The sequence below is a fragment of the Pteronotus mesoamericanus genome, unplaced genomic scaffold (genome assembly GCF_021234165.1).
Source record: "Pteronotus mesoamericanus isolate MK-2021 breed Mesoamerican mustached bat unplaced genomic scaffold, CSHL_Meso_final contig_317, whole genome shotgun sequence".
NCBI classification, from domain to species: Eukaryota; Metazoa; Chordata; class Mammalia; order Chiroptera; family Mormoopidae; genus Pteronotus; species Pteronotus mesoamericanus.
The window spans coordinates 1,925,038-2,141,908 of record NW_026555133.1 but is presented as its reverse complement, the minus strand read 5'-3'; the positions used below and the strand labels follow the sequence as shown (position 1 = coordinate 2,141,908).

Sequence of the window (216,871 nt, the reverse complement as noted above, 5' to 3'; positions counted from 1 at the left end):
CTGCCTGCAGGCTCTGGGCAGACCAGCTCTGGGCCAGGTCCCTTTTCCAAAAACACTTTCATCCTCCAGCAGGCTAGTTTGGGCCTATTCACTTGGTGGTTTTAGGAATCCAAGCACAGTCTACGGCCATACCACCCTGAATGCACCCAATCTCATCTGATCTTGGAAGCTAAGCAGGGTCGGGCTTGGTTAGGACTTGGACCAGAGGAATCCAAGCACAGCATGAGGGTAAACTATAAGCCACAAGGACTTTTCAAGTCTCTGCTTGTATTATATTAGCTGTCCGATTGGCCAAAGCATATCATATAGCCAAATCCAGGTTCAAAGCCTGTGCAAAGTCGCATTGCAAATTATGGACAAAATAAGTGGCCATTGTTTGAAGATTGCCAAACAATAAGAAACAGCAGAGAAAAAGAGAGGTTACATGGCCAGTAACTCACAGATCCAAGATTCTGATTCGCACACTTTTACCCACTCTGTCATATACTGAGTGGTGGTTCTTTTTTTTCTGAGTGGTGTTTTTAAGGAGTAATGTTTAAATGTAGCATGTGTGGTAGAGAGGGATTAAATACGTAGCCAGAAAGGAATTGAGACTTTATCCAAAGGCATTAGAAATTCATTGGAAGATTTAAGCTGACTGGCATTTATGAAAGCTCACTCTGACCGTCTGGAAGCTGGACTACAAGGGGCGGGGGTGCTGGCAGAGTGACCAATGAGGACTGCATTGCATTAGACCCGGTTAGGGAGGAAAGGAGGCTGAAGTGGCAGGGGGGACAGAGAAGAGAACAGAGCCAACAGGCATTTCAAAGCTAATATAAGACTTTGCTGACACCGGTGGGAGGAATGGGGAGGAGGTGGAGTCCCTGAGGCTTCCCCAGCACGTCTAGTGGGAACAGGATGAGTTACTGCGTGGCCATGTTGGATCTGAGGTCCTTATGGGATATATGGGGGTAAATGTCCCTAGGCCAAAAGTATCTTTAAGTGCAAGATCTAAGCTAGAAATCTAGATTTGGGGATTATCTGCATGGAGGGTGTGATTGAAGTAACAGGCGAATAGAAGAGGTGGCGGGGTGGGGGGGTCGGGGGCGGGGAAGAGCTGGGGCTTCACAGAGCACCCGGGGGTGGGGGCCCACCAGGCATCAAGGTATAGGCCGAATAAAAAAGGCAGATGAGCAGTCAGAGGAGTTAGGTCTTGGGATAAAGATCTCCAGGGAGTGGGCTACAGGGTCAAATTCATCAGAAAGGTTAAAAAAGTCTCAACAGAGGAAATGCTGTCTGATTTAGCAACCCGATCTTCAGTGACCTTCACCCTAGTGCGGTGGCGACAGAGGAGGGAGAAGGATGTATTGCCGAGGGCTGAGATGCGAAAGAGAGGTGATGCAGTAGCGAGAGGTGATGCAGTAACGTATTCTTTCAGGAAGTGAGAGTGCGTGTCAGACTTGGAAACGGAAAGTGTGCTCTCTAGTTCTAGTTCTGATACTTTCTCTGTAAGAGGTTTGGAAAATCACTTAGCTTCTGTAGGTCTTGTTTTTTCTCCTCTCCAAAATGGGCTTAAAAATATAGAGCAGCCAACAGGATTGTAATAACAATAAGATTAAATAGTGTTTTTCTAAGAGTAGTGTTGCATGTCCTCAGTGGTAAATGAGATGGTTTTAGGTGGCACATGAACAACTTCTTATTTAATGGCTCTGTATTTATTTTGCTGTGTTTTAGAAGAAAATATAACCAGCATACCGAATTTAAGATTTCACAGATATTATTGCTTAGGACAAGTCTAAACGTTTTTAAAATTTTATTTATTTTTATTTTATTGATTTCAGAAAGTCAGAGGAAGGAGGGGAGAGACAGAGAGAGAAACATCAATTCGTTGTTCCACTTATTGATGCATTCATTGGTTGATTCTCATATGTGCCCTGACCAGGATTCAAACCTGCAACCTTGACATAGCGGGATGACGCTCTAACCAACTGAGCTTACCCAGTCACGGCTCTAACCATTTTTAAGTGAGTTAAAGTTAAAGAAAAAATTAAGTAATAAAACTGTACAGATGTCCCACAGATATGGCAAAAATCAATAAGCCCAATGAGGAATGCTTGAACTTTGGGAAATGCCAGAACAATGTAAGTGACAATGTTGTTAAGCTATATAGTTCTTTCCAAATGTGAACTATATTACTTTTTTTTTTACATTCTCTTTTCCCTGAAGATACTACTAGTGAGTTCGAGGGGAAATGAAGAGGGAAGTTTAACTTCCCCATGATCTCCACCAGTCCTCGCCATTCTCTGATCTGGGCAACAGATGTTTTCTCAGCTTTATATAAAGTGGTATGTGATGCAAACAGTTTCAAGTCTCCCCTACCTCCTTCCAAACAGACTTGTTACTTAGAAACCCCTTCACTGTTAGACATTCTGAAGCCACCTCTGTGCATAAATCAGTATCTGAAGCCTCAATTTCTCCATCTGGCCTCAAGACCAAGTGTCAAAGAATTTTTCAACTTAAAGACTGAAAGAGAATGAGAGCCTGGATGCTTAGGGAGGCATGAAAGAGCTGTGTGTGAGGCTGAGACATGCAGAAAGCCACACCAACCTGCCCATGGATGTGTGTGTATCTAGTAGAAAGTGGAGGAAGGCTCAAGAGCAGGATGGAGTCTTGGGGCAGGACCATGCAAGGACTTACTGGGGAGGGAACGGGGGTGAGTAAGGAGGGAACATGTTAAATGCGCTGTAGCTACTGCAGGGGCCCATTCTGTATTAAGAAGATGTGGGGCTGAACAATAAAGACTCCGTGTCCCTACAACACCTTGTTATTTTCCACCTGGCCCATCTGTACAGAAATAAACATAGTGCAAAACAACTCTGGGCCCAGCCCAGGGGATCTTTGGGTGCTCAGGAATTGAGAGAGCTTGGCCAACTCAGTGGGCTCACCTTGGCAGACACTCTGTCTGTGCCCAGCAAGGAGAGAACAACCCTTTGGAGGTAGACACCCAAAGGTTAATCCCTGCTTGGTGCCTGAGTATCCCAGGAAAGCCTTCATGAATCCTGGGCCCAGAGCCAGAATCTTCCAAAGACCCTGAGTGGACAAACACTCCCTTTAGCTCCTCCTGCTGGGATCTGCCCAGGGTATGCACCCCTCTCAGAGGTAAGAGAGCCAGCTTCTTCCAAGAGGATCTCTGCTCTGGGCTGAGATGGTAGGTCTCCCTTGCCCATTTAGAGGGATCTGCCTCTGGAAGGAGAATATGCCATTTGAGTAAACACAAATCAACGATCTGAGTCTGCGAGGCCGAAGGCCACATCTGAACAGGACTTAATTCACCACACTGGTGACACCCATCATGAGGATTTCCAGGATGTTGATAATGGTGATGATACTGATGGTGATGGTGGTAATAATAAGAACAATAATAGCTGCCCTGACCAGTGTGGGACCATCATCCGACAAAGTAAAAGGTCACTGGTTCGATTCCTGATCAGGGCACATGTGTAGGTTGCATGTTCGTTCCCAGCCAGGGTACATATGAGAGGCAACCAATCGATGTTTCTTTCTCACATCAGTGTTTCTCTCCCTCCCTTCCCCTCTCTAAAAATAAATAAATAAAATCTTTAAAAAATAAAAATAAAGTTTTTTTAAAAAATTTTAAAGAATAATAATAGCAACCTTTTATTGGGCACTGACCATGTTTTCAACAGTGTGTAACATTTTTGTAGAGATGGCCTCACTTAATGCTTATGACCCTATGTGTCAAGCACCAGTATTTTCTCATGTTCAAACAAGGAAACTGAGGCTTGTCCAGGACCTGCCACTAGCTCTGCTGGTGCTGGGGTTTCAGCCCAGGCCCCTGTCACCCAAGAGTAAGAGCAATATCTCCCCACCCTCCACCCACCCTAGCTGCCCACCCCAGCCTGCCTGCCTCCAAAGACCACCTCCTGCCAGCCTTCCCCAGGCCATATCCTGGACCTCACCCTTCAGCCAGACAGGACTGCAAGAGGCAAAATTCACAAAGGTCACTTTTAGTTCACAATGTTCATACCCAGCTGAGGAAACCAGCTTTGGTGGCAGTGGCAGCAGTCGTGTCTGAGGTATGGCGTGGGGCGGGGAGTGGGGGAGGGGGTTTCCAGGAATACCTGCTGTTTGAGCTACAGCCGTTTGTCATCCTGGAAACCACGACTGATTTTAAGTTGACTGCCAGACTCTTCCTCCTGCCAGGAGTGGGTGACAGGCTGAGTCACCTATTGAATGTGCCATGGTATTTTCAGCTCAAGGCTGGAACAGCTGGTACCATGCCTTGCCCCGAGATACTGCAGGGTGCTCGCACCCACTGAAGGTGGCGGGGGACAGCAGTCATTGCTGAGCAGGAACAGAGATGTTAAGGTTATCTGGAGCCTGAGGCCAGGGGAGTAGGCCGCTAAGAACCTGTCCAGAGGGTGTAAGAAGGCGCCTGTGAGGTGGGACCCCATGTAAGCGGAGTCTCTAGGCCTCCCTGCTCTCCACCCCACCCCCGATTCCGTGCATGCTCCATTGTCCCATCAGACTTCACTTAACAAACACAAAGTCAAAGATAAAATTATTAAGAATTTCAAGACAGTGTCTGAAAGGACAAAAAGCCCCTTTCAGGCCCTCTGTACCAGAGCTAGCTATCTCTCTTTCCTTGAGCCTGTCAGGCATGACTAACTGTTGTTTCTCTGAGCTTTCATTCTCAGGACTGGAGAGATTACTGAAAGCATCTCCTGCCCAGGTGTTTTAAAACTTATACAGACACGACATACCGGACCTGAGCACCAAGACCCTGAACCCAAAGATAAGAGCAGAACAAACTGTGGCCTTCACAGTCAGTCTGAAACCTCCTGATTTACAGGTAACTATTTACCATGAATACCCAGCCGCATCCTCCTCCCCCTTTATCACCCAGTAAAAACTTAAAGCCCTGCATTTCACCGCTGACAGCTCTCTTCACACCATCCGCTTTCCCTTCTTAGAAAATGAACGTAACTTTGCTCAGGAGAATGACGGGTTGAGGTTACTTTCCTGCGTCTGGAATGAAGGACGGAAAGCCAGGAAGGGTGGGAGAAAGCAAGGCTGGACCAGGACTGCAGAACAGTTAACAATTAGCTGGCTGTGCCTTCAAGGGGTCTGAAAAAGGTTACTTCTGGCATTTCAAAGATGTGGAAGGCCAATGGGCATAGCTCGCTTAAAGCAAAGATCAACCTTTTATTTAAAAAGGTGTAGGTTGTGGCTATAACTACCCGCCACTACCTGCCTGGTTAGGAGTTTTTGATCTGATCACTTGTCCGGTTACTTTCCATCACAGAACTCTTACGTGTTATTACAGAACTCCTTGTTCCGTCTACAGAGGTTAAATTTAGACTTTTTCCAGATCAATATCTATAGTAGATAGAGAGGTAGAGCCAGGATTTGATTCCCTGCTCACTGCCTTTCCCTCAAAATCCCAAACGTCGTTATTAGAACTGGAATCCAAAGCAGGCGCGCCTGTGTACCGCCTCCTCTCTCATCCTCGTCTGCTTCTGGCCTGCCTCCTACTCCAACATCTGTCCCACTTCGTGGCTGCTCGCCATGGAAGCGGATCCGGATTTGGGATTCCTCGAAATCCCTGTTGGAGCTGCAGCCTTCGACAGGTTGGGGGTGGGGTGGTAATGGGGAGGGAGGACAAAGAATGACGATTTGGGGACCAGGAGGGGGGCCAGGCAAGGGGCCAAGCCACAATTGCCGAGCCGGTCCTAAGGCCCCCCCCCGGGTCACTCTTCCTTCCCAGGCGCTCCCGAGGACCTGGATGGTGGTGCGCACTGCGCGCCGGGGACACCAGAGGGGGACACCAGGGGGGAAAGCCCACTCCGCGCCTTTCCACTCGTGGACGAAGGGCCGCCGCCCCGAATTCGCCCGAACTTAGTCCGCAGAAGTCCCCAGCCGGCCCTCCGAATCACCGGGGAGGAAGCCTGTCTGGACGCGACCCCCGGGTCGGCCTCCCGCAGTGTAAGAGGACGCGGGAGGCCCCAGCTGCCTGGGCGTCTCTGGGGACGCGGGAGCCACCTGGCCCTGGCAGCTGCATCCGCTTCCTCCGCGTCCGCTGATTGGCTCTCGAACGCACTGCTCCAGCTCGCCGAGGCCTCGGGGCAGGCCGGGAGAGTACAGCGGCCGGGCGGGTGGGAATGAAAATGGGTGGGACACTCGACCTCCGTGGTTTGTGTTTGCAGGGTACCCACTCCGTCATTTCTTGATTTCGGGAATAGTCCGTATTTCGAGTCTAGATAGGAGTGTCTGTACCTGTGTGTCCTTTGCTGTCTGTTCTCCCAGGTGAAAAGAATCAGTAAGTGGTAACCGCCATCACCAGACTAAGGTGCAGTTTGCACCACATTTTTCGTAACTTTATTTGAGGGCTGTTGCTAAATCAAATTTTGTGCGCTCAAATATTTTGTGATTTGGGGAGACGTTCGTGCATCGCTCCACGTGCTTTTGGGTTCGCGGGGAACAGGATGCCTGGGGTGCGGCCGCAGCCCTCCAGTCACTTTTCTTTGGGAGGGGGTTGCTTCGGAGCCCTGGGTGGGTGACCTCACCCTATGTGGCTGCTTTGATGGGTGGGCCTAGCGCAGAGGGATGGGGTGCCTGGAAAGTAGAGAACCCCTTGGCTCCCCGCTCTCAGCGGCAGGAATCTCTGGGATTAGGCTCTGGGACCCTGGTGGGGGCACCGCACTGGAGGGCTGTCTTTGTGTCTATGGCAAAGGATTGTGGGGCGGCTTCATCCTAACCTGGAGCCTTTTTGGAGTTATGAGCTCCAAGTGGAAGGGAGGTAGGGGAATCTGTCATTGCCAAGAATTTGTGCTGAAAAACTATCCCACCCGTAGCAAGCTGTCATCTAAGACCCCAAAGGCCTAATACCAAAACCCACCTTGGCAGGTTATTCACCCACCTGACATCTTCATTTACTCGTGAATGTTAAATTCAAAACGCAGCGCTCCAACAGTGCATATCCTTACTTGGAAATATGTGTAATTATGGTATCTCTGATGGAATAACTCCCTTTTCCCTTTTTCAGTCTCCTATATTCAGTTCTCTATTAATTTCCAGCTATGAGGTGGGCCCAGCAAACTTCCTAGCCTGCTCCAAGTTTCACTCCATTTTATTCACCACAACCCTACTGTCTCTCCAGAATAGATTTCAACCCATTATCCAGCATTCCAAGAAACAGCATCTCCATCCACTAAAGAGCTACACAGGTTTCTCAATGGTACCTTCATATCAGGCTTTAACAACATACCAGGGTCGTTCTACTATCCCGGAACAGTGGGTCTGTCACTGTTCCGTTGTGGTGTTACCCACTGCCACTCATAGTATTTCGTCCTCAGTTGCCTTCATTATCAAGACACTTCTGCCCCACTACAGTCCCCCCTGCTAAGCTCTGGAATTTCCCTCAATTCACCCATCTGTGTCTTTATAAACTCAGCATTTTCCAGTATCAAGGACTTGTCTTTTCCAAGTCATCTTCCCATAACCCCATATCACCACATGCCTTAATATCTTCCCCTGTATACTTTATTTCAGTGCCACTAGAATAACATTCAGTATTCCCTAGTGTCAACCTATGCTTTACAGCCAGTCTGCTACACTCTTCCCTGCTCCCCACAACTGCCACAGGTAAATCCATGGTACAATGTGTAGTTCTCACCATTTGTCCAGCTTCCAATCTTGGATATTGGATCTTTTACTCTCCTTTAATATTGACCAACCACTGAATCCCAGTATGTGGTCCTGTTTCCCCAAATGTTTAGTTTAACTCACATATCCCTTATTATCCTTCATTATACAGTCCTCCAATGACTACTTAAGATCTAATTCACATGCCATACAACCCATTCATTTAGATTGTACAATTCAATGGTTTTTAGTAGACTTAGCATTAGGCTATTTCATCACCCCAAAAAGAAATCCTGCACCCCTACCCCATCTCCTTTGTCACTCCCCCCACTCCTAGGCAACCACTAATCAATCAACTTCCTGTCTATATAGATTTGTCTATTCTGGACATTTCATATAAATGGAGTAATGCAATATGTGGTCCTGTGACTAGATTCTTTCACTTTAGCATATTTTCACGATTCACCCGTGTTATAGCATTTATCAGTACTCCATTTCTATTGCTAAATAATATTCCATTGTATCAACATACCGTATTTTATTTGTCCCTTCATTAGTTGGGTTCATCTGGATTATTTCTACCTTTTGGTGAATAATGCTGTTATGAACATTCACCTACATTTTTTTTTACTGTTGACACATTTTCACTTCTCTAACAGCAGAATTGCCGAATAACATGGTAACTCTGTTTAACCATTTGAGAAACTGCCAGATTATCTCCCAAAGTGGTTGCACCATTTAATGTTCCCACTAGTACTCTATGAGAGACTTCCAAGTTCTCTTCTTGGCCAAAATGTATCTTTAAAAAAAAAATTAGTCATCTGAGTGTGAAGTGGTACCTCACAGTGGCTTTGATTTCCATTTCCCTGATGGCTAATAATGTATCTTTTTTACTATCTTCTCATGTGCTTACTAGCCAAATGTACATCTTCTTTGAAGAAATCTGTATTCAGATCCTTTACCCATTTAAAAATTGGGCTTTTCTTTTTTTCTTTTTTTTATAGAAAGACTAACTTTATTTCCAACTACAAAGTAACCAATGAAGTGCATTTATTGAAGTCATTTTTAGTGTGTTTAAATTCCATTGCATGCATTTTTTAAAATGTTTATTTATTTTAGAGAGAAAGAGAAAGGGGGACAGAGAGAGAGAGACATTGATTTATTGTTCCATTTATTTATGCAGTCATCAGTTGCTTCCTGTGTGTCCTGACTGGGGATCAAACCTACAGCCTTGGTATATCAGGTCGATGCTCTCTAACAAACTAAGCTACACAGCCAGAGCTAAATTACATGCATCTTTAGGTGCTCCGCTACAATCATGACTAAAATAGACCACACAAAGTATTAGCTTTCAATTGCTTGTCCTTAAGTACACAAATATTTTTCTTTCAGGGACAGAACAGGAAAAATATTCAGACTTCTGTTTTTCATCTATCTTTATAAAGCAAACACGCTACTAAGAGAATAATTATATTACTTTGAATTAATGTAAAAGGGATGCTTTTCTTGAATTCTGAGTTCTTTATATATCCTAAATACAAATCCATTATCAGATATGATTTGTAAACATTTTTTTTCCTATTCTGTGGTTTGATTTCCACTTTAAAAAAAAAAAGATTTTCTTTTTAGAGAGGGGAAAGGAGGAAAAGAGGGAAACTTCAATGCACAAGATACATTCATCAGTTGCCTTTTATATGTGCGCCTTCCCCCCTCCCCTCCCCGCCCCACCCACTAGTAACCTGGCCTGCTACCCAGACATGTGCCCTGACTGGGAATTGAACCAGAGATCTATTGGTTCACAGGCCAGCACCCAATCCACTGAGCCACATCAGCCAGGGTTTTTTGGTTTTTTTTTTAAACGAAAATAAATGACACTGCATTGTCTGAAAACATTTGTCCCCACAGTTCTTTGGGGGGATTAGCTAAATCTTGTCAATAAATGCAACAAAAATCATGGGGACTTTTTTCCTCACCATGAGTAATGTTTTATTTTACTTTTTTGTTGAATTTATTGGAGTAACATTGAGTGTTTTTGCTTTCATGATGGTGTCTGGAGTACAAAAGTTTTTAATTTTATGTAATTTTATTTTTTCCCCTTGTTGCTTGTTTTTGATGTCAACTCTAAAAAACAATTGCCTAATTCAGGATTACAAGGATTTACATGTGTTCTCTTCTTGGCATTTCATACTTTTAGTTTTTATTTAGGTCTTTGATCCATTTCAAGTTTATCTTTATACATGGTATTAGAGGTCCAACTTCGATCACAAGTGGCCAGTAATTTATGAAATGAAGCCTCCATAAAAACCCAGAAAGACCGAGTTTGGAAAGCTTTCAGGTTTTGTAACCAGAACACCTCCACCACGTCCAAACTCTGTGGGGATAAAAACTCTTCTTTGGGACCTCATCCTAGGTATCTCTTCATCTGGCCATTAAGTCATGTGTCCTTTGTAATAAACTGGTAATCAAGTGAGTAGTTTCCCTGAGTCCTGTGAGCAACTCTAGCAAGTTAGTTAAATCCAAGAAGAGGGTCAACAGAACCTCTGATCTATAGCCAGTCAGTCAGAAGTACCTGAGCTTGTGGTTGGAATTTGAAGAGTAGCCTTTGTGGGGCTGAGCCCTTTGTGGAATCTGATGCCATCTCTGAGTAGATAATGTCAGATTGAGTTAAACTGTAGGACACCCAGGTGGTGCCTGAAAATTGCCTTGTGATATGAGGAAAACTCCCATTGGAACTGAATACGAACCTCTTACACCGAATGTCCTTATAATTCTATTTTGGTAAGGCTGGTAGTAATGGCCATTCTACTTTCTATTAATGCCAAACTGTCTCCCAAATTGGCCCTGTCACTGCAGCTGCAGGATGAGAAGTCTATTTGGGGGTATACAGTGGGGAACAGGCATGATGTTTTAAGGGCGAGTAAATAGATAAATGCAAGGGAAAGCTTGGGGGAAGCTTTGATATTACAAAATCATGTGATTTAATGTAGAAAGCAGCAGGAAATTGGGTGAAATTGATGCTGGTTGGGAGATAGGGCAATGGACCAAGTAGGTAATCAAGCGTTTATTATCCTGATTTTTGAATTTTTGAGGGAGGGATTTAATTATTAGAGGACAATGGGGCTAAGCAGATGAACTTGTTCCTATAGAGATATTACTATGACAAATGGTAATAGTATTAATATCCAAAAATTATTAAGCACTTACTCAACATGAAATGGACTCCTGAGTTCTAATCACTGTGGATTTCACCCTACTGTTCCAAGTCTTGTTCATATTTTAACTGTATTCAGACAAACCCTATTACTGCATATATAATGGGGCAAGTCAGGTCTCAGCTGTCATTTCCTTAATAACAGCTTACATCCTTATGAGTATCTTAATGTTCTAATTTTACTAAGTGCATTAGTTTTCTGTAGCTACCGTAACAAATTTAGTGACTTAAAACAACAGAAATGTAGTCTTAGTTCTGGAGGCCAAGAATTCAAAATGAGGGTGTCAGCAGGGCCATATGCCCTCTAGAGGCTGTAGGAGAGAATCTCCCCTTTGCCTCTTCCAGTTTGGGGCCGCTGTTGGCATTCCTGAACTTCTCACTGAGTCACTACAATCTGCCTCTGTGGCCATAATGCCTCCTCCTCCATCTCAAATCTCTCTTTGATTTTCCTTATAAAAGACATTTAGCACTGGATTTAGCCACCCCTCTCTGCAGATAAGTCAGAATGATCTCATCTCCCAGATTCTTAATTATGCCTGCAAAAAATTTTTTCAAAATAGGGAACATAGTTTCCAGGAATCATAACATACATAGACAAACCTTTTGGGACATCACCATTCAACCTACTATACTAGCGGACTTTAAGTAACCTACAAATGTAAAAGAAAAGCATTTTAAAAATTTCATTTGGGTAAAAATATTGAAGGAAACATACCATAACATTAGACAGCAGAATATCAAAATCCAAAGCCTTTACATACATATATTTCATGTACAGGATTGGAAAAAGAACTCTTTGATAATAATCATATTCCAAGTAAACACAGACTTCCTAAATCTATGAATATTTAATTGCAAATATTAATACCCTATGTTACTCTTCTACATAAAGGAAAAACTCCAAATCCTGTTATTTGGAGGGCAAGCAATACCCTGAGAGTAACTCTTCCCAAATCTTCCCTTTCTTTGGGTGACTTAACATGTTACATGGATTAATTTCAAAAGGAAATATCACACTCCATTGAATTTAAGCAAAAGACACAGCTAAAATTTCCCACGGAAGGTACATAATATTGAATGCTTATCAGTGTGAATACATAAGTTAATTAAATGTTAGGTGCAAGGAAAATCCCAAAGCTATCTGGAGTATGAAAAAAAATGGCATAAATACCTAACAGTCAGTTAATATAAGCTTCGCTATTGGGTATGTTCCAGGCTTCCTTTTCTATTCCAGTGAGATCTGCCTTTTTTTTGTCCAAGGTCTTCCACTGCTGGGCTCCAATATAGTAAATTGTTTTACATCATCAAGGCCTTGGTCATAGAAAGGATTTATTTTGAAAAGAAGAAACTTCTTTCTTCTTTTTTTAAAAATCATGGTTGTTTTCTCTGCTACTTGCTTCTTTCAACTAGTTATCAACTTCCCCCTATAAGAAAAATTATAGGGCAAAAGCAAACATTCTATTTTGGCTGTCCCCCAGTGTAGTAGTTGATTAATAAAGGAGCCACTCACTCAGTCTTTTTGTCATTTGGTCTCATCTAAAGCATAAGTAAAAAGGATCAAGGTTAAAAAAGACTCATGACCAAGGTACAACTTTTACAAATATCTTTGGCCATAGAAAGCTTTATTTCTTCATCATGCCCCAAGTAAGTCTTTAATGGATCAAGAATCCCTTCCTACCTATTAGAGGACTGTAAGAAATAAATGCTTCAAAGGTTTGTTTGTAGATTCTTCAGGAGAATGGACCAAAAAAGAGGAAAACGTGTAATATAAGCAAGAGTAAACAAAGAAAATCCAACAAAATATACAGTTCACTAAAATAAGAATAGTCATTGATATAAATCCTTTATCATTCTACATTTGACTGGCTCCTTTTACTATTTAGAAATTAAGATATTTTCAGTCTTTTGCTCTCCTTTTCCACATTGTCTCTAATATTCTGGAGTTTTCTGGAGTTCTGGACCAGGAACACCAAACTGTCCCTAAAATCACTAGTCCCATGATTTCTGCCAACATTTTCAAGCTCATCAAACAAAGCCAATGTCTGCCTAAGTTTGGCCTGAACAATTTTTTGCTCTTCTAATTCTGCAAGAAGGGCCTGCTTAGTGCACAATTCAGTTTTATACTTCTCCTGTAACTGTTCAATTTCTTTTTGGAGAAGCTGGAATTCTTCTTCACTGTAAGAATGACTCTCCTGAGATTTATCTTCGGGAAGCAAGATATTTGGTGGAATACGCAAAATCCACTGTAAAAACAGCTGCTCCATTTTGACAAAAAGGTTATCAAAGCGTCCTTTCATGAAGCAAAGAAACTTCTCTGTGCATTTACGAATCTGGACTGGGCTAATCTCACAGTTTGGGATGCCATCCAGCTTCTTCAGAATAACCTGTTCAACAGCCTGCATCACTTCAAATAGGTAGTCTTGAAATGCAATGTAGATCCTAAGCATGCACGTTTGTGGTGTGAAGCCAAAGAACTGAGCCTCGTAGGTCATTGGATCAACAGACATCTTGGCTTATTCTGCTATGTTAATTTTGATTGTGAAAAATCTGTAAATGTAAAAAAAAAAAATCATTTGGTTTAAAAAAATCATCTGAGAAGAGCAACAAATCCCATTTCAGATAGAAAAGCTTGTGTTTCTTGATACCAATGCCAATTCCAGCCTCACTCACCCAAAATAGGATGCAAACTCTTGCCTCTCTGAGGCTCTTTCGATCAGCCTATCACCTCCCTTACCCTCTCATTTCCCTTACCTCTCATTTATTGTGGATTCTGGCCTGTGGCTCAGTCTTTGGAAGTCTTTAATCACCCTAAACAACGTTCAAATTTAGACAGATAACCTAGCCAGTGCCCTAAACACTCAGTTTCATGAGTTTCAACAGCTTTACTCTTTTAGCCACCTGGCTTTTGATATTTTTAACTCTCTCCCCAACTGTCCTGTTTCTTTTCAAGAAGTATTTTATTATTTATTTATTTTTAGAGAGAGGGGAAGTGAGAGAGAAAGAGAGGAGGAGAAACATCGATGTGCAATAAATACATCAATCGATTGCCTCTTGACTACTCCACCCCACCCCCGACTGGGGACCTGGCCCACAACCCAGTCGTGTGCCCTGACTGGGAATCGAACCAGTGACCTTTCGTTCACAGGCCAGCATTCAATCCACAGCCACACCAGTCAGGGCACTACTGCCCTATTTTTTTGTTCACAACTTCTTATGCTATTCTTCCAACTCATATTATACCCTAATCACATACTCATACTATACCTTAACTATCAAAACTTGTAGCCCTCTGATCCTCTCTTCCTTGCATTCAGTCCATCCCATTTCACTTCTTTCCCTATCCATTTTAGGCTACACCATCCATCACTTCAACCACTCTCTTGCCAATGTCTTCAACTCTCTGTTTTTCTAATCTAGCCATGGGGGGGAAAATCCCATTTGGAAGCTGAACAAGCCTCTTGTGAGCTCTACAACCCCAACATGTTTTTTCAAAGGTCTAGAAGTCATTACTTTAGAATGTAAACATCTAGGAAAATAGCCCTCCTATCTCCTTGTCACTGTGGGAGTTTTTAACCTGGGTACCCTTTTTTCTGAACTATAATCATATGCTTGTCATGGAAGTAATAGTTTTATTATTCCTTCAGACAGAGGCAATTAGCTAAAATAAATGGCTACCTCAAATACCAGGTGATTTTAGGATGAATTTTATGAAAGAATTTGAAGCAAATGGTGTGATCAACTCTTTTTTTAGGAAGACAAGATGCAGGTAATCTTAAAAAATTATGTAATGGCTAAAAATAGAATGGTTGTAATTGCTTGGCTGCATAAATAGAGTAGAATTTTTTTGTCTTTGTAATCTCACTTAGATTATCTACAATGTGTTGTAATCTTGATATAACTATTCAGTAATAAAACAACTTTCTTTTCTATGTCTTGTGGAAAGGAATCTCTGGGTTGGCAGGATTTTGATTTCTGCAACACTGCCCTATGCCTTCAGGATCAAGTTCAAACTGTTTTCAACATGGCTTACAAGGGCCTTCATCATTCAACCCTTACTAACCACATTTCTGTCCTCCTTAAGGACTTCACATATGCATAACTGAACTAATAATACTTCTTATTTCATGGCACTCTATTTTTAGTTCATGCCAGGTCTTCTCTTACTTTTTTATTCTTCCACCTTTTGTCTCCTACAGGAACCTACTCTAATGCCTTTTTTAAAGTTTTTAAAGTTATTTTGGAAAGACAGAGGAAAAAAATCAATTTATTTGTTGTTCCACTCATTTATGCATTCATTGGTTGAGTCCTGTATGTGCCCTACCTGGGGATCCAATCTGCAACCTCAGTATGACGGGATGACACTCTAACCAACTGAGCTACTTGGCCAGGGTAATGTTTTTAACATACACGTTTTTTTATTTATCTTTAATTTTTAGATATATATTCTTTAAAAATACAGTTTTGTATATGTATGTTTATATTTTTCTTTACATTTGCAATCTCTTCATGTTATTATATGTAAGTTTACTTCATTGGTTCTGAATGAAATATTCGAACAATGTTCTCATAAGCATATACCACACTTAATGTCCATTCTCCTTGGGACAGACACCTAGTTTGCTTTCAGCACCTTACTGCCAGAAATGATGCTGTAATAAACAACACCCTATGTCGTTTCCTTAGGGACTTGCAGGGTATTTACACAAGCAAGTAATTGCCAGCCATAGAATTTACTCATAATATCACTAAATACTGCCAAAATGTTCTCCAGAACATTGGGGGAGGGAGTGTCCTACAGTGGTTTACACTGCCACTTGCAGTATATGAGAATTCTCATATCGTAGCCAACACCTATCCAACATTACAATTTTGACCAATTTAGTAGATATAAAATTGTTTTACAATGTCGTTTTTTGAAAACCAAAACCATCTAGCTCCACACACAGGTTGGATACTGAGGACTGAAACTACCTACCTGCCCCTAAGCCAACAAAAAACTTACTGTTTACATTAGCATAACATTACTGTTCTGGGAGACCAGTGTGTTTTCACTGTTCTAATGGCTTGAACCGCACCAAACGGGAAGCATGGACGATCTGTCCCCTAAGATTCTCTGAAACCCTTGCCTCGGCTGCTTCTACCAATACTGGACTGTTACTTCTAGATAGCTCCCCAATCCTCATCAAGCCCCCAAACGGAAAATCCACCTTAAAGCAAACCTGGAATTCTCAAAAAAGTTCCGATCTTGCCTTTCTTCCCTATGACTGACACCAAAGCTCTCTCGCCGTCCTTTCTTCTCCCTTACCAGGGTAAGCAGTAAAATCAGCATTGTTTATCAACAGGTTGTGAGGGCAGTATCCGGGGAGCAGGCAGAAATATTTTTGAGTGCATTTCTCTTATTACCAGTAAAAGTGTGAAGGGTACCACTTCATACGTGTTAGTTTTTCAGGTTTCTCCTGTGAATTACCCATTCACATCTTTTTTAAAAACCACTGTCTCCACCCTTTTACTTGGTCCCTTTCTTATATATTACCAGATTATATTGTCACTCTCTATTCCAAAAACCTTCAGCGCTTCCTTTTTGTCTGTCAAGATCTGACTAATCTTTGTTCCAACCAAACCGAACTATTTTTTTCCCTGTGATATCTTTCCCTCAAGGAAAGCCGCTGTGGCCCAATATCCTTCAAGGGTCAGTTTAAATACACTTTCTCGGTGACGCACCCCTCCTCGGAACGCCATCAGGACCTTTCTTCAGGAACTGACCGAGCGCTACTTCAGGATATTATCACGGGCCTGTCTCATCTTCTCTGCTAGCCCTGGAGTTCCTGAGGGCAGGACGAAGACGGCCTAATCGATAAGTAACAATCAAGAGTAAACACTGGAGGTGCCCTGGACACCTCAAGAATTTGAGTTGACTGAGCAGCAGAAACCGCCGAGCAGGCACTGCTTCCGGCCGGAGGACCGGCTCCCGTCGGGCCCCGCAGCCCCGCTGCATGCCGGGACCTTCAGGTCCAGGCGCCGCCAGTGAGGCTGCTCCAGCGCCCCGCGAGGATGCCTAACCCAGTTCCACTCCTTCCCTGTCCTCCCCTGAGAAACTGCAGCCCCGCGGCACTTACCGAAGCGACCATGAGGGTGATAAGTTCGATCAAACAGTGGCTTCCCGCCACCTCTTTTAAACCACCTCTTGCTGCCAAGGATCGGCGGGGCGGATCGTTCCCCAATATTCCGACCGATGCTTGCCCCAGCGAACGACGGCGAAGGCGGGATGCTGACCTGCTTCTGATTGGCTGGCTATACGATCGTGAGGGAGCCGCCTAGATTGGTGACTGAAAGGGGCCGGGCGGGCAAGCTCGCTGTGGCCCGCGGGGATTGGCGTAAGGAACCTGTATTTGCTCTCTTCTCTGTGACGTAGACGGGTGAGGAAGCAAGGCCGGGGCCCGCGGAGACGCAACTCGTGATTGGTGGATGGCTTTTTTTAGGCCTCTTGCGATTGGTGGCGGGCAGGTGGCGCGGCGCCGATTGGACAGCAGTGGGCAGGGCAACAAGAGACCTCTTTAATCGCTCCCTCCCCTGCCCCCACGTTTACTAGACGGGCGGAAGGGGAAGTGGGGCGAAGGGGCTGGCCGCGAAGGGGAAGATGGCGTACCAGAGCCTCAGGCTGGAGTACCTGCAGATCCCACCGGTTAGCCGCGCTTACACCACTGCCTGCGTCCTCACCACCGCCGCAGTGGTGAGCTGCTGCACCGCCAGCTTCTCATTATCCGGGCTGGATATGATCGGTCCTCAGGAAACTGGGGTTTGGGCCTCAAGGAAGCCCAGATGGGCTGGTCTCAGGGGTCGGTGGAGGTGGACAGGACTCACTTTGGGATTCGGAATTGCTTTGAGAGTGCTTATCCGGTGACCGGAGAAGGGAGTGCTACTGCAGGAGGGGTGGAGGATCAGGACTGCAGGTCAGTTTCGGAGAGATGAAGGCCAGACGTATAGCAAGTCGGGGCAGCGGGAGCCGTCCACCCAGAAAACACGTGTGAGAACTCTGACGATGGCCAAGTGCTGCCTCGGTGACTAGTGGGGGTGGGCGGGGGGGCGGGAAGAATCTGCTTATGAATAGTCTTAGATACCGACGATAGAAAGCTGGAACTTGTCGAGAGGGAAGAGTCTTGAAATAAAGAGCGTGAATATAGAGGATGTCTGGAAGCACCCAGCCCTGGCGCTGGCAGGGTCTTGCATCTCGGTTCTTTTGAGAGAGTTGTGTTACTTCACCCACCTGTTTTAGGTGATGCCCATGTGATGGGCAGATTCATAGCAGTTGCTCTTTACTTGCCCTATATCTAAGAGTGATTTGCTTTAAGGAGTTCTTTTTCTATTTCAGCAGCTGGAATTGATCACACCTTTTCAGCTGTACTTCAATCCTGAATTAATCTTTAAACACTTCCAAGTAAGTGGTCCATCACAGCCATGATTGTTTCAGTTTTTAAACTTGTTTTTCTTTTTAGTAGCAAATCCTGCCATACACTCCCTCAAAAAAGAATTCAGTGGGAATATTTGCTTATACGTCTTATTGTGAGGGTATAAAGCAGTGATTCTGCAGCCTAACTGGGCTTCAGAATCACCTCGGGGATGTTTAAGTGATTCTCAAACTCCTCCTCATGTACCAAATCAGAATCACCAAGGGTAAGACGTAAGAATCTGTATTTACTTACTTTTTTTAAGTTCCCTGCATGGTTTTGATTTGATGTGTCCAGTTCCTATATTAAGGAATCACTAGTTCAAAGTTAATATTGTATTTGAGAGGAGACTGACCAGAGAGCTACCCAGGGAGACTCTCACAGGGTCCCCTTATTTTGTGCAGTCACCACCCGGCACACCCACCACCTTGGTGTTATCACCATGGTCTAGTTCAGAAATTCAACTCTATCGGTGCTTTTTTATTTTATTATTTATTTTCATATTACAAGAGAAAGCCTATTTAGAAAGTTACAGAAGTAGTAGAAGTGAGCCAGCTGGGCTGCCTAGGGAACAAGTTACAGAGGCAGAGAAAGGATCTTGGAGCTTAGGAGAGAGAACAAAGGTAACTTGCCTGGGACAAAGAAGTGGAGGAAGGGAAAGGCGCAGGCCTGGTCCCAAGAGGGAGAGCGCCTCAAGTCTATTAGTGCTTTTGAATTGCTCCTTCTTCCAGGGATCAGGTCATACTGACAAAAGTCCAAAAGACCGACATCTTAAACAGCATGCCAGTTTATTAGATTATAGTGGGGGAATACTCCTTTCCAGTAATTAGAATACTAAAAGATGTATTTTTCTGCTCAGGATGTTTATACAGGCTATTGTTGGGGAGAGAGAGACCTAAAAACCAGTAATTCTGCCTCTACACCTTCTATTTCCTATTTCAAATGTGTTTCATTCACTTTAGACCAATTGATCTCCAGCTTGCCTATCAAAATACAGCTTTTGTGTAACCTTAGATTCGTTCTCCTTTGTGTCCCTAGAGTATCTGTCAATGCTTCTTTCAGAGCATCTCTCATCTCATACTTGCTCTTATTTATATGCTTGCCTCTTCACTGGGTTGAGGACTCTTAAAATTTTGGATGCAGTTAGTATGTAGAACTGAATTGTTTCAACATTAATAAATACCAATTCTTAAGAATTTAATGGTGCATAAAGCAGTCCTGTGGACTCTTGTCACTGTCTTCCTTCCTTTGAAATGGCCTTTGCTGGGAGCTGTATAGCTCCATCCAGGCATTGCCTCCCAGTTAATACTTGCTTGGCTTGATTTTGCCTGGCGTTAAACCCTTGATACTATGTATCTGCATTAGGAGTTGCAATTTTCAGGTTTGAGTTCAGTCTCCTTTACAATTTATATATCCCTGGGCAAGTCATTTTAAAAGTACTTAAAGCTCTTAGTTTTCTTATTTGTGAAATGGGGATGGCAGTAGCAGGATTGAGATCACATGGGATAATAGAATATGTTAAAAACACTTTAAAATGTTAAGTGCTCTACCATTGTGAGAAGTTGTTTTTATTGTGTGGGTTGGGTAGGTAAGAGTATATCTACCCAACAAGAAAAATGAGGATTCTTATATCTATCAATTATAGAATTCAGTGAATAGAGCATTAGGTCTTTACTTGTAGGGAGTTCGCTATTTGTTCAGACTGGAACTTGAGTATTTGCTTTATAATTATTCTTTACTGTGGATGTTTTGGACTACCTAATATAGAAACATTTTTTTAGCAATTTATATTAGATCCCTGGAGTTTTTTTCTGATAATGCAAGACTGTTCATTAGATTGTGATACTACAAAAGGAAAGCACTGTTTTTATTATGCAAATTAACCTTGTCTTTCCATCAAAGTTTTTCCATAATTTGTCTGACCATGTTAAGGACAATCACAATTTTAAGTTTTCTGTCCTATTATCCTTACACACTTCAGGGGCTCCGTGACATCATTCATATTTTCAACTAGAAGCAGCCCAAAATCCAGCGTCAAATTTTATGCCCCATCTTTTGGTTCAGATCATAGTATCACATATCCATGACGTTCAATATTGTAGTCAGAGGATATCTCTTTTGTCTTAATATGGAAATGTTTCCTGGTATGTTTTACTCAATTTATCTTTCTCTTGATTTTTTTTCTTTTAACAGATATGGAGGCTAATCACCAATTTCTTATTTTTTGGGCCAGTTGGATTCAATTTTTTATTTAACATGATTTTTCTGTATCCTTTATTAAGTGGGGTTAGCATAAAAACTTTAGGTTTACTTAGGACATACAATATTAAGTTAAAACTATTAATCCTGTTATTTTTGTTCCCAATCTTAGCTGTAACTTCTAGGTACTGGCTCAGTGGTGCATAGAGTAGTTGGTGAGGTAGTAATGTTTTGATGGTGTCTCTAAGTCCCTGTTGGTTCAAAGGGGAGGTACTTAACCATAAAATGATTCAATTTCTCCCCATAAGTCACTAGTAAATCTGATCAATTGAGAGGAATGATTTAATTCAGTTACAAGATAACATCAGCAGATACAGTGATAATTAACAGTTCTTTGGTTGGTTTGTTTTGATAATTAACAGTTTTGATAGAGGTTTGGGAGTGGGTTGATAAGAAATGGAAACTTGAAATCGTGTATCTTAGTTACTTGTTCTACTGGATGAAAAGACAGTGCCCTAATGTCGGCTGGGCTTGCCATGTTCCGGCTTCTTGAAAGACGGTTGTGCTCTGGTCCTGTGGTAGTTGGGGCTACTGAGCAGAGAGCTTTCTGCTCCACTCTGACCCTCTGGAAAGGGCAGTTACAACTCACCTCATCTGCAGTAGACAGAGAGCCTTGTAGGTGTGACAGGATTCCTACCCTTGGATGGATTCCTCTGTCGCCTAAATACTACATTATTCTGGTAAGTTTCTGATAATTTTTTTATTGTAACAAAACTTCATTGACTGAGATATGGAAATGCTTAATCTGCCTGGCCTGAAGAAGTAGATTATCACGCAGGGGTTCTTGATGGGTATTTCTTCTAAATTAGGTTGTGAAAAAGTGATACAGATTGTGTGGCAGAGCATGAAAAAGATGATACAAATTTTAAAAAGGTGTAATAGGTGGCTGGAAGCATGTGTATGCAACATCTGGCTCATTTCCCCAATTGGGAAGATTTTGTAAAACATAGTTGACTAAAATGTAAAAGAGAAGTAACAATACTGCTACTCATAAATGTTCTTTCAGAAAAAAGGCTTGACTTACAAATAACGTGGAGTCCAAGTGTACCTACATGATATATTAAATTTTACTTTCTTCATATTTGTATGCTTAACATTTTCTTAACTTGGAACCTAAGATATCGTTACTGTCGAATGCTAGAAGAAGGCTCTTTCCGAGGTCGGACAGCAGACTTTGTATTTATGTTTCTTTTTGGTGGATTCTTAATGACTGTATCCTTCAACAAATAGAACAAACACAAGAAAATGCTAACACCCTCTCTCTTCCTAGTTTCTCATCTGTCTCCCACAATTCACTGAATATCCCCAAACAGACCAACAGATTTTAGCCTCAGTGTACTAATATTTATTTCATAGCACGCTTTATGGACAACTTTCTAAGCCTAGAGGTTAGACAAGATGCTTTTCTTTTCCTTTTTTTTTTTTTTTTTTTCCACAAGATGCTTTTCTACTGGGAACAAGTCAGAGGGACTTTTAACCCAGGTGGGTTACTGTTATGTATCTGAGATACACTATTGTTCATGGGCATACCTCACTTTTAAAAGATTAAGTTGGTAAGACACTTACTTGGTTACTCCCAAAACTGATACATTATTTAAGAAAAAAAGAATTGTTGACCATGTAGCAAACTTGAATGTAGTCCTGTCTGACAAGGTGGTTTTGCTCCAGCTGGCTTTATTCACCTCTGTAAAGGTGCTAATAGTGAGTGAACTTCAATGCAATTATTGACCAAATAATTAACACATTTTCCAAAAAGGCAAGAACTTCATGAATCCAGAATAACAGTTTGAAGTCCAGATGATTTGGCCTAAGCAGGTTTTTGCCTGATTGCTCTGGGAAATTATTTTCAGGATTTTTTCTTCCAAAGATGTAAGTAACTGCTCTGACCAGCGTGGCTAAATCGGTTGGGTATTGTTCGGCAAAGCTAAGGTCGCTGGTTTGATTTCCCAGTAGGGGCACATGCCTGGGTTGTGGGTTTTGTCCCAGTGAGGAACCTACCGATGTTTCTCACATCAGTGTCTTCCTCTCCTTCTCCCTTCCCTTCTCTCTAAAAATAAATAAGGTAAAACCTATTTTTTAAAAAACAGATGTAATTAATGCTCAGCTTTCCTAATTTGAACTTTTGTGGGAGCATAATTCTTTGTTCTCTTGCCCAGTCTCCCCTATGACACTTGTAATGTTGATATTTTCCTTAATGCCATCTGCTAGATTTTTGGTTTGTTTGTGAGCTTAGTTTTCTTGGGCCAGGCCTTTACAATAATGCTTGTCTACGTGTGGAGCCGAAGGAACCCGTATGTCCGCATGAACTTCTTCGGCCTTCTCAATTTCCAGGCCCCCTTTTTACCCTGGGTGCTCATGGGCTTTTCTTTATTGTTGGGGAACTCAATCATTGTGGACCTCTTAGGTAAGAGTCTTACCACTATTTCTGTGATTCTACTTATAAACTTATTCTGTCATTATTTTTCTTGTTTATTCTGTTTGGCCTTCATATAATATCTATTATGGAATTATTTCATAGTTATATGCTACAAGACTGTGATATTAGGTTTTTAATTCTCACTAATTATATTGCTATTTCTTCCTGAATATAAGGAATTTATGTTTGTGTATTCACTTGCAATTGAAATTTTAATCCTCTCTCTCCTTTATTTCTGGCTGACTTTAGGTATTGCAGTGGGACACATATATTTTTTCTTGGAAGATGTATTTCCCAATCAGCCTGGTGGAATAAGAATTCTGAAAACACCATCTATTTTGTGAGTATCGAAACCAGGTTGTATGTGTTTTGCAGATAACCTGGGACAGGTCCCTGATCAGTGGGCAGGTCAGTAAATATTTGCAGACTGAGTGGCCCACCTGCGGCTGAGGAGCATTGGGGTCAGTAGGAACAGACGGCAGCAGAGTCGGGGCAGGAGGGAGGTTAACCGGCCCGGCACGGGGGTGGGGGGCGCTGCCCTGCAGGGTGACCACTCACCCCTCCTTTCCCAGAGCGGAGCCTGTTGGTGTTAGGAAAGCTGCGGAGTTTTTGAGAATATAAAAATAAAAAAAGAAAACTGCTGAGTTTAGAGAGGTGAGGTAGCAAAATGGGCAAAACTGACTAGAAGAACGTTTTTAATGGTGGAATATCTGGCCTTCCAAACAAGTGGTAGAGAGAAGCAGTAGAAGGGAAATAGCTTTGGGCTAGAAGCCAGGTGCAGGCTGTTCACCAACCAGCCAAGTCCCTTCCTTTTTGCACTTCATTTTTCCTGAGAATGCAGCTTTCATAGGACCTCTTTCTACTCCAAAATTTTGTGTCCTTGAGATACACTGCATTAAAAAGGGTTCACTTGAGGAATAAAATGTGAGTTTCTATTATAAAGTGTTGGTTGTAGAATAGTTAAGCAAAACAAAGAGTCAGATCTTCCTTAATTTCATCATTTACTAACTTTTTCATGTGTTCTGCAGTCTTATTGTCTGTATACTTTTTTAAAATGCTTTTTCATAACATTCTTTTTAAGTAATATATGTCATAATTTTTCATATAAATGTCCTACTAAATTGTGACAGCTGCATGAAACCACGTGACATGAATGTAGCATAATTTTATGAGTAGACTTTTTTTTTAATTTATTGACTTCAGAGAGAGTAAAGGGGAGAGAGAGAGAAACATGATTTGTCGTTCCACTTATTTATGCATTCACTAGTTGATTCTTGTATGTGTCCTGACCGGAGATCGAGTCTGTAGCCTTGGTGTATCAGGACAATGCTCTAACCAACTGAGCTACCCAGCCAGGGCCTAATCCCTTATTGATGGACAGTGGCATTAGCGCTTGCTTTTCCCTTCTATAATTGGAGTGATGAATATCCTTGTAGCTAAATCCTAGCGTACACCTATGATTATTTTCAAATATTAAATTCCTAGAAGTGAAATTTCTATTTTGTTGCTAAATCGCCATCCAGAATGGATGTTCAGGTCTACGTTTCTACCAGCACTGTGTAGGTGTCTGTTTCCCCACATTCTTGACAAACGTAGAGGTATTATGTTTACTCTTTCCTAGTTTGATAGCCATAAGATGGCATACAAAGGACTTTTTTTCCCTTAGGTATTTGAAAGTAAATTGTCAGTCTAATGCCCCCTGACTCCCTTTAATGTGTATTTTCTATAAACAAGAACATTCTTCTACAGTCAAAAACAGGAAGTGAATGTTACTCCCCTAACACAATTCCAGACTTGGGAATTGTCCCAATAATAATCTTTATAGCAAAAGAACGCAGCTCAGCTTCAGGAGTTGCATTTAGTTAGTCTCCTTTAGCATGGAACAGCTCTCCAATCTCTCCTTGACTTTCATGACATTGACTTTTGTAAAGGTTATAGGCCCATTTGTGGCATATCTCTCAATCTGGGTTTGCCTGGTATTCTCTCACATTTAGGTTTAGGTTTTGCATCTTTGGCAGGAATGTCAGAAAAGCGATACTGAACCCTTCTAATTACAGTCTATTAGGCCAGGATTTAAGTTTGTTGAACTCCTCCAAGTGGTAGTAGTTGCTTTGATTCCTTCATTAAAGGTATCTCTGAGGCTTCTTCACTGTTTTCTCTATAAGTAGCATGTATTGCTTTTTGTTTTAAAAATTAGTAGAGGAGGTAAAAGCTAATGTAAATATGAAATAATTATGAATACCTTCAAAATATGATAACTTAGGCCAAATCATCTGGACTTCAAATTGTTATTCTGGATTCATGAAGTTCTTGCCTTTTTGGAAAATGTGTTAATTATTTGGTCAATAATTGCATTAAAGTTCACTCACTATTAGCACCTTTACAGAGGTGAATAAAGCCAGCTGGAGCAAAACCACCTTGTCAGACAGGACTACATTCAAGTTTGCTACATGGTCAACAATTCTTTTTTTCTTAAATAATGTATCAGTTTTGGGAGTAACCAAAACTGATTGGGGATGGGGAAAGGTAGAAGAGGGGACGGGGGATAAATGGTGACAGAAGGAGACTTGGCTTGGGGTGGTGAACACACAATATACAGATGATGTAATACAGAATTATACACCTGAAACCTATATAATTTTATTAACCAATGTCACCCCAATAAATTCAACAACAAAAAACATAACTTTTTCATTGGCAGACAGATGTAATGCTTGTCCATAGGTAGAAACCCCAGGGATCTTTTTGACCTTGAAGTATCTAGGACCTAAAATGACTGTGGAACTAAGTTATATCTGTTTCCTGTCTTTTAGGAAGGCTATTTTTGATACACCAGATGAGGATCCAAATTATAATCCACTGCCAGAAGAGCGGCCAGGAGGCTTCGCCTGGGGTGAGGGCCAGCGCCTCGGCGGGTAAAGCGGCAGTGCCAATAATGGACCCAGCTGGGAAGGACTAAGTGAATCATCCATTGGGATTCTTCTATCCTTTGTGTTGCAAAAGTGTGGACACTTTTGACAGCTTGACAGATTTTAACTCCAGAAGCACTTTATGAAATGGTACACTAATCCAGAAGACATTTCAAGCAGTTTGCCAGTGATTCCTCACTGCTCTGGTACTGAAAGTGTAATCTCTTGGAGCCAAAAAACTGGAGAAGCAAACACCCCGCCACCTCTAGTGCACAAGTACATGAGTACTTGAGCTCTGTGGTGTAAGGCAGAGCTTTTTTCCTCCTCCTCTTCTGTGATAGACGAGGCCATGGTGTAAATGGAAGTTTCAGGGAGGACAAAATAAAACTGAATTCCATCTCTCTCTCACTGAATTAGAGCTTTTGTGTGTGATCTTTTAAACGGTGATACTGTATTCCAGCTCTCCTGCATAGGTGTGAACTTGGAGCAGTTTCCAGGCCCACGCTTCCTGTGTCTCCACAGCTTTCAACGGGATTCCATTTCAAGACTGGAAACGTGGCTATAATATGCACATCTTACTAATTCAGAATGCCAGCTCCAGTAGGAAGAATTGTTTCTGTTGTCCAGATAGTTTATTCTCATTGGGGTTTTACAAAACTTCAAGTTGTCAGACCACGTGGAAAAAAGGGGTTCGGGGCAGGGTGGTTCTTCCAAGCAGCAGGAATTCAGCTCCAGGAGAGCCCAGCTACAGGCAGAAAGTTAGTGTGACATCTGACTCCCTACGCCTGCATTTCTCCATTGAGAACTCCAGAGGAAGACAGAGGCCGCCTTCTTGTGAAGCAACAGAAAGATCTTTAGACCTAGAAAACAAGTTAGAATGTTGACTTCGGAGCCAGATAAGCAGGTAGCAGTTAGGCAGGGTTACATTTCTCCTGGGACTTTGGCTGATTAACATTTGTCATTTGCTTCGTGAAAAGCCAAGAAGCTTTTCAGAGCCAAGTACCTGGTTTACCTTCCCAATCAGGTAGAAATTAGATGGGTTCTGCAGAAATAAGAACTTAATGCCTGTGGTTCAATCCTTATCCAAAGTAGTAACTTGAGTGGGTCTCAGCAGGTTGGTGTTCATGTTGCCTAAGTCATTCCGGGAGCCCAGAGGACTAAAATGGACACCCTCAGAAAAGAGATTATTTGAAATAGTTTTGATAAACAGCATGTAGGCACAAGACTATTTCCTAAGTAGTTGCAGACTTGAAGTGGTAGAATATGAGATTTCCCTCAGAAATGAAGGTTTAGATTAAACACAATAAACATCCTAAATGGGAATTTTCATAGTGTTTGTGAAGTGAATAGTATTTTAACATCTGTCAATGGAATATGCATAAGGAATGGAATTTAACATGCTGCTAGTTGGTAATTTTGAATATGATTGTTGCAATTTTATAGAATATGGGTTAATGGGACTGCTTTTTTTCCTGAGTGGTTTAAAAACTTTAAATGCCAATCTTGGAATACATAATCCTTATGGGATTCTTAAATTGTCATGTCTTTGTTCAAGAAAGCTTGAATTTAATTAGAAAGGGTTTTTTTATATTGTTTACTTTGGGACTAGAAATGGGTTTCTCTAGTTTTATTTGTTCTCCTTCAGTTAACTGAGTTACCCCATTCATGGAATTTTTGTGGTAAAATTTTAATCCCAAAATCTATTCACTGACTGTTCATTTACATAAGGAATGTATGTACATATTAATGATTACATAAAACAGGAAGCCAGTTTTGAATTTATGGCCTAAACACAGTCGGTTATGGGACTTCGATTTCTCTGATGGGATGAGAATTCCTAGTGGCATGATGCCAGACGGTGCTGCTTCCCTGTGCCCTGGGCAGCGGTCATCTCAGTCACTGACCTCTTAGCAGCTTGGCCGATCCCACTACTACCATCCCTAGCCCTGTGTTGCGTAACAGCTTACCTAGGCGTACCTGACCACACGGAAAGTTCCTTATTTCCAACTTACCTCTCAGTCTTGATTCTTCCAGAACACCCTTTTACATTATGCAAGTCAACTGAAAAATGAGATTCAGTATATGGAATTTTGTGACCAATTTACCTGACGTAATTTAAGGGATTCCTGGATTCTACCAGTAACATTCAAAAGCACACCTAACTAAGGCATAGTTTTGTTGTTATTGTAGAAATACAATATACGTTCATTTTTTTAATGGACGTGTAAATTGCATCTCCCTAGGAGATAACATTTTATATACATTTTGTGTGTTTTTTTCACTATGGGTTTCTATTTGTTTCTCTCTTCCACTTGTTCTTTCTCTGTGTCGCTCTTATATGTCCTAATACCTTTCATACCTCTTGTGTAGCATTTCTAAGCAGAGGGCACCCAAGTGTTAGATTTTGGTAATGGATCCCCCGGTTCTCTCTCTGGGGTCTGTGTAAATTAGGAAATACTGGAGCTATTGGCATGTCACGTAAGAGGCTTTCTAGATAGCCTATCCTTGTCTATCCTTGATAGCTTGTATTTTATGTTGCGGTTGTGTTTTCCTTTGACAGGTGAGTGCCATCTGTGTTGTAGTCACAATATGCCACTGTTTCTAGTGTTGTGTAGGATGTCCCCTAAGTTATTTGCATATTATATGAATTTGCATTAAAGTTGTTGAATTTTTTATGGTCAAGTCACTTCTCTGCTCAGAAATGCACAATGACTTCTTATCCCCCATATCAAATGCATACTTTTTTTGTCTCCTCTGGACTTTACTCCCACTTGTATGTAGCAGGGACCTCAGTTTAAGTCTCTTCAGTCCTTCAAGGCCTGGCCCTTTTCCTGGCTCCTTCAGAAATCTTGACTCTGAGGCCCAATTAATTGTCTTTCTGCTTTGAATTCCTGTAAAGCTTCAAGTCTGTACAACATACTCTTACACCAAATCATATGTTGTCTTGTACTGTTTCAAGCTGGTACATGTGTATTAGTTTTGTCTCCCTCACGAGAATGTAAGCTCCTCAAGGGCAGGGACCATGTCTTAAATTTTTGTATCCACCACAGTGCCTAGCACAGTGCTTGGCACATATGTGCTGAATAAATACTTTGTTTATTGATCAGCAAACTATTACCTGGTATTTTTAACTAAAGAGGGATTGAGGTATGTGCGTGCAAACCTCTAGCTAGTTGCTGAGGCTTATGGTTATCTTAAAGCAGGCTAGAACAAAACCAAACATGATCAAGGGCAGTGGTTTGGTGGTCAGATAAGCCAAGGAGCAACAGTGACCGCCAGCAGCTGGTATGATCATAGTCAGAACGGACACTTCTGTCCACAGACCATCCCAGAGCAGTTAAGAATGAAATGCGTTTAAGAATTCACCTTTTGAGGGGTTGGACCGGGCAGGAGAGAGCAATGGGGGGAGGGAGGAATCTGGACAACTGTAACTGACCAACAATTTTAAAAAATTCACCTTTTGAAATGAGATCAAATATTTGAATAGTTGTCAGCTTGTCATCATCTGCACGTGAAAGCCATTTAACCACAGGATACTTTTATTGTGAAGGGAGACAGATTTCAGACTGCCAGTAATGTGGGGGTTGGGAGGGTAGAGGAAATGTGTGTAACACTGCCGGATGCCAATATAAGATTTTATTTTTCAACTCTTTCAGACTGCAGAATAGCTGGGTTATTAGGCCAGAGGTTATGGATGAGTTGCCTACATAATGGTTTATTTTGTCTGCACCATTAAAAAAAATTTTGGTCCTGGCTGGTGTGGCTCAGTGGATTGAATCGCAGCAGCCTGTAAAATGAAAGGCCGCCAGTTGGGTTCCCAGTCAGGGCACAGGCCTGAGGTGTGTGCCAGGTGCCCCATTAGGGGTGTGCAAAATTTCTCTCCCTCTCTGTCTCCCTGCCCCATCTCTAAAAATAAGTAAAATCTTTAAAAAAAATTTTTTTGAGCCAACATTTAAAATGAACAGATTTCACATGAAAACCATTTTTTTACTTTCCTTGGGGAAAAAAAAAATGGAAGATCTGGCAATAACCAGCCTGCATGGCAGCAAGAGACAGGGAAAGTTCTCTATCAAGATATTATTTCACTCATTATCTACATGGACTCATCATTTGGAACATAAATCTCCATAAGCTTACTCTGGAAATCATACTGGGAAAAAGAACTGAGATCTGTCTTTTACATAGGCAAGGCCTATAATTTGAGAGTTAACAGTTATTGCTATGGTCTAAATATTTGTGCCCCCCTCCCTAAATTCATTTGTTGAAATCCTAATGCCCAGAGTGATGGTATTAGGAGGTAGGGGCCTTTGGGAGGTGCTTAAGTCATGAAGTAGAACCCTCATTAATGGGATTAATGCCTTATGAAAAGGCTCCAGATAGATCCCAATCCCATTCCTTCACAGGACACAGCAAGAAAGCATAAGCCTCCCCCAAAGACATCATGTTGCCTTGATCTTGGGGGGCTTCCCAGCCTCCAGAACTGTGAGCGATTGCTTTCTGTTGTTTGTAAGTCACCTAGCCTGTGGTACTTTGTTTTACCAGCTGAACAGACCAAGACAGATTTTCCTTTTTAGTTTTGGGTTGCCTTTCTAAATATTTAAGGGTAAGAAGTAAAATTTTGTCAATTCTTAAACATATCTGCTGTTAGGGCAACATGTAAATTTTCAGTACTCCTGGTCAGTATACTGTCAGCAACTAGAGGAAAATTACGTCAGACCTTGAGGAAAGGGGAAAGAGGATTTTTAACAGGTTCACAAATATGAGTTGCAAGGAGATGAACTTCACAGGATGTCCAAAGTCCTCCATGTGTGTTGAAGCTTATGATGAATTCTTTGGAAATAATTTCTTGTACACAGAGTGAAGGAGCTGCTTGCCGGTCTTTCTGTGGATTAAAAAATCATCTAAGAGCTTTGAATTTAGGAGGGGATGGAGAAACTAGTTGTAACCTATTTTCCCTGCTAGAGTTCTGAATCTTTTCATTAATTGGCATTTGTGTGACGGGGGTTGGGAAGCACTGTAGAGAACTTCAGAGTCTGGCAGAAATAGTTGGAGAAAAGAAGGGTAAAAACAAAAACCATTTTAGTTTCATTAAACTCCCTCTTTCCTTGCTCGTATTGCAGGAGCAGACCACATCCATTGGGACAGTATTTTCTGAGGAGAATATATGACTGTTACAGGATATATCATATAATGCTTTCCTCTTCAGCAATACAAAATGACCACCAGTGTCCTTTTCAATATTCTAATGTTGTGGCATCTGAAGGACTTTAATCTCAGAGGCTCGGTTTCTTTATCCGAAAATTGGGGATAATATCAGTATCTACTATGTAATATAAATTGTCATGCAGAGGTGTCAAAACGTTTGGCGCCTCTGCGCCACACTGGAAGAAGAGTTGTCTTGGGCCACACATTAAATAAACACTAACGAAAACAAAAAAGTGTCATAACGTTTTAAGTAAATTTATGATTTTGTGTTGGGCCCCATTCGTAGCCATCCTGGGGGCCTTCCAGCCGCAGGTTGGACACCCCTGGCAGAGGATTAAATAATGCAAATGTTTGTGTGTTCCTAACTGATCTTACAAAATTGAGCACTTTCCTTGAAGAACAAGTATTATTGTGGGCAGCAAAGGGGAAATGCGTGTTTACTAGAGTTAGTATTACCAGTACGATAAAACTGAAAGATCGCTTTATTACGCAAGGTGACGGTCTCGTGGAACCGTACACCCGGTCTTTTGCTGTTCTCGCTCGGTGCCTTTACGTTGTTGTACCTCGGGTGCTCTGCTCCCCGCGCTCAGGAAGTGAGAGCCTTCCCAAGCTCCCAGTGCATGCTGGGAGTTGCAGTCCCTTCCTAGAGGCTAGGCGAGGGCGTGAGGTCTTGGGTGGTCGCCGGGAGTCGCTAGCGAGCAGCAGAATAGGGGCGGTGCGTGTTGGCTGGGGGCTCCCAGGAGCTGCGAAGCTGCCTGCCCTCGCTCCTCGCGTGGCCGTGCCCTGCCGATATGCCCGAGGAGGCGGGCTTTCCGCCGGCTAAGAGATTCCGGCAGGGCTTTGGGCCTCCGAGCCACGCCGGGTCCTGCCCTCCCGCGAAGCGAGTGGTAATGCTGCTGAGCGCGGGCGGCGGTGGCGGAGGAGGAGGCCGGCGGCGGCAGCCGCCCCTGGCCCAGCCCTCAGCCAGCCCCTACCCCGAGGCTGTGGAGTTCCAGCGCCGGAGTCTGCCCATCTTCCAGGCCCGGGGGCAACTGTTGGCCCAGCTCCGAAACCTGGATAGCGCCATCCTCATCGGTGAGTAGCCGCGCGGCCAGGTCCTTCCCTGTTCTCGGTTCCTGGCTCTGCGAGCACAGTTTTTCTTAGGTGCGTCTTGCCCCCTTTCATTTGTTTCTACGACGAACCTAACCGCCTTTGCTGGGACAGACCCGGAGAGGGGCGTCGTAGGAGTCGGATAGCCCGGCTCTGGAGGCGCTCACGGCCGGGTGGGAGTGACCGAGATAGTAGGCAGAGACCCACGGTCTGTGTGAAACGGTAGAAGGGCATCCCGGGGGCTTTGGGAACTTACAAGGGTGCTCTGAGCCAGTCGGAGAGAAGGCGGCAGGGGGCAGGTGGTTCCCAAGGGAGATCGCCTGCTGCGTGAGAGACAACGTGGAGGCAAAAAACAGTCCTGCCTGATGGAAAGTACAATAGTAGTTCCTGGTGCACGAACTAAAAGGCAGAGTTGTAATTGGGAACTGATTACAAGGAGCTTTGATCCCCAACGTTTAAGTCAGAGGAGCTTCTGAAGGACCGAGAGGATGAACCTCCAAAGAGAAGAAGGAACCCAGAAGAGCCTATGACCAAAGGAATAGAGTTACAAGGAACAAGAAGAGGGGAATGAACAGATGCAACAATGAGGTCCAGTGATATATGGACCCCAAAAATGCCCACTAGATTCGAACGGAAGGTATTGGTTGTGGATCCCATTGAGTGCTATTTCAGCCCAGCTGTGGGTAGGAGCTGATTTGTCACTGGGCTGAGGATATTGAAGAGGTGAGGGAATGAAGGTAGAGGGAGCAGGTTTCTGTTTTGAAGGCGAGGGGGAAAAGGGGCTGAGAGGAGCTTGCAAGTATGTCTTTGTAGAATGGGTGGAAGAACTCAGTAGAGAGGGAGGCCAAAGATGAAAAGTGGGCACTTATAGAGGTGAGGCCAGGGGGCATGGGGACAGGGGCACTTGGCAACAAAGGCCAGAAGCAGAATTGGTCTTTCATTTAATGAAGAATGTCCAAGAGGCCGGGGGGCTGCAGAAAGGAGGTGAGGGTGGGTGTCACTTCAGAAAAGCTTGCAGGGGGAGGTAGAGGAGATCACATTCGAGGACTTCTCTTTTTCTATGAAATACGCATAGGAGCTCTGCTGAGAGTGGGAGTTTCAGGGCCCCGAGTAGGCCCTTGGGGAGGATGAGGACAGAGGACAGGCTGCAAAAACAAGACAAGGATCAATGGTAGTGCTGGTGCCCAGGTCCATTTGGCCCCACTACAAACTCAGGTCCTCATCTGCACCGTTGGGTTATTTTACTTTATCAATGCTCAGTTGCCTGGCGTAGGAGCAGAAGAGATGGACAGGGAGACATTGATCCAAGTTTGGAGTTTTGCCTGGTGGATTCAGCAGGAGGAGTGCAGAATAATCAAATTCTTAGTCTGTGATCTTGGCTAGAATTGGAAGAATGAGCAGTCAGAGGGGAGAAAATGGAAGAATAATGGGGCTGTAGGAATGTGAGGTCAAAGACGTGTAATTGGAGGAAAGAGGGAAAAGATGTACAGGGTTACTGAATCCTTTGTTCTCAGTAGGTACTGCTAAAAGGAACCCATGAGGGAGAAGATAACATTGGGTGCTTACTGTACACAGGGTGCTTAAGTACATGGAAGAGACAGGCAGCTCTCTGCCCTCCAGAAGCTTCTGGGATTAGAGGAGGATAGAAACGTTTAAATACATGCAGACAGTGTCGGTTGGCCAGCTGAAAGAGGGATGAGCAAGGCACTAAGGAGCACAGTGGAGGCTGCCAGCACAGCCCCAGCGGGGAGAGTTTAGGTCTAGCGCATCCTGTAGAGTTTGCCAGGCAGACATCCTGATAGTGGGGGCAAAGGCCGAGACCAGTGCATGGTGAGGAGTTTGTTATGGCTGCAGTATATGATTGGATGCCCTGTATCACAACATATGAATCTCACTTATTCTTTTGAAAAGTACAGCATTTTAATATTACAATTGTATTTCATTTTATGTTTTTACTCTACCTATTGGTGAATGTTTATATTGTTTCCAGTTTTTTCCTTTCATGAATAAAGTAGAATAAAACATCTTTGAAGCTATATACTTAAGTACATTGTTAATTATTTCCTTAGAATCAGCTCCTGCAAGTGGAATTGCAGGTCAAAGGGTATAAACATTTTAAAGATTTTTCTGATAAATTTGGCCTTCTGAGGAACAATTCCAATTAACACTCTACCTACAGTATTTGTGAGAGTACTGAGCTTCCTATGACTATATCAACTTAGAGTATATTCTTTTGACTTTGATACATTTGTTTGGTGAAATTTGTTTCAGTGTGTATTTAAATGAGACTTTTTTTCTTTTTTAGGGGAAACCGGCTCTGGGAAGACAACTCAGATCCCTCAGTACCTCTATGAAGGAGGGATTGGTCGCCAGGGCATCATTGCTGTGACCCAGCCTCGTCGGGTGGCAGCCATCTCTCTTGCCACTAGAGTCTCAGATGAGAAGAGAACTGAACTTGGGAAGCTGGTACATAATTTCCTTCTGTTTCTTTTTCATTTTTTTAAAGATTTTATTTATTTATTTTTAGAGAGCAGAAGGGAAGGAGAAAGAGAGGGAGAGAAACATCAGTGTGTGGTTGCCTCTCATGTGTACCCCACTGGGGGTGTGGCCTGCAACCCAGGCATGTGCCCTAGACTGGGAATTGAACCAGTGACCCTTTGGTTCACAGGCTGGCACTAAATCCACTGAGCTACGCCAGCCAGGGCTAATTTCCTTCTCTATGAACATTTCTCCCTCCCCTGCCATTTATTTTTCTGAACAGGCTTTCTTATACATAGTGACCTTTTTTCTTGCCACAATCGTTTAGGCCTGTCTCAAAGTTCTTTACCAGTTCCTAAGAGATCAGAGGGTCTGACAGGCTATCAGTCCAATCTGCTTTGCTTTCAAAATCTGTTGGCAAGTTGGATAAATTAGTTGTTTTCCTTGAGTGTTTTTACGACTTCAGTAATCTCTGTTAAATCTCTTAGCTATATGTCTTTCTAGAAAAATTTTAAGCATTTTTTTTAGCATATATGTGGGTATTGAGAATGAGTCCCAGAACTGTATGTAAGTCAAATTTATCTGTGCATATGTGTGTGTTTATGCATTTCACTTAAAAACATCTTAGACATCTTTTCATATTTGTACATAGGTTCACTTGAAACTATTAAGTAGCTGGGATTAAGAGGCTAGTTTTAAATTCTTGATCATGCTTATTATAATTGCAGTTAAAGGTGCATGTCCGTTGTCTCTGTCAGCCACTAGACTGCATGCTGCCGGGGAGCAGGGCAGGCTCGGTGCTGGTCTTACTCACTGTGATAGCACAAGTGCCTGACACAGTGCTGGTTACATAGTGGGTGTTCAACACGTATTTGATGAATGAATGATTTCTCCACACAGGTTGGCTATACAGTGCGCTTCGATGATGTCACCTCAGAAGACACCAGGATCAAGTTCCTGACAGACGGCATGCTTCTGCGTGAAGCAATTTCAGATTCCCTGCTTCGGAAGTATAGCTGTGTCATTTTGGATGAAGCCCACGAACGGACTATCCACACTGACGTGCTCTTTGGAGTGGTGAAGGCTGCACAGAAGAGGAGGAAGGAGCTGGGGAAACTGCCTCTAAAAGTAGGTGCAGCACGCGCGAGGGAGGAGGCCTGCATTTCTTCCTCCGCGTGTTCTCGTTTGCCCCTTCTGCTTCAGAATCATGGACAAAGTTAACCATAATGGGAGTGACACAGGCTTCATCACCTGCTTTCAGACCTTGGGAGGGACGAAGAAAGGCTGTCGCAGTGTTGTTTCCCGTCTTCATCTTCCTTCTCATACCTAGGTGACTGTGATGTCAGCCACAATGGATGTGGACCTGTTCTCTCAGTACTTCAATGGAGCCCCGGTCCTCTACCTGGAGGGTCGGCAGCATCCAATCCAGATTTTTTACACCAAACAACCTCAGCCAGATTACCTGCACGCCGCACTTGTCTCAGTCTTCCAGATTCACCAGGTATGGGAAAGGGCGCCAATTCCCGAAAAGGTCCATGTTACCTTATAGTTGATAGAGTATTCAGCCTTGAAAAGAAAGGCTACAGAATGAAACAGCTGGTGAGCCATGTCATTAAGATGAGTCAGTAGTTGCTTTACCATGTCTGGGTTTTTATCCTTTTCTCAGTATGTCTTACTTTCTTTAAAAATAATTTGACCAGCATCTTATCTCAGCTGAGCCAGAAAACTTCCATAGGTGAGAACAGGAGCTTACAAACATTTTCTTTTTTTTTTTATCATAACCCCCAGTAAGAACCAGCCAGTACACTGAAATAAGTCTTTTGAAACACTGCCTCCTTTGCTACACGTGATGTTTTCTGGTATTTTCTACCTCATAGTAAAAAAAACAAAACAAAACAAAAAAATGGTTGGGCTGTGGGTGGTGTGACCCAGTGGGTTGAGCGCCAGCCTGCAAACTGAAAGGTCACTGGTTCGGTTCCCAGTCAGGGCACAGGCCTGGATTGAGAGCCAGGTCCCTGGTTGGGGGGGTGTGAGAAGTAGACAGTTGATGGTTCTCTTTCATATCGATGTTTCTCTCCCTCTCTTTTCTCCCATTTTCCCCTCTCCAAAAAAATAAATCAAATTAGAAGAGGTGGTATTGACCCAATAATGGGTTGCAATGTAGAATTTTCCTTAAGGAAAACAAACTGTCTTAGAGAAACATTTCAAAGTCTCTTCTCATTTTAGTAAACATTTACTTAAAATTTGAGCAAGTCACCTCTTTTTTGTTCATTCAATTTGTATAAAATTGACTTTTTATACCTTCCCATTAGCTTTCTGAAAAATCTAGAAGCAAACTTTTTAAAATTAATTTTTATTTTAATCTAAGCAATACATGTGCAGTTTGAAGTTTAAAGAGTTAAGTGGTTAATTCCAAAGGCTCCTTAAAAAAAACAGCAGTTACTCTTACTTTCTCATCCCAGATCCTACTCTTCAGAGTAACCACTTTCAATTTTTTAGCTGTTTCCCCTGGATGTTACTTTCATATTTCTAAAATAACCTGTTGACATTGGTATGAGGCATTATATGTTAATTTCTTACCATGGTGGATGAGGATTTAGAATTACCCCTCCTCTACCTCACTTCTGCCCTTCATCCTCTCAACATAGTTATATCACAATGTGTTTTAATCAAGTATCAGTATTTACAATATCATGTCCCTACATTGCTAGCAGTGCACCACCTCAGTGCCTCATTCCTGGCACACACAGTTGTGTAAGTTTTCTATGTATGTATGGCTCATTTTTCCCCAATCCAAAGTCTGTCATATGCCAATCATGAATATTTGTTAGGTGTTCAAAGCTATTCCACTTTCCCAGAGTCCTTTATGCTGCTTTTCTGCTCAGCATAGGCTGCTCTCTTGGGCTTCTGTGTAGTTGTCATCCTGGCTCTCCCCTTTGCCATCTTCCTGTGTTGAACCCCGTTATTGTACCCTTTGTGGTCCCTGCCTCCTGGCTCATTGGATAGAGAGGGGACCTGGGGGCTTTAACCACACTATACTCAGACTTGGAGCCAATCCCTGGGTTTTTGCCCTCCCACAACCCACGTCTGCATTGCACCCAAGTCCTGAGCCTTTCTGGCTTCTCCAGGGAAATGGGTACATCTCTTGTCACTGTTCCCTTTAGGCGGCACCCAGGTTGGAATTTCCTTGACCCAGCCAAGTCATTCACGCCCTCCCCCCACCATTCCATCTTTCAGCAATGGGTTGAAACTTCCGTTCTTTTCTTCCATTGTCTTTGTCTTTCTGGGCTTATACCTTTGTTGTCATCTTGATAGTATTTGAAGAAGAAGGTCAATCTGCCTTGTTTAACTTACTTCCAAAAGCCAACTTGAGGTGAGGCTTTTTCATGAGTGATGGCTGCAGGTGCTTTCAGGTTAAGTGGTGGCTTTGATGAGTCCTCCCACTGATGATGTTTTGAGACTGTTTTAGGTTATATCCTGTCTATGTGTACCTCTGAACTTTTCTCCTGTTGCTACTGGGCTAAGAATACATGTACACACAAATATATATTTATATATTTACATATATACATATACTCACAATTAAACATTTTTTCAATTGTTTTGTCATCAAGCACTTTACAAATACATCTGAGCAGACTTTAAAGAAAGATTAGGTGAATGAGTGTGTTAACTAACACTTGGCTGTTCTTCCATTTGCAATAGTAATCCCTCTTTAACTGTTTTATAGGAAGCCCCTTCTTCTCAGGACATCCTGGTGTTCCTCACTGGTCAGGAGGAAATCGAAGCAATGAGCAAGACCTGCCGAGACATTGCAAAGCACCTCCCAGACGGCTGCCCCTCCATGCTGGTCCTGCCCCTGTACGCCTCCCTGCCCTACGCCCAGCAGCTCCGTGTCTTCCAGGGGGCCCCAAAGGTGAGTGCACCACCTGCTCTCCCTGGGGGGTCCTGTAGGTATGCCTTTCAGCAGACTCCAGATATCAACTGTATGGGACAGGGTGTTTAGGCGCCCGATACACAGCTGAAAAGCTGCGGGAATATAATAGCTACAATGCAGCTTGCTCATGTCAAGAACAGGGAAACAGTAGTCGGGATGGGGGAGAGTACGCAGGCAGCCGCTGAAGGGTAAATGAGTGACTCCTGTAAGGTCCAGCGCAAAAAGCCATGCGTGTCCATGCGGGCGTTTACTGGGGGCTCGTACTGTGCCAGGCACTGCTGGCATTTCATACGCACTGTCTCGTCCTCTCAAGGGCTGGCAGGGTAGGTTATGGTCCCATATTACAAACACTGAGGCCCAGAGAAGTGAGTGACAGTTGCGCAAGGAGCACTCAGCAGGTGCCTGGCCCAGCCCACATCTGCCCGCTTCTGAATCTTGGGCCTGTCCTGCTATATTTCATCGCCTCAAAATAAGCTTTTAAGACTGGAACATCCCCCCTCTCCCGGCCAGTTTAATGACCAACCATCAATATTAATAACTGTCATTAATAACAAAGTTATCTTTTCTTGATCATGAGTGAATTATGGAAATTAATGGTGAGGAATATGTTTTAAAATTTCTGAATCATATGTGTGTCATACGGCTTTTGGTTTTCTTCCTCCTTTTAGGGCTATCGCAAAGTGATCATTTCAACCAACATCGCTGAAACCTCCATAACCATTACAGGAATAAAATATGTAGTTGACACGGGCATGGTTAAAGCAAAGAAGTATAACCCTGGTGAGAATTTGTAGCTCATGATGTCTCTTCTGTGTGTAGTGAGCAACCCTTGAGATCCCTGAAGTCCCACAGCTTCCCCGTAGTGGGCGTTTCATGTGTTTGTAACTAACTGAGACAGGTAGCAGGCAGCCACAGCGAGACTGTCCAGAATCAGGTCCAGGAAGGAGACCTGAGGCAGGAATGTGAGACAGGGAGGTAGTGTAGAAAGAGAAGGCGAGGTTTAACAAACTCGGGAGCCAAGAGGCTGCGGAACGAGGGTCTGAAACCCTGCCTGCAGTTGGGTGAGAATGGTGGCACTAGGACAGAGGTAGCCAGATCCCACGTCAAAGGCTGTCATCAGTAGTAATATTTGAGCGTGGCCAGATTGAGCTCTGGGTCTCCCAGGATGCCCTAGGCTGGGTGGGACACTAGCTGTTTCCTGAGAATGTGCAGTGGGAAGCTTGCTTCGGTCATTGTTCTTCATGTCTGTCGTGTGCCTTGCTTTATTCTGCAGAGGAATCGAGGCAGCTGAAATTATCACTCCCGTATGTTTAATTGAAATGCACTACTCTTAGAACATGTGAAAAGGCTTGGTTCTCCAGTGCCTGACACAGAGTACTCCTTTAGCAAGAAAATTTGTCTCATTTGCTCCTAGGAGTGACAACATCAAATTGTCTCTTCAATATTGGAGGTGGAAGGGAGGATACAGTGTACAGTGACTGGAGGCGTCTCATTTCTGAGCCATTGACAGATAGGGTGACAGTCATCCTAGTTTGCCGGAGACTGTCCTGGTTTTATCACTGAAAGTCCCAAGTCCTGGGCCAGTCGTGGTGGTTGTCACCCTATGTTTGAAGCCAGACCTGAATTTGCTCTCCTGGCCCCCTGCTATGAGCATAAAGTTTTTTTGATGTTATAATAACAGATTTCATGCATTGTCCACTGCAAGGCATCGTTTCACTGCAAAACAGTCTGGTTTTGTGCTTTGCGATTTAGCCTTGGGTTTTTCGGGACTCGTGTATTGCAGAAAGGACCCCTGGTGTTCTAAGGAGTGCCTCTTTTCGGCCACACTGTAGAAACAGGTCGGGTGATGAGCGAAGCACTAATGTGGGGCATTCTCCCTCCAGACAGTGGCCTGGAAGTGTTGGCTGTGCAGCGGGTGTCAAAGACCCAGGCCTGGCAGCGCACAGGACGCGCTGGCAGAGAGGACAGTGGCATCTGTTACCGGCTCTACACAGAGGATGAGTTTGAGAAGTTTGAGAAGATGACCGTGCCGGAGATCCAAAGGTGGGCCCAGGGTGCTCCTGCATCCCTGCCGTTTGTCCCCCCATCTCCCTTTCCTGCTTGCTCAGGTCTTCCCAGAGCTACAGTTCTAACACTCCTCAGTGGATGGTTCTGACTCACTGGCTGGAGGACCAAGACAAGTGAACAACGCACATCTCTCACAATTCGTAGGTGTAACCTGGCAAGTGTGATGCTGCAGCTGCTAGCAATGAAGGTCCCCAACGTGCTCACCTTTGACTTCATGTCCAAACCGTCTCCAGGTGAGTGGACTCTTCAGTGGAGTGGAAGGCGTACAAGTAGACACACAATAGCACATGGACTCTGAAAGGTATTTTAGAGGCCTCCTTTGGTTCAACCTGGTGGAGCAACACTGACTGCCAGAGAAGTGCCTCGGGACCATGAACGGGTGGGCGCGGAGCCATCCGCGCCTTCCCAGGGCAGAAACAGTGGCTTCCTGCAGGGACTGTCAGTTGGCTCCTTGACCACAGGAGCCACTGAAAGTAGTCGAGGCGGTCCGTGGGTTATGCAGAGATTGTACTTCTGCCAGCAAATGGTCTGAAAAGATCAAGTCCATTTCTTTGTTTTTGACTAGAATTTGATCAGTTCCGGCCCTTCATTGGTCTCTCCATGAGGAGGCAGTAATTGGAATCTTCCTAATGATGGTAGCTTTAGCACTTGGCATCTCTTCAATACATGATTTTCCTTTTGTTTTTCTTACTTCTCCTTATTAAGTGAAGAAATTCAGTTTCTTTTAAAGTAACAATTGATGAGTATATAAGGGTCCCACCCCTGATCTTCATCCCTAAAGTTTCCCATCCCTAAAACAACCTCATGACCATGTTCTCGTTGCCTTCTAGAGAAAATGTGCACATGTAATTATATGTAGTCTCTTTTAAAACGGTAATGGCAATACACACTGCACTGTACTACAGGTATTTTTTTTCCAGTTTTATTGAGCTATAGTTGACATATATCGCTGGGTAAGTTTAAGGTGAACAACGTAACAATTGGCCTTACATAGAGTATGAAATAATTACCTCTTACAAGTTTAGTTAGCATCTATCATCTGATGTAGATACAGTAAAAAGAGAAAGCAAAGAAAGAAAAGAAAAATACTGTATTTTTCTTCATTGCTAAGTTCCTGCACACAAAGGAAGAGCACACATGTAAGGCAGAGGGAGCAATGCACCCCTTCCCCGCACACCTAGACCACTCCCTGCGACTCGCTCCCTTCCCACTCCCTCAAGGTGATCACCCTCCCACGTTTTGTTTGTAGTTCTCTTGCTTTTCTATACTGTGTTACGCTTTGGATGTGTATCCCTGAACAATGTGGTATTTTTATTCGCACGTTTATGTGTCAGTCTTCAGTAACTTTCCTTTCTCATACATTCTGTTCCATGAGGTTTATCTGTGTTGATGCGTTTTCACCACTGAATGTTGTACCATTCTATGAATAAAGCAAAATGCACTTCCCTGCTTTCATGTTGACTGAGACATTTGCACATTGCTCTCTGCACCTTTTACAAATTGTGTCCTCTCAGAATGAATAAGTTATTACATCGTAGGAGTGCTTTTTTATTCTTTAATAGGTGATGCACTTACATGGTTCAGGGTTCGCAAAGCATAAAAGAGTGACCAGTAAGCAGTGGCCCTCTCGCTGGGGGACCCTGGTGGGTCCATGGTTGTGTGTGCATTTCTGGAGCTACAGGTCCCTGTTCTTTATATGAGCACATCTGTAGGTGACTTCTTTTCTATTTATTTAAAAGTTTTTTTCTTTGTGGGTAAAATTCTTAAGTGTGACATTGCTGGGTTTGAAATTTATGTACAGACTGCCAAATTATAGACCACTCTTTCAAAAGGGAATTGGACTGAAGACAGTGATGTGCCATTAACAGCTTTGAAAGGATGTTGGGGGCAGTGGTCGTTGTGATTTTTGCTGTGGTTTGATCAGTTGTCAAGTTAGCAGAAGCTCCCAGAAATACTGAACTAGTTGCAACCTCTTTCTTTGATTTTTGACTCCTTTTTATGTCTCTGTTTCTTTAGACCATATTCAGGCGGCCATTGCCCAACTGGACCTGTTAGGTGCTCTTGAGCATAAGGATGACCAGCTTTCCCTGACTTCAATTGGAAGAAAGATGGCAGCATTTCCTTTAGAACCCAAATTTGCCAAAGTAAATGATGCCCTCTTTTCAGTCCCCTTTCTGTACATTACAGGTTAGCCATCCCAAAGTAGACTCCTAAACCCAGTGCTTCTGGATTAATCTTCACTATTCTCCTAAATAATTACCCACTCTGGCTTTGTGTCTAACACTGATTTATGTTCTGTGTGGAATTAGAACTCATACTAAATCATTAGCCCAACCCACAAGGAATTTGGAATCCTGCAGAGAAGGCGATCATTTGTTTTACAAAAAAGTCAAGTAACATTAACACACAGTCATGGTTTTAGAAACATCTGCCCTTTAACACCTTAGAAGGGAAGCTGCGAAAGCAATATACAGAAATACTGTGTGCAGAAGCTAGGAGGAAGTCTGTTTAATGCAGTTTTTAATTTTGATTTGCAGACCATCCTCCTGTCCCCCAAATTTCACTGTACGGAGGAGATACTGACCATTGTCTCCCTGCTGTCTGTGGACAGTGTTCTCTACAACCCTCCCTCCCGGCGGGATGAGGTGCAGGGTGTCCGGAAGAAGTTCATATCCAGTGAGGGCGATCACATTACCCTGCTCAACATCTACCGGGCCTTCAAAAACATAGGCGGAAATAAGGTGAGCCTCGTGTCCTTCCTCTTCTCAAGCGATGCTTCTTTTCGGGCGTATGGACCTTCCTTTTTGGCTGAATCATCTAATGAGCCACAAAAAGAATGTCAGACGTCATTTTAGAGACATCTGCATGTAGGGACAGTATCAGGGAAGAAATGTGATGCCTGCCTTTCACTCTGCTTGTGTTTAACTCGTGCTTAATGTGGGCAAGTTAGTTCAGTACTTAGTGACCAGCCTGTTAGCTCAAGACGGGGTTTTCTCCACCTGCCTCTGTCTTTGTAGTAGTTTTTGCTTGTATGATATTTCAGTTGTTTGGACCAAGATGAAAAATGGCAATATATTGTTTGATTTATGAGTATAATCAGTAATTGTGCCATAGTGTGCATGATTTAACCTTGTATTTTAATGCAGCTACTTTAAAAAAAAAAAGCCCCCACCCACATTTCACAGTTGTGAACATTTTGCTCTGTCTCTCCCTGTGTAACCACCGTCCTGATGCTGGAGTGTGTTCCCACGGCTGAGGGCATCCTTTCTCTTCATTGGATGCTACAGACATTTTCTTCCACTGCCCTTTTGCAGCTTGTTTCCACTTCCAGCACTACAGTGAACGTCTGTGGAAGTCCCCTTGTGCACGAGGGGGAGCATTTCTCGAGGGTCGACACTCAGAAGTGGACCTGTTGGTCCTGGGTGGCTGCATCCAGCTTTACCAGGCTAGTGTGTGGCTCCCCGAAGTGGTCGGCACCTCTCTTCTCCCCATAGTAACGTGTAAGAGTTTCCATTTCCACACCCATTTCCACCGCTTGGTTGAAATGACTTTAATTTTTGCCAAATCGGTGGATGTAAAATAGTATCTCAGCTGTTTAAGCTACTTTGCCTTGATTTCTCAAGAAACAGAATCCTTATATAAGTTTATTGGTTACTGGTCATTCCTAGTAAATCATCTGTGAGTTGCCTGTTCATAGCCTTAGTCCATTTTCTACTGGATAGTTGGTCTTTTTCTTACTGACTACTGACTTATAGAAGGGTTTCATGTGTTTTTTTTTTTTAATGTATTCTGGGGTTAGTTGCCTTTATTAGGTGTAGTGATGCAAACATCTTAGTCTGTAGCATTTTCATGGTGACTCGACATAAGAAAACTTTGAGTTTTAGTTTCGTTTAAATTATTAATATATTTCCTTATGGCTTATACTTTTTGATACAAAGATATTTTTGTGTAGTTTTGGCAACTGAAGTTTTCCCTCTAAATTCAACTATGTTCTAAAAAATTATGTTATTTTCACTATAGAAATGAGAGGATTGTGATATCTCTTTTTCTCTTTTCAGGACTGGTGCAAAGAGAATTTTATCAACAGCAAGAATATGATGCTAGTAGCTGAAGTCAGAGCACAGCTAAGGGATATCTGCTTAAAGGTATTTTTTTCTTTCCAGTTATTCCTTGGGGGACTGTCACTTTTTTCCAGGTGAAAAAATCTTAATTGCTTATAGTTAGTGATTACAAAAGAAACTCTTGTTGCAGAAAATTTAAAAATAAGGAAGAAAGTAAAAATTATCCAGAACTCTACCTCACCATTTTGGTCTGTTTCCTTATATCCCTGCTTTTAAATGTTTTTCACAAACTTAGTTACATTGTATATAATTTATATTCAGTTTATGTAAACTTTAAAAGTGTTTTACAATGTTACGAGAATTTGTCCTCAATTTTTTTTTAAGTAGGAACATGTTTATTATTTTCAGAATGCATAAGTAGTGTATAATAATTACAAATTGATACAGTGCAGAAAATAGTGATATATAATGCAGAAAATTTCAGTCTCCCATAATCCTGCCCCTCCAAAGATAAATTTCTGTTAACAGTCTGGTGTAAATCCTCCTAGAATTTTTTCCTCTGTGTGTGTACATACACATGGATACATATATAAAACTTTCTTCAGAAAATAAATATGAGTCCAGGCTGGATAGCTCAGTTGGTTAGAGTGTCGTCCTGATGCACCAAGGTTGCAGGTTCGATCCCCGATCAGGACACATACAAGAATCAACCAATGAATGCATAAATAAGGGGAATGACAAATTGATGTTTCTCTAAAGTCAATCAATAAATTTTTTTAAAAAATATGATACGCATTTTGTTTGTAACTTGCTTGTTCCCACTTGGTAGACTTCTTGAATACCTAATGGGTCTGGACTGTCTTTCAATGTCTGTATGTGTGTATCTCATTCTTTTTAGTAGCTTCATAGCATTTCATTGTGTCTACTACACTTTACTTAACCAAGCCCCTGATGGTGGTGGGTTAGGTTCTGTCATAATGACCTTCTTCCTACATAGCATATGTGATATGTGTGTGTGGCCTGGTGCACGTAGAATGAATGATGAATTCATGGATGGTGAATTTAGGTCTTGATAGTTATTGCCAAATCATCCACCAGAAAGTTTTCTGTTAGCTTACATTCCCTCTTAGAGTACGTGATTGTATGACACTCCGCATTGTACCTCAGAGGTGGAGGTAGTTAGCTGTAGGACTCTGGGCGTCCTGGAGGTGGTGATACTGAGCTACTGACAGATGAGGAGTTAGTGTCTCATCAGGCCAGGATTAGCTGATTGCAAAGAACAAAACACCCTGAACTACCTTAAAAGGGAAAAGGGGGGTATGAGGCACCTGTGAGATCCTCTGGGCCAAAAATAGTCCAGCCCCACAGGGACTGGAATGAGGACCCAGATAAGGCCATCAGGAGCAAGGGCAGCTTTCTCTGGGCCTGCCTGGCCTCTTGTTTTGGCTGCTTGCTGCATGCTTCCTTCCCGCTTCTCACCTTCTGCCTTAGCACACAAGTGACTGCTTTCCCTTGCCTCCCACTCAAAACTCTAAGAGGGATTGCCTGGATTTCCCACGCTCAGACTGCAAAAGACTGGAAGGGAGAAGCTGGCCAGTGTGGGTCAGGCAAGTGTGTACCACTGGTTGGTTCAGCTGTGGCCTGGGATATAAGGCGATGTGACCCGTTCAGCAGGGGTAGTGGGGCCAAGAGGTTGAGGACTGACACTTGCACTGTGGAGCCAGTGGGTGGTCCGTCCCTAGGAGTGCACGTGTGAAGGCACCCGCAGGGAACGGGCCTAGGAAAGAGAAGGCAGTTGAGTTTGGAGGACCCCAGGATGCACAAGGAGGGCTTCACAATTGGAGGCTCACATTGCTTTGCCAGGAGCAGTAGAGACAGTGAAGGCTTTTCAGTGGCAAGAACGACTGGAGTTGTGCTATGGGAAGACTATTTGGTGGCACTATGTGAGATGGATCGGAGGAGGAGACGATCATGTAGTCAAAGTCAGAGGGAAAGGCCTCTCCCTCCTGGAACATCCTGGCAGATAATTCCACGAGGGGGCAGGTGTTGGATCACATAACCTGTCTGTGGTTTGGCACCTTCCATGCCTGTCTCTCTCCTGGTCCTTACTGGCCCGGGCTGTGGTTTTCCTGTTTTCAGTCCACTCTCCTTCAAACACGCCTCTTACCCTGCCTGGGCTGATCCCTAAGGCATTTGAGAAAAACAGCCCTGACTGGCAACATCTACTTTGTTAGGCTTGCAGTGTGGGCTGCGTTGGAGGGGCAGTTGCTCCAAGTGCTACACAGTGCTGAGCAGCATTTATGTTTGGGGTCTTTTCCAATTCTCGCTTCCTCCTGAAACAGATGTCAATGCCGATCATGTCATCTCGAGGGGACATGGAGAATGTCCGCCGCTGCCTGGCTCACAGCCTCTTCATGAGCACCGCTGAGCTTCAGCCGGACGGTACCTATGCCACCACAGACACTCACCAGCCCGTGGCCATCCACCCCTCATCCGTCCTCTTCCACTGCAAGCCCGCCTGCGTCGTGTACACTGAGCTGCTCCACACCAGCAAGTGCTACATGCGAGACCTCTGCGTGGTGGACGCCGAGTGGTTGTACGAGGCCGCCCCAGAGTACTTCCGGAGGAAGCTGAGAACCGCCAGAAACTGAGCCACCCTAGGCCACTGCTGAAACTGCCAGGACCGGGAGCTGGGACGACAGCTGTCCCCGCAGCAGACTTCCAGCCTGGCACCTAGTGAGGTGGCAGATTTTAATGTAATGGAACATGCCCGACTTCCTGGAGCTTGCACATGTCTTTCTTTAAACTTCTAAGACTGAACCACGTAGGTGTGTTCCTACCATTTATACCTTTGAAACATCAAAATTATGCTTTTGGTTCTTGCTGGGTGACTTTGGGTGACCTAGTTAACTTCTGAGCCTCAGTTTCCTCATGTGCCAAATGGGGGTAATAATACTTGTGGGGTTGGAGTCCTGAGGTTTGGAGAACATGGAAGTACCCAGAGCTGTGCAGCCCATGGTGAACATAAAATGAACTGTTGGCTTGATGTTACTGCTTTTTACATGATGTGAATTGAGTAAAACAAAACCCCCAAAATTCTCAAGACTAAGGGGGACTTTCTAGAAGGGGACCATAGGAGGTCACAGAGCTCAGATGTTGTCCTTGGATCTATTTTAATGTCTATCTGTAAGAAGTTTTGAAATAGAAAGCCTAAGAGATTGACATCGGTAGAAGTTTCAGGAGGGAGGCGCTGTTGGTGCTCACCTCAGCGGCTGGCCTCCCCGAGGGGACCTCCTCCTCAGGGAGCGGCCCCCTGCTGCCTCCAAGCAGCGGGCAGTAAAGGAGCACTCGCAGGTTGCTGAGCTGTGTATCTTCGGCCTTGGTGCTTCTGTGACAGGTGGCCTCACCTGTCCTTCCAGGAGACATGGAAGTTTCCTGGGTGAACGTTCCTTGGTATCTTCTAAATCACATCAAGTATAAATGTGGGAAACTGACCTTGGAGGGCGATGGCCTCCCGCATACTCAGTTGCTACTTTTCTCTGTAACTGGGTCCACATAAATGAGTGAGTGTGAGGAATGACTCAGTGCCACATTTCAGCCATTTCTCTTCTGGCAGGGTCCCTGGTGAGAGGGCTGGTGGGGGAAGTGAGGAGAAACAAGTGGTCCACAGGAACCAGACAGCATTGATTGGCTCATCCCGGCCGCCACATCTGGTGTTTATATTCTAGCATCTTATTAATTATCTTTTTCCTTGAGACTTGGGGACAACTTGGCTTTGTTATTTCCTAACTCTACCAATCATCATTCTCTAACCCTTAAGTTTCTAAGTTTCTACATTTTTCAGAGGGAATTAGAGGGTATCCATGGTCTTCCTATTTTTTTTTATTTTTTTTTTTGAGAAGGGAAAAGGCATCAAAGGTTCTCCTTAGCTATTTAATTATCAAAGACAGATGAATGTCTTATCCTAGAAGCAGCCAAGATTTACCTCTTTTAATGTCCTCAACTGGCTTAAACACATATGTAGTATTTTGGTCATTATTTAACGAAGTGAATCATGCAGTTTAGGTGCAAAGGGCCAAACTGAGAGACCTTCAGAAACAGCAGTCTCTTCACTCCGCAGCCAGGGAACTCTTCTCCGGGACTAGCTTGTGGGGGCTCCGCACTCCGGGCCTCATCCCTCCAGGTCTGCGCGTGTCAGGTCTGGCTCAGGCTTCCCAGCACTAGCTGTGGCCCTGGGAAGCCAAGCTTTTATCTAGTGGGGGTAATAATCAGGGCACTTGTGATTTAATTCTATTAGAAATATTTGTGTTTAGGACAAATTGGATTCAACAGATTTTATATACCCTATCAGCGATTTTCAACCTTTTTCATCTTATGGCATATATGAACTAATTATTAAAAATTCTGCAGCACACCAAAAAATATATTTTTTGCCGACCTGACAAAAATATAGGTATAATTTTTTTTGTTATACCTATTCGTTGGTTGTTGGCTATTGACCTATTTTTTTTTATTTTTTATTTTTTTTATTTTTTGCGCGTGACAGCATGAGGGAAAAGAGGTCAGTACCCCTGACTAGTCAGGTACTATTTAAAAATTCCTGTGGCACACCAGTTGAAGATGGTTGCCCTATTGTATTGAAAACCTTTTACTTTTAGCTGGTTCTTCCTCAGATTGACTTGTTTTTACTGTTACTGACTTTCTGAAAAGTTTTTCAGATGGTTTTTAAAATGTATTTTTCTCATTTATTTAAGAGGCCTAGGATGTTCAGCCTGACTTGGTACAAGAAAATACTGTATTTTTAATAAAAATTTCATCATGCTGGTAAAATTTTGGGAATGGGGTGATTTATCATGTTCCTTAGCAAAATCTCTCTCCTGGGGCAAGTAAAACTTAGAATAACTTGTGTCCAATGTAAGTTCCTAAAGAGTTTCTGGAAAATACCTATTTTTCTGAGGAGGAATAAAGGATAAATAGCTTTTAAGTAAATGTAAATAGCTTCTAATTAGCTTTAGTGTTTGATGTTTCTGTACAGAAATATGTTTTTCACTGTAACATTCTAGTAGAGTTTTAATACAGTAGTTTTTTATTGGGCTTTTTAAAAAGTTAATTTTTAACATAGCTGCTCAGGGATTCAATCAGACTGGAAAACCCATTCTGAGTCCTAGAAATAAATGGTTATTTACATTGACCTGCAGGGGATAGTACATTTTAAACTTAAAGAAAGTTAAATGTTTCACAATGATGTCGCAATATAATTTTGAGCTCTTTTTCAATTATTAAAGTCTCTAATGGTGTGACACCTCTTTTTCTCTCTGTGAAATTTATACCTAGCTGAATCACTAGCTCCCATGAGCAGCTTCATGTAAATAAATGCACTCCAAGCAGATTGCATGCCTCAGGTGTTGATTTTCTGTATCTAGTGATCTTGGAGTGTGGGACAGCAAGAGCAATGCAGATTTCATCACAGGGAAAGAACTGTAATCTTCTTTCCTGCCAACACCTGGTCCTTGTTAAAAACCCTTAATGTTGCATCTCTGCTGGTTATAAAAAGATGCCAGAATGAAGACGAGTTTTTGCTCTGGGGGTTAAACTTTTTATGCACTGTGATACATACATGCATTTAATCCAGCTATCGAGAACTGCTTGGAACTGTGGCTAGGCAGCTAAGGCTCCATTCCAAGAGCATATATGGGAACACTACGCCTGTGAGGAAGCAAGGGTTCGGTTATATTTTATTGGCTCAGAATATGATAACTTATGAGGGGAAAAACAAGTTGGTTCAGGTTTATGTTGTATTTTGAAAATCTAGTTTTGTTCAGATAGACATAGCTCTATAGAAACATCAGTTCTTGTATACAATGCTCAAATTTGCACATGACTGTCAATCCATTAAAAGTGAATTTTGTACATGATATGTGACTTTCTTGGGTCTCCTTTTCCTTATTTACAGAAAGCTGTTCAGAATATATTAAGTAATAATTTTATCTTTGCCACTAATTCGGAAAGGCTTACTTTCTTTGTACCTTATTATATATATCCTGTGTGTCCTGGTAAGGTAGGAACGTCGGTTCTTAACCTAAATCTTGATGTAAGTCATGGCCTCTTACCTCCAGAGAACTATTGCCCCATCAGAACCTGAGAGCAAGGCAGGAGAGTTATGGAGAGGGAAGGTCGCAGGAATTAACCAGGGATCCTGCCGTTTAGGAGCCCCCGGGCTGGTGGGGTGAGTGGAGGCTGCCAGGTAAGCCAGCAGTGCCACGAAGTCTCTCCCGCGGGGAGAATAAAGCACAGGGGCGGTTGGGACGTTCCAGGAACGTATCTTAAGAGAGGATCTTGAAGGCTGGCCTTTAGGTTGTTGGGGCCGGCAGGACTGCATTCCATGAAGTCACAGAAAGCCTGATGTGTTCTGAGAATAACAGTTGGTAATCTGGAGAGTAAGCAGCCACTGAAGAGACGTAATGCTGACAAATTAAGCCTTGCTGCGCACCACTCAGGCCGGCCTACTCAGCTAAGAGATTCAGTTGCTGGATTTGAGGCCTCTCGCGGAAGCTGCCCGGAGGCGCCCGGCAGTGAGCGCGGTCCTGCCCGTGGTGCCTTTGACCTGCAGGCGACCTTGCGGAAGCGCTTCCCTAGCGGGGGGGCGGAACTTCCGGTGCTGAGCTCGCCGGGGCCTTTTGGATCAGTCCGTTCTCTTCTGCACGTGTCAGCCGCCGTCTCTATAGCTTTCGCGATGCTCCCTCTGCTGCGCTGCGCGCCCCGCGCCTTGGGTGCCGCCGTCGCCGGCCTCCGCGCTGCTGCGCCCTCCGCACCTCTCCGGCCGCTACTGCAGCCCGCGCCGCGGCCGTGCACCCGGCCCTTTGGGCTCCTCAGCGTGCGCGCAGGCTCTGCGCGGCGGCCCAGCCTCCTGCGGCCTCGCGGACCTTGCGCCTGTGGCTGCGGCGGGCTGCACACCGAAGGTGAGTTCACCTGTGTGAGCCGCGGCCGTAAAGGGCAGATTTCGGGTGGGGTGGCGGTCGGGCCGCCCGAAGCCGCTTCGCGAGGTCCGGAACATTTTCCCAGTTATTGGCAACCCCTGGGTGAGACCTACGTGCCATCACATTTACCTCCCCCCATCCTTAAAGCCTTTCGTTTTCGGTTGAGACATACGAGTAAAACCTGGAAGCTTACCTTATTCTTAATGTCTTGAAAAGGAAACTTCGGGAAAGCTCAAGGTCGCAGTTTAAAATAGCGTTGTTAGGTATTTTGGTAGGTGGAAGAGGGTAATTGGGAACTCTTTTGCTTTGTGTGAAACGGGGTGATGAGTTAAAGTGTTGAAAATGACTTTGCCAGAATCGAGCTCAGCTTTCCACTGGTAGTGTTAGGCGTTTTTACAGATAAGGAAACTTAGGCTTAGTGGGTATGAGTTGGACTAAGTCCCGGAGGATTTTTAACGGTCCAAGTCCAGATTTCTGACTCGAGTAACCTGGGTCACGTTGGACTGATGGGCTGGTGGTTCTTTTTCTGCACCTTATGGGTTTCCATTGTAGGGGACAAAGCTTTTGTTGAATTCCTGAATGATGAAATTAAAGAGGAAAAGAAGATACAGAAGCATAAGTCCCTCCCCAAGATGTCTGGAGGTTGGGATCTGGAAGTGAATGGGACAGAAGCCAAATTAGTGCGGAATGTTGGTGGAGAAAAGTAAGTACTGGGGGCTTGTGGACTCCACGACCCTAAATCCATGAGCATGTCAGACTTGTCCTGGGTTCTTTCAAGGCAGATAGAACTTTGATACATGGTTTCCAAGTCGCAGCAGGAATCTTTGGGTAACTTTGTAAGTTCCAGGTGGTTCATTAACTGCACACAAATTTCCTGTGAGCTGGTTACTGAGGAAGAGTATTCTCTAACTTCACCTAAACCATTTTTCCTAGGGTGAGGCATAGCCAGTTTGGGGCCATTAGTGTGTTCTTATGAACACTGCATTTCTGCGCCCAGAGTTCAAGTTGGTCAGCACCGTTTCCAATTAGATTTTGTAGCTGAACCTCAACCACTGCTCCTATGAGAAGGTGGCTTCCTGGCAAAGCCGGGTTAGCGCAACAGTTACGAGTGCTCAGTTACGAGTGCTCGTGTGTGCAGATAGTGCCTGCTGGAGTAGCACAGTCCAGCAGGGCTAGTTCCAAACTTCACATCGCTTTTAATTTTGACTCAAATTTTGGAACATGATTTGTCAAGTGAGGGTTCTTGCACCTTAAAATCGTCATTAGTCAGTGTTTCTGGCCTTCTTTATGATTATGAAACTTGCCCCAAGTATTCTGAAAATGAATGTGTACTGCAGCATAGTGTCCTCTGTGAAGATCCCTTCCTGGGATCAGGGCTGCTTTTGGTACTGAGCTGATGCAACTCCAGTGCTCCTTCTTCCTTTCCTCAAAGGGGCAGATTTTCTGATGGAGAAAAAGCTTTTTAAAGGAGGTGTCTATCACCCTGACCAGTGTGCCTCAGAGGTTGGGTGTCGTTCTGCAAAGCAAAAGGTTGGGGCACATGCCTGGGTTGTGGGTCCCTGTGTGGGGCACATATAAGAGGCAAGCGGTAGATGTTTCTCTTCCTTTCTCCCTCCTTTCCCCTCTTATCAAAAATTAATGAATAAAATATTTTAAAAATAAAATAAAGGAGGCATCTATCTATTCTATCCCACCAGCTTCTTAGGTGCTGACTGCCAGTGGAGGGAACCCTGGAAAGACCATGGGGAGCAGTGTCCACTGGCTGTGGCCGTGAGATAGCCAGTGGATACGCACTGCAGTGGGCCCTGGGGTGCGGGCCTGGTGGGCATAGCCTACACACGACTGTATCTGGCTGAGATAAGCTGGGGCCTATTAGTCTGACTTCCAGCAGCTGGCACAGAGCAGGTACACTTCGTGCCTGTCGATTACATCTCAGTGCAATGTAGGCATCCAGGCTTTTTTGGAAGGTCTGTAATAATTCAAATGTAAAGCCATCTAGGATAGAAACATTGTTCCAACAAGCATTTTTAACTTAGCAGGCCTCAATACTTATTTACATTGTTTTAAAAAAAATACCGTCTTGTGTTTTCTTCTTCTAATTTTCTAGAATCACTGTCACTTTCAACATTAACAATAGTATCCCACCCACATATGACGGGGAGGAAGAGCCCTCCCAAGGGCAGAAGGCTGAAGAACAGGAGGTAAGCCGTGACACTGTAACCAGCCTTTGCCTCAGTCCTCACAGGCCAGGGATTTACCAGGAACATTGTTTTTGTTTTTGTTTCATTCCTGTAATGCTAGAAAGGGAAGGGAGGCTGCTGGCAACAACCGTCCTTGAGACTTGACTTGCAGAAGAGCAGTTTCTGGCCCGCTTTAGCACCAGGATTATGTGACCCATTTTCTTTCCCAGGGACTGAGTAAATTACCATCTGCTTGGGCTTTATAGTTTGGCCTTTGTTCGCCTAATAGAAAGGACTTGAAACTGTCTTTTACCCTTCCATAGTGGAAAGAGGTTTGATAGGGGAGATTATCATTTGGCATGTTCCCAAGTGAGGAATGCTGGAAATAAGCACCAGCCACTTAACCAAGGTAGCAAAGATATTTAACATCAGAGTCCGGCAAGGTCTTTCCATAGGTTGCTGGCCTCTTGGTGCCCAGTCAACATTTTAGGAAGCAGCGTATCTGGCCTAGAAACTGCTGGGATGAGGGCCACAGGGTCCTCAGACTTTCTAACTAAGCAGGTATCAGTATTGTCTCATGACCTACAACAGCAAGCTCGGCTTCCTGGTGACATCAGACTACAGTCTCTGACACTGAGTGGCTCACTGTCAAAGGGAGAGTTGCTGTGATTATTGAGACATTGATGGCCAGTTAACCAAGTGTACTGGCCTTTGGTCCTGGGCAGCAGGAAGATCCTGGAACAGTCAGTTGGGAAGAGATCCTAGGAGCTTTGGCCACCTTAGCAGTTTATGGATGGAGAAACAGTCCGGGAAGGTTGGAGAATGATCTAAATTTCAGTTAATTGGCTGACATAGCTGGACGTGGAATTCACGTTTCTTCATGTCGAACCTAGTATGTTATTTAAACAAGTACAGTGCCAACAGAAGTGAAATACTGTACTAAATATATGATGCTCTGCCCTCGGAAATAGCTTTAACTCGAGAAAAGATCCATAGGTTGAGTTCAGAATGAACTGGTATGTGGCTTTAATGCCCTCTTACATGCTCTCCGCTCCTTATTTGAGAACACTGTAGCAAAGACTTTAAAAATGGCTGTGAAATAGCCTAACAGTGGTGGCTTCCAGACCCCTGAATTGTTTGAGACCTTTGGTCCAGGCAACCAAGGCCTGCCAACATGGGCATGTACTGACTCACTCTTGTTTTCCCAGCCTGAATTGACATCCACTCCCAATTTTGTGGTTGAAGTTATAAAGAAAGATGGCAAGAAGGCCCTTGTGCTGGACTGTCACTATCCAGAAGATGAGGTATGTAGGATGGAGTGCTAGCACCTTGGCATCCCTGTGGACAAGCAGGGCCTCGAGAGACCTTACTGGTCCCTGTTCTAGTTTAGGCCAGCAAAGCAGGGGAAGAAAGTGGGGGGCGGGGGGGGGGGGGGGGCAAGGTTTAAAACCTGGTTGGTCTCAACCTGTAAATAGTCCCTTTTCTTTGCATGAGCCTGGCTTGCCTTGGAAAACCCTTCAGTTTTCCCAACTACTGTCTCTTCTCAGGTTGGACAAGAAGAAGAGGGCGAGAGTGACATTTTCTCCATCAGGGAAGTAAGCTTCCAGTCCACTGGTGAATCTGAATGGAAGGATACAAATTACACACTCAACACAGATTCCCTGGATTGGGTGAGTGCTTGATAAGGTGGGGAGCTCTGGGGCCTTGCACAGGAGGTCCTTGTCCAAGGAGAGACAGAAAAGTATTTTAATTAGCAAACATTACTGGCGAAGTCTTTCTTTTTTTTAAAATGGTAAATGTTTCTCCTCCTAGGCCTTATATGATCACCTAATGGATTTCCTTGCGGACCGAGGGGTGGACAACACTTTTGCAGATGAGTTGGTGGAGCTTAGCACAGCCCTAGAGCACCAGGAGTACATTACTTTTCTGGAAGACCTCAAAAGTTTCGTCAAAAGCCAATAGAGCAGACAAGATGCTGAATACCTTAATTTTATGGCAGGCTTTGCCAGTGAACAAAACCTAATCTGATGCCAGGCATGTACTTTGAAATGTTTTCGTCCTAACATCATGGAAAACGATTTGAATTTAAATTATTTGTTGCCTTTTATTTACTATTCATTTCTTTCCTCTGTACAAATCTATTATTTCTAGATTTTTGTATAACATAATGATGGACAATAAAATTGGTTTATCTCTAAGGTGGTGATTTATCTCTAAGGTAATCTCTGAAGGCAAACTGTTCCTCTGCCAAGGCCCAACCTGCATTCTATTCCTTCCCCTTCAACCTGCATTACAAAACACGAAGCGCCTACATGTTTGGACAGTTTTAATATAAAATAAATTATAAATGAAAGGTTTTTATTTACAAGGCTCCTCATCTCAGGTGGGACGAGTACTTCCCAGCCCAGTAGAACGATGTGCGTAAAGGCTGGCTTTAGATGATCACAGCCCAAGTGTCGCAAGCCTGGATTTAAATAGAAAAAGTTAGCTGAAATTGTTTTATATGGTTGACAGTTGTAATCAGTAATGACATCTTTGCTGCCACCGCAAGTCCTGCATACCACAAGATGAAGCTTGTAATTGTGAAAGCTGGATGGCAGAGTCACAAAAGACTTTGCTTGATTTCAGCCCTGCAGTCTCTAAACAACCGTCTGTGACACCCTCAGAAGCAATGTCATCTTCAAGCTCAGATCCTGGAGAGGGACTGATCAAAGAGCCTCCCCCTCAGGAACCCAGTGACCAGACCGTTCAAACTTTTGAGAGCTGGAAGCTTTTACGGCCTAGCGAGTAGATGAGGTTCCTTCAGCTTAACACAAGACTGAAACAGGCATGTATCAGAGAGGCAGAAACTGCATATTCACTACAATCAACTCTGAAGCCTGTTCGTTCTAGCATACCTTCCTTGGTCTCCCCCAACAATCAGGACTCAAATGTAAAACTGGTTCCTGATTCCTTGACTCGGCCCTACAACTATGCTAAGGAATACTGCTTAAGCTAATTAATCGACAGGTAATATGCTTGGCTTTCTGGTAATCTAGCACATTCCATCCCCAGGATTACCCCTAGACCACTGTCCCTTTCACATTTCAAATACTCCAAATCCTCATGGCTACATATACCCATCTTCTGTAGCTCACCTACCCTCCTCATTCTTTACATCCGTGCTCAGCCACCCTGCAGCTTGACCTCACTGCATCTTGACCCAACGGTCCTTGATTTTCCCTTAAGGATGTCTAGTGCCACACGAACTGCAGAGCATTCCAAACGATTTACCTACCTTTCAAAATGGTGAACTCTGGAATAGCATACTGAATACAATTTTGTCCTCTCTCCTGTTTCTCATCTTTGCTTCTGCCCAACAGTAGTGTCCCTGCCCACCCAGGAGCCAGCCCCACCAATCACGCTGTCCCTACAGCTGCTGAGGCCTCCCACAGCACTCGCCTCCCAAACCTCCCCTCCACTTGGCTTCACTGCTGCTCGGAGCTGCAGCGCACTGGTGGTCAGGCCAGGAGACAACTGCAGCTGGACACACAGCAACCAGGCAATCCTCTGCTTCCTCCTACTGTCCTACCCATTCTCTCCAGCACTTGGTCTGGAGCTTTCCCAGTCTCAAGGAGCCCCTCGCTCCAGCGCAGTTCCACTGCACTCTGCAAACGGCTCAGTTCATCCCACCGAGGAGGCAGAAACCAAAGCCATCTGACCTGTGTCCCTTCAGTTCTCTTCCCTCTACCTCAACTCATTTCTCCAAACATACCTACCCAGGTGCCAAAGAGTAGGAATAAAAATAAAGCCCTGGCTGGTGTGGCTCAGTGGATTGAGTGCCGACCTGTGAACCAAAGGGTCGCCAGTTCGATTCCCAGTCGGGTCACTTGCCTGGGTTGCAGGCCAGGTCCCCAGTAGGGGGCGTGCAAGAGGCAACCACATATTGCTGTTTCCCTCTCTCCCTTCCCCTCTGTCTAAAAATAAATAAATAAAACCTTTAAAAAAACATAAAGATAGGGTCGTTGCCCTCAAGAACAAAGACATCAACAGGTAACTATAGAAACATGGCATCAAGAACAGGGGAAGCCCAAGGAGAGCCTGGCCAATTCTGTGTGAGGGGGCAGGCTTCACTGATTATCTGTCATAAAGAAGTACTCGATAATCCTGGAGCTGAGTGGGAGGAGCCACAGGCATTCCAGACAGAATAGAAGAGCTGGTGGCCTGAAAATTTGCCTATGAGAGAATCTGCAAGCAGTTTTGGACAGGTGGAGCAGAGGAGTACATAAACCTGTAGTCAACAGAAAGTGACAGGTGTCTCCTTTCATATAATCTGAGTGAAAACTGTTCCTCTACCAAGGCCCAAGCGGGGAGCCAGAAATAGCGGGGTTGCTGGAACCCGAGACCTGGGCTCCAATACCAACTCTATTTTTTCTTAGCAATGCAACTTTGGCCAAATCACCTCACTTACCTGAATCTGTTTTCCTTCCTAACATTGGGAACAGTCTCCACCTCTGATAAAATGAGATGAGTGTGTAGAACACTTGGTACACAGTTGAGCCTTCAATAAATGTAATTCCACTGCCCTCCTTCCCCACAACCCTACCCCGTCTGGGCGCTTCATTCCTCAGTTATCTACTCACTCCTTTGCCCCCCAATGAATCCTCCTCAATTTACAAATGCACTCAAACATTCTTCCTTCTAAGAAGCCAAGTTAACATGTTTCCTCCTCTTTACGGCTAACCTTCTTGGAAAAACTATTCTGCAGTTACTGTTTCTATTTCTCAGCTCCCTACTCTCTCAAATTCCTAAAACTGAAATGAGACAGTGGCTACCCGACCCTATACCTCCACCAAAGTCCTCTATATACGGTCACCCAATGTCTACTCCAATCGCTGTAGTGGGTGTTGCTGCCCTCCTTTCGGAAATGTCCACGCTTTCCGCACTTCCGTTCTCTGGCCTCTGGCCTTCCATCTCCACTAAGACTCTGCTTGTTCCCCTGCACCCAAAATGTAGGCAGTGCCCAAGGATATATCAGCAGCCTATCCTCCCCGTCCTCCTCAGGCAGCGCCATCTCATCTCTTTTTAGCAATCACACAGACGCACCCAACCGCTAACACTACCCCTCACTCTCAGCTCCATTCCTATGTTCCTAACTGCGTCCTTGGGCCCAAACTTGGGTGTCTCACAGAAATCCCAAATTCAACATGTCCACAGACAAACTCCAAGGTGTCTGCACAAGCCTTGTCTTCCGCACATGGCCCTGGCACTGCCCGGTTACCCAGCCTTGAAACCTCACATAGTCTTTGATTCCTCCACCCAGACACCCGCAGCTACAGAATTTCATCAGTTCACTTTCTAAGCCTCTCACATTCATCCCAGCTATACCATCTCACTGTGACAACATGCTTAAGTTCAAGGCCTCTTCACTTCTCCCACAAAGTAACAGGACAACCCCTTAAGTGTTGTGACTCAAGACATGTCACGTTTGCGGCTACTGTACTGACTTTTTTGTTGCATCACGGCTCTTCTTTCCCTCATGAAGCCAATGTTCCAGCGAAACACAACATGATCCTCTTCATATATGCTCCAAATTTTCTGCCTTGTTCTTCTACCTAGAGATCTTCCACTACAGTTCTTCCCCCAATTTGTCATATCTACATGTCCAAATCCTATTCCACACCTGAAGGCCAAGGTTAAATGCCTCCTCCAGGAAGCCTTCATCCATAAATGAAATCGCCTCTTCTGAGCTTCCCTGGGCCCCCCTCTACAGCTCTCCAGGAGTACTGACTACCTGTTTTCTGTAATCTCTTAATCACCAACTCTAGACTTAAACTCTGGGAGAGAATGAATATTTTTGAATTTTAAAAAGTCCCCCATACATTTTTTTTTAAATGAAGAGAATTCAATAACTTATGGAAGAAATTTGATACAGTGAGGTGTTGGCTGTATCAGGCAATGCTGTTTACACCGAAAACAACTCCTATGGGTAGACTGCATCTGAAATGAGAGGGCCATGAGAGAACTATAAATGCGCAGTAGGAAGCCATAGTTTTGGACTTCCTTACGTGCAAAGTGCTCACAGTCCCAAAGTTCCCCTTGCTTGGGACTTGAAAGCTATATCCACATATTAATGTAAGAGATACTCGTTGCAAGGTTAAGGCTTGCAAACCGGGGTGGCTCTATATCCACTTGTATGGTCCTGTTTGCTCACACATGAGTTGTCACTTAGGGGGCCAGACAGTAGGTCTTGGTCCTCTGTGAAGGTTTTTGCCTAATAGACAAGCCTGATGCTGCCCTGCTGTGCTTCCTGCTCTGTATCTTTCTGCAAAACTGATACCAGGATGGCCTATTTGAGGCTTACAAATATGAAATAATCAGCCTCATCTGAGACCACTGCTGCCAATCAAACAAGAGTAGGTGGTGCAACAAGGCTTTCTAATTCAAGACCAACGCACCTTCCACAATCCTGCGCTGCCTCTGTCCCACCCCTTTCAGGGAAGGACTGGGCCGTCAGCAGAACTGGCTCGATACCTTCACCTTCCTATTCAGCTACACTCCTCAGAGAATAAACTGCATTTTTAAACATTTACCCATCCCCAAGCTATCATTTCTACCAGAGCAGGGTCCTGCCCTCACCACTGGGTCCCATGGGAGGCTTACCAGACAGCTCATGAGAAGACTGGACTTTTTTTCTGTCCCTTCAGTGACTGAAAACACAGGTGTGTGAGGACAGTGTGCGCTGTGCTCATTCACGGTGACCTCTAAACAGGCACGAAGTTTCTGCTCTGTCAATTCTGGAGACTGAAAAATAAAGAAGTGAAACTACAGCCTAATTTTAGTTACCTCGAAGTCAACAGGTTGAAAATCCTGATTCCTCATGATAACCAACATATCTGTGATGACTTGATTCCTTGGACCTTAAAAACATTCTTGGGCTCATGATTGTACTAAAAAGATCTCTTAACCAATCTCCATCTAAGTGCCTGGCCAGACAACCAGTGCTCTCCAGTCCTGCTGAAAAACACACCACCACTGACAGGACCAGGGACACTCAGAGCCTCTCTTACGCTTCTGCCTCCACCAGTCAAATGTATCCCCACCAAGATATGTTTGGCTGGTGGAGGTAAAAGCATAGGAACCAAACAGATCTGCTCGGTCCTAGACCTTTTTGTGCTAGTTGAACCTGCTACTTTAATCAAGTAATTTAATTATGTATTATGTAAACCAATGAAATAAGAGAATGAAAATAAAGCTTTCTTTTTTTTGTGATAATAAGTTGTATGTTTGGGAAACACTCAAAAAGATGAGTTCCTTAAAAAGAAAGGTTGAATTAAAGTAAAAGATAGGGAGGAAAAATCCTAAGTTGCACTATTTGGTGCACTTTGCAGAAACAAAACTGAAAACTCTAGACAATGCATTAGAAGAGTAGTGTATGTGGAAAAGATTCAGCTCTCCAATCAGCAAAGCCCTCCTCAAGGACTGGCAAATAAATTTATATGCTTGAAACAATGTAAGTATTTCATTTTCATAATTCATCCCTTTAACCAACTGACAAACTTTCAGTCCCTGTCATGTCAGATAAGAGGGATCCCTCTGAACGTTAAGGTCACTGAATTGTGAGTCTGTCTTTATATATAGACAATTTTTGCGGGTGTTTAACAAATGGCTCCAGGGAGGGGGCAGGGGGCGCCCTGACCTGCAGTGCTTGCCCATTTCCATACTGTATATCTTCTCCCCATGGCTGATTTTAAGCTACCAAGGTGAAGCGAACACGAGCTGGGAAAAGATGTGCACTGTTGGCTCCAGCACACCCCTGAGGGTTCTTAAAGACAGCAGGAATATGTGGAAAGAGGGACAGAAAATCTGTGTGTGAAACACTTACATGAGATGCGATGTACAGGCCACACTGACACATGACCACACCGCTTGTTATTCTCAGGTTGTACCTAGAGGCAGAATTGGGATCCCAGAGCTTCATGGCCAGCAGACCAGGATCCCTGAAACTTTCCAGACAACAAATGTGGAAGGGAAATTCCACTCACGTTGGAGTGGAGGATGGGACCCAATAATGCTGAAAAGGTTTGGAAAACTCTTACTTTGTACACACAGGACAGATGAGGGAGTTTGCTTCCCACTCAGCCAGGATGATGCTGAGACACTTTTCATCAAACTGCAAGCTCTTCTCATATTCACGGATGATGGACTGTTCTGCAAGGCAATGGACAGTTGGAGAGCTGCACCACGCTTCACCCGATTGCCCTGTCTCTGATGCCAAGCTTCACCTTCACAGGCTTCATCCACACAAGAGAAGTGTTCAGGCTAAATCATGCTACCAACCACTAGATATTTACGCCTGTCACGCTTCCTCTTTTTGGATTCCTCCCCTCCCGTCTGTCCTCAACTTGTGAGCACAAGAAAGTGATGAGGCTAAGGCACAATGAGAAAACTTTCACACACATCTCCTGAGGTCGCAAGAGCAGAGATGTAGTGTCAGGGTCCCAAGGGCAGCTGGAGAACAATGACACTTATGGGGCACTTATTTCTGATGCTGCCCTACTCTGCTGAGCCTAAAGTGATCTCTTTTCCAATGGCTGTATGCTCAGAATCTGTGTTGTTCAGCATCTGAGTTCATTCATTCAGCAAATATGCAACGATACCTAGTGTGTACAAGACGTACGAGATGTACAAGGAGTACAAAGACGAAAAAGACCAGTCCCTGCCCTCAATGAGCTCACGATGGATTTTAGCTCAGTGGTCAGTAAACCACGGCCCACAGGCCATATCCAGCTCACCTTCAGTTTTTTAAATAAAGTCTTATGGGAACACAGCCATGGTCATTTGTTTATGTATTGTCTATGACTGTTTCCATACCACAAGAGCAGAATCGAGTAGCTGCAACAGAGACTGGACCCCTAAGCCTAAAATGTTTACTATCTGGACCTTTGCAGAAAGTTTGCCACTCTCTGTTCTAGAGTGTTCCTTATGACGGAGTACGGCAAAACACTGCATCGAATAGGGTAAATCCTTATCACGTCAGAAATTTTAGTTAAACATACCCCCAAAGAAATATTTAGTGAGTCTTTTGTTTCACCACTAAGATAGGTTTTATAGGTGAGGGTGAAAGGTGAACCAATCAAAAAAAAGGTAACTGAAAGGAAAAAAAATCTATAGTCTAACTGGAGTCAGTAATGTTAACTGCAACAATTAACACTTGCATAGCACTTTATTTTTCAAACGCTACTTTAAGTCCTTTACATATATAAACTCATTCACTATTATTACCCTTATTTTAAAGATGACAAAACTGAGGCATGGGTAGATTAAGTGCTTTGCCCAGTGCCACACCAGTTAAAATGGTAAAGCTAAGAAGTGAATCTCAGCAGTCCAGCTCAAGCGTCCACAGTCTTGCATCCTCATAATAATAGTTACCATTTGTTGAAAGCTTTCTATGTGCCAAGCACTTCTCTAAGTCTTCTATAGACACTACTTAAGCCTATAAACAAACTTATAGAGTAAGTCTATTATCGTTATTTTACAGAAGATAAAAACTAAGCCTAGTCAAGATAGGGCTATGTGGAATAAATGAATTACATAAGGTGCTAAACTATGCTCTCTACGGTGCTATGAATGCCTCAGCGATTGGCTGCTCACAAGCCCCTGGGGAGTCAGTAAAGAATGGAGGTTTAATTTAGGTAGTGCAAGAGACCTGACCATGCGCTGCATCCTGCAAGGTGACGGGATTACCGTTAATCCATTAATAGAGGAGTACTGTAGGACAGTAGAACATGGGAATTAGATACACGAAATTGATTTTGATTCCCCACTCCACCACTACCTGTGCAGCCTTGTGTACGATACCACTCTCTTCTGTCTCCTAATACCTTGGAGGGTAGTTATAAGGAGAAAATTAGCATGGAATGAGCGATCTGAGTACAAAGCCTAGCATCCTTAAGACTCTTAGGACTAGGAAGACAAGCAGCCAAGACTTCAGAGTAAAAGCAGAGACTACCGGATGTTTGACTGCAGATGGAAGTAGAAGGGAAGTTAAGAACCAATTCTGTTTAGAATATAGGTCAGCACTGGAGCATTTAGATAGAGGCAGGAAAGACCATTCTTAGGGGTCACCTTGATCAATCAGCTCCTGTTGGATTTCCTCCAGCTCAGCCAAGTCCATCAGCTCCTGCCACTGCAAGAGAAAGTGGGGCCATCAGAGGTTTGAAGTTATAATCAGCTGACAAGCTCCATAATGATTCATACTTGGAGGCTGGCTTGAAGAACCCAAGTTTGGCTGGGGAAATCAGTCAGTCCAGTTTCTGTAGACTATATTGACAATGGGGTAATGTGATCATGCTGAGAGGTCATCAATAAATGACTAAACTACCCAGTGACAAAATAATGGCACTTAATTGGGGGAAGGCAGTATAGGGGAGCAGCTAAGTATGTGGTTCTGCCAAACTTATGTAACCACTAGAAAGTTCCTAACCTCTGTAAACCTAAGTTTGGGCTTCTGTAAAGTGGGAATAAAACCTAGCTGAGAGGGTTACTGTGAGTGCTAACTGTAATTATATAACACAAACATCTGGGATACTGCAGGACACACAGCAGGTACTAAAAAATGTATAATTATTATAGAGAGTCTTGATATTTTCAAAGTAGTTTCCCACATGTTTTCTTATATAGCACTCACAATACTGACATTATTGTCTTCATTCCATAAATATAAAAACTAAAAATCAAACAGGCAGAGTGGAATTAACAAGCTATAGGAAAACCAGGATCTGAATTCCAGAGCTCCTGACTTCCAATCCAGTGCTCTTCCTGACACATGGTAGTTTCCTGCCCACACTCAGCTCCCAGCTCTGACTGAGATTAGAATAAAAAAGCTACTGGAGACCTTTTTAAAAAGAAAGATTCCCAGCTCATGCCTACAGGATCAAAACTTCCAGGAGGATCAAAACTTCCAGGCACGTAGCCAAGGAATGAAATTACTTTCTTTTTAGTTTCATAAGTGACTATAAGGCACTGATGCAGCAGGTCCACAGTCTGGTATTTAGGAACCGTTAATCTAAAAGTGTCTAACGTTAAAGGTAGAAGGACCTGGGTTAAAGGCTGTCAGAATCCTGATTCTGGGCTTGAAGATATATGGGTTTAGAGGACATGGGAAAATAGGTAGAGAGGACACCAGGTGCTCTTGGTGCTGTAGCACCGTCCTTGAAAACACGTATCATATAGCCTGACCTGAGCCAAGGCCTCTGGACAACTTTCCATTGATTGCAAAGCATTCCACTCTTCTTCCATCAACTCTTGCACTAGAAGGTTGCTCTGAGCTCTCCCTTGCATATTGCCTCCAGCCTGGCGGTATTTGTTCAGGAGCCTGTCCCGGCTGTTTCTCATTCTCTCCAGGCAGCCCTTGGAAGAAGGAGAAAGATGCGAAGGGGTGGAGGGAATGCAGGAGGCAGGGAAGGAGGGGAAGGCAATTCCATTAAAAAGAAACTCTTAGCTTAGTTGTTAAAACATCAAAGAACATGTATAGACACAAATTATCAATTATAATCCTAACTATTGTTAATTTTCCATTTTTCCCACCAGTCCTTATTCACATGTAGACAGATGAAAGTACAATGCTTTGTTCATCTGTTTCCAGATCACCATATTTCATGTTCTATATTCAATACCAGCTTCCTTAACGGTTGGATGATGACAGCTCAGTAACTACTGTGCCATTATAAGACATTTAGATTGCTTGCAAATTCGTGCTGCTCCAGATATAGCTACGGTAGTCACCTTCCTGTACAGCAGTGTTTCTCTACTTGGGGCAATTTTGTCCCCCAAGGGACATCTGGCAATGCCTAGAGACATTTTTGGTTGTCATAATTCTAGTTACAGGGCTACTGGCATCTAGTGGGTAGAGGCCAGGGATTCTGCTAAACATTGGACAACGCGCAGAACAGCTCCCACACCCAAGAATTAGGTATTTTCCTCAAAATGTCAATAGCCAAGTTGAGAAACCCGGATGTAAACAGTCATTTCTAGCATCCAATTATACTCCTGAGATAGATCCCTTAGGGGATTTTTGTAGTCATAGGCAGTATTACAGGAACCACGCTGTGTTCAGACGTGGTCAGCACTGAGGTGAGATGCAACTTTGCTAAGACTCAGTAACTGCAGCTCTTCTTCTGAACAGAGGCTTTCTCTTGAACAGCAATCATTTGTCTCTTGCATGAGATACATATACAGTGTACAAAGTGTCTTTCTCGGTGCCCACCTACCAAACAACAGCAGGTGCTGTTATTGTAGAGTGCAGAGGGGTGGTCAGGATCACACGTCAAATGTAAAACAAATCCAAATACAAAATCCGAACTCAAAAACAAGGCCTGGGCTGCATCAGCCCGGGCTAATCCCACACCCGGGATCCAGAAACTCCAGGAGGCGGCCAAGACCCAGATCTAAAGGTGGGAGGCCTGAGTCGCAGGTCCACCTCCACCGGCCAGGCGCTCCTGGCACCTGCCTCGCCCGGCTGGACTGAGGCGAAAGCACTGAGAAGAAAGCACGCAGTTTCTGGACGGAGTAGGGGAATGACGACGGCTCAGCCAAGGTTTCCCAATCCCCGTACTCACCTGCCTGAACGTCTCTTTCCATTGTGGGGATCCCACCAACTTGTACATCAAGCGACGCGGAGATCCTGACCGCTCTGCCATCTCCTCTCCGCAGGAGCCGCCGTGAGAAATCCCCGCCCTCTGCAGGCGCGCAGAACCCTGGGAGTTGTAATTTCTGGTTGCTGATTGTACTACACCCCACAGAATTCTGGGAAGTGTTGTTTTACTGGCCGACCCAACCCTGTGCAGTCCGAAGATGGGGGGCTGCACTCGTAACATTTGTAAGGTTAACCCACCCTGGATTGAGGGAGGTAATTCTTGAACGAAGATCTTGGATGTCTAGGTTTACCTACGTGGAAGTGTCCAACAAGCAAATATACAGGGGTTAGGTTCTTCCCCACGGTCTAGGCTTCCCGCGGCACCAAAACTTGAAGCCGACACTGGCCTGTTGACTTTCTCGTCCCGCCCCGTTAGGCTTCAGAATAAACACTTGATTGGCGATTGGCCTTCCGGTAGCGTCGCCCCTGCCTGATAGGCGGGCCTTACCGTCACCAGCCTCGTGCTTCCGGGATTCCTGCTCGACGATTAGCCAAAGGAGTGGGAAGCTGGCCGCAGATTGGCTGCGCTCAGCGGCGGGCTGAGCAATTGGAATGAGGAGAGCAGTTGGGTCAAGATGGCGGCTGTCGCGGGACTCTCGGGTGATGGCGAGCTGTGGCAAACCTGGCTTCCTAACCACGCCGTGTTCGTGCGTCTCCGGGAGGGACTGAAAAACCAGAGTCCAGCCGAGGCTGAGAAAGCCGCTTTATCGCTGCCTTCGCCGCAGTTGCTGACGAGAAACCTGGTTCTTGGCCTGGGCGGAGAACTCTTCCTGTGGGACGGAGAAGGCAGCTCCTTCTTAGTGGTTCGCCTTCGGGGCCTCAGCGGTGCGGGTGAGGAGCCCTCCCTGTCCCAGTACCAGGTATGGCCAGGCTGATCTCGGAAATGACCGTCAGCTGGGGTCGGAAGCAGTTTTTTAAAAACACTTACTGATTTTTAGGGAGAGAGAGAGGAGAACACCGATTTGTTCCACTTACTGTGCGTTCATTGGTTGATTCTTGGTACCTGCCCTGACCCCCATCTAAACTCCACCTTGGCGGACGAGGAGGACGCTCTAACCAACTGAGCTACCCGGACGGGGCTGAGCTAGTTGTTTTTTATTTTTTATTTCTTTTCCCTCTCCCTCTTGTCTGTTTTTCACTTCGAGAGGGAAAGTTTCCCTTTTTTATTTTCATTCTGCGGAAGCATGGCCACATAACCTCTTGTAGCCTGTTACTGACCCCCAACACTGTGCCAGGCACAATTATAGGAACTCATGCTCTCCGCGTGCTTAAGTTCTTGGGGTCTGGGAGAAAGGGAAAGACCACGGAATACTCCTTACCATCAGTTGTGCACATGCTCTGAAGAAAAAGCAGGGGAAGGAGAGAGAGGGTGTGCGTGCAGTTGCTATTTTTAGTGGGTCCGTCCTGAGAAACTTCATTCATGAGGTGACACTCAGTAAGGATAAGCCTACCTTTCCCTTGGGGTTGTTAGGAGCGTCACGTCAGGTAATAGACTTGAAAGTACCAAGTTTTGTGCCTGATGTAGAGGAGAAACCCCTTCTCAGTTCTTTCATTTACCTGTTAGAAAGTTAGGCCGTCCCCAAGGTTGGAAGGGATTTTTGCTTGTTTTTGATATGCCGACACAGTGTGGAAGTGGGTGTGATCAGGAAGTTTTCCATACTTGCTGTAATCAGACATTGCTTTCTGGAAATGTTTGTATTTGTATTAAATTCACTCTATTCTTTTAAAAATTAAAAACTAAAAACGTTGTTATCCGTTCTAATACATGACCCCTGCTGTGTGCCATTGCCCAATTCTTGTTGAGGAGAAATGATTTGAAGTTAATGAGGTGCTAGATATATTTTTGCACTTTTCAAAATGCATCACAAGTCTACAGTGTACTTTAAAATTTCAGTTTACACGAGTAATTTACAAGATGCTCAGCACACAGTATTCCACCAAAACCTTACATTGCTCTACAACATTTGGTGCAGTCATAATGAAATTATTTGTACTTGTTTATTTTTTGTCTGTTTTTCTCGACAGTAAACACCAAGGCAGGGGCTCTTTCTGCCTTACTTATTTTTTAGGTACCTCCAGGAGCTCACTGAGTGCCTGCACATATGAGCTCTCAGTAAATATTGGTGACTATCTGAATGACCCTCAGTCTTCCAGAATATCAAAAACTCAGGCAAGAAAGCAGTTTAGCATGAGTTGCAACTTTAAACCTTAACAAAAGCATGAGTAGTGACTTAGAAACAAAACAAACATAAAGACCTCTAAATACTGTGATTGTTGCAAGCAATTTAAGGTTATTGAACTGTATGTATAGAATAAGAAAGATGGCCTCTGGTTGATTTGAGATACACCATCAAAATCAAGTAGAAAGAAGATGGGTGTTGAGAAGGTAGGGAAAAAGGGGAAAGAACCACTGACAGAAGAAAAAACAATTTGATTAGAATCGCCAAGGGCAACTAAAACAAACAAAAAACAAGCTTATAGATATCAGTAACATTAGAAGTCTCCTTATATTCAGAATGGCTTGTCTAAAAGGATTTAGGCTTTGTGTGATTCTCCATAAATACGGATAAGCAATACATTGGCATTTTCATGGTTTATTGCTGAAAGTGGACAGACAAGAAAATGGAAACTCAATGTCACAAGAGAAGAAGTAGGAAGGAGTGAATTTTTTTTGAGAGCACATGATGCTGAGACAAACACTGTTCCATGTCTGCATAGGTAAAATGCCATTTTATTTGCTGCAGAAGCTCCTGAAGCCATTATCTTATTGTGCTATTTCTAATATAATGTAGTAACTATTAATATTTCTGAGTTCTTCATTTGTTCACTAAAACATACATTGAGTCTGCAATATACCATATATTATGCCAAAGATACTGAGAGGTAAGATACAGATTCATAATTCATTCTAAGTAATTCATAGTTGTATGGGATGAGCAAGTAAAAGGATAAGTAGAATGCAGGGTGATAAGAACTATAGTAGAGTGTGCTGTGGGAGTCCAGGAAAGACACATTTTATCCTTGGCCAGAAGATCAGGGATATTTTCTTGGGAAGAAAGCGTATCGAGGCTGAGTCTTCAAGAATGTGTTAGCCTGCTTAAAAAAAAAAAAAAAATGACATTGCACATTGGAGGAAGAACAGTTATGCAAAGACACAGAGACATAACAAAGCATGACAATTACCCAGAAGTACAAGTTTTCTGATTGGAAGAGGTATAAAGTACAAGTAGGGAATGGTGGGGAATTGAGGCTGGAGCTTGATCATAAAAGGGACAATTATGTGCAGTATTTACATATCAAGGTAGTGAAATTTGATGCATTTTTATAACATTCCATTCGAAATGGTTAAAACTGTTTCTTCATTTAGGGGCCAAGTGTTACTAATTATCCAGAATGCATCATTATCCTACAGTTATGGAAAACAAAAGAAGTACTGTGCTTTCACGTAACTGTCACACATATTTACATTAAACTTAACTATTTTGACCAGTTTGCTTTAATTTCAGAGATTGCTTTGCATAAATCCACCCCTATTTGAAATCTACCAAGTCTTGTTAAGTCCAGCACAACATCATGTAGCACTTATAGGAATAAAAGGACTTATGGTATTAGAATTACCTAAAAGATGGGGGAAGAATTCTGAATTTGAAGGTGGAAAATCAACAGTGAATTGTAGGTAAGTTCTGTTTTTATTTAGTGTTTAGATTTATAATTTATAATGCATGCAGAAAATTATTCAAGACCAGTAATTTTAAGATATGTTTACTATGAATATTCCATACGGTCTGCACATTGGCATTTTATGATAATAATGTTTATAGTATATATGTGATTATACTTTTATTCTACCTGAATTATCACATTACTCTCATTAAAAGTCAGAGCATTCTTCAAGGTAGAAATAAGGTTTTTAAAAAGCAGTTATTATCTATGAGCCAGGCAGTTTGCATACAAGTTCAACTAAGTTTTATTTTTGTATATATTTTTTCAACAAATCCAGAAAAGTGAGTGTCTGAAAGATCTACTGAAAAGAATATAAGGTAGAAACTCACCTTTAGCTCCACAACTTATGAGTTGGGTCCCCTTAAAATGTTTCTTTTCTATATCTCTATTTCCTAATTTCCAGCATAGAAATGATAATATCTGCTCTTGTATTTTCCTTGCAGGGCTACTAAAAGGAACAAATAAGATACTATATCTAACTATATCTAAAATCACTTATATAATATAAAATACAATTTAGAAAGTATTTTTATTTTCATTTTTTGATATTAATTGAATGGATACTTTGAATGCTCTCCCAGTGAGACTTAAAAGAGAAAAAAAGTTGAAGGAAAGAAGAGCAAAGAGTGTTAAAATAGATTTTTCCTTTAGAAGGTTTTTCATCCAAGTCATACAAAATGGTTTTGGAAAATTGTTTTCTTTTAGTACCACTCCAATTGCTGAGAGATTTTTCACCAGTTCTACATCTCTGACACTAAAGCATGCTGCCTGGTATCCAAGTGAAATGCTGGATCCCCACATAGTGCTGTTAACATCAGACAATGTAATAAGGTAAATTTTATTTTAATGTCTTATAGCCTTGTGATTGGGGAGGTTCTGTTTGTGTTTGCCAGTTAACAGCTCAAGGTACCACTAAATGGGTCCTGGGATGTTAGAATGCTTTATCTGTTGGCTGTAATAACCCTTTCTCAAGAACAGTCTCACTGCCCTAACTTGCATGCCTTAATTACTACTGTTCTCTCTCAACTAGCCTTCCTGCCTCCATTCTCTCCTATCTAATTCTGACTAGTCAGCACTGTTAAAATAGCCTTCCTAAGGAAACTGTTTTCATAATGTCACTATTTTGGAGGTGATGTAGCATAGGGGAAAGAGTATATAATTGGAAAATCAGAGATTTCAATTTTCCAGTGCCACTTCATCTTTGGGATCTTACACTTCTTTTTAGGGGACCTCCAGTTTCCATTTTGCAAAATGAGCAGATTTGATTTGATAATATCTAAAATCCCTTCCAAGTTTTGTACTGGATTAAATGACCTAATCTAATCCTACAAGATTTCTGTTATCAGTTAATTTTCTGGATTTGCCTTCTATAAAATGTTTGTGGGGAGACTCAACTAACTGAGATACAAATACCTCCAGTTTTATTTTTCCTAATCATTTTTTTTTTAACTGTACTCTACCAAATCTTCCTTCCCTACTCAATACTTGATCCCTTAAGGGCATCTCTTACAGATCTCACAGCTTTATGGTTACTTTTAGGTATTAAAACCAAGTCTGTCCAGTTTAAAACTCCAGTCTCAAATCTGTTTCAAAACTATATCCTGGGCAAAACTATATCAGGTCAGACCCTGAGGCATCTGAAATAAGTGAAGAAAGCATGATCTGCTCTTTGACTCTTCCTTCTGTCCCAGCATCTTGAGGTAGCGGGTGAAGGATAAGGAGGGGGCTGCCTCCTCTTTCTGGGTCTAACTCCTTGCTAGTGGCAGTAGCGGGGATAGCTGAGGCAAACATCTGACCTAACTGGTTGTCTGTCAGTGGTGGGGCAGAGGGGTGGGGTCATATCCTTGATCCTAGATTAACCTAGCTCCACATGCCACGGGTGGCCTTTGCACAGATGGTATGTGTGTGTTTTCTGGGGCTGTGTCAGTCTGCAGCTCCCTCCATCATTGAGGAGCTCTGTCTCCCGTTGGCTCTAATAGCTATCTGTGTGCTGACCTCTCAAGATGGTGTATCCCCGAACTTGATATTCCTCCCTTCTCAGCTTAAATGTGTGGTCTTTCATATGGAGTCAAGGTAGCTGCTCAGGTACTTTTTTCTGTCCTCCAAGGACCACAGAGAACTGGGCTTACTATACCATAGTCATTTCTTATGCCATTCCAGCCTCCCTCCCTCCAGTAATTTTCATATAAGAAGTATATACCATATACTGTTCACATGCCCCTAATCCTAGGATACGGCATGTCAGATTCGCCCAAGAATTCCCTCACCTTGGTGGCCTGTGGTTTTCTATAACATGCCTGGCATGCACCTCATAAATGACCTCCTCCTCTCCCCCTATTACAGGTACCCTTAAATCTGACCATTTCTCTTAGAGACTTCCTTGCCCATCCGCTTTGCTTTGGAGTTGGAGATAAAGAAAGGAGGAAGGAGTACCTCCCGTTACAAACATTGTACTGTATGCCTAAGAACTCTTGGCACCCTCTCTCTTAGTCTTCCCTTTATATGTGCTAGAAAAGGAAATGGTGGGAAATAGCAAAGGCTGAGTCTTCTTCACTTAAGCCGTGAAGAAATAACCTGGCCTCAATTATTGAAGGTTCTTTTTGAGATATGGGATATTTAACACTTCTCTTTCCTAAGCTGTGGATGTTTTTGACAATTTAAGGGCAACAAGAAATTGCCACTCAGTGCCCTGCTGCATTTACTTTTTCACTATTCCGCATTACAATATATACTGTCAAGTACTCGTGTGTATTTTGAGGTCAGTAGTGTTCATAGGCAGCTAGGAAGACCACAATGAATGTGTGTTCAATTGGATCAAATTTTCATCGAAAGCATTTGTTAAATGGCATTTTATTAATAATGGAACAGACTAAGTTTAAAATGATTTTGGTAAAAATAATTTTTTTATTCTTATGTTTCCCCTTGTGAAAATAGGGATGATGTGATAGTATCTGTATATAACAAAAGCTTATATAGATTTTAGGCTAAATGTCACTCATTCTGCTGGTCAGAATGATGAGATACGGTTCTTTCTCTAATAAGATTTGGTGTCTTAACAGGCAGAGAGAGAGATGGTTATAATTGAAAGGGAGCTGGCAAACTTAGGGGCAGTCGTGAGACGATTACATAAGGCGAGTATGGCTAAGGATTTAAGATGGAAGAAACAGAGGTGCAATGCTGTGGACTAGGCTAATAAAGAATTTTGGTAATCCTTAAATAGAGGATATTAGAGGATAGAGGATATTTCTTCAGGTCCCAAGGAAACCTTCTAATGTTAAAGAACAAATGAAATACCTACTCTGTCAGTAACAGAAAGACCCTTGGCAAAGAAATTGTTGTGATAACTGGTAGAAAAATTCTCAAGAACTGACTAGATGTAGAGGAAAGGACAGTTTTAGAAAATGAAAGAGAATTAAACAAATGTTGGTGAGGACGTGGAGAAAAGGGATCCCTAGTGCACTCTTGGTGGGAATGTGGACTGTTACAGTCACAGTGGAAAATAGTGTGGAGTTTCTCAAAAAATTAAAAATGGAGCCCCATCCAGTCTGGCTCAGTTGGTTGGAGTTTCGTCCCATATACCAAAAAGTTGGGGGTTTGATACTGGTCAGGGAACATACCTAGGTTACGGGTTCAACCCCTGGTTGGGGCATGTACAGAAAGCAACCAGTTGACATTTCTCTCTGTCTAAAAAAGAAAGATTAAAAATGGAACTTCCTTTTGACCCAGCAATTCCACTTCTGGGAATATACCCTAAGAATCCCAAAACACCAATACAAAATATATGCCTGTGTTCATAGCAGCATTACTTACAATAGCAAAGATCTGGAGACAGTATAAGTGCCCATCAGTAGATGAGTGGATATAAAAGCTGTGGTACATTTATACAAAGGAACATTACACAGCAGTAAAAAAGAAGGAACTCATCTTTTATGACAGCTTGGATGGACCTGGAGGCTATTATGCTAAGTGAAACAAGCCAGTCAGCGAAAGACAAATAGAATAATCTCACTTATACAGGGAATCTAATGAACAAAATAAACTAACAGACTAGAAACAGAAGCATAGATACCTGGAACAGACTGATAGTTGTCAGAGAGGATGAGGCAGGGGAGTGGAGACTGGATAAAGGAAGGTGAACAGGTTAGTCTAAGAACATATGCATGTCCCATGGGCACAGACAGTGGTATGGGCACTGCCTGAGGAAGGGGAGGCTGGGAAAAGCAGGGACAACTGTAATAGCATAAATAATAAAATACAGTAAAAAAGAAAGAAAAAGAATTTTAAGTGCTGGCGTTCTTCTCTTTTGATTGCTAGAATTTACTCTCTGCGAGAGCCCCAGACACCCACTAAGGTCATCGTACTTTCAGAAGCAGAAGAGGAAAGTCTAATACTCAATAAAGGGTAAGTTTTTATTTGTGTCATGAAATGCTTTTCAGTTAGATTATTGAGATTATAAATACAACTTCAACAGATTGTGGAGTTTTCCAGAGGTGTCTTTAGCATGCTTTCGGTAAGATGAGAAATAAGCAAAAGTAACCAATGTGAGTAAATAACAAGTTACAAATCTGAATGTCACTGTAACTACTAGCTTGGTCTTTTTTCAAGAAAGTTCCAAAATGTGAGTGGCTTAAACTGATTCCATGTTGTATCTTGAATAAATACTAGCCCTGGCCAGTGTGGCTCGGTTGGTTGGAGCATTGTCCTGTAGGTTGCAGGTACCGGTCAGGGCACATACCTAGGATGCGAGTTTGATCCCCCATCAGGGCATGTACAGGAGGCAACCAGTTGATATTTCACTCTCACATCGATGTTTTTTCCTCTCCTTTTTTCTCTCTCTAAAAGCAATGAAAAAGATGTCCTCAGGTGAGGATTAAAAAAAAAAAGAATGAATTCTAATATTACAAAACTACAGAAAAAGTGAAAGGTGAACGTTGGGCCGGAGGCCTAACCATCCGCTCACTCAGTGTGTATAGGCAGATTGCTGAACTCCCAAAGCAGTACGTGGTATCCCAGAACCTGGAGTGGACATAGATAGCCCTCCTGATTCCCCTGTGACCCTGGCTGCTTAGATTTTTTTTTATCCACTGCAGGGCTAAGTTCCTGGCTACGTTGACCACTAACAGAACCAACCACCCTTTGAACTCATAAATCCTATTCCTCTGGCCTCCTGATCAGTCTTTCTGGCGATTACCACACATGGTCACCTGCAGGGTGTGCATCTAGAGGGAAGCTTTTAGTAGCAGTATTTCTGGACATCCCAATTTGTTCTTTTCATGTCTCTATGGTGGTCGTATCTAATAGTCTTTTTTTCTTTTTTTCTCTAACCTTTATTCCTCTGAATATTTTATATATAGCCATCCTGTATTTGACACTTTTGGTTTCCAAAGACCTTGGGGGATGGAGCAGGGATCTAAATCTGCATTTGTTCTTCCTTACCCACAATCATGGTGGCTTCTTCCTTTGATTGCTGATCTCTGATTGTGCACTTAAGTGTCTACTTAAAAAAAAAATTTTTTTCACTTACAGCTGATATTTAATATTTTGTATTAGTTTCAGGTGTATAGGGTCATAATTAGATATTTATATAATTTACAAAATGATTCCCCAGTAAATCTAGTACATACCTGGCACCCTACATGGTCAATATTATTAACTATATTCCCTATGCTATACTTTACATCTCATGACTATTTTGTAATTACCAATTTGTACTTCTTAATCTCTTCACATTTTTCACCCAGCCTCTCCAACCTCCCTCTTATCTGGCAAGCATCAGCCTGTTCTCTGTGTCTATGAGTCTCTTTTGTTTGTTTGTTTTGTTTTTTAGATTCCACATATAAGTGAATCATATAGTATTTGTCTTTCTCTGATTGACATATTTCACTTAGCTTAATACCTTCTAGGTCCTTCCATGCTGTTGTAAATGGTAAGATTTTATTCTTTTTATGGCTGAGTAATATTTCATTGTATATATGTACCACAACTTTTTTATCCATTTGTCTGTTGATGGGCACTTGGGATGCTTCATATCTTGGCTACTGTAAATAACATTGCAGTGAACATGGGGGTGCATGTATATTTTCAAATTAGTATTTTGGATTTCTTCAGATATATACCCAGAGGTGGAACTGCTGGGTCATAAGGTAGTTCTGTTCTTGTTTTTTTGAGGGGTTAGTTCTATTTTTAATTTTTTGAGGAACCTCCCAACTGCTTTCCACAGTGGTTGCACCAATTTGCATCCCCATCAACATTGCACAAAGGTTCTGTTTTCTCCACACCCTCATCAGCACTTGTTTGTTGATTTATTGACGATAGCCATTCTGACAGGTGTGATATAATATTTCATTGTGGTTTTAATTTGCATTTCTTTGATGATTAGTGACACTGAGCATCTCTCCCTTCATATGTCTGTGGGCCCTGTGTGTGTCCTTTTCGGAGGGTCTGTTCAGGTCCTCTGCCCATTTTTTTAATTGGATTGTTTGGATTGTTTTGGTGTTAAGTTGTATGAGTTTTTTATAAATTTAGAGTATTAATCCTCTATCGGATGTATCATTAGCAGGTATCTTCTTCCAGTTGGTGAGTTGTCTTTTTGTTTTGGTTTCCTTTGCTGTGCAAAAACTTTTAGTTTGATGTAGTCCTGTTTTTAAAATTTTTGTTTTTTTCCCTTGTTTGAGGAGATATATTAAAAAATATATGTATCATTAAAAGCAATGTCAGAGGTTACTGCCTATGTGTTCTTCTAGGAGTTTTATGGTTTTGGGTCTTACATTTAAGTCTTTAATCCATTTGGAGTTTATTGTCAAGCTGATGTTTGGGAATACTGAGAGCCTGTGCTTCCGGTGTGTTCCTCCACAGAGGATTTTCATCTGCTTCCACTAGGAGTCAGAGGCTGCAGCCAACCCGGGATCACTTTGCAATCTCTTTGATAGTCCCGGAATTGAAAGTTTCAATTAAGTGATTTTAATGTCTCACAGCAGCAGCTATTTAAATTTCAGTGTATCCGTCTCCAAAATAGGAAAATAACTGCATCTGAGAGTTGATAGGGCCCTTTCTGGTGTCAGGGCATTTTCTTCCCAGCAGTGTGTTTCTATAGCTTATCAACCTCCCATTGACAGACACATTTTCTAGATGAGAGAGAGAAGAGCCATGCAGTTATCAACACAACTAGGTTCTAATCTCAGCTCTACCATTTGTCAGCTGTGGCATCTAGGCAAGTTATTCAATTGCATTAAGCCTCATTTCCATGAATACAAAAAGTAATAATAGTGCTCATTCCTTAGGATTATTGTGCAGAATAAATGAGATCATGCATAGGTCCTGGCACAGCTGAGTACTCATCAATTGATATGTACTATCATTATTAGATAAGAGTATTAGAAATACTGTATTTGTTCCAGTCAAGTTTTAATGGTTGAGAGTTAAGTCTCTTTAATTTCTGTGTCTTTTTGTTCCCATTTATTGTCTTGATTTTTTAGTTGAACTGATGCAGTTCTTTTATTCCAGATGTTGGGATTTCTCATTTTTAGCATCCTGATACCATATACCTTTCCATTTGATAAACAAACTAAGATACAGTACTTGTAATACCTTAGAATAATGTTGACTCTCAACTATATGAAATTGTGGTTAAATTAATAATCATATTCATCACCTCTGTATTAAACTGGAATCTGTTGAGGTAACCAATTATACTAAATTTTAAAATTATAAAAACAGCATGGTTTTTCATTTGTCTTTCCTAATTATAAAGGTAATGTATAATTATTGCAGGAAATTGGTAAAACTACAGTAAAATATTAAGAAAATGAAATATGTTGTAAACTTCTATGTTTATTCTCAGTATAGCAGCCAGAATGACGCTTTCAGTATAAATCAGATCATTCTACTGTCTTGCTCTCCACACCCCCAGAGTCTTCACCAGGGCCCTGCGGGGCCTTTAAGTCTAACCCTGACTGCTCGCTCTCCACCCATTCCTCCCTCAGACCCTGGCTCTCTGTATGTAACCACCTTGGCCTCTTTGCCATTCTTTAGACAGCGTCAACCACCCTCCCACCTTAGAGCCTTTGCATGTGTCCTTCCCTTCGCCTCACCTGCTCCTTTGCTACACAACCCAGACTTGCACCCTTACTTCCTGAAAATCTTTGCCCAACTCTCACCTTGTCAGAGTCTTTCCCAGACCACCTAGTCTAACGCAGCACCTCCATCAATACCCTCTTACCCTAATTTATTTTCTTCATAGCATCATTTTCTGACTTGATATTGTGTTCATTTCTCCTCTGTTTGTTGTAGGTCTCTGTTATTAGAGGGTAGGGCCTTTGTTTAATTCACTGATGTTTTCCCAAAACCCACAGTGCCTGGCACAGACCAGGTACTTAGTAAACATTTGTGGAATGAATGCATCCTACTGCTCAAGGCTAACTATAAATATTTTATATATTTTCTTTCTGTTTCTTTTTTGTGTTTATGCATGTCTGTATGTATATATTTTTAGTTTTTGTGTGTCTGTATTTAAACTACTTAAAATTAAAGTAGCACTACACAATTTTATGGCCTACTTTCACTTAATTTTATGACCTATTTCTTTCACTTAATTTTCCAATGTTGCTGAACATTCCTCATAATCATAATTTTTTGTGTTCTCTATTGAGTACAAATTCCATCCCACCTCCCGCTATTGGACTTGTTTTCAACAAGATTTTTTTTAATGTCATTTCAGAAGGGCATATACGGCATCTCTAGGAGAGACAGCTGTTGCATTTGACTTTGGGCCACTGGCAGCAGTCCCGAAGAACATATTTGGACAAAAAGGCAAAGATGAAGTAGTGGCATACCCGCTGTACATCTTATATGAGAATGGGGAGACTTTCCTCACATATGTTAGTCTGTTACACAGGTAAGTTGAGGAGGTACCCACCTAAATGAAAGTCCAGCTTGTGCTCCAGTGTAGATTGTAATAGAGTTGGGATCTGTGTTTTTGAGTTTGTGGAAGTGCTGCAGCCTTTCAGTCTTGGCTTTCATATTTTATTTTATTTATGTATTTTTTAAGATCTTGCCATGATAAAGAGTTTGGTTTTATTTTTATTTTTTAAAAACATTTTATTGATTATGCTATTCCAGTTATCCCAATTTCTCCCCCGTTGCCTTCCTCTGCCTGGTACGCCCCATCCCTCCAGCAATGCCTCCCTTTAGGTCATGTCCATGGGTCATGCATATAAGTTCTTTGCTTCTCCATTTCCTATATTCTTAACATCCCCCTGTACCTACCAGTAATACTTCTTAATCCCTGCCCCTTTTCTCCCATTCTCCCCCTTTGCCCTCTCAGCTGATAACCCTCCAAATAATCTCCATATCTATGATTCTGTATTTCCAGGAGAGAGAATAGAGTATGCAAAATTGTAAAGATGAGAAACACGAAAGAGCTTGATAGATTGTGGAATGGTGAGGCTTCACTACCAATTACATTCTCCTAGACAGAAGTGTTCTCTGCCTTCCCCACATGAACTCTCTTAGGAGATGTTGCATAACATTATCAACCTTTTCTCCCACTACCAGCTGGCCCTCATTTGTCCAAACTGTGATGTTCCTAGTAACCTTAGCCCCATACCTGAAAGTTATTTACATTCTTTTACGTCCAGTCCCAAAATTCTGTTAATTTCACTAAGAACATTTCTTGAATGTATACATCCTTCTCCGTTCCCTTGTCCTTGCTTCAGACCTTCATGATCATCTGCTAGGATCATCCGTAAATAGTGCCCTGAATCCTCTTTTGGTTGCCTCTCTGTCATTCTTCTCACTACTGCTCATTACCAGATTAATTTTAGTAAATCCCTCTTCATTTAAACCTCCAGTGACACACTGTCCCCAGCAGGGGGACTCTGAGCGCTCTCACACAGCACACAAGATGATCTGCTTTGTAAGCCAGTTCTGAGTATCTCCCTCACTACTTCTTTGTTGCCTTAGACTTTGTTGCCCCTCCCATTATACTAATATGAGTTTCCTTCATGTTAATTCCTTGTCCTTCATGCCTCCAGGACTTGGTGTATGCTGTTCCCTAGCTTGGGGTGTTTACCATCTTTTCCCAGAATATACTCTTTCTTCACTGATAATACTTGTTTTTGATACCTTTCTTACACATCTCACTCTTTGTACCTCTCTATATTCCTTTGTACCCTGTACAGCCTTGCATTGTTACACTTATTGCATGGTATAGAAATTCTGGTTAAGTGTCTGCTTCACCAGCTCACCCATCGGTTCTGTAGGGGTGTCATCTAGCTTTCAATAAACATATCTGTCTAATGAAATTAAATATGTGGGACTGGAGCCCTGGAGATAAGCTACATTTCAGAAGAAAAAATTTTGGTTATCATCAGAACGTAGGTAGTAGTTAAAACCAGGCATGGTTTAATTTGCTGTCATTAAGTGTAATATGAAAAGAAAAGAGGGCTTGCAGCACCAATACTTATTTCACCCAAATCTGTTTTACTCTTTCTTCAGCCCTGGGGATATCGGAAAGCTGTTAGGTCCATTGCCCATGCATCCTGCAGCTGAAGATAACTACGGTTATGATGCTTGTGCAATACTCTGCTTACCCTGTGTCCCCAACATCTTAGTGATTGCTACTGAATCAGGAATGTTGTATCACTGTGTTGTGCTGGAAGGGGAAGAAGAAGATGACCAAACAGTAAGTCAGGCTAATGTGTGTCTATTTGTATCTCCCACACTTAGTATACTTCTGTGCCAATATAAATGGTTAATATATGTTAGGAATTTAGTTTATATCTGACACTTCTGTAGATTTTGGAAATTAAACACTTAAAATCATTGGAAGCCCACTTAAAAATTTAAATGGGAAGAAGTTAGAAGGTGCCCAACCTACTTGATCCGCCAGCCTACATACAACTTTTTGAATTCCAAATTGGCATTCTTCAGTGACAGAGAACCTTTGAATCGCAAAATTAGCTCTTCTCTAAATGTGTTCATTCTTTCTAAAAGAAGAGAGACTTTTTCTCTTTGACAAATAACAAGGTACTGTCAGAATAGGGGGTGGAATTAAGAATTGGAAAGCAGAATTTGATTCAACTTTTTGCTTTTGTTTTTCATTGTGTACATTTTCAAGTGAACATAAAAGACTAAAATTATGCTTTTTTTATAGTCAGAGAAGTCGTGGGATTCCAGGGCCGACCTCATTCCTTCTCTGTACGTGTTTGAGTGTGTTGAGCTGGAGCTAGCCCTGAAACTGGCATCTGGAGAGGACGAACCCTTTGATTCTGACTTTTCTTGTCCAATCAAACTTCACACAGGTAAAGTATTTTTTTCCAGTTACAGTTTACATTTAATACTTAATATTAGCTTGAGGTGTACAACATAGTGGTTAGACATTTACGTACTTTACAGAATGAACCGCCTGATAATTCTAGTGCCCAGTTGGCATGTAGTTATTACAATATTATTGACTATATTCCCCATACTGTACTTTACATTTCTGTGACGGCTCTGTAACAACCAGTTTGTACTTAAGCCCTTTACCTTTTTCGCTCATCACCTTCCACTCTGGCAACCCTTAGTTTATTCTCTGTATGTATGGGTCTGTTTCTATTTTGTTTGTTCTTTAGATTCCACATAAAGTGAAATCATATGGTATCTGTTTTTCTCTGACTTATTTCACTTAGCATAATACCCACTAGGTCCGTTCATGTTGTCGCAAATGGCAAGCTTTCATTCTTTTTTATGACAAAGTAGTATTTCATCGTATATATGTACCACATCTTTATCCTCTCATCTATTGATGGGCATTTGGGCTGCTTTCATATATTGGCTAATGTAAATAATGTTTCATTGAACACAGGGATGCATATAGCTTTTTGAATTAGTGTTTTGAATATTCACTAATTTAGTTCTTTTATTCTGTTCCATTTATACTAAAACTATCACAGACTGTTCTGTGTTATTTATTTGTTCTGTGGTTCTAGCCTTTAAGAATTTAACTGGCTTTTTCTGGCCTTTTAGTCATATATTACACTTTAGGACCAAGAAAGGCTGAGCAAATTTCCCAAGTCATAAGATAGTGATCTTTAGTCTGGATCTACCGAGATTTATAACAGTGAATTTTTTCTGGTTCAGTCCAAAGTAGATTCCATGATTCAAATACTTAAAGGTATACAAACTTTAATAAACTTTAAAAATCAAATTACAATATATTGATAATAAGATATCTCTTTAAAATAGCTTTCTTAAAAAAATAAAGTAGCTTTCTTCATTTTTTTAGAACACATCTTGTTATAATCAGACCCAGTTTAAATGTTATCCTTTTTATCTTTTTTTTCTTTTATTTTATCTTATCTGACTTGGCTCCAGATTGTTCTGGCAACTTATCTCTGTTCACCTGGGCTCTTGGATAAACAGATGCAGCAGTTAAAGAATGTGTTGTTGAGAAGAGTGGCTGAGTGGAAGGAGTTTGTGACTAGGAGTCTGGAGTGTCCTTCAGGTATTAGTTATAGCTCTAACATTAATAGGCTCTGTAATATTTGGCATTTACTCAGCCTCTCTGGTCCTCATTTTTCTCACCTGAAAACAACAGGGATAATATCAGATGATTTTTAAGGTCCCTACTAACAAAAATTTTGTAATTTTATTCGCCCCTACACAATTTCTTAGAGTCTCCTCTAGGATCTTGTCTTCTCTGTGAAGAATGAGGAACAAAAGCTTACTCAGCTGGAATAACTGGCTGTACCTTTCATAGTATTTTTCTGAGCATTGCAGAGAGAAGAGTTCAGTCTCATAGCTGTCTGACTTAATCTGCTTATGGTCCCACTAACCAGTTTGCATAGGTTTGGTAATAATGACTTTGACTCTATATTAAAGTGTCGCCAAAACATTTAAGGGTATAGGCAGTCCTATAATGGAGCAGCAGAGAGAGCTCACTGGGCATGTCTAATTAAACAGTATTTGGAGAGATAGAGTCTAAATATTGTCTTGAAACTGCTTGATGGATGAGGAATACTTCTTTCCAGCTCCTTCTTGCCTGTAAAGTTTCTTCTGAGAAATCAGCTGATAGTTTTATGGAAACTCCTTTGTAGGTAACTCTCTCCTTCTCTCTTGCTGCATTTAAGATTCTCTCCTTATCTTTAACCTTGGGTAATTTAATTATGATGTGTCTTGGTGTGTTTCTTCTTGAATCCAACATCTTTGGGATTCTCTGAGCTTCCTGGACTTTCATGTTTAGTTCCTTCACCACATTGGAGAAGTTTTCTTTCATTATTTTTTCAAATAAGTTTTCAATGTATTTCTTGCTCTTCCTCTTCTCTTTCTGGCATCTCTATGATTCAGTTGTTGGCACTTTTGGAAATGTCCCAGAGTTGTCTTATACTCTCCTCACTTTTTTGAATCCTTGTTTCTTCATTCCGTTTTGGTTGAATGTTTATTTCTTCCTTACGTTCTAAATCGTTGATTTGAATTTCAGCTCCCTTCCCTTCACCGTTGGTTCCCTGTGGATTTTTCTTTAGTTCACTTAGTGTGGCCTTCATTGCTTCCCTTATGTTTTTGCCATACTCAATGAGTTCTCTGAGCATCCCGATCTCTAGTGTTTTGAACTCTGTATCTGATTTATATACCAGGTTGGTTGTCTTCATTTCATTTAGTCCTTTTTCTGGGGTTTTGTTCTGTTCTTTCATTGGGGCCATATTTCTTTGTCTTCTCAATGTGGCAGCTTCTCTCTTTGTTTCTGTGTATTAGGTAGAGCTCCTTTGACTCCTTGTCTTATGGCACCTGCTAAGTTGTATGGGGTGGAGCCTTTAGGTGTTTTCTAGAGTGGGGCAACCCGCTTCACTGCTTTGTGGCACTGTGTTGGGGAGAGAGGTTGGAGAGGGGACAGTGCTGCTGCCTGGCTTCTGGAGGCTTGCCTGGCACTCACCCTGTCTCCAGTCAGTTCACCCACTTGGATGTGTAACTGGCACCCTTCTGGCTGTTGCCCTGGTGATGATTCCCAGAGTGGGTGGATTTGTGTATGTTCTAGTCCAGGCGGACCCTTTAAACGGGGTCTCTTGAGTAACTGGCAGTTTTTTCCGCAGCCCCAAGCCTGCACTGGTTTTTACGGCCAGAAGTTAGGAGGCTTTATCTCCTGGTGCTGGAGCCCTGGGCTGTGCGGTCTGGCATGGGGCTGGGATAGCTCGCTCCTAAGCTATCCCGAATTTATCCACCACACATAGATGTGGGACCTCCAGCTCCACTGCCACCACTCCACATCACACTGTGTTCCCTCCCCCCCAGCTCCCTGTCTCTGCCCCTCCTACCCGTCCGGATGAATATGGCTTCTTTAAATCCTTGGTTGTCGGACCTCCATACAGTTCGATTTCCTGGCAGTTTTCAGTGTTTTTTATTCTGAGGTTAGTTGTGATTCTCGTCGTGGTTTCATGAGGAGGCGAAGTGTGTCTCCTATGCCTCTATCTTGACTAGAAGTCTGAGTTGTGTAAATTAAAAAATATATTTTTAATAAGATACATATGTGTCTTTGGGAAATCTTAAATGTAGGCATTTTTATCGTGGTTCTTCTAATGAGAGTTAACATTTTCATGTGAAACTAATAAATTCTTGACTCATTTATAGTTGTACAAAAGGCATATTATGATCGCTGAAACATACCCATATTCTTAATGACAAAAGTGAAATAACTACCTATAACACGTGGAGGGGTATCTAGCAAATTTCCTACTTCAATTACTAATGTTGCCTCTTTTTCATGACAGATCACTCTCACATCTCAAAATTAAGACTTTTCTGACTTCAGTACCACAGACACATTTTGAAATGCCATTTTAAATAATAGTAGACCTGATAAGGTGATTTGAGCATTAGGTCTCAAGTATGGGCAAATGAAAAGAAGCTTTTCAGTATTTTATTATTCAGAGAGATGATTGCCATAGACCTAGAATTTTTCAACATCTTACAGCACAGTGCTTTTTTCAGAGGTATTATGCAGAACCCCAACATATAAAACCGATTATAATAATGTAACATCCACTGTACCACATTTAGGTACTACAAAGTCAACGGTAAGAAAGTGAGGCTGTGCCCTGGCCTGGTGGCACGGTTGATTGAAGCATCGTTCCATAAACCAAAAGGTTGCAGGTTCAATCCCTAGTCAGGGCACGTAACAAACTGGATTCCAGGTTTGATCCCTGGTTGGGCACATACAGGAGGCAACTACTTGATGTTTCTCTTTCACATCAGTGTTTCTCTCCCCTCCACCTTCCATTCCTCTCTCTCTAAAAGCAATGAAAAAATGTCCTCAGGTGAGGGGAAAAAAGAAAGAAAGGCTTGTAGGTAAAAGAAAATTTAAATTTAGGCGCTTCTGAGTGACAGTTACCATTTTATTTTATTAATTTTATTTATTTTTGTAGAGAAAGGGGAATGGAGGGAGGAAGAGAGGGAGAGAACCATCAATGTTTACACATCGATCAGTTGCTTCCTGCACGCCCTGCACTGGGGACCTGGCCTGCAACTCAGACATGTTCCCTTACTGAGATTCAAATCCACGACCTTTCATTTTTCAGGCTGGTGCTCAATCCACTGAGCCACACCATCCAGGTCAAGTTCCATTTTAAATCAGCTTTAGTGTACACTTATTTCTGTATCTTGTTTTGTCTAACATTATTTTCAAAATCTTGAGTCACAGAAATAAATATTTATAAATCATAATAAGTATTCAAAAGCTCATCTTTTAACCTCAAGATAGTCTTACTGATACTAGGGTTCAAAAGAAGTATAGAATATTTCATTAAAATTACGTTAACAACTGCTCATATTTCTTAGTATAAATATAAATGATTGTCAAACAAAAATTGTATCCAGAACTTAAACTTAGAAACTATCTATAAGTCAACATTATCGAGACAAGTAGAACTTCACATTTCATACCTGATATACTCTGACAAAACTGTTCACTAACCAGTTGTACTGAAGTCTTTTCAGTGCACCTGTGCTGTAGGAGCGCACTTGTTTCCACATTTTCGTGTAAGTAGATAGATGTGTGTGAGCATCAGTCTTCTACAGAGCTGTATGTAACCTTTCTTAATAACCATTGTATTGTGAAGAACTGTAAATAAATGCACAGAGGTAGGAAGTAGGCATAAATGAGTTACCTGACAGCAAGTGCTTATGTTTTGGTGAACACTATTCTGTTAATATTTAGAAAATAACATATTTGGATTGTTTTTATTCATAATACTTTTAAAAATACTTAAAATATAACAAAGTTGAATTCAGATTTTAAAATTTTAAAAAATGCCTCATATAGTGCCACAATATGAATGCCCTGTAGATCTTCCATCACTTTCATTAAAAATGTGTTTTGGGGCAGCTGGGGTGAATTTTCAGTTTCTAATGGCTACCTTTATATCATTAATGATTCCATTTGCAGATCCCAAATGTCCCTCAAGATACCACTGTACTCATGAAGCTGGTGTACATAGTGTTGGGCTAACTTGGATTCATAAACTTCATAAATTTCTTGGATCAGGTGAGTTTCCTGTGCTTTTTCAGGATGTTTCACAGAATCTATCAAGAAGTAGTTTGGGAAAGAATAATAATTTTGGAATAGAAAAATCAGTGAAACCAAAAGTTGGTTCTTTTAAAAGATGAACAAAATTGACAAATCATTAGCTAGACTGACCAAAAATAAAAGGGAGATGACTCAAATTACTACAGTTAGGAATGAAAAAGGGGATATTACTACTGACCTTACAGAAGTATAAAAGATTATAAGGAAATATCATGAACAAGTGCATGCCAATTAGATAACCTAGATGAAATGGACAAATTTCTACCAAGACTGACTCAACAAGAAGTAAAAAATTTTAATATATCTATAACAACTAAAAAAACTGAATTAGTAAACAAAAACTACCCAAAAAGAAAAGCTCAGTACAAGATGGCTTCACATTTAAAGGATGAATACCAATTATTCACAAGACTTCCATAAAATAGAAGAAAAGGAATCACTTCCAAACTCACTGTGTAAGATCAGTATTACCCTGATACCAAAACTAAAGATGTCCAAGAGACGAAAATATTTCTTATGAATGTAGTTGTAAAAAAGTCTTAAAATACTAGCAAACCAAATCCAGCAATGGTAATTTAACATCCAGAAATCAATCAATGTATTACACTATATCAATAGAATAAAAGACAAAAAGCATGTGATCACCTTATCAGACACAAAAAGAATTTTAAAAAATTTAATAGCCTTTCTCATGTTAAAAACACTCACCAAACTAATAGTGGAGAGGAACTTCCTCAGACTGACAAAGGGCAGCTATGAAAAACCACAGCTAACACCATACTTAATGCTGAAAGATCAAGTGCTTCCTCTATTAGCTTTCTGTTGCTGTTACAAATCACCACAAACTTGGCTTAAAATAATACAAATTAGTATGTTAGAGTTCTCTGTAGGTTAGACGTCCTGGAATGGTCTCACTGGGCAGGAGTGTTCCTTTCCGGAGGCTCTAGGGGAGAATCCTTTTCCTGGCCTTTTCCAGCCTCTACTGCCCTCCTTTGCTTGTAGCCCCATCCCTCCATCTTCAAATCCAGCAAGGGTGGGGTGAGTTGGAGTCCTTCTCTCTGTGTGTCACTCTGACCTTCTGCTCACCTCTTTTAACTTTTAAGGAAATTTGTGAGAACATGGAGCCTCGCCAGATAACCCAGGATAATCTCTATCTGAAAGACATTTGATAAGCAAGTTTAATTCCACCTGCAACCTTTATTCCCCTTTTCCATGTAACCTAACATAGTCCCAGGTACTGGGAATTATTAGAACACAGACATTTTTGGGGAGTCCATTATCCTGCATACTGCATTCCACCCTAGTATCTCCAAAGATTCACATCTGACCCACATGCAAAATACATTGACTGACATCATTATAGCAACACAAAGTTCAAAGTCTCGTCTAAATCTCATGAGCTTAAGTTTCCAAGTCTCATCATCTGAAAGTCATTTAAATTAAATTGGATAAAACTGAATATAATCAACCCTGGGTCAAAACTCCTCTCTGTCTGTGGACCTTTGAAATTAGGAAACAAGCTGTCTGTTCCCAGAATACAATGGTGGCGCAAGCACAGGTATCAGTTATAGACATTCCAGTTCAAAATAGAAAGAAAGAGAAAGAATCACAGGTCCTAAGCTATTTCAAAATCCAAATTCTATTAGGTTTCCATGCCCAGAAATAATCTTCTGGGCTTAGAACTCAGCCCTCTTCATTTTACAGGAAAGGTAGCATTAGTTTATACTGAGTATTTTCATTGGCCTGTTTCCTATCAGTGGAATTTTGGCAATGGAACAACCTTCCCTTGTTCTCTGACCTGTTCAGTTCAAGCCAGCAGTGCTTTTTTATCTAGTGCAATCTCTCAAAATTCTAGCTGGCTTCCTTGCAGAAATGGATAAGCTAATCCTAATATTCATGGAGTTGCATGACCTAGAATAGCCAAACAATCTCAAAAAATAAGAACAAAGTTGGAGGACCATACTTCCCAGTTTCAAGACTTCTTTCAAAAGTATGGTTAATCAAGACAGTGTGGTATTGCCATAAGCATATACATACAGGTCAGTGTGATAGAATTCAATCCAGAAATGTACTTTAAATTTACAGTCAATTAATTTTGACAAAGGTGCCAAAACAGTTCAGTGGGGGAAAGAATAGTCTTATCAACAAATGATACACAGCTCTGGCTGGTGTGGCTCAGTGGATTGAGACCAAAGGGTCATGGGTTCAATTCCCAGTCTAAGGCACATGCCTGGGTTACAGGCCAGATCCCCAGTGCGAGGCACACAAGAGGCAACTACACATTGAAGTTTCTCTCCCTCCCTTTCTCCCTTCCCCTCTCTAAAAATAAATAAAATAAAATCTTTAAAAAAAAACAAACAAAAAACCAAATGGTACTCAGACAAGTGTACATCCATATGCCAAAAAAAAAAAAGAAATTGGAGCTCTACCTCACACCATACACAAAGTTCAAAATGAATCAAAGACCTAAATACAAGAGCTAAAACTATACAATTCTTAAAAGAAAACACTTACCACAGAAGTGAAACGACAACCCACAGAATGGGAGAAAATATTTGCAAATCATTATAATGGACTTGTATCTAGCATGCATAAAGAACTCTTAGAACTCAATAATGAAAAAGATAAATAGCCCAGTTTAAAAATAGACAAAGGATTTGAATACACATTGTTCCATTGAGCATATACAGGTAGCCAAAAAGCATGTGAAAACATGTTTAATATCTTTAGTTATGAAAATGAAATACACAAAATCACAATATTCCACTTCACACCCACTAAAATGGCTAAAATAAAAAGACAATAACAAGTGTTGACAAGGATGTGGGAAAATAGGGACCCTCGTATACTGCATGTGAAAGAATGCAAAATTGCTTTGAGAAAACAGTCTGGCAATTTCTCAAATGATTAGAGTTGCCATATGACCCAGCAGTTTTACTCCTACATATATACCCAAGAGAAATAAGAACACATGTCCACACAAAAACTTCTGAATGACTGTTCATGTCAGCATTATTCATAACAGTTGAATAGCCCAGTATCTGCCAATTGATCAGATAAATAAAATATCCATACAGTAGAATATTATTCAAGAATAGAAAGGAACGAAGCGCTGACATGGGTGAACCTTGAAAGCATTATGCTAAGTGAATAAAGCCAGTCACAACTGTGTGTTATCTTCCATTTATATAAAATGTCTAGATTAGGCAAGTCCACAGAGGCAGGAAATAGGTTAGTGGTTGTTGTCTAGGTCTTGGATTGGCAGAAACTAGGGAGTGAATGTTAACGGGTATGGGTATTTATTACTGCTTACACAGTTCTTTTAATATACTGAAAACCCATCTTTCATTTATTCCTGTCACCATTTATCCCCTCTCTACCCCTTTTCCACCTCCACCCACCTCCACTGCCCCCTTGAATTGTGTGCTTTAAATGAGTTGTGTGATATTGTGAATTATATTTGAAAAAGCTGTTATAAAAATAAAATTGGCCTGGCTGGTGTGGCCCAGTGGATTGAGCGCCGGTCTGTGAACTGGAAGGTTGCCAGTTCAATTCCCAGTCACGGCACGTTCCTGGTTGGCGGGCAAGGTCCTCAGTGGGAGATGTGTGAGAGGCAACTGATTGATGTATCTCTTGCATATCAGTGTCTCCCTCTCTTTCTCCCTCCCTTCCCATCTCTAAAAATAAATAAATAAAATCTTTTTAAAAAGGAAATTGATGTGGGCAAGGAAGGGACCCTGAAAATAAATGATTTCTTGTTCTCCTCAGTAAAACATTTCTGCATTTAGAAACTGAACCAAAGAAAACCCACTATCCATCTTGGGGCAGAAATCTAGACCCCTGTGTTAAGGAGATTTCCATCACAAAAACATAGTGCTTAAGAATCAATGGTCTGAGACAAGAACTTAATTGCATTTAATTGCATTTATCTGTCAGTATTTTGATTTGGAGACTTTTCTGTTTCAGTTAACCTACATAATGTCATAATGGTTTCCTTTGTAGATGAAGAAGACAAGGATAGTTTGCAGGAACTTGCTACCGAACAGAAATGCTTTGTAGAACACATCCTTTGTACAAAGCCATTACCGTGCAGGTGAGAACTTCCCTCCTGTCCTCACTGGTAGCAGTTGTTGTGTCAGTATTCCAGGTACATGTGTATACATTACACTCACTGACAGATAACACAAATAACAGTTGTGGCAGTAGTCCAGGTACATGTGTGTACATATTACAGTCATGCAGATCACCTGAGTATCGGTTTATCAAATGTTCATCCAAAGCTTTCCCCTTCTTCAAGACCACTCCACATATTGTGTCTGTCTGGAGGGTATTTTCATAGTTGTAACTATAGTTTGCTGTCTTACTTGGGTGGCTTTTTTTTCCTGGTCTTGTCTTAATGTCAGTTATTCAGAAAGGGCTCCTTGATTCCCCAGTCTAACTTAGGGTTCTCCCATTATTACCCCCCCCTTTTTTTTTGGTAGTACATTACGATGGATGTTTGTGTTTCTTTAGGGTCGTCACTGCTAGATTATGTTTCATGAGAGTAGAGACTATGTCTGTTTCATACTATTTACTGCCCCCTCATGGCTGCATACTCACTGTCTGACAGCGCCTAGTAGAGTCAGTAAATATTTGATGACTGGAATAAAGGGAGATTTCTAGAATGACTCCCAGGTTTCTAGGAGTCAGATAACTGGGTCGAGGTGGTGCCTTTGAGAAACATGGGACGTAGGAGAAGTCTGTTTGAGGAGACAGGAGGTGTGTTAATGGGGGCACTTGGAGTTTTCTTTTCCTGTAGGACATCCAACTGGAGGTGCTCAGTAACCTGTTGGACCTGTAGCCCTGGGGTCGAGTGGTCTGAGCTAGAATGGTATGGATGTGGGAATTGTCAGCTTTGGAAATAAGAATATGGTGGTTACTCAGAAAAGAGCCTAGAGTGAGTAGAGGAGACAAAAGGAGAGTCTTGAGCAGCACTTGCTTACAGTCGGTGAGAGGAATAGAGGAGCCCAGGCCAGGAGGGAAACGCGAGTCAGGGACTGCCAGCAGGGCTGGAGGAGAGCCTGAGGAGAGCGGCCACGGGCGCCAAGCAGGAGGGGTCTCCGAGAGCGGGCAGTGTGGGCGGGCAGCGCGAGATGGCCCATCAGAGCAGTGAAGAGCAGCGGAGTGTCTGGACCTGGCAGTCCAGGGGCTTCGTCTAGAACCGCGAGGGGAAACCACTGGGGCCGGGGCACATAGCCCCGGACTGCAAAGTGCATAGGGAAAATAGATAACAAAGTTCCACTGATGTACATTTCAAAAAACAGGTAAAATTAAACAGAATCGCTTAGGAATGAATACATATAGGAAAACTGAAGCAGAGCAAGAACATGAGTGTCCTAAAAGTCAGAATGGCAGTTACTCCTCTGAGAAGTGGAAGGCTGTGATCAGGAAGGGTCATGTGGGAGGTCCCAGGCCACTGCCCAGTTTTAATTACTGACCTGGATAATGGTGACAGTGCATATGTGCGCTCTTCTGCGTGCAGATTTTGCACTGCAGATATAAAATACAAAGTTTCAGCCTTCCAGACCACCCCTCTTATAGGTAACAATTTAAAGACTGCTGATTCTAAAGAGTAGGGGAGAAAAACCAGGTTAGAGGGAGCTTGACATTACAATGGTGAGGGTTTTGGATGAAAGAGATGGAAGCGTGTTTATAAACTGAGGGTAGTTAGACAATAAGGAGATTTTGAAACTACAGAGTTGATGGAACAGTCCTCGGAAGAGGCGAGAGGGAATGGCATCGTCAGTCTGGGGGCAGGAATGTGCCAGGGTGGGGCAGGGGGTGGAGTGAGCAGCTTGTTGCAGGAAAGACATTTCCTCCTTGAGGTCTGCAGTTTTCATTTCTTCAGTGAAGTAAGAACCAAGATTAAGAGGAGATGCAAACTGCGCACTGTAAATTAAGTCCTGTGACATAGATGTTGGGCTCCCCTGGATTTTTAATGTGAGATACACCAAAGTTCTCTTCAGTGAACAGTTTCTGAGCACCTCATCCAGGTTGGGCACGGGGCTGGGCATACAAAGACAGGTTGGGGCTTCTGTGTAAGTTGAGGACAAAGACAGGTGAAGCATAATGTCGGCATATCATGGTAACTGCTGAGATTACAGTGAGCACCATGAGGCTATGGGTTCCTGAGTGACTTGTAAGTCGAATGGCCTCTAGACTGTTAAGTGACAGCTTGTTTGAAATCAATCAAAGCTGTAAGCGTTACAGGTTCCAAGTCAACGCCTTTGAGGTCACTGACAGCCCAGGCCTGAGAAGACGACAAACCTCAGCCATGTCGTTACTTTTGGATCCATTGCATTTGCTGTTTTATAACTTAACTGTCCCTGTGTGTTTTTGCAGGCAGCCAGCTCCAATCCAAGGATTTTGGATTGTCCCTGACATTCTGGGGCCCACAATGATCTGCATCACCAGTACCTACGAATGCCTCATAAGGCCTTTATTGTACGTACCATTTTGTATTTCCCACACAACTTAAAAATTCTGCAAAATCTAGCCTGGGAAAATGCCCTTGGAATCCCGCTTGAAGATACTTAAATGGATTCTGCTTTGGCTTCTGACTTGAGGGTTGGAAAGGTAGATAGGATTTCTTGTAGGCATGATTTCTGGTATCTTCTTTGGCTAGCTGAGAGTTAAGAACTTTACTTCAAAGTGTGGGAAAGAATACTAAAGTACTGAATTCCATTCATAAGGATTGTATTTACTGATTATTGTGCTTTAGCAATGTGCCAGGCTTAGAAGTGAAACAGCAGCTAACCTGCACTGGGGCCTATAAGCCGAGCAACCCTGTAAGGACTACACCATTAAGCCCTCTTGTAAAAGAGGAACAGGGCTTGAGAGGGTCAGTAGATGCTGTAGTAACACATCGAGCTAGGCTGCAGATACAGGACTGACTCCAGAGTCCATACTCACTTTTTAATTTCTCCATTTCTGCCTGGCTCAGAGGGACACCATAGGATACGTAAACTCTGGAAAGCTTCCTTCTTAAGGAACTCATATTAAGCTATAAGCACGATTTTTATTTTCAACAGCCCTGGAATGTCATTCTGAGTTTTACAAATGCAGGACTAGGAGGCCCTAACAAGCCACCAGTGTTGGACACTAGACGCCCTGCCCGCTAGTCTCTTGGTGTCATTTCAAAGCACGTGCTTCTAGATACTGACACAGTTCGAAATACTGCCATTAATTTACTATCCTTTAAAGAACTCCTTTGCTCTTTGAAGATTGACAATTTATACTATCTGGAAAGGAAAATAATTCACTATCAGTTTTTATTACTTACACTAAAAGTAACAAACTCTAGCAAGACTTGCCCTGGCTGGTGTGGCTCAGTGGATTGCACGTTGGCCTGCGAACCATAGGGTGACCGGTTTGAGTCCCAGTCAGGGCATATGTCCAGGTTGTAGGCCAGGTACCTAGTTGCGGGGTGCACGAGAGGCGACTATACATTGATGTTTCTCTCCATCCCTCCTTCCATTCCCCTCCAAAAATAAGTAAAATATTTTTTAAAAAACTCTATCAAGACTAAACAAAAGCAATAAAATCTCTAAAAAAATAATTAAAAATTATTTTACAGGGGGTGAGGAGGGAGAGGGAGAGAAGCGTTGATTGGTTGCCTCTCACATGCCTCCTACTGGGGACCTGGCCCACAACCCAGGCACGTGCCCTGACCGGGAACTGAACCAGTAATCTTTTGGTTTGTAGACTAGTGCTCAGTGCACTGAGCCATACCGGCCAGGGCTCAAGCATATTTTTAAAAACCCATCCTACCTTTAGTGAATAGGATCTTCTCACATGAGGTTACTCCAGAAAAAAAATGTGGTTCCCAAAGGAGAAGAAAACCCTGAAATACTAGTCATCGAGATACATTTAAATTCTGTTTTCTGCTAGCTCCCTGAAATACAAGTTGTCTGTAATGTAATATTATTAACAAACTCCCAGATCATAGTTGCATTCAAGGTCAGTCATTTAGCATGCTATTAAAGTTTGCAATTTTTTCAGCTTTCTGCAATTGCCATTGTATTTGTAATAGTTGAGTGAATGTAATTTTTAGAAACCAAGTTATAGAGAAGTAAATACAGTATTTACAGTGGTTATCTCGATGAATATTGGTTTTTATCAAACCCAGACAATAATCTAGGAAATGAGTGATTCCTTTATGTTTGTGACTCCAGTTAATAACTGGCTTTCAAGCCCTTGCAAGAAGAGTCCATGATGAATTTATATCCTTGTGCTGCCTTGATCTTTACAAAAAGAATTTGGAGAGTCCGAAATGTTTTGACAAATGGTCGCATTGGTAGAATAAAGGGGAGTTTCCCAAGGAACTGTCTTCAAGGAGGAAAACACGCATTCTCATACTTTTCCACAAGTAACACTTTATGATGTGGACTAATGTGGCCTATCCTTTGCTGTAATACAGTAAATGACTCCATAGTAGATGATTTTTTTTTTTTTTTTTGCAGAAGCACAGTCCATCCACCATCTCCGCCCCTGCTTTGTACCCAAGAAGATGTTGAAGTAGCAGAGTCTCCCCTCCGAATTCTTGCTGAAACCCCAGATTCCTTTGAAAAGCATATAAGAAGCATTTTGCAACGTAGTGTTGCAAATCCAGCATTTTTGAAGTATGGGGTTTGGGTTACGGGTTCTAAGAACTGGTTCCCTTCTCTGTTTTCCCAGTCATTGTTCATCCTTTCTGTTCTCAGCTATTTAATTTTATATCCTGTTTACTATGTTGGAGTTAGAAGAAACATAAGGCATATTTAATTCACTAGTGAATAGACAGAATAGAGGCACTTGAGAATGATAAACAGAAAGTATAAAAAGGGAAAAAAGCAGCTATGACTTGAGTTTATTTTGAGTTGTTTTACTAAGCTAAAGAAAGTAATTGTAGAAACTTTTTTTAAAAGATCATCTGAAAAAGATACAGCCCCTCCTCCTGAAGAATGTCTGCAGCTCATCAGCAGAGCCACCCAGGTGTTCAGAGAACAGTACATTCTTAAGCAGGACCTGGCAAAGGAGGAGATCCAGCGGAGGTAGGATGGCCTTTGCTCACATACCATCAGCTCCTAGCTGGCAGCTGACCATGTATAATGGCCTAGACCTGGCTTCCAATTAAATTTCATTATTTTTGCTTTCAAAGGGTCAAATTACTATGTGACCAAAAAAAGAAACAACTAGAAGATCTCAATTATTGTCGAGAGGAAAGGTAAGTGCCAAAACTAGATGGAAAAAAAATTTCACTGAGACTGGAACTGTATCTTACCCTAAAAGGCTGGACATTAGCTGGCTTCACCATCAAGGTGGACCCTAAGAGTCTTGTTTTTTATGGCATTAGGAAAAGTCTACGGGAAATGGCTGAGCGCTTAGCTGACAAATACGAGGAAGCCAAGGAAAAACAAGAAGATATCATGAACAGGTTAGTGGGTTGTAGAACACTCAGGTCCCTGCTCAGATACTACTAATGCTGTTAAGTACCAAGATGTTAACAGTGTTAAGGAAAACGGACCCAGGGAGCATCCCCCTGCCTCTCTTCTGAGGCGTCCATCGAGGAAGACAGTGCAGCGGTTCTTCCCCAAACCACCCTGCGGGGCCTCCTTCACACACCATGAATTAGAGCATTAGCCCTGACTGTTCCCCTGAGTAGCAGAGATCTTCAGCTGAGATATTTTCTTGCCTTTTCTAAAGGATGAAGAAAGTACTTCACAGTTTCCATTCTCAGCTGCCAGTTCTCTCTGACAGTGAGAGAGATATGAAAAAGGAATTACAGCTGATACCTGATCAACTTCGACATTTGGGCAATGCCATCAAACAGGTGGGAATGGATGCAGGTGGCTAAATTTTGTACTTGTTTGTTCTGCAAAAAATTTTATAAAATGTAAAATAGTACTGTGAAGATGTGTCATAAACCATAGCTAAAACATCTATGTTCTGTTTGATAATTTAGGTTACTATGAAAAAAGACTATCAGCAGCGGAAGATGGAAAAGGTACTGAGTCCTCAAAAACCCACCATCACTCTCAGTGCGTACCAGCGCAAGTGCATTCAGTCCGTCCTGAAGGAGGAGTAAGTAGTGCTGTCCATCAGCTGTACTTATGAAGTAGCTTCTCCTGTGCAATAAATATGCCAAAATCAGCCTTTCTCTGTCCAGATAAGATTACTTAGCATTTGCATGTCAAGTGATTAATACAATAGGAGCCTGTGATAGATGAGGACTTAAGAGATGACTGTGGTAGATCAAAAATGAAGGTTTTATTTTAAGATTTTGTTGACCAAGGTAGTCCCCAGGGAATATGTTTAAAAAAAAAAAAGTATCTCCAGCAGTTGCAGTACTGTTTGCCACCATTAGCCTTGAATGCGTAGTAAGTACTGTTCCTATCCATCTGCAACCTTAAGTTGTTAATTTTAGCAAAGCACTTCATGTTTCAACATTACTAATAACTAGCTTAAATCCTTAAGAATCAGTATTAATGGCTTACTTTGTCGTTGTATTCCCAAAAGTGAGTGACTTTATGATTTTACAGGGGTGAACACATAAGAGAAATGGTGAAGCAAATTAATGATATCCGAAATCATGTAAACTTCTGACACCACCAGGAACAGATCATACCTGAAGTTGACACAGGTGAAGGCTTGAGCTCGAACTGTAAAACAGGCAGCATTATCTAATTTATAAAGAGGCACTTGGATGAGCTTTGGTGTGGTTCTTCATTTTTTATACTTGTTTTATAATTATTGAATAAATACTTTTATTTAAAAATTGGAATGTGCTTCGTATATAAGCTCAAGTCAAGGATTATTTTCAACAAGGGCCTAGGATTTTAAAAAAACAAAAACCTGAGACTACATGAACCCTGAGTTTTCTCCACAGTGGAACAAAATCACAATTAAGAGCTGCAGGTTAAAGTACCAGCACCAGAAACATGACTCTAAACAGGGATATGACCTTAGATTCAAAGGAAAAGGCCACACAGTATACTAGGCAGCAGCTTTTTTAATTTGAACACTTTCTTCTTAAAGACACACCTTCAGTACAGTTAAACAGTTACAGCTGAAATCTGCTTAAGAGCCGAGCCCAGCATCCACACTGCATGGCCACTGCTGGCTCACTCTGACAGGCAGTATTACCTTTCAGGGCCAGGTCTGGCTGTGCACTGCGCCCCAGGGATACGTGTTACTGAGTATGAGGTACAAGTGTAGGACCTCAAAGGGAGAAAGCAGTATATGGTTTTAGTCTCAGCTTTATTTTAGACAACCCTTTATACCTGCCCATATGGGTTCTGAAAAGTAATACTGTATCTGCCTAGAAATGGCCAAGTGACAGCCAATTAAAAGCCACATGGTAAGGTAGGTTTTAGGTAGGAAGTAAATCAAGTTAGACATGCGTGAGAAAAACATGTGCAGACTGAGTACAAGCACAGGAACACTCATGAAACCCAAGGGATCTTTTCCTTGGTCCAGACAGGCTAAATCCCACCTTCCACATCAGTTTCCCATTTATACAGAAAACCCAGTTTAAAGTATTTCCTACCAGGGTAGTGGCAGAGTTTCATACCAGAAACAGATTAACAAAACCTAGAGCCATAGTTTGGGTTTTTCCAGGATATTTTTCTCAACAAAATGGCTTCCAACAGGTTGCCTCTGCCACAGTAGAGACCACCAATTGCTCCCCTGTTCGTGATTTTATTGGCCCAGCACCACCTCACAAAAGCAAACATCCACAAGGTATCTCAGCAGAACAGTCCCCTAGGAGGTACAGTTCAGTTCAGAAAGATTGTGACTTACCCTTCCTGGTTATAGTGTGAACTTTTAATATTCTGAAACAAATTAGCTCAGGGCTTATCCAAGGGACTAGTCTCACACTTACATAATTTAAACTGATTATATTTTGGAATTAATAAAATTCCCTGTACCTCCACAAGGATATATGTTTCCTTTATCTAAACCACACAGCAATTTATACAAAAGGACTTTAAACCAATTAAAATAATGTTTCATGCATGCCAGGCCTATAGCACTATTTCCATAATTAGTATTTACTTTTAAGTTCATAATCATGAATGCAAGACTACAACCACCACCCAAGGAATGAGGTATGTAGTCCTTATCTTGTCCCGTGGAAGACGGGAGCAACGATCTTTAGGGCTAGTCCATAATCACTTCATTTATAACAAAGACCATTCACTCTGAATTGTAGTCTACGGTCTTCCATGAGCCAGTCTACTTAATCCACTTAATTACCGTAAGGTTCCTTGAAGTACCCTGCTGTTACATAACACCAATTACAAAAATTATTTGAAAACAGCTTCATTTTTGAACCATCTGTATCATGAATTAAACGGCGTAGGTTCCCCCTGGCTCACGGCAGCAGGTAAACAGCCAACTGGAACGCTTCATGCTTCCTGCAGCACTTCGTAGGCTACAGCCAAAGCGGCCTGTTCACTGGTGCTTTCTCCACACAGGAAAGGAATCTAACCTCACACAAATGACAAAGCACATTTCCAAACTGATGAATGTACCAACCGGGTTTCCCCCAACTTCATAAGCATTATCACACTCCAGGTCTAAATTAAAGAAAAATACAAAATAAGTATCTGTCAAACACAGCTATTATCATTTTTGTATTTGACACTTTAGAAACAAACAGTACTCAGGCCCACTGATCTGAATTGAAAATAAGCAGCTGATTTATAAATTTATACTAGATGTCAGACATAGCTTGTTTTGGTTTTTTTTCCCCCACTAATCCAATAACAAAGTTTTCAAAAGAGTAGCTGGTACCAATTTAGCTTGACCCTGGTACCTGGAGGCCCACAAAATTCATCCATGTGGCAGAAAAAGTGCTTCCATACAGTTTCTTGTGCTTTTCCTTTAACTTCAATTTCCAATACATATAGCCACAGCCAAGTTTTCAGACTCTCGTAATTAAATCAGTTCTTGAATTGGTTTTGTTTGCCACGTCTTAATAGTTCTCAGGCAAGTTTCAGTAGCATTTAAGGTCCTTCAACACAATTAAAACAGTTTAAAAAAAAAAACACTGAGCTAGGAAATACAGTCACTAGCCAATGGCCTGCTCTCAAACTTCATATTTTAATATAAAATATTCATACAGCATACTATACGTGTCTTGCTAGCTGAATACTGTCACTGATGTACTCTAGAGAACAGAAAAAAATGATTTCTTCCAACATGTATAAACAGGAAATGTAATTCCAAACACTATTGGGATGTTGCTTAAGGGCAGGGAAATGTTGGATAAACAGGCAAGGAAACAGCACTTTTTCCATCACCAAATCTGATCCACACCTGCTGGAATCAAGTCTGGAGTCTTGTTAGTGTTCCCATTTGAAAGGTCTTTTTGCTGCAAATTAGCCTGGCTGTTTGCTGTTCCTGTGCTGCAGTCTTCTCCCACTAGAAATAAACATTTCTCCAGTCTTCCTTTTTTGTGACTTCTTTAGTTAAGAGTTAAATAATTAATGTTGCTCTAAAGATGAGTTAAAAACCCAATATGCAGGCTAGAGTCCTGCTATGACAGTGTCATGTCTCAGGGAGCTGGTTAATGTCTGTCAGTTTGGTGTCATTCAGAATTGCCCGGACTCTCTCCAAGGAGTCTGCTTGCCGGATCCGCTCTAACTGCACCTGGAGAAACAATACAGTGAGCTAAGTGCAGATGGATCCTGCCTAAATTTTCTGAAGTTTACTTTGTTTTAGATGAGATGGAGCAAATCCTAAATTGCTCTGTAGCAGATAGAGTACAAGGTGCTAGGACTATGAAGTGAAGGAGACCCAACCCCTGACCCCTGAGAACTCACGGTTCTGGGGGGCAGGGGCTGGGGAGGACGGAGTGGGGGATTAAAAGAACTTCAGCACAATTTACTAAATGTCACTGCAGGCATTCGTGGAGCACCAGCGTACGCGGGGACCACTGTAGCCCAGTGTGAGGACCTACAGAGGGTTCTATGGAGAGGAAAAAGCTAAGCTGGGCCTGGAAAGGAGTTGAGGTGATGAGACAACAATGCTTACCAGAGGGACGACCATGCTGTGGGCAAGAAACCACAAGTAGTTAAAATACACTAGAATATAAAATGTAGACGGAGAGATGAAAAAAAATGTAAGGATAGGCCTGGTTGGGAAGGGTCTTACATGGCAGGCTAAGAACTTTATACTTGACTCTTTAGGACCAACTAGGTAGAGAGGAAAAGGGGCACAAGTCTGAAGAACACACCTCGTTTTTGGCTTGAATGACCAGGCAGTTGTTTGGGCTGGGATAGAGGCAGCCATAGTATAGTCGTCTAGCTATTGTCAAATCAAGTGGCCAAATATAGTGGCCAAGTCAAGGATTGGCAAGTTCTCCTGGGTACCAAGACCCCTGGCTTTTTGCTCTAAGAGTTCCCCAAATGCCTCACCTGAAGAGTCTGAGAAAGCTTTACAAAATCTCTCTGGACTTGTTCACTGACATCTAGTTCTGTCTGCAACCTCTGAGCTTTGTTCTTTTCTTCAAACATTAGTTGTTCAATAGTAACCTAAAAAATACAAGTTTTGAATGAGGATTAATGTCAAAGAGCCATGGGTCAGAATCGCCTAGGAAATCTAGGAACATGTAGTCTTCTACTACTAAAAAACAATGGTTGAGTATTAAGTTGCCTAAGCTCCTTGCTCTAGGTCCCTAAAATGAAATGAGTATGAAAGCCAGAAGAAAAAATGCATTGAAGTGCTGCACAGGTACTGCACGCACACACAGAGTCACCCCTCACCCCCAGCAGCCTGGTGACAGTGGTTAATCATCAAAAGCAGCCGCTAAGATCACTAGCTACTACAGCAACCGGGACAGAAACTTCAGGGACTTCCTCTGACAACCATGACAGTCAGGCATATGAAAATTCTCAGTGAATATGCACCAGGCAGCCCCAGCTTTCGCCATGTCAGCAGGACCACATGGCAGCATCTCTGTAAACGAAGGACTATCAAATACCACGTGCACAGTATTTACACTTAAAGGTCCGACCACACAGACACTGTTTCTAGGAAACCTTCTCCACAATTAGCTTCATCACTTTTATTCGAACTGTAATAATCAAAATTTAGACAGTCCGTATGGTTCCATGAAGTCTTTGACCAAGTCAAATGGAATTACACTTCTGAAGCAGTGCATCTAGCTATGCGCAAGGCCACATCTGCAACAGGGCCCTTTCAGCCCAGCGCCTAGAAAGCCGTGAGGCCTGTGACACAGGCCCAGGCCTGGCAGTGTGCAGGCCTCACCCAACTTGAATGAGGTCAGTTCGTTTCATTTCCTTTCTACAAACAAAGTTCTGACAACTTTCAAAAGGTTGCAATATTCAAAGCAATATACTTTTTGAATAGGCAAGATGCGATCCTACATTCTTAGCACTGCTTTTTAATTAAATTACCAACAAAAATATCACCTTAGCAGTAGTTTCTTTTTTCAACTGTTCTTCCAAAGTGATTTTCACTTCCTGAAGGCTCTCAAGCTGTTGAGACTTCTCTCTCAATGTGGACTCCAACTGTGAAAGAAGGAGAAAACTGAAACTCACAGAGACACTGCAGGTCACAGCATGCCACCCCGAGGAACCTGAGTCCTGGAGAACGATGCCTAAGTTCTCAGGCTTTGCTGCGTTGCTCTTCTCACCCTTTGGTCTCTGTGAATCTTCTATTTATTCTTTAAGACCTATTTCTTTCACTACCCATTTATTAGGTGCCTACTATACTCTAAGGCCTAGGGATGGAGAAATCAGGAAAGACTGACATGTAAATAAATAATTGACACGTGAACATGGAGGAAGAAACATTTAATTCTGCCAGAAAAGTTGGGAAGGCTTCCTTGAAGAGATGACATTTGACCCTTATGATATGACCCCTATTAAGATGAAAGATTTCACAGGGGAAAATAAAGGGGTGGTAAGGAGGAGAAGGTAGAGAGAGGTACTCCAAAGAGAGGGAACAGATGACATGAATTTAAAAAATGTGTCCAATAACTGTGGTGAGTTTTTGCTGAGCTACAGCCCAGAGTGCTGGGGCCTTAGAGGCTGTAACTGGTGAGACTAAGGAATAAGGACTTGATCCTGGAAGTAAAGGGAACCACTGGAGGGTTTTAAACCAGACTGGGGCATTGTTTACAATTTTTTAAGACCACCTTGGTTTACTATGAAGATAAACTTTGGAGGCAGCAAAATAAGTAGGCTGTTTTAGTGAGCCAGGTGAGAACTGAAGTCAGAACCCAAAGAGCAGTAGGACCAGAAAGGATGGGACACGATTAGAGTGCTGGTAAGTTCTGCTAGCGCAACCCCAACAGCACAGTGGAGGCAGAGGCCAGGCTGCACGGGCTGTGGAGTGACTGGGAGGTCAGGCAGCAGAGATTACTCTTTCAAGAACCTTGGCTATAAAAGGAAGAAGACTGGTAACTTAGGAAGTGTAATCCAAAGGGAAACTTTTCTCCTCTTAACAAGAAACACACATGTAATGGAAAAGACTAATAATGAGGCAGAAGTTCAAGGCCCATGACTGAAAGGGGAAGACTGAGAGGGTATCTGCAAAAGACGTGAGGCATTCAAAGCACAAGTGCAGTGATTAAGGCTGGTCAAAAACAGGGCATCTTCTCTGAAGAAATAGGAGTGAGAAGGCTGGGAAGAAAAGTAAGAGAAACAAATAACTGAAGGGCCAGGAAGCTGAAGGTGGCCCCACTGATGACAGGTACAAGACCATCACCTGAGCTGGGGGCGGGGAGGGGGGTGAGTGTGACTGTCTGACACAGCCACTGTGAGGGAGGGAAGGAAGACAACGAAGGCCCAGTGAAAGGCTAGCCAACATCTGAGGCCCAGCTGCCAAGAATGTGCAGGGTGATTCATTCCAGGGGCATCAGCAGCTTAGGGCAGAGGCAGAGCAGGTGCACACCGGGATTACACCAGCGGTGGTGGTAACGAGTGAGGGCCTCAGGAAGACAAAAGTCATGGGGCCTGCAGGTGCTGATGAAGACCAGCTGAAGCAAGCCACAGAAGATACAGCTTAGAAGGAAAGAAAGCAAAGCCATGAAGAAGTCACTAAAACAGGAAGAAAAGGAAAAGTTCAGGGAACTGAAGGTCTGAATGAGGTACTCATAGACGGCTGGGCCCAAGGGATTAAGTGTGGGAGTGATGGTAAACTAGGCTCAGGGAATATGGGGCTGGAGTGAGATGGCAGAGGAGGGGCCTGGCGCCGCCAAGAGTTTGTGAAGGAAGGGGCGGGGGAGGCAAAGGTCATTCAGTGAACAATGAGGCCAGAGAGTTGAATGGGGCCATGTTGAGAACTCTAAGCCAGCTTGAAAACATCATCTCCTATGTGTAAAAGATTTTGTATATCTTTCTACTGTAGGTTTAAGTATGTATCATGTCACAACCATGCTTTGCCTGTCTTCCCACTACAATGGAAACTCCAGGCGGCAGTCACATCTCAGTCTGCCCTGTACCTCCTCTAGTCAACCTGTGGCCTGACTTCAGAGCAGACTCTCAATAATGGTCTCTATTATCATCACTCCCTTTTCCCCCTGTATTTTCCTCACTAGACGGAAGCTCCTTGAAGGCAGAGACATGTCATAACTACTTTATTCCTTGGGTCTAGCACAGTGAGATTCAATTAGCTACAAGTTGCTGATGAGATTAATTTGAAACTCATGAAACTCACCTGTCCTTTTTCTACTTTTAGTCTTTCTAATTCAGCTTTTAAGCTAGAAATGGAAGCTAGAAGGAAAAAAAGAGGGAGAAGTGTTAGTATTTCTTATTGTGAATTTAAATCTTTTTCTTACCACTTCCCCTTTTCTACCATAAATTCAATCTCATATAATGAAAGAAGTTAAATATATACTGAACATGGGGGAAAAAACCAACACCCTTTTCTCAAAATTATCCCCAACCAATGAGCATAATAATCAAGTTAAGGGAAAGGCAGAGTCTAACGTAAGTGAATACTATTATCATAAACTCCCTCCACATCAAATATCCACATCTACCTCTGAGGCATGCAGTGGAGATATTCCCCACAGAAGTCTGTTAACCCATCAGAGTTCTGCAAGGAAATGTCACCTACTAGTCATGCTCCCCAGTGGTCTGAGTTCAAATATGGACTTTCCCATCTTTTAATAATTGCCAAAGAGAGGCCATTAGAGCTCCTAATAAGACTGAATTTTGGGGTTTTTTCCCTCCCTCCCAAATACTGGCTACATCAGAACATCTGGAAAAACAGACTGAGCCCTTACTTAACTCCTTCCTATACTTTTCTGTTTCCACATTCTATGACCATGTATTACATCTTATAATCAGAAAAAAGTTTTATTTAGTGCCTCCAATTCTAAACTACATCACTTTTATCTTCACCTATTTCTTCCTTGCAGTTTTCTATTTCTAATTGCAGAGTTTCTTCAAGATTCTCTTTTAAACACTGTTCCGCCTGAATCTGCTCTTTTAGGAAAAGTATTTCAGCCTTCAGTTTTTCTTCCATGTGGTCTGCTGCTGTCTGCACGTTAATGATGTTCTCGCGGTATTTTAATACCAACTCTCGGAGTTCCTAGATCAAGAAACAAACGATTATTCAGTTTGTGGGCGTGAAAGAAACAAAAAAACAAAGAGGCTAAAGACCTGCAACCAGAATTTCAGATATGGTTCTTTTTTTTATATCTTCACCCAAGGACATTTTTTCATTGCCTTTAGAGAGAAAGGAAGGAAGAGAAAGAAATATCGATTGGTTGCCTCCTGCACATGCCCCAACCAGGCAGGGGACCCACAACCTAGGTATGAGCCCTGACCTGGGATTGAATCTGCAACCTTTCAGTTTACAGGACAATGCTCCCATCAACTGAGCCACACTGGCCAAAGCTCAGATGTTGTTTTAAATGGTTCAAAAATTAAAGACTTCCACCCCACCTGGCGCTCAAGGGACAGGTATCATGCATGTCATGTTAACATTCACATTATTATAGAAATAAGACGATATTTCCAGCCAAAAAGTATACTGTGGAAAACATATTTTTCCCTCAAAATTGTTTCATATGCAGAAAAATAAAAATGTTAAGTGACTTACAATGTGGGATTCACCATGAATAGCTTAGAAGCTGAAGCTTAGGAGCTTCTACTATTAATTGCTTAAATTTGAGGAGAGTTAGGGTATATGGACAAAAAAAAAAAACAAAAACAAAAAAAAACCCAACTCAGAAACAGGTATTAACGCCAAGAAGATAAAAATTATTTACTTTTTCATTCAAACGCTTGAACATCTACCACAAGCAAAGTACTATGTTAGGCTAGAAGCAAGTATGACAAACAATGGCTTTTTAAGGTGATCAGCTGTTTGCTATAGTAAGTTCAACTTAAATCTTATTTTTCCTCTGAATTTTTTAAAAGACTTTATTTATTTATTTTTAGAGAGAGGGAAAAGAAGAGGGAGAGAAACACTGACATGAGAGAGAAACACTAATCAATTCTCTCTCATACACGGCCCAAGAGGGGACAGGGCACAACCCAGGCATGCGCACTAACCAGGACTTGAACTGGCAGCCTTTTACTTTGCAAAGCGGTGCCCAATGAGCTATACCAGTCAGGGCTTCCCTAAATTTTAATGGTATTCTTTTAAGTCCTCCCAGTTATATCGTAAAGCAACTCTGAGGCAAAAAAAAAAAAGGGGTGGGGGGGACCTCTTAGATAACTAGCAAATGTATGTAAATTAAAGAACAGCAGGAAAAAAGTGAAAAACAGTAAAAAATATTTCATAATATTACTGTTGAAGTAGGTCTAAGAATCCAGGCTTACAGGCTAGACTGGTTACATCCTTCTAGGCTTCTTGGATTTTTAAAAAATTTTTTAAATTTAGGAATAAACAGTTTCTAAAGAACATGGAAGACAGGAATCTTTCCTGCCAAAAAAAAAATTTTAACAGAGGTGCTAAATAGTATGCAAAAACAGGTCTCCAGAACTTTCCCCTCAATAAGATCAGTCACCAGTTCCGAAAGGAGAGCATCTCTGGAGAGTGCCAGCTGAAACCTGAGCTGAGACCCAGGGGAGGGTGGCTGATGAGAGGCAAAAGCAAGGAGCTAATGGCAAGGGAGGCAGTTGAGCCCCTGTGAATGAGTAAAATGAAAACCAAAAATAATAGTGATGTTTATGTGAATATACTGGAAAAAAAGAAAAAAGAATGAGGTCCAGATTGTAGAGGGTATAGAGGTAATCTTAAGGAAAACTGTTACTTACAAAACTAAATCTATGTAGTGTCTGATTTTTAAATAATTTTTAACAATTACAAAATTTAAAATAAAAGAACAAAAGGATTTTATGAATAACATTTTTCTATTTTGTTTTGAAAATTGCTCTAAGAAACCTCATCTTTGCCTATGTCTATAGTGCTTACGTGGGTTTAGTGCAAGATGGTACTTTTTTTAAATGTTAAATGATATTGAAATGTATGGTACTAAAGGCTGGAGAAAGGAGGTAGTTATGAACATCTCCAGGGAACTTCTGATTTTGCAACGCAAACTCACCCAACCACAGAAGAATGGAAGTGACTAAAAGTGTGGGAAAGGTACTGGAAGTCAGAAGGAGGGTGAGTGTGGTATACCCTCTTAAGTGCTAAATACGAAAACAAACATCACAAGAATCCAGCTTGGTGATCCCTTCCAACATTTAATTTCTGGTGCATTCTCTATCTGGTCCTGCAAGAATAACTTACAGACCTTTATTTTGGCAAAGGATTCTTAGATATAACACTGACGGCTCTAGCAACAGAAGGAAAAAATAGGTCACTTGAACTTTATCAAAATTAAAAATTTTTGCCCTGGCCAGCATGGCTCAGTTGGTTGGAGTATTGTCCCCTACACCAGAAAAACAAGGTCACAGGTTTGATTCCTTGTCAGGGCACATACCTAGGTTTCAGGTTCAATCCCCAGTCAGGGCATGTTAGAGAAGGCAACCAACTGATGTTTCTTTCTCTTTCTCTCCCCCCGCCCCTGCCTTCATCTCTCTCTAACCAGTACTGGGGGAAAACAATGTCCTCGGGTGAGGATAAAAAAAAAAATTAAAAACTTTTGTGCTTCGAAGGACACCATCAAGTGAAAAAGACAATCCATAGAATGGGAGAAAATATCTGCAAATAGTAACTTACATGATAAGGAACTTACATGGAGAATATATAAAGAACTCTTGTAACTCAATAAAACGTTTTTTTAATGAGCAAAGGATATGAATAGGTATTTCTCCAAGGAAGATATACAAAGGGCCAATAAACACATGAAAAGATGCTCAGTCAGTCATTAGGAAAATGAAAATCAAAACCACAATGCAATACCACTTCACACCTATTAGGATAGCTATAATCAAAAAATGAGACAAGTGTTGGTGAGGATGTGAAGAAATCCTCAAATAATTAAACACTCAGTTCTTATTATGACCCAGCAATCCCACTCCTAGGTTTATACCCAAGAGAAATGAAAACACATGTCCACACGAAAACCCGCACATGAATGTTTTACAGCAACATTATTCATAATAGCTCCAAAGTGGAAACAACCCCAATGTTCATCAACAGACGAATCGATGCCATAAAAAGGAATGAAGGACTGACACATGTTACAACATGAAGGAACCTTGAAAATAGTATGCTATGTGATAAAAACCAGTCACAAAAGACTACAAATTGCATGATTCCGTTCATGTGTCCAGCACAGGGTCATATACAGACATTAAGTAGATTAATAGTTGCTTAAACCTGTGTGGTAAAGGAATAAAAGGTAAGAAGTTTATTTCTGAGGTGATGAAAATGTTCTAAATTGATTGTGGTGATGGCCACATATTTGAGAGGTACACTAAAAACCACAGAATTACATACTTTAGGAATTTTAGAGACTTCCAGCCAAGATGGAGGCATAGGTAGATACACTTTGCCTCCTCGCACAACCAAAAGAAGGACAACAACAAATTTAAAAACAAAAAATAACCGGAACTGCAAGAAAATCAAACTGTATGGTTGTCCGACAACCAAGGTGTTAAAGAAAAAACATACATACAGATCAGTAGGAGGGGCGGAGAGCACGCACAGCAAGGCAGCAGCTGGAGGACCAGGTAGGCAAGGCAGCAAGCGGCAAGCCGATGGGAGGACCAGGTTGTCCCACATTTGCACACAGATAAACTGGGAGGAAAAACTGAGGAATGATAGGTGCCCGCAACCCAGCGTTCCAGCATGGGAAAAGAAAGCCTCAAAACCTCTGGCTGTAAAAATCTGTGGGAGTTGCAGCAGCAGCAGAGACCCCCAGCTTCACAGGAGAGTTTGCTGGAGAGACTCACAGGGCCCTAGAATGTACACAAATCCACCCATCTGGGAATCAGCACCAAAAGGGCCCAATTTGCTTGTGGGTAGCGGGGGAAGTGACTGAAAGCCGGCTGAGAGCCAAGCAAGTGATATTGTTCCCTCTCAGGCCCCTCCCCTACATACAACATCAAGGTGCTGTGACCTGGGCTGCCCTGCCCTAGTGAATATCCAAGGCTCCGCCCCTTCCGAACTAACAGGGGAACTGAGACAAAGAAATATGACCCAAATGAAAGCACAGATCAAAGCCTCAAAAATAGAACTAAGTGATGAACAGATAGCCAACCTATCAGATGCACCATTCAAAACACTGGTAATCTGGATGCTCACTGAATTGGTTGAATATGGTCACAAAATGGAAGAAAAAGTGAAGGCTATGGTAAGTGAAATAAAGAAAAATATACAGGGAACCAATAGTAAAGGGAAGGAAACCGGGACTTAAATCAATGATTGGGAGCAGAAGGAAGAGATAAACATTCAACCAGAAGAGAATGAAGAAACAAGAATTCGAAAACATGAGGAGAGGCTTAGGAACCTCTGGAACAACTTTAAATGTTCCAACATCTGAATCATAGGGGTGCCAGAAGGAGAAGAGGAAGAGCAAGACATTGAAAACTTATTTGAAAAAATAATGGAGAACTTGCCCAATCTGGTGAAGGAAAAAAGACTTCCAGGAAATCCAGGAAGCTCGGAGAGTCCAAAAGAAGTTGGACCCAAGGAAGCACACACCAAGGCACATCATAATTACATTACTTAAGATTAAAGACAAGGAGAGAATCTTAAAAGCAGCAAGAAAAAAGGAGACAATTACCTACAAAGGAATGCCCATAAGACTATCAGCTGATCTCTCAAAAGAAACCTTCCAGGCAGAAAGAGCTGGAAAGAAGTATTCAAAATTATGAAGGCAAGGACCTACATCCAAGATTACTCTACCCAGCAAAGCTATCATTTAGAATGGAAGGGCAGATAAAAGTGCTTCCCAGATAAGGTCAAGTTAAAGGAGTTCATCATCACCAAGCCTTTATTATATGGAATGTTAAAGAAACTTATCTAAGAAAAAGAAGATAAAAAACTATGAACAGTAAAATGACAACAAACTATCAACAACTGAACCTAAAAAACAAAAACAAAAACAAACAACTAGAGCAGAATCACAGAAATGGACATTACATGGAGGGTTATCAGAGGGATGGGGGAAGGAAGAGAATGAGGGAAAGGTAAAGGGAATAAGCAGCATAAATAGTAGGTACAAAATATCAGAAGGTTAAGAATAGTACAGGAAATGGAGAAGCCAAAGAACTTATATGTATGACCCACAGACATGAACAAAGGGGGAGTGGGGAGTTGTAGGTAGGAGAGGGGGTGCAGGGCAGAGGGGAATAAAGGGGAGATAAAAAAAATGAGACAACTGTAATAGCGTAATCAATTAAAAAAATATATATATATATAAAATAAAAACCACAGAATTAAACATTTTAAATGAGTGAATTATTTGGTATGTTAATTATACCTCAATAAAGCCTGTTTTAAAAAAGAATTTATTGCCATTTCAGAAAATGTACTTGTTTACAATTTTGATCATGTCAAAAATAAGTTACCTCTATAGTGTCTGGGAGAATGAAGTCTTCTGCTTGCTGTAAGGACACATGCAAGCTATGCTTTCCCTGAAGACTGTCATTATCTTTTTGTAACCTCACCAGCTCTTCTGAAACCTGTTCCCGTGACTGCATCAGCACTGCCTAAAATAGAGAGAGATACTAATCACAGACCAAAAGTTAAATCCTATCTGCTGATAGCTACACCAGAGAAATACAAGGTCAAATCAAATGAGGGCTGAGCTCTGTGAGACTGACAAATAGCAGCTCAGAGATTTTTGGACCTGCAGCCTTTACAGATACAGAGGGAACAGCAATGAAGCAAATTATCTGAGCTCATTCTCCACTACTTCTACCAAAAGCCTAACAGTAATGAATCTCTTCCTCCCATCCCAGAACTACAGAAGGAACAGTATCTCTTGGTAGATCAAAGTGTCTGACACAATTAAGATTTACATCAAATAGAGCACACACTCCCAGACAACTATTTCCTGACAGCACCCATTCAACAGGAAGCAAGGAGACGTACGGAGAAGCAAAAAGCAGTGTTTTCATTTTTCATTACATATACCTATGTTCAAGCTCAGGATCACTGTGAATGGCCTAAGAACCCCTTTATTAGACGTCCTCAAGAGGATACATGTTTAGGAAATCTAGGACCCTTGAGAAGCTGATTCTTAAATTGGGACAAGTTCCTACTTCTGCTTGCTGATGTATAAAACAATTTTTGGTACTTCACATGAATTTGTATCAACATAAAAGTTATTCTAACTAATTTGAATATAAAATTCTACAAAAATATTTAACTTCTACTGTTTTACATACATAAGTTTAGATTACTCACTCATCCAAATACTGATTGAGTAGCTACTACACTCTGCTAGATGTTTTGATGCCCATGGAGAATAAAAGACAGACTGCCCTGCAGAAACTCATGGTGCAGTAGAGGGAAAGATAAAGTAAACCAAAAATTACCAATTGTTTTACAAGTGCTGTCACAGAGTGGGTACAGCAGTGATAAAAGGACACGGGGTACCTAACTAGGGGACATTTCCCAGAGGTGATCACTGGATCCTGAAGGACAAATCAACTGCTGGCAGGCAGGCTGGGTCATGCATAAACTTTGGTTAATTCTACTGGCTCTTATTTATCTTTAAATGAGAATCAGCTGTGCTTTAAGCGCACTTTCAACCCATTTACAACAAAATATTAGCATCCCACTACCTTATAGGTATGGAAGAAGGGAAAGAATAATATGTGTATATTTGCTTGTAAAGACAAAAAACAGAAAGAGAAAAAATAAATTTAAATGATCATGGATGGGAACGGATGATAACAGGGTGAAAGAAATAGGGAATGGAAGTGCAACTTCTGAGTATACATTTTTTAGTTTGGACTTGTTATGTTAATATGGTAACATATTAACAACTGGTAAATCTAAATAAAGATTTTGAGTGTTCATCCATTAAGCCTCTCTATAAGTTTGAAATTTTTCAAAATAAAAAGTTAGGAGGAAATATTTAGATCCCAACACTATCCTAGCTACTCTTCTCTGAAGCAGCATAAGAAATTGAGTTTCTCAGTATGCTGATTACAAATGATGTACTATAGAATTGTACACCTGAAACCTATATAAATTTATTAACCAATATCAACCCAATATATTCAATAAAAAAGGAACAAAAAGAAGTTGAGTTTTTCTTTCTCAACATAAAAACCTTTAATGGTAATTTCAAGAAAATGGTAAGGTACTCAACCTTAATTTCAATCATTCTTCAATGTTAACTGCAACACGTTCATTTTAAGAGGAATCAACTTTGTAAAATGTTGGCAAAATCAATGGGTTTAAAACGATGATAAGCAAAAGGATGAGAGGAGGCAGAAGAATGTAAGAAGGCTAACACTATGAATCTCTGTCAGAATTTAACACAGTGGTTTTTAGATCAATGATTATTATTTCATATTATTTAATTCATGAAGAATCATGAAACTCTCTCTGGTCAATGATTAGGATGAGATGCTTCCCCACAGACCAGGGCTAGGAATCAGCTCAAATGGTATTTCAGATACTGATCCAATACCAATGAAAAACAAACAAACCACCACCACACGACCTGAGGCTTGCCTTTCTTTCTTTCTTTCTTTCTTTTTTTTTTTGCCATCCCTGAAAGAGCTGTACGAGAGGCAACTCTGTAGGATATCCCAGGAGCCAACTATGCTATAATTTACTAAGGGCCATCAGATGCAGGGTCCCAACTTTGAAAGAAAAGGAAGAACAAGGCAAACTACTTACTGAGGAGGCCCAAATCTGGTCAACTATTTTGCAAAGGTTCCAGCCACCTCTTCAAGAAGCTCTCTACCCCCATCCATCTCAAAATTAATGGCCTTTTCTAAGTCCCCCAGTACCACAGCAATATGGTGCATGTTTCATCATAACTCATGTGCAATTATGAGGCTATTTTAAGCAAATCAGCTGTCCAGGAAAAGCATGACTGCTTATAAGCTGCACCTGCTAGGGCTTTGAGAGATTTCAATTTTTAGTATTTAGAACTGAAAATTAAATGGTGGCCCATAGTTTAATCTCTTTAGGATTCCCAAACCAGAAAAATATAAGTGAAAAATTAGAATATTGGGGGGGGTCAGGAGGTAGGCTTAAAAAAGAAATAGTGTTTTTACCTAATAATGTCTACATACTCTTGTCCATTACTGATGTCCTTTAGGCCCTGGAGAACATTAACAGTTATCACTTTGGCCTGGGAAATAAATTCATATCAAAGACAATTCAAGACAGAACAAAAGGACATTTAACATAGTAAACGTTTCTTTAAATGTTAACTTACCATCTGTTCCTGAACATCCCTCTTCGCTTGGGAAAACCCCTGTTGTAACTCTTCAAGTAAGATCTCAGATGTTTGGGCTCTTAGGAAAAGTGCAGAGATCTTAAAAAAAAAAAAAAAGCATTCGCAGAAATAACAGTTAGAAAACTGGTTATTCTGAAACTAACCCTTCTCTCTCTGCTTATTTAATGTACAGAATTACATTTTATTAGTTCCTCGTAACCCACTCATCACTCATTCAACAGGTATGTGTGCACCTGCTGTGTACAAAGCCTCAGGCGTTGAGACAACACAAAGCAGTACCACAGTCCCCAGGGTAATGTGCTGCCATACAGGAGCAAACAGCGTTATATGGGTCTCTAGACACAGACAGTAATCCATGTGACCTAGTTATGCATATTAATCTTAAAGAAACTAAAAATTAATAAAAACTGAAACTCTGTCCACAAAAAACCACACAGCTTAAAGGATAAATGAATCTTTTCTGAATAGCTGAAACCTTCTATGAGGATTAACTAAAAGCAATAAACAAATAAATGATTGCATCACTGAACTCCAAACTCCCATGAATTAGTTTTAATGTTCCTCAGGAAGGGTTTATGTGAAAGAAAGTTGATGACTCATACATAAGAATTATAAAATAAATCAAACTAAACTTGTTTAGACATTTAAAAATTATCAGAATTCTGCTTCCAGTAGTAGTAGTGATTTGGATAATGTAAAGCAACCTTTCTATTGAGAATTAGGAAAATGAGACCAAAATATTAAAGACATCTACTTGAAGGCACCGCAGAACAAAGCAAAAAGAATGACAGATCCCAGGACCAGAATAAGGCCACTTAGATTGTTGAGTGCAGCATCGGAACAGCTCTTCTCTAGAAGAATGTACCAGTTTCCAAAGAAACAGATGTGAGAATGAGAAGCTGAGCAGAGTGTTTGAGAGCTCTAAGATAGGGTAGTAAAAGTTAAGAATTCAGGATCCACTACGCAAAGGGACCCCTGGTAAAAACTCCGCACTTTATTTTTTTAATCCTCCCTGAGGAAATGTTTTTATTCTTTTTTATTTATTTTTAGACAGAGGGGAAGGGAAGGAGAAAGAGAGGAAGAGAAACATCAATGTGTGGTTGCCTCTCACATGGCCCCTACTGAGGACCTGGCCTGATGCCCAGGCATGTGCCCTGATTGGGAATTGAACCAGCGACCCTTTGGTTCACAGGCCAGTGATCAAGCTACTGAGCTACCCTAGCCAGGGCTGTTTTTAACTGATTCTTATAGAGGGTTGGGAGAGAAACATAGATGTGAAAGAGAAACACTGACTGGCTGTCTTCTGCATGCACCCCAACTGGGAAACAATCCCACAACGCAGGTACATGCTCTGGCCAGGGATCAAGCCTGCAACCCTTTGGTGTATGGGACAAGGCTCCAACCGAGCCACTCAGCCAGGAGAAGCTCTGCACTTTAGATTGTGCCCCCGAAGGGCCATATCTGGGGGTAACAAAGAAATTTACAATAATACAACCTTCACAACTTCCTCTAATCTCAATTTCTATAACTGAATTAAGATGATCCAGGACTGTCAGTACCACTTGTTCCTTATAAGTTGCTCTCATCTTATAAGGAAATATTATTTCAACATTTTTCACTTACAATGTCTGGCATTCAAATAAAAATGCACAAGAAAATGATATAATAAAAACAGAAGGAAATGATAAAAAACAGGTAATAGAGATCTACAATGGATCCAGGTATGTGAATTATTAGAGACAGACTTTAAAATATACTTGATCTCTTCAGAGATTTAAAAGAAAATTTTTCAGAGAACTGAAAACAATGAAAAATTATCAAATGGATGTAACAAACTGAAAAAAAATTACCTTAATTAAAAATTCAACGGATTTCAACAGATTAGGCCCAATTAAAGAGAAAAATAAATGAACTAGAACACAGATCTGAAGGAAATAAAGCTAAAAAACAGAAAATACAAAAGAAAGGTTAAAGAAGCCATATGTATGCAATGTGAAGAAGGTCTAACATATATAAATATTTAAAGAATAATAGCCAATGGAAATAGCTGGTAGAACAAGAAATAAGCATATGCAAAAACTGTGATTTCACCCATAGATACACTCAAGAGAAATCTACATGTCCAACATGTACTAGACATGTACTAGAATGTTAGAAAATGTACTATTCATTCGCAATAGCCCAAACCCAGAAACAACCCAAGTATCCCTCAACTGTAGAAGAGATAAATAAATCACGGTATGTCCATCAAATACAACATACAAAGCATTAAAATGTAACTACTGGTGCATAGGACAACATGGATGAGTCTCACAGACATAATGATCAAATAGCCCAGATACGAGACTTCCAATCAAGATGGTGGGGTAGGTATACACTGGGCTTGCCCTCTCCCACCAGCACATCAAAATCACAGCTAAACTACAGAATGACCATCATGGAGAACCACCTAAAGAGTAGGTCAACAGAAGCTCTGTAACTAAGGATATACAGAAGAAACCATTTCAAGACTGGTAGGAGGGATGGAGGCTCCCCACCCATGATTGAGAAACAGGAGGGATATCTTGGCTGCAGAGGTCCCCTCTTGATGAGAGAGGGGTCCAAGCCTGATACTGGGCTCCCCAGCCTAGGGTTCCAGGGCTGCAAAAAGAAGTCCCCAAAATTTCCTGCTGGGTAAAGCAGCAGGGACTGTGGCTGAGTGAGACAAACAGCTGCTGGAGTACCAGATGTTCCTCTTAAAGGGCATGCACACAGATTTACTCCCTGACAGACTCACTCATTCTGAGGTGCAGCACTGGAGAGGCTGTTCTCTCAGCCCACTTTGTTCCTTTTTTGAGCACCACCCCCCACGCAACCTTTGGAACAGGTGGGCACCGGCCCTTCAATCTCCATCAACCTGGCTAACACTGTTAGCCCCACTCCGGTGATTCCCGGAGACCTAACCCCATGCAACTTGAGTCCCACCTGAGCTGCTACCAGAGATATTCCCATACAAATGGCCTGTCTCAGCCTGTGCTGCAGACATTACTAAAACCTTTCAAACATTCACAAATCCCAAACAAGCAGCTGCTGGCCTCAGCATGCCCCATACTTCCCCCTAAGTGGCTCCTAGTTGGGCACTAGTGGCAGGCAGCCATGGTTCCCAGCTTAGCCTCTCCCAAGTACCTCCAAGGCCACCACAAGTGGCACCTGTCGCCGATCACTTTGTAGCCAACACCACATAATGCTGGGCTGGACACAAGCAGCAGCTGACCTTGATCTGCACCAGAGCCCCCTCCCATCAGGCCCCAGAACAAACACGCCCCATGGCCAGCTTCAGACCACACCAGACCGCCATCCAGCCACCTCTACAAATGACACCTTCACTCAAAGGGTGGATTTGGCACACCCCAGAACCCTGGTAAAGCAAATCCTGCTCCGCAGGGTCAGACCCTGAACAACAGCTCCTCTGCTGTAGACATGGCCAATCCTCACAGTCTGAGGGTCAATCCCTCCCATGGATATGGCACAGCAATCAAGGCTCACCTACAGCAGGAGGGTGCACACAATCCACACGAGAGACTAACAGGGGGCTACCAGCTCAGGTGACCAGGGGGACTGTGCCACTGAGCCCCACAGGACACCTACTATATAAGGCCACTCTACCAAGACCAGGAGACATAGCAAATCTACCTAATACATAGAAACAAACAGAGAAGCCATCAAAATGAAGAGACAAAGAACACATCCCAAATGAAAGAACAGAACTCCAGAAAAAGAATTCAACAAAATTGAGACAAACAATCTATCTACTAGATGCAGAGTTCAAAGCACGGGTCATAATAATCCTCAGTGAATTTAGGGGAAGAGTAGATGAACTCACTGAAAACTTCAATAAAGAGATAGGAAACAAAAATGGAGATAGAATACAAAAAAAGAACCATTCAGAAATTAAAAATGCAATAATTATAATGAAGAATACATTAGAGGGAATCAACAGTAGATTAGATGGAGAGGACTGAATTTGGAAAATAAGGTAATGGAAAACACAAAACTGAAACAGCAAAAAGAAAAAAGGTCCAAAAAAAAAAGGATAGTTTAAGAGGCCTCTGGGCACACCATCAAGTGTACCAACATTTGCACCACAGGGGTACCTACCAGAAGGACAAAGAGAGAGAGCAAAGGACTGAAAACCTACTTAAGAAAATAATACAAAACACTTCCCTAACCTGGCAAAGAAAACACACAAACAACTCAAGAAGTGCAAAGAGCCCAAACAAGATGAATCCAACAAGGCCCACCCCAACACACAACATAATTAAAATGGCAAAGGTTAAAGACAGAGACAGAATGCTAAAATCAGCAAGAGAAAACAGTCAGTTACTCACAGGGGAGCTCTCTTAAGACTGTCAGCTGAGCCCTGGCCAGGTAGCTTAGTTGGTTAGAACATCGCCCTGATACACCAAGTTTGTGGGTTTGATCCCCAGTCAGGGCCCATACAACAACCAACCAATGAATGCATAAATAAGTGAAACCACAAATTGATGCGTCTGTCTGTCTCTCTCTCTACCCCCCTCCTCCCTCCCTCCCTTTCTAAAAAAAAAAAAAAAAAGACTGTCAGTTGATGTCTCAACAGAAACTTTTCAGGCCAAAAGGGATTGGCAGGAAATATTCAAAGTGGTGAAAGCAAGGACATACAACCACGATAATTCTAATCAGCAAGGCTATCATTTAGAATCAAAGGAAACAGAAAGAACTTCCCAGACAAGAAAAACATGACCAAACAGTATTACAAGAAATGTTAAAAAAGCTTCAAGAAAAACAGGAAGAAAAAAGATTAAAAATATGAATGACAAAATTGCAAATAACTACATACCTAATCCATAATTTCTTTAAATGTAAATGGATTAAATACTCCAATCAAAAGACATAAAGTGGCTGAATGGATAAGAAAACAAGACTAATACATATTCTGCCTACAAGAGACCCATTTCAGAAAAAGTCACACACAGACTGAAAATAAAGGAATGGAAAAAGACATCTCATGCACATGGAAATGGAAAAAAAAAAAAAAAGATGGGGTAGCAATACTTCTATCAGACAAAAAAACTTTAAAAACAAAGGCTATAACAAGAGACAAAAAAGGACCCAGCAATTCCACTTCAGGGTATTTATCCAAAGAAATCTAAAATGCTAATTGAAAAAGACACTATATCTCTTTGTTCACTGCAGTATTACTATAATAACCAAGATATGGAAGCTACCTAAGTGTCCATCAATTAACCAACGAAGAAAGATGTAGTAAATACATAAAATGGAATACTATTTTTTTTTATTAAATAGAAAAAGAATGAAACCTTGCCATTTACAACAGCATGGATGGACCTAGAGAGTATTATGCTAAGTGAAACAAGTCAGACAGGGAAAGGCAAATACAAAATGATTTCCCTTATATATGTAATCTACCAAACAAAATAAATGAATAAATAAAAAAGAAACAAACTCAAAGATACACAGAACATTTTGATGGTTGCCAGATGGGAGAGAGACAGGAGGACAGGTGAAAAAGGAAGGGATTAAGGTATGCAAAGTGCCAGTTATAGAAACAGTAACAGGTATATAAAGTACAGCATAGGGAACATAACCAATAATATTGTAATAACTGTGCACGGTGTCATATGAGCATGATACTTCGCAGGGTAATCACTTTGTAAATTAAATGAATGTCTAGTTACAAGGTTGCATACCTAAAACTGTGGATAAAATACCAATATATGTCAATTGCAATTGAAAAAATAAAAATTTTTTTAAAAAATAGACCAGATGCAAAAGGCCACAAATTGTATGATTCTATTTATATGATATTCAAGAACAAGCATTCCTAAAACATAATACTATTAAAGTCAAAATAGTGGCTACCTCTATTTTATGAAGGTGGGATATTTATTAGGAATGAGTATGAGTGTTTTGGAAATGTTCTGTATCTTGATCCAGGTGATGATCATCCTGGTAATACTTTTAATATGTTAAAATTTATCTAGCTATACACTTGAGATTTTTGCATTTTAATGTATGGGTATCTCAAGAAAAAGGCTTTTTCAACAGATATAATGGCTGAAGATATTCCAGTTATGACATAAGACATCAATTCAGAGATTCCAGAGACCCTGTGAACCCCAAACAGGAAAAATATGAACAAAAACACACCTCAGTATAACACACTACAACTGCCAAAAACAAAAGCAAAACAAAACAAAACTTTAAAATAGCTGGGGGAAAAAAATAACATTTTCCCTCCAAAGGAGCAAGAATGACTAATAGCTGACTTCTCATTAGAAACATGGAAGCCAGAAGCAATGGAAAAATATCTTCAAAGTGCTGAGAAAAAAATAACATAAGTGCTCAGAATTCTATAGTTGGAAAAAGTATTTTTCTTGAATGAAAGAAAAAGGGATGTCTGGGAAACAAAAATATGAGAGAAAAGACTTCAGTGCTGTCCAAGGTTGACTAAGACCACTATGGCCTTTCACTCCCGTGATTACAACTAAAAACTGTGGATAAAAATACCAAAGGCAGCCACCTGAGGACTCTAAAAAATAAGCAGAAGTAAACAGTTTAGGGAGGGAAATCAAAATAGGAAGAAGCAATTCATACAGGAGTACAGTTTACTGTTTATTTGGGTTGTTCTACTTTCTTGCCAGCATTAATCTGAGCGCTGCCACGGTTGTAAAGCTGCAAGAGCTGCAAGCAGCGCAGGAGAGAAAATTTTTTTTTAAGATTTTATTTATTTTTAGAACGAAGGGAAGGGAAGGAGAAAAGGAGAGAGAGAAACATTGATCAGCCGGATGGCCCCAGCTGGGGACCTGGCCCGCAACCCAGGCATGTGCCCTGACCAGCAATGGAACCAGTGACCTTCCACTTCACAGGCTGGCACTCTCTCTACTGAGTCACACCCACCACAGTGAAAACTGTCTTTCTGACCACAGGACCAGGACAGGGTCCTGTTAACTGAAGAGCAGATGTATTCTCAGAGAGGAGAGAGCAAGAAAAAGGATCCCTTAAATCTATGTATACAAGGTCTGTCCGGAAAAAGTCCAGCCATTATTAATATAATGAGAACACTTTGCACAGCATCGATGATAAAGAGGGTGGACTGGAATGCACATACATGAACAATGACAACTTCACTGCACCAGTCAGTGGGGGCAGTAGACGTCACTGAGTGAGCATGTGTACTGTGTGGCTGTTGCATTCAAAATGACTGAGCGAATAGAGCAACAGATCTGCATCAAATTTTTCATTAAGCTTGAACACTCCTCCACAGAAACAATTCAGATGATTCAGAAGGCTTTCAGAGATGATGCAATGAGTACAGCACAAACAAAAATGTGGCACAAACATTTCAAAGATGGTTGAGAATCTGTTCAAAGTGATCCACGTTCTGGAAGGCCTGCAATAAGCAGAACACCTGAGAACGTTGAACATGTACAGGCTGCAATAAACAAAGATTGGCAACTGATCGTGTGAGAACTAGAAGCTGATCTGGGGATTCCAGAAAGTACTGTGTCCGAGATTTTGATGCAGGATCTTGGCATGAAATGTGTCGTGGCAAAATTCAGTGTATAGCTTCTGCTACCAGAGCAAAAGGAACATCATGCCACAGTTGCTAATGACTTGATTCAAACCACTACCAATAAACCAGATTTCTCAAGAAAGTCATAACCAGAGATGAATCGTGTGTCTACAGCTATGATCTGGAAATGAAGGCCCAGTCCGAACGGAAATTGCCTGCTTCTCCACACCTGAAGAAGGAACAGCAAAGTCACAACAAAATCAAAACCATGCTAATTTTGTTCTTTGATTGGGGAGGTGTTGTCCATCATGAGTATGCCCCTCCAGGCCAAATAATTAATATGGAGTACAACTTCAGTGTTCTTCACTGGCTAAGAGATGCAGTATGATGAAAACAGCTGCATCTATGGGCAACTGGTGACTGCCACCTTCATCACAAAAATGCTCCCACTCATGCATCACATCTTGTGCAGAGCTTTTTGGCAAAACATCAAGTCACCCAGATGACTCAGGCGCCTACAACCCAGATCTGGCACCCTGTGACTTCTGGCTTTTCCCAAAACTAAAATCACCTTTGAAAGGGAAGAGATCTCAGACTGTCGATGAGATTCAGGAAAATACAATGGGACAGCTGATGGCTATTCCAACAAAGGATTTTGCAGTGTTTTGAACACTCTGGGAAGAGAAGCTGGGAGACCTGTGTGAAATCCCAAGGTGCCTACTTTGAAGAGGACTGAGGCGTCACTGTCCTATGGACAATGTTTCGTGTATCTTTTATCTTCTTCAATGAATGTCTCTATTTTTCAGATTACATGGCTCGATACTTTATGAACAGAACTTGTAAACCATCTCAAGAACTACGCTCACCCTAAGCTATATATGCATGGACAGATCAAAAGCAGTATCACTTTTAAAAATGAACTGACATTAGTACTACCACTCACAGAAGGCAGGACAGAACTTGTGAACTGAACCTAATCATTTAAACAGACCCAAAGTTTTGCAATAAAATACTCATAATTCCCAGGATACAATCTAAAAGTAGCTGACATGGAAAGAATCAGGAAGATGTGACCAATTTTCAAGAGGAAAGAAACTCAACAGATGCCAACTCCATAATGGCCTCAGTTGGAATTACCAAAAACTTTAGTTATTATAACTATGCTGCATGAGGTACAGGTAAATACTTCTGAAATGAATGAAAACATAGTTCTCAGCAGAAAAATAAAAACTATACAAGAGAACCAAATACAGATTTTACTATAAATTACAGTGTAAGATTTGGCACAAAAATAGACAAAAACACCAATCTAATGGAACTGAGTTCCAAAACTGACAACACACATACCTGTAAATGCACTTGATAGATGACAAAGATGGCTTTGCAGAACAGCAGAGAGAGGATGATGTTTTCACTAAATTACTTAGGAACTGGATATCCATATGAAAATAAATAAAAGTTTAACCTTATCTACAGCAGATACATAAAAGTCCTTTCTAGATAGATTTCATCTATAAATGAGTGGGTATAACAATAAATTTTCTACAAAATATAGAAAAATATTTTCATAGCTCCAATGTAAGAAAACATTCTTTGAAAAACTGAATCAAGCCATGGCTGTTGTGGCTCAGTGGACTGAGTGCCAGCCTGCGAGGTGAAAGGTCACTGGTTCAATTCCCAGTCAGGGCACATGCAGGAGGCAACCAATAGATGTATTTCTCACATACTGATGTTTCTCTCCCTCTCTCTTCCTTCCCCCCCTCTCTAAAAATAAAATCTTTTTTAAAACACCAAGTCAACAGTCACTATTCATAAAGAAAAGACCAATAAGTTTAACTACATTAAGCTTAAGAACTTCTGTTCATCAAAAGCCACCACTAAAATAATGAAACCAAGATACTGGATAGAGGACATTTGCAACACAAATCACTAAAAGCTACCAATAAGATTTTACACACACACACACACACACACACACACACACACAATATAAACACATATATTGATATATGAACTAACAAATCAGAAAAACAAGTAACTTTTAAAAAATTTTAAACACACAATGCAAATAGAAAAAATGAACATACAACTTGAGAAGGACACTCTCATACACACACAAAACGATATCCCAATAGCCAATTAACATGAAAGATGCTAAATAACCTCAATGGTCATCGGAGACATGCAAACTAAGCCACAGTGAAATAGCATTATACATCCACCAAAATGGCTATAATTAAAATAACACAATGAAATTTGTCAATGCTGTGGACCCACAGAAATTCTTCTTATATATTGCTGGGGGGAGTATAAATTCATACAACCGCATTGTAAAACTTTCTGGCACTAGTATCTACTGAAGTTGACATACATTTTGAACATTTCAACCCAGGCATTTCACTCCTAGGCATATACCCACCAGAAACATGTGCAACAAGCCCCATAGAAAAATTTCAAAGTAGCATTATTCATAATATCCCATAACTGGAAACAATCCAAATACTCACTGTGACATATAAATTGTGATATAGCCATACAATGGTAAAATTACATAACAATGAAAACGAACATACTGCTACATGCACCTCAAGTATGAATCTCACATGTTGAATGGAGGAAAACAAGCACAAAAGAATACAAATTATATGATTCATTTGTTAAAATTTAAAAAATAACAGACAAAACTAATCTAATGGTGTTAGAAGTTAGGACAGTGGTTACTCTGGGGAAGGGGTAGTAAGTGGAGGGGCAAATGAAGGCTTCTGTGGTACTGGCTAATATTCTATTACTTGATCTGGATGGTGATTACACAGATGTTAGTTCTGGTATGTTTGGTTTTTACTAAGAATACTATGCTTCTTAAAAAGTCATAAAGAATATAATTAGCATCTTTCTTATCAGCAAATTTATTGTGCATCAGAAAAAACAAATAAAAAACAAACGGGTAGGAGAACCTGCCTCCTAATATAAATTAACCAGTTATTTTTAAAGTTTTTGTTTTTCAATCTGTAAAAACAGCAGAAAAAAACAACAGTAAGAAGGAAAACAGAACTGCCAAATCTTCAGGACAAGAAAGAAACATTATATTTTCGGGATTTTTCAATTTAAACAACCCAGTCATCTGCCATTGGTCACATTCTAAAAACCCGTATTTACCTGATGACTTGAATCTTCAGCACTCTGCTTTATGAAGTCTTCCAGTTCCTGTTTATCTTTCATCGTCTTCTCTAACTGGTCATTTGCTTGCCTTAGCATCACCTGTAGTTTTTTCACCTATGCAATTTGAAAAGTCAATCAGAAGGAAATACCAGAATTCTTTTATAAAATGAAAAACTCCATAACTCCAAAATTTTTTTTAAAAATTTAATCTTTTCTTTCCCTGAAAAATGTCATAGATTTGTCAATTCAGAAAACAAAGAGATGAATGACCTAATTTGATGGCTTTATTATGCTTACAGTTAACAAATCATTTCTCACATGTATTATCCCATTTTAAACATCTGCTTGTCCTCCTGGGTCCTCTGGGCTACGACACTGGCCTCGCTGACTCTAGTATATCCTCTGCCTCCAATCTCTAATCCATACTAATGCCATATGTTTTCTAAAACAAAAGTCAAGTCACGTTACCATTTCCCTACTTAATCCCTAAATGTCTCCTAAAGTCTTCAGGGTAAAGTTTAAATCACTTCAATCATCTCCCCTCCCTCAGTAATCTCATCATGACTATCCCTCTGTAGTTTCCTCACCTGTTATTTTATCACACATGCACACATACACTCACACTTTGCCCAGCAACATGTATTATTCATACTTCCTAGAATATATCATTTTCCGTCATAATTCTATCCTTTTGTACAGCTTTCCTCTTATTGAACACTCTTTCCCCACTTCTTTTCCTAGTTAATTTTACTCCAGCTCTAAAAGAAGTTTAGTTCAAGTGTTACCCACAAGTGTTACTCAACTGAACCCAAAGTTAAGTCAGATGCCCCTGTCCCTCCTCTAGTTCAATGTGTCCAGCTCAGGAACAAACTACTGAATACCGAGGACTTTAGCGAAATGCCAAGCAACAGCTGAAGCATGCATATATGCAGGAAATCAATGCCAATGGCATCTGAAAATATTAAACCATCATTCTAATATGCTTAAACTTATCTTGAAGATTAAGGAAACAATTCATAACAATGAAAGAACAATTAGGAAATATAAGAAAAAACCAATCTTTTCATTACATATCCTTTCACAAGCCTACTCTCATGAAATTCTACATTATTTCCTGAATGTTATCAAAAAGGCCATTATTTGAGACTGTATTTGTAAAAGGTACTTGTCAATTTCAGCATACCAGATCAACCTTATCTTAATTTCTGTGACCCTGTAAATCAACCTAATCAACTCAAAAAATTTATGACAAGTAGGCAATAAGCAAGATTCCAAATACTGATTAATATTCAATTAAGCATTTAACAGTCAACCTCTTATCTCCCTAAATTTGCATATCAATAAGCATTTTCCATGTGTATACACTCATGACACTATCACTACTAGGCCTTGGGCAGAAGGGGCAGGTTGGGAGGGAAGAAGCACCAGTGCTTCTGAAAAAACAGCTGTGTGGGCAAGCTAACGAAGCAAAGATACACAAAAGCAGAGGTTCTAGCGGCTCCCATTGGAAATGTAACTGACATTGCGGGTACCAGGTTATTTCTTATTTAACAAGATGGATACACTTTATGAAGCAAACTGGAGGGAGGAAAAACCAATTCTGCACCTTCAGTGAAAACTACAACCATTCACCAATTTGGCATACCCAAAAGAAACTCACCTGTTCTCTTGTTTCAGCCTCCTGAATCTGAATTCCTTGTAACTGTTTTTCATAATTGGAACACATATCACAACGTCTACCAAGTTTATTTCCAGCATTATGTACCTGAAGGGCACCAAAATTACCTCTTATCAGGCAGAACAAAATAATTCTACATTACATACTTGAGGAACACATGCACAGTCTTACCTATGTTACTCAAAGTAGAACAAAGTAAACAATTTCTTCAGGGCCTTAAGACAAGAAGTTACAGTATAGGGTTGGATTCTAAAAAGTCGTAAGCTCTAATAAAGTATGCTAGGAAAACAAGGGATACAACTTTATCACCAAAAGAAGAAGTGCCACAAAACACCACATTTGAGGAAAACACAAAGCAAACAAAGGTACTACACCGTGGCACTCAAGTTAAACCCAACCAAGGAAGGGGATGGGAGGAGGAACCAGTACCAATTAATCATTTCACCTGCTCCAATCACAAAGGCGGTATGAAACTATTAAGTAGCACCTCCTCACATGTTAGAGAAGAAGAACAGTTTCTTTCAGGCTTAATAAGCTGTTCTACTTACTGATTGACAGCTTCTTTAAAGAGAAGTAGCCCTGGGTAAAGGAAAGCACTGCAAGTCAAAAAACCTGGGTTTTTTGTGTACCCAGGTTTTGCTGCTAAATCAAAGGGGAAACTGAAGGGACTCATTTGACCTTATGACCTAATTTCTTCATCTGTAAATTGGGGACAATCATGTCCTGACTACCTCATTATTATCAAGAAGCTCAAAGAGATGATGTATGCGAAAGGGCTTTGTAATCTGTAAAGCACTTACAAGTATACATTTAAGTTTTTATCTCCTATCTTACTTCTGAATTGCAAACACTAGTAAGAGGAAAATTAGCCTCATTGAAGGTTGCCTTTTATTCTCTTCGATATTTTCCACCCCTCTCCTTAAATTCACTCTCAGCATCAACTGCTGACAAGCATTTACACTTCAGATCTCAAGGAAAGATGAAACAGTAGGAATCTTGGAATACACTAAGGTTATAGAAACTGCAAAGCAAACCAAGCTCAGGCTACTCTAACTTAAACTTAGCTATGCTATTCAGGTAGACTGCTCCAACTTCAGAGGTGTGACTTCAGGGTAGAGAAGTTCACACTCAATGTAATTAGCTAGCTAGTTCCTTCTCTGTCATAATCACCTGAATAACTAGAGTAGACTATAACATGGGTCAGACTATATGAGTTAACACCCACTTGCTAGTAGCATGTGCATGTACTGACTCCAGGGACTATCTTCTGACTGAAGAATAAACCCCAGTTACCCAGTATTGCTCAAAGTAATCAGGGGAAAAAAAACAAAGATAACTCACCTCTTTTTGCAGGAGATTCCATTCTGTCTCACTGACTAAGCGATAACCACTGGGGGACACATAAGCACTTTCCATACCCTGGGTGACACTGGAGAGGAGAGACGCCGTCTCTTCTTGTTCTGGCGTCATTGCCTTGATTGCTCTTTCCTGGTCTTTGGTTAACGTAAACCCACTTGGCATTTGCAGTGACCCAAGGGAGGCAGTATCAAAGTTCTCAGACACTGAATCTGCTCCTACCAGTGGTCCAAAATCTGACTCGTCCAGGTTTCCAGCAGATTTTGCTTTGTAGTTATAGCCTAAAGCTTTGGACTGCAGTGAGCCTGAGGTTCCCAAGCTGTCTGTAGACTGCGCTCTCCTGAGTCCATCTTTAAACAAGTCATTGTCCGATTTACTGAATGGATCTCCAGACGGCAACAGTAAATCTGCATCTAAGGAATGGACTGAACCATGGGTACTATCTAAATGCTCCTGAAATGTGAAAACATGTATTGTCACGTTAGACAATTCTCTGTATTTTCAAAAATGAAAACTACTGCATGTTAAAAGTATTTTGCCACATTACACATGATAATCATCAGTGTGTTACCTTCATGTATTTACTGAACAAACATTTATTAAGTGTCTTCTATACACTGGGCACTAAGCCAGGCACTCAAGATACAACTGTGAGCAAGACACAACTTGTATCTGTGATATAAGCAAAATACAACTTGTATCCTGTGAGCGGAGGATACAACTGTGAACAATCCTGGCCCTAAAGATGCTTATGATTTCATGAAAAAATAAACAAGTAAGCAGGCTATCAGAATATCATATTTAGAAAACTGAACAATAGCAAGAGAGGAGCCTTGTAACCTCGGAGACAGAAAATTGGCTTTAGCGCAATCTAACTGGTAAGGAGTGCGGCACAGACCTGAGAAGGTGAGCAGGGCGCCCACAGGCGGCAGCACCAGGAGGATCCTGAATCAACCAGTTGGATGCCCCCTGAGAAGACGGGGTCTAAACCAAAAGCGGGGATCTCTAGCCCACAGCACCAGAGCCCAAAAAATACACAGAATACAGCCAGCTGCAAAAAGTGGCATGGTTGCTCTCTGCCAGAGACAGGCGGCTGGAGACATAAAGAGCCTTCTAAAGAGCCAATGCAAAATTTTTATTTACAGCCACTTACCCTAGTCTCTGGCAAAGGCAGGGGCAGAGTGGACTAAAGACGCTGGAGGAGAGACTGGGGAAAGAGGCTTTGGGGAGAGAACTGAGAGAGTAGCCCGCGGGATCTCCGTGCTGACTCATCCCCCATGTGGCAGCAGCCATTTTGCTCAGGAGGAGACCACTCCCCCTGAGTGGCACCAGTGTCAGAGGACCCCATAGCCCCGCCCCCAGGTGAGATTCCACCCCACCCTGTGCTGTCTAAGCTGCCTGCTGAGCGCAGAGTGGCAGCCACAGACAGTAGATCCCTGGCTAAAGGGGACGCAGAAAGGTCTAGCCACACTTGAGAAGAGACCGGGGACGGAGGCTTTGGGGAGAGAACTAAGAGAGTAGCCAGTGGGATCCCAGTGCTGACTCCTCCTCCATAGAGCAGCAGCGTGAAAGGACCCAATAACCCAGTCCCCAGGAGGGACTCCGCCTGGCCCTGAGCTAAGGCACCCTGCTGAGTGCAGAGTGAATAGATTAACAGCTGAAGGAGACAGCCACAGACAGCAGATTCCTGGAAGTCTCAAACAGACTGCCTAAGGTCAGACAGGGTCAACATCTGACATCATCAGAGGCAGATCTATAAAGAAAAAACAGCAGTCTCCTATCATACAAGTTCACACCACAAAGTCAGGAAATCAAAACAGATCAACTGAAGAAGCAGAAGCAAAAGAGTCTCACAAATAATGGGAAGACAAAGAAATATGCCCCACTCGAAGTGAAAGGAGGAATACGCACAAAGAGAACTAAATGAAATAGAGACAACTAAACTATCAGATACTGAGTTCCAAACAACGGTTCTAAGGAAGCTCAATGAGCTCAGTGAGCTCAGAGAGAATTACCAAAACCTACAGGGAAACTACAAGGAACGTATTGCAAACTATATCGGCATGAAAAAAGACACAGAAACTATCAATAAGAGACAAGAGGAAATGAAGAATACCATTTCTGAACTGAAGAACCCAGTATAAGGAATCAAAAGCAGACTAGATGAGCTGAAGACCGAATCAGCAAGCTGGAGGACAAGGTAGAAAAAAGCTCCCAGAAGAACAAGAAAATGAACAAAGACTCAAAAAGAATGAAGAGGCATTGAGGGAAATGCAGGCAACCTGAAACGTAGTAATATCCATATAATAGGGATACCAGAAGGAGAAGAAGAGAAACAAGGGATAGAGAACCTGTTTGAAAAAGTAATGATGGAAAACTTCCCTAATTAGGGGAGAGAAAAAGCCACACAAGTCCAGGAAGCACAGAGGGTCCCATTCAAGAGGAACCCAAAGAGGCCCACTCCAAGACACATCATCACTAAAATGGCTAATATCCAAGACAAACAGAATCCTAAAGGAAGCAAGGGAGAAAGAGGTAGTAAAATCTAAGGGAGCCCCAATACGGCTAGCATCTGACTTCTCAACAGACACACTGCAAGCCAGAAGGGAATGGCAAGAAATATTCCAAGTAATGAAAAGCCAAGGCCTGCAACTAAGACTGCTCTACCCAGAAAGGCTCTCAATTAAAATGGAAGGCAAAATAAGGAGCTTCTCAGACAAAAGAAGGCTAAAAGAATACAACTCCACCAAACCAGCAATGCAAAATATGCTAAAGGGACTGCTTTAAGATGAAGAAAAAGTTTCTATGAATACCCAGTTCCTTTAACAGTTGCCAATACTTGATATTACCAATATTTTTAATACTCATTAATCTGATTGTGACGATGATGTTATTTTAATTGTTCCTTTACTATTTACTGTCTTGCCTATTTTTTTTTTTAAACTTTAAATGACTTTTTGGTATTCTTTACCCCTTTATTGATGAAAGGTTTGTAGAACTTTTTTCCCTTTAAAAAAAACCAAGAAACAAAAAACTTATTAACCATGTTTTAGATGTGTTGCAAATACTTTTTTATTCTATTCCTTGCCCTTTAACTTTTTTTATATGTATATTACTATATAGTTAAATGTTTAATATAGTCATATTGTCTTCATAGCTTACTTTATAGCTTCTGGAGTTGAATATTTTACTTCAGGTCATGAAAAATATTAGTTCTATTTCTTCTGAAACTCCTTAGATTCTACATATTGATTTTTAACTCACCTGAAGATTTCTTGTATAATGTGTAAAACAGGGCTCTATATTTGTTTTATTTCAAGTAATAGTGGTCCATGCACCTTATTTGTGGAATAAGCCTTATTTTCCCCATTGACTTGAAATATCAACTTAATCATATATATATTAATCAGATATATACGTTTATCTCTAGAATGTTCACTATATTTCATTGATCTACTTGATTATTTCTGTGCTGGTGTCATGTTGGTTTAATTGCTGAGACTTTATAATGGTTTTAAATTTTTTTAAATATTTTATAATTAACTTTGACATTTAAAAATAAATAAATAAAATCAATCTACATTTAAGAAAGAATGAAAGAGAGGGAGAGAGATCGAACTCTTACTTTTTGCAACAACATGGATGGAAGTGGAGAATATTAAGCTAAGTGAAATAAACCAGTTGATGACAATTACCATATGATCTCTATAAGTGGACTCTATTCAACAAAATAAACTAATGAACAAAATAAACCACAGGCACGGAAACATGGACCAGACTGAAAGTGACCAGAGGGGAGGAGGAAAGAGGACTATGGTGGAAAGAAGGAGAAGGGACTAGACAAAGAACATGTATGAATGACCCATGGACATGGATAATAGAGTGGGAATTGACTGTGGGAGCGGGGGTGGGGGTGGGATGGGTGGAGGGGGGTAAAGGGGGAAAAACTGGGACAACTGTAATAGAATTAACATGATTTATAAATTAAAAAATAATTAAAAATTACATTTAAAATAAAAAGAATATCATATTTAATAAAATGATAGGCTACAACTATGTACTGAATGCTTTGGTACCTCAAGGAGAGGAATTTGGTCCACACATACAAAGTCAGGGAAGGTTTACCAAAATTCAGTGCCGAGTATGTTGAATGTGAGATGCCTGTGCATATCCAAGTACAGATGTCCATCCAACAGATGGACGTATAAGTCTTTAGACAGAGATTTGGGAGTAGCCATTGTATAATGATGATTAAAGTCACAAGAGCAAACTAAAAAACCTAAAATGAGTTTGTAGAATGAGAAGAGGGCCAAGGACAGAACCCTGAAAAACACATTTTGGAGATGGACAGAGGAAGGAGTGGCCAGAGTGGCGTAAGTGAAACAAGGGCAATGTGGTAAGCAGGAAACCCAATTTCAAGCAAGGTGTAATTAACGTGTTAAGTGTAGTGCACTAAGTGAAAGAAGCCAGACACAAAAGTTACATATATCACTTGATTAGAAATATATGAGATGTCCAGAATAGGTCTGGACCAAAAACAAACCAGTGGTTGCCAGAGGCCAAGAGGAAAAGAGAATGTGCAGTGACTTCTTCATGGATCCTTTCAGGGGTGATGAAAATGTTCTGAAACTAGACAGAGGTGACAGTTGCATAACACTGTAAATGCACTAATTTCCACTGCACTTTATTTTTTTTCTTTCCTTTTTAAAAAACTTTTTTCTACCACTGCACTTTAAATGGTTAATTTTATATTATGTGAATTTCATCTCAATTAAAAAAAATTTTTTTAAACATGGTGCAGCACATTCCCCAAATCTAAAAGCATACCAGTGCCATTCTGTGACGGAGTTGCACAGCTAGTGGGGGATCAGAAAACAAGGAAAATGAGGAAGTTTTCCTTGAAACTAAATAAACTGAACTTTAAGTACTAGCCTTTATTTTAAGAAATAGTCTTTCCATGTTTTGTGGTTAAAGACCTTCCCTTTTATGAACTAGAAAAGACTGCAGAATACAAAATTTTTTAAATGTTTAAAAAATATCCTTACATCCCTAGTTGGTGTTGTAATAAAAAGTTGACAATTTATAATGTTAATTTCTCCATTTCTTTCTTTTTAAACATTTTTTTCATCTGTGAAATTCAGATAACTAAGGAACACAAATCTGGTATATATTAGACTCGCTATGGCAAAGGTCCCAAAGAAGTATCCTAATAAAAACTGGGAACACATTCTGTGAACTTATAAAGGAGCCTAACAGCTAATGTTACCATATACAATGCTGCTGTAACACAAAAAGGGAAGGGGACAGGGCAGAAAAGTTCTGGTGGCCAATTTAAAAACACCACAGTGGTAACAGCATAAGGAACACTTCAACGGGAACTGTAAACTGTTATTTTTCCAAAAGATGATTCAACAATATGTTCTAATACCTTAACAATGTTTGTATCCTCAAACACAGCAGTTCTTTTCCCAAGAACTTACACAAAAGAGGTAATCAGATTAAGTCCATAATGATTTTTCTATAAGGAAGAATTATATATAACATTATGACATTACTTATAATAATGAAAAATTTTATACTGATACAAATGGAACCAACTTGACTCTTTATATATTAGTGCATAAACAGTATTTTTGTATTTTCTATTTTACAATACTTTTGACATTTTGGGACCTTGCTGGCCAGGGAGAGACTGCCCCTCCCAAGCCAGCTAATACCTAGAATAAACAACTTGCCTACAAACACGCCTTTTAGATACAAATCAACCAATCTTGAGTCCTTACCCGAACCAATTCCTTTATCTAACTCTTACACACCAAGCCAGTATTTACCCTACCCCAAAGCCCACTGAAACTATTCAGACTGGCCGATCTTATGCTGTTTACCCTGCTCTGCCTTCCGTTTTCCTCAAAAACCCCAATAATGGCTATCGTCAATGCTTCCCCCTTGCTCCTGTTCTGCCTCAAGACCAACTCTGGCTCTTCTCCAGGTGGCTGTGCGTGGTGTGCCACGACTCTCGTTTCTGAGAGTGCTGTGAATAACATGAAACTTCTCTTTCACTGGCACTGACCTCTCCATGTCGTCACTCAGTCAACCTTGACAAATTAAAACATGGGCACAAATCAATACGTAGGAGATTAAGGAAATATGGTACATTTACATGCTGAAATACGCCAGCTATTAAATATTATTTTGGGGAAAAACATTTGCTGATATGTCAAAACCTTTAAAAACAGACTTAAGTGGGGAAAAATAATATATAAAACATTATGTAGAGTTACAATTGGATTATGTTTAAAAAGCACAAATAGAAACACATGTTCATTAACTTTGGAAATAAAAATTAAAAAAGAGGGGAAGGAGAAGTACATACCAAAATATTATTGGTGGTTTTCTCTGGGCAACAGAATTACCACCTATCAGTTATTTTTATTTTATTTACCTCCCTGTATTTTCCAGATTTTCCATAATGAACATGTATTTCCTTTGTAATGCAAAAAGTATTTTCTAAGCATCAGGCTAAAGAAGACATGAGATCTTACAAATTTAAATGCTTTTATCAATACATCTAAGTTCCCAAAGCACTTCATATTAACTTTAAAACTGACAGGCTGATGTAAATTGTCATGATTCTCAACACAAAAAAAATATGCAAAATATCTGATCCGAAAGTCTAAAAGATATTTCAAATGTCAGGAAACAATGTTATGCACAGTATATCATAGATCTGTTAAGACAGAATCAAAAATAAGAAAAAGGCTTCACTGCAAATCACAAAAAAACCTCTCTTTCCTGTTTTCCTGCTAAAATACTTTTGGAAAAGTCTGAAACTTTTTCAAGCATTTCTGGACATAGGACTGCATGACACACACAAAAAAAACACATATTTGGCAGTACCAAAAGTTGAGATATTCTCCTGGCAATCTATTAAAAAAAAACAAAACACACAGTAAATCCAGCCAAGTGGCCCTCAGTGTATGATCCAAAACAAAGAATGCAGAAAAACCACCACATCATACTTTCAATGTCCACTAGGATTTTTAAAAATTTTTTTTAACTGTCAAACAATCCATAAACATGGAAATATAAGCCACGAGGTAGATTACATTGGCTCAGAGTAAATGTGCAAACTAAACAGAAACATGATACGTCTGAAAGTAGGTAAGACCTTTATCCAATTTAGCTAAAACTGGTTTACCAGGCCGAGAAAGGAGATAGGAGTAGGAAAATAAGTATGAAATTCTAAATAGCAGGGGCAATATAAACAAGGCATATGAGCAATGACAGTAAGTAGAAAGGTCTGGTTGTGACGAAATGAACAGCAGAGTAAGGCTGGAAGGGTCTTTCAACTGTGAAAGCCCTTGTATGCCAAGCCCTTGTATGCCAAAGGGGTGCTTTTTAGTTTTTATCCTACAGGCAAAGTAAGAGAAGCATTCTGTGATTGAAAAGGAGATACCAACATGAGTCTTGAAGAATAAATAGAAGGATTTCAATACTCAGAAAGGCAGATGGAAATAAGCATTCCAGGTGAAGAAATCAACATGCAAGGTGGGGAGTGTAGCACAAGACAACCAATGTCATTAAAACAAAGCACATATTATGAATGGTCTGAGTGAGGAATTTGTCCTTACTTATTTAGGCAATGATAGTCAGTGTCTGAACTGGGGAGTGGCCTGACTGTAGCCCCATTTAAAAAAAAATAAATCTGACAGTAGCACTGAGGGTGTACTGCAGTGGAGCAGGCTGAAGACAGGAAACCTAATGAGGAAGCCCTTGCCCCATTGTGGATTAGAGGTGATGAAGCCACAGGACCACCACCATACACGTTCCACCTCCAGGTCTCTCTACTCTACCCCATACCAAAATCTGAAATGTTCTACCCTATCCCATCACAATCTGCCAATCCTCACCTACTATTCTCAGTATAAGACCTAATACTAGTTAATACTTAATACATGGTATAGGAAGTTAAGTGTTTCAATATTTTAGATAATCTCTTTTAAACAAAGAGCTCAAAGTATTATCAACATTAACTATGCATACAAAAGATTTTGCAGATATTAAAAATTTCTTCTAATACTTTACTTTTGGAACCGCTGGATAAACTAACATCTAATTATTTCAGTGACTATGACAGGAACTGCAACATGTTTCAAATGGTACTTTTTGTAACACCATAAAAATGACTGAAAGTAAGTATTACCATTTTATCTAATTTTCAGCAAGTAGTTATACACTTACCATATGAACAATGTAACCAATTAATGTATGAGAAGCTAAAATGGTACACAATTATTTTAATTAGAGATTCACTATACCTCTTCATTTGATAACTGGGCTGAAGAGTCTTCATGAGTTAAAGCACACACTACTGGTATTTTCACTTCTTCCTCAACATCTGTTTTTTTGTGGTCCTTTCTTTTATTAAGTCTTTGTTGTTCATCTTCCTCCTAAAAGTTAGTAAAAAAAATATATATTACACAAGTAATCTACATATGATGATTCATGTAGTTCCAACCACTCAAAACAAACAAACAAGAACTGTATGATGAGAGAAAACTGGACACCTAAGCTTATTTGTTTTGAAATCACATGTAAGGGCGTCCAGTCATAACAAAATGCTTTAACACTATAGGCACAAAGTATGAACCTTAGTAAAAAGAAGAAATCGGGAAATAGCTTCCAGAAACTAAAGAATGTGAATGTCAGACAAAAGAAGACAAACCGTCTTCTCTTCCTCAAATGATGCAAGAAAGAAAATTTACATAGAATATTCCTTAAGATTATTGCAGAAAACCAAATGGAAAAAGTTATTACTCATCCATTAGAAACAGGTACAAATTTATATGAAATACAAAAGGAATGACTGAAATTGATACATTCACTCAACAAAGATGAGTAAGATACCTTTAATGTCTATTGCCAAAGGACAAACACACAATTACAATACTATTGAAGTATGTTTTTTTAAAATGACTGATTTCATATGAGAGAGCTAGAAAAGGGGACCCCGAGAAGGTAACATTTTAGCTGATCTTGAAGAATTAGTAAGATAAGTTTGCCAATTTTGTAAGAGGAGACAAGCAAGAGTTCCAGGGAGACAAGAAGCAGGTACAAATGTGCAGGGGCACAGGGAGCCATCTGACGGAATACTGTATAATTTGATGTGACTAAAAGAGCACAGGCACATGAGAAGGGAAGTATATGGAAGGAGGGTGGTGATTAAGTGCTTAGACTCTGGAATCAGAGACTGGCTCAAATCTCAGATCTGCCATTGGTCCCTACTTCATTTAGATAGTATAATTGGGGTTTCCGGATAATTTTTAAAAATGTTATTGAGTTTAGAGAGAGAGACAATGATTTGTTGTTCCACTTATTTATACATTTCATTGACTGATCCTTATATGTGCCCCGACCAGGGATCAAACCTGCAACCTTGGAATATCAGGACAATGCTCTAACCAACTTAGCTATCTAGCCAGGACAAAGCTCAATAAATTTTAATGAAGGCTTTAAATGACCAGTTATAGGAATTAAGACTGTTTTAATAGGCAGCAGGAGGGGTATGATTAGATCTGTACTTTTGAAACTGAATCTTTAAGTTGACCATGTCTACACACAAGATGAATGAGTCAGAATTAAGAAACAGAAAACAAAATTATAAAGGAAGAAACTTCTGAAAAACAGAATCTAACGTAGGTCATGTAACATAATCTAAAATATTTCTAATAATACCTTAAAAAGCTTCTACAGAACTATCCTAGGGAAATAATTGTACACATAAAACATAGTATAGAACATCAGCTGCAACACTGTTTAAAGTGACACTCACAAAAGGAAACCATTCAGATGTCCACCAAGAAGAGAATGATTAAGTCTATTACAGTACATCCATGCTACTAGCTAACAACAAATGGCTCTCTGATGTGAAAGTATATCTAAGATAATGCTATGAGAAAAATAAGTTATAAATACTTAAACTATGATACCAGTTGTATGAAAAAAAATATTCCTAAACATGCACTAATAAATACATAGAAATGATCTGAAAGACTACCTTCCAAACTGACTACTCCTGACTTAAAAAGTGGTTACTTCTAGGAAAGGAGTGTGGGAGTTAGCAAGGGACATCTTTTTCACTTTATCACTTTATAATTTTACTTTGTACTTAATAACAAAATTTTTAATATAAGGGTATGTCTGTATATTACTCAAGTAATTTAAATAAGTTTTTAAATCACATGAGGCAAACAGAATCTTGGGTATGCAGCACTCTAGACACCCGCTTTTACCTATCATTCGGCCTCTCCGTCCCCACCCTGCCACCTTCTAAGAAGGCTTTTAGAGCAATGTCACGAAGACTTGGCCTGGATTAACACACTTCAAGAGCCCTAGAAGAACTGGACAGAACTACAGAGAAAACATTTCTCAGAAATATGCACTTTTGCGCACTGCAGTCTCTGAAGCAGATCACTTCTAAATGTTTTTCTTCCTCCAGGCAAGGTCATTTCTAAAGTTGAAAAACAAAATCCAATGCTGCTATGATATTTTTTGAAATGTCATACAGCACCTTATTTCAGGCTTTAGTCAACCTCTAATATACACCAAGCAATGCAGTCACATGTATGTGGGTGGGTTAGGATGCACTATTAAAAAAGTAAGCAAGTCCTACAAAAATGCTATTCACCTGATCTTTCTTTTTCAGTTCTTCAACTTGTCGGAGCTGCTCTGAAGTTAGCACAATCTCCATTCGCTGCATGTCCCTCATCAGCAAACGCTGAGATTCCAGAAACTGGTCATTGGCCTTCTGCCACGTATGTTTTAACTGGTTGTGTTGTTGTCGCTCTTGCTCCAAGAGATGGCACACTGTAAGAATCCCCCAATCAAAAACACTAAATTTTAATGGTAGGCAATACAGTATTTCCTAAATTTCTCTGACAAAAAAATAAAATCCTTTCCACAGTGTCACTCACATAAAAAATGTTCTAGGGAATACATTTTGGAAAAGGTTGCTCTAAAGGCCAAAGGTTTAAAGCACTCCTAATTCTCTTTAATATAGTCTGATACATCTGTTATCCAGGAATCCTTGAACCCATTTAGTTCTGACCTCTACGGATAAGTCAAAAAATCTTTGTAAATATTTATGTGGTTGATACTCATCAGCTCAATCATCTTCTATGGAGAAAAGAGTAGGCAGCATCATCTCTCCGTCCACCTACTCAGCTACCCAAAGAAACTCAAGAGACAATTCCTATTTCTTATTTTTCCTCATCTAATACATTCAGAAGCCTACTAATGCTACCTCCTGCACATTATGGCACAGCCATCTTCTGCTTTAGATCAGCCCTCGTAATTTAGACTATGACAGCAGTCCCTTTGTTATTCTCCCTGCTAAGGGGAGTTGCCCTCTCTATTCTATCCTCCACCCTATTAAAATGAACTTTCTAAACTGCAAAATTAATATTATCACTCACTAGTTTAAAACCCTTCAGGGAAACCAAACACAAAAACCACATATTGTATAATCCTATTTAAAAGGAAATCCAGAACAGGCAAATCTACAGAAACAGAAGGGAGATTAGTGGCTGCCAGGAGTTGGGAGGGAGGAGAGAATAGGGATGTTTTGGCAATGGATCTGTAACTTCTCTTTGGAATAAAAATGTTCTGCAATTAGAATATATTAAAAACTGCTGAATTGTACACTTTAAAAGAGGAACCTTCATGGCATGTGAATTATATCTCAATAAAGTTATTTAAGAAAAAAGACTTTTAAGCCCTTCAGATGCTCCTTAATGCCCACAGTATAAAAGCCAAAAACCCTTAGCGTAAGGTCTCTGTGCTCTGCCTCTCCTGTTCCACATTTTGCACTGCTGCCTTCTGCATCCTAATTTTGCTGAACTACACTTTTTTCACTCCCTTACCTTGTTGTACCACATGCAAATGGCCTTGAATGTTATGCTCATCTCTCAAAAATACCTACCTTTCAAAACTCCACTTACCAACAACTTCTTTGAAGAAGCCTATCCGTGGCACTGCTGCCTCCTAATACACTCCCAATCCTAGCACCTCTGACATGCAACTGCACTAACCTGGCCGCCTACCTAATTCCACCAATTTAAGCTGTCACTACACTGCTGCTTAACCTTTATCTGTCTTCTTGTCATTCAAATACTATTTTTTGGTGTGAGTGTTTCAGTATGGAAATTCCTTTATCCCTGTACTCATTTGAGTGAACCTTCTCAGATACTTTTCTAGATATATTAGGAAGGTTTGGCAGTCTTACACTATTTCTGGAAGGGTTGGAGCACATAGTTTAAACATAATTTTTTTTATACGCTTTCAGAGTTTGGGGGTCTTTTTCACTGCAGCAGCACATCTGAAAAATGTTTCCTGAAAGCCAAAGGCTCACTCAAACTTCGGGTTATTTTCATAACATTTTATGAAATAATTCAGTATACTTATGTGATTCCAGCTTTCTACTACTTGGGGGGGGGGGGGGGGAACTAACTCATATGCAAACCTAAATTACTTAGGGAAGATCTATGTTTTCCACAGCATTTGATATAGTTAAAAGTATTCATTGTAAGACTCTATCACCAGTCCTAAAAATGCATATAAAATAAATTACTAGCAAAACCTAAAATAAGTATAAGATTTCAAAGGCATGCATTTTGAAGACGAAAAAAAATTAGATCTTTATTTTCACTAACCTCTAACTGAAATTTATCATTTACTTCAATTATGAAATGTAGGCAACCAACTACAGTAAGTATAACATAACCTATGATTTGGCAACCAACAGAAGCCACAGATATCTTAATATTGATATTTATGCTCATCACTACTTCAAAATTACAAGTTATCAGACCTGCTACTAGATCTTGTTATTTAATACATTACTGAAAGAGCGCATTTATTACTATGCCATAAGTTTGCAGTTATTTATATTTTGATAATTTTTTAATAATATAATCAGTTTCTTTTGTAATTCCCCCATATTTTATGGGTTAAAGACATTATTCTGAAAGGGCTTCACAAAACTGCCAAGAGTCCATGACACAAGAAAATTAAAAACCCCAGGAATATAGGAATCACTAGAAGAATTCAAGACAAAAGTATATTTTTATTTTAATGATAAAGAGATGAGCCTTCTTCCTCATTCCTGGGAAAACATAATCAATTTCTCCACCATTCTGCTACCAGACATGTGAAATCAAAATTGTCCCTTCTAAACAGGAATGTTATTTAACAACACCAGAATATATTATCTGTCCTCTCTGTCCTATATTCACTTTTGCTAATCCACCTCCATCAAAATGGGTCGAGGACAAAACCAGTCTACGCAGAAGTTCCCAGCTGTATTATCTTTTGGTCAAGAGCTCATGCCCTGTGAAGTTATTACTAGAGTCCCAGAAGAAAGAGAAGCCAGTAACCACCTAAGTATCTTTAGTAGACCTCACATTTCCAGATTTTCATGGGAATATTCAAACTGTGAAGCTTAAATTAAATCACCAACATATTGGATTGGTATTTTAAGGTTTGTTATTGTTTTGTTAATCAATATCATAGTTCTCTTAGAGACTAAGATAAAAAAATATACAGAATATATATTTACCTTCATGCAATTCTTTCCGCAGTTTCTCAGCATCTTCCTGTAAAACGGATTTCTGAGTATTCAAAACAGCTACATACATCTCTAGGTCAGTCCTACAAGATTTCTCAGCCTCCAAATAATGATTCAGTTCTTTAACCTGAAACAAGACACAATTCTAGTAAACTAAAATTTACACACTTACTATAGAAAACTAGAAAAATAACCAATTAATAGTAGACATTATCTATAATCATATCATGAAAATAAACATTCAATTGAGATTACATATAACAGTTTTCTACATTCTTTTCAAAAAGGCAGTTCCAATTTGTATTCCCATGTGCTCATTTTATCTCACACTCAGTAACACCAGATTGTTTTGTTTTTATTTTAAACAGTAGTTACTGTCTGAAGATAAAAATAGTACCATACCCTTATAAGTTTGCTTTTTTTTAATTTCTAATGAGGTAATTCCAAGTGCCTTAAATTAATAAAAAGGAAACATTTTCACAGATACATATATTCACGGAAGGAAAAAAGAGGAAGTCATGATGAAAGGAATAACAAACTTGAAGGCAAATGAAGAAAACTTTTTAAAATCACATCTTTTAAAAAACTACTTTATTTCTGTTGAGCAATTAGCTATAATGTTCAAACATAAACAAGTTAGTATAAATCTGAAATAGCTATCACCAAAATAAAATGCAATCTTGTCCTAGAAAGTGATTACAGAACTACTTGTTTCACCCTGTCTTAGAAACTGTCTATCCATTGGCCATTTAGTTAACTTAGAACTTTTTCAAACGGTTATGTCTAATTTAATTTTTAAGGTCATTTCAAGGTGCATGCCTTTTACCTTCCCATTTTTTTCAACCATTAAATAGCTGAAACATTAAATAGCTGACTGATCCTAGTCTATTATTAATACAATAGAGTAATACTGGTCACACACTAAAATAATTATTTAAAGCTGTCATTTGCTTCACTGGAGGCTGCCAGCCAATAAAAAAGATACTAACCAGCCAGTGTGGCTTGGTTGGAGCATCATCCCATAAACCAAAAGGTCATGGGTTCGATTCCCAGTAAGGGCACATATCTAGGTTGCAAGTTCGGTCCCCGTACAAGAGGCAACCAATCAATGTTTCTCTCTTACATCAATGTTTCTCTCACTTTCTCTCTCCCTCCTTTTCCCTTTCTCTAAAATCAATGAGCATGTGTTTCGGTGAGCATTAAAAAACAAAACAAAACAATACTAACCAAGCATGACAAAGTGCTGGCTGTTGTGAGGTACTTTCCCTATGACCTGAAGAGGGTAATAATTCAGTTGATGGTAAGAGAGTCAATACGACAGATATAAAATGGTGGCATATAACCACTAATTCTATCAGTTATTACTTTTTAGAATATTTGACTCAATTAATAATTAATGAATTTCTAACATTCAAAAGCTATTGGGCAGAACTCTGGGGAAATGGTGGCACAGTATGTGAATTTCCTTGAATTTAGAACTGCTAAAAATAACAATACCAAAAGCACATGGGTAGTTACAAAAACAAACAAACAAAAAAACAAGTGATAAATGAGGGTAGGGATAAACTACTGACCTACTTCAGTAGTATCAGTGTCTATGCAGAAGAAATTAACAGAAAGCAACAAGGGTCCCAAGAGCCCCAAAACAGTCAGCTGGGGCTCCAACTTGACAATAGCAGCTGGAGTTGGGAAGAGTTTCACACACTCCAATAGTGGGTAAACACTATAAATTTGTACTGTAAGACATAATCTGGTTAGGATAAAATGGTATCCCATTTTCACTTACATTTCCCTGACTTGTAGAGAGGTTCAGTATCTTTTTCCATTCCTGACTGTCATGATTTTCTCTTTTGTGAATTGCTTGCTCATCTTCTTGTTTCTCTACTGGGCCATTTGTCACTTATGAACTAGGCAATTTTTATTAATTTCAGGTACTAATTTTTCATCGGGTATTTGAGGTATAGAAAGAGATCTTCTAGTATTCTATAGTTCTTTAATTTTATGTGTGATTTCTTTTAATAGTGAAGTTTTATATTCTAAGGTAGGCAGATTTGTTGATCTTTTCATTCACAATCAATATTACTGTCTTATTTCAAACATTTTTTTACCCCAGGTAAATTTTATTTTTTTAACACCTAAAAGCTTCAAAAATTTGCTTTTCACTCTTAGGGGTTCCCTCCCCCCATTTTTTTAAAATTTATTTTTGCACTCTTACGGTTTTTAATTCATTAAAATTAATATTTGTAAAGCATGAGGTAGAAAACTAATCTCATTTAATTCCATATTTATAATTATTTTTAAAAGCCTACTTTTTAGCAAACCTTTCTTTTCCCACTGATTAGTAATGCCACCTGTCATATATCAAAGTTTCATACATTGTTCTATTTCTGGGCCCTCTAGTCTGTTTCACTGGTCCTTTGACTATCCCTAAACCAATAACAAGCTATCTTAATTACAGTAGCTTTTTTATAAGTGTTAGTTAGTATCTGGTAAGTAGGGCAAGTCTCATCACCCTCTTAAAATTTTTGCTAGCTATATTTCTGATCCCTTGCTTGTCTATATGAATCTAGAATCTACTGGTCAAGTTCCTTATTGGATTTTTTAGTGTAATATTGAATTTATAGATTAATTTGGGGATATACTGCCTGCTTTTTTGTTGTTGTTGTTGTTGTTGTTGTTGTTGTCATTGTTGTCGTCGGCAAAGTAGTTTTCTTTACTTGGAGCAAGTAAAGGAGACAGAAGATTCATCTTCACAGTTCTGTCTCCCTTCTAGCTATTATTTGGTTAATTACACACTGATTTCTTCTTTACAGTTGGCTACATTGATCCACTGAGTTCCTGTCAAGCTAATCCTGTTTACAGCTGCATCTGCAAAATACTCCATGGTAACGGAGGTTCCTTTACCACTGTCAAACTCCTAAGTATACCTCCAGCTTTATAATACATTATCTTTTCATTAAGGAACATAAATGTATTCAGATCTTCATTTTTAACACAGGTTAGCAAAAGTACATTTACAGCTGCAACATAAGAGTTTTTTCTTGTATTATAATGCATTATTGTATTATTTTCCATACAAACAACTGTAAACCTACTTTTGCCTCACTTTATGTATTTCATAAAGATCATGCCCATTTTTCTTTAATGTATTCTAAGTACATGAAGTAGTCCCCCTCATCTGTGGATGATACATTCCAAGACCCCCTAGTATAGTATAGAACCATACACATACTGTATTTTTTTTACTATGGCTATTTATTATTTGCTATAGTAAAAAAACGTAGTATGGTTAGGGTAAAACTCTATCCCTAAAGTGTATGATACAGTGTATGTATACACTTTATGGCTTTTGTTTGGCATATCCAAATTGCTAGCATCACTAGTCTTTTGCTTTAGGGCCATTATTAAGTAAAACGAAGGTTTTACTTCGTTTAATACCACAGGTGTGATACTGATAACTGGGACAGCTAGTAAGTGACTAACAGGCAGGTCCAGCAAGGAAATGGACAAAAGGACAATTCACATCTTGGACAGGACAGAGCAGGAAAACGTAAGATTTCATCACCTGAGAACAGCACACAATTAAAAGCTTATCAATTATTTTTTGAAATTTTCCACTTAATATTTTTGGATTGTACTTGACTTTCGGTAACTAAAACCTCAGGAAGTGAAACTGCAGATAAGGAGGGACTACATTAGGGTTTTTTTGTTTTTTGCTTTTTTTTTTATTGTGAATGGGATCTTTTTCCCCCATCCATTACATTATTTATTTAGCTATTACTGGGGTATAGAAACACTATTATTTTTGTATGTTGATCCTGTTGGAACTTTTCTAAACTCTTATGTCTAATAACCATACTTTTTTGCGTTTGTATATTCTCTTGTTCTTCTATATAGACAATCAAATCAGTTTCATCATTTTCATTTCAGTTCTCATGCCTCATTTCTTTATCTTGTCTGGCTGCACTATCTGAACAAAATCACCAAGCATTAGTCTCCTAATATTGTTCTCATACTTAATGGTGTATGGCTGCTAAACATTCACCATTAATTATGATGTTTGCCGAAGGCTTGATAAACAGCCCTTTCCTAAGTTACTGATGTTTATCAAATGCCTTTCTGAATCTAAAATATATTATTCTTTTCCTACAATCTTTTTATATGGTGCATGATAATAACAGGTTTTCTGGTGATAAACCATCCTTAAATCCCTGGGAATACAGTTTACTGGGTTGTGATTTTTTTTTTTTTAACTACACTGTTAAAAATTTTGTTTCTCTATTCCTTATGAGATTATCTATAATTTTCTTTTCTTATACTACCTTTCTGTGGATGGATATGCATGTGTGCATTTGTAATAAGGTTACACAAGTCTCTAAAATGACTTTGAGAGCTCTCACTTTTTTTCTATTGTCTAACACCTTTTATAAAAGATAAAGATTATCTCTTTCCAGAAGGCTTGGAAAAACTTGCCTGCAAAACCAGTTGAATCCAATGTCTTTTGGAGGAGAGGAAACAGGAGAAAGAAAATTTTTTACTATAAATTCTTTAGTAGTTACTACTTTTACTTTTCTATTTTATCAAGACAATTTTGACTTTTATTGGAAACTTTTTCATTTCACCAAATTTATTTAATTTCAAATTTATTTGTGTTCATAATATTTATTATTTTTAAATCTCTACTAATTTGTACTTATGTCCTCTCTTTAATTTCTAATGGTTTGAGCCTTTTTTCTTTTTTCCTGATTAATCATATTGGAGGTTTGTCTATCTTATTTTTTTCCATTTTTTCATTATATTCACATTCTCATTTTTTCCTTTGCTTTTCTCTTTCACTAATATTGGCTCTTGTATGTGTTATTTTCTTCCATTCATATTGCTTGTACTATTGGTCTTTTTTGAGATTCTTGAGAAAATATTCAAATCACTCAAAATAGTTTATAATTCCTTTTTCTATACAAGTTAACTTTTTTTAATTTCCAGACATTTTAGCTATCATTTTACTGTAAATAATTTAATAATTGTGGTCAGAGACTCTGGTCTGTATAACATCAATTTTTTGAAATTTCTTAGCACTTCCTTTGTGAACTTATGAAAAATATAACATATCTAAAAATAGTAATACTTGATTCTATGCACTGTCGTACGTGCTGTAGATGTGTTAACTTACAATCCTCATAACAGCCTTGTAAGACAGGCTATATTATTACCCCCATTTTACAACTGAGAAAACTAAACTATAGTAAGGTTAAGTAATTTGCCCAAGGTCACCCAGCTAATTAATGCTAAGCTCTTAACTACTGTGTTTTAATTTACTACAGTACAAAACACAGTCTATTCCTTGGGTACAGGGTTCTATGTGTCTTACAGCTAAATTAATCATGTTGCTCAAAACTCCTATATCTCTACTAATACTGTTTTTTGCTTGCACTATCACTTGCTAAAGGTCAGTTTAAATATCCTATTATAACTGGGAATGTCAACTTCTCCTTGTCACTTTTGGTTTACATATTTCAAGGCTATGTAAGGTAAATTTAAGTTCATGACTGCCTTTTCTTTCTGATGGATTATTTATTGATGGAGTCTCTCTTTATCTCCATTAATTCTTTTCCCCTACGTCCTACTTGTTTCATGTAACAACTGCTTTATCAACTTTCTTTTGGTTAGAATTTACATGGCATCTCTTTAAATATCTCTTTATTTTCAATTTCACCTTGTAGGTTTATTTCAGGTGTATCTCTTATAAGCAATGTAAAGTTAAAATTTTAAAATACAAGCTCTTTTAGGTGATTATCAGTTGTTTTTTTTACTAGGATTCTTGATACATTCCCTTCTCTGTATTTATTTCTACATTCCTATGTTGTACTTCTGTTAACTATCTCCTTTTTTATTGTTTCTTTCCTCTTCCTTTTAATTAGTTATTAAAATCTTTGATACTCCCTTTGTATTTCTTCTATTGTATCTTTATGGCCAACAAATCCAGCCATAAAATAACTGTATCATCTCTAAAAAAATCAATTACTGGCTGGCTTGAACACCTTACTTTCCTTAATAAGAAACTGAATGAGATCAGGTCTCATTATGATAAGAAAATAAACACTAACTTTATAACAAAGCAGCACCAGCAGCACAAGCATCAGTATTGCAATTATTTATAATACCACAGGGACAAAGTCATCTCCCAGGATTTTTTTTTTTTTTTTTTGCATTTTAACAAGGAAAGATTCTTAAAATGCATAGTCTAAATTACAGTTTTTCCCCACTTAGTGATTCTAACTTTTGCTCATGGCATTAAGACAGAATCTTGGGTTTTAAGCAAATGAATTAGAATGTTTCCCAACCTTTGAGGCTTCCAGCTCTTTAACCTTGTCTTCAGCTTCTGTCAGTTTATCTTTCAAAGCTGCAATCTCCTTCTCCATGGGCATCACAACAGACCGAAGTTTTTCAGCATCCTCTTGGGCCTGTGGTTAAAAACAATTAAATACTACTACTTACTGATTTATTGCTTTTTCTAAGAAACCTGATCCATCCACTTGTTAAAAATTAATATAATAAATAAGTCTACCAAGCACTCACAAAACTGAACCATGTCTAACTTTAAATGCTGCATTACTTTGGCCCTGACTGGTGTGGCTCAGTGGGTTGGGTGTCCTCTCACAAACCAAAATGTCACCAGTTAAATTCCCAGTCAAGGCACCTGCCTGGGTTGCAGGCCAGGACCCCAGTAGAGGGCGTGAGAGAGACACCGATCGATGTTTTTCTCCCTCTCTCCCGCCTTTCCCCCCCTCTAAAAATAAAGTAAAATCTTTTAAATAAATATATAAATAAATATTGCATTACTTTGAATGTCAAGTCATAATCATAGTTTTTGCATATATTCCATTTAGAATTTGGAAGTAGGAAAATAAATTCACTATGTCGATTTTGACTTTGTAATTAATTAACTGACTTGGAAAATATCCTATGTATAAAAGGAAACACTCATTTTTTTTTATAATCCTGGTTACTAAATTAATGAAACCATAATTCCTTATAACTACTGAAAGGACTCATTTTTAAAAATTAGAAAACAGAACTATGTGTTTTCTAAAATTTTAGAGAATTATGTTGCTATAAAAAAGCTTTTATCTAGTTAAACAGAGTACTTTAATTATCACTTTACTTTTGATATTAAATGACACAAACCCAAAGAATGGCCTTTAAAACTGTATCATTTTCCATCCTTGATTCTCAAAAACACAGATTAAAAGAAAACAATATCCATAAACTAGTACACTGGTGAGAAGCTTAATTGTGTGTGTGTGTGTGTGTGTGTGTGTGTGTGTGTGTGTGTGTGTACACTCATACAATGTTAATAACAGGAAAAAATGGGTGTGGAGTATAGGGAACTCTGTACTATCATCACAATTTTTCTGTAAATCAAAAACAGCCCTAAAAACTAAAGTTTACATTTAAAAATAAATTTTAAAAATGACAGAAAGTGGTAGATTGTGGAAATCATGAATATGAATATATTAGAAGAACGGAAAAACAACTACACTCACATGGATGGGTAGTTGGAGCTAGGAATAAAATTTTCAATGATAGCCTCAAATATGAATTCATCTCAACCTGAGAGAAGTGAAGAACCAGGTTAAATGACTAAATGACTCTAGTGATAAAGACTGTCAGATCTTCGTGAAGATGCTGAATTAAAATCTTTTTCAGAAATGAGAGAATGGGAAAAAAACTAATCCTCAAAATTCAAGCTTCTATTTTGGGTGTTGGGTTCTCAGATGATTTTTACATTATTTAAAAAGCTAAATAACCATGAAAATAATCCTTATATGGCCAAAAATTAGGAACACGAGTATGAGTAATCCGACTGAAAAGTCAAATTCTAATTATTAGTTTATATGTGATTTAAAATATACATATGCGGGGCTTCCAGTCAAGATGGTGGCATAGGCAGACATGGTTCACTTCTTTTCACAACCACATCAAAATTACAACTAAAAATATAGAACCATCAGAACCATCAGAAATCAAGCTGAATGAAAGTCTGACAACTACAGAATTAAAGAAACCATGTCCATTGAGACAGGTAGGTGAGGCGAAGATGCAGAACAGGCTGGTCTCACACTGATGTGTGGAGGATAAAAATTCAGGAGGGATTATCTCCAGAACAAGGAGACCCAGCCCCACACAAGGCCACCCAGCCCAAGGTTCCAGTGCCAGGAACATAAATCCCCAAAACTTCTGGCTGCAAAAACAAGAGGGGATTGAGTAGGTGGAGAAACTACTGGATCTCCAAGCAGTTCCTCTTAAAGAACCCACATATGGACTCACCTACTCACTCACTCCCTCTGAGCTCCAGCACCGGGGTGGCAGCTTGAAGGGCACCAGTGGCATGCTGGGAGAGACAGAAGTGTCTGGCATTGGGGCAAGCAGAGGCCATTGTCCCCTTTCTGAGTCCACAGAGCCAGAAGGCTGGTGCCACATATGAGACTCCATCAACCTGGATAACACTGTTTGATCCTCCTTGGAGATCCCCAGAGACTCTGCCCAACCCAAAGTGCCTTTCTATAGGAATAGTGGGTCTTGCCTCCTGCTTCACAACTTCCTAAATCCTATCAAACAAGCAACAACGGGCCTCAGTAAGCTCCAGGCCAGGCACTAGCAGCAGCCAGATTAGTTTCACAAAGCTTGGCTTTGCCTGGGAATCTCCAAGCCTAGCACAAGTAGCAACCTTCTCAAATTGCTTCATAGCTCAGGAAGGCCAGCCCCGGGCAAAACACAGGCAGGGGCTGACCTTTGCCTGCACCACCCAGGAAACCCCAGGGCCAACACATCCAGTGGATAGCTACAGACCACATACATCAGAGCATCACCAACCTGCCCCTGCACAGCTGATCCACTGCAGAGGGTGGAGATTAGTGATCAGTGATCACAGCCAGTCTTTGCAGCTGACTGGCCTGGGTAAATCTCTCCCACTGATTTGCCAACAGCAACCAAGGCTCCACTACAAAAGGAGAGTGTACTCAGCCCACACAAAAGGTGCACATCGAGTACCCAACTTGGATGACAGGGAAGGCTGTGCCACTGGACCCTTTAGGACACTCACTACATTAGGCCACACTACCAAAACACAGAGTCAAAGCAGCTCTGCCTAATACATATAAACAAAGACAGGGAGGCTGCCAATACGAGGAGACAAAGAAACATGGCCCAAATGAAAGAACAGATCAAAACTCCAGAAAAAGAGCTAAACGAAATAAAGATAAGCAATCTATTAGATGCAGCATTCAAAACAGTGGTTATAAGGATGCTCAAGGAACTTAGTGAGGACCTCAGCAATATAAAAAAGATCCAGTCAGAAACGAAGGATTCACTAATTGAAATAAAGAACAATTACTGGGAAACAACACTAGAGTGGATGAAGCCAGAATCAAATCAATGGTTTGGAACACAAGGAAGAAAAAAACAACCAATCACAACAAAAAGAAAACAGAATCAAAAATGTTGAGGATAGTATAAGCTGCCTCTGTGACCAGTTTAAGAGGTCAAACACTCATTTCATAAGGGTGCCAATAGGAGAAGAGAAAGAAAAAGAAATTTGAACTCCATTTGAAAAAATAATGAGACAACTTCCCTAATTTGGCAAAGGAAAGAGACATACAAGCCCAGGAAACACAGAGAGTCCCAATCAAGTTGAACCCAAAGAGAACCACAACAAGACACACCATAATTAAAATGCCAAGGATTAAAGATAAAAAGAGAATCTTACAATCATCAAAAGAAAAGCAGAGAGTTACCTACAAAGGAGTTCCTGTAAGACTGTCAGCTAATTTCTCAAAAGAAACTTGTCAAAGGGATAAAAAGCAAGGACCTACAACCTTGATTACTCTATCCAGCAAAACTATCATTTAGAATCAAAGGGCAGATAAAATGCTTCCCAGACAAGCTAAAGCTAAAGAAATTCATCATCACCAAGCCATTATTACATGAAATGTTAAAGGGACTTATTTAAGAAAAAGAAAATGATCAAAACCATGACCATTAAAATGACAACAGGTCTACCTGAGCAATATGGCTGCTGCCATCTGGAGGATGAGTTAGCACCGGGATCCCTTCGGCTACTCTCTCAGGTCTCTCCCCAAAGCCTCCTTCCCCAGTTTCTCCTCTTGCATCTCCAGCCCACTGTGCCCCCACCTTTGCCGGAGCCCAGGTGTTTTGTTCTTGGGTGCTTCAGGTGGAGTTGGTACCTTAGCTACACTGGTAACGAAAGCACGAAAGGCTCATATGACAACAGTTTGCTCTCAGGATGCCAGTGAGCTTGTAAAGAAGCCTTGAGCAGATGATGCAATTGATTACTAATCTGGAAATGTGGAAGAACAGTTGAAATCTTTAGAACTGTTTGATTTTATCCTTGATAATGTTGGTTCAGTATCCACCGAAACATGCGCTCTAAATTTACTCAAGAAATGGTCAGGAGCCACATATGTGACCTTGGTGACTCCTTTTCTCCTGAACTTCTGAACATGGACCTATTATTGGGCATAGCAGACAGCATGCTGCAGACTGGCGTCACCATGGGTTCTAAGACATTAAAGCATTTCTGGCAAGAAGTCCATAATCACTGGGCCTTTTTCATGGCCAGCGGTCCCTATTTAGATGACACTGCAAAACTGGTGGATGAGGGAAAGATTCAGCCAGTTATTGAAAAGACTTTTCCTTTTTCAAAAGTTCTAGAAGCCTTTCTGAAAGTGGAAGGAGGACATGCATGAGGAAAGACTGTAATTAATATCATTTAAATAAATACTCAGTTTGGTGATTAAAAAAAAAAAAAGACAACAAACCCAAAACTATCAGCAACTGAATTTAAAAAATAAAAACAAAACCAAAAACAAAAAACAAACTAAGCAAACAACCAGAACAGGAAAAGAACCACAGGTCTGAGGATCATTTGGAGGGTTATCAGTTGGGAGGGAAAAGGGCAAAATGGTTCAGAGATTAAGAAGCCCAAGTGGTAGGAACAAAATAGGGGGATGTTAAGAATAGTATAGGAAAGGTAGAAGCCAAGAACTCACGTGCATGACCCATGGACATGAACTAAGGGGTGGGGGCGGGGGGGGATCACTGGAGGGCAGGAGGGTACCGGTTGGAGGGGGGCAAAGGAAAAAAACTTTTGGGACAACTGTAACAGCATAATCAATAAAACATACAAAAAATTTTTTAAATTTAAAAGACATAAAATATACATATGCATATAAATTAATAATGTAAAAGTTTATATAACCAAGCTGGTCAAAAACTTTAAATTTTCTCAATGATAAAATGTTTCACTTTGTATTTAGTTGGTTTATGCTCAGGCATCTTATGGTGATATGCTCAAACATAACGTGTAGTACATTCATCACAAAGGAATCAACGTATCCTGAGGAAGAAGGCTAAATTAAAGCTTTGGTTTAGACACCATCACCAAGCAACCTCACTCACTGAACAAATATTTACTAAGTACCTACCTATGTACTAGATACTATTCTAGGCATTTAGGATACACAAAAAACAAGACTCCTTCCTCATGGAGCCTATATTCTAGCAAGGAGAGGAAGACAGCAAACAATAAACATAATAAATAGATGAATGCGACTTACATTATAAAATATGCATTATGAAAAAAGAAAAATTAGAATAGAATAAGGGTGACAGAAGGAAGATGGATAGGTTGTAACGGTAAATAGGCTGGTCAGGATAGGCCTCATGAAGAGATATTTTGAGGAAGGTGAGGGAGCTTCCCATACACAAATATGGGGGGAAGGACATCAAATTACCGTATTTTCCCATATATAATGCGCACCACCATTTTGTGAGTATTATCCATGGAATATTATACCCATGTATAATGCACATTCTTACTTTCCCCTCAAAACTTTGGGCAAAAAAGTGTGTGCATTATACATGGCAAAATATGGTATCTAGTACTATATTTAGGTTTATGTCCAAATAATTCCTCCAGCAGAAAATGTAAAAGTACATCTTCTATTACTATAATAATATTAAAGCACCTTGCATTTGGATTCAAATATTTCTACAGATAAATACATTCCTTCATACCTTTTTCATTTCATTTTCTAAATTTTCCTCCTCTTGACCTTCAGACAGCCTTCTCCTTAAGTCAGCTATTTCCCTCTCTGCAGATTCTCGATATTGTGCCCACTGTGCTCGCTCTTGCTCCAGCCGAAGGTGGAACTGGTGCTCATAGTCACGAACTGTTTCTACAAGACATCACCAAATATTTAAAGTCTAAACAGTCTAAAAAAAAAAATGTTCTGACACACTAAAATTTAGGTAGTTCTATTAAAAGCTTTTGCCTAAGTTCTGGAAATTTTTTAATTCACTAAAAAAAGCTAAACTACATTTCTAGTTCTTACTATGTGTAGAAATTTTGCTAAGCGCTTTAAATCATCATCCCTAATCTTCGAATAAACCTGTGCCATATTATTTTACAGATGAGGAAAGCTTAGGAAAGGTTACATACTCTGGCCAATGTTTGCTTTTCTGAGGCAGACTGAAGGAGGGGAAGCCACTTTTCAGCCATGAAGCGAATGAGATTGAAACCACATATAAGGATGAAGGAACAGAATGACTGAAGGAGCCTGGAACACTGGGGACATCGTGGAACCCCTGTAACCAGCTCCAGGTCACCTACCTCTGGATTTCTTTTTCTGTAAGTAAAATGAACTCCTATTTGTGTAATCCATTATAGTCAGCATTGCTAGAGTCTCACAGTAATCCCTAGGTAATAGCCACAAACTCAGAAGTAGAGCTAGACTTAACCTGACTTCTTGCAAATAGCACTAAGGCAAAAATGACACAAAACTGCTAAATTGGGGAGAAAAAATTATCACTATCTCACATTTATAATAAAACTAATTTTGGGAACCCAAAGATTCAGGGGCAACATCACTTCAATATCACTTTCTCAGAAATTGCAGGAAATAATTAAGCACTAGTGGCAACAGCAGATAGAGACTAAATTACTTCTCTTCCTTTAGACCAAGGGTCACAAGCCAGCAGCCCATAAAGCCTATCATAAAGCCCACAGGCCATGCTATCATAAACTGCAGTGAAAATTTCATACAAAAATCCAATTTTTTCTTAAAAATGTAAAAGATATGACAACACTGGACTGGATGGGCAATAATGAGTTGTAACTACTACGTTTACATAGTAAGTTTACTCTTTGCAAAGGAGGTCTCTCCAGTCCTACAGACTCTCTGTGCCCATACGGCTTTATTCATTAACATTACTTGCCTGACTCTCGTAAGAAAATCCACTTTGAACCTTATGAAGACTATAGTTCTCATTTAAAGCTCTATCTTTGTACCACTCTCATTATATTGGGTTGGCCAGAAAGTCCATATGGTTTTTTCCATAAAATAAACAACATTTTTTGTTTTCACCAGTAACTTTATTGATTTGGATATTTTGAGCATGCCAGCTATCTCCCTTGTGGTATAATGTTGACTGTTCTCAATTAATGTCTCAATTTAATCATTATCAATTTCAACTGGTCTACCCGACCGTGGAGCATTGTCCAGCAAGAAATGTCCAGCACAAAACTTCACAAACCGCTTCTGAAACACTGTCACAGTCACAGCACCTTCTCCATACACTGCATAAATCTTTTTTTTGCATTTCAGCTGCATTTTTACCTTTCTTGAAATAATAAAGCATAATATACTGAAAATGTTGCTTAGTTTCTTCCGTCTTCAATATTAAAATGGCCTCACAAATATTCACCAACTTTTGAATTTTTTTTTTAAATGCACACCGACATGACAGCTATCACAATACAATCTAACAAAATGGTTTCAAATGAAGTTAAAGACAACTAAGCGCTACTGGAGCCATCTTACAGAAAAAACAAACAAATTTTTTGGCCAAACCAATAATTCTCCATTATTAAATTTGTTATAGATACAGTTGATATACCCATATATGATATGACTGACTTCTCTTTTATTTTGAAGATGACACTATGTCTTGAAGATGGTATTACATAAAGCCACAAATGAAACTCTGAAAATGTTCTCAATCATCAGAATCAGATCTTAGAAAATTATAAAACAGATCTAACTTTCTTTTCCTTTACCTTTCATAACAGCCTGAAGTGAAGCAACTTCTTCTCTCCACTGTCTTTTTACTTCATCTATTGCTTCTTGCTTGGTATTCTCAGAGACTGTGGCAATGGCTTTAATGTTCTCCATCTCTGCTTGGGCTTCCCACAGCTGTGTTCGAAGGTGTCCCAAATCATCTTGTGCAGCTTGTAACACTGCATTTTGTCTCTTCAGATCCTCTGGGAAAAAAGTAAAGAACTTTCTGTTAATAAGGGACTCACATTTATCAAGCTGGCACTGCCATGAAGAAACAAAGCATCAAATTTATAATGGTAACATTGTAATGAAGAAGTTAAGCATTAAATTTGAAAATGTTAATAAAGAAAATAAAATCATTTTAATAAAGGTAAAATTTAAGGTATGCTGAGTATCATAAATAAATTATTAATTATGTAATCAGATAAGGATTAAGGCCTTAATTATAGACCTAAATTTAACCTTCTACCCACTGGCTGAATGACCTTACTTAACCTCCATCGCCTCAGTTCCACATCTACAAAATGGGGATAAACATTCCCATCTCAGAAGGTTGTTTTAACGATAAAACAATTTATTGAAAATGCTCACTAGTACAGTACCTCACACAAGTAAACACTCAAGAAATGGTTAATAAAAGAATCATGGCAGTTACAATATACAAGTTTTTAAAGTTAGAATTAATTTCTCAGTACTCCCTTACCACCTCTTAAACATTACCTGGTGTGTCTATGACATGATTTAAGCCTAGGAAGGGTATATGTTGGGCTAAACCATCTTCCAAAGAAGATGAACCTACCGACAGTACATAGGGATGTGTCTGTTTCCCATACCCTTAGCAATAATCACTATTTTCCATTTTCTAAAATTTCTGCCAACATCACGGGTAGAAAATGGTAATAGTTTCAACATTTATTAGTCTATTAATAGAGAGGTTGAATATCTTTTCATATAATTATTAATGACCAGTATTTCCTCTTTGGTCATATTCTCCACTTGTATTTATAATAAACTGTTTTTCTTCTAATTTGGAAGAAATACTTTATATATACTGGATATTAACTCTATTTTTTCTTACATAACTTTTCCCTGTCTGCTACCCTTATCTCAACTTTTTCTTATCTATCAACATCTAAAAGTTATGAGACATTTATGCAAAAGAACTGTTCATCTTTTCAAAGTCATCAATATCCTTCAGAGAAGAGTCAATAACTAAGTCAACTAGCCATAAAAGCAATTGGATTTGAGATCTAACTCTACTGAGTACCAGCTGTATGACTTTAAGGGAATCACAAGCAATTAAGCCAGGATATTGGAAAGACTCTTCTGCATACATTTCTAAGTATCTGAAAAAATCAAATAGATAATATTAATTAAAGTACTTTTAAAAGTTGTGAAGACATTCATGATTACCAATCACAAAAATTAACAACCTGGTAGTCTAAATAACAAGGGAAAAACTTAGTCATGCTAATTTTAAGTCACTTAAGAAATCTTTAGTCTCTCAACATCAGTTTCACATCATTTTGTCCCCACTATTAAAATATTTTGAGCCCTGGCTGGTGTGGCTCAGTGGATTGAGTGTCCACCTGTGAACCAAAAGGTCATGGTGTCAATTCCCATTAGGGGAACGTGCCTGGGTTGTGGGCTGGGTCCCCAGTTGGTATGCAAGAGGCAACTAATCAATGTATCTCTCACATATCAATGTTTCTCTCCCTCTCTTTCTCCCTCCCTCCCTCCCCCCCACTAAAAATAAGTTAATCTTTGAAAAAAAAGAGGAATATTTGAAACACTAGCCAGAGACAATTACAAGAACATTAATTGCAGAAAGTAATTATTTAAAGTATCTTGAAGGAAAAACTAACACTTAAGAAATTATGGTAAGTATGTAACTAAGAATGACCCAGAGACGAAGTAAAGACATAAATACATGAAACCAAAGAAGAAAAGTGTGCGTATGTACTCCATATTCTAAGGGTTAATAAACCGTTTTGGATAATGTGAAATAAAAGCAAAAGCATTATTTCTGAAATACTTTATTCATTTCTGAGACCTACAATTTTGTTGAGGCTCAAGTTTATATAATTAACACCTCCTCATCCCTGCAACTTTTTGACTTATTGGAAATCATCCAGAGCTATTCACCACAATGTTGTCAATTTGAACAGAAAAACTACAAATACCAAACCTAAACATTAATTTTTGGCGTGTTTCCATAGTTGAAAGCCATAAAAAGAGGATGAAGGAAGACTGGGTCCTGTTTTGGCTATTCTGGCTCCCTAGCTTTTTCATATAAATTTTAGGATCAGTTTATAAATTTTTACAAAGAAAACTGAGACACTAAAGACACTGCATCAAATCTGTAGATCAGGGGAGTTCGCCAATATTAAATCTTCCAATTTATGAACATGGTATGTCTCTCCAATTATTTAGTTCTTTTTAAAATCTTTAAGTATGTTTGTTTTCAGAGTGCAAGTTTTTGCACTTATTTTGTTAAATTTATTCTGAAGTATATTGTTCATTTTGGTGCTATTATAAATGGAATTGTTTCTTTAAAATTTCATTTTCAGGTTATTCATTGCAAGTATGATAGAAATAACAACTGGTTTTTGTATACTGATACTGCATCCTGCAACCTTTCTTAACTTGTATATTAGTTCAAAAAGTTTTTAGTGGAGTCCATACAATATTATATATTAAAAATGTCATCAGGGAATAGAAATGGCTTTATTTCTTCCTTTCCAATCTGAATTACTCTTACTGGGTGTGAGGGAGGAGGGCTAACTGCCCTGGACAGAACTTCCAGTCCAATGGTGAAGAGAAGTGCTGAAAGTGAACATGGCTGTCATTTTGTGAGGTTAGTATTACCCTGATTACCAAAACCAACACAGGTATCACGAGCAAATAAAAACAAAAAACAAAAAACCTACAGATGAATATTCCTTATGCATATAATGCAAAAATCCCCAACAAAATACTAGCAATCTAAATTCAGTATTCAGAATTCTACACCATGAGCAATTTAAATTGTCAACGTTGACAATATGATAGAATTTACATCCTTCACATAGCTTTAAACTTGAAATAAACATATATTTAAAAGTTGGATGATCACTAGTCTAGAGCTGTGGTTCTCAAACCACAGTCATCTATGAGCTTAGTAGAAATGCAAATTCTCAGGCTCCTCCCCAACATACCATGTTCTAACAAGCTCTTCAGGCAATTTTTTTTTTAAAGATTTTATGTATTTTTAGAGAGATGAGAAGGGAGGGAAAAAAAGAGGGAGAGATACATGTGCAAGAGAAACCATCAATCAGTTGCCTCTCACACACCCCAAACTGGGGACCTGACCCGCAACCCAGGCATGCACACTGACCAGGAATCGAACCTGTAACCTTTCAGTTCAGAGGCCAGTGCTCAATCCACTGAGCCACACCAGCCAGGGCTCTAAGTGATTTTTATCCACATTAATGTTTGAAAGCCACCGGTCTAGAGGGCTGTGAAAAACATACCCTATTTTCCTAGCTCAGTATCCAAAATGTAAACCCTTTCCCTTATCCTTCAGATCAGGTCATTCATAATACGCTCTCATAAATCTGCTTTTTAAAAAACAACTCACAATTATTTAATATCTATTTTCCTCACTAAAGTTCAAGTTCTATGAGTTAAAGAAATACATGACTCTTGCTCCTTCTATATACGCAGCACCTGGACATAATGTCTGCCTCACAGTAGGTATTAAACAAATATTTATCAATAAATAATTGAACATGTGTTGGATAAATTTCATGAACTATCAGTTTTAACATAACATGGCTGAAGCTATTATTAGAATGCCAACAGTCCTGGGGTTATCTCTCAAGTATTAAGAGAACTGAAAGTCCTGTGTCCCAGAACTATAATAGCCCACTACTATATTAAATACCATCATTAAGGTTAAAAGAGAAGGAAAAATCTGAATAATACATTTTTCGCTTATTCTTCAGTTCCATTTTTAACCTTTACCTCTAAACAGGCTTTTATTATACAATGTAAGTACAAATAAAAATCAAGGTTTATTCAATGACAACTTTGTACTACCAGGAAACCTGACATTTTTAAGGCAGTTTTAGTATAGGGGTTATGGGAAGACATAACTTACCTTCTTTAGCCAAATATAACTCTTTAAATTTTGCTCTCTTTTGATTAAATTCTTGCTCAAGCTGCTGCTGTGCACGTAAAAATTCTGCATTAATTTTTTCCAATTCTGCTACCCGTTGCTGAAGAGAAACTGGAAAAGAAAGGGATATTAGTTAACATGTAATAACTTCCATTTTTAAGTTATTACAAGAATAAATTAGTATTCCAGCTGCACATATCTATAATGAAACAAGTAGTCAAGCTTCTTCCAAAGATCTAATATATTCTAGGAAGTTGTACTTAAAAAAAAAAAAAAAAAAAAGACACCTCTATTACACTTAATACACACATACCATGAATGAACCACATAAAGTGAAACAGCCTATATATGGAGACTCACATATGGCAAATTTCCCAAATAGAGCTTCTGAAGTCCCTTTATGTATCTGACAGAGAAGTGTCAGTCCACTTCTGGAACTGTTAAATATTAAATTATTTGGGCTATTTATCCCACAAATAAACCCACTGCCAATCTTGCTAGCTCCTGTTTCTCTTAAGTGTTGTTACAAGCAAAATTTAACAGGTTCCCCAATTAGGACAGCCATACCAACCTGAACCAATCTTACAATTTCAAGATGATTCATTACCATTATACTGAAATCATAATAAAAAACTATTTCATATAGAAAGGATACAGACCTATATATTCTGTTTGAACTCTCAGTTACTGGGAGATCATCTGGTTTTTTAAATTAATGTTTATTGTGGTGTGGCAGGAACTGGGACACATTTTTTTACTTTAGCAGCTCTACAATTTGGCTACAGCTGATGAAATGCCTATGCAGACCAAACCCAGACATTTTAAGGCTCTTCTGGTTCCAGCAAGGGGTGGAAAATCCAGAAGTCCAACCCCTGACCTCCCCCTTTGCCAGGACATCAACCCGGCCACAAAGCTATGACCCTAATCCCTCCAGGGGATACCTATCAGTACTAACCCCATTGCCTTGTTACCTAAGTCAGCAGAGGTCCCAGTTCCCTAACACGAGCCAACCCTAGATAAAGATGATTGGCCTGTAATTTTAACCATGACCCATGATTATCTCTAAAGGTCCTCCCTGCCCTCAATCCATTACTCAGTTTAATTGAGAGCTAATTTTATAATACATAGAAAAAAGACTGGAAAAAATGCACCAATGATTTATCTATTAGTATTAGAAGTATGACTCATTAATTTCCTCCATGTGCTTTTCAAAATTATCTACAACTCCTTTGATAATAAATAATGATCTAAAACCAGTATTTGTTTATTCCCATTACATCTTCAGACTACCCTCACTACAGATATAACAGTACTGATGCAATTTATGGCAGAATAGAGAAAATGATCATGTCATTAAAGGTGGCATCTAGTCATTTGAACATCTTATGAAAAAGAACAGAAAATCCGCTAGAATGGAGAAATGTGCAGTTTTCTCATATTTACCATTGGAAATCACAGAGGAAACTTGTTCTCTGTGCTATTTATTTCTCTTGTATTTTTACTGTCCAATTCCAATTGTTAAACAAGTTTTCCACTTAACACTTTAATATTACTGATAGCTACTGCATGAGGTAGAGAGGGACTTCATTCCTACTTCCACCAAAATACACATACACAAAATACCCATACCTTTCAACATAATATTTATATTTAGAAAAGGAGGCTAATGGATCAATAAAAACTAAAGTTCAGCCTCTAAAACTGCAGACACGATGAAGTGTTTTGTCACTACTCCCAGTCCTGTCCTGGCTCCGACCCACAGTCCAGATGAAGTCCACACCCACAGATCTGGCTGCCTCTCTCCAGGTTTCAGGACAGTCTTCAATTCCAGGAATCATGATTCCTTTGAGGGTATAGCAGGTAACTCCCTTATTCCCATTTTTCTTAATTAAAATAGTTTTAATTTACTTCAAGTACTTCTAACAGTTCTACAACACAGAAAAAGACCAAAACTACTGCTTTTTACAAGAATGCCTCTACTACTATATCTAGAAAAATCAATTCAACTTGCATAAAACAGCAGGAAAGTTACAAACAGGCACATCCTAATGCGTTAGCAACCAACTACAAATGAAATTGAAAACAGCTCTCATTACACAAAATGCTGTATTATTTTTCTAACATGTAACTAGTAAGTAGTTCATAATAATTAGCTGATAGTTGATTAAAAGTTACTTAGCCTGGCATATAGAAAAAAATTGTCAGCTATAACTATTAAATTAGTGGTATTTATTTAGTAAATAAAGGAAAAAAGCAGAGTGATCAAGTGACTTGGTACATAGCCACAAAAGACCAGAAGTCACTTCCAATCTTGTGATCCTGACTCAGTTCCATGCTTACGCTTCCAGCTCATACCCTTCTCTATTACTGTTTATCTTCAAAGCATCATGGACAAATTAACTAGTGTGAATGTTAACTTTCAACAATATTAAGCTTTCTATAACTTAGTAGCTGAGAGCTCTCAGTATACCAGCCTTCATTAAGCATTCCACGCATTCTTTATATTGTTACCTTTATTTAAGTAATAATAAAAAAAAGGAAACTACCTTATACAATGGCTACTTTTAACGCTTTTCCAAAAGGAAAAATGAATAATAAAATGGCAATAAATATGTACTTATCAACAAATGAATTTTAAAAAACACACACACAAGCAGAAAAGAAACAGGTTCATAGATCCAGAGGACATTTTGACAGTTGCCAGATGTGAATGGGGTTCAGGGGATAAGAGAAAAAAGTGAAGGGATTAAGAAGTACAAATTGGTAGCTACAGAATAGTCACAGGGGTGTAAAATATAGCACAAGGAATATACAATAATATTGTAATAACTATGTATGGTGTCAGATGGGTATAAGATTTGTCAGGTTGACCACTTAGAAGTCATACAATGTCTTATCACTGGGTTGTACCCCTGAAACTAATATAATATTGTATGTCAACTGTAACTAAAAAATAAAAATTATTTAAATTTTAAAAATGTCTAAATTAAGTAATTTAAGAAGGATGAGAAAAAGAAAAACAACATGGTCAATAAATGAAGGAAAGACTCACTAATTCTCAGCGATAGCTTCTTCCCTAATTTTGATATGAATGGGAGAATATATAATAACTTAAAAACATTTTTAAGCCCCAAGCTGTGTCCTGCTACTACATTCTTCTAACCCTTGTACTAAATTTGATGAAACAAACAACAGGAGCAGGGGAAAAAAGCAATTTAGGTCAAATATTACTACAATGAGAATCTTTTTGTTTAAAGGTGTTTAATATCCAAAAACACCTACTTCAAGCAAAAAAATTTTAAAAAAAGGAGAGAGAGAGACAGAGAAGATACTCTGGTGGAACAAAAGAATCTGAACAGCTCCAGTGGAACTGAAGTCTTAACTTGTGTATCATTTGGTTTTAAAATGACACTTTTAAGTATGGAATAATATCAAGACAGAAAAATTATATGAATTTAAAAGAACAAGATATGAAATTATATGCACTATAACGTGAACTATGGGGGGGAAAAAAAAAACCCACACAGAAAAAGCCTGGAAAGAATATGCCAAATTATACTGAGGGGCTGCCGCTCTGAATCAAAGGGTAATTAGAAGAACAAATTACACTGATTGGATTTAAAGGTAATGAAGTACTTCCCTTTTTCAGTTACAATGATAATTTTCTTATTGCTCTATTTCATTAGTTCTGCTCAGTGGTCTTAAAATATTTTAAAATACTAATCATTTTTAAAATTACACTTATATAGTTCCTAGCTGGGTAGGTCTGTTGGTTAGAGGAGCAGTCCCCAACCTTTTTGGCACCAGGGACTGATTTTTGGAGACAATTTTTCCAAGGATGTGGCGGGGCAGAGGGGAGATGGCTTTATATATAGCCTGCTACCAGACGCAGCTTAATTGTCCCTTGCCACTCACTGATAGGGCTTTGATATGAGTCTGCAAGCAACTGATTTATTATTATGGTCTCTGTGCAGTCAAACCTCTCTGCTAATGATAATCTGTATTTGCAGCCGCTCTCCAGGACTAGCATCACCGCCTCAGTTCCACCTCAGATCATCAGGTGTTAGATTCTCACAAGTTTGCACAGTTCACAATAGGGTTCCTGCTCCTATGAGAACCAATGCTGCTGCTGATCTGACAGGACGCAGAGGCAGAGCTCAAACAGTAATGCAAGCAATGGGGAGCTGGGGAGCGGCTGCAAATACAGATGAAGCTTCACCTGCTTGCCTGCCACTCACTTCCTGCTCTAGAGCCCAGCTATGGTCCACGGACCAAGGGCTGTGGTCTCCTGAGTTAGAGCACCATCCCAACATGGCCGGTGTGGGTTCAATCCCCAGTCAGGGCACATACAAGAATCAACCAATGAATGCACAAATAAGTGAAACAACAAATCAATGTTTCTCTCCCCCCTTCCTTCCTCTCTTCCTCTCTAAAATCAATTTTTAACACTTATATTTTCCCAGATCCAGTAATTTGTTAAAATAATCTTCTTAAAAACATAATCTCCTCAGACTTTTCAAGTTGGCAGCAGAATAGGTAGATCTTGCTCCCAGAACCAAACTGGAAACACAACTAAATTGGAAAACACTCACCCTGAATGACCAACTGAAGACTGGCTGAAGTTTCAGAACCAAGGATCTGCAGAAGGTGGCACATCAAGGCTGCTGTTGTCAGGGTTGAGCCTTACAACCAGCCAGCCTGAGAGTCGATCCCCATGCACAAACCAGCCAGCAGCAATCAAGACTCAATTGCAACAGGAGAGCCCACAAGACCCACACAAGGGATGTTACTGGAGCACCCAGCTCAGGAGATAGGAGGACACACCACTGGGTACCACAGGACACTTACTACATAAGGCCACCAAGGTGGGAGTCAGAGATGATCTAATACATAGAAACAAATACAAAGGGACAGCCAAAGCGGGGAGACAAAGAAACAAGCCCCAAATAAAAGAACAGGAGGAATCCCCAGAAAAAGAACTAAATGAAATGGAGGCAAGCAATCTATCAGGTAAAAATTCAAAGTAATGGTTACAAGGATAGAATTGCCCTCTCACCCAGTGATCCCACTTCTGGGAATAAATCCTAAGAATCCTGAAACACCAATTTGAAAGAATATATGCACCTAAATACTCACAGCAGTGTTATTTCCAAGATCTGGGAACAGGCCATGTGCCCATCAATAAATGAGTGAATTAAAAAGCTGTGGTACATTTATGCAATGGAATACTACTCAGCCATAAAAAAGGAAATCTTACCTTTGCAACAGCATAGATGGACCTGGAGATTATTATGCTAAGTGAAATAAATCAGTCAGAGAAAGAAAAATACTTTTTGATCTCATATGTGGAATCTAATAAACAAAATAAACTGACGAAATAGAAAGAGGCATGGATACATGGAACAGACCAGAACTATCAGAGGGAAGCAGGGGGTCTGGATGAAAGAAGATGAAGGGATTAGCTAAAGAACATACATGTATAATTCATAGACACAGACAAGTGTGGTGATGGCCAGAGGAAAGGGGGAGCTGGGGCAGGGTGGTGGCAGGCACAGAGGGGAAAATGAATACATCTTCACAGTGTCAACAATAAAAATGAAGAAAAACAAAAACACCATCTTTTCTGTTTCAGAAGTAGCCTTCCAGCTAGCTGCCTTTTGGTGCTCTAAAAATTCATGCCCAGCTTCTTTTAGAACTACTAAAAATGATCATTATTTGCAGTAAATCTACACAGTGAATCGTGACTTGTTTAGTGTCTTTTATGCAAATTCGTTATTACTTACCATGCCTCACAGAAGAGGAGAGGAAAAGTAGAGTGGTATGATACAGAAAGATCTGATCCGGTCACTAGGGAGGATTAGAAAGGGGCCCTAGGAGGAGGCTGCCGAAGACAAAGGTAAACAGCTTAGGACGGGATTGGCTGAGAGGCTGAATGCCTCCAGAGTACATGGAATTATGGACCAGAAGATTTAAAATAAAAGGAGGGCAGAGACTGGCTCTTGGGCTCGAGGATGCCTGGATGATTGTGCTGCAGCTGCCTGCAATTCCCAAAGGACAGTATTTTGGAAGAGAACGAACTCTGGGTGCAGCCCAGGATTGGACTGGCCTGGCAGAGGGTGGCAAGGTATTTCTTCTTTGGGTGTTCTATGGGGACGAGCTGTGAGACAGAAGCCTGCTGTTCTTCCAAAATGTGTAGCTTTTATATGTTATGTTGTTTTGGTTTGTAAATTAACCCTACAGAAGTAAGATAATTAAAAACAGGGGGAACCCTGGGAAAACTCAGGTGTGAAAGAGTTTAGCCTTAATTGATAGGCTTAAGTGACTAATGCATGTGGGAGCTGTTACGCCAATATTGTGTAGCTTTTGAGTAAAGGCTCCTTTCCTTTATCACCAAACCGCTGCCTCTGGAATTTTGCCTAGGCTGCAGAACGCCACTTGCTGCTCAGTAACAGGTGTGGCTGACAGGAATTATTAATCTAGAGAATATTCGACACAAACAGCAATCTACATGCAGGTAATTGTATTAACATTACCAATCACTTTACAGTAATAGTACAAACAGATATATCATTTGGGAATCACTTTTTCCATAACACAAAAATAATCAAATTCTTTAGTACAACAGGAAGTTGTCATTTCACTTTACATAATCTCATTTCACTTTATATAATCCCCAAAACATCTGACTTTAGCAACTTTAAGAAACGGCATCCTTTCACCTTCCCCATTTACTGAGATACACCAATTCTAAAACAGTTAATGAACATTTAGCTAAGAAGCTTACACAAAACAGCTTCTTAGCCTTGCTTTTGTGAATCAAAGTAAAAAGTCTTATTTTGTCTTACTCTTTTGCAACTCTCAAAAATAATTAGATGTCATAATACTTCAGATAAAAGATGGCCCTTTTAACATGATGGTTTTCAAATAAAGTCAATTATTTTTTATGGGGGAAGAATCAAAAGACACAAGAATGTTTTGTCATTTTCAACCTCCCTAAAGACATTTATGACCAAAATGAATACCCTCATGGCACTTGCAGTGTGCAGTTTTCTGGGTCTAACATTACTTAAGTAGCAACAATCATAGGATCATAGTGTTACAAGGATTTTGGATTCTAGTCCAGTGTATTTCAAACTGAGTCTCAATCCATTAATGAGTTGTTAAACCAATTTAGTGATTAGCAATATGCCTTTTAAAAATAATGAAACAAAATATCAGCAACACTTTTAATATGGGTATATGTTATTCCATGAAATTTGTATTTCAGATACAGGTATCCCCCATTTTTCAAAAGTTCGTCTTATGTTGCTCTGCTTTTATGAAAAGCCTACATTAGCACTACCTATTTTCACGAACAGAAAGAGAAATTCTGCTTTTAGGAAAAAAGGCAAAAAGCGAAAATAGTGCTCAGTGCTTGTTTTGCAGGGAGCCATTATAGAAGCGGTGTGAGTGGCGCTGCTTTTACTATATGCTAGTGTTACTTTGGGTTTTATATGTTATTTGGTACAATACAGTATGTTATTTGGGGGTTCTGGGAACACTCAAAATTTTTCCATATAAACTATGGGTAACTATTTCTTCGCTTTATGCCATATCAGCTTACAAAAACTTAACAGGACACTGTACTTTCAGGAAGCAGGAGAAACCTGCACTCACACATTTATAATGGGTTGCAATGAAGAATGTGTTTCTTACTGTGGAGGGAGGCCCAATAGTTTGAAAACCACCAATTACTAACTCATGTAGGAATCCATTCCTACAATATCGCAGACAGGCAAAACATAACCAAATAACTTAGTGCAACTGCGCCCCATGGGACAGCCAATTCCACTGTTCAGAGATTTTAGATTACCCCACACACACATGCTCTCACCCATTCCCTTGGATAACTGGTCATCTATTAGAAATACCTACTTTAAAAAAAAAAGAAAGGAAATATCTACTTTTAGTAACACAAGCCTAAATCAGCTTCCTTAGAGATCTCAGTTCTGCCCTACAGAATTCAAGAGGAGGATTTCTAATATCTGACATCCCACACTGTCCTCCCCTTTCTTTTCCAGATGAAATCCCTCCTAATCTTTTAATAATTTCTAAATTTTTCATTTCAGTTGCTCTCTCAGCATACTACGGTAGTCAAAATCTACATAAAATCTGTATAAAATAGGACATTCTGAACCTAACAGTACTAGCATAGAGTGTAGAAGAAATATTGTATCTGGAGGCTATACTCTTGATAACATACTATAAATATACCCTAGCTTATTTGGCCACAACCCCATATTGTTATTGTTAGACTGTAACATTAACATAATCTAACACTATCCTTAATTCTTGTACTACAATTAAGCCAAGACTCCCTCCAACCTATACCTGGTACAATTTTAGTTAGGTTACAGAGTTTTTTGTTTAAACAAAGTTTTAAATTAGAACTAATAACAGCGTCCCTTGGTATTATCACCTGAGCCCTCAGTAGACATTGATATATAAGATTACTCTATTAGTTACAAGTTCATTCCAACTCTCTTTACCATCAAACCACATTTCTTCATTTTATCCATGATTTCGTAACAGTGTAGTCAAATGCCTTAATAAATTCAAAGATAAGCTATCCACAATTTTGGAGTCAGAAACATGTGCTTCAACCCAACACAATCTTTTGTTATATGAACTACGGCAAATACTTTAAACCTTTCTGGGATTTCTGTATTAAAATAAATATCACTTTGCACAGTATCACATACTATGAAAATTAGAGACAGCATCATATAAAAGCAACTTACATATAATAGGCTCTCAAATGGTATGTACCATAACTACTTCAGAATTTAAAGTTTCAGGTTCATAACCCTACTAAAAAATGATGTTCACTTGGCTCAACTTGTTCCAGAGATTCTTCCTAGTGATAACTACAAAATCACTTTGTTTTCTAAAATGCTCATAAACCACTTGCTTAGTAATTATTTTTTTTTAATGTTCCAGGAATTATATTCAAGCAAAGTTATCAATTAAGACAAGCAGGTAAACAAAACTTGAAGAAAACGTCAAAAATACAGAGATAACTGTGAACAAAGGGTGGAAACTTCAATGAATGTTCAGTAGACAAACAATACAATATAAACTATATTCCATGCTCTATTCCTATACACGTATAAAGCTATAAACCTATATTCCACCATTATTTCCATGTGGAATATCTATTGAAAATGTGAACCATGAAAAAAGTCTCAAATAAATACCAAACAAGGATAACTTCAGAAATAAGCCAATTATATATAGTTTTTCTGATTACATTTAGTCCAATTGTCATAACCATCAAAAACTGGTGTTCAACAGCTGATATAAGTATGCATGGATAAAAATGGACTGTTACCTAGACAATTTGTACAAACTGGTGTTTTCCTACTTCTCAAGTATTTCAAATACCACATAATGAAGATAAAAAAGTACAACTACCACTGGACTGACTAGCAGATACATTTTTTAAAACTATGTATTAATATTTCAGTTCCCCCCCTTACAGACAGAATAAGGTAAAATAAGTCTATACAAAACTTAAATATCAGGCTTTAAAAACTTAAACTTAAGGCAACAGCTAACAGAATTCAGTGTTCTGCCTATAACTTTACTGGCATTCATAGGTAGAACTTATATGTTGCCATTTCAGGACCTGGCTCAGGACTTTAAGAACCCACTATGTGTGAAGTTAAATTTTATCCTTATTTTGTGCTTGGATTTACTAAGTGTTGGTAAGGCTGCTGGTGGAAATGCAAAATAGTACAACCACTTTGGAAAACAGTTTGGCTGCTTCCTATAAACACACTAACTATGAGATTCAGCAGTCCTACAAATGAAAACGTAGTTTCACACAAAGACTTGTACGCAAATGCTCACAGAGGATTTACTTAACCAAATACTGGACATAACCAAAATGCCCATTATAAATAGACGTATTATGGTATATCCACATAATGGAACACTATTTGGTAACAAAAATAAACAAGCTATTAACATACACAACATGGGTAAATCTCAAGAGCATATGCTAAGTGAAAGAAACCAGACAAAAAAAAACACGTTTCCACTTACATGAAATTCTAGAAACAGCAAACCTATAGTGACAGAAAGTAGACCAGCACTTGCCCAGAAGTGAGGAGAGGTGTTTAACTGCAAAGGGGCATGAAAGAACTTTTGCGGGGAAAATGTTCTGTAACACAGTAATAGTGATGCTTACAGAACTGTATATGTTTATAAAAACTCATGGAAATATGTGCTTAAAATTAGTAAATTTTAGTGTAAATTATTTTCAAATCAGCTTTATTGAGGTATGCGTTAGAATTACAAAAATAAATTTGTAATTGCCAACAGCAGAAGTTATTTTCTCATCAGGACAATTTTACTGTCCTCTAAGCACTTACCACTATCAAAATTATTCCTCTGAATATTTGAATAGTTTCTTACTAGATGATACACTCAATGAAAACAGAGACTTTATGTATCCTGCTCAGTGCTACATTTCCAACACCTAGAACTGTGTTTGGCATGTAGGTGTTCAATAAACATTTACTAAATAAACAAGTATATAAAAAACTGAGCTGGAATAACCAAAACCCACTGAGGAAAAGGGATATAAGTCAGGATTTTAAAAGACAGCAAGGACTTGAAGCAAAGGAGATGAGTGTTTCACCCAAAAAAAAAGAAAAAGAAAAAAGAACAGGAGAAAAAAAAGAAATCAAAGGTGAAGGGAGCAAGGAAATCTAGGAGCCCAACAAGCAAGCATCTCTGACTTGGGGGAACCTAGAATTTCCTCCATGTAGCATAGCTGTCCCCTTGAGTTTCTTTTTGGGTTTTGCTTCCCAGTATGGTAGCCACTAGCCACATGAGGCTATGGGGCACCTGAAATGTCGCTCTCTGAACTGAGATACACTGTCAAGTATGAAAAATATATATATATATTGAATTCTGAAGATTTTACTACAAAAAAATCTAAAACATCTCAATAATTTTTATAGCAATCACATGTAGAAATTATAACATCTGGAATATACTGGGATAAATAAAGTAACATTATTAAAATTAATTTCCACAGAAAGATATATACAAATATTCATAACAACATTATTCATAATAGCCAAAAAAAGGGAAACCATCTATCAACTGATGAATGGACGAAGTGTGGTGGCATATTCACACAACAGAATATTTATCCATAAATAAGAATGAAGCACTGATACATGTTACAAAATGGATGGACTTTGAAAACATTATGCTAAGTAAAAGAAGCTAGACACCAAAAGCTACCTATTGTACGTATATGTAATGTCAAAAATAGAAAGATCCCTAGAAACTAAGAGTAGGATTAGTGGTTGCCAGGGGTTGGGGGAGGAACAGAATGGGGAGTGACTAATGGTATGGGATTATTTTGAGGGTGATAAAAATGTTCTAGAATTAGTGGTTATGGATGCACAGCTCCGTGGATATTCTAAAAACCATGAATAATAAATAAACTTTAAAAGGGTTAATTTGTTCTGGCTGAGTAGCTCAGTTGTTTGGAGTGTTACCTGGATACACGTAGGTTGGGGTGTGTTCAATCCGCAGTCAGAGCACATACAAGAAGCAACCAAAGAATGATAAATAAGTGGAACAACAAATTGCTGTTTCTCAAGGGTATATAAATTAAATCTCAATAAAACTGTTACTTAAAAAAAAATAACTTTACCTGTTTTTCTATTTGGAGGTTTTGTTTTGATTTTTTACCTTTTTAATGTGGCTTCTAGAAAATTTTAAATTGTATTCTTTGGCTCACATTACAGTTCTGTTGGACAGCACTGTTCTGGAGGGCTTATTGGGTACCCTAGATATTTTGAACCCTCATTTTTACCTCTAATTCTCTTATCCTCTCTATTTTTCCCCAAGTTCCCAGCCTGCTTCAAGTGTCACACCTACTTCCACACAGCCAACTTAGACCCTAAGGTCAGCCACTTCAAAACCTAGATTCTCTTCTCTCCCTCCTCCCTTGTGCTTTTACAGTAGAATAGTGCTACCCTCATACGCAAACTGACTGTTACTGGTCTAACGAGATAAGGAGTTTGTGCCAGAATGTAAAATCAACTAAGACACTAAGTACATTGCTCAGTTCAGCTGACATTTTTTAATGAAGGAAGCAGTACACAAATTTGTATCCTGGTCCAAGTTCTTTTATCTCCTTGCAAGACAACTGTCAAATCCTTGACTGCCCATCATCTTTTTTTCCCTTATTTTTTAAATTTTTTTTGTCGTTCCATTACAGTTGTCCCCGTTTTTTCCCCCATAATTCTTCCCTACCCTGTCCCTCAACATTCAATCACCCATCGTCTTATGAACATTTAAACATGTTTTCAACATTTAAAGATATTTCCATTTTTATGAGTTGCAGCTTTACAAAATAGAGGTCCGATTTCTCAGTATCTCTTGAAACAAAAATGCCAGCATGTCACCTAAACTCCTCCAATTAAACATACACAAATGCAACTTCAATTCAGAATTGAGCAGTATAAAGAAACAAAGTTGAATTCTCCCTGCTTTCAGTGGCTTCCCAGTGGTTACAGGTCCAGTTCCTGAAACAGAAACAGCATCAATGCAAGCAGCAATAGCAACTGTACTAAAGCGGAGCTCCATATACTCATCCGCATCAGAGAAAACAGTTTCCTATCAGGCCAGTTCTGTGGCAGCTTTTGGACATTCTTCAAAATTTAACCAAGGAGAGCAGTGATTCTCAAGGTGTGGTTCTGAGAACACTGATTCACCCTCACCTGGGAACTTGCTAGAAGTTCAAAGTCTCAGACCCAGTATCAGACTTTCTTGAGTTTCTGGGCATAGGCCCCAGAAAGTGTTTTAACAAACCCTTTAAGATGCATGCTGAAGTTTGAGAGCCAAGGGCCTAGAATGTTTCTCCCTGCCCTCCCAATGACTCTGTGAAATACTTTATACCCAAAAAAGTCCCTTTATACTTAAACCACACAGGACAAATTCTTTTTGTTTGCAACATACTGAAACATATTATACTGACACTCCCATCAAATTCTCTTAAAGACTGTTCATAGGGTGCTAGACATGGATTAAAAAAAAAATCCACAAGGGATTAACACTGGTTAGAAAACAGGAAACACTCTGGAAAAACGTGCTTACAACCAACCTGATTGATACTCCATCATATTATGCAGTCAGGGGCACATACTGACTTCCTTCCAAAGAGTATCGTAAGGAAAGTCACAGTTTCTTAAAACTGTAACAAACACTAACTTCAGAACGAATAACAACACTGATAGTTTATATCCCTGATACTATGCAAAGAAAATCACACTTTGTATGTGTGGTCTTCTCCCCAAAACCCACAATCCCAGTCTAATCATGAGAAAAACATCAGACAGATTCCAACTGAGGGGCACAGTCTACAAAATACCTGACACCTGACCAGTACTTCTTAAAACCAGCAAATCCATAAAAAAACAGAATCAGAGAAACTGTTACAGAGTAGAAGAGCCTAGGGAGACATGGTGACTAATGTAGTATAGTTTCTAGATAGGTTCTAGGAAAAGAAAAATCTAAGAAAATCTGAATAAACTATGGACTTTAGTCAGGAATCAATATTAGTTCGTTAATTTTTTTGTTTATTTACATATATTTTACTTTTTATTTAATTGTAGTAAAATACACATAGCATAAAATTTACCATCTTAACCATTTTTTAAGGGTACAGTTCAGTATTGTGAAGTGCATACACATGGTAAGGCAACCAATCTCCAGAACTCTTTTCATCTCATCTTGGAAAATTAAAACTCTATACCCATTAAAACTCCTATTCCCTGTTGAGGTGAGACTGTTCCATGACAATGCTGCTGGACCCTTGAGCTAGATCTGGACCAGAACAGAGATTGCTCCCCCTATATTCTCTCAGACTGTCTGATCCACATCTTCCCTATGCACCAGGGCATGTAGCAGGCCTTTGCCCTACCACAGGCAAGCAGGTAATGTGTTTTCCCCTTATCTCGGGTGGATCACCAACCAGTACCGCTATCCATCCTGTCCTGTTCTATGTAATTCTTTAGTGCCTGCCATGAGGTAGTTCATTAATTTTGATAAATGTACCATACTAATATATGACATTACTGATACAAAACTGAATGTGTAATATATGAAAACTCTCTGTACTATCTTCCCAATTTTTCCGTAAGTCTAAAACCATCTTAAAATAAAGTTTTTTTTTAATGCTATTAGTTAAACTTCAAATGCTTTTCAAACCAAATAAATGAATACCTTTTACCAAAGCTGGAACCAGAGGTCCAGCAGTGTTGACTATGTGGGAAAGAGCATATACCCCTCCACACACCATCACGACGACATTGCCCCCTGCTCCAAAACAGACTTCAAACTTAATAGAAATGAAAAACTAATGCATCCGAACGTTTAGCTGAGGAGAAGACAGACATCCCTTCCTATTAGACTTAATATTGATATTACACCCTGTGAGATCTGATTTTATCTCCTGATAACTCTTAGTTTTGCCTACAGTCAGACAATCAGAGAACCAAGGATACAGAAAAAGCAGAGTTGAAAGATGAGTGCAGAATAAGTAGAAAAACCCTGCAGGTGAGAAACAGACCACACTAATGACAAGGAAGACTGGGTCACAGGAAAACAAAAATAAAACAATGACTAGAACTGACTTGGAATTTATTACCATTTAATAATATAAAGGCAAACAAATTTAATCTTTAAAACAAACTTCAGCAGCACTGGAGAAGTCACCAGCTTACAGCTCAATCCCAAAACTAATATTTATAACAGTAAATCACTGATAAAACATTCAATGTTTTCCAGTATAGCCTAAGAAAGCAAGGTAAAATGGAATTCATTTTTAAAAATTGCTAAGAAAAATACGTGCTACATTCCTAGTACTCAGAATGTGGTCACTAAATATACTTTCTTACCAAAATGAACCAGGGCCCTGGCAGGTGTGACTCAGAGGATTGAGTGCCAGCCTGCAAACCGAAAAGGTCACTGGTTCCCAGTCAGGGCACAGGCCTGCGCTGCAGGCTAGGTCCCTGGTTGGGAGCAAGCAAGAGGTAACCGATCCAAGTATCTCTCGTACATTGATGTTTCCCTCTCTTTCTTCCTCTCTTCCCCTCTCTCTACAAGTAAATAAATAAAATCTCAAAAAAAAATGAAATGAAATATAATACAATGAACCAGGGCTCCTTGGGAAAAACGACTTATTCCAGGCCTGGGCAGGAACTATACAAGATAAACCTGGAACATCTTTCCTATCTATTGGTGGTGTATCAAAGAATCCATGAGTCAAAAAATCTGGGAGTCAACTACACTCGCCAAAAAAACGAGATAATTTGAACATTGGTGTGGTGGGCTGAATCACCTCTACACCTCAAGATATATTCACTTCCTAATCCCCAGAACCTGTGAATATTATTTTATATGGCAAGAGATATGATTAAATTAAGGGCCTTGGGAAGAGGACTTCATCCTGGAATATCCACTGGGCCCTAAATGCAATCACACATACCCTTACAAGAAAGAAAACAGGAGTTTTGACAAAGACACACAGAGGAACATGAACTGTGATAACAGAGGCAGGACTGGAGTGATGTAGCCAAGGAATGCCAGGAGCCACCAGAAACTGGAAGAGGCAAGGGATGGATGCTTCCCTAAAGCCTCTGGAAGGAGCACAGCCCTACTGACATCTTGATTTAAGCCCAGTGATATTAACTTTGGACTTCTGGCCTCAACGGTGAGATAACAAGTTTCTGCTATTTTAGGGCAGCCAGTTTGTGGTAATTTCTTGGAGCAGCCATAGTAAACTAGTACAATCAGTAAGAATAACTACAAAAAAGTAAAACACACACATACATGATTTTATTTAAACCCATGTGTTCTTCATGGTATACCAAAAAAATAAAATCTGACTGATCACCTTTGAAGGATTCCAAGCAATCAAGTCATTACTTTAAAAATCTGTCAAAGGAAAATATCATACATCTATTCTCCATTTCCTAATCAAACTATACCTTAAAGATAATAAAATATAAAAGAATTTTTCTTTATAGAAGCATTCCAGCTATAAACTACTATTTTACAAACTCTAATGAATGGCAAGATCTTCACAATGTTCATCATTGGTCCTAATATCTCAAAGAGAGACAACCAGACGTAATGTGCCTCCTGATTAGGGAACACACTATCACTTTGAAATACCCTCTTAAAAAGCAAAATAAAATCACCACAATACAAAACCAACCAACCAACCCAAAGAAACCTGGATCTGGTCATGACTAGATACAACTTCCAATTTAGAGGAAACACAGAGGCAGCAACAAGAAGAATAACATCATATGGATACAATTAGGAAATTCCAGGTTTAGAGATTCTACAGGATTTACTTTTTCAACAAGTAAGAAAAAGGGACAGGACATACACAAACTCATACGACAACTGGGGAATTTCAACATTAAACTAGTGTTGGTGATATTTGGTGATATTAAAAGAATTATTGACTGTTTAAGGTGTTAAAATAGTATTGTGGTTATGTTCACATATATACTGAAATGTTTCCAAATTAAATCATACAATGTCTAAAAATCCAGGACGGGAAGTGGGGAGAGGGTTATAGATGAAACAAGACAGGCTATACTTCGATAATCTGACACACAGAGGCCGGTGGATCTACATCCTATTCTTTCTACTTTTTAAATATTTTAAAAGTTCTATAAAAAGGACCTAAGGTTCACTTTTTTTTTTTAAATCCTCACCCAAGGACATGCTTATTGATTAGAGAGAAAAAAATCAATGAGAGAAAGAAACATTGAGAAAGAAACACTCATCAGTTGCCTCCTGTACACACCCCAACCAGGACCAAGCCTGCAACCTAGTCATGTAACCCTGACCAGGAATCAAACCCATGACCTTTACAGGATGACACTCTAACCAACTGAGCCACACCAGCCAGGCATGACTATTTTTTTTTTTTATCTTGCCATTTCTGTGCCTGAGGGCTTAAGTCTAAATTAGCTGAAAAAATAATGTACCCATAAGACATCATTCTTTCACCTTTCCTGATAATGGGACATTATGCATAATCACAGGTACAATTCACAATGGAGAACTATTAATAAAAATTTCATTATTTCTGGTCATTACCAATTCCTTTAATATAAAATTATAATTGGTTTAGCATATACTTAAGTTTTTTTTAAATCATTTACAGAGGAAGTCAAGTCTTAATGCAACATTAACACATCTCTTAGAGTAACGCTTCATTATAGGTATTGTAAAACTAATCAATTTCCCTATGTATACACTGTCCCTCATTTTAACACAGAAAATCTAAAATATAAATGTAATCTCTTATCTCCCTACACTCATGTTACAAAATGGCTACACTAGCTACAAATTTGACATTAGAAATCATTTATCAGAAGAAATGTTCTTCATAAATAAATTTAAAAAACAAGGGTTATATTTTATTTATAAGGACTATCAAATGCATAATTTAGGAACTTTTCAGGAATATCAAGGTCATCAGAATTTTGAAAAATAACTAAAATAGATTAACTGTAGGTCTTTGAAAAGGGACATCAGAAACCAACATGTAAAAAATTTCAAGGAGAGAGCACTGATGTTAGTATTAGAGGCTGGGAGTTTAAAAGCTAGAAAAAAATGAAATAAGGAATAACAGGCTGAAAATTAAGTATTTGCCTATTTATCAGGTATTATATAGGACAGAGTATAACACAATAGTTGACAGCACAGGCTCTGAAATTAAACTAAGGTTTAAATCTCAGCTCTCCTACTTATAAACTGGTTCCTTCTCTGCATCTATAAAAATGTGGACTAGAAATAATACTACCTTCTAGGATTGTAGCAAGGATTAAATAACCTATATATAGCTCTTCATTAAGTATCAGGCATTATTATTCCCAGTTACTGATGACAAAATATTCTCTGAGGGATTACGTAATCTTCCTATTGTTACACATCAAATAAATCACAAAGCTGGATTCAGACACTGACCTGACCAGCTCCAAGGCCTAGGCAGATTATCCTATAAGTATTTAATAAAGAATATAAGTATAGGAGATTTAGGCATCAAATGAACAGGAGTAACACCACTTCCTAGAGGTGCTCTTTTATTTAGCCACACTGTTTACTTACATGTTGAAATATGTATCACTTAATTATAAATTATTTTCCTTCATAGTAATGCAATAATACCATTAGTATTTACAGTATAACTTTTTTAAAAATATATTTTACTGAGCCCTTGCTGGTGTGGCTTAGTGGACTGAGCACCAACCTGTGAACTAAAAGGTTGCCAGTTTGATTCCCAGGCAGGGCACATGCCTGGTTTGCGGGCCAGGTCCCTGGTTGGGGGCATGCAAGAGGCAACCAACTGATGTTTCTCTCCTCACACATCGATTGTCTTTCCCTCTTTTTCCCCCTGCCTTCCCCTCTCTCTGAAAATAAATAAATATAATCTTTTTAAAAAAGATTTTAAAATATATTTTATTGGCTATGCGACTGCAGTTGTTCCAATTTTTCCCCCTTCACCCTCCTCCACCTGGTACCCCCATTTCTTCCATAATGCCCCCCCTTAGTTCATGTCCATGGGTCATGCATATACATTCTTCGGCTACTCCACTATCCATACTGTTCTTAACATCCCCCTGTCTATTTTGTACCTACCAATTTATGCTTCTTAATCCCTGCAGCTCTCCTCCATCTTCCCCCTTCCCCCTCCCAACTGATAATCCTCAAAATGATCTCCATGTCTGTGATTCTGCCCCTGTTCTGCTTGTTTGCTTAATTATTTGGATTCAACTACTGAAAGCTGTGAAATTTATTGCTATTTTAATGTTCGTGATTTTGATCATCTTCTTGTTCTTACAGAATTTCCTTTAGCATTTCATATAATAATGGTTTGGTAATGAAATCCTTTAGTTTTACCTTGTCTGGGAAGCCCTTTATCTGCCCTTCCATTCTAAATGACAGCTTTGCAGAATACAGTAATCCAGGTTGTAGGTCCTTGCTTTTCATCACTTTGAATACTTCTTGCCAGTCCCTTCTAGCCTGCAAAGTTTCTTTTGAGAAATTAGCTGACAGTCTTATGGGACCTCCTTCATAGGTAACTCTCTTCTTTTCTCTTGATGCTTTTAAGATTCTCTCTTTATATATAACCTTTGGCATTTTAATTATGGTGTGTCTTGGTGTGGTCTTCTTTGGGTTCATCTTGTTTGGGACTCTGTGTTCCCTGGACTTGTATATCCATTTCCTACACCAAATTAGGGAATTTTTCTTTATTTTTTTCAAGTAAGTTTTCAATTTCTTGCTCTTCCTCTCCTCCTTCTGGCACCGTGTTTAAAGATATCCCAGAGGGTCTAAGCCTATCCTCGTTTTTCTGAATTCTTTTTTCTTCTTGCTCTTTTGACTGAATGCATTTATTTTCCTTTCATGTTTTCGAAATCACTGATTTGATTCTCAGCTTCATCCCCTCCACTGTTGGTTCCCTGTAGATTTTTATTTCACTTAATGCAGTCTTCATTTCTGCCTGGGTCTTTTTCATACTGTTGAAGTACCCAATGAGTTCCTGGAGCATCCTGATAACCGGTGTTTTGAACTATGCATTGGATAGGCTGCTTATCTCCATTTCATTTAGTTCTTTTTCTGGAGTTTTGTTCTTTTGTCATTTGGGCCATATTTCTTTGTCTCATTTTGCCAGCCTCCCTGTGTTTGTTTCTGTGTATTAGTTAGAGCTCCTTTGCCTCGCTGTCTTAGCAGCATGGCCTATTGTAGAAAGGACACCTGTAAATTGTAAATTGTGTGGGGCAGAGTCTTAGGTAATCACCAGGGCAGGACCACCATGTCACCACTCTGTTGCTCTGTGTCAGGAAGGCCTCACAGAGCAGACAATGCCACTGCCTGGCCTCTGGAGTTTTGCCCAGGAGGAAGCTATGTCCCAGCACTCACACTTCACTTTCTCCCCATATGTTACTGGTGCCTTTCCAGCTGTTGCCCTGGTGCTGAATCCCAGAGGGGTGGGTCTGCATATTTCCTAAGTCCATTTCAGGCCCTTTAAGAGGAATCTCTTGAGAATCCTGCAGTTTCTTTCATACACCCCAACCCCCAATTGTTTTTACAGCCAGAAGTTATAGGGATTTATCTTCCTGGTGGGCTGGGTGGTCAGGACTGGGGCTGGGATTCCTCACTCCCAGGTATCCCTCACATTTTTTCATCCACCACACAAGGATGTAGAACCACACATTCCCATCTCCATGCCTCTCTGCACCATTCCTACCCATCTGGATGAGTGTGGCTTCTTTAAATCCTTGGTTATCGGACTTCCACTCAGCTCAATTTTCTGGGTGATACTTATTTTTTTGTCTAGTTGTATGTTTTTGCTACAGTTGTACAGAGAGGTGAGGCGTATTTACCTATACCTCCATCTTGACCAGAAATCTCTTGTTCCATCTTTCAAAATATATTATTTACTTTTGGATGGAAACAATTCAAAAAAGATTCAAACTTCATTCCATCTTGTTTACTGTGCAGTCAATTCCTTAGGCTGTCCTATTAAATCACTGGTATATTATAAAAAGATGACTCCGGAACAACCAGATGGAGGAGATTCATAGGGCAAGGCCTCGGGACTGGGCACAGAATGCCCAGGGTCTCAGAGCGCCATTCTCTGTGCAGCTTCATGTGTTCATGTACCAACTCGGAAGCCTGTTAGTCTTTTCTTAAGTTGTGTGTATAATTTTATCAAAATGGTAAAGGAACTTCTCAAGCATTTTGTTTTACCAGTGGTTCTCAACTGGGGGTGATTTTGTTTCCCAGGGCATATCTGGCAATGTCTGCAATACTTTTGCTTGTCACACCAGGGGAAGGGATACTGGAATCTTTTTTTTGTTAAGATTTTTTAATTTATTTATTTTTAGAGAGAGGGGATGGGAGGGAGAAAGAGGGAGAGAAACATCGATGTGAGAGAGAAACATCGATCAGTTGCTTCTTGCACACCCTCAGCGGGGGATGTGGCCCATAACCCAGGCATGAGCCCTGACCGGGAATCAAACTGGCAACCTCTCACTTCGCAGGATGATGCCCAACCCACTGAGCCACACCAGTCAGGAATAACATTGGAAACTTAATGGGTAGAGGCCAGAGAAGCTGCTAAACATCCTACAATGCACAGGATCGCCCCCTAAAACAAGAATTATCAGGCCCAAAGTGTCAACATTGACAAAAGTGAGAGAAATAACAACTGACACCAAATAAATACAAAGGATTGTAACAAAATATTATGAACAACTATATTTCCACAAACTGGACAACCTGGGTGAACGACATAAATTCCTAGAAACATATAATCTTCCAAAACTAAATCAGGAAGAATCAGAGAATCTGAATAGACAGATTGATTATACCTAATGAAATTGAAGCAGTAATCAAACACTCCCAACAAAAAAAAACCTTGGATCAGAAGGGTTCACAGGTAAATTTCACCAAACATTAAGAGAGGAACTAACACCTTTCCTTCTCAAACTATTCCAAAATATTCAAGAGGAAGGAAGGCTCCCAGGCTCATTTTACAAGGCCAATATTATTCTAATTCCAAAACCAGACAAAGGCACTACAAAAAAAAATTATGGGCCAATACTCCTGATGAAGAAAGATGCTAACATTCTCAACAAAATATTAGCAAACTGAATACAGCAATGCATCAAAAAGATCATATACAATCATCAAGTGCGATTTATTCCAGGAATGCAAGGTTGATACAACATTCACAAATCAATAAATGTGATTCACTGCATGAACCAAATGAAGGGAAAAAAATGTGATCATATCAATATATGCAGAAAAAGCATTTGATAAAATCCAGCGCCAATTTATGATAAAAACTCTCAGCAAAGTGGGAATAGAGGGAACATACCTAAACATAATAAAGGCAATATATGACAAACCCCCTGCCGACATCATATTCAATGGGCATTAATACTACCAGCATTTCCCTTAAGATCAGGAACAAGACAGGGACGTCCACTTTCATTTCTTATTCAACATAGTACTAGAACTCCTGGTCATGGCAATTAGACAAGAAGAAATAAAAGGCATCCAAACTGCAAAGAACGAAGTAAAACTGTCTTTATATGCAGATGACATAAATCAAAGATTCCACCAAGAAACTACTAGAACTAATAAATGAATTTAGCAAAGTAGCAGGATACAAAATTAATATCCTGAAATCAGTTATATGCCAAAACAAACTAACAGAAAGGGAAATTAAGAAAACAATCCTATTCACAATTGCATGAATAAGAATAAAACACCTGCGTAGGTGTTTTAACCTAACCAATGATGTAAAAGACCTGTACTCAGAAAATTATAAGATTTTCTGAAGAAAGAAACTGAAGAAGATACAAATAAGTGGAAGCACATACTGTGTTCATGGATATGAAGGATTAACATCATTAAAATGTCCATACTATCCAAAGCAATCTATAGATTCAATGCAATTCCTATCAAGATACCAATGACATATTTCACAGAACTACAACAAATATTTCAAAAATTTAGGCCACAAAAGGCCCCACATAGCAACAGCAATCCTAAGAAAGAAGAACAAAGTTGGAGGAATCACACTACCTATATCAACCTATACTACAAGGCAATTGTAATCAAAACATTATGATACTGGCATAAAAGCAAACACATAGATCAATGGAACAGAATAGAGAGCCCAGAAATAAACCTATACCTTTACAGTTGATTAATACTTGACAGAGGAGGTAAGCACATACAATGAGCTAAAGATAGTTTATTCAATAAGTGGCACTGGGAAAACTGGACAGATAACGTGCAGAAAAATGAAACCAGACCACCTTCTTACACCACACACAAGTATAAATTCAAAACGGATCAAAGGCATAAATATTAGACCTGAAACCGTAAAAATCCTAGAAGAAAATATAGGCACCAAAATCTCAGACACTGTTCATAGCAATATTTTATCAGACATATGCCCCCAGGCAAGGGAAACAAAAGAAAAAATAATTAAATGGGGTTACATCAAACTAAAAAGTTTATGCACAGCAAATGAAAACATCAACAAAATATGAAGACAACTCACAGAATGGGAGAACACATTCGCTGATACATCTGATAAGAGGTTAATATCAAAAATTTATAACGAACTTAAAAAACTCAACACCAAAAAAAAAACCCCAATAAAAAAATGGGCAAAGGACCTGAATAGACCTGAATAATCCTCCAAAGAGGACATACAGATTGCAAATAGACACATGAAAAGATGCGCAATGTCACTAATCATCAGAGAAATGCAAATTAAAACTACAATGAGCTATTTATCTCACCATCTGTCAGAATGGCTATCATCAATAAATCAACAAACAACCAGTGCTGGTGAGAATGGAAAGAAAGGAGACCCCTAGTGCACTGTCAGTGGGAATGCAGATTGGTGCAGCCATTGTGCGAAGCACTATGGAGATATCTCAAAAATTTAAAAATGGATCTGTCTTTTGACCCAGAAATCCCCCTTCTAAGACTATAACTGAAGGAACCCAAAACACTAACTTAAAAGAACATAAGCACCCCTACATTCACTGAAGCATTATTTACAAATTGCCAAGATATGGAAGCAGCCCAATTGTCCAAAAGTACTGAGTGGATAAAACACCTATGAGACATTTACATAATGGAATAGTACTTGGCCTTAAAACAGAAGAAAGCTTTTTACCCTTTGCAACAGTTAGTATGGACTTGGAGAACATTATGCTAAATGAAAAGCAAATACCTATGCTTTCACCCATATGTGGAATCTAATGAACAAACTGAACTAACTAGAAAATAGACTCATAGAGAGCAGAATGACAGCAAAGGGGGAAGGGGGTGGGGGGGATAGAGGGAATGAGCTAAAAGGAAAAAGGACTCATGAATATGGCAACAGAGTGGTGACTGCAGGAGTGGGGCGGGGCGGGTGGTATATAAGGTAACTAAATGGTACTGGAAAAAAGTACAAAAAAATTTTTCTTAAAAGATTGACAAAAGTGAGAAAGCTGTTATAAAATGCCAGGGCTGAGAACTTCTGATATAGAGTGACAAACCAGAAGGGGTATAAAAAGTCCCTTCCAATCCTAAAATTCTGAGATTCACCTAGTTCATATCTATATTGAATTCCTAAAGCTCTACAACAGCTTGACATTATCATTTAGCATTTGCTTAGGTACCTGCTTAGGCTCTTTTCAATGCTCTTAATCTCACAAAGAGGAAGTTTAACTTACATATTAGAGAAATACAGGAAAGACACAGCAGGCCTATCAAAACTATGCAAAAACTAAAACTAAAAATATTTACAGATGTTTTCTTTTTTTAATGGTGAAAGACAGTGAGCAAAAGGAAATAATTTGATTCCTTGCCTCAAACTCAACCAGATCGCTCAACAGTCAAATAAAAAGGTTTTCAATTTCGTATCACCAAAAAAGAAACAGTCTGGTTATGGGAATAAAGAGGGAGGATTTAATCAGCAAATGTCTTCTATACAATCTTTAAGGCTCTTGAAAGAGTACACATGGCCCACAGGTATGTAATGTTTCCATCAACTGTACAGTCAATAGCAATGCCCACATTAATACCCCCACCCCACAATCCCTTCACCTGTTCTCTTTTGATCACTTTGCCAAACTAATTCAAATTTATGGCAACAAAATTTCATTAAAAAAAAGAACAAACTCAAACAAAAATAGAACACTAGACTTATTGGAGTAATGTCCTTGTACAAGCTCTTAATGATCAACACAATGAAAAATATAAGATAGATCATTTGCTAAATAACTCCAAACACCAATAGAAATCAAAGAAATACAAATCTGAACAAGACACTTCGCCCAACAAAATCAGCCAACTTTTTATTGATTTTTTAGAAGTAAAGATACCACTATGTAGCATTGGCATGCTCTCATACAGTGCTGGTGGACAAAGTACTACAATCTTAAAGGACTGCATATTAAGCTTTTTATTTTCTGTATTTTATGATATTTTGATATCATGGAGCCAACGCTGCTAGCCAGCAAAAGAGGGCCCCTCCCAGGGCTAGCTAATTCCTAGAGATAATAAACTCACCCAGGAACATCGCTATCATATACAAACCAACCAACCCCAAGTCCATACTCCAACCACCTCTTTTATCTAACTCTCACACACCAGGTCAATATTTCCCCTGCCCAAAGTAACCCCAGGGCAAGGTATCAGATAACCAGAGATGACCCCTACAGACCCAAGCCCACCAACATTATTCAAACTACATAATCCTCAATTTGCTCCAACTATTCTTTGTCAAACTATTGCCCCATCTATTCCTTCCTGTGGAGACCAAAGTAAAGACTCTGGGCCATGCTCCCCCTGAATCCTTCTGACTCCTAACCAACCCTGGTACTTCCCCACATGAAACCTGGCACAACATCCCACTTCTCTTGGGAACTGCAAGTAACAAACTCTTCTTTCAAAAGCAGGTGTCTCTGTGTCTGTTACCTAAACATAGCTGACTAAAACAAATTCACTGTGTATTTCAAGACAGATGACTATGTGATAATCAAAAGCAAAAGCTTCAAATTTTTGTATACTTTTTAACCAAGTCAATTTCACTGCCAAGAATTTATCCTAAAGAAGTAATCATGGATATGCATAAAGATTTAATTGCAAGAATGCTGATGGTACTTATCAGTTACAATTCCAGATACAAGCCAATATCTAACAACTTAAAATGAGAAAAACAATTATGAAATATAAAAGGGAAATTTTATCAAATCTACAAGGAATAATTATCTCCTACAGTATTTAAACTGTCCTCAGCATAATAAAAGATGAGTGTTTCCCAATTTACTTTTACCAGGCCAACATGATCAAGATACCAAAACTCAAGATAGTATCAAAATGGAAAACTATAGGCCAATCTCACTTATGAATATAATAGCAAAAAATGTTGAAACATTAGCAAATCAAATCCAGCTACAAACTGAAAGAACAATCCATCACAACCAAGATGAGTTTACCCCATGTATACAAAATGTGTCCAACACTGGGAAACCCATAAATGCAGTCAATTTTTTAAGCAAATCAAAAGACCAAGAAAATCTCAATTACAAAGTGGGGGAAAGTTAAAGCAATTAAAGAAGAAACAGAGCTCCAGGTAGCTCAGTTGGTTAGAGCATCTGCTGGATATGCCAACATTCTTGAATGCCAAGGTTCAGATTGATGAATGCCAAGGTTCAGGTTGATCCCAGGTCAGAGCACATACAAGGATCAACCAATGAATGCCTCAATAAGTAGAACAACAAACTGATGTCCGTGTCTCTGCCTCCCTGTCTCCCCCCTGCCTGTAAGTCAATAAAAAATTTTTTTAATTTCATTCTTTAAAAAAAAAAGGGGGAAATAGCTATGGGAAATAAAGAGTGTCCAATACTAATGTGATCCATATGCCTAAAGTAAAGAACCCAACAAAGAAAAGATTTTTTAAAAGAGAAAAAATACTAAAAGATTTAAATAAATAAATATTCCCAAAAGAAAATCAGATCTAGGTCTTCAAGACAAAAATAATATAGGTATGAGGAAATGGGCCCACAGAGGAAGAAAGTGGAAAATAGAAGAAACCTAGATCTTGACCACCCTTGAGCAGTTAAACCAGCTTTGGACTGCTTTACTTCTGTACTTGTTACACGAAAAAACTAAACCCTTTGTTTAAGCCGCCAGGGGTTGGATTTTCAATTGTTCTGAGAAATATTTCTGCCTGATACAAAAAACATCAAATTGTAAATGTATCAAAGCATCAAATTTTAAATACACATAACCTTTGAAATAACTGATAAGGATTCACTGAGGGAAATATTTGCACAAATATTTAGAGAGAGATATATATCAGGATATACTACAGTTATTTATGATAGGAAAACAATTTTAACTTACCAAGAATTAATTAAACACATTACAGGATCCATACAATGGAATATTATCAGTAATTAAAAATTACATTTATAATTTAATAATATATCATGAACAGCTCTTCATTTAACAGGAACAGCATCCTATAAACGTATTATACCTCTGGCTCATGTGGCTCAGTGGATTGAGAGCCAACCTGCAAACCAAAGGATCGCCTGTTCGATTCCTAGTCAGGGCACATGTCTGGGTTGTGGGCCAGGTCCCCAGTTGAGGGAGTGCCTGAGGCAACCAGTCGATGTATTTCTCACACATCAATGTTTCCCTCCCTCTCTTTCTCCCTCCCTTCCCATCTCTCTAAAAATAAGTAAATATATATAATTTTTATGGAATTTTAAGAAACTTGTTTAATATATTTTAATATACATGTGAAAACAGGAAAGATAATACATCAAAATGTTACTGAAAATTATCTTCGTGTGACCACAGTTTTATTCTTTGTTTTTCTGCATTTTATGAGTTGTTTGCAATAGGCAGTATAAATTTTACCCAAAATTATAAAATCACTATTTGTAGGAAGAAAATGAATGACTTAAATGCAAGATGTGGGAGACCTAACTTGACAATTAATGGCTCATATAGAAACAACTTAAGAATTGAAATAATACTGTAAAAAAAATTGGCCAACTATTTTTTAAATTTAGATATCAAGTATAAGGGAATATCTCACCGATATCTAAAAGTATCAAAGCATTGTCGAGATTATTCAAATAAAATCTTAAGACTTCTCTGTATCATAAAATATCAAAAAGCCAAAATAAGACAAAGGACAATTTTGGAAAATATCAGTAACGAATAAAAGACAAAGACCCATATCTATGATATAAGATTCTATTTATACATTAGTAAGAAAATGGCCCTGGATGGTGTGGCTCAGTGGATTAAATGCTGGCCTGTGAACCAAAAGGTCACTGGCTCAATTCCCAGCCAGGGCACATGCCTGAGTTGCAGGCCAGGTCCCCAGATGGGGGCGTGTGAGAGGCAACAGATCAATCTATTTCACACATTGATGTTTCTCTCCCTCTCCTTCTCCCTTCCTTCTCCTCTCTCTAAAAGCAAATAAATAAAATCTTCAATTAAAAAAAAATGACAAAGGACATGACAAGGTAATGCACAAAGAAAGAAAACAAATGGCCAATATATTTTTTAAAGGCCAATCATACTAAATATGGAACTTAAAAGCAGTAAGATACCATTTTTTGCCTATGCTATTGGCAAGAAAATTTTAAGCCTATACTTACGTTAACAAGGGCAAGGTGGCATTAACAGTTATCAGCACTAACAGAAGATATATAAACTAAAACTAGCTTTCTGGAAAGCAATTTGGCAATACAGATATCAAAACCTCTTACTTTTTTATCCAGAGCTCTCTAGGAAAAAAATCAAAGATGACATCAAAGATTAATAAACAAGAAGTCTCCTTTGGTGTCCTTAATTATTATTAATAGCAAGATCTTACAAATAATCAAATAGCCAGTAATACAAAAACAATTGTTCCTATGCACTTATATGATTAAATTACAGACTTAAAACCCTTATTTTTTGAAAAATAACTCACAACAATAGGATATTTCACATCATAATTAAAATAAAGATAGGGCCCTGTTTGGTGTAGCTCCGTGGATTGAGTGCCGGCCTGCGAACCACAAGGTTGCCAGTTCAATGCCCCGTTCAGGGCGCATGCCTGGGTTGCAGGCCAAGTCCCCAGTAGCGGGGTACAAGAGGCAACCACACATTGATGTTTCTCTCCCTCTCTTTCTTCCCTCCCTCCCCCTCTGTCTAAAAATAAATAAATTTTAAAAAGAAAAAAAAAGGCTCCTGCTGATTAAAAAAATAAAAAAAATAAAATAAAAATAGAACAAAAACCGTATCTGCAAACAAGTAACTTCCTTAAAAAATTTTTTTTTGGTTGATCTAAAACATAACCAGAAAAACACTAAAAGGGTGGATGGAATTATGGATAGATCCAGTTTTCGTACATTTTATTTGCACTTTATGATCAAATAAGAAATTTGTGGTTTTCATTTTGCCTTTCTATTTAATGACCTGATTGACTTAACTAAAACTAACCTGAGAAATAGTTGGGTGAAATGAAAATAATCATAGGGACCTGGATTCTGGGCAAGTTACTAAACGTTCCAGCTGTGAAATAGAAATACGACCACCCTTAAAGAATTTGGAGGATAAAATACCAATTAATGCATTTAAACTGCCATTAGAGAACTTTTCTGGTAAATATGTTTGTTAAAGATACACATTCTCCATAATTTATAAACCCAATCAATGAGAGTTTTCTTTTAAGGTTTTCTTAAGGCTTTGTTTGTTTGTTTCTGTACAGGGTAGGGGGTGAGAAGGATGATGGACAGACTTAATGTGGTCATTCCAAGTTTTGTCTGAATAAATTCATATCTAAGCATAGCTAAGGAAAATTCTGGAAAATGAAGGGTTCTTGGCTTTTTTAAGTACTAAAACATTTGAAAGCACTATGGAACAGTAATTTTAACTATGTAGTATGACACCATAATAGATAAATCAAATGAACAAAATACAATCAAGAAATGAACTCAAACATTCTGGATATTCAACATATAATAAATGGTGGCATTTCAAAGTCAATGAAGAAAAACAGGTAATCACTACCTGATGCAAGAACACCTGGCTAGACATTTGAAAACTGTCACCCTGGCTGGTGTAGCTCAGTGAATTGAGCTCTGGCCTGTGAACCGAAAGGTCACTGGTTTGATTCCTAGTCAGAGCACATGCCTGAGTTGTGGGCCAGGCCCCCAGTTGGGGGCATGTGAGAGGCAGCCAATGGATGTATCTCTGGCACATCGATGTTTCTCTCTCTTTATTCCTCCCTTCCCCTCTCTCTAAAAAAAAGAGTCAAAGCTGGATTCCTAACTCAATCCTTACATCAAAATAAATTCCCAACTGATTAAATATTTAAAAGCAAATACTAGATGATAACACAAAGAGGTAGAAGTAAACCTGGAGAAGTAAGCCATAAAGGAAAAATATAATTCACATAAAAATTAAAATACTTCCATATGCAGACCATCTCAGAATTTAAAAACTAGGAGAAATTTTTCTACACTTGCTACACACATGAAAAAGAGATCAACATCTCCATATGCAAAGAACTTTTGTTAAATCAAAGTTTTAAGTCCTCTTATACACTAATGCTCAGCATGTAAACTGTTAAATCTTTTTGAAAGAGAACTTGGCATTGGATATTGATTTTTCAAATCTGCATATTCTTTGGCTCAGTAATGCTGGTTCAAGAAATTTATCCCACAAAAACACGTAAGTGTGCAAAGATACATACAGCAATAGTAATTGCAGCATTATTGTAATAGCACAAATATTCATCAAGAAGACTGACTTCTAAAAATTACCATACATTTATATTATGCAGCCACAAAAATAAATGAGCTATTCAAAAATGATGCATAATCTATACCAAAAAAAGCTAATAAAAGATAGCTTGAAAACATTATGTGTAGCATGATCATCAGAAAACACATTTTCTTAAAAACTGGAAAAAGCTCTGACTAGCGTGGCTCAGTTGGCTGCGTGTCACCCTGCAATTCCGGGTTAGGGCACATGCTTCGGTTGTGAGCCTAGACCCCAGTTGGGGCATGTAGGAGAGGGAACTGATTCCTCTCACACATCAATGTTTTTCTCCCTCTCTTCCCCTCTCTCTAAAAATAAATATTTATTTATATAGATAAATATTTTATACTTATATTTATCTATACAAATGTTTTTATCTATACTTATCTACACAAGTTATCTATACTTATATTTTATCTATAAAAATGTTTTATATTTATAAAAATATTTATTTATATTTATAAAATAAATATTATTTATGAGAATATTTATTTATTTATTTTTATTTTTAGGGCAAGGGGAAGGGAGGGAGAAAGAAAGGGAGAGAAATATAGATGTGTGGCTGCCTCTCACAACGCCCCCTACTGGGGATGTGGCCCGCAATTCAGGCATGCGCCCTGACTAGGAATCAAGCCAGTCCAGCACTCAATCCATTGAACCGCACCAGCCAGGAAAATATTTTTTAAAATAAAAATAAAAACTGGAAAAATATTTACAGCCTTTTGTCGCAGGTGGGCACATGTAATCAGGTTCTTGGTGATCACGGACAAAGATCTCCGAACACACAGAGAATTTATAGCAAATTTATTTGAGAGAGGGCAAATTTATCAAGCGATAGTACACTCCACAGAACATGGGAACAGACCAGCTATGAACAGAGATTGACCTCAGGGGCTGAAGGGATTCTATTCTTACAGAGCAGACATTTCCTGGCTAGTTTTGGCAGGGTTTTACGGTGCATGTACAAGTAGTTATAGTAATTTAAAGCTACTATGCATGTGGTTTCCCATGCTTTTCCTTGACTGGCAACTGGGAAAAGGGGTCCCACAATGTTAATTTATTATAATGCTATTATAATGAAGCAGGGGTCATGTCAAGCATCTTCTGCGTACACGCATTCATGAAATCACCATGATTCAATGCTTTTCCAGAAAGCGGGAACAACCAGTCTTAGAAGAGGTAGTACTTGAGCACCTGCTGAGTTTCCTCCTTCCTGACCATCTCCTGCCTCACTTTAATACTGTTTATCTCTGAGGGGTCAGCTAATAAGCTTACATGGACTTTTCCTCTCATATTATACATTCAAAAATTGTGTTACCACAAGCACTTATTTTTTATGCAAAAGAAATTTTAACTAAGAAATTTAAAAACACATAGCATGAAAGAACAGATAAACACAATACATCAATAGGACAGAATGGAGAGCCCAGAAATAAATCCACACAAATACAATCAAAAGATATGTGACAAAGAAGGAAAAGGCAATTCAAAACAAAAAGGACAGTCTTTTCAATAAATGACAGTGCTGGAACAACTGGACAGCCACATGCCAAAGGTGGGGGAAAAAAGAATCTAGATACAGGCATTACACCATTCACAACAATTACTTCAAAATGAGTCATGGACCTAAATGTAAAATACAAAACTGCAAAGCCCCTAGATCAAAATGTGGGAGGAAACTGAGATTGTCATTGAGTACGGCAATGAATCTTTAGATACACCAACAGCAGAAACTATGAAAGACACAAGTGAGATAAGGTGGGTTTCATTAATACTTCTGGCTCTACAAAATACACTGTCAAAGGAATAAGAAGCCGTAGACTTGAAAAAATACTTGCAAAAGGTATGTCTGACTTCCAGTCAAGACAGCAGCATAGGAAGACATGGCTCGCCTCTTCACACAACCACATCAAAATTACAACTAAAATAGAGAACAACCATCACTCAGAACCTTATGAAATCGAGTTAAGTGGAAGTCTGACAACTACGGATTTAAGGAAACCACATCCATCCAGATTGGGCTGGCGAGCTAGTGCTGTATCTGAGACTCCATCAACCTGACCCAAGACTGGAGAACCCCAGAGACTCTGCCCCACCCAAGCTGCTTTTCCATACGAATGGCTGCGCTTGGCTCCTGTTTCACAACTTCCTAAATCCTTTCAAACAAGCAACAGCAGCCCAGTACTAGCGTCAGCCAGCCTAGATTCAAAGCTTGGCTTTACCTAGGAATCTCAAAGCCCAGCACAAGTAACAGCTCTCTCAGATTGCTTATAGCTCAGGGAGGGTGGCCCCAGGCAAAACACAGACAGGGGCTGACCTTGGACCACACCACCCAGGAAACCCAGTGGACAGCTACAGACCATTTCAGAGCACCAACATCCTGCCCCTAGAGGCACAGCTGATCCTCCACAGAGGAGGAAGGTTGGTGCTAAGTGGTCACAACCAGGTCCTGCAGCTGTCTGGCCTGGGTAATTCCCTCCCATTGATCTGCCAATAGCAACCAAGGCTTAAGAGGAAGGTGTACTCAGCCAACACGAACAGTACACCTCGAGTACCCAACTTGGGTTATAAGAGAGGCTATACCACTGGACCCTACAGGATACCTACTACATTAGGACACACTACTAAGACACAGAGTCAAAGCTGCTCTACCTAACCCATAGAAACAAAGACAGGGAGGCTGCCAATACGAGGAGACAAAGAAACACGGCCCAAATGAAAGAAGAGATCAAAACTCCAAGAAAATGAGCTAAACGAAATGAAGATAAGCAATCTAACAGATACAGAGTTCAAAACATTGGTTATAATGATGCTCAAGGAACTTAGTAAGGACCTCAGCAGCATAAAAAAGATCCAGTCAGAAGTGAAGGATTCACTAATTGAAATGAACAATTTACAGGGGAACAACAGTAGAGTGGATGAAGCCAAGATTTAAGTCAATGTTTTGGAACATAAGGAAGCAAAAAACCACCACATAGAACAAGAAGAAAAAAGAAACCAAAAAAATGAGGATAGTATAAACAGCCTCTGTGACAAATTCAAGAGGTCTAACATTTGTATCATAGCGATGCCAGAAGAAGAGAAAGAGCAAGAAATTGGAAATCTATTGGAAAAAAACAGTGAAAGAAAACACTAATTTGGCAAAGGAAATAGACATGCAAGTCCAAGAAGCACAGAGAGAACCAAACAAGATGAATGCGAAGAGGCCCACTCCACAACATCATAATTAAAATGCCAAAGGTTAAAGACATAGAGAGAATCTTAAAAGCAAAAAGAGAAAAGAAGTTAATTACCTACAGGGGAGTTCCCATAAGACTGTCAGCTGATTTCTCAAAAGAAGCTTTGCAGGTTAGAAGGGCTTGGCAAAGAATATTCAAAGTCATGAAAAGCAGGGACCTACAGCCAAGACTGCTCTACCCAGCAAAGATATCATTTAGAATCAAAGAGCAGATAAAGAGCTTCCCAGATAAGAAAAAACTAAAAGAGTTCATCCTTACCAAATCATTATTATGTGAAATGTTAAAGGAACTCATTTAAGAAAAAGATCAAAACTATGAACAGTAAAATGGGAAAAAAAACATATCTATGAACAATTAAATCTAAAAATAAAATAAGCAAACAAGGAGAGAAACAGAATCATGGAGAGGGAGAGCATTTTCGTGGTTGCCGGATGGGAGGGGGTGTGGGGAATGGGAGAAGAGGTGAGGGGATTAAAAAGTACAAATAGTTAGTGACAGAATAGCCACTGTAATGTGAAGTACAGTATAAGAAATGGAGTAGCCAAAGCAGTTATATGCATGACCCAAGGAGATGAACAATGGTAGGCGACTGCCTCAGGAAGCAGGGGGTTGAGGGTAAACGGGAAAAGTCAGGACAACTGTAATAGCATAATCAATAAAATATAATTTTTAAAAATAAAAATAAAAAAATTTTTAGAAGAAAAAGAATAATAAACAGCCCTGGTTGGTATGGCTCAGCAAATTGAGCACTGGACTGCAAAGCAATGGGCTGCCAGTTCGATTCCCAGTCAGGGCATATGCCTGGGTTGTGGGCCAGGTCCCCAGTAGGGGGCACGTGAGAGGCAACTACACATCAATATTTTTCTCACTCTCTTTCTCCTTTCCTTCTCCCCTCTCTAAATATAAATAATTTTTTCAAAAAAGAATAATACACAAAGTCAAATCCCCCCCAAAAGATATCTGATAAAAGACTATTATCCAAAATACATAAACAACTCTTAAAACTAAACAATAAGAATATGAACGACCTGAATAAAAGAGAAGGAAAAAATTCTGACCGGACACCTCAGGAAAAAAGATATACAGATGACAAATATGCATATGAAAAGATGCTCTACATCATGTCACTAGGGAACTGCAAATTAAAACAGCGAGATACACACTGACCAGTGTGGCTCAGTTGGTTGGGCATCATCTCAAAATGTAGAAGGTCACTGGTTTGATTTCCAGTCAAGGCACATGTCTGGGTTTCAGGTTTGGTCCCAGGTTAGGGTGTCTGTGAGAGGCAACAGATCGATGTTTCTCACTTTGATGTTTCTTCCTTCCTTCCCCCTCTCTAAAAATAAATAAATAAAATCTTCCTTTATATTAGATATTACTACATATCTACTAGAATGACTGAAGTCCAAAACAGATACCACCAAATACTAATTTCAGCAGAGTAACAGGAATGCTCATTCATCGCTGGTGGGAATGCAAAATGGTACAGACGCTTTAACATATCTTACCATATGACCAGGAATCACACTCCTGGTATTTACCCAAATGAGCTGAAAACTTAACATCCACACGAAAACCCGTATTTTAATTTAACAGCTTTATTCATATTTGCCAAAACTTGGAAGCAACCATGATGTCCTTCAAGGCAAATGGATAAATAAATTGGTACATCTGTACAATGGAATATTTAGTGAGTGCTAAAAAAAAATGAGCTACAAGCCATCAAAAGACATTAAGGAACCTTAAATACACATTACTAAGTCAAAGAAGCCAATCTGAAAGATTACATACTGTTTGATTCCAACTACATGACACTCTGGAAAAGGCACATCTACAGAGACACTCTAAAAAGATCAGTGGTTGCCAGGGATTTAGGGGGAAAGAAGGATGAATAAGTGGAACAAAGAGGATTTTTAGGGCAGTGAAATTGTATGATACTACAATGCTCAATGGATATGTCACGGTGAATTTCTCCAGACCCATAAAATGAACACCAAGAGTGAACTAATGTAAATGATGGACTCAAGGTGATAATGATGTGTAGGTTCACTAAATGTAACAAATGTACTACACTGGTGTGCTCAATGTGGACAGTGAGGGAGTCTTGCAAAGGTTGGGGGTAAAAGAAACTGTACTTTCTGTCCAATTTTGCTGTGAATCTAAAACTGCTCTAAAAACTAAAGTCTACCAATTTTTTAAAAATTGTAACTATACGTGTATCCCCAGTGCCTAGTATAGTGCCTGACCTACAATAAATACTAAAAAAATGCACAGCATAGTACAAGGCATAGAGCTAGCTTCTCCAATAAATCATAACTATCATTTTATTTTGAACTGATATGATACAGTGAATTAAAACAAATTGAGGGAATGTTAGTGTACATTAAAAAGGGTTGAAGATCTTGATAAAAAAAATATTTTTGCTGTTCTTTGCATAAGTCACATAGATTTTTATATCTGGTTACCAATTTTAAGTACATCTTTTTAAGAAGAGCACTAGCAAACTACATGGTATCAGAACATCTGGCTAGCCTGGCAGAGGAAGCCAAGAAGGGCAGTGAGGGTATATAGAATCCTCATATGAGAAACTACCAAGATGGAAGAAGCTTCTTTATGTATCTTTGGTGTGGAAGTGAAAATAGCCTAATTCTAGTTCATTCAAGAGACCAGAAGCAAGGTGTAGGAGTTGTAGGGAACTGATCTGGGCCCAACAAAATTAAGAATTTTCTAATACAGTTACACAGGAAGTAGAAGTGTTCTAGAAAGACTAGATTTTCATTTGTTAGGCATAAACACAGAACAAAGTTTTGCAATAGGGATAGATCTAAACTGTTAATGACCCTTTTGTTACTCTCTACAGAGTGTTACTAGCATCACAATAAAAAGAAAGACAGCAGTAGTTTTAGACTCTCCTACAGAGTAGCTAAGGAAGTGGGGGATAAGAGATCTAGATGGAAAGGAAAGGAACAGCAGTTTATTTATATTGGATTAGCCGAAAAGTCCATATGGTTTTTTTCCCATAAAATAAGACACATTTTTCATTTTCACCAATAACTTTATTGATTTGGACATTTTGAGTATGTCCGCTATCTCCCGCTACTGGCTTCTAGTTGAGTAGAGGCCGGGGTGCTGCTAAACATCTTCCAATGCATAAGACAGCCCCACAGCAAAGGATTATTTGGCCAAAACGTCAATAGTACCAAGAAACTACACAAACGACTTCTGACACGTTCCATCAGTCACAGGACCTTCTCCATACACTGCACAAATTTTCCTTTGCCTTTCAGTTGTGTTTTTATCTTTCTTGAAATAATAAAGCATAATATGCCAAAAATATTGCGTATCTTCTTCCATCTTCGATATTAAAATGGTTGCACAAAAATTCACCAATTTTGGTAATTTTTTTAAATGCATGCTGATATGAGAGCTGTCACAATACAGTCTAACAAAATTTATTTGAATGAAGTTAAACACAACTAAGCACAACTAGAGTCATTGTAAGGGGAAAAAAATGAACTTTTTGGCCAACCCAATAGATAATAAATGCAGCAGTTGTTTAGAGAAAGTAGGTATCAATAGAGGATTAAATAGTAAATATCAAGTTTGTCTTGATTTTTAATAGCCATAACCAAAGGAATGGCAACACGCATCATGATTTGCTCCTCCCACCCCATCAGATTCCCCACAATAAGGACCCAATCATATCCTGTAGTTACTATTCTACCAGCCTTTCTGAATGCAGGCTCCATGACAAATTAAGCCCTTATGCCCAAAGTATTCAATGTATATAATGAGTTAACTTCTCTCCTCTGCATCTAGAATGGTACTAGTTATATCATCTTTTGAATAACTGGGAAAATAGCCCAATTATTTTCTGTGTTCTGTGGTTAAGATGAGGAACCCAGGTGAGCATAAACAACCTAATCTACTTGGCTGCTATAAAGGTCTCAAAACTACAACCTCCATGAGGACAGGCACCTTGTCTGCCTTGTTCACAGTTCATACGCTAATCATGTAAGTTGAATAAATGAATAAAAGAATGGAGGCTACATATGTATATATTTAGTCAGTTTCTCTTCTACCTCAGAATTTTCTCTACCTTTCTTTCTCACTCATCCTTTCCTTTTCCCTTCTGTTTTGGAGGATGAGATCCATCTCTCCTCTTGACACTCAAGCTAAACTCCTGATCCATCTTACCTGCTTTCAGTTCCTCAGAGGACTTGATATCTTTAGGCTCTCCTTTCCATTGCCAGTTCCTCCAGCATCTAAAATTATTTAAATCTCTATTCTTAAAATATATACACACAGACACACACTTTGTCACAACTCTTATGACTGCTCTCAAGTAGCCCACTTGTATGTGTATCATCCTGATTTTTAAATTTAGTCTATACATGCTGCCTCTACCTGTTTTACTTCTTCCTTACTAAAACTCTTGTATTAGAGGACCCGATGCCTTAATTGCTAATCTCAGTGATTACTTGTCTTCATTTGACTTCTCTGTAGAACTTACTACTGGTGACCATCCATCCCCTCCTCCTTCCAACTTGCTCTAATACTGACTTCTAATACTAATTTTCCTCACAACTCATCCTTTTTTGATTAGTCATTGGTTTCCTGTTCCTCATCCAATCCATTTGTTTTATCTGTGACCTTCCTCATAGCCTATACTTTTCATGTAATATCCCCAACGCAAGGCCCATCATGCAATAAGTATAAGCAAAGGAAAGTGTGCGTCCTGTATGATTTCTAAACATTTGACTACCAAAAGTATATCTACACCCCTGATTTCTTCCCTGAGCTCCAGGCCTATATTTCCAGCTATTTATTAGGTATTCCTACATGGTTGTCCCACTAGTACTCCACATCAACGTACCAAAACCAAATTTACCACTTTCTACTATTAAATCCACCCTCCCACTGGTTCGCTACATGGATAAACAGCATCGACATTCTCAGAATCCTCAATTTCTCTCCTGCCTGCACCCCAAACCAAATGTTCAGCAAGATGCAATTTTACCACCACAGTATTTCTCACATCTATTATTTCCTTTTCTCCATTCCCATTATAATCCCATCATCGCTCTCCTAGGCCACAGCAATAGACTAACCAATCTCCTTAGCTAACCTTCTGCCTTAAAACCAAACCACAGGGCTAGCCACATCATCCAGAAAAACCCAAACTCTTTTGCTAGCAGCAAAACTTTCCACCATTCAAGCTCAATTCCTTTTCAAACGTGTCTCTAAAAAAGTTCCCACAACATCAGATTATTCAGACCTCACCTCAATCCACGCCCTGCAAAGATTCTTGATCTCTAACATCTTTCTCCAAGGCATCATTTCCATCTGTCAAAAATTCTAGACAGCTCTCTAGGTTTTATTCAAATGAAACTTTTTCTGATATAACTTGGGGTGTAGTGAGGGTGGAATGGAGAGAGAGTACCTATGTTAACTAAACTTCCTAAATGATAGAGGATGCTCCTGCTACATTTTGCCAAATACTGTAAATGGAAAAGAGCTACCACATTATTGTAGCTGCTTGTAGTGCTCTTTCTTTCAACAAGTACTCATAGCTCATATTTACTCTATGGTAAGCACTGTGCTGGGGATACTGCTACCAGCCAGGCAAAATGCCTTTTCCTCATGGAATCTATCTGTATTCACCACTAGACTTTAAGCTCTACAAGGAATGGAGCATTGGCGCTGCTACAACACAAATCACTTTTACTTCTTTAGTCCCTAGTTTCCTGATCTGTAAAATAGGGGAAGACAACTAGTCTTTAGAATTCCTTTCAGTGATATGTGTCTGTATCTACTAGACACATCTACTATCTACTATCTACACTATCTACTGGAGTACTCTAAAGGTTACATTCATCTACAAAAAAATCAGCTACCTCCAAAAGTCATTAACAATTGGAATCTGTCTCAAAATTTACACAATGGTATATACTACGCAGCAGCAAGTATGAGCTACTACCCTTCACAACAGCATGGATGAACTGGAGAACATTATGCTAAGGTGAAATAAGCCAGGTGGTGAAAGACAAATACCATATGATCTCACCTATAAGTGGAACCTAATCAAAGAAACAAGCAAGGAAAATATAACCAGCAACATTGTAATAAAGAACAAACTCACAGTAACCAGAGGGGAAGGAGGAGGGGGATAACAGGAGAAAGAAGGGGAAGGGCCAAATCAAGGAATCTGTATGAAGGACCATGGACAAAGCCAAAGTGGGCAGGGACTGAGGGTGGGAAGGGCAAGGGAGAGTGGTGGCAGGAAAATGGAGACAACTGTACTTGAACCAAAAAAACAGAAAAGAAAAGAATAAATGAAAAAAAGAAAAAGAAAAAAAGAGAATTAAAAGATTGTTAAGTAGCTTCAAATCATCTGATAGGAGAAATAAAAAGAATATTTAAGAAGGACAAAGTTATCATCAGATTTCTTCAGACCAACATGGAGAAGAACGCCTTGGATTTCCTCTGTGTGGTCCTAGAGAGACGAGAACTAAAACCAGTGGGTCGAAGTTAAGGTGAGGCAAGTTAGCACTTAATCAAAATATAAACAAAACATTAGAACTAGTCAAAACTAGAAAGTAGTGAGTTCCTTCTTTCCAGAGGCATTCAAATCAAAATCAGACTGCCACTTAGAAGAGATTCAGGTGCCTAATGAGAAAACTAAACGAAGGTACCTTCCTTCACAGCTCTACCAACAGAGGAAAACTGTCTTCGATGGCTAGGCACCTCCTCAGTTCACATTAAGGAACCTAAGGCCCATTCCTTTCAGATCATAAAACTCCTAAAAGCAAAATCTACATTTCATTCATTTCCACATCCCCTCCACATTACCTAGCACAACTCTAAAACAGAAAAATAAACATTTACTAAATACTCCTATGAAGACTAAACCCAACTTAATGATTATACAAGAGCATATCAAATTTCACTGGATAAAAACCTAGGGCATGATGCAATCAAGATATTTTAGAAATCAGAGCCCTTAAGATTCAAAGCCAGTTCCGCCCACAAGTAGACAGGTAAATCATACAAACTAAAGGATATTACACAATTCCAGGCTACTGGAGTGATAACATTACTCAGCCATGAAAAAGGACACCTTACCTTTTGCAACAGCATGGATGGACCTGGAGAGTATTATGCTAAGTGATATAAGCCAGTCAGTGAAAGACAAATACCACATGATTTCACTCTTATGTGGAAATCTAATGAACAAAATAAACAAAAAAAACCAGACTGATAGATAAACAGACTGACAGCTGTTAGAGGGGTTGGGGTCAGGGGACTGGATGAAAAAGGTGAAGGGATTAAGCCAAAAAAACAACAACAAAAAAACAAAAAAAAAACAAAACCTCACAGGCACAGACAATGGTATGGTGATTACCAAAGGGAAAGGCAGGTGGAAGAGGTAGAAGAAGGTAAAGGGGGATAAATAGTGACAAAAGAAAACTTCACTTTGGGTGGTGAACACACAATACAATATACAGATGATGTATAATAGAACTGTACACCTGAAACTTATATAATTTCATTGATCACTGTCACCCCAATAAACTCAATAAATTTTTTTTTTTTAAAAAGACTGTGAGGTAAGTACAGTGCTTCTGTGTTTTGGGTCAAGCATCTCCAAGTTTAGTGGTTGGGAGATTGATAGTTACAATAAACAAACTAAATATATAGACTGTTGAATAAATGGTGTTAAGACAATTGGCTATTCATTTGAAAGAAAAATAAAATTAGATGCCTATATTACATCAAAATTAACTTCCAGATGCAGGCAGCTTCCCCCAGCAAACAAGAAAGCAACTTTCCAGAAAGTTCTGCCAAAATGAACTCTGCCCTTCAAAGGGCCACAGCTGCACACCTCGCCAACAAAGTCTGGATCTCAGTCTGGGAATGGCTCCTTGAAGATTTGTTCCTACTTTGGGTGATCCACCTCAGCCCTAGAAGTAGTTACTTGTTCCTTATATCTAGCATTCCTGTATTCTTTAGAGTTTTCTATTTCTCTTAGGGAATCTGTGTAATCAGTAATTCTTTATATTAAATTCCCCATTTAAATTTGAAAATAAATAAATTTCAGATGATTTTAAGTACTAAATATAAAGGACAAAACCATAAAATTGTTGAAAATGAGGACTTTTTTAATACATAAACATGGGACTTGGGGAGGTCTTCCTAAACAAGAAACGTAGAAATCATAAATTTTAAAAATGATCAGATCCACATAAAAATTAAAGCTTTCTGCACAATAAAAGAAACATACATATAATTACTGTAAGAGAAGTACAAATTAAAAAGCCTTCATGTCATCTACTGGCTTAAAACCTTCCAATGGCTTCCTCTACAGCTCTAAGGCTAGAGCCCACTCAGACCAGCCCATACATATTTCACACCTTCTATTGCTCTCTATCCAGGCAAACAGACAGTTCCTTAGTTCTCTTACTCATCCTGCTTCTTGCGCACGCACACACACACACCCCCACCTCCCTCTCTCCCACCCAGGGGTGGGAAGACACTCCTGCTCATCCACAGGATCTCAGGTGAACCACTTCCTCAGAAACATTTCCTGGCCTCCTTAAATGGGTCCAACTGTTCAATTACAGGCATTCATAGCACTGTGTACCTCTCCCAGCTGCTCAGGCCAAAAACCTCTGAGTGATCTTTGACTCCTCTCTCTCGCATACCATTATCTAATCCAAATCCTGTTGGCCATGCCTTCAGAATGTAACCTCTACCAATACACCCCTGGTCCAAGCCTCATCATTTTTTTTCCTGGATTGATTCTTCTCTGCCTCCCTCTACTCTATTGCCAATTTAGCAGCCAGAGTGATTTTTTAAAAACATGTCAGATCACATCACTTCTCTGCTCAAAACCTTTTCAATGGTTCCCTATAGTGAAAGCCAGTATTTCATTTTTGGCTACAGAGTAGGCCCAACAAGATCTGCACCGCCCCCATTTACCTGTCACCTCATAGCCCACTTACTCTCCTCTTCCTCCCACTCCCCCACCTCTGCTCCCGCCCACCCCCAGTAACTTTATTCCAGCCACAGTGGCCTCCACATCATTCCCAAATATATACTCCTTCCTTGGGCATTTGCAAAAATTGATTCCTCTGAAACACTCTTCCCCTAGATACTCTCATACCTAACTCCTCTATCTCCTTCAAATTTCTGCTGAAATACCATCTTGTCTATAAGACTACTCTGACCATTCTACTTAAAACTGCCCTATCCTCCCTTTTATACTGCTGTTTTTTTTCTTTTTCCCATAAGCACTTATCACCTAACCATCCACATCATTGGTTGTTTCATATCTGTTTCTCCCACACAACAGCAGGATTACTTATTATCTGTGTTGCACACTAACATATTCTAAATGCCTAGAAGTGTGCCTGACAAGTAGTACACACTTGTATTTGTGGAATAATTTTATATATTTGGTGGGTTTATCTAATTAATGGCTATCTGACTCACTACCTAGGAGCAGGAACTGGGTTTGGTCCTGTTGGTTACTGCATTTTCTAGAGCCTAGCATAGGGCCTGCCATAGACTAGGCATGGAAACCTTTGTTAATTGAAGAATATCATTTTTTTTAATCCATCAGAAGATACAAATTCAACACAACTGACATTATCCAGGGCTTTTAAGAGTGTAGAAGAAATCCACCTTCTCATATACTATTGGAGGTATGTAAATTGATACTTTTTTTTGTGAGTAAACTAGCCATAGCCATTAAAATTTAAACCACTCAAAGCCTATGCCCTTTAATTCAGTATTCTTACAGAAGAGTACCTGAAAAGTATGTAAAAGTGTTATCAATTCCAGTACTACTTATGAAATTAAAAAAAAAATCTACAGCAATCTACTTGTCCATCAACAGAGAAATTGGTAAATAAAACTATGCATGGTACATGCAAGTGATAAAATTCTCTGTAACAAGAATGAGACAGATCTACAACACTGACCTGAAAAGTAGTCTGTGATCTAGAAAAAGACCACAGGGCCCAGGGCACAGGTGGGTAATCAAATAAACCCACCATATGTATCAGATGACCTGGATTTGAATCCTGGCTCCCCCTCCTTCCTAGCTATATAACTCCTGGCACTTTTAACTTCCCTGGGCTTCAGTTTCCTCATCAATAAAATAGGAACAATAATAATATTACAATAGTACCCACCTAACTAACACAAAGATTTCCTAAAATAATGCATGCAGTGCTTACAGCACATTACCTGGCCACATAACCATTTACAAGTATATAATAATTATAGCTAACATTTATTTTTTAACTAACATTTATGAAGTGAAATAGAAAAGTTGCAGACCTACGTATGTAAACCAGCAATTTTCAAGCAGTGCGCTGCAAAAATTTTTAAAAAGTGCAGTACCTGTCTATTTAGTCAGGGGCGCTGACCTCTTTTCCCTATGATTGACAAATTAAAAAAAATGGCATCAGCCAACACAACAATAGCTACCCAGCGTGAATGAATCAAAATTATACCAATTTTTTTTCAGATTGGCAAAAAATGTATTTTTTGGTGTGATGCAGAATTTTAGTAGTAAGTTTATGTGTGCCATGAGGTGAAAATCGCTGCTGTAAACCATGTCTGTTTCAGGACGGGGGGGAAAGGTAGAATATCTGTGTAACTACAGAAAAAGTCAAGGACTGAAAACTTAGTAGGAGTAACCCTGAGAAATACAAGACACACTTCTTAATACACATACTTTTTAGAAGACAGCGTCTTTAAATAAAAAAGAAAGTAAAATCACACCAAATGCTTTAGATTTTAAAATATAAAAATTTGAAGATTTTTAACATTATACATAATCGTTGAATTGTCAAGGTAAAATGGAATAATCAACTGAAATTTGTTTAGCTATTAAAATGATCTTTTTTTTTTTTTTTTTTACTTTATCCTCATCCGAAGACATGTTCATAATTTAAGAGGGGAAAGGAGGGAGGGAGAGAGGGAAAGAAACATAGGTGTGAGGAAGAAACATCGATCAATTGGATGCATCTTACACGAGCTCTTACCAGGGACCGAACCCACAACCTAGGCACCTGCCCTGACCGGAATCGACCCCAAGACCCTTCAGGTCACAGGGACAATGCCCAACCAACTGAGCCAGAGAGACCAGAGCAAAATTACCTTTCAACCAATCAATGTTTCTCACATTGATGTTTCTCTCCCTCTTCCTCCCTCTCTTACCCTTCTCTAAAATTAATGAGCATGTCCGTGGGTGAGGATAAATTTTTTAAAAAGGTAATTTTAGTAGCTAAGCAAATTTCAACTGATTATTCCACTTTACCCTGATAATTCAACAAATATATAAGTTAAAGATCTTCAAATTTTTATATTTTAAAATCTAAGTTAAACTATATCTTAGAAGAATTTGGTCTGATTTTATTTTATTTCTTTTTTAGTCTGAACGAGTAAAGTAAGATGCTTCCTCAAAAAGAGAACAAAACTTTTTGAAAAGTTTACAAAGTAAGAAATCAAAGAGAATAAAAATAAAATTATTACATTTCATCCTGTCAGTACACACAAATTGATTCTTTTCTTAACCTACCACATCTCCATTAAAATAAAGACATGCCCAAAAAAGAAAAGTCAAGGCTTAGGGGATGGGCGATAAAGTGGAAGGGATTAAGATGTACAAATTGCCAGATATAAAAACAGTCACAAGAATGTAAAGTATAGCATAGGGAAGACAGTCAATAATATTGTAACAACTATGCATGGTGTCACATGGGTACTAGACTTATCAGAGTGATCACTTTGTAAGTTATATCGATGTCTAATTACTCTCTTGTACACCTGGAACTAATATAATATTGTATGTTAACTGCAATTGAAATTTTTTTAAAACAAAACAATGTTACCATAAAAGAAAACTGCTTTTAAAATAAGATAAAAGCAAAACTAAACTAAGCAGTTATCTTTTTATTGTCAGTTTGACTAAAAGAAGTCTACAATCTTTTTTAAATTAGCAGGGCTAGGAAATTCTAGTGTGTTTAAAGCTAATGTTAAGAAGTGACCTACATTAAGTTCAGCTAAAAAGAAAAATCAAATCCCCAAGATGAACTTCTAAGAAGACGCTGACACAAAGCACTCATACTATATTCTCTATCCTTCTGTAAACACTAGCTGTGGCTGCTCATTTACTACACTAATTGAAAATAAATACTGCAATCTATGCAAACTAATCTCATCCTAGAGTCACAAGATTTGTAAAACAGGGAACAAACCTGTACTAAGAATAGCAAGAATACAAGATTTCCTAAGGCGAATTTTCCTAGCCTTTTCAAGTGCTTAGTCACTTCTGCCTATTTATGAGGAAGACCATTTCACATCTTGAAAGAGGCAGGGAATTTTGATTCCAGACTGTCATGTCACCTGAGCCGCCCTACAGTTTGTTTCCATGCAACTCAAGAGACGGCAGCAACCAGCTAAGCACACCTACCACTCCAGATCAGAACCAGAAGTCATTGGAGCTCTCTGTATCCTGCCTCTGTCTGCAGTAACAAAGAGGGGTTTGTAGAAAATGCAGTTTTCTTCCCTGACACCAAACGCAAAAGGTGAGAATTAAAATGTAGCCTGAAAACATGCCAGTTTCTGCTCTCTGAAAGCCAAAAAGAAATGCCTCCCTTCTTTTCTGCTGAAAGGAAAACAGCTGGCAGATTCTTACACAACTACACGTAAGGGTACTGGACATCCCTCCCAGGCAACTAACAAAACCTAAAACTACAGGCTAACAGGCTTTGAATCATACTTCTAAGAAAGCAGCCTTTAAAATCTGATAACATTGTTTCAGGTTCCCCAAAAGCAAGAACGAAGAGTACTGTTTTCATAAAAAGTTATTTTAAGAGACAACTCTAGGCAAAGTCAAGTTTTAAGCGCCTACTATGTGCCCAGCACTATATCCCAGCATTCCACTCACACTAAAGGAACCTTACCGCACACGCTTATTATAGAAATACACCTGAAAGAACTTTCTCAACTAGATAAAGACCTTGCCAAAGATCAAGTACATTCTTTTCAAACATAACTCCTCCAGGTAGTAAAAACATGGATGGGCATAGTCAATCGCTGAAGCTTCCCAGAAGGTCATGAAGGACTCTGACAACCAACTTACATTATTTAGGATGGGGGTCCTTTTTCTTCAAAAAAAAAATATATATATATATATATTTTAAGGGCTATAACTGATACGGTTCCCCCACTTCAGTATTCTCAAACACTATTCTCAATAACCCCAAAATAATACTAATCACTTTACATACATACATGTTGCCCTCTTAATAGGTAAAATATAAAGGCATGAATTAACTTCTTCTCACTAAGTGAGAATACTGAAGTTCAACGAATCTAAGAAATTTGCTCAGAACTTTTTAGCGAAGGATACAGTCCTTTAGACTCCCAAGGCCCCAGCTCTTACCGTGAAACCACACTGACTCTCACGGAACGCTATTAAACCCTGTTACTGATCTCAACTAGTTTGTCACAAAACTGGGTGCAAAGCGCCCGGGTATCAGGGATTGGAGAAGGAACAAGGGCACACCACCACTACTTAACCAATGTTTTTTCTTTAACAAATATAACCGCACGTTCCCCATTTCTATTCCCCCCAGGGGCACAACCCACGTGCCGGCCCCAGGGCAATCCCACGGCAGCACCCTCTCCACGCTCCCCAGCTCCTGCCAGGTCCTCCGCAGCCTCTCCACAGCCTTCCCTCCGCCTTCCGCTAGCGCTGCCGTCGGCGCCTCCCGCCCCCTCCCCAGCGACGGCCGCCCAGGCCCCCGCGCCGCCCTCGCGCGCAGCCGGAGCTGGAACTCGCGCGCTCCCGCCTCAGCCGGGCACGGTGACCCCCGGGGCCTGCGCGCACCCTTCCCGCTGGCCGGAGGTTCCACCGTGACACCGGCGCCGGGCAGGCCGCGCCCGCCCCGCCTGCCATGGTGGGCGCCTCACCGTCAGGCTGAGAAGCCGGGCCCGACTGCGCCATGGCCAGGCGGCGGGCCTCGGGGAGGGGATGGGCAGGGAAGCGGCGTCCTGGGCTCCCGCGGGCTCAGCTGGCGGAGAAGGCGTCGACCGAGCCGCCGCCGCCGCCGCCCAGGGAGGAACCGCTAAGGCTGGAGCCGCCGGCGCCGCCACAGCCCCGGGCAGAGACGGACCGGAGCGCCGACCTCCGCCTCCTCATCCTGACAGCGGGAAATAAGCGGTGCGCAGGCGCGGGGGTATGGGGCGGCACGTGACGTCGCCCTGAGGGGAGGGGCGGGGCTTTGCGGGGCGACGGGGAACCCTTGGGTGGGGAAGCTCGGACGCGGCGGAGCAAGCTGCGGGAGTGGCGAAGAAGGCTGAGTAGGGGAGGAGAGTGAGAAATAGAGAGACCGCGGCTGGAAAGGCACAGCAGCTTAGAGCGGCCGCTTCCAAGGTTCCGCCCCAGAACAGTAGGCAAAGGAAAAATAATAATAAAAAGCAGGCCGAATGGTGAAGTAAGTGCACAGACTCTAGCCTTTCTAACTGTGTGACCTTGGGAGAGTCACTTAACCGCCTTGAGCCTCACAGCCTTCCTTTGCATAATGGCTAAGAAGAGTTTAAATGAGGCGCTTTTGCAGACTGATTTTCCATAATGCACCTATGCACGATGTGACTTGGGTGCCAGGCACCGTGGTAGATGCTGAGGACACAGCCAGACACAGCCCCTGCACTCGGGAGCGGACACGAGAGGTGATATGCAGACAGTACTGCCTTTACATCAGTACACGAACAAGAGAGCCTGCCTTAGGCCCCGTAGTTTAGAGACTTTCCCCCTAGCCAGTGTCTAGCCACACTCCTCCCACAGAGCGAGTCAACAAGTTCCAGAGGACAGGCCTACCTAGTGCTTGTGCCCCTCCTTCAGGACCAAGTTCTGGGAACCCTTGACCCCTGAAGTTTCCTTGGCTAATGGCTGGATGCCGTGGCCTCTTCCCCAGGGCCATTCTCTCTAGGGCAGAGTCAGGGCATCCCTAAAAGTGGCTAAGGGGCAGCTGTGTTTGGGGTAGGTAGCACAGCGCTTGGACATTTGAGCTGCTGTGTTCACAGGTCCCTAGTGCAGGACAGAGGTGGGAAAAGAAGGCAGGCGGACTATGGGCCAAGAGTGAGGCCAGAGCCTACGCGCCCCTCACTACCTCATTCAAGTGCACAAATGTGAGGAGTCCAGGAATTCTAAATTTCAACCAGGTCTTCTGCATCATTAAAGATATACATTCATCCAAGTAGAATAGAATTATATTAAGGTTAACAGTTAGTTGGAATGATGTATAATTTTAAATAATTTAAGTAGACATGTGACATCTACTTGTACTTTTGCCCTAAATCTTGCAAACCTTATGGGAGGACCTATATACGCACTCTAGTGTTCTGTGCTGTTGATATCCTCAAACGGCTAGTGTGCCTTTGAGAGAGCAAACAGGGTCATTGTCCCCACCTCCACCCCTCCATAAATGACTTTCCTGGGGGAACAAATCCGTGCTTGGCAGGGAGACCTTTGTCCAGGATAGGACAGCCCAGTGCATCCTCTGTCTTACGATGACTAACACAAGGTGGGGGCCATAAAGATAGCAGTTGCGAATGCCCTTAACAGAAGAAGCTCCTTCCAGTATATAAGAGACACATTTATTGCCATTGGTAATCTGGGACTTGAAGCCAGGCCCTTAAGACCGTCACTCAGAAATTGTCAGGCTGCGAGTTTGGATACTTAAGAGTTCCCCATGTCAAGGAGGTGGTTGAAAAACAATTTTCAAATCAGATAGGAGATGTAAGAGTTACGTACATTTTCATATCTTTAGGTTAAACCTCCAAGCCCAGCAGTTCCACCCTCAGGAATATATTAAAAGAAAACTGATGTGTGCTCCAAGCCTTTTTTAAGTGTAAAACAGATGATTTTTATGTTATGAAGGAAATTGGCAATAAGATTTAAACACATAAAATAAATTAGTTACCAACTACATTGCACATGTGCCCCAGGAGACACATACAAGAATATCCATAGTGGCATAATACAATAAATACATAAGTAACCCAAATAAATACATAAGTAACCATTCATCAACAATAGAATGGATAAATTTTTAAATACTTATACAATGGAATACACAGCAATGAAAATGAACAAAACACAGCTACATAGTCTCACAATTTTGAGAGTAAGAAATTATAAAATACAGCATGATTCCATTTGTATAAAGTTCCAAAACAGGCAAAACCAAACATTATGCATACATAGCTGGTAAACTGCACCAACAGGAGGAGAACTGGTACCACAGAAGCCACGGCAGGTTCCTGGATCCGGGAGGGAGAGGTGCACAATTAAGGAGGACATGTAAAAGCCTGCCTTCTGGGGCACTGGCAAAGTGATGTTTCTTAACCTTGGGCCATGCAAACTGATTATGAATCTGGGAAGCACAAACTGATGTAGTTTAGGTGACAAATATTTTCGAGTATTTGCTGCTTCCAGGCTTAAAACGAGCAAATTCAAAGCAGCTGCTGGAAAGCACTCATTCTGTGCTTCATTAATAGAGTCACAGAGTTGTACGTTACCCGAGGCAATACCTCTCCTGCGCTTTGCCCTGATCGGGTCACAGCTGCTGTGTTGGTTGTGTTCCCTCCCCTCCTCTCTCGGACCCAGATTCTAAAGGGAAGGAAGGGACCAGGGAGTAGGGCAGCACACTTCCCTGGCCTTCAGTAAGGGACAGCTTCTGGCAGGTTATAGGGAAAGCACAAGAATCGGGGACTCTCCCTCAGGGCCCCGGTCAGCTTCCAGGCACAGGAAGACTTGGAAAGTCCCAATCTGGGTGCTGGCTTGCTTGCTAAGGGTTCCCAGGAAGCCCATGAGGCAGACACCATTATGTCTTCAGCCATAATCCTCCAGCTTGGTCCCTCTCCCTCCAATTTTCCCCTGGTCCATTTGGCCCTGAGCAGCTGCTACCTTCCCTTCCTGGGATCTGGAATGGGAAGACAGTGATTGGGGATCATTGCTCTAAGCCATCTTTGCCCCATCCTTCTCCCCAGTGAGTATATAGTACAGTGCACCAAACTTACAGATGACTTCTCTCTCATACTGTCTGTCAACAGATGCAGACTGATTTCCAAAGAAGCACTCCAGGCTGTTGACTCACAACACATTTTTAACCTCTTTGAGCCCCCCTTTTACTTATCTCTAAAATGGGAATAATAGACCAGCCTCATGGCACATCCGGAGGAATAATGCAATAAAGTACCTAACCCCTGACACACAGTAGTTGCATTATAAATATCTGCTTCCTCCTCTCCTTTCCTTCCTTTTTTTCTAGGAGTTTCCATCCTGAGGAATAAGGATCTGTGCATCTTAGCAGTCTGTGAAGGTATTCCCAGAGATCCAGGGCAGAAATGTCTCATATTCCCAAAGCCTAACTGAACCATCCCATTTACACTAGATAAGGTCCCAAGACTAAAATGCAAGTTTCTTTGCTTAGGGCAGATTTTATATCACATTGCTTATCTCATGCTGATTAGATGTTCTTATTCCAGTTCTATATTAGCTGTTGATTAATAAAACAAAGAGGATCCATTATTACTTAATATATACAGACAAGCATCTTTACATCTGGTGGGTGCTTTCTTCTCTAGAAATTCCCCTTTTATATAACATCAAACACACAGTCGCATAATTGTCTGGAAATAAAAATCACTATGTATTTACTGTGTATACCATGTGCCAGACATTGGAAAAAGCTTTTTACCATTGTATGGATTTGTTTAATCTTCTTAAGAACCTTATGATAGAGAGATGGTAGGAGGGGGAAACTGTCAACCCATTTTATAGACGATGTGACCAAAGAGGTTAAATAATTCCTCCAAGGCCACAGAGCTAGTAAGTGGCAGAGATAGAAGTCACACCCAGACTGTCTGGGTCCAGTGTCCCTATGTGTAACTCCCAGGCTGCATTTATCGGCAACTAGCTATGTCTCTCTCCCATTGAGGAAAGATGTCACCTCCCAGAAAACAGAGACAGACAAAATCATTTATTTATAATGTTGTGTGTCTAGTACCTAACATAAGAGGTGCTCAATAAATACTTGTTGAACGAATAAATGAATGGGTGGATGAACAAATGAGTAACATTAGGAGTATATGGAGCAAATAATGAGGAATCCTTGGTGGTGATAAAATCTATAGTCTGCAGATTAAATCTGCATGATTCAATTCTGTTCGGTCATCATACATTTGACTTTCACTTTTTTTTTTAAAGATTTTATGTATTTATTTTTAGAGAGGGGGAAGGGAGGGAGAAAGAGAGGGAAAGAAACATCTATGTGTGAGAGACTGGAAATCAAACCGGTGGCCCTTTGGTTCACAGGCAGCTATCAATCCACTGAGGGACACCAGCCAGGCCCTGCCTTTCCCTTCTCATTGGATTACAGACCGTAATTGTAACCATTACCACTGTTAACACCCACCATTTATCCAATCACCTACTCTAATGCTAGAGATTTTACCTGTGTTTTCTCTTCCATCCTCATCACAACCCATTGAGTAGCTTCATTATCCCAGAGCTCAAAGAGGTTCAATGACTTGCCCAAGTCACACAGTGACTGGAAGAACCAGAATTCAAATCCAGTGTTGTCTGACTCCAAAGTTCATGCTTTTTTGCTGTTGCTGCTAGCTAACCATATCTATCAGATATCAGCAAATGTCCCTACGCTCCTAGGCCGTTTTCAATTGAATTCACTTTTAGAATTTTCAATCAGTTACCCCACCTTATATTTCTTATTTTTTTCAAATTACTCCAGTAAATTTCTAGTCCTAAATTTTTACAGGTAAAGCAAAAGTACCCCCTCAACTTCTCCTCCCCCCAACACACACAACCCCAGATCCCTCCCAGGGCAAACTACAATTATCAGCTTTATATTAATCTCTTTGGACTATTTTCTGTGCATCTATAAATGTGTAGAAACATGTGCATTTGTGGCCCTGGCTGGTGTGGCTCAGTTTGTTGGCGCGTTGTCTTGTAGACCCAAAAGGTCGCAGATTCCTGGTCAGGGCACATGCTCAGGTTGCTGGTTCCGTCCCTGGACTGGGCGTGCAGAAGAAAGCAACCCATCGACGTTTCTCTCTCATAGTAATCTCTCTCTCTTCCTCTGTCTCTAAAAACAATGAAAAGGAAAAAAAAAGTCCTCAGGTAAGAATTAAAAAAAAAGAAACATGTACATTTGTTTTATGTTCTTCACATGGATAAGATCATATCGTATATATTGTTCTAAACTTGATTTTTCCTTAATAATATAGTTACTACATGTATCTCTACTTTTTATCCCTACTTTATTCTTTTTCTTCTTCTTGACAGTATTACAGATGTCCCCATTTCCCCCCCTCTACTTCATCCTTTTTAACTCCCACATCATTTTCCTACAGTAAATAGTTAGGTTAATTAACGATTTTTCATTATTTACAATGTGTCAAGGAACTCATATGGGTGGTTCCCTAGGAGACTTTGCCCCGCCCCCCTTGGAATTACTAGATCAAAAGTCATGATGCACCCCTATGTTCACTGCAGCATCATTTATAATAACCAAGATGTGGAAGCAGCCCAAGTGTCCATTGGTAGATAAGTCGATAAAAGAGCTGTGGTACATTTACACAATGAAATACTATACAACAATTAAAGAAAAATAAAGAAGTCTTACCTTTTGCAACAGCATGGATGGACCTGGAGGGTATTATGCTGAGTGAAGTAAGCTAGTCAGAGAAAGACAAATACCATATGATTTCACTTATATGTGGAATCTAATGGACAAAATAAACTAACAAACAAAATAGACACAGGCTCATAGACACAGAGACTGACAGCTGTCAGAGGGGAAGGCAGTTGGTGGGCTGCATGAAAAAGGTGAAAGGGTTAAGCAAAAAAACAACTCGTAGACACGGACAACAGCATGGTGATTACCAGAGGGAAGGGGGGTTGGGGGAGGTAGATGATGATGAAGGGGGATGAATGGTGATAGAAGGAGACCTGACCTGGGGTGGTGAACACACAATACAATATTCAGATGAATTATAGAATTGTATACCTGAAACCTATATAATTGTATTAACCAATGTCACCCCAATAAATTTAAGCTAAGGTCACGAACACTTTTTCCATTATGATACTCATGAATTACTCTCAAAAAGTATCACGTCAATGTATATTCCTACCAACAGTGTATAAACATATTCAGTTTTGCACATCCCTGTCAACGCTGGCTTTTACCAATCTTCTTTCTATATACCAATCTGAATGGCCAAAGATTATATATTAATATCATTTGAATAAGCATTTCCCTGAATATCAGTGAGGTTAGAAATATTTTCATATTTTTATTAGTTGTATTTTTCTACAATAAAATTTATATATATTGCCTATTTGTCACTGGTTGTCTTTTATTATTGATTTATAGGAGTTTTGAACATATTCTGGCTATTAATCTTTTGTATGTTATATATGGTGTATTTTCTTCCAGTGTGTTTAATGGTACTAGTGTTAATTATTTACAGAAACTTTACATCTCAATTGCTAACTTATTTTCTTGTAGCTTCTGAATTTTTCATCTTGTCCAACAAGGCCTTTCCTCTCCCACCACTTTGGCCCTCATTCCCCCTGCTCCAGGTAGCGAGGCTTTCTTTTGTCCCTTGAACATACTGGGCATGTTATATTCTGAGGACTTAAAAAGTTTCTCCTCTTTTCGCACAAATACGACTGGTATCTTCCCCTCCACATCCTCCTATGGCTGCTTCCGTCTTCCCACTCAGGTCTCAAAGCAGCCCCACCCCACCGTTTATTGTTTGAGTTGATTTTATTCAGAGCCCCTTCCCAAACCAGTTGCTGTTCTGGACATCTTAATAAATGTGCAAGGAAATTCACCTTCTTTTTAAAGATCGTATTTATTTATTTTTAGAGAAGGGAAGGGAGGGAGGAAGAGGGGGAGAGAAACATCAGTGTGTGGTCACCTCTTTCACGCCCCCACTGGGGGGGACCTGTCCTGCAACCCAGACCCGTGGCCTGACCGGGAACTGAACCAGCAACCCAGCATTCAGTCCACTGAGCCACACCAGCGAGCACTCACCTTTTTAAAAACCAGGTTGAGGGTTTTTTCTCTTCCAACAGAGATAATAATAGTTAATACATTTATAGAAGTTTATCAGTAAAAAAGGTGGCATTTCAAATCAGTGGGGAAATAATAATGTGGGAACAATTGCCTATCCATCTGAAAAAATAAATTTATATTCCCTACCTCAAACCATATAAAGTTATTCTTAGATTAAAAAGCTAATATGAAAAACCAAAACTATGGCACTATTGGAAAGACCTGTATTCTATTTTATGCCATCTACTATGGGAAGTCATTGGAGAGTTTTAAACAGAAGAGCTATAGCAGTGGTCCCCAATCTTTTTGGCACCATGGACCAGTTTTGTGGAAGGGGGGTTGCAGGTGAGCTTCCCTTGCCCCACTGTGGAGTGGGGGGGGGGGGTGGCCAGGGCAGAGGCAGAGCTCAGATGAGCTTTACTCCCCTGCTGTGGGTGGGCGGGGAGGCAGGAGGCAGAGCTCTGGGGAGCTTTGCTTGCCACTTGGATTCCTAATAAGCTGCGTACAGATACCAGTCCCCAGTCCAGGGTTGGGGACCCCTGAGCTATAGGATTTAATTTTTTTTCCCATCAGAATGCATTTATTAAAGCTGGAAACAGGAAAACAAGGAAGGGCTCAGCATAGAAGCAGAAGGAGAGCCTGGGCTGGGCTGCCTTAGCCCACTGGGAAGTCAGAGAAAAGGGGACTTTAGGGACAGGCATAGGGGATTAGCCTGGGTCAAGCTGCCGGCTGCCTATTGCCTTATTGATTTATGTTTTAAAGAGATCACCCTGGTTACTGTTTGGAAAATGGAATATGGGGGAGAAGAAAGGTAAAGATGGAGGTGGGGAGGCCAGTCAGGAGGTGCTGCCATGGTCAGGGAGAAAAACGGTGCTGGCTTGGACCAGGGTTATACTAGGGGAGATACAGAAGGATGGTCAGGTGTTTGGGCTCTAATTTTTTTAGATGAGCATTTGCTGAGGGGAAATATAAAGAGTTCCGTTTTTGCCAGGGTGGATCTAACAGCCTATTGGGTATACGGATGAAAATGTCAAGTAGATAGTTGGATACGCACATTTGGAGCTCAGGTACGGGCATATGGTTTGGGGATCACCAGCTTAATCGATATTTATAGCTGACAGCTAGAACATACAAAGAGCTCTGAAAAAATCTAGAGAAACAAGACCAAAAACCTGATAGGAAAAACGGGCACAGAATATGGCAGTTCATTTTAAAAGGCATCAAAATTTCTTGAGACATATCAAATGAGTCTCAAGCTCATTCAGAATAGAATTCAAATTGAAACTACACTGAGAAACCGTTTCTCAGCCATCAATGGACAAAAGTTCAAAATGTTGACACCAGCCATATTAGTGAGGCTGTGAGGAAAATAAGTGCATTCTTTGCACTCTTACAGTGCTGTTGGAAGCAGAAAATGGAACAAATGCTGTGGAGGGAAAACTTGCAATATTTAACAAAATTATATATTCATGTGCATTTACCGTTGACCCAATAATCTCTTTTATGGGAAGTTCCGCTGAGGATATGTCTGCAAAAAAATGAAACAACAAATGCACAAGGTTATTAATTGTGGCATTATTTTTAATATCAAAACATTAGAAACAACCCAAATGCCACCTAACCTACATAGGAAACTTGTTGAATTAAAGATGGCACAGCTAAATAATTGAGTACAACATAGCCATAAATGAGAACTAGGAGGAGTTTTATGTTCTAGTAGGAACTGAATGCCAAGATATATTGTTAAATGAAAAAAAGCAAAGTTCAAAAAGTATATAAATATGCTACATTTTGTTATGAAAAAAATGGGGGAATTAAGCCTATTCTATATTTCCTAATTTTTTATTACAGTGTCATTGAGATAAAATTCACCCTTTTAAGGTCAGGGGGCTTTGGTATATTCACAAAGATATGCAGCCTCATTATAATCAATTTTAGAACATACTCATCAACACACACACACACACAAAGCCCCTTATTGATTATAGTCACTCCCTATACCCCGCTCTTCATCCCCTGGAAACCAGTTTTCTGATTTCTATGTAAATGGATTTTTCCTATTCTGGACATTTCATATAAATAGAGTCATACAATACTTTGTCTTTTGTGTTTGGCTTCTTTCACTATGCATGATGTTTTCAAAGCTCATTCTGTTGTAGCATGTATCAACACTTTGTTTTCTTTTGTTGCCAAATAATATTCCATTATATAGATAGACCCCATTCTGTTTATCCATTCATCAGGTTAAGGGATTTCCATGTAACACTGCTATAAGTGTTCATGTACAAGCTCTTGTGTAGACACATGTTTTCATTTCACTTGGTTATATAACTATCAGTGGAATTACTGAGTCCCATGGGAACTCTGGGTTTAGCATTTTGAGGACCTGCTAGCTGTCCTTCAAAGTGGCTGCACCATTTTACAATTCTACCAACAATGTATGAGCATTCTAAATGCTCCACATTTGCCAACACTTGTTATTTGTTATCTATTTTTTTAAAGATTTTATTTATTTATTTTTTTAGAGAGAGGGGAAAGGAAGGGGAAACAGAGTGAAAGAAACATCAATGTTTGGTTGCCTCTCATGCCCCTATGGGGGACCTGACCTGCAACCCAGGCATGTGCCCTGACTGGGAATCGAACCAGCAACCCTTTAGTTCGCAGGCTGGCACTCAATCCACTGGACCACACCA

The 216,871-nt window shown here is 40.0% G+C and overlaps 7 protein-coding genes and 1 pseudogene across 14 annotated transcripts; 5 read left to right on the top strand and 3 right to left on the bottom strand.

The window, feature by feature from the left end:
- Positions 1–11,716: 11,716 nt before the first annotated feature.
- Positions 11,717–17,229, bottom strand: MIS12 (MIS12 kinetochore complex component). Its single transcript, XM_054575633.1, has 2 exons — positions 16,972–17,229; positions 11,717–13,402 (listed from the first exon to the last, which is right to left on the bottom strand). Exon 2 carries the CDS (start codon positions 13,360–13,362, stop codon positions 12,742–12,744), a length of 621 nt encoding a protein of 206 aa, XP_054431608.1. The 5' UTR covers positions 13,363–13,402; positions 16,972–17,229; the 3' UTR covers positions 11,717–12,741.
- Positions 17,230–17,460: 231 nt separating this feature from the next.
- Positions 17,461–27,465, top strand: DERL2 (derlin 2). Of its 3 annotated transcripts, none has more exons than XM_054575847.1 (7): positions 17,461–17,585; positions 18,228–18,290; positions 20,494–20,567; positions 21,678–21,771; positions 22,768–22,963; positions 23,225–23,315; positions 25,789–27,465. In XM_054575847.1, the coding sequence occupies exons 1-7, from the start codon at positions 17,493–17,495 to the stop codon at positions 25,892–25,894; spliced, it is 717 nt and encodes a 238-aa protein (XP_054431822.1). In that variant the 5' UTR covers positions 17,461–17,492; the 3' UTR covers positions 25,895–27,465. The 3 variants fall into 3 exon arrangements, with proteins under 3 accessions (XP_054431822.1, XP_054431821.1, XP_054431823.1); XM_054575846.1 differs by having other exon boundaries at positions 18,225–18,290; positions 25,789–27,463; XM_054575848.1 differs by lacking the exons at positions 20,494–20,567; positions 21,678–21,771; positions 22,768–22,963; positions 25,789–27,465 and having other exon boundaries at positions 18,225–18,290; positions 23,225–23,290.
- A 4,311-nt stretch (positions 27,466–31,776) lies between these two features.
- Positions 31,777–48,624, top strand: DHX33 (DEAH-box helicase 33). Its single transcript, XM_054575845.1, has 12 exons — positions 31,777–32,163; positions 34,484–34,644; positions 35,557–35,784; positions 35,987–36,157; positions 38,387–38,572; positions 39,262–39,373; positions 40,477–40,636; positions 40,805–40,893; positions 42,677–42,804; positions 43,198–43,401; positions 44,719–44,805; positions 47,064–48,624. The coding sequence occupies exons 1-12, from the start codon at positions 31,881–31,883 to the stop codon at positions 47,370–47,372; spliced, it is 2,118 nt and encodes a 705-aa protein (XP_054431820.1). The 5' UTR covers positions 31,777–31,880; the 3' UTR covers positions 47,373–48,624.
- Positions 48,625–51,368: 2,744 nt separating this feature from the next.
- Positions 51,369–56,104, top strand: C1QBP (complement C1q binding protein). The gene is made up of 6 exons (XM_054575844.1): positions 51,369–51,680; positions 52,251–52,401; positions 53,806–53,899; positions 55,087–55,182; positions 55,426–55,548; positions 55,691–56,104. The coding sequence occupies exons 1-6, from the start codon at positions 51,455–51,457 to the stop codon at positions 55,838–55,840; spliced, it is 840 nt and encodes a 279-aa protein (XP_054431819.1). The 5' UTR covers positions 51,369–51,454; the 3' UTR covers positions 55,841–56,104.
- Positions 56,105–56,180: 76 nt separating this feature from the next.
- On the bottom strand, positions 56,181–66,909 carry RPAIN (RPA interacting protein). Of its 4 annotated transcripts, none has more exons than XM_054575841.1 (7): positions 66,478–66,909; positions 65,099–65,269; positions 63,986–64,046; positions 61,957–62,068; positions 61,743–61,863; positions 60,521–60,661; positions 56,181–56,342 (listed from the first exon to the last, which is right to left on the bottom strand). In XM_054575841.1, exons 1-7 carry the CDS (start codon positions 66,733–66,735, stop codon positions 56,313–56,315), a joined length of 894 nt encoding a protein of 297 aa, XP_054431816.1. In that variant the 5' UTR covers positions 66,736–66,909; the 3' UTR covers positions 56,181–56,312. The 4 variants fall into 4 exon arrangements, 3 of the variants coding, with proteins under 3 accessions (XP_054431816.1, XP_054431817.1, XP_054431815.1); XM_054575842.1 differs by having other exon boundaries at positions 61,743–61,806; XM_054575840.1 differs by lacking the exon at positions 56,181–56,342 and adding an exon at positions 58,503–59,857 and having other exon boundaries at positions 61,743–61,806.
- Positions 66,910–67,083: 174 nt separating this feature from the next.
- On the top strand, positions 67,084–97,546 carry NUP88 (nucleoporin 88). The gene is made up of 17 exons (XM_054575839.1): positions 67,084–67,414; positions 70,061–70,230; positions 70,983–71,108; positions 74,592–74,678; positions 78,994–79,170; positions 80,772–80,958; positions 81,430–81,577; positions 86,692–86,790; positions 90,835–90,925; positions 93,214–93,315; positions 95,334–95,492; positions 95,778–95,903; positions 96,011–96,076; positions 96,206–96,286; positions 96,556–96,682; positions 96,815–96,933; positions 97,392–97,546. Exons 1-17 carry the CDS (start codon positions 67,130–67,132, stop codon positions 97,453–97,455), a joined length of 2,214 nt encoding a protein of 737 aa, XP_054431814.1. The 5' UTR covers positions 67,084–67,129; the 3' UTR covers positions 97,456–97,546.
- Positions 97,547–97,827: 281 nt separating this feature from the next.
- RABEP1 (rabaptin, RAB GTPase binding effector protein 1) lies at positions 97,828–207,253 on the bottom strand. 3 transcript variants are annotated; one of them, XM_054575837.1, is made up of 18 exons: positions 207,004–207,253; positions 159,308–159,436; positions 155,166–155,369; positions 153,125–153,285; positions 147,370–147,489; positions 141,020–141,155; positions 138,092–138,270; positions 135,723–135,854; positions 127,390–127,857; positions 126,031–126,135; positions 124,368–124,484; positions 113,639–113,737; positions 110,802–110,942; positions 105,231–105,420; positions 104,542–104,597; positions 102,291–102,389; positions 101,274–101,390; positions 97,828–100,506 (listed from the first exon to the last, which is right to left on the bottom strand). In XM_054575837.1, exons 1-18 carry the CDS (start codon positions 207,035–207,037, stop codon positions 100,405–100,407), a joined length of 2,589 nt encoding a protein of 862 aa, XP_054431812.1. In that variant the 5' UTR covers positions 207,038–207,253; the 3' UTR covers positions 97,828–100,404. The 3 variants fall into 3 exon arrangements, 2 of the variants coding, with proteins under 2 accessions (XP_054431812.1, XP_054431813.1); XM_054575838.1 differs by lacking the exons at positions 97,828–100,506; positions 101,274–101,390; positions 102,291–102,389; ... (1 more) ...; positions 105,231–105,420; positions 110,802–110,942 and adding an exon at positions 113,423–113,521; XR_008529343.1 differs by lacking the exons at positions 97,828–100,506; positions 101,274–101,390; positions 102,291–102,389; ... (1 more) ...; positions 105,231–105,420; positions 110,802–110,942 and having other exon boundaries at positions 113,643–113,737; positions 124,368–124,481; positions 126,027–126,135.
- LOC129072243 (reticulon-4-interacting protein 1, mitochondrial-like) lies at positions 149,096–152,081 on the top strand (annotated as a pseudogene).
- Positions 207,254–216,871: the final 9,618 nt, after the last annotated feature.

Bases quoted from the DNA above. Each gene is read 5' to 3' on its own strand.
- DERL2 (XM_054575846.1), top strand. From the start codon at position 17,493: ATGGCGTACCAGAGCCTCAGGCTGGAGTACCTGCAGATCCCACCGGTT. The intron at 20,568-21,677 runs GTATCCTTTATT...TTGGAACCTAAG, and splicing joins TTATTTAACATGATTTTTCT to ATATCGTTACTGTCGAATGC. The intron at 21,772-22,767 runs GTATCCTTCAAC...GCCATCTGCTAG, and splicing joins TTGGTGGATTCTTAATGACT to ATTTTTGGTTTGTTTGTGAG.
- DHX33 (XM_054575845.1), top strand. From the start codon at position 31,881: ATGCCCGAGGAGGCGGGCTTTCCGCCGGCTAAGAGATTCCGGCAGGGC. The intron at 40,637-40,804 runs GTGGGCCCAGGG...CACAATTCGTAG, and splicing joins ACCGTGCCGGAGATCCAAAG to GTGTAACCTGGCAAGTGTGA. The intron at 40,894-42,676 runs GTGAGTGGACTC...CTGTTTCTTTAG, and splicing joins CATGTCCAAACCGTCTCCAG to ACCATATTCAGGCGGCCATT.
- NUP88 (XM_054575839.1), top strand. From the start codon at position 67,130: ATGGCGGCTGTCGCGGGACTCTCGGGTGATGGCGAGCTGTGGCAAACC. The intron at 74,679-78,993 runs GTAAGTTTTTAT...ATGTCATTTCAG, and splicing joins AGTCTAATACTCAATAAAGG to AAGGGCATATACGGCATCTC. The intron at 93,316-95,333 runs GTACGTACCATT...TTTTTTTTGCAG, and splicing joins TGCCTCATAAGGCCTTTATT to AAGCACAGTCCATCCACCAT.
- MIS12 (XM_054575633.1), bottom strand. From the start codon at position 13,362: ATGTCTGTTGATCCAATGACCTACGAGGCTCAGTTCTTTGGCTTCACA.
- RABEP1 (XM_054575837.1), bottom strand. From the start codon at position 207,037: ATGGCGCAGTCGGGCCCGGCTTCTCAGCCTGACG. The intron at 113,738-124,367 runs GTAAATACGGGT...TTTTTTTTTAAG, and splicing joins CTGAAGATTCAAGTCATCAG to ATCTCTGCACTTTTCCTAAG. The intron at 101,391-102,290 runs GTGATATTTTTG...TGTATTTTTTAG, and splicing joins AAAAAGAAACTACTGCTAAG to GTTACTATTGAACAACTAAT.
- RPAIN (XM_054575841.1), bottom strand. From the start codon at position 66,735: ATGTTACGAGTGCAGCCCCCCATCTTCGGACTGCACAGGGTTGGGTCG. The intron at 65,270-66,477 runs GTGAGTACGGGG...CCTTCTTCCAAG, and splicing joins GGAAAGAGACGTTCAGGCAG to GGCTGCCTGGAGAGAATGAG. The intron at 56,343-60,520 runs GTAAGCCTCCCA...ATTTAAATCCAG, and splicing joins GTCTTCTCATGAGCTGTCTG to GCTTGCGACACTTGGGCTGT.
- C1QBP (XM_054575844.1), top strand. From the start codon at position 51,455: ATGCTCCCTCTGCTGCGCTGCGCGCCCCGCGCCTTGGGTGCCGCCGTC. The intron at 51,681-52,250 runs GTGAGTTCACCT...TTTCCATTGTAG, and splicing joins CGGCGGGCTGCACACCGAAG to GGGACAAAGCTTTTGTTGAA. The intron at 55,183-55,425 runs GTATGTAGGATG...GTCTCTTCTCAG, and splicing joins GTCACTATCCAGAAGATGAG to GTTGGACAAGAAGAAGAGGG.